This window comes from Haematobia irritans, chromosome 2 (genome assembly GCF_050003625.1).
Source record: "Haematobia irritans isolate KBUSLIRL chromosome 2, ASM5000362v1, whole genome shotgun sequence".
NCBI lineage: Eukaryota > Metazoa > Arthropoda > Insecta > Diptera > Muscidae > Haematobia > Haematobia irritans.
The window spans coordinates 70,609,867-70,898,224 of record NC_134398.1 but is presented as its reverse complement, the minus strand read 5'-3'; the positions used below and the strand labels follow the sequence as shown (position 1 = coordinate 70,898,224).

Below are 288,358 nucleotides of genomic sequence, written 5' to 3'. Positions count from 1 at the left end.
ACAAAATTCTCTTTTAAATTTAGGTTTTGTGTACTTGCTTATAGGAAGCAAATTTTAATTATTCGCTTTCTCAGCTTTTTTTCTTCATATGCTATCAAAGTCCTTTAAAAACGAGTTAACAACAACTTTATTTTCGATTTTTTGCTTTGTAGTCAAGATGCAAAAAGACAACAAATTTAAAGACAATTTCATTAAATTTAAAGAATTTTTCTGAATTATTAAAGTCAAGTTGACCTTAGCCTATAAATTTTTTCTTTCATGTTAAGTTACCCATTTTTAAGTCAAATCACTTAATTATAAGGACAATACGACTTCATTGAAAAGTTTATCGACTTTTGGACAAGGAAAATAACTTTATTTTAGAGAACTGCGTCTTCTATGCTAAGCAAAATTTGTATTCGTATTTTAAAGACGTGAAATCTTTGACCTCACGACAATATTTTTTTCAGTGTATAATGCATTTGGACGTCAATTGCCTGTTTCGGTATCAGGCTAACATGAAATATAATAAGTTTTCTTTTCTATTTAGACTGTTTTTTATCATATATATACACTGAAAAAAAGAACTATTGTCGTGAGTCCAAAGACTTGCCTTAAAACACAATCTGATATAGAGTCGATAAACATTTCAACAAAGTCGTTATGTCCTTACAGCTAAGTGAATCGACTTAAAAATAGGTATCTTTACATGGACGAATTGTTCTTTTTGGATTAAGGTCAACTTTGTTTAATATATCTGAAAAATTCTTCAAAATTAACGAAATTGTCTTTGAATTTATTATTTTTTTTTTTTGCATCTTGAGTACAAAGCACAAAAGCGTTGAAAAATAGGAGATGTCTTCTTACACTATATTTTAAAGACGTTTTTTGTTGGAAACATAGCATAATTTCTAATTGAAGATGAGATTGAATATGGAAATTTAAGTATTCGTTAATAAGGTTTAAAGGACTTTGTAGGAGAAAAGCTGAAAAAATAACGAATAAATGCCAATTTGTTTCCTAGTATCAAGTATGCGAGACCGAAATATAAACACCCGAAGAAAAGTAGACTTTTAAAATCAAGTTTCAAATTCTTATTTTTAGCCTGAATTCACACTTAAAATTTTAAGTTATACTCATATTAAGTACAAAGTATTCTTATTTGATAAAATAAAATAAAAAAATAAAATTGTTAGTTAATGTGCCAGTGAGAGTTAGCTAATGAGAGCACAAATGCTCTCATTGATTTTCAACCCCCGACAACTGTTTTTATACCCACCACCATAGAATGGTGACGGGGGTATAATAAGTTTGTCATTCCGTTTGTAACTTATCGAAATATCGATTTCCGACTATATAAAGATCTTGATCAGGAAGAAATTCTAAGACGATATAACCATGTCCGTCTGTCTGGCTGTCTGTCTGTTTTAATCACTCTACAGTCTTCAATAATGAAGCAATCGTTTTACACAAACTCGTCTTTTGTCTGCAGGCAGGTCAAGTTCGAAGATGGGCTATATCGGTCCAGGTTTTGATATAGTCCCCATATAAACCGACCTCCAGATATGGGGTCTTGGGCTTATAGAAATCGTAGTTTTTATCCAATTTGCCTGAAATTGGAAATCTTGAGGTATTTTCGAACCATAAATAGGTATGCCAAAAATAGTGAGTATCGGTTCATGTTTTGGTATGGTCCCCATATAAACCGACCTCCCGATTTGAGTCTTGCGCTTTTAGAAATCGTAGTTTTTATCCAATTTGCCTGAAATTTTAAATCTAGAGGTATTTTATGACCATAAAGAGGTGTGCCAAAAATGGTGAATATCGGTCCATGTTTTGGTATAGCTCCCATATAGACCGATCTCCCGATTTTACTTCTTGGGCTTCTACAATCCGCAGTTTTTACACAATTTACCTGAAATTCGAAATCTAGAGGTATTTTAGAACCATAAAGAGATGTGCCAAAAATGGTGAGCATCGGTCCATGTTTTGGTATGGTCCCCATATAAACCGACCTCCCGATTTGGGGTCTTGGTCTTATAGAAACCGTAGTTTTTATCCAATTTGCCTGAAATTGGAAATCTAGAGATATTTTCGGGCCATAAAGAGGTGTGCTGAAAACAGTGAGTATCAGTCCATATTTTAGTGTAGCCCCCATAAGAACGATCTCCCGATTTAACTCCTTGGGTTTCTAGAAGCTGTAGATTTTATCCGATTTGCCTGAAATTGTAAATATTCTGGTATTTTAGGTTGACAAAAACGTGTATCGGATTAAGTTTTTATCGGTCCATTTCATAATGCCTCCATATAGACCGATTTCACTTCTTGAGGGTATAGAAGGCGCACTGATCATGAAAATTGCTTGAAACTCAATGTAAAATGTCCACATTTTACTTTTCGGGTGAAAATCTACAGATTCAAGATTTCAAATCAAGACGTTATTTTATAATTTTCTTGCACACTTACAAGAGATGTTAATGATTCCTCTAAAACTCAAAAAAAAAAAATGGTTCTTATAAATCGAGAATCTGATATAGTCTTCATACACTGAAAAAAAGCATACTCGGTTCCAAAGATTTTGTCTTTACTTTAAAAAATTTGGTATTGATTCCGAGCCAAAGAAGCGGAGAATACAAGTAAGGATACTTTTAAGACACAATTCTCTTTTAAATTTAGGTTTTGTGTACTAGCTTCTAGGAAGCAAATTTTAATTTTTCGCTTTCTCAGCTTTTTTTCTTCATATGCTATCAAAGTCCTTTAAAAACGGGTTAACGGCAACTTTATTTTCCAAATTAGGACTCAACTTCCAGTAGAAATTATGCTATGTTTGAAGTAAAAAACTTCTTTAAAATAAAGTTTTGAAAAACATGTCCCATATTTGAACGATTTTTTGCTTTGTAGTCAAGATGCAAAAAGACAACAAATTTAAAGACAATTTCATTAAATTTAAAGAATTTTTCTGAATTATTAAAGTCAAGTTGACCTTAGCCTATAAATTTTTTCTTTCATGTTAAGATACCCATTTTGAAGTCAAATCACTTAATTATAAGGACAATATGACTTCATTGAAAAGTTTATCGACTTTTGGACAAGGAAAATAACTTTATTTTAGAGAAATGCGTCTTCTATGCTAAGCAAAATTTGTATTCGTATTTTAAATACATGAAATCTTTGACCTCACGACAATATTTTTTTCAGTGTAGGTAAAATTTTTAAATTTATCTTCAGGAAGTGTACTGGTTGAACTGCTCTGCTTGATCTGACCTCAAACCCCTCTGAAATTTCAAAGGAAACCCTGATATTTGATTCATGGTGGTGGGTATTTAAGATTCGGCCCGGCCGAACTTACTGCTGTATATACTTGTTTTTGCTTGTAATGGCAGTTGCTTGCATTCGTTTGCTATCTTAAGGCGACTATGGCTTAAAATAAGAATAGGTTAACTTGATATTCCTTTATGAGTCATAGCAAATGAGAATAAAAATAAAGGTTGTTGTTGGTTGGCTTCCATTACACTTTCCGTACTTAAAGGAAGCATAAACACGATTGAAAATTTCTAAAATTAAGAAATCTCTACTTAATATTTTTGGGATTAAATTAAGAATTAAGTACATAGATTTAGAAAAACCGTACTTACCGTACTTTTGACACCGCTACGGCTTGAATCAAGTAAACTCTTCTTTATTATTTTTGTGGTGAAGGAGAATTGTGTCTTAAGTTTATCCTTACTTGAATTCTCCTCTGCTTTGGCTCGGAAATAATACCAAAATAATTGGTGTAAGACAAGACCTTTGACATGGTTACAACAAATATTTAGAAAAATCATTATGCTCTTGAAACATGTCAAGAATCTAAGGCCTACACTGAAAAAAAATATTTACTTGTTATTAATGATTATGCGATCTATGTTTTACGCAGTTTACGCAATATTAAGGACAAATTTTTTAAAATAATGGAATTTTAATTAAGAGAAAGTTTTGGTCATTATTTAAAAAAAAGTAATTAAATTTAAGGCACAAATTTTATACATTTGCGTCACAATTTTACTTAAAGTAAACAAACACTTTTTTGAGTTAAAAAATAATCCTTAAATTAATTGAAATATTAAATCTTTAGATTTAAGATAAAAACGGACTAAGAATTATTTTAAGGTTTTTCATCTTTGGTTTAAAGTTTTTTTTCGGAATCAAGAAAATATTTTTTATTTTAAAGTATCCGTTATAATTTGGATTTTTAATTTTTTTGTGTCTGAAGAGCTTTATTAATATAACGGGAAAATAGAGTGAAAATTCCATAAATGAGATCCGTATCCTTATTGTAATTTTACTGATACTAGGTTTAAAGCCAAATAGTTCGCTAAAAATGTCTTTATTGTAAAGAAGACGCAGCTTTTGATCGAATTCAATAGCAATCCTTAAAGGAAGGTCAACATCTTTGGATCGAAGTAAACTTTTTATTGAGTGTAGATATATTTTGCACAAGTGAGAATTCGCATAAAGTGAGAATTAAACTTTTCGAAACTCGAAAATATCGATTATGGGAATTTTTCGAATATTTCAATTTCTCAAAAACTATAAAAGATAGAGTTTTTATTTAATTATGTACTCGGCTAGCACAACTTTCATAGTTTCGAGATTTCCAAAATTGCGATTCTGGCAAAAATTTTATTCGAAATATCTCGGTAATTTAATAAAATAAAAAAATGCATAACAAATCGACATAAAACTAGCACAATTAAATTTTCGAGATTCGAAAATTACAATTCTAACTAGAAAAACTTCGTTAATATTGGGTCAATGAAACAAATGCATTAATATAACAACTTTTTATACCCTACACCACATAGTGGTCAGGGTATAATAACTTTGATCTGCCAGAAAATGTGCCTACCAGAAATATTGATTTTAGACCCCATAAAATATATACCGATAAACTCAGAATCCCCTCCTCAGTCGATCTAGCGCTTGGTGTCCGTCCGTCCGTCAGTCTGTCCATGTATTTGTTGTTCACAGGATTTCGGTCGCAATTATTAACCGATTTTGATGAAATTTGGTACAGGGTGTTTTTTGGACACAAGGACGAACGCCATTGAATTTAGAAGAAACCGGAGCAAATTTAGATATAGCTGCCATATATATGTATCGTCCGATTTTGACAAATGGGTTAGCGTTGCGAAGTTTTAAAAACGGATCGTCATCAAATTTGGCAAAAAGTAATCGTCTTCATCATCCTTCAAGTCTGCAAAGTTTCATCAAAATCTGTTTAGATTTAGCTATAGCTCCCATAGATATGTATCGCCCTATTTTTCCAAATTTGGCCATAAAACCCTTATTTCTCAACCGATCTTACTCAAACTTGGCTAGATACAGTCCTCTATAGTACTAACTATATGTGCGAAATTTCGTCGAAATCGGTTCAGATTTTGAGATAGCTCCCATATATATTTAAAACAAGTAAGTAAAGTAGAAAGTCGGGCGGGGCCGACTATATCATACTCTAAACCAACCTTACTGAATTGGTTATCATAAGCATTTGTGGGGTAGCATTGATATACGTCTAAGAGAAAAGCCGCTGTTGCATATTTAAGAAAATTAAGGGGTACATGTTTATGGGTGCTTTGTCTCAATCTGACTATAGCTCATAGTCAGTGTTGCCAGGGAAAATGTTCGGTTTACCCTACAAGGACAAAAAAAGTTCCCTACTTTCTCATACATTCCCAAACAATTTTCCCTACAATATTTTCGTTAAATTTAAACAAATTTTACAAAACAAAAATGGGTCTAAGTACTTTATTATCTTAAAACATGAAAATGTAACGCATATAAACTGGAAAATAAATTTGTATTACCACCACGGTTACCACTGTTTGTAGAATTCTACCAAAAATAGTAATTTTTTTGTTAAGTCTCTATAGAAATAAAATTTTGGAAAAATTTTCTATAAACAAACTTTTTTGAGAAATTTTTCTATAGGAATATAATTTTGATAATAAATTCTATTGAAATAAAATTTTGAGTAAAAATTCCATAGAAATAAAATTTTGAAAAAAATTCTATTCAAATAAAGTTTGAGGCCTGTATGGTCAAACATAAGGTAATTATGGGCGAATTTTTCAAAATCGGGCGATACATATATGGGAGCTATATCTACATCTGAACCGATTTCGATTAAATTTTGCACATATATTTAGTACTATAGAGGACTAGATCTAGCCAACTTTGAGTAAGATCGGTTGATATATAAGGGCTTTATGGCCAAATTTAGAAAAATCGGGAGGTACATATATATGGGAGCTATAGCTAAATCTGAACCGATTTCGATGATTTTTTTGCACATATAAAGGGTGATTCTTTTGAGGTTAGGATTTTCATGCATTAGTATTTGACAGATCACGTGGGATTTCAGACATGGTGTCAAAGAGAAAGATGCTCAGTATGCTTTGACATTTCATAATGAATAGACTTACTAACGAGCAACGCTTGCAAATCATTGAATTTTATTACCAAAATCAGTGGCAGAAAATCCGCTTTTTTATCGACAAATTTTGTTCAGCGATGAGGCTCATTTCTGGTTGAATGGCTACGTAAATAAGCAAAATTGCCGCATTTGGAGTGAAGAGCAACCAGAAGCCGTTCAAGAACTGCCCATGCATCCCGAAAAATGCACTGTTTGGTGTGGTTTGTACGCTGGTGGAATCATTGGACCGTATTTTTTCAAAGATGCTGTTGGACGCAACGTTACGGTGAATGGCGATCGCTATCGTTCGATGCTAACAAACTTTTTGTTGCCAAAAATGGAAGAACTGAACTTGGTTGACATGTGGTTTCAACAAGATGGCGCTACATGCCACACAGCTCGCGATTCTATGGCAATTTTGAGGGAAAACTTCGGAGAACAATTCATCTCAAGAAATGGACCGGTAAGTTGGCCACCAAGATCATGCGATTTGACGCCTTTAGACTATTTTTTGTGGGGCTACGTCAAGTCTAAAGTCTACAGAAATAAGCCAGCAACTATTCCAGCTTTGGAAGACAACATTTCCGAAGAAATTCGGGCTATTCCGGCCGAAATGCTCGAAAAAGTTGCCCAAAATTGGACTTTCCGAATGGACCACCTAAGACGCAGCCGCGGTCAACATTTAAATGAAATTATCTTCAAAAAGTAAATGTCATGGACCAATCTAACGTTTCAAATAAAGAACCGATGAGATTTTGCAAATTTTATGCGTTTTTTTTTTAAAAAAAGTTATCAAGCTCTTAACAAATCACCCTTTAGTAAGTGCTATAGAAGATTACATTTAGCCAACCTTGAGCAAGATCGGTGGATAAATAAGGGTTTTGGGGCCAAATTTGGGAAAATCGGGCGATACATATATATGAGAGCTATATCTAAATCTGAACCGATTTGGATGTAATTTTGCGGGCGAAGAAAAAAGTTTGCCTTTTGCCAAATTTGGTGATGATCCGCTTGAAAAAAAAAAGCGCAACGTGACCCCATTTGTCGAAATCGAGCGATACATATATATGGGAGCTATATCTAAATTTGATCCGATTTTTTTTCCAAATTCAATAGCGTTCGTCCTTGTGCCCAAAAAACTCCCTGTAGCAAATTTCATCAAAATTTTTTAATAATTGCGACCGGAATCCTGTGAACAACGAATACATGGACAGACGGACGGAAGGACGGACACCAAGCGCTAGATCGACTGAGGAGGTGATTCTGAGTCGATTGGTATATATTTTATTGGGTCTAAAATCAATATTTCTGGTAGGCACATTTTTTGGCAGATCAAACTTATTATACCCTGACAACTATGTGGTTTAGGGTATAAAAATAACCTTATGTTATTTTTGACCATAGAGGCCTCATTTCTTTACTGATCTTACTCAAATTTTGCAAAAGGTAACCTTCTGTGTTATCAATGAAACCTGCAAAATATTATGCAAATTGGTTCAGATTTAGATACAGCTCCCGTATATATGCATTGCTCGATTTTCCCAAACTTGGCCATAATACTCTTACTTATTAAGCAATATTACTCATATTTCAACTGTTGATGAATTAGTCGATCATATTTATACTTACTTGTAGCTCTTCCATAATAAACGTTTTCATTGACTCAATTTTAATGAGATTTTCGATTTGTGCATGATGTTAAGAATTTTACAACGCTCTCGAGTTTAATCAATCAGGTCGCCCAGGTAAATTACTCATACAAATCTAGGATTGTCGCTCTATCAAATAACGAGTGCCACATTTTTCTTGTCGACGAAGGTATTTGAACTCTCGCATTTATGCACTCCAAAAAGTAAACTTCAACCGTAATATACCATTCAATGGCGAGATACTAAAATTGCGTGAGTCCTACTAAAAATATCGTGCGTGTAAAATTTGTGAATGTGCGTGAGTAAAATACACTATGGATCTATTTTAAACAATGATGTGCAAAAACATTCAACACTATAAATGAGCGCCATCTGGTTGTTGGTAGATTGTTAGCATCAATATTTAAATAATTGGCTAAACCAAGGTATACTTTTAGGCTGACGATAAATTCCATTTAGTGAAGATCCATTCCACAACAGCACTTCTATTTAGTGTTTGGCGAAGATAATGATGGAAAGAAGTTGGGAAATTAGCAGCTAAAACTTTATTTCTTTGTTAATAGACTGAACTTTTAGTTTGTCGTTTTTTTCATACACGCAAAAAATGAATTTATTTTTTGCGAAATGAAATTTAGGCTAAGATTTCTTTTGTTGCTAAAGTGGTTTCTTTAGTCTAAACAAATTTCAGTCAGGACAAACGTTTTTCTTAGGTAAACATATCTCAAAAAATTTGCACCTGAAACAACTAGAGAAATGATGAAGTATGCTATATTAACACATAAAACTGAGTTGTTATCGATGTGAAGGACATAATAAAATAAATATTCTAGTTAAAAGAAAGCCAAAAATTTAATATATAAAATTGTACGCTGAGGGGAAATATAAAAAGTTGTTCAAATTTATTTGGGGTTACTCTGAAATTTATTTGTTTTTTACATTAACCCCCATTTTCATGAAGCTCCGTTAGTGCTCCGTTAGCTAACGAACTTTTAAACCGTACCATGGACATATCTGTCATCTTGCCTATATATTCCACATGCCAGTTAGAAATTTAACTGCTGAAAATTTTTCAGTTAAAGTTAACCGGAGACAAGATATTTGCAATTTACTTTCTGTTAACTGGCAGTTAAAGCCTAACGGAGCTACAAGAAAGTGGCCGTAAATTGGTTTCCAAAAATTCTAATTAATGAAATAATAATATGCATAAAAAACTAAATATTCTGGTTAAAAGAAAGGTAGAGAAACCTTACCAATTCACTATTAAAATATAAGCAGAAGAGTAATAGAAATTTTTCCAAATTGTTAAGGGGTTATTCTGAAATTAAATATTTTTTTTTGCATTAAAAATATTAAATTGGTTTCCACAACATTTGATTGAAGAAATACTAAAATAAGGTATTAAAACCCTGTAGTTTTGACGATAAAACGTAAATATTCTAGTTAAAAGAAATACAATTTATACACCGAAAAAAAGTGTCTTCGAAACTAAAGGAAAAAATGTTCATCAATTTAATTTAGCCATTTTGTTTCCATTAAGTTAAATTTTTGTGTGAAATAATAAAATTTACTTGTTTCAGTAAAAAAAATAAACAAAACCCGTACTAAACCCAAGTTTCCTCAAGTTTACTAAAATTTCTTATAAAATGATAATTCTGACTTCATTTATTATAGAAAGCTTATCATACATACGAATAACACTTGGCATAGAAAAATATTTTGATTCATTCGTACTAAGAAGTATTCAATCCTTTCAAATCTTAAGGAAACCATACTTTTTAGAAAATAGGAAATTTTCCTATATCTCTTTTGTCTACCTGTAATCGATACCTGTCATCGGTGTAATCGATATGTTTGCGCATGCACCCAGAAAAAAGTGACCCCTTCTTTAAGTTAAAATGAACTCATTGTGAAGAAAGTTGAACTTCGTATAGCGCCAAAGACATTTTTATTTGTTTGAACGATGTGATTTTCGTAGAAATTAGGAATAATGCATTCCATATATTAGTTAACTTTTTCCTATATTTATATACCACTATACTACAGAATGAAAAAATTTAACTAATTTGAATTCATATATGGAATGATTTTATTGACATTTTTTCATTCATTTCGACAAATCTTACACATTTGTGGTAAAACTTTTACTTCATAATTAGAACTGCTTACCTTCGTTTTTAAATACAATTTTATTTATTTCTATAAGCAATTTTATCTTCAATAAAAGACATGTTTTATTAATATATTGAATATATTTATTAAGAATCAACAGCATCGAATCTCTTTGAAATATTAGTTTATTATTCCACTATTTCCAATTTCCGTGTGATATTATCAACTGTAAAACGCACTTTTTCTTCTTCTTGTACTTTTCACTTTTAATAAGTTGCTGCCTAACGATTTTGTCCTCCTTTTACAATTTCAATACCTACAAATATAAAAAATCATAAAACATTTTTGTTGCAAAAGGTTAGCGTCACTGAATATTACCTGATAATTGAAGATTCCAAAATGAAGACAAATGAAAGGGTTGTTATTCTGCTGGTGTTTTCTTTCTTTATACACTATCACGAACATTGATAGATTTATTTAAAAAAACGAAAATTTTTCTCACTAATTTAAAATAACAAATATTTTATATATTTTATTTGTTATTTATTATATTATTTTACCATATTATTTTTTAACAATCTCTCCGTATACCAAAACAACGCGATTCCAACTAAAAAAACAACCGACGCGCAAATATATCGATTACACCCACGCGCAAACACATCGATTACGATGACAGGTATCGATTACAGGTAGACAATAGAAATTTAGGAAAATTTCCTATATTCTAACAAGTGTGTTTCCTTAAGTTTTGAAAGGATTGCATACTTCTTAGTACGAATGAACTAAAATATTTTTCTATGCCAAGTGTTGTTCGTATGTATGAAAAACTTTCTATTATAAAGGAAGTCGCAATTATCATTTTATAAGAAATTTTACTAATTTTGAGGAAACTTGGTTTTAGTTCGGTTTTTGTTTATTTTTACGAATGCTTTGTTATCGCTGAATAAAATTTTCTTTTTCAGTAGTAAATTCTTATACCCAGCGAAGAAAATAGTATGAGTAAAATTCCATGCCTTATTCTAGTTAATGAACTATTCCTAACTGCTTACAGTTTAGGATTTTTTTACTGAAACGAGTAAATTTTATTATTTTTCACAAAAATTTACCTTAATGGAAATAAAATGGATAAACTATATTGATGAAAATTTTTTCCTTTAGTTTCGAAGGCACTTTTTTCTGGGTGTGGGTTGTTTTTTAGTTGGAATCGCGTTGTTATGGTATATGGAGAGATTGTTAAAAAATAATATAGTAAAATAATATAATAAATAACAAATAAAATATATAAAATATTTGTTATTTTCAATTAGTGAGAACAATTTTCGTTTTTTGAAAAATTATTAAACATAAATAACAAACAATAAGTCTATCAATGTTCGTGATGGTGTACAAAGAAAGAAATCACCAAGAGGATAACAACCTTCAAACTTCAATGTTCATCAGGTAACATTCAGGACGCTTACCTTTGTGAAAAACTTGGTTTATGATTTTTTATATTTGTAGGCATTGAAATTGTAAAATGAGGACAAAATCGTTAGGCAGCAACTTATTAAAAGTGAAAGGTACACGAAGAAGAAGAAGAAAAAATTACGTTTTACAGTTGATAACAATTGATGCTGTTGAACCTTAATAAATATATTTAATATATTAATAAAACATGTTTTTATTGAAGAAAAAATTGCCTATATAAACAAATAAAATTGTATTTAAAAACGAAGATAAACAGTTCTAATTTTGAAGTAAAAGTTTTACAACAAATATGTAAGATTTGTCCAAATTAATGAAAAAAGTTCAATAAAATCATTCCATATATGAATTCAATTCAGTTAAAATTTTCATTCTGTAGTATAGTGGTACATAAATATAGGAAGATGTTAACTAATATATGGAATGCATTCTACCTAATTTCTATGAAAATCACATCGTTCAAACAAATAAAAATGTCTTTGGCGCTATACGAAGTTCAACTTTCTTCACAATGAGTTCATTTTAACTCTTTCTTTCGCTTTTTTCTGGGTGTAAAAGAAAACTTACCAATTCTCTATTAGAAATTTGTCCGAATCCATCTGGGGTTGCTCTGAAATTAAATATTTTTGTACAATAAAGAAAAACATTAAACTGGTTTCACAAAAAAAAAATTATTAACAAATAATAATATACATAAAAAATATTCTTTTTTTTTAAAGAAAACCACATTTTAAAAAGAATACGTACAAGCTTATGATTAAACTATGCGCTGAGGTGTAACAAAAAATTTTCCAAATTCATCTGGGGTTACTTTGAAATTGAATATTTATTTTTTACATTGAATAAAAAAAAAATAATTTAGATATATATATAACACAATTTAAAGATACTTTCCATTTCAGCATATTTCCCTAAATATTGAACATTCTTAATAATTTTTTTCTAAGCTACCGATCATCACTTCGCCATCGCTAAAATATTAATAACTTTCATTTAAACGGTTTAATAAACAAATACCAATAAATGTCTCAAAAAACTAAAATATTCCATACCTTTATATTCCTTTGTTACATACCTGCTAAAATGATGCAATAGCCCACGCCAACGCCAACTATACAACTGAAGCATGGCGAACAAAACCAAGCAAAACCAAAACATTCCTACAACAACAAAAACACATGTGCCTTCATTGAAAACAACACCTCATCCAGCCAAATAAACCATCCGCGAATAACAAATACATACACACACAAACCACTGAAAGAACAAAAATAAAAACAACCCCACGCTCAGATATACACAACATACCCAGCACTCGCTACCATATTTTATTAATTATTAACTAGTGAAATGGCTGCCGAAGTGATAACAACTAAAATAAAACAGCGGAAAAACCCTGACTAAATTGAAAAGTACCAAGTCATAGTGATTATTAAGCATTTTGGTGGTTGTTACTAAAAGGAAGTTATACGAAATTACATCATGGGAGATTGCAGCGGTGGAGCCGTTGGTATATCTAAAAATGAGAATTGCATAGAAAGCACTAGAATCAACTATTACACTGATAGAGATCCAGAGGGTGCAAATAAAGCAAATGAAATCATTGCATCATCAAATGAAGGCGATATAAATATCAGAAATGAAACTTATGCAAATAACATAATGAACAACATCCAATTAGAAACCCGTTCTGAGACCTTGGTCTATGAACAAGAAAATGCCACGGAAAAATCAAAAAATAAAACCAACAACAAAAGTGGAAAAAAAATAAAAGTGGATATCTGAAGATTAGTATCAATAGATGAAGGCACAAGCGGCCATTGAAAATTTATTACGCCAACTAGAAACAATGAAGCAAGAAAACATTAGAGCTATGCAACAAATTGAAATTTTAACCATAACAAATCAAGACCTTACGAATAAGTTGGCTACAGGCCATATTAGTGCCAACATATCTAATCCAACAAAATATAATAATAATATTTAACAACGACACAAATAGTGAAATAAGAAATGAGATTATAATATTAACAATGAAATGGAAATAGAGGAGATCGCAGGATCGGTGATTAGCAAAGGAGCTATACCGAAGGATAAGCGCCAGAAAAATTAAGACAAACCGAAGAAGATGAAGCAAAGGCCAAATCAAAAAGAAAGAAAGCAACTAATGGAAGAAAATACACAAAAAATCATAGAACTGGAAAATGAAGCCGAAGTAGATGAGGCAGAAGAAAAAGAAATGAATGAAACACCAATTGGGAAAAAGGTAAAGCCAGCCCACCTAGTATTAGAATATATGGAGTAAATGTGAAAGAATTTGTACAAAATTTAAAAAGGGAATTAGAACATGAATTATTTTCATGATCAATCATAAATAAAAACTTAATAAAACTAAAAGTACATCAACTTGAGGATCACAGTAAAATTAAAAAAAAAAAAAAAAATTTAGAAGAAAGATTAATATCATTTTATAAATAACCTTAAACCATATACCCTTCTCGTCGAGGGGTTGTCCAGAACTTATGATGTCCAAGACTTACAGGATTTCATAAATAAGAAAAAATTAAAAGTCAATGTACAATATATAAAGAAAATTACGGGTGACCAATGGATCGTCCTTCTAAGTGGCGATTCAGATGTAAAATCATTTAAGAAACTACAATATATTATAAATAGCAAAGTATATATTAGCGACCATAAAAGATACAGCCTGAAACAGTGCAGAAATTGCCAGCGATATGGGCATATATCGTCAAACTGCCGAATGCCATATAGATGCGATAAGTGTGGCCAGTCACATGGACCGGGCAATTGCAAATTACCTGGTAGAGGAAATGAGAACGAGGAGACCGTGGTTACAGATCCAGAAACTGGACAGATCATCAGGAAACCGAACAACCCAGTATTTTGCATCAACTGTGCAAGGGCTGGATATGTGGCCAATGACAGGCAACGTCCAATAAGATTGGAAATTCTCGAAAGAAGAGAGATAGAAAGAGCAAGAAGAGTGCCTAAAGTAAATGTACCAATGATAAATGAAGTAAGACCACCACCAGAACCTTTTGTTCAGGGAAGGTCATATGCTGACACCGCTAGAGTGAGTAGAACGGAAGAAGCTCCCAATATTCAGAGGAGAATATATAACAATGAGGACGATAATAGAGGATTGAATATACAAAGAGGTTTGATAAGGGAGCCGATTGCCTCCTTGCATAGTTGAAGGAGGCAATCGGTATTTTTGACGGCGAATGCAAGAGACTGTTAGGAAAGGCCTTTTATACTTGCATGCAAAGAATAGGATACTTCGCAGAGACATTCACAGACGGACGAAGAAAGGACGCAGGCGACATTTGGTATAATACTTAGTTTAAGATTGCATTAATAATGGGTAGATTGAGATGCATATTTATTATTATATGTTTAGTGTTACCACCCTGCCAGTGACAAGGGGTGGAATTATTTGGTCCGTCAATTGATGAAAACGCCATCGCCAGAGATGCATATTTATTAACGTAAATTCAATAGTATAAAGACATAAGAGACACTACTTACGACTATTTGTAGATAGGAATAAACTAGACATACCTTTGATAGCAGAACATAAAATGAATATTAAACATAATTTTGGTATAAATGGATACAGGATTTTTAGACAAAATAGGATAGGACGGACTGGAGGGGGTACGGCTTTTATGATTAAGGATTATTTTAAGTGCGACAAGATAGAAATAGGACTCATGGGTATTGAAGGGACTGCTATAGGGATACAAGGACTGGGTGGCAGGAGGATGGTCGTTATGTCATTATATTTATGACCGAGGGACGCAATTGCCGAAATGGATTTAGAAATCATTACGAATATGAATGATGAGGCTACCATAGGGACGGACCTAAATGCGTACTATGCGGGGTGGTGATGTAGTGAATAGCAGTGGTGGAATACTACAGGAATGGCTTGAGGGGCATCCGTCCATTGTGGTTAGACCGACGAATGGACCGACTCGGATATCTGCGAACACGGAGTCATATATACATATATTTATGACAACAACTGGACTAGAATTATCTGACATAGGACAGGCGGACAGGAGTGTAACCACAATGGACTATGACTTAGATCATAGGGCAATTATGATGGAAGTGACTATCGGGAATATTGAGAGGCAATAGGCGAAAGAGATATATGACTATAAGAATATGAGGACAGCAGAGTTCAATAGAGTTCTAAATGAGAATATTTCAAGAATTGAACAGCCCTTGGATAGAGGAATGCAGCCAGAGGAGATCGATACAGCAATCAGCCACAGCATACCAAAAATCTCACCCATAGATGGATTTTTAATTGAACTGCGTCAACATTTAATTGATCTTATAAATCAAAAGAAAACATTGCGAAGAAGAAGATATAGAACAATGGACCCCCAGCTGGAAATAACCCTTGGAACTATGGTAAGAAATTCAGATAACATCATTAAACAGAAAATATAGAAATTTGAAGAGAGTGAATTCATTAAAAGATTAGAAAATATAAGGTCAGACCAAGTTCGAGCCAGACAGAAAACAGGTATTTTTATTGACCAGCAAGGACGCAGGATGGAATCTGATAAGGGTAAAGCGGATATTCTTGCAGAGGAATTTGCTGAGATTCCGACCAGAGTGGCCGATGTTTCCAATAATGAAATACCAATGATGGAGGAGAGACCAAGACTGGGAAATATGACCGTATTTGGAGAAAACTTTATGACCGATGGTACTATGATTGGGAATTCCATTCAAACACCGATCAGACTTATAAAGCCAAACGAAATTTTCGAAATTTTCATACTCGAAAGAATAAATGATAAAATAGAGGAGGCGAATGTCCTAAGTAGTTTCCAAAACGGTTTTAGAAGAGGCACGTCTACCACACACGCATTAATGTCAGAGCAGGGGTGCCACAAGGCTCTGTGCTAGGTCCTGTACTATACAATATCTTTCTCGCCGATATACCAGAACCGCATAGAGACCAGCGAATAATAATATACGCAGATGATATACTTGTTACAGCTACGCATTTCTCTATTCAACCGTCGAACGGAACGGACGTGTTTTTCAATAGCGGATAAACTCATCGTAATAGGTACCTACTAAGAATTTCAAGTGTGGTGGGATATTAAGCCACCATGCAGCGAAATTCCAAGTCATCCACTGGGTTGCTAACTTCAGGGCCCAGTGGACGGGTATCGACTGGAGTTATAAATCTGGGCAATGACCAAGAGTTAGGCCCAATTAGTCGACCTGTAGACGGATCGATAGGTGGGGATACTCTGACAAGTCTAACTTTTTCTAAGGTAACGACATCAAAAGGAGGTAATCCCTCACGAAGAGATTCAAGGAACGCAGAAATGCTTTGTTTATCCTAAAGAAGTTAGGATCAGTCGACCCAAGCACGCTGTCGGCTAAACAAAGCGATTCCTTAAAATGGGTTCAAGGAATTCTTGAGACTGGAAAAAGGGAACTATCGCCGGATGAGCTGCCATCCAAAAGAAATCAACGATCGTTTGCCTCAGTTGCTAAAGACAGCCTTGTGATGACTATCATTAATAAAGGAGCATTGGACGGTATGGTTCCAAAGCAAAAATGAGGGGAAATTGAGAATGCTCTGTCTGTCGTCTACTCACAGATGCTGGAAAAGTTTCGCGGCCCAGATCCTCGACACCAAGAGGCTGGTTGGTATCAAGGACGATTTAAGCTAGTCGCATTTGAGGACCAGAGGTCTATAGAATGTTTAAAAGCTGCTCTGATACTAATTGGTGAAGTTTGGGAAGGAGCTGCTCTAGAGTTAGTCGAGAAGAAAGACATACCGGCTAGACCTAGAGCACATGCGTGGATACCTGCAAATCCTTCTGACCCTGAATCTATTTTAAATAGACTGAAACGATGCAATCCAGATCTTCCAACAGCTGATTGGAAGGTTGGCCGTTTGGATGAAGTGGATGGACCACATTATCCACTCAGTATTTGCCACATCTAGCAAAGTCTCAGGGCCGTGTATGTTATGGGTTTCATTATATCCAAATGAAGGTGTATAAAAACGATCAGCTAAAGGATTCAAATGGACAAGCCTCTGTCTGAATCAGAAGTAAGCGGATCCTCTTGCGAAGTCGAGGGAGATACCAAAGTTGAAGACATGGATAGATGCCGTATGCGTGAGGAAGTTTCTACTGCCTCAGAACTCACCAAAGTTGAACCTATGGTTATTGCGAGAGTCACCGAGATCTCTGAAGAGGACATTCTTGATGACTCGATTGAAATGGCTGATGTGACGGTTGTTGAAAATCTCGATGGTCCTACGGATCCTCCAGATAAATCTTCATCATTGTAAGGCTGCATGTGCTGCCTGAAAAGTTCTCCTGATGAAAGGGGACATAGACATAGTTCTTATTCAATAACCATACGTTTATAGAAACAAAATATGTGAATTAAGTACTCCGGGGTTCAAACTATTGCAGTATACTGGTAATGATGTAAATCGAGCCTGTATAATTGCTAAAAACGAGCTTAACTTGTTTCTGCTTCCTTCAATGTGCAATGCAGACACTGTCGTTGCCAATTTAGAAATAGGCAAATGCAAATATTGGGTATCTTCGGTCTACATGGGACATGACAGGGAGATGCCTCCATGTGCCGTTAAGACCTTAGTTGAGGAGTCACTGAAAACAAAGACGAAACTCATTATGGGATGCGATGCGAATGCGCATCATAGTATATGGAGAAGTAGTGATACTAATGCAAGAGGAGAGTCGCTAATAGAGTTTATTTTGCGTACTAATCTGGTAGTCTGCAGCAAGGGAGATGCCCCAACCTTTGTCACTAAAAACAGGCAAGAGGTTTTGGACATCACCTTGGCCTCGCAAGAACTGAATGAAATGATATCTGAGTGGCAGGTTTTAAGTGAACACAGCTTCTCAGATCATCGCTACATCAGTTTCAAATTTGATGTTCATACCACCAAGACCATATTTCCGCCAAATGTTAGGAAAGCTGATTGGAATAGGTATAGGGAATCGTTCAATATGATGATACCGGAAATAACAGACACAAATATGAGAAATGTGCAAGATATCGAACACGCAGTGGAGCGGATTACTAAGGCCTTCAACATCTCACTGAAAGCTTCATGCCCTAGAGGGAAGCCAAGGGGGAAAACCGACCACCATGGTGGTCTACGGAATTAAGTAATATGAGGAAATCCTGCAGGAGGCTCTTTAACAAGGCAAAGTCCACTAGAGCCCCTGAGGATTGGGACGCTTACAAGAAGAATCTGAGAGGATACAAGCGAGAACTGAGGCTGGGGTAGACCTATAATGCTATATGGTGTTGTAGTCTGGTGGTCGGCACTTCACCAGCCAACAAGTTTAGACAAAGTTCAGCGTATGGCGTGTTTGTGTATCTCAGGCGCATTCAGCAAGACAGGAACAAATTCCCTTAATGTCATGTTGCATCTCTTGCCTTTAGACATTTTGGCCAAACAGTCAGCTGCAATAACGGCTGTGCGGTTGCGCGAGCTATCGCTGTGGTCGGAAAAAAGTTATGGTCACAGTTCGGTCCTCAAAATAATGCCAGATGTGCCTAACGTAGTGGATTACACTTTGGCGAGTCCACTTTTCGACAAAAAGTTTGAGACTCTCATCCCCAACAGTGAGACGTGGTGCACACAGACCCCGGGGAATAAAGAATAGATTTCTACACTGATGGCTCCAAATTGGATGGACAATTGGGTTTCGGAGTATATTGTAATGATCTGGAACTTCGAATAGCGAAAAGATTACCTAATCACTGTAGTGTTTTTCAGGCTGAAATATTAGCAATAAGAGAGGTGGCGAATTGGCTGAGAAGTAATGTTCCAAAAAATGTGGACATTAATATATACTCAGACTGCAATAAAATCCTTGGACTCTGTGTTCCTCAACTCGAAAACGGCCATCGACTGCCGCAAATCTCTCAATGAGATGGCTGAGCAGTACAATATTCACCTAATATGGGTGCCTGGCCATAGGAACATACCGGGAAAGTGCGAAGCGGATGAGTTGGCAAGGCTAGGGACTACTTTACATATTCCAGGGGAACTAGAATCTGTTGGTATGCCCCTGGCTACCTGCAAGCTCATGCTGCGTGAGAAGGCTGTTATGATGGCAAATGTTCGATGGGAGAATTGCAAGGGCTGTAACGACACCAAGCAAATATGGCCCCATTTAAGCTTAAACCGCACACTAGATATGCTAGTGTTCTCGAGACGTCAGATATCACTCCTGATATCTGCTATAACGGGTCGCTGCCTGATAGGCGATTTTGCAAAAACTATTGGCGCGAAGTAAAGCGCAAACAACTTTTAGGAGCATATAGCTTCAGATTACTGGCGGATCTGGAAAACGTTATCTTAAGCAGTCTGCTAATGTTTTTGGAACAATCTGGTCGGTTCAACAAAGAAAAAAAATCAAGCAGGTTCAGCGGTTAAAACTAGAATGGACTGAATAGTCTAAGTGAGCCTGAATCTTAATCGGGCTGCCACTTTAACCTAACCTAACCTAACCTACAGCTACGCATCCAAGGGCTCGAATAAAATCATATTTACAGGAATTGGTAAGATACTTCGAGAAATGGAAATTACGACTAAACAAAGAAAAATGTTCTACGATCATGTTAAAAGGATTGAAGAAAAAATATATAAAAACGCCAGAAAATATATCCCAAATATTTTGATAAATGGAACACCTGTAGAGACTAATGAAGAAATGAGATACATACGAGTAGAATTCCAACAAAACCTGACATTCACAGGACATGGGAAGAAAATACTGGCAAAGGTTTTTACGATATATCAACATATCCTACGAAGAAGAGAAGGCTTGTCCAAGGAAGTTCGCTTGGCAATATACAGACAAATAGTGAGACCGGTGATTGTCTATGCTTTACCAATGTGGTATACGATCTCATCACACCAAATGGAACTGATAAGGAGATTTAAAAGAAAAATGCTGGCATATTGCCTTGGCCTCAAGAGGAGAAGAACGAGTGATGGGATATATAAAAACCCGAGTTGCAAATTAATATATGATGAAGCAAATATGAAACGCATAATTTCTGTAAATACCTTATTTTTAGTTTGTAGAGTAAGTATAAAACAAAACGAGAGATTCTTCGAGTTTTTACGGAGATAAAATATAGAGAGATTGACATTGGATCAAAATGTACCTATATAAGGACATGGAAAATAAAAATTAATGTGGAAATCTCGCTACCATTTCTTATTATTGCATTGCTCTCAATGCATACTCTCACTCTCAAACAAAATTCGAGTAACATCATCTTTACACTAATCACATTCCACTTCGCCGAGAAAGATCTCTGTAATCTGCATTAGTTCATCGCATATGTCTACAATTTACTCTAAAAACAATACTCGTATATCAGTCTAAGAACGATGAAACGTTAAACTTAAAATTAGCAAAAATTTCATGAAATTGTATCTAACCATTTTTGACGAAATTGTTCATAAATTTAATTACATGTGAACTATAAATATTACATTGAGAAATGTTCTACGAACTACTATTAACTATAGGAATTGTCAGTAAGAAATTGCTATCCGTTTTCAAGTTCATTTTTCGTGAAAAAATATCTTCTCATGCAAAAATATCTTATAGTAAATTGCACTTATTATTTACAAACTACTTTACATTTCACAAGTAGTTTTATAGTATGACAAATGAATTTTTAACTACCAGTTAACAACATTTTTAAGGAAATTTCCATCGTATTTTGTAGGCCATGAACTAAACTATTGCTACGTAAAATTTGTGAAATTTCCTTTTCGTTGAAGATACGAAAAGTGAACTAAAATTCTGAAAAATTCTTGTAATAAATTGTTGTAAAAATCTGCTTCAATTCACGAGACACTTTTTTTGTGTGTACACAGGAAGTTTTTTTAATACATTTTTTTCATATTTTAATGGGTAATTTTAATTATTTTTTCCAATAGTTTAAATAAAACAAGAGTACGAATTAATAAAATGACACAAATTAGTCAAATTTTGCCGCAAAAATGCTAAGTCCATTCTAGAAAAATCGTTGCAGACAAGCCTTAGAATGCATTAAAAATCATAAACAATTATAAAAATTATTTATTTGGGAAAATATCGCACAATTTTTTAATTCACATTCATAACACTGAATTCGGATCACACCTTAAGAAGTGATGCAAATTCAGTGCAACGTCTGTTGAAATGGTGGACATCCGTCCAATGACAAGTTCATATTACATTCATCGCTTCTCCGCCAATTTGGCACAACTTAACCACAGTTTTATTTTATGTATATCAGATTTCGAACATTCACTTATAATAAAGAAACTAACTTACAATTTAGAAGACAATTTTAAGAAATAAAACTATATATTGACATTGACAACTGCTACCACAACCCAAGACTTTTGGACAAGGAAAAAAAAACTTTATATTAGAGAAATGCGTCTTCTATGCTAAGTTTATTTGGATGAAAAGTATATACTTTTTGTGATAAACGCTTATTTTTTCCAGCATGAAAAAACAATTTCATAAAGACTAACTCAACAAAAAAAAAAAAACAATCTTTTCTGTCTAATTGCATTTTCCCTCACACCTTTCCAAGGCCGTATTCAGGGGGGGGATGAGGGGGATCAAACCCCCCCCCCCCCCCCGAAATGAATGAATATTTTTATATAAATAAATATATATTTTTAGCTGCATAGAAAAATCTTACCGAAGATGTTGAAGAAAAGCTGGAGGTTTTATTTTGAAAAACGCTTACCTATAAAACTTGGCCATAGCAACAACAACGAAACAGCCAAACACACAAGTGTAAATGAAATGGCGCAAAACCTGCGAAAAAACCTGCCTAATTCAGGGATGGAAGCAATAAAGAGATATTTCCAAACGTGCATATTCTTTTAAAAATTTTGGTCACTTTGCCAGTTACTCAGGGATGGAAAATACAATTTTTAAGAAAGTACAAACAAGGTATTTTTTGAGCGGAAAGATTATTGTCGAGAGACTGAATTTTAAAGAAAATAAAATTTTGACAAAATTTTCTATAGAAATAAAATTTTGCAAAAATTTCCTATAGAAATAAAATTTTTACAAAATTTTCAATTGAAATAAAATTTTGACAAAATTTTCAATTGAAATAAAATTTTGACAAAATTTTCTATAAAAATAAACTTTTGCAAAAATTCTATATAGAAATAAAATTTTGACAACATTTTCTACCGAAATAAAAAATCGATAATATAGAATCGCATTCTTTTTTCGACTAAAACTTTCTTGAAGTTCAATAAAATCCTGTTTTTACCTATGTCTTACAAAATCGAGATTTTCTTCCCACATGAACATGTCTGTTTTGCCATATTTGTAAAAGACTATTAGCAAATAAGGTTGATAAATACTTTCTCAAAATATTAAAATATTTTGTCAAAGCTATTGTACCATAAATCTGATATCGACTCAAAAATGTCTACACAAAAGGTACTAAATCATTCACGGGGGTACTACAGTACTGACCGGGGTGAAAAAGGTTTGAAAAAAGTACTATAGTACTGCATTTTCCATCCCTGCAGTTACTACGTGCTCATCCGAACGTTCATTTTCAACAATGAAGAGATTAAAGACGTATCTAAGAAATTCGAGTAGCGAGAGTAGACTCAAAGGATTGGCATTAATGTCGGTTCATCGCCGAATAAATGTGCCGACTGAAGAAGTCATTGATTTATTTGCTGCCCAAAAAGCCCGTCGGCTCAATTTAATATTATAACCAGTGAGTAAAGTAGAAAGTCGGACGGGGCCGACTATATCATACCCTAAACCACCCCTACTGAATTAGTAAAGATAAGCATTTGTGGGGTATCATTGGTATAGGTTTTGGAGAACATAAAGGGGGGTACATGTTTATGGGTGTCGTGTCACAATCTGAGCAGAAATGTCTAATATTAGGAGCTATAGTTTATTTTGCACCAAAAGAGTTAGTATGCCACTAATATTGAGCCCATTATTAAAAAAGAGAAAATAGTTCAATTAGTGTGGGTAATAACTCCAAATTTGTAAAAATCGAGCAACATTCTTATGTAAGAGCTACAAGTACGTATAAATACGATCGGGTAGTACATCGAAATTTAAAATTTGAGTAACATTGGTTAATAAATAAGAGTACTATGGCCAAATTAGGGAAAATAGAGCGATGCATATATATGGAAGCTATATTTAAATCTGAACCAATTTGCATAATATTTTGCGGGTTTGATTAATATCACAAAAGGTTACCTTGTGCAAAATTTGAGAAAGATCAGTTAAGAAATGAGGGCTCTACGGTCAAAAATAAGGTTATTAGGGGCGAATTTTTCAAAATCGGGCGATACATATATGGGAGCTATATCTACATCTGAACCGACTTTGATGAAATTTTGCACATACGGTTAGTACTATAGTGGACTGGATCTAGCCAACTTTGAGTAAGATCGGTTAGTAAATAAGGGTTCTATGGCCAAATTTGGGAAAATCGCTATACATATATATGCGAGCTTTATCTAAATCTGAATCGATTTCGATGATATTTCGCACATATAGTTAGTACTACAGAAGATTACATTTAGCCAACTTTGAGTAAGATCGCTTGATAAATAAGGGTTTTATGGCCGAATTTAGAAAAATCGGGCGGTACATATATATGGGAGCTATAGCTAAATCTGAACCGATTTCGATGATTTTTTACACATACAGTTAATGCTATGGAAGATTCCATTTAGCTAACTTTGAGTAAGATCGGTTGATAAATTAGGGTTTTGTGGCCAAATTTGGGAAAATCGGGCGATACATATATATGAGAGCTATATCTAAATCTGAACCGATTTGGATGAAATTTTGAAGACTTGAAGGGCGGTATAAAATATTACCTTTTGACAAATTTGGTGACGAGCCGCTTGAAAAAAGCACAACGTGACCCCATTTGTCGAAATCGGGCGATACATATATGGGAGCTATATCTAAATTTGATCCGATTTCTTCCAAATTCAATAGCGTTCGTCCTTGTGCCAAAAAACTCCCTGTACCAAATTTCATCAAAATCGGTTAATAATTGCGACCGGAATCCTGTGAACAACAAATACATGGACGGACGGACGGACACCAAGCGCTAGATCGACTCAGGAGGTGATTCTGACCCCATATAGACCCCATATTTTATGGGGTCTAAAATCAATATTTCTGGTAGGCACATTTTTTGGCAGATCAAACTTATTATACCCTAACCACTATGTGGTTTAGGGTATAATAACCCCTATGTAGTTTAGGGTATAAAAATATTGTATACATACCTATGCATAAATAAAATTTTCTACACATGAGATTATATGAATATTTTTTTTTAAGTTGAACAACCCCCCCCCCCCCCCCGAATTAAAATCCTGGCTACGGCCTTGCATCTTTCTCACTTCCACGAGGTTCTTCAGTTTTTAGCACTTTTTCTGTAATACAAACAATGTAGAAGAAATTATTCGATTTTTTAAATTTTTTAAATTTTACCTTTCGCCTGGACGGAGAATCGAACCACGGATCTTGCAATTTGTAAGCCAACACACTATCCACTGAGATATGTAGCCGTTATTGTCATCAATAGCAAATTACCCATATAAGTTATAATTATATAGCATAGCTTGGGGCGAACTCGAGTGGATAAAAAAACTTTATTTAACAGAAACATAAATTTACGTCCGTCTTGCATGCCAAAGATCGTGGGTTCGATCCCTGCTTCGAACGAACTCCAAAAAGTTTTTTTATTTAGTTTTTTGTTTTGCCTATATTTCAAATATGTTCGGAATTAAATTTTTACTATGAACTGTAAAATGTTTTTATTAAAGTCAGAAAAGATCAGTGCTTGATATAAACGAAATGTGTGTTGTTGTTTTAAAAATATTTTTTTTTTTTTTTTTATTGAAAAAATAAAAATTTTGTAACAAACGATTTTTTTTGGTGATAAAAGTTTATAATTTTCGAAGCAATTCAAAAAATTCTAACAAAAGAAAAACGTTTTCGGTACACGTTTTCCAAACGTTTTTTTTTCTTTGCTTGTATGAACTTAATATATTTTTTTTTAATTTATGCTTTTTTCATGTTGAAGTCATTTGAGAAGCGTCTAGACAAAATTTCGGGTCGCCACGCCCATTCGTTTGGACAGTAGAGAATGTTGCATGTGGGCAACTTTGGGCAATTGTGACTATAAAATGGTTTGTTGTGTAATGATAGACGTATAACGTTTTAGTGGATTTTTTAAAGTTTATTGTCATTTTTACAATAAATATATAATTGGATGCGCACGTGAATGAAATTTCACTCACTTTCAGGCACATTCACGTAGAACACGAACTTTATCGTGAACACGAATTTTATCGTGAACGCGAATTTTATCGTGAGCGTGCGTTGGATCGTGAACGTGAATTTTTAACATGAGCGTGATTCCGGAGAAATTTTATTCATTCACAATAACGAACACAGTTTGATTTTTACTCACGCACGACACATTTTTGTTTAGTCCTGTTCACGCACATTCAAGAGTTTTAGTTTAAATTTCATTCACGGCTTCGAGTGAATCACGTGTGATTCATGATAAAGATTTTTTTTGCTTTGTTTTGCACCCATGCCATTTTAACTGGCGGCCTACAAAACCAAAGTATAATAAAGCGCTAATCCACCAGTATGTTACCATAAAGACCGATATCTATGGCTTCCTCCCTCCCAATTCCTTCCAAATTCCTCCCATCACTGCAAATGTGTATTCCACATCATCGCCGCATTCCTCGTCACTGGGACATCCCAATCGAAGTTCAAAATTTGTTCAATATCATTGTTTTTCAAACCTTTTTTCTCTAGGTCTCATGTCCAACAATATGTAATTTTATTGCAATTTTTTAAGTTACAATTTTTGCAATTCTAACATTTGACACTATTAGAATAGTGCACGTCTTATTATTGTGTGTAAACACATAAAAACACACCTTTTTTCTGTAGAGAAGAGAAATTGAAGTATATAATTGTTGTAAAAGAATATTTTGTAAATTCAAAACATCCAGAATTTTGCCAACTTTCCAAACATTAAAAAGTCGATCGACTGTAATAACCGTGTCACGTACCTCTGGGGAGGGCCCCCAAAATGTCAAATACTTGAATACACTGAAAAAACAGTGAACCCTTTTCCATTGCAAAATGAACTAAACTGTAGTAATATTGACCATGATTTAGCCCTTAAGATTTTTTTTCAACTTATCTAGTTTATAATTCTCTTAAATTTTAGTTCATCTATAACATTGTAGTTTAGTTCATTTTTACAACACCATAAGATTTATATACCCCTACCAAGTAAAAAAGTCAGTATTATTTTGGTTTACTTGCTTATTTTTTGGGAAACCCGATAATAAAAATTGGTTAACAGTCTCTTTAAAATGTCGACAACTAAACTATTTTTAAATCAATCATTCCACAGTACAGAGAAATTAAATAATTAATGGAACAACAAACCGTTTTAAAATTATGAAAATTTTCATACATTAAAATTAAACTTTCTTTAAGCAAAAGTACTTTATTATAAAAACTTATGATTAAAGTTCTTAATACAATGTTTTTTGTGAATAAAAATTATGACCACGTAGAACAGAGAGTAGTTAATTTGAACCCGCTGTTTGGACATTTTGACTTTTTGAATAAAAATTCATCGTAGGTAATTTTTTCACATATCTTGCTGGAAAAAATGGAAACAAAAATGGAAATTGTTAAAAATTAACACCATGTAATGAAATATAATTTTTAATTCTTCATTTTAGCTTGTAACTTACCATACCATATGTGGGGGCATTTTATCAAATGGTGTAGGGAATTCTACTTTTCTTTGGAAAACGTATCTCATTAAATGTGTACCTGAAACAATTAGAGAAATAATGAAGTATTCTAAATAAACTCATAAAACTGTGTTGTTATCGATGTGAAGTATATAATAAAATAAATGTTCTAGTTGAAAGAAAGCCAAAGTTTTAATATAAAACTTACCAATTCTCTATTAAATTGTATGCTGAGGGGAAATATAAAAAGTTGTCCAAATTTATTTGGGTTACTCTGAAATTAAATATTTATTTTTTACATTAAATAAAATTATTAAATAGGTTTTCAAAAAATCTAATGAAAAAAATAATAATATGCTTAAAAAACCAAATATTCTTGATAACCCTACACCCTCAAAAAAAATCGCTTCTTTAACATATGTTCCAAACATATTTTGCAGGAAGCACATATATTATTGCATACTGCCGAAACATTAATATGTTTGTTTTATGTGAACATATTATATGTTTGGAAGCATTTTGAGCCAAAAATATTATATGCTTGGAAGAATTTTTCCCAAACACGATTGTGCTCATTCCCTAACATACTCGTAACTTTCACTTCCACGAAATTTTTTAGTTATTGGCACCTTTCTCTGTAATACAAATAATGTTTAAGAAATTATTCACTTTTATAAATTTTTTAAATTTTACCTTTCGCCTGCACGGAGAATCGAACCGAGGACCATACAGTTTGTAAGCCAACACACTATCCACTGGGCTACGTAGCTGTTATAGTCACCAGTAGATAATTATCGTTTTAAGTTACATTTATATAGCATAGTTTGCAGCGCCCACGAGCCCATGCAAACATAACATTATTTAACAGAAACATACATTTGTTTGCCACGTGGAGCAGTGGTTAGCATGTCTGCCTTGCATGCAAAGGGTCGTGAGTTCAATCCCTGCTCCGACCGAACATTTTTTTTTTGTTTTTTTTTTTTTTTAATTTACACATTTATATTTATACTATATTAATTTTTTTTTTAAATGAAACATCGAAATGTGCGTTATTAAAGATTTATAGTCAGTAACAGTGCTTGATATAAACGAAATTGAATGATTTTTGGATAAAATATTATTTTTTATTGCAAAAATAACAATCTTGTAATAAAAAACTGTTTTTGTACAAAACTTTAAAATTTGGAAGGAATTCAAAAACTAACAAAAGAAGAACGTGGAGTCGAGTATAAACATACATACATAATTTTATAATATAAACATAAATTTATTTAGGCGTGAACAGTTTTTTACTAGCATTTAACACCATCGCTCTAAAATTCCTTTTATTTTTCTTTAATAATTCATTTTAAAGAAAATAAACTTTTTAAATTGTTTTAGCTGTAAAAGTCGAACTTAATGCCCGCTTTTATATTTGATGGTGTCCGTCAACTCCTCGTGGACTACTTTTTAATAAAGAGAAACTAAACTTTGTTTTTCTACATTTTACTGTGTAATTTTTCACTATTTCCTCCTTATTTCATTTTACCGTCCCAACTCTAAAAAGAGTATAGTGCCCTTTCGTTATTTTTATGAAGACCCCTGATTTCTTTTAACGAACCAAGAAAAAATAATGCCAAAATGATAAACAAAACACATGTCCACACATACATAAAATGCTGCTCTCAAGGCGAAAACATAAGCTGTTTGTTTTTCAAATGTCTATTCTCTTGGTTCAGAATGTATATTCTCTTTATTCAAATTAAATAATATTTAGACTTAAACATATCAAATTTTTGGCCTTATCATAAAACAGTTTTCCGAAACAACATACAAGCAGTTTCACAGAAATTGTTCTCTTTTGACTCTTTTGCTGTGTTATATTGATATCTTTCGTCAACTCTCCCGGTTTCCATCTCTATTTCTCTCTATACTCTCTCTGTCGCTTTGAATAAAATATCACAACATATGTATGTTTAGTTGAAATTTGTAAATTTATATATGTTTGTATTCACACATATGATTTTTATGAAACATTCATGCCCCAAACATAATATATTCTAACATATTAACATAGATGTCCCAAACATTTAGTGTTAGTTTAGGAAAATTACATGTTCGCACTTAAATATATTGTGGTTTAAAATCGTGCCCGAAACACATTTTGTTTATATCGGAACATATGAAAAACATATTTTTCTAACAGTGTAGACAGTCATTATTCGTCAAAATGACGACACATAATTTCATTTTCGATTTAAAATGCATTTTAGTCTCTTGGGAAATGGTAAATTTAAATTATACTAATTCGACCGTTTTATGAATTTTTGTTTTATACTACATAAAAAAAAAAAAAATTGAATAAGAAAATAAATTGAAGTTTGTTCACTTTTTCGCTCACGATGAAAATTATAGCGTCTTGAAATGAGCCGTAGTCAAAATGACGAAGGATGACGTTAATGTACAAAAAATAAGGATGACTGTCCAGGGCTAAAATAAAGTTAAAGAATCCTTACCAATTCACTATTAAATTACAGGCAAAGGAGTACTAAAAATTTGTCCAAATTTTTAAGGGGTTATTCTGAAATTAAATATTTGTTTTTACATTAAAAATATTACATTGGTTTCCAAAAATTTTGATTAAAAAATACTAAAATAAGGCATTAAAAACCTGTAATTTTGATGATAAAAAGGTCACAAAAACGTAAATATTCTAGTTGAAATAAAGACAATTTTAAAAGAAAACTTACCAATTCTCTATTTTTTAAATTTGTTCGAATCCATCTGGAGTTGCTCTGAAATTAAATATTGTCTTTACAACAAAGAAAAAATTAAACTGGTTTCCAAAAAAATTAATTAACAAATAATAATATACATAAAAAATATTATTTTTAAAAGAAAGCCATATTAAAAAAATACTTACCAATTTATGAATAACTATACGATCAAATATAACAAAAATTTTCCAAATTCATCTGGAATTGAATATTAATTTTTTACATAGAATAATAAAAATGTCAATACACTTTCAATTTCAACATATTTTCCTAAATATTCTTAATAACTTTTTTTTAAACTACCGACAAAATATTATAAAAGGTTTAATAAACAAACACCAATATATGTCTCAAAAATCCAAAATATTCCATGCCTTTATATTCTATTGTTGCATACATGCTTAAAAGATGCAACAGCCCACGCCAACGCCAACTATACAACTGAAGCATGCCAAACAAAACCAAGCAAAGCCAAAACATTCCTACAACAACAAAAACACATGTGCCTTTATTGAAAACAACACCTCATCCAGCCAAATAAACCATCCACGAATAACAAACACACACACACAAACCACTAAATGAACAAAAATAAAAACAACCCCACGCTCATGTATACACAACAAAACTCAAGTAACATCATCTTTACATTAATCACATTCCACTATGTCGATAAAGATCTCCGTACTATGCATTAGTTCATCGCATCTGCTGACAATTTACTCTAAGAATAATATTCGTAAAGGCACACCAGTTTATGAGCGATGAAACGTTTAACTTAAAATTTGCAAAATTTTCATTGAAATGTTATCTACCATTTTTGACGAAAATGTCTATAAATTTAATTACATGTGAACTAAAAATATTTCATTGGGTAATTTTTTACCAACAATTATTAACTATAGGAATTGTCAGTAAGAAACGATTGTTACTTAGAATTTGTAAAATTTCCTTTCGAGTAGTTAATTTTCGTTGAAGATACGAAAAATGAACTAAAATTCTGGAAAATTCTTTTAATAAATTATTGTAAAAATCTTCTTAAATTTACGAGACACTTTTTTTCTGTGTACTTACATATTCATTGCAATGTGATTTTACATTTTGAAAATGTTACTTTTACCCGATCAGAGATATGGGAGATGCGAAATTAATTTTCTATTCAAATTTATTGCTGTAGTTTGTAAAAAATCGATGGTGGTTAAGTTGATTTTGTTACAATTCATTTGGATTTAATTACGTACGAATTTCATCAATATTTCTATGAAAGCGCAGCGGGATATAGAAATGAATTGTGGGTGTTTCTCTCTGTCAGTTATGTTATATACGTTATTGCGACAAGACGAATTCTATTTTTGAAGGGGACTGAAGTGCAACGTTATAAGTCTGATCACAAACAACGACGATGTGTGTATGTATAATGAAGCTGAGGAATATTTGGATACATTTTTAATTTGAAATGACTGATGATTTTTTGGAAATAAATGTGAAAAATAAGTTTTTCCCCCCAAAATTACGATCTTTAAGATATAAGGGTATGCTCCTATCAAGATGTTATACATCCAATATGAACCAAAACGATTTTTTTTTTCATTTATGTCAAATATTTACCCAATTTTTGCATTAGCAGTTCAAACTTATACTGTGAATGAGAGAAACGATTTCTTAAACGATTAAAGCACAGACACAGGTAACAATTAACAGTATTATCAAATATTCTGGAAGTGGTGCAGCATTTGTATCGAAGTCTGATATTTTACCCTTCATTTCATTTTTAATTGAAATGTCTTCTATCACAGAAATTATAGTATAAATCACCAAAATCAATTAAAAAATTTGTTGAACCTATTAAGTTTTTAATCAGATATATTTTTAAATTTAATTAAAATTTTAATTGTAAAAGTTTGTGCAATACTTTTTTCTGTGTATAATGTTTACCCAATCGATATTCTATTGAATGATAACACCATTGTTGATTCGAGGATTGATTAAACATTACGATTTCCATTAGAATTTGTGACGATCTTGGTGTCTGATTTTCGATGGTTTATTAAAACTGTATGGTAACACTATATCTATATCGTGTGGGAATATTGTTGGACATTTTAGGTTATTTTAACATGACTTTGAAATTTTCGCCTTTCTTTCACTTAGTCCAACGCCGCGAAAAAGAGTGTTTTTCAAAGTATTCAGTGCAAATAATATATGGTTGGAGTCTACATCAAATGTGTTAGGACTTATAATGTTTGAGACATCATTCTTTTAATAAAATGTGTGTGGATGCAAACATATATTAATTTAGAAATTTCGTATAAACATATTTATGCACGCAAAGAAAAAAAACGTTTGGAAAACGTGTACCGAAAACATTTTTCTTTTGTTAGAGTTTTTTGAATTGCTTCGAAAATTTTAAACTTTTATCACCAAAAAAATTTGTTTGTTACAAAATTTTTATTTTTTCAATAAAAAAGTTATTTTTGAAACAACAACACAGTCCATTTCGTTTATATCAAACACTGATCTTTTCTGACTTTAGGTCTTTAATAAGACACATTTTACAGTTCAAAATTTAGTCTATTACAATGTAATGTTGAACATTTTTTTTTGGAATCTTCCGAACATATCTGCAATATATGTAAAAAAAAACAAAAAAATCTTTGGTCGAAGCAGGGATCGAACCCACGACCCTTGGCATGCAAGTCGAACGTAGCAACCACTGCTCCTCGGTGCCAAACTAAATGTTTGTTTCTGTTAAATAAACTTTGTTTATTATGTTCGTGGGCGCCGCAAGCTATGCTATATAAATATAACTTATATATATATTTATCTATTGATGACCATAACAGGTACATAGCTCAGTGGTTAGTGTGTTGGCTTACAAAGTGCATGGTCCGCGGTTCGATTCTCCGTCCAGGCGAAAGGTAAAAAAATTTTAAAAATTTATAAAATCGTATAATTTCTTCTACATTCTTGGTATTACAGGAAAAGGTGTTAAGAACTAAAAAACCTCGTGGATGTGAGAAAGATGTGAGGGAAAATGCAAATAGCAAGAAAACAATGTTTTTTTTTTTTTTTTTTGAGTTAGTCTTTATGAAATTGTTTTTACATCCTGGAAAAGAATAAACGTTTATCACAAAAAGTATATACTTTTCTTCCAAATACACTTCCTTACAGCGAAAAGCAAATGAGAAACGAACTTTGTTTGTCTAAAATTTCGTTTGGGAGGAAAGAATTATTTATTTGCGTGTGGTTAGAAATGTCATAGAGGGCGAGATAGTATAGAGCAAAACATAAAGATGCTGGTGGAGGAAAATAGCGAAAGAAATTAACATAACACACTGGGAGAATTAAATGAGGATAAGTGGATGGTGCTCTACATGGAAAATAGTCTAGGGTTATGTTAAATCGTGCAAAGACAGAACTAATCCCTGCCAACATTTTCGCAAATGAGTCATTTATGAATATCTTTAATGTTCAAAACGATTGCGGAAGAGCGCTTTTGGGAATCATTTATGAGCCTCCAGTATAAAGTAGTTGTGTCGAAATCTTTCATTCTTTTCATTGACTCATTAAAGAGTTGCATATTTTATTCATAAATTAATCAGTGGAATGAGTAATTTATGACTAACATAATTACTCATTTATGAGTAAAAAGAACGATTCATAAATGAGTTAATAAAAAAGGGGTAACAAATGAATCCCCCAACTGATGAAACATTTATTGATATGAAGAGTTAGAAATAACTCATTTTTATACCCTCCACCATAGGATGGGGGTATATTAACTTTGTCATTCCGTTTGTAACACATCGAAATATTGCTCTAAGACCCCATAAAGTATATATATTCTGGATCGTGGTAAAATTCTGAGTCGATCTGAGCATGTCCATCCGTCCGTCTGTTGAAATCACGCTAACTTCCGAACGAAACAAGCTATCGATTTGAATCTTAGCACAAGTAGTTGTTATTGATGTAGGTCGGATGGTATTGCACATGGGCCATATCGGTCAACTTTTACGTATAGCCCACATATAAACGGAACCCCAAATTTGGCTTGCGATTGCTCTAAGAGAAGCAAATTTCATCCGATCCGGGTGAAATTTGGTACATGGTGTAGTATATGGTCTCTAACAACCATGCAAAAATTGGTCCACATCGGTCCATAATTATATATAGCCCCCATATAAACCGATCACCAGATTTGACCTCCGGAGCCTCTTGGAAGACCAAAATTCATCTGATTCAGTTGAAATTTAGTACGTGGTGTTAATATATGGCCCCAAACACCCATACAAAAATTGGTCGAAATCGTTCAATAATTATATATAGTCTGTATATATATAATTATATATACAGACTATCAGTTATTCCGGACGGAATGTCGGTGTTTGTAAAGAATGTTAGTGTGTCGGATCGATACGACTTGTCGGCGATGACTAAGTAATCGGTAAATGTGTTATCGATCCCATAAACATGCAGTAGTATCGATAATACTTTTGGACTTAACTTATAATGTGCACAATATGTGGGATATGTTCGACACGAGACTGTTGTCCGGAATAACTAATAGTCTGTAAAGCGCATTAATGCAACCATGAACTTAATCTTGGTATATCTTCCATAATAATAATTTCATTGTTTCGCTTCCACTTAAAATTCTTATTGGGTATATGAATGGGCTGTTATAAAAATTGATATTTCCCGAAAATGAATAGTATGATTTGACCTGTTCAAAACAATATTTTCTTCTTTAAGGGCATTATTTTTTGTATGTTTTACCTGAAATAGTTACAAAAGGGTACAGTAGGAATATCGTTAAGTTTAATGCCTAATTTGGTCATAATTTGGTCGCCATTGGCCTCTATTCACGCAAAAAAAATAATTCTTTCCTCCCAAACGAAATTTTAGACAAAGTTCGTTTCTCATTTGCTTTTCGCTGTAAGGAAGTGTATTTGGAAGAAAAGTATATACTTTTTGTGATAAACGTTTATTTTTTTCCAGGATGTAAAAACAATTTCATAAAGGATAACTCAAAAAAAAAAAAACATTGTTTTCTTGCTAATTGCATTTTCCCTCACATCTTTCTCACATCCACGAGGTTTTTTAGTTCTTAACAGCTTTTCCAGTAATACCAACAATGTAGAACAAATTATACGATTTTATAAATTTTTAATTTTTTTTTTTACCTTTCGCCTGGACGGAGAATCGAACCGCGGACCATGCACTTTGTAAGCCAACACATTAACCACTGAGCTATGTACCTGTTATAGTCATCAATAGATAATTATCCATATAAGTTATATTTATATAGCATAGCTTGTGACGCATAGCTTGTGACGAATAAACAAAGTTTATTTAACAGAAACAAACACTTAGTTTGGCACCGTGGAGCAGTGGTTGCTACGTCCGACTTGCATGCCAAGGGTCGTGGGTTCGATCCCTGCTTCGACCAAAGTTTTTTGTTTTTTTTTTGTTTACATATATTCCAGATATGTTCGGAAGATTCCGAAAAAATGTTCAACTTTACATTGTACTATATTAAATTTTTAACTGTAAAATGTGGCTTATTAAAGACCTAAAGTCAGAAAAGAACAGTGTTTGATATAAACGAAATGGGCTGTGGTGTTGTTTCAAAAATTACTTTTTTTATTCAAAAAATAAAAATTTTGTAACAAACGAATTTTTTTGGTGATAAAAGTTTAAAATTTTCGAAGCAATTCAAAAAACTCTAACAAAAGAAAAACGTTTTCGGTACACGTTTTCCAAACGTTTTTTTTTTCTTTGCGTGTGCTCTATTTTTAGAATAATCCAATAAAATGACTGGCAATAAATATAATCAACATATCAAAAAGCAAAATATCGATGATTTTAAATTTGGGCTATCACAAAAATGAATTTCGGAAGAGAAAAATGTCAAAAAATCAACCAAAGTTATAAACAGAGGATGTACCAAAACTGTGCACTGAAGATCATATAATCAAATGAACTATGCAACATTTCACTCAAATATCATCTAAAGGAGTCAAAAATTAAAATAAACTCAATATATCAATCATAGCTATTAGATGTAGAGCTTTAGAAGTCAGAGTGCGATTACACAAAAATTTCAAAAACCGCTTAATTCGAATAAAAATAGGTTTGCGTGCATTCAATTTTCACAAAAATACCTTAAATGACCTCAGGAGCAGTGGAAATGTGTTACATTTTCCCACGAATCAAAGTTTAACTTGAATGGCTCGGATGGTTGAAATTTATTACGAAGGCTGAAAGGAAAGTCTTAATCGAAGAAAAATAAAAAGTTCAGTGAATCATGGTGGGGGCAATATTATGGCCTGTGGGTGTTTTTCTGGACAAGTTATTGGACCGATTTATTATAAAGTCAGAAGTCCCGAGGGTATTATGTAGTCAGAAGTCAACAAAAACAATTGGTCCCATTTGATATTGCCATAAGCATTCCGGGAAGTGCCGTCTGCAAGGATTATTCAGCGCGATCATGACCTCCAGCGCAAGTGTAAAATAATAGAATAATGGATTTCTTATGAAAAATTGCGGATGCTTGACTGGCCTGTTCAGTCGCCTAATAAGCAACAACATTGCATTAAAAGCTTGGTTTTAATATTTTTATTTTCATTATACACAGAAAGAAAAAATACTTTCCTCAGGAACGAAATTTTAGACAAACGAAATTCCCCTTTCTAATAGAGTATTTTCTCTTAGACCAAACAAATCCAAATTTGTGATATGCGATTCAACGATTGTCTTTAATTCTTTTTATTTGCCTTTAATGAAAATTCATTAGCGTCAAAAGAAAACTTTGCTTGTCTAAAACTTCGTTCCTCAGAAAAGACACGTCTTCTTTCGGTGTAATTACGGTTTATTTTCAAAAGGGAATATGATTGCAAATAGTTTGAACAGCACTGTATAATGCGAAATTTCCACATTAATATATGTTTGCATCTAGAGATATTTTATTTAAGTAAATAATATGTACTAACATATTAACATATATGCGGCAAACATATTATACTAGTATATGGACATTATATGCTTGCACTTAAAAATAATATGATAAAAATTTAATGTCCAAGCACATATTTTGTATACCGCAACATATGAAAAACATTCTTTTTCGTCCGCGTAGAGGCAGACAACATGATTTTTACTTTGTTTTGTAGAATGGATTTTTCTTACAGTGTATTACATGTCCATATCAATTACTCTAAAATATATTTGCCCCCTCTAATTCGTTTAGAATGCTTTGTTATTACTGGGCAATAGCCATGCCCTTCAATTCAAATATTCTTCACATGTTCGCCCTTTTTGTGTTCTCCTTTTTTGTGTGAAAATAAAGAAAAGGCCATGCAATTAGCGAAGTAACGAGCTACTTCCATTACTGCATGCAGTCGGCGAAGATGTAAAAATCCACTCGTACATCTTAGTTTTATTTCATAACATTATTTTCCCCCAAACCCCGGGTGATTCACTGGAGCCCTTTCTCGCGTATGATGATATCAATTATTGCCGGGGTACGCCTTTAGTTGTTACCTCTTTGGAAATGGCCAGCCTTTGATGTAAAGTCGACCAAAGGCAAAACAAAGTACGCAAATAGCGAGAAGGGTCGCCTGGCCTACCGAGAGTGGTCATTTTATTTTACCCAAACACAATTCATTATGTTTACACACAAAAGGACTGTGAATGCGCCCATTCTTCTAAGCCCCATTGTCACTGGATATCCTGCTCCCGTCCATTTGGTTCTAGTCCTTGTGTCTTTCTGTTCAATGATTCAGTCTTTCGTCCTAGTAGCAATGTAGAAACAAACGAACTCTCATTTGGGGTATGGGATGGAAGTTGAATTCTGTGAAAAACTCCATCACCACCACCACCCAAAGGAACAAAAGTTTCCAAATGCTGAGGGATGAAGCATTTTGCCGCTTTGACTTGACTATGAATTCATTTATTTTCTCTGTTAACTTTATTGTATGGGCGGATATGACAAAAGATTGGAATATAATGACTTATAAAAACAATTGCTACCATGATGAAGATGAATGGGAGACAAATTATTTAGGAAATGTGATAAACTTCTCATTGCCCATTCGGAAATTTAACATAGACGTCTTGTTTGCATGGGGTCTCGATGTTTTCGTAACGGAAAAAAACCGATAATCATTGACGGATTTGTTGATTTAATTTCTTTTTTTTTTGTGAAAGGAAAGAGTTTGCAATTGCATTACAAATCGGCTTAGAGCTCGCTTTCCCATATTGTGACATATGGCTGAAAAATATTTACTATTGAAAAATGCACGTAAATAACAATTTTGGGAGTGTCTAAAGAGTCTTATACAGTCGTATACAGATCCTTAATATGTACCTTTACATTTATGCATTATTCTAAGGATATAGAAACAAATATAAATGTACTTAATTTTTCAATATCAATCCAAGTTTTTCCAACAAATCATTTCAATCCCAAACATGTCTATTGAGTCCAAATCAATATCGGTACATGAATACGCATAAGGAAAAATCATTACTTCTGGATCGAAGTATTAGACAAACAAAATTCTCTATGTTATAAAGAGCTTTCTTCATGGGCCAATAAACCTGCATTTATGATAAACTATGTAAACGAAAATGTATAGCTTCAGAAGAAAATTATTCTTCTTCTGAAAAGAAAACTCTTCTTTCATATCTATAGATTTCCATAAACATTGCGAATTTCACGTGTTGCTGTATGTTTACGAGACTATCCTTTGGGTTAATTTTCGCGGGTGTCTTAGGGCAGTTTTCTCCTTCCTTCAGGGGATAAAAGTATCTAATCGTTTTTAATGCCAGTTTTACAAAATTTCTTTCTTTTCTGAGGAACGAAATTTTAGACAAGCGATGTTTTCTTTCGACGGAAAGAAATTTTCTTTAGAATCAAATAAAACATTTTAGAGATTTCTCTTCGTTAGAAGTTTGTCTAATAGCCTAAATATCCCTGGATCAACATTCAGAGTTTTCGATCCATTTAATATCGAACTCAGATGGACGTTATTGAATGCCCCTTGGATGCGTAGGAAAAACACAATTGCGTATTCAATATAGCTGACTAGGTATAGTTTTTATGATTTTGCAGCTTTAGGTATGAAAACACTTCCAATTTCACCGGAATAATTCTGTCAGTCACTGTTTGAAACTCCGCCGGAGTAATTCCATCAGGTTCGGGGGATTTGAAAGATCCAAAACAATTTAAAGCCCATTTTATTCTAGATACCTATATAATTTCCTCGATAGGAAATTACCGTTGTGACTCTATGGTACTGCCAGAAGATGGTTCAACCGTCTGATTTCCAGCAAAATGTATGTCCTATAAGACCTTCGACTTCGCAAGGAAATATGTCCACTTCTGACTCCAATGGAGGTTTATCCGTTACGGAATCGTTTGGTTGATCGCTTTTGCATACCTTCATAATTTTTGTTTCCCCCACATTCTTTGAATATATATTAAGTTGATACAGCTTTTATATAACGCTGACAACACCAGAATAATTCTGTCAGTCACTGTTTGTAACTCCGCCGGAGTAATTGCATCAGGTTCGATGGATTTGAAAGATCCAAAACAATTTAAAGCCCATCTTATTCCAGATACCGCTACAATTTGCTTGATAGGAAATGGCCGTTGAGACTCTATGGTATTGCCAGAAGATGGTTTAACCGTTTGATTTCCAGCAAAATTTATGTCCTATAGTACCTTTGATTTCGATCTGTTCACTTCTGACTCCAATGGAGGTTTATCCGTTGCGTTCGTAACAGTGGGTTGATCGCTTTTGCTTACCTTCATAAGGATATCCTGAACACAGTAATTTTCACGACCTTAGGTCTTGGCTAGGTGCCACACCTTGACTCTATGTTCAATATAAACATTGCATACACAGAAAAAAAAGTGTCTTGTAAATTTAAGGACCATCTGGACTTCCACATAGTTCAACAAATTTACTGTAATATAGTTCATTTTTCTTAACCACAACGAAAATTAACTTAGCTAAAGCAAAACTTATAAAAATTCAGTAAATGTTTTTTAGTTCACTAACTACGAAATGGGAAGGATTTTTCCTTAAATAAATTTCCAACACAGTAGTTAAAGCATCGTTGATTCTATTATAAAAATACATGGGCAATATAAAAATCTTAATACGAAATGTGGACAATTTACTAAGAAAAAATTTTGTATGGAAAAAAATTTTTGTAGTAAAAATTATCTTAACGACATTACCGATTCGTACGATGGCTACCTACAGATTATTTCCCTTTTTATTATATGTTGGAGTGTTTTTATTCACATTGAAAATTTTAGTTAAAATAGAATAAAAATTAGTTAATATGATACTTGACAGGTGTATATAATTTTTTATAGATTCCTCATAGATGTGGTATATATGTTACCTTAACTTATAGATAGAATTCCAACTAATCAATAAACGTGCTACTGGAAAATGTGAGTGCATCATGTGAGGGAGTTTCTAGAGACATTTTGTGTATATCTCGTATGATCGTTTGTGTTTGTTATTGCGTCATTTATGCTGTTGTTGGTTGTTTTGATTCTAGAGACAATGGAATGTTCCTTGTGTGTTGTTGGTATCTTTTGTGGTGAGAGTTGTTTTTTTGCAATAGCGAGATCAGAAAGGGATCGTGTGTGTGTGTGGAGTTGTTTTTCTTTACGGCAGTTATGTATCCCTTATGACTATTTGTGTCTTTGAGTTTTATTGTTGCATTCAGTTATGTTGATGCATTTATGAAGTGCACACGTGGATTTAAGTTTGCAAAACTGTACGTGCGATATTGGTGTTTATTAATGAAAATACATTCATTCGAAACATTTTAGAAACTGAGAAGTGAATGATGTGATGTTAGAGTAATCAAAAACGCTTTTTATTGATAAAAACAAATAACAGATTAAGGAACTGTATATTTCTGTTAATATGTTAGTTTAAAATTAGTGCGGATTTTTAATTGACTTACAGTATGTCAAGAAAGTCTTTTGACATTGCCAAATATTTCAAATTCTAGAAATAATTGAAATATTAAATATTTTATTAAATTTTTAATTCTGTGTACGTATGTATACTTTGCAAAATACATAATAAAATATTTTTTTAAAATTTCATTATATTTAATTTTGGAACAAAACATAATTTTTATCCCATTGTCAAAACACTTTCTTGACAAACTGTACATAAAAAATATACAACATGAGTGGTAATAGGATGATTTATATTTATTCTACATCTGGATCGTAGGTTGAGAAGCAACCATTTTTTTTTGAATCTATATTTTATATGTTACAGCAGTTCATACAGGTGAGTACTAAGTTCGAGTTTAACCGCTAAAATTAAAAATAAATCACTAAGCAAAGTATAAAATTATACGTTTTCGATACAAATTTAAATATAACTTGATGGAGAATAGCCCAAATCAAGTTTTTTTATAAAGATTATTTTTTATAATGGATTATTAAAGAAAACTTATCATGGAAATTGTAATTTTAGCCGCTAAACTCGAACTTAATATACACCTTAAATACTAAATGCTATACTGTCATTTAGTATTTAATTTTATAATATTTTTTATTTCAAATATATTCTGAGAATAATTTCAATAACGTCCCATTAGTCCATGGATATGATTCCAATAATGTACCTACTGGATGGATTTTTCAATGTGGTAAGTTTTTCTATAAACGGTATTTTGTCCGTTTTTAATAAAACCAAAATTTCAATTTATTAAAAATTATTTTTTTTTCATTTGCAGGTAGACAGGTCTTGTAATGGTAATTTTTTGAATATTCTTACTGTTTAATACTAATTAAGCTGATATCCGATAGAATTAATTAATTAATAATATTTTTCTTATATTTTGTATAACTTTGCAATTTCAGGTGCTTATAAGACAAATCCGCCCAACAAAAGTTAGCCAAAATCGATGAAATTGGACAATTCAATTGAATATAGCATCTTATGCCACATATATCTTTCATATGGATAAAAAACATGGAAATTTAAATGAATTAGTTTAGACCTAATAACATAGAATATTACTCTTTTGAAGAAGCAATTACTAACTACCGACAAGTAACTGCGTCCAACGTACTAATAAAAATATTTCCTTTATTGTATATCATAAGCCATAGTTTTGTGTAATATAATAATAATTTTTTGAAATAAAATACTGGTGGTTGTAGAAAATTTACTTGTTTTGTATGAAAAATTTCTTAGTTGTATACAGGCTTGTTGTACCTTTGATTCATCAATTTCTCTACTTTTTTGAAAATTATACCGACAAACAGTTTATTACAAACCAATTTCTTAATACAGGTTTCCCAAAAAATTGTTAATTTTTCCGGATAGCAGGAACATTTTGAATGAGTTTAACTATATTCTTCCCACAGCATAGTAATAATGAACTAAAATACGATGTAATACATGAACTAATTTATAAGAAAATCATGAACTTATCTAGATGAAAAAAATCTTTGGCGCCAAATCATGGTCATTCTTACTATGGGTTAGTTCATTTCTCATAAAAAATAGTAAACTTGTTTTTCGGTGTATCGATGTCTACATTCCAGAGTGCGTTAAGTCTAAAAAGTGAATTTTACAGGAGACGGGTTCAAAGTTTATTTGGCATTTCTCAAAAACAGATTTGGGACCACTGTGCGGCGTTTTAAAGATCTGGGTTATATTCCTGGAATACGTTGGATATTCTGGGGAAAGCGAAATAAAAATAACCACAATTACATCTACCAAAAGGCGCAAAGGTCCTGCCAAAGATCCACAACCTGAAGACTTTAGTGGTTGCTCACAAAGAGTTTGCTTCCTTAAACGAAGGGCATAAATGATGGTATACATTTCAATATTCTTATTATATCTTTAAATCAAAAAAAGTTGTTCTTTACTTTAAGGAAAATTTTCCTTACTTCAAAGACATGCGACTTGCGGAAGGGATGCAAAATTGAAAAATTCGTGTCCTAAATTAAAATAAGAAAATTTTTAAGGAATGTTTGTAATCTTTCTATTAATTAAAATGTTTTTCTTGTTTAGAAATTCATCCATAATGTTATGTAAATTGAGTGCCCTAAAATTTAGATTGCATAATCTTTCCCATGAGCTAAATATTTTTTCTGTGAAACATGGTAATGATTTGGAACCAATGATACAATCATTACTTTCTGGTGTAATAAAAATCAGAAAAATGTCATTATTTTAACAACACTGAAAAAAATATTGTCGTGAGGTCAAAGATTTCATGTCTTTCAAATACGAATGCAAATTCAGCTTAGCATAGAAGACGCATTTCTCTAATATTAAGTTTTTTCCTTGTCCAAAAGTGGATAAACTTTTCAATGAAGTCGTATTGTCCTTATAATTAAGAGATTTGACTTAAAACGGGTATCATAAAATGAAAGAAAAAAGGTTTGGGATAAGGTCAACTTGACTTTAATAATTTAGAAAAATTCTTTAAATTTAATGAAATTGTCTTTAAATTTGTTGTCTTTTTGCATCTTGAATACAAAGCAAAAAATCATTCAAATGAAGGACACGTTTTTCAACACTTTATTTTAAAGTCATTTTTTACTTAAAACATAGCATAATTTCTACTGGAAGTCGAGTCTTAATTTTGAAAATAAAGTTTTCGTTAACTCGTTTTTAAAGGACTTTGATAGCATATGAAGAAAAAAAGCTGAAAAAGCGAAAAAATAAAATTTGCTTCCTAGAAGCAAGTACACAAAACCCAAATTTAAAAGAGAATTGTCCTAAAAATATCCTTACTAGTATCCTCCGCTTCTTTGGCTGGGAATCAATACCAAAATTTTTAAAGTAAAGACAAAATCTTTGGAACCGGGCATGCTTTTTTTCAGTGAAAGCTATATGAAAATCTCAAAAATGGAAAACAATATAGACCAATTTTTGCACGATGTAATTCACTTTTCCCATAAGACAGTTTACTTTTTATTCTTATTCTTATCTATTGTCCAATATTAATGATATTTCGTGTCTTCTATGTGCCCAAAATAAATTGCGGGCATGTCAAATTTCCATGGGTTTACGAAGAGAAAACGGAAAATTGGTCCATGAGAGAGTTATGGCAAAGCATAAACTAGATTTGATGAAGCTTCTATTGAATCTACAATATCTCCGGATTTCAATTTTTAAGCAAATAGGTTAAAAATTGTACCTCCCATGCCCTCAAATAAAGAAATCGGTCTAAATGGGGGATATTTATAACCATGACCCAATATATAACAAATTTAGTTCCGAAATTTCAATCGGGAGATCGATCTGAATGGGGCTATATAAAGGCAAATTGAACACAGCTCTTAACTGACTTAAAATATCTCTAAATTTAAAATTTCAGGCAAATTGGATAAAAAATGTTGCATCCATGCCCTCAAGACGTTAAATCTATATGGGTGCTATATCAACACATAAACAGAATCCAAACGCAAACCTAAAATGGCCTAGGTGGCTACCGCCAATACAAAGTGACAGAGTCCGACGGAAGATGCAAAAAGTCAACAATATTAAAGACGATTTTATAATTTTGAAGATTTTTTCAAAGTATTAAAGCCAAGTTGACTTTAGTAAACCATATTTTCTTTCATGTTGGTATACCCAATTTGAAGCCGAATCATTTAACTATAAAGGCAAAACGGCTTCATTGAAAGGTTTATCAATTTTTGGATAAGAAAAAACTTGATATTACACGGACGAAAAAGCCTGTTTTTTATATGTTTCGGTGTAAAAATTATATGTTTGGAACTCAAATTTTTAACACATTATTCTTAAGCAAGCTAGCATGTAATGTTCATAAACTACACTGAAACAAATATTGTCGTGAGGCCAAAGATTTCATGTCCTTAAATACGAATGCAAATTTTGCTTAGCATAGAAGACGCATTTCTCTAATATAAAATTTTTCTCCTTGTCCAAAAGTCGTTAAACTTTTCAACGAAGTCGTATTGTCTTTACAATTAAGTGATTTGACTTAAAAATGGGTATCATAATATGAAAGAAAACTTTTTTGGGCTAGGGTCAACTTGACTTTAATAATACAGAAAAATTCTTTAGAATTAATGAAATTGTTTTTAAATTTGTTGTCTTTTTGCATCTTGACTACAAAGTAAAAACTCGTTCAAAAATAGGACATGTTTTTATTTTAAAGGCGTTTTTACTTGAAACATAGCATAATTTATACTGGCGAGTCTAAATTTTGAAAATAAAGTTGTCGTTAAGTTGTTTTTAAAGGACTTTGATAGCACATGAAGAAACAAAACTAAAAAAACGAAACATTAAAATTTGCTTCCTAGAATCAAGTACAAAACCTAAATTTAAAAGAGAATTGTGTCTTAAAAGTATCCTTACTTGAATTCTCCGCTTCTTTGGCTCGGAATCAATACCAAAATTGTTAAAGTAAAGATAAAATCTTTGGAACCGGGCATGTTTTTTTTTCAGTGTAGTATAACATGTTTGCGAAATATACAGTTGTGTGAAAAACAATAAGGACAGTGGCTTTCACCGTCTTTTGTGTTTACAAATTCACATAAAATTACAGAATTTTACATTAAAAAATACTATTAGAATTTGCGTTTCTCTTCCTTTCGTTTTCATAGTAAAACATTTTTTTTTTTTTTTGCAAAATGACTGATTCCTGCTGTAAAAGATAATAAGGACAGTTTTGCTTTTTTTTTAAACGATACTAAAAATTGAAAACTCTTTTCGTTTTGTAAATAAATGCATAAATGATATTCATAGCTTCACATTAATTGCGAAATAAATCGCACTTCTGTAAACCTATTTGTGAAATACGGGTAGAAATGAGCGCTACGACCGTGCGCTATCCAAAATTGTATTATCAAATTAATTAAAGGCGGACATTCGTACAGAAACATTACAAAAATGCTCTGTATATCTAAAACCGATGGCGAAAATGCTAATATATAGATTCCCATGGCTGAAACCCGTGGCAGAAAATCTAAAATAAAAACATTACAAAAATGCTCTGTGTATCTAAAACCGATGGCGAAAATGCTAATATATAGATTCCCATCGTTGAAACCCGTGGTAGAAAATCTAAAATAACACATTCTATAAAGAGAAGTATCAATTTATGCGTAAAAAACATCCATTTATCGCATCTAACTAATTAAGAAATGATTTGAATATTGACGTTGATGCATCATCGACTCGGAAAACACACATAGGAAATGGATTTAGTGCATGAAAAGTTTCATTGTTATCCAAAAATAATATTAAACAAGGATTAAAGTTAACTAAAAATCAAATCTATAGGACTAAGCAAAGATGGCGTAATATTCTGTGGCCCGATGAAACAAAAGTAAACTTGTTTTCTTCAAATAGAGATGTCCTACATGGTGGACCTATCCATCAAGAATTCTATCCCAAATATACTTTGAAGATGGTCCAAAATGGTGGTGGAAGTACCATGGTATAGGAGTCATTCTCGTATAATGGTGTGGTTCCTTTATTAGATAAGACAGATATTTTGCAAAATACAATGCTGCCGTATGCCACTTAAATGGATCTTGCAGGAGGATAGTAACCCAAAACATACAGCAAGGGACACAAAGAAGTGGTTCTAGGACAATAAAATCAATGTGTTAGAATGAGCGGTACAGTCCCCAGAATTGAACCCAATAGAAAATTTATGCAACGAAGTTAAAAGGGCAATCAGCGGAAAGTGTACATCATTTGCGATGAGCTCTGTAATCTAATACAGGATGCGTGGAACGAATTACAGCTGTATTTTTGCCAAAATTTGGTCGATTCAATGCCTATAATATGTCCTACTCTTCTGGATAACAAAGGATCCGCAAATAAGTACTAATGTAACACTACGGTTTTATGGAACAATATTCAGTATAAATATCTATTTATTTAATTTGGTAATAGGTTTAAACTTTCATGAAGTGTCCTTATTTTTTTCGCACGTAAATCATGTCATTTATAACAAATCACAAAATAATCCAATTACTCTTACAATAGTAACAAAATTTTTGTTTCTAATTTTATCTCTACCTTTTAAGAAAAAATAAATCGTTTAAACAAGAAAGAATTTGCTATTTTTTCGGTTTTTATGTTATCTAAATGTGGGAAAGTACTGTCCCTATTATTTTTCACATAATTGTACACAGAAAAAAAGTGTCTCGTAAATTTAAGATTTTTACAATAATTTATTACAAGAATTTTCCAGAATTTTAATTTTAATTTTTCGTATCTTCAACGAAAATTAACTACTCGAAAGGAAATTTTACAAATTCTAAATAGCAATCGTTTAGTTCATGGCCTACAAAATACGATGGACATTTCCTTAAAAAATTTCTTAACTGGTAGTTAAAAATTCGTTTGTCATGCTATAAAACTACTTGTGAAATGTAAAGTACTTTCTAAATAATAAGTGTAATTTACTATAAGTTTTTTTTGTATGAGAAAATATTTTTTTACGAAAAATGAACTTGAAAGTGGATAGCAATTTCTTACTGACAATTCCTATAGTTAATAATTGTTGGTAGAAAATTACCCAATGAAATATTTTTAGTTCACATGTAATTAAATTTATAGACATTTTCGTAAAGAATGGTAAATAACATTTCATGAAAATTTTGCAAATTTTAAGTTAAACGTTTCATCGTTCATAAACTGGTGTGCCTTTTCGAATATTATTCTTAGAGTAAATTGTCAGCAGATGCGACTGGATGAGGTGTTGTTTTCAATAAAGGCACATGTGTTTTTGTTGTTGTAGGAATGTTTTGGCTTTGCTTGGTTTTGTTTGGCATGCTTCAGTTGTATAGTTGGCGTTGGCGTGGGCTGTTGCATCTTTTAAACAGGTATGCAACAAGGGAATATAAAGCATGGAATATTTTGGAGTTTTGATACATATATTGGTATTTGTTTATTAAATCTTTTGAATGAAAGTTATTAATATTTTATCGGTAGTTTAGAAAAAAGTTATTAACCCCCATTTTCATGAAACTCCGTTAGTGCTATGTTAGCTAACGAACTTTTAAACCGTGATATGTACACCGAAAAAAAAGTTTACTATTTTTTATGAAAAATGAACTAACCCATAGTAAGAATGACCATGATTTGGCGCCAAAGATTTTTTTCATCTAGATAAGTTCATGATTTTCTTATAAATTAGTTCATGTATTACATCGTATTTTAGTTCATTATTACTATGCTGTGGGAAGAATATAGTTAAACTCATTCAAAATATTCCTGCTATCCGGAAAAATTAACAATTTTTTGGGAAACCTGTATTAAGAAATTGGTTTGAAATAAACTGTTTGTCGGTATAATTTTCAAAAAAGTAGAGAAATTGAGGAATAAAAGGTACAACAAGCCTGTATACAACTAAGAAATTTTTCGTACAAAACAAGTAAATTTTCTATAACCACCAGTATTTTATTTCAAAGAATTTATATTATATTACACAAAACTATGGCTTATGATATACAATAAAGGAAATATTTTTATTAGTACGTTGGACGCATTTACTTGTCGGTAGTTAGTAATTGCTTCTTCAAAAGAGTAATATTCTATGTTATTAGGACTAAACTAATTAATTTAAATTTCCATGTTTTCTATACATATGAAAGATATATGTGGCATAAGTTGCTATATTCAATTGAATTGTCCAATTTCATCGATTTTGGCTAACTTTTGTTGGGCGGATTTGGCTTATAAGCATCTGAAATTGCAAAGTTATACAAAATATAAGAAAAATATTATTAATTAATTAATTCTATCGTTCATATTGATTTTTAACTTACGGTTTTCAAGAGTATTTCCTAAAGCCAATAAGGATATCAGCTTAATTAGTATTAAACAGTAAGAATATTCTAAAAAATACCATTACGAGACCTGTCTACCTGCAAGTGAAAAAAATAATTTTTAATAAATTGAAAATTTGGTTTTATTAAAAACGGACAAAATACCGTTTATAGAAAAACTTACCACATTGAAAAATCCATCCAGTAGGTACATTATTGGAATCATATCCATGGATAAATGGGACGTTATTGAAATTATTCTCAGAATATATTTGAAATAAAAAATATTATAAAATTAGACATAATTTCCACTTGTCAGTATAGCATTTAGTATTTAAGGTGGATATTAAGTTCGAGTTTAGCGGCTAAAATTGCAATTTCCACGATAAGTTTTCTTTAATAATCCATTATAAAAAATAATCTTTATAAAAAACTTGATTTGGGCTATTCTCCATCAAGTTATATTTAAATTTGTATCGAAGACGTATAATTTTATACTTTGCTTAGTGATTTATTTTTAATTTTAGCGGCTAAACTCGAACTTAGTACTCACCTGTAGGAATTGCTGTAACATAAAAAATATAGATTCAAAAAAATGGTTGCTTCTCAACCTGTGATCCAGATGTAGAATAAATATAAATCATCCTAATACCACTCATGTAGTATATTTTTATGTAACTCAATTTAAAATCCGCACTAATTTTAAACTAACATATTAACAGAAATATACAGTTCCTTAATCTGTTATTTGTTTTTTATCAATAAAAAGCGTTTTTGATTCCTCTAACATCACATCATTCACTTCTCAGTTTCTAAAATGTTTCGAAATAAATGTATTTTCATTAATAAACACCAATACCGCACGTACAATTTTGCAAAATTAAATCCACGTGTGCACTTCATAAATGCATCAACATAACTGAATGCAACAATAAAACTCAAAGACACAAATAGTCATAAGGGATACATACCTGCCGTAAAGAAAAACAACTCCACACACACACACACGATCCCTTTCTGATCTCGCTATTGCAAAAAAACAACTCTCACCACAAAAGATACCAACAACACACAAGGAACATTCCATTGTCTCTAGAATCAAAATAACCAACAACAGCATAAATGACGCAATAACAAACACAAACAATCATACGAGATATACACAATGTCTCTAAAAACTCCCTCACATGATGCACTCACATTTTCCAGTAGCACGTTTATTGATTAGTTGGAATTCTATCTATAAGTTAAGGTAAAATATATACCAAATCTACGAGGAATCTATAAAAATTATATACACCTGTCAAGGATTATATTAACTAATTTTTATTCTATTTTAACTAAAATTTTCAATGTGAGTAAAAACACTCCAACATATAATAAAAAGGGAAATAATCTGTAGGTAGTCATCGTACGAATCGGTAATGTCGTTAAGTTAATTTTTACTACAAAAATTTTTTTCCATACAAATTTTTTTCTTAGTAAATTGTCCACATTTCGTAGTAAGATTTTTATATTGCCCATGTACTTTTATAATAGAATCAACGATGCATTAACAACTGTGTTGGAAATTTATTTAAGGAAAAATCCTTCCCATTTCGTAGTTAGTGAACTAAAAAACATTTACTGAATTTTTATAAGTTTTGCTTCAGCTAAGTTAATTTTCGTTGTGGTTACGAAAAATGAACTATATTACAGTAAATTTGTTGAACTATGTGGAAGTCAAAATGGTCCTTAAATTTACAAGACACCTTTTTTTCTGTGTACATATCTGTCATCTTGCGTATATATTCCATATGCCAGTTAGAAACTTAACTGCCCAAAATTTTTCAGTTAAAGTTAACCGGAGAAAAGATTTTTCCATTTTTCTTTCTGTTAACTGGGAGTTAAAGCCTGACGGAGCTACGTGAAAATGGCCGTAAGAATATTTAGGAAAATATGTTGAAATGGAAAGTGTATTGAAATTGTTATTATTCAATGCAAAAAATTAATATTCCATTCCACATGAATTTGGAAAATTTTTGTTATATCTCAGCGTATAGTTTAGTCATAAATTGGTAAGTATTTTTATACCCTGCGCTACACTGTGGAACAGGGTTATTATAAGTTAGTGCATATGTTTGCACCACCCAGAAGGAGACGAGACAGACACATTGTGTCAGGGTGGGCTCTTGAGTCGATATAGCCATGTCCGTCTGTCCGTGAACACATTTTTGTAATCAAAGTCTAGGGAGCAGTTTTAGTCCTATCGACTTCAAATTTGGCACAAGTATGTGTTTTGGCTCAGAATAGTCTGTCAGTCTGTCCGTCCGTCTGTCTGTATATGTAATTTTGTGCACAAAGTACAGCTCGCAATTTAAGTCCGATCGTCCTCAAATTTGGCATAGGGCCGTTTCAAGGGACAGAGACAATCGCTATTGGTTTTGGAAAAAATCGGTTCAGATTTAGATATAGCTTAAAAATTTGGAAAAAATTTTAGTACTTCTTTGCTTGTAATTTAATAGTGAATTGGTAAGGATTCTTTAACTTTCTTTTAACCCTGGACAGTCATCCTTATTTTTTGTACATTAGCGTCATCCTTCGTCATTTTGACTACGGCTGATTTCAAGACGCTATAATTTTCACCGTGAGCGAAAAAGTGAAACAAACTTGAATTTATTTTCTTATTCAATTTGGTTTTTAGTAGTATAAAACAAAAATTCATAAAACGGTCGAATCAGTATAACTTAAATTTACCATTTCCCAATGGACTAAAATGCATTTTAAATCGAAAATGAAATTACGAGTCGTCAATTTGACGAATGATGACTGTCTGGGGTTAACCAGAATTTATTTTTTTTTATGCATATTATTATTTTTTTCATTAGCTTTTTTGGAAACTTATTTAATAATTTTATTTAATGTAAAAGATAAATATTTACTTTCAGAGTAACCCAAATAATTTGGACAACTTTTTATATTTCCCCTCAGCGTACAATTTAATAGAGAATTGGTAAGTTTTATGTTAAAACTTTGGCTTTCTTTCAACTAGAATATTTATTTTGTTATATCCTTCACATCGAACCCAACACAGTTTTATGAGTTTATATAGAATACTTCATTATTTCTCTAATTGTTTCAGGTACAAATTTTATGAGATACGTTTTCCAAAGAAAAGTTGAATTCCTTACACCATTTGATGAAATGGTAAGTTACAAGCTAAAATAAAGAATTAAAAAATTATATTTCATTACATGGTGTTAATTTTTAACAATTTTCATTATTGCTTCCATTTTTTTCCAGCCAGATATGTGAAAAAATTACCTACGATGAATAAAAAAAGGATAAGTCAAAATGTCCAAACAGCGAGTTCAAATGAACTACTCTCTGTTCCACGTGGTCATAATTTTTATTCACTAAAAAACATTGTATTAAGAACTTTCATCATACGTTTTTATAATAAAAAAATTAAAAGAAAGTTTAATTTTAATGTATGAAAATTTTCATAATAGTAAAACGGTTTGTTGTTCCTCTAATTATTTCATTTCTCTGTACTGTGAAAGGATTGATTTAGAAATAGTTTAGTCGTCGACATTTTAAAGAGACTGTTAACCAATTTGTATTATCGGGTTTCCCAAAAAATAAGCAAGTAAACCAAAATAATACTGACTTTTTATCTTGGTAGGGGTATATAAATCTTATGGTGTTGTAAAAATGAATTAAACTATAATGTTATAAAGGGTGATTCTTTTGAGGTTAGGATTTTCATGCATTAGTATTTGACAGATCACGTGGGATTTCAGACATGGTGTCAAAGAGAAAGATGCTCAGTATGCTTTGACATTTCATCATGAATAGACTTACTAACGAGCCACAACGTCGAATTTTCAGTGAATGGGCCCTAGAAAAGTTGGCAGAAAATCCGCTTTTTTATCGACAAATTTTGTTCAGCGATGAGGCTCATTTCTGGTTGAATGGCTAGGTAAATAAGCAAAATTGCCGCATTTGGAGTGAAGAGCAACCAGAAGCCGTTCAAGAACTGCCCATGCATCCCGAAAAATGCACTGTTTGGTGTGGTTTGTACGCTGGTGGAATCATTGGACCGTATTTTTTCAAAGATGCTGTTGGACGCAACGTTACGGTGAATGGCGATCGCTATCGTTCGATGCTAACAAACTTTTTGTTGCCAAAAATGGAAGAACTGAACTTGGTTGACATGTGGTTTCAACAAGATGGCGCTACATGCCACACAGCTCGCGATTCTATGGCCATTTTGAGGGAAAACTTCGGAGAACAATTCATCTCAAGAAATGGACCGGTAAGTTGGCCACCAAGATCATGCGATTTGACGCCTTTAGACTATTTTTTGTGGGGCTACGTCAAGTCTAAAGTCTACAGAAATAAGCCAGCAACTATTCCAGCTTTGGAAGACAACATTTCCGAAGAAATTCGGGCTATTCCGGCCGAAATGCTCGAAAAAGTTGCCCAAAATTGGACTTTCCGAATGGACCACCTAAGACGCAGCGGCGGTCAACATTTAAATGAAATTATCTTCAAAAAGTAAATGTCATGGACCAATCTAACGTTTCAAATAAAGAACCGATGAGATTTTGCAAATTTTATGCGTTTTTTTTTAAAAAAAAGTTATCAAGCTCTTAACAAATCACCCTTTAGATGAACTAAAATTTAAGAGAATTATAAACTAGACAAGTTGATAAAAAGGGCTAAATCATGGTCAATTTTACTACATTTAATTCATTTTGCAATGGAAAAGGGTTCAATGTTTTTTCAGTGTATGAAGGACTTTAATAAACTATCATAATGTATGATTCTTTAAATTTTAGCACAGTGTACTAAAAAGTATGATCCATTCCTTTTGCAAAATTGCTTCCGATTAAAATACCTCTAGTTTTTAAATTTCAATCAAATCGGTTGAAAATTGTGGCTTCCATGCCCTGAAGAAGTCAAATCGGGAGATCGGTCTATATGGGGGCTATATGAAAACATGGCCCAAAATATCCCAAATTTAGTACAGCTCTTAAATGACTTAAAATACACTGAAAAAACAGTGAACCCACCAGGAAGAAAACTTTCGGTTAATTTTAGAAAATTTTGAATATTTGTAGAAAATTTTAACTAAACAGCATTACAAACCACGCCGATGTCATAAAAATAAGTACATATTTTTCGACAAATTCAAGAAAATTTATTAGACATAACTAAGTTTTTTCACTTGTTAAAGAAAATTTTGTAGTTTGAAGGAAAAACTTGGAGTTCAAAATTGCAAGAATGTCTTTAGTGACATACGAAGTTCATGATGGACGCATTTTTGGTAAAATTTACAGATTTAAAGAAATTCTGAACTATTTTGTGGAAGACACGAATTTAGTTCAACTTTATGCTTCATTGGAGTATATTTTTTTCCTCGGGTTTAGTTAATTTAACTAACGTACACAAAAAATTATTAGAGTAAAGAAAACTTTCTCTAACCATAATAATTCCATGAATTAAAATAAAATTATATTGGCTTTAGTGAAATAGAGAGTTCACTTTTTTTTTGAGTGTACCTGTTGTAATAACGAAGCAGATCCACTTATATTCCAACTACCGTTTGAACATTTTAATAGGTTATGGACCCAGACAGGCAAGATTAATAGGAATTGTGTAATAATAAAAAAGCGAAAAACGCGAAATTATTTTAAATCGTCTAATCGCGAAGTTTTGTTGTTTAATTTGAGAAAATGGCTGATGTAGTCCGTATAGAGCCGTTGAACGCGGATAACTATGACAGGGGGAAAATTCAAATGCGAGCAATTTTAATCAAAAATAATTGGTGGTCATACGTGGAAAGTACTACATGTCCAGCGGATGCTGTAGAGGCAGCCAAATGGAAAATGCAAGAGCGGATATAACTCTTGCGTTGAGTTTTCCGAATTGGGGCTAATTACAGAATGTCAAACGGCAAGACAAATATGGTTAAGGCTGGAAGCTACATATCAGTCGAAAGGTCCAGCGAGAAAGGCAACTTTAGTGAAGAAAGTAGCATTGTCTCGGATGCGTGAAAATGATAAAGTTCGGGAACATCTTAATGAATTTTTTGACGCTGTATCAAAACTTAAAGAGATTAGTGTTATAATTGGTGATGAACTTTTGGCAATTGTACTATTATACAGTCTTCCGTATTCCCACGAAACTTTTAGAAACGCGTGACGAATTGCCCAAACCGGAAATTCTTCGTGTGAAAATTTTGGAAGAATCGGAATCGTGAAAATCAAAAGAGGAAAACGATCAAAGTAATGCAATGTATGCCAAGAAAATAACTCAAACCCAGAGTCAATCAAAAATGAAATTTAGCAGTAACTGTTTTAAATGTGGAAAAGCCGGTAACTTCGCGAAAAATTTTAAATTGAGATTCATTTCACACGAAATGAAAGACGTTATTTTCACTCGAGATGTGAGATTTACACCCTCAAAAAAAATCGCTTCTTTAACATATGTTCCAAACATATTTTGCAGGAAGCACATATATTATTGCATACTGCCGAAACATTAATATGTTTGTTTTATGTGAACATATTATATGTTTGGAAGCATTTTGAGCCAAAAATATTATATGCTTGGAAGAATTTTTCCCAAACACGATTGTGCTCATTCCCTAACATACTCGTAATTTTCACTTCCACGATTTTTTTTAGTTATTGGCACCTTTCTCTGTAATACAAATAATGTTGAAGAAATTATTCACTTTTATAAATTTTTAAAATTTTACCTTTCGCCTGCACGGAGAATCGAACCGAGGACCATACAGTTTGTAAGCCAACACACTATCCACTGGGCTACGTAGCTGTTATAGTCACCAGTAGATAATTATCGTTTTAAGTTACATTTATAGCATAGTTTGCAGCGCCCACGAGCCCATGCAAACATAACATTATTTAACAGAAACATACATTTGTTTGCCACGTGGAGCAGTGGTTAGCATGTCTGCCTTGCATGCAAAGGGTCGTGGGTTCAATCCCTGCTCCGACCGAACATTTTTTTTTTTAATTTACACATTTATATTTATACTATATTAATTTTTTTTAAATGAAACTTCGATATGTGCGTTATTATAGATTTATAGTCAGTAACAGTGCTTGATATAAACGAAATTGACTGATTTTTGGATAAAATATTATTTTTTATTGCAAAAATAACAATCTTGTAATAAAAAACTGTTTTTGTACAAAACTTTGAAATTTGGAAGGAATTCAAAAACTAACAAAAGAAGAACGTGGATTCGAGTATAAACATACATACATAATTTTATAATATAAACATAAATTTATTTAGGAGTGAACAGTTTTTTACTAGCATTTAACACCATCGCTCTAAAATTCCTTTTATTTTTCTTTAATAATTCATTTTAAAGAAAATAAACTTTTTAAATTGTTTTAGCTGTAAAACTCGAACTTAATGCCCGCTTTTGTATTTGATGGTGTCCGTCAACTCCTCGTGGACTACTTTTTAATAAAGAGGACTAAAGTTTGTTTTTTTTACATTTCACTGTGTAATTTTTCACTATTTCCTCCTTATTTCATTTTACTGTCCCAACTCTAAAAAGAGTATAGTGCCCTTTCGTTATTTTTAACGCACCAAGAAAAAAATTGTGCCCATAATGCCAAAATGATAAACAAAACACATGTCCACACATACATAAAATGCTGCTCTCAAGGCGAAAACATAAGCTGTTTGTTTTTCAAATGTCTATTCTCTTAGTTCAGAATGTATATTCTCTTTATTCAAATTAAATAATATTTAGACTTAAACATATCAAATTTTTGGCCTTGGGGCTAATTACAGAATGTCAAACGGCAAGACAAATATGGTTAAGGCTGGAAGCTACATATCAGTCGAAAGGTCCAGCGAGAAAGGCAACTTTAGTGAAGAAAGTAGCATTGTCTCGGATGCGTGAAAATGATAAAGTTCGGGAACATCTTAATGAATTTTTTGACGCTGTATCAAAACTTAAAGAGATTAGTGTTATAATTGGTGATGAACTTTTGGCAATTGTACTATTATACAGTCTTCCGTATTCCCACGAAACTTTTAGAAACGCGTGACGAATTGCCCAAACCGGAAATTCTTCGTGTGAAAATTTTGGAAGAATCGGAATCGTGAAAATCAAAAGAGGAAAACGATCAAAGTAATGCAATGTATGCCAAGAAAATAACTCAAACCCAGAGTCAATCAAAAATGAAATTTAGCAGTAACTGTTTTAAATGTGGAAAAGCCGGTAACTTCGCGAAAAATTTTAAATTGAGATTCATTTCACACGAAATGAAAGACGTTATTTTCACTCGAGATGTGAGATTTACACCCTCAAAAAAAATCGCTTCTTTAACATATGTTCCAAACATATTTTGCAGGAAGCACATATATTATTGCATACTGCCGAAACATTAATATGTTTGTTTTATGTGAACATATTATATGTTTGGAAGCATTTTGAGCCAAAAATATTATATGCTTGGAAGAATTTTTCCCAAACACGATTGTGCTCATTCCCTAACATACTCGTAATTTTCACTTCCACGATTTTTTTTAGTTATTGGCACCTTTCTCTGTAATACAAATAATGTTGAAGAAATTATTCACTTTTATAAATTTTTAAAATTTTACCTTTCGCCTGCACGGAGAATCGAACCGAGGACCATACAGTTTGTAAGCCAACACACTATCCACTGGGCTACGTAGCTGTTATAGTCACCAGTAGATAATTATCGTTTTAAGTTACATTTATAGCATAGTTTGCAGCGCCCACGAGCCCATGCAAACATAACATTATTTAACAGAAACATACATTTGTTTGCCACGTGGAGCAGTGGTTAGCATGTCTGCCTTGCATGCAAAGGGTCGTGGGTTCAATCCCTGCTCCGACCGAACATTTTTTTTTTTAATTTACACATTTATATTTATACTATATTAATTTTTTTTAAATGAAACTTCGATATGTGCGTTATTATAGATTTATAGTCAGTAACAGTGCTTGATATAAACGAAATTGACTGATTTTTGGATAAAATATTATTTTTTATTGCAAAAATAACAATCTTGTAATAAAAAACTGTTTTTGTACAAAACTTTGAAATTTGGAAGGAATTCAAAAACTAACAAAAGAAGAACGTGGATTCGAGTATAAACATACATACATAATTTTATAATATAAACATAAATTTATTTAGGAGTGAACAGTTTTTTACTAGCATTTAACACCATCGCTCTAAAATTCCTTTTATTTTTCTTTAATAATTCATTTTAAAGAAAATAAACTTTTTAAATTGTTTTAGCTGTAAAACTCGAACTTAATGCCCGCTTTTGTATTTGATGGTGTCCGTCAACTCCTCGTGGACTACTTTTTAATAAAGAGGACTAAAGTTTGTTTTTTTTACATTTCACTGTGTAATTTTTCACTATTTCCTCCTTATTTCATTTTACTGTCCCAACTCTAAAAAGAGTATAGTGCCCTTTCGTTATTTTTAACGCACCAAGAAAAAAATTGTGCCCATAATGCCAAAATGATAAACAAAACACATGTCCACACATACATAAAATGCTGCTCTCAAGGCGAAAACATAAGCTGTTTGTTTTTCAAATGTCTATTCTCTTAGTTCAGAATGTATATTCTCTTTATTCAAATTAAATAATATTTAGACTTAAACATATCAAATTTTTGGCCTTATCATAAAACAGTTTTCCGAAACAACATACAAGCGGTTTCACAGAAATTGTTCTCTTTTGACTCTTTTGCTGTGTTATATTGATATCTTTCGTCAACTCTCCCGGTTTCCATCTCTATTTCTCTCTATACTCTCTCTGTCGCTTTGAATAAAATATCACAACATATGTATGTTTAGTCGAAATTTGTAAATTTATATATGTTTGTATTCACACATATGATTTTTATGAAACATTGATGCCCCAAACATAATATATTCTAACATATTAACATAGATGTCCCAAACATTTAGTGTTAGTTTAGGAACATTACATGTTCGCACTTAAATATATTGTGGTTTAAAATCGTGCCCGAAACACATTTTGTTTATATCGGAACATATGAAAAACATATTTTTCTAACAGTGTATAAACGAAAGAACATTTAAAGGAAATTTTGAAGAATTTTATGAAAATAACGAAAAACGAAAAGTAGAACTTGAAAATGAAAATGAAAGTGAAAATCGAAAATGAAAATGAAAGTGAAAATATCAGCACACCCTCAAAAAAATCGCTTCTCTAACATATGTTCCAAACATATTTTGCAGGAAGCACATATATTATTGGATATTGCGGAAACATTATTATGTTTGTTTTATGTGAACATATTATATGTTTGGAAGCATTTTGAGCCCAAAAATGTTATATGTTTGGAAGAATTTTCTCCTCAAGAAGATTGTGCTCATTCCCTCACATAATTTTCACTTCCACGAAATTTTTAGTTCTTTATAATTTTTTTTTTATAATTTTTAATTTTTTTTTTTTAAATTTTACCTTTCGCCTGGATGGATAATCGAACCATGAACCATGCAAATTGTAAGCCAACATACTACCACTGGGCTACGTAGCTGTTATAGTCACCAATAAACAATTATCGTTATAAGTTACATTTATATAGCATAGTTTGCAGCGCTCACGAGCCCATGCAAACATAACATTATTTAACAGAAACATACATTTGTTGGCCACGTGGAGCAGTGGTTAGCATACGTTCCGATTTCTTTTAACGAACCAAGAAAAAAATTGTGCCCATAATGCCAAATAAAGAAAACACATGTCCACACATACATAAAATGCTGCTCTCAAGGCGAAAACACATGCTGTTTTTTTCAAATGTATTTTCTCTTGGTTCCGAATGTCTATTCTCTTTACTACTAATACTCTAATTCTAATATTCAAATTAAATAATATTTAGACTTAAGCATATCAAATTTTTGGCCTTATCATAAAACAATTTTCCGAAACAACAGCGGGTACACAGAAATTGCTCTCTTTTCATTCTCTCGCTGTGTTATGTTGATATCTTTCGTCAACCCTTCCGGTTTCCATCTCTATTTCTTTCTCTATACTCTCTCTCTCTCTGTCGCTCTCTGAATAAAATATCACAACATATATATGTTTACTCGAAATTTGTAAATTTATATATGTGTACATTCACACATATTATTTTTATAAAACATTCATGCCCCAAACATAATATATACTAACATATTAACATATGTGTCCCAAACATTTAGTGTTAGGTTAGGAACATTACATGTTTGCACTTAAATATATTGTGTTTAAAAATTGTGCCCGAAACACATTTTGTTTATATCGGAACATATGAAAAACATATTTTTCTAACAGTGCAATGATGAAGATGGCAATGTCGAAGATACCGAACTGAAAAAATTGTTAAACGTGGTAGGGGACGCCCGAAACTACAAAAGTTAGGTCTTCATGGACGACCAAGAAAGATTTTTCGAACTTCAGACAAAGTAATTGAAGTAGAAGAAAAGAACATTTATTTTGAACAATCAGAAGAATGCGAATTAGATTATTTATAAAATTAGTCCGATCCTATGAGTATAAAAGAAGCTATGGAAACGCCATAATCTAAGAATTGGATGAAAGCAATCGAAAAGTGAATATTTAGCTTTAATTTTTAATAAATCTTGGTAAATTGTTGAACGTCCAAATGATAGGCAAATTATAGGGAATAGATTAGTTTTTAAAGCAAAAAATGACGAAGCTGGTGGTACTAGCAGAAAGTTCGTCTTGTTGCTAAAGGCTATGCACAACGTCCTGGAGAAGATTTTCTTGAGACGTACTCTCCGGTTGCAAGATCATACTCTATACGTTTGTTAGCACCTACCGCTAAGGTAGAATTTAATCTGGAAATACATCAAATGAATTTATTTCCAGGATGTATTAGCATCTTATTTGAACGGAAAGCTTGAAGAAAGAGAATATATGGAAGTACCAGACCAACTGTAAACGATATTAAGTAAGCTAAAGTCAGGTTAGGCTAGGTTAAAGTGGCTGCCCGATTAAGATTCAGGCTCACTTAGACTATTCAGTCCATTGTGATACAACATTGACTAAAATTACCTATTACATATGGGCACTTCTAGTTTTAACCGCTGAACCTTCTCGATTATTTTCTTCTGTTGAACCAACCAGAGTGTTCCAAAAACATTGGCAGACTGCTTAAGTTAACGTTTTCCAAGTCCGCCAGTAATCTGAAGCTATATGCCCCTAAAATTTGCTTACGCCTTACACACAATGCTGTATAATATCTCTAACTGTTGATGGGAATTTTCCCCTGACTGCTAGCGCCACATCATCTGCGTATGCCACCACTTTTATCCTTTCTTTTTCTAGGGAAACCCGAAGGTTGTTTATACCAACATTCCAAAGAAGAGGTGATAGAACTCCTCCATGAGGAGTGCCTCTGTTCACATACCTTTGTACGTTTGCTTTTCCTACCCAGCAAAAAAATTTGGAAGTTCTTCCAAAGGCACAACTTTAAAAGCACTTCCAGAAAATGCGCCCCAATGATCTTCTTTTGTTTAACTACCCAGGAAGTTCTTTTTTATAACTTGGTTTTTCATACTTTTAATGGATAATTTTAACTTTTTTTTGTTTCAAATAGGATAAAAACAGAGTAAGAATTCATAAAATGGAGAAATCATTTAAATTTTGTCGACAAAAATGATAAATCCAATCTGAAAAAATTGTGAATTTTTGAAAATATTTGAGGTCTAACGTTTCTGACAAGTGTTAGAATCCATTAAAAATTATAAAAACTTATAAAAATTATTTATTTGACAAAATATCACAGAATTTTTAAATTTACATCCAAAACATTGAATTCGGATCACACCTAAAGAAGTGATGCAAATTCAGTGCAAAGGCTGTTGAAATGGAGGACTTCCGTCCTATGACAAGCCCATGTTAAGTTCATCGCTTCTGTGTCAATTTTGCACCACTTCAGGATCCAAAAAGAACATTTTCATTACTTGTTTGGCGACGCTTTTTTTGCTGGGTAGTGTGGCTGAAATGCGCCTCTTCTTTAGAAGTTCGTCTAACAGCCTAAGTATACCTGGATCAACATTCAGAGTTGTCAGTCCATTTAATATCGAGCTCGGATGGACGTTATTGAACGCCCCTTCGATGTCTAGAAACGCCACGATTGTATATTCTTTGACAGATAGTGAGCTTTCAATAAAGCTGACTAGTTCATGTAATGCGGTCTCAGTAGACCTGCCCATCGAGTATGCATGCTGCCGTTTCGAGAGCAAACTTGAATCGACACTAGTTCTAAGATAAATACCTATCATCCTCTCCAGATAAGCTGATTGGTCGGAAATCCTTCGAGTGAGAGGCTTTTCCCGCTTTAGGTATGAAAACGACTTTTGTTTCCCTCCACTTTCCTGGAATATTTTCTAAGTTGATACATCCTATATATAGCGCTGACAACCAGGGGATAATTCTGTCAGCCACCGCTTGTAACTACGCCGGGGTAATTCCATCAGGTCCGGGGGATTTGAGTGGTCCAAACCTATTTAACGCCCATTTTATTCTAGATTCCGATACAATTTTCTCGATAGGAAACGACCGCTTAGCCACTGTGGCACCGCCAGTACATGGTTCAACCGTCTGATTTCCGGGAAAATGTGTATCCAATAGTACATCCAGCGTCTCCTCACTGGACGTTGTCCAATTGCCCTCCGATGTTTTAATGAGACCTGGAGTGGAGTTCGTGGATGCTAGCACCTTCCGTAGTCTGGAAGCCTCGGACGTATTCTCAATGCTGCTGCAGTGGACTTTGGTGGACTTTGCTTTGTTAAAGAGCTTCCTCATATTACCTAACTCTGTAGACCACAATGGTGGTCGATTTTTTCCCCTTGGCTTCCCTCTAGGGCATGCAGCTTTCAGTGAAATCTGGAAACCTCTTGCCTGTTTTTAGTGACAAAGGTTGGGGCATCACCCTTATTGCAAACTACCAAATTACTACGCAAAATAAACTCTAGGAGTGACTTTCCTCTTGTATTATTGTCACCACTTTCCCATATATTATGATGTGCATTTGCATCGCATCCCATAATGAGTTTCTCTTTATTTCAATGAGCCCTCAACTAAGGTGTTAACGGCACATGGAGGCATCACCCTATCATGGCCCATGTAGACCGAAGATACCCAATATTTGCATTTGGCTATTTCTAAAATGGCAACGACAGTGTCTGTATTGCACATTGAAGGAAGCAGAAACAAGTTGAGCTCGTTTTTAGCAATTATACAGGCTCGATTTACATCATTACCAGTATACTGCAATAGTTTGAACCCCGGTGTACTTATCTCTTATATACTTATTTATCTGGAGGATCCGTAGGACCATCGAGATTTTCAATCGAGTCATCAAGAATGTCCTCTTCAGAGATTTCGCTTACTCTCGCAATAACCTTAGGTTCAACTTTGGTAAGTTTTGGATCAGTAGAAACCTCCTCTAGGATATGGTGTCTATCCATGTCTGCATCTTTGGTATCTCCCTCAACTTCGCAAGAGGATCCGCTTACTTCTGATTCAGACAGAGGTTTGTCCAGTTGTGAATCCTTTAGCTGATCGCTTTTATGGATATAATGAAAGCCATAACATACTTGAGACTTTGCTAGATGTGGCAAAGACTGAATGTTCAATATAAACACTGCATGTCGTCTTGGTCCATCCACTACATCTAAACGGCCAACCTTCCAATCAGCTGTTGGAAGATCTGGATTGCATTGTTTCAGTCTATTTAAAATAGATTCAGGGTCAGGAGAGTTTGCAGGTTTCCACGCATGTGCTCTAGGTCTAGCCTGTATGTCTTTCTTCTCGACTAACTCTAGAGCAGCTCCTTTCAAAACTTTACCAGTTAGTATCAGAGTAGCTTTGAAACATTCTATAGACCTCTTAAATCGTCCTTGATACCAACCAGTCTTTTGGTGTCGAGGATCTGGACCGGGAAACTTTTCCAGCACCTGTGAGTAGACGCCAGACAAAGCATTCTCAATTTCCCCCCATTTTTGCTTTGGAACCATACCGTCCAATGCTCCTTTAACGGTGATCGTTCCCTTTTTCTTTGTTTAGCCGACAATTCTTTTCGACTGATCCTAATTTTTTTAGGATAAACAAAGCATTTCTGAGTTCTCTTTCGTGAGGGATTACCTCTTTTTGATGCTGTTACCTTGGAAAAGTTTCGACTTGTCAAAGTGTCGCCACCTGTCGACCCGTCTAAAGGTCTACTAATTGGGCCTAACTCTTGGTCATTGCCCAAATTTATAACTCCAGTCGATACTCGTCCACTGGGTCCTGAAGTTAGCCACCCAATGAATGTCTTTGAATTTCGCTGCATGATGGCTTAATATCCCACCACACTTGAAATTCGTAGTAGGTACTTATTACGATGAGTTTATCCGCTATTAAAAAACACGTTCGACGGTTGAATAAATTTAAAAACTCAGGTAAAATAAATGGGTCAATATTAGAGACAAGTCATAAAACAAAAGTCGAAGAGACGGGAAGCAAATGGTTAGAAGCTCTCCAGAATATGAATAATCTTGTATGTCTTTTGAAGAAATCTTTGTATGGTTTACGTCAATCGGGTCTTATGTGGTACAATGAACTTACCAAAGAATTAATTAAATGTGGTCTAAATCCAAGCAAGAAAGATCCATGTTTATTCTCGAAGAGAGAAGGTGACAAAATTCTAATTTTATCAATATATGTTGACAACTTACTATTAGCAAGTAACGAACCCGAATAGATAAGATATATTAAGATATTTTTATGCAAATCCTTTGAGATGAAAGATCTTGGTCGGCTTTCACGTTTTTTAGGAATCCAATTCAGGCAGGATATTGGATCGTTTTGGTATGAATGAGTGCAAACCTGCATCGACTCCTAGTGAAGCTAATTGCAACTGGTATCGTTGCAATTTTTATATAGTCGCAATTTATTTATTTCCGAACTCGCATTTTCACTTTTAGCGAAATAAAATTATCAGAATAACCTATTGTTCGACATATTTCAAAAATGTTTTTCTCTTTTCGAGATCGATTGGGATGCCCAAATTGAAATGGATTTCTACGAGTTTGTCCAAGACTGGTTCCTGAGGAACTGTGCATGGGGTGCTCCTACTAAATTGTCCCAGAACGTGTCCTTTGGGATGAGTCTAAGACGCGTCCTACAGTGTAAATTTACACCGTCAAGGACAAACTCATGTTAAAGTGGCCGGTCCCTTCCATTTCTTTTGACCAGAACTGGGAGTGGTCCATACACACCAGGGACTAGTCCTGTACCGGTTCTGTGGTTGATCCATTTCCCGTAGGGTATATGTACTTTATATAGTCGAAAACCGATATTTCTATGTCTTACAAATGGAATAGCAAACTTATTATACCCCCATCACCATCCTATGGTGGTGGGTATAAAAATTACTTACGGAAAATTATATTTTAGTTATTTCGTACTACAGGTACAGGAGAAAATAATTTATAATTGGTTACACATTTCATTCAAACTTTAAAAAACCTTTAGATAATGTGTATTCATGGCATCAGGCACCATTCGATTTACATCTTTTATTTTTATTATGTTAGAAATCTAATTTAATGGTATAAAACAGACCATAAATCTAAAGAGGCTAACATTCACCAAAAATTTACTGAAGTCATCATGCTTTTGTTGGCTTCATACTTGAAAACAAAAACAAACAAAAAAAACCAACAAAATTTTCTCCCGGGAAATACATTAATTAGAAGAGGAATAAGTTGTTCGTCCTTCCTGATTTTATATTTCCGAGTAAAAAATCGTCTAACATCATGTTTTTTCAAGGCAAACAACATTAAATACATATTTTTATATTTTAATTAAAGGGACGATTTTCCATAACTCTTTATTCCACAAATATTTCAAAAAATTTATCGGATGATTATTGTCAAGAATATGATACACAAACCCTTTGTTTATATAGTAATTCTAATCTTGGGAATAAAATATGAATTCAGCTTTTTGCAGTTTCAGCTGTTAAAATTTTTGAGACGTTTATTATTTCATCTATGGGAACAGAAACTCTGTATACATTTTTGTGTATATCCTTGTGATGTCCTAGGAAATTGGCTAGCTTGTCCACGGTAGCCTCTTCTACATTGAGCAAAAACGTGTATGGTGCTATATGTTTCCTTATCATTGTTCCTCGAAGGGTTTTTGGAAATGCAGCGCCGTATTCCTCAATAAAAATTTTCTCAAAAGAGGACATTCGTTTGAATACTGAGAAACTTTTTTTTTACTAAAAACGATTTGATGTACTTATTCCACCTTTGCCTCTATATTATAATACTAAATCTATTGCGCTGACTTCCAGTTCGTTGCAATTTCTATATAGTCGCAATTTATTTATTTCCGAACTCCCATTTTCACTTTTAGTGAAATAAAATGATCAGAATAACCTATTGTTCGACATATTTCAAAAATGTTTTTCTCTTTTCGAGATCGATTGGGATGCCCAAATTGAAATGGATTTCTACGAGTTTGTCCAAGACTGGTTCCTGAGGAACTGTGTATGGGGTGCTCCTACTAAATTGTCCCAGGACGTGTCCTTTGGGATGAGTCTAAGACGCGTCCTACAATGTAAATTTACCCCGTCAAGGACAAACTCATGTTAACGTGGCCGGTCCCTTCCATTTCTTTTGACCAGAACTGGGAGTGGTCCATATACACCAGGGACTAGTCCTGTACCAGTTCGGTGGTTGATCCATTTCCCGTAGGGTATATGTACTTTATATAGTTGAAAACCGATATTTCTATGTTTTACAAATGGAATAGCAAACTTATTATACCCCCATCACCATCCTATGGTGGTGGGTATAAAAATTACTTACGGAAAATTATACTTTAGTTATTTCGTACTACAAGTACAAGAGAAAATAATTTATAATTAGTTACACATTTCATTCAAACTTTAAAAAACCTTTAGATAATGTGTATTCATGGCATCAGGCACCATTCGATTTACATCTTTTATTTTTATTAAGTTAGAAATCTAATTTAATGGTATAAAACAGACCATAAATCTAAAGAGGCTAACATTCACCAAAACTTACTGAAGTCATCATGCTTTTGTTGGCTTCATACTTGAAAACAAAAACAAACAAAAAAAACCAACAAAATTTTCTCCCGGGAAATACATTAATTAGAAGATGAATAAGTTGTTCGTCCTTCCTGATTTTATATTCCCAAGTAAAAAATCGTCTAACATCATGTTTTTTCAAGGCAAACAACATTAAATACATATTTTTATATTTTAATTAAAGGGACGATTTTCCATACCTTTTTATTCCACAAATATTTCAAAAAATTTATCGGATGATTATTGTCAAGAATATGATACACAAACCCTTTGTTTATATAGTAATTCTAATCTTGGGAATAAAATATGAATTCTGCTTTTTGCAGTTTCAGCTGTTAAAATTTTTGAGACGTTTATTATTTCATCAATGGGAACAGAAACTCTGTATACATTTTTGTGTATATCCTTGTGATGTCCTAGGAAATTGGCTAGCTTGTCCACGGTAGCCTCTTCTACATTGAGCAAAAACGTGTATGGTGCTATATGTTTCCTTATCATTGTTCCTCGAAGGGTTTTTGGAAATGCAGCGCCGTATTCCTCAATAAAAATTTTCTCAAAAGAGGACATTCGTTTGAATACTGAGAAACTTTTTTTTTACTAAAAACGATTTGATGTACTTATTCCACCTTTGCCTCTATATTATAATACTAAATCTATTGCGCTGACTTCCAAAGAATTTAATAAAATACTAACTTCACTGTCTAATTTGCCTCTCAGAGTAATGCGAGCAAACTGTTTAGCGAAATCTAGCGTTTCCTGGAAAATATGCTCTATGTAGTCTTCTGCCACATTTTCTTTTATAAACTGTTTTTTCTCGTAGTTTTCAATGAGTAGCCTCTCTATTTCGCCAGCACGTCTCCGATTGTAAATTTGAATGTAAATTAATGAATATTCAATCAAATTTCCCCTCTCAGTGTACTTATAATGTTGCCGTAATTTTGAAATACATTCTAAAATACTTCTAGTTTTATAATTTTTTAATGTTAGCGTTAGACGGCAGGACAACGGGTTTCACTCTTTTAATTTTCTCTTGATCTTCAACTGCTCTCTTATTTAGTTGCCATGGAACTTCTTCCTCCCATAGTAAATGAAAAAATTCAAGTCTTATTTTAGGATCTTCCAATTTCATTTTGATATACTCCGTCCTTTGTTTACTTGCCACTTTTTTTATTTGTGTCAATAATTTGGTGGTTACGGAAAGTGTTTCAAACCCCGAAGTGGGATTCCATTTTGCTGTTTTACGTATAGCTTCCACAACGGTATCAAATAACTTTGGTTTAAATATGTCTTTTAATTCGCTCATTTTTATTGATTTTTGAAGCGACTAAGTAGTAATCTCATTTGGGCTCTAATATGCGATATTTCCCAAGCGTTTATATATTTGTCAAAAAGTTTATTTCCAAATTTTATAGATAGTTCATCGTATCTAACAGATCTGACATACATGTCGTTGTGATCAGTAGATAAAACAAGAGATCTCAAAGTACAAATTCGTACTTAGTGAAAAATTTGTTCTACTCCCTTTTTGCCACCGCATTTCACTTTATGCAAACGAAGCGTTCGCTTCGAATAATATCCTTTACAAGTTATACGGCATACAAAATCCCAAGGCACATGATTCATCCCACGCCGTTGTTGCCTTCGCAATATTAGGATACCAGTATTAACTTGCGAAGAAGTATTATGCAAATGGTCGCCTTGTTTCAGAATTTTATTCAAAATTTCTCTGCGCTCCTTACAAACTTTTCAAATCCGTTTGCGTTTATGCCCTGCGGCTCCTTTTTTGCATTAGCATATGTTTTTGTTTTACCAATTTTAAGGTTTTGCAATAGGCACAAAAATCTTCGATTTATTCGTAAAATTTGGCACATGAACCGATTCAATATTATTTTTCAATCTTGACATTTCAAATCCATCCTATGGTGGTGAGTATAAAAATTAGTTAAGAAAAAAATTAAATTTTAGTTATTTCGTACTACAGGTACAAGAGAAAATAAATTATAACTAGTTACACATTTCATTCAAACTTTAATAGACCTTTAGATCATGTGTATTCATGACATCAGCACCATTCGATTTACTACTTTTATTTTTATTAAGTTAGAATTTGAATTTAATGGTATAAAACAGACCATAAATCTAAAGAAGCTACATTCACCATCATGCTTTTGGTGGCTTCATACTTGAAAACAAAAACAAAAAACCAACAAATTTTTCTCCCGGGAAATAAATTAGTTAGAAGAGGAAAAAGTTGTTCGTCCTTCCTGATTGTATATTTCCAAGTAAAAGATCGTCTAAAATCATGTTTTTTAAGACAAACAACATTAAATACATATTTTTATATTTTAATTAAAGGAACGATTTTCCATACCTTTTTATTCCACAAATATTTCAAAAAATTTATAATATGATTATTGTCAAGAACTAGGATTACTACACAAACCCTTTGTTTATATAGTAATTCTAATCTTGGGAATAAAATATGAATTCTGCTTTTTGCAATTTCAGCTGTTAAAATTTTTGAGACGATTATTATTTCATCTATGGGAACAGAAACTCTGTATACATTTTTGTGTTTATCCTTGTGATGTCCTAGGAAATTGGCTAGCTTGTCCATGGTAGCCTCTTCTATGCATGCATTAGCATATGTTTTTGTTTTACCCATTTTAAGGTTTTGCAATAGGCACAAAAATGTTTCTTCGATTTATTCGTAGAATTTGGCAAATGAACCGATTCAATATTATTTTTCAATTTTGACATTTCAACTACTTCGAGAGATATAATTTTTAAACTTGAAAAGAAAATTTTGTCAAATTTTTCATTTCTGAAAGCTCGAGAACACCTACCGATAGCAATTTTTAAACTTTCTTTTCTTTGAAAAGTCAAAAATTGAAAAGGTTCCCATTTTTAATTAGATAGTAATTTTGAAACTCGATACTATTTTTCAATTCTTAAAAATCAAATACACCAAAAAATAGCATTTTTATACTTGGAAAAACCATACTCCAAACTTTGAAAAGAAAAAAAAAGATAACGAATTTGGACTGAAGACTGAATAAAATGCATTTCAATATAACAAGTTGGCTAGTAAGTCCCCGGTCTGACACATAGATGGCGTCGCTAGTATTAAATGCATATTATTTTTATATAGTACCAACCTTCAAATGATTCGTGTCAAAATTTGACGTCTGTAAGTCAATTAGTTTGTGAGATAGAGCGTCTTTTGTGAAGCAACTTTTGTTATTGTGAAAAAAAAAATGGAAAAAAGGAATTTCGTGTTTTGATAAAATACTGTTTTCTGAAGGGAAAAAATACGATTGAAGCAAAAACTTGGCTTGATAATGAGATTCCGGACTCTGCCCCAGGGAAATCAACAATAATTGATTGGTATGCAAAATTCAAGAGTGGTGAAATGAGCACGAAGGACGGTGAACGCAGTTGACGCCCGATAGAGGTGGTTACCGACGAAAACATCAAAAAATCCACAAAATGATTTTGAATGACCGTAAAATGAAGTTGATCGAAATAGCAGATATCAAAGGAACGTGTTGGTCATATCATTCATCAATATTTGGATATGCGGAAGCTCTGTGCAAAATGGGTGCCGCGCCAGCTCACCTAACATGTTTGGGACAATATTACAATATATTATAATTGGGGCATCATATATATGTTACATCTAAATTAAATTGAGAGAGAGTGTAAGAGTGTATTACTTAAAATATTTAAAGAATACCGCAAATTTCGGGAACCCGAAAAAAATCAGGGATTCTGTATTTGAAGTCCCGGATTAAAAAAATCGATCCCCAATTACAGCACTAAAAGAAACTTCCTTACTAGAGAGGCTGCATACGCCGATCCATTCGATTTAACAATGCAATTTTATGAAAGTTTACCAAAGAAAAGATTTTCTAGAAATACATGTCGAAAATTATTATTATTATTAATGGTAAAATTTATAAACTTAAAGAAATACTGAGCATTTTGCAAAATTTATTTTCACATCATATATATAGTAGATATTTATTTGAAATGTACATTATAAAGCATAATATAGTGTGCATTTGATTTCAAACAGATACACAACCAAAATATATCGTGTGAAAATAAATTAATGTAAATAAAATCATATTAAAATAATTACATATTGTTCGCGATGACTCCCGATTAAAATTTTTGTGTGTCTTCGTCGTTCGGTAGCTGCTTGTAAAAGGAAGGAAATAAGATCATTGTTAAGTTAGCTGCAGCTATCATAATTATTGCAACGCTGTTAAATCACTATTTCAGCATCCCATGCTGTTTTATGTTAAACACAACCATGGCGAACTGAAGGGACATGTGTCTTAATATCGGATCAATTTAATTATCGTAATAAGTACTTATTACGAATTTCAAGTGTGGTGGCACTCTTAAGGTGGAATTACATACCATGCGGTCATGCGTGCGTACGTTGTATTCGAATGCGTTGACGAATGCGATTCTTCAATTGAGTTACACATCATGCGTCGGAGCACCAAAGAATTTGCTGATTACATTCCTTGCCTCTGAGCTTTTTGTTATGTTTTTGTTTTCCACGCACTTTTTATAGCATAGGACTTTATGTATTTTAACTTCAATCAATAATTTCTTGTCCATATTTTAGATTGTTTTTCCTTTCTTGATTTGTTTACATGTTGTCAACCCACCCGACGCATTGTAAAGTTAAAAGTTCGTCAACTTTATGCGTCATATGCATACGTTACTTTTGTCGTGTAACTCAAATAAATGTAGTTCCAACATTTTAACTTTTTTTGACAATAGCATATAACGTACGCACCCACGACCGCATGGTATGTAATTCCACCTTTAGCCACGATGCAGCGAAATTCAAAGTCATCCACTGGGTTGCTATCTTCTGAGCCCAGTGGAGGGGTATAGACAGAAGTTATAAATTTGGGCAATGGCCATGAGTTTGGCCCAATTAGTAGAGCTGCTGACGGGTCGACAGGTGGCGACACTTTTGTAAGTCGAACTTTATCTAAGGTAACGACATCAAATGGAGGTAATCCCTCACGAAAGAGATTCAAGGGAAGCAGAAAATTTTTTTTTATCCTAAAGAAAGAAGTATTAGAAGAAAAAGATGTGGCGAATTGGCTAAGAAGTAATGTTCCAATAAATGTTGACTTTAATATATACTCAGACCGTCAACCGAGACCTGTGAGAAGGAAATACTTGCTGACTCAATCGAAACGGCTGATGTGACGGTGGTTGAAAATGTGAACGTTTCTACGTTTCCTCCAGATAAATCTTCACCATTGTAAGGCTGCTGGTATTGTCTTAAAAGTCCTCTTGATTAAATGGGGCATAGATTCTTACTCAAGAACCATATGTACATAAGAATAAGATCTGTGAATTAAGAACTCTGGGTTTCAAATAGCGGAGCGATTACCTAACCACTGTAGTGTTTTTCAGGCTGAAGTATTAGAAATAAAAGAGGTGGCGAATTGGCTAAGATGTAATGTTCCAATAAATGTTGGCTTTAATATATATTCAGACCGTCAACCTGTAATAAAAATCCTTGGACTCTGTATTCCTTAACTCGAAAACGGTCATCGACTGCCGCAAATCTCTCAACGAAATGGCTGAGCAGTACAATATTCACCTAATATGGGTGGGGATGAGTTTGCAAGGCTAGGAACTACCTTACATATTCCAAGGGAACTAGAATCTGTTGGTATGCCTCTGGCTACCTGTAAGGTCTTACTGCGGGAAAAGGCTGTTATGATGTTAAATGTTTGATGGGAAAATTGCAACACCCAGAAAAAAGTGACCCCTTCTTTAAGTTAAAATGAACTCATTGTGAAGAAAGTTGAACTTCGTATAGCGCCAAAGACATTTTTATTTGTTTGAACGATGTGATTTTCGTAGAAATTAGGAATAATGCATTCCATATATTAGTTAACATTTTCCTATATTTATATACCACTATACTACAAAATGAAAAAATTTAACTAATTTGAATTCATATATGGAATGATTTTATTGAAATTTTTTCATTCATTTCGACAAATCTTACACATTTGTGGTAAAACTTTTACTTCATAATTAGAACTGCTTACCTTCGTTTTTAAATACAATTTTATTTATTTCTATAAGAAATTTTATCTTCAATAAAAGACATGTTTTATTAATATATTGAATATATTTATTAAGAATCAACAGCATCGACTGTCCTTGAAATATTAGTTTATTATTCCACTATTTCCAATTTCCATGTGATATTATCAACTTAAAACGCACGTTTTCTTCTTCTTGTACTTTTCACTTTTAATAAGTTGCTGCCTCATGATTTTGTCCTCCTTTTACAATTTCAATACCTAAAAATATAAAAAATCATAAACCATTTTTGTTACAAAATGTTAGCGTCACTGAATATTACCTGATAATTGAAGATTCCAAAATGACAAATGAAAGGGTTGTTATTTTGTTGGTATTTTCTTTCTTTATACAGCATCACGAACATTCATAGATTTATTTTCAAAAAACGAACATTTTTCTCACTAATTTAAATTAACAAATATTTTATATATTTTATTTGTTATTTATTATATTATTTTACCATATTATTTTTTAACAATCTCTCCGTATACCACAACAACGCGATTTCAACTAAAAAAACATTCCACGCGCAAACATATCGATTACACCCACGCGCAAACACATCGATTACGATGACAGGTATCGATTACAGGTAGATAATAGAAATATAGGAAAATTTCCTATATTCTAACTAGTGTATTTTCTTAAGTTTTGAAAGGATTCCATACTTCTTAGTACGTATGAACTAAAATATTTTTCTATGCCAAGTGTTGTGCGTATGTATGAAAAACTTTCTATTATAAAGGAAGTCGCAATTATCATTTTATAAGAAATTTTACTAATTTTGAGGAAACTTAGTTTTAGTTTGTATTTTGTTTATTTTTACGAATGCTTTGTTATCGGTGAATAAAATTTTCTTGTTCAGTAGTAAATTCTTATACCCTGCGAAGAAAACAGTATGAGTAAAATTCCATGCCTTATTCTAGTTAATGAACTATTCCTAACTGCTTACAGTTTAGGATTTTTTTACTGAAACGAGTAAATTTTATTATTTTTCACAAAAATTTACCTTAATGGAAATAAAATGGATAAACTATATTGATGAAAAATTCTTCCTTTAGTTTCGAAGGCACTTTTTTCTGGGTGTAGAAAATTTTATCAACATTTTATTTCTATAAAAATTTTGTGAAAATTTTGTTTCAATAGAAAATTTTGTCGACATTTTATTTCTATGGAAAATTTTGTCAAAATGTTATTTCTATAGAAAAAGGAAAAATGTTTTATTTCCTTTAAATACGAATGCCCTTATTTTTTATACGAAAAAGTGAATTGCATTTTTAACGATTACTTACTATAATGCCCAAAAATATCATCCCAAATGTTTCTCCTAAAAACTAGAGCAATATTTTGTTTTGCTGTTAATACCTTTTTACATAGAAATGCAGAAGGTTTTGTCCACTTTATGTTATTTTTATACCCTCCACCATAGGATGGGGGTATATTAACTTTGTCATTCCGTTTGTAACACATCGAAATATTGCTCTAAGACCCCATAAAGTATATATATTCTGGGTCGTGGTGAAATTCTGAGTCGATCTAAGCATGTCCTCCGTCCGTCCGTCTGTCCGTCTGTCCGGCTGTCCGTCCGTCTGTGGAAATCACGCTAACTTCCGAACGAAACAAGCTATCGACTTGAAACTTGGCAAAAGTAGTTGTTATTGATGTAGGTCGGATGGTATTGAAAATCGGCCATATCGGACCACGTTTACGTATAGCCCCCATATAAACCGATCCCCACATTTGGCTTGGGGAGCCTCCCGGAGCAGCAAAATTCATCCGATCCGGTTGAAATTTGGTACCTGATGTTAGTATACGGCCTCTAACAACCATGCAAAAATTGGTCCATATCGGTCCATAATTATATATAGCTCCCATATAAACCGATCCCCAGATTTGACCTCCGGAGCCTCTTGGAGGAGCAAAATTCATCCGATCCGGTTGAAATTTAGTACGTGGTCTTAGTATACGGTCTCTAACATCCATGCAAAAATTGGTCCATGTCGGTCCATAATTATATATAGCCCCCATATAAACCGATCCCCAGATTTGACCTCCGGAGCCTCTTGGAGGGGAAAAATTCATCCGATCCGGTTGAAATGCGGTACCTGATGTTAGTATACGGTCTCTAACAACCATGCAAAAATTGGTCCATATCGGTCCATAATTATATATAGCCCCCATATAAACCGATCCCCAGATTTGACCTCCGGAGCCTCTTGGAGGGGCAAAATTCATCCGATCCTGTTGAAATTTGGTACCTGATGTTAGTATACGGCATCTAACAACCATGCAAAAATTGGTCCATATCGGTTCATAATTATATATAGCTCCCATATAAACCGATCCCCAGATTTGAAGTCCGGAGCCTCTTGGAGGAGCAAAATTCATCCGATCCAATTGAAATTTAGTACGTGGTGTTAGTATATAGTCTCTAATAACCATGCAAAAATTGGTCCATATCGGTTCATAATTATATATAGCTCCCATATAAACCGATCCCCAGATTTGACCTCAGGAGCCTTTTGGAGGAGCGAAATTCATCCGATCCAGTTGAAATTTGGTACATGGTGTTAGTATATGGTATCTAACAACCATGCAAAAATTGGTCCATATCGGTCCATAATTATATATAGCAAAAGTCATCCGATGCGGTTGAAATTTGGTACATTTTGTCAATATATGGCCTCTAACAGCCATGTAAAAATTGGCCAATATCGGTCTTTAGTTATATATAGCCGATGACTTATTACACAAAAATTGGTCCATATCGCCAAAAATAATCTACCAAAACTTTATTTCCATAGAAAATTTTGTCAAATTTTATTACTATAGAAAGTTGTGTCAAAATTTCATTTCTATAGAAAGTTTTGTCAAACGTTTATTTCTATAGAAATGTTTGTCAAAATTTTATTTCCATAGAAAGTTTTGTCAAAATTTTATTTTTATAGAAAATTTTGTAAAAAATTTATTTCTGTAGAAAATTTTGTCAACATTTTATTTCTATACAAAATTTTGTCAACATTTTACTTCCATAGAAAATTTTGTCAACATTTTATTTCTATAGAAAATTTTGTCAAGTTTTTATTTCTATAGAAAATTTTGTCAAAATTTTATTTCTATAGAAAATGTTGTCAAGTTTTCATTTCTATAGAAAATTTTGTCAAACTATATTATATACATATTTAATCGGCCTTTTTTTTTTTAATATATACCCCGTATGGGCTAACTTACAATTTAGAAGACAGTGTTAAAAAGTTTTACGATACCTTGCCATCGGCAAGTGTTATCGCAACCCAAGTAATTCGATTGTGGATGACAGCCTTTAGTAGAAGTTCCTACGCAATCCATGGTGGAGGGTACATAAGATTCGGCCTGGCCGAACTTACGGCCGTATATACTTGTTTTTTTTTACTTCATACACAAGCGCCTTTCCATCAACTTACAACTAAACAAACGTACAATACATATAAAAGTTGTTGTTATTGTTACTACGTGAGGGCAAAAAAAGATTCGAAATCCTCGATTCCTTCACTTTCTTTTCGAAAACATTTTGACTCGTTGTGTTTGATCCAGAAGACTGAAGTTGTTTGATTGACCGTTTCATACAACACAAACGAGAACAAGTTATGGTTGTATTCGAACTTACAAACATCGGTCCAAACGGGAACAACTACAAATCTCTACCTTACTTGTTGGGCTTCGAGATGTTCTCGAACACAAAAATATATGACCGATGCAATGCTCTACTAGATATCAAGACAAAACACATCACTCCTGATATCTGCAATAACGAGTCGTTGCCTGATAGGCGATTTTGTAAAAACTATTGGCGCGAAGTATAATGACTACTGTATGAGCTGTCATGATGCGGAGGAAAAGAAACCAATTAAACGCCTCTTGTGTCAGTGTCCTGCATTTTGTGTAAGGCGTAAGCGAATTTTAGGGGCATAGAGCTTTAGATTACTGGCGCACCTGGAAGACGTTAACTTACGCAATCTGCTAATGTTTTTGGAACAATCTGGTTGGTTCAAGAGAAGAAAATAATCGAGAAGGCTCAGCGGTTAAAACTAGAAGTGTCCATATGTTATTGGTATTGTTAGTTAATGTGGTATAACAATGGACTTAATAGTCAAAGGCTATGGTCACACTAGGCAAATATTTGACCAAACTGAGTGTCACACATTTTTCCAAAACCATTTTCCAAATATCTGGATACGGGTTTTGAAAAACAATATTTCCATGATTATATATCCAATTTGAGCTAAAAATGCCCGCTGGTTTGGCTATGGCGACGGATTCTTTTTTGATTTCTGTCACATATTTGTCCAGTGTGACCATAGCATAAGTGAGCCTGAAACTAAATCGGACTGCCACTTTAAACTAACCTAAACTTGATGCCCTATATTTTTTGTGGAAAGAACCACTTTATTGCACTGGATGGAATTTTTGACATTGAGCTATATTTCAACAAATTTGGAATAAAAGGATTGAGCACTTTTTCTAAATTTTCTACAGCATTACGATAACTATTAGCATTGACTTTGCGATTCCTGCCAAATATTTGTTCCGATTTACATGAAATTTTGCACAGAATGTAGAAATAACATTCTAGATACGCATGCCGAAGGCTACTATGTATATCTTTCGCCCGACTGAGATTCATATGAAAGGTTTACCCCGATTTACGTGAAACAACAACACGTGGAAGTGACATTCTAGATGGTTGGAATAACTTCTGATTCACATACAGCTCCACTATATATCCTTCGCCCGATTTAGATTTATATGACCATAGGGGCCAAAGTTACACTCTGATTTACCTGATTTTTTGCACAGAGATTAAGCACTTTTAGAAATGCCGAAATTGGTGGAAATCCATTTAGAGATAGATATAAAAGGATAAAGGACATGATTTATACACATGTTGATTAACCTATGTTTAGAAGGAAAAGTTTATTAAAACGAATGTAATAATGTTATTCAATTTAACATACTTTTAATACAAAATTCTGAAGTATATAAATTCATTCTAGAAGAACAAAATTAGTCACTAGACGGGTTGCTTCGAATGTCAGCCACGCATTCCAAGGCACATTGTACTAATAATGGGTGTATTTCAAAGTAGCCAGGTCCAAATATATTTGGATTTCCAAAAATATATGGATTTAAACTGCTTGAGCCAGCATATGTTTGAAGTAATAATAACTTTATGGCGCTAACTGCTCGCAGAGGTAGCATTATGCGCACGTTGTTGTAGAGTTATCCTCATACATTCACAATGGCCATCTGTGTGTAAAGCTCTTGGTGATGACTTGACAAACTGTCCTTGTTTATGTCCAGATGTTCTGATTGAAGTCCTTAATAAGGAGACTCTCGGTATATCTGATTATAAGGAGATATACTAAAGTATATCGCGCTAATTTGAACCAATCAGATCTGTCATAAGACATTTCAAGGATTGACTCCAAACTTTTGACATTTGATACAAAATTGGGGTTGACAATCATTTTTAAATTTTCAAACACAACCACACTGTTAGAAAAATATGTTTTTCATATGTTCCGATATAAACAAAATGTGTTTCGGGCACGATTTTAAACCACAATATATTTAAGTGCGAACATGTAATGTTCCTAAACTAACACTAAATGTTTGGGACATCTATGTTAATATGTTAGAATATATTATGTTTGGGGCATCAATGTTTCATAAAAATCATATGTGTGAATACAAACATATATAAATTTACAAATTTCGACTAAACATACATATGTTGTGATATTTTATTCAAAGCGACAGAGAGAGTATAGAGAGAAATAGAGATGGAAACCTGGAGAGTTGACGAAAGATATCAATATAACACAACAAAAGAGTCAAAAGAGAACAATTTCTGTGAAACCGGTTGTATGTTGTTTCGGAAAACTGTTTTATGATAAGGCCAAAAGTTTGATATGTTTAAGTCTAAATATTATTTAATTTGAATAAAGAGAATATACATTCTGAACCAAGAGAATAGACATTTGAAAAACAAACAGCTTATGTTTTCGCCTTGAGAGCAGCATTTTATGTATGTGTGGACATGTGTTTTGTTTATCATTTTGGCATTATGGGCACAATTTTTTTCTTGGTTCGTTAAAAGAAATCAGGGGTCTTCATAAAAATAACGAAAGGGCACTATACTCTTTTTAGAGTTGGGACAGTAAAATGAAATAAGGAGGAAATAGTGAAAAATTACACAGTAAAATGTAAAAAAACAAACTTTAGTTCCTCTTTATTAAAAAGTAGTCCACGAGGAGTTGACGGACACCATCAAATATAAAAGCGGGCATTAAGTTCGAGTTTTACAGCTAAAACAATTTAAAAAGATTATTTTCTTTAAAATGAATTATTAAAGAAAAATAAAAGGAATTTTAGAGCGATGGTGTTAAATGCTAGTAAAAAACTGTTCACTCCTAAATAAATTTATGTTTATATTATAAAATTGTGTATGTATGTTTATACTCGACTCCACGTTCTTCTTTTGTTAGTTTTTGAATTCCTTCCAAATTTTAAAGTTTTGTACAAAAACAGTTTTTTATTACAAGATTGTTATTTTGCAATAAAAAATAATATTTTATCCAAAAATCAGTCAATTTCGTTTATATCAAGCACTGTTACTGACTATAAATCTTTAATAACACACATTTCGAAGTTTCATTAAAAAAAATAATATAGTATAAATATAAATGTGTAAATTAAAACAAAAAAAAAAAGCAAAAAAATGTTCGGTCGGAGCAGGGATTGAACCCACGACCCTTTGCATGCAAGGCAGACATGCTAACCACTGCTCCACGTGGCAAACAAATGTATGTTTCTGTTAAATAATGTTATGTTTGCATGGGCTCGTGGGCGCTGCAAACTATGCTATATAAATGTAACTTAAAACGATAATTATCTACTGGTGACTATAACAGCTACGTAGCCCAGTGGATAGTGTGTTGGCTTACAAACTGTATGGTCCTCGGTTCGATTCTCCGTGCAGGCGAAAGGTAAAATTTAAAAAATTTATAAAAGTGAATAATTTCTTCAACATTATTTGTATTACAGAGAAAGGTTCCAATAACTAAAAAATTTCGTGGAAGTGAAAATTACGAGTATGTTAGGGAATGAGCACAATCGTGTTTGGGAAAAATTCTTCCAAGCATATAATATTTTTGGCTCAAAATGCTTCCAAACATATAATATGTTCACATAAAACAAACATATTAATGTTTCGGTAGTATGCAATAATATATGTGCTTCCTGCAAAATATGTTTGGAACATATGTTAAAGAAGCGATTTTTTTTGAGGGTGCAATGAATTAAGTTTTAGCTTATAGGACATTGCAAGGTTTGATACTAAACTTGAAATGTTTGTCCTCAAAATACAATAGAGATTACCCATATCTGCGACAGTTAATTAACTTCAGAAACAATCTATGTCTTATGGCGTCTTATTTTACTTATTTTATCCTGTATCCAGAATTAAATAAAAACTTTACTAAAATATTTTGCTTATTGCAACATGATAGAAATAAAAATAATATATTTTTTTTCAAATTGGGGAAAATTTATTAAAAATAGCACAATTTGTGCCTTTTGTTTCGTTTTTTTTTTTATATTTGAAATGAAACCAAATCGAGTTAACAAATTTTAAAATGTCATTCTCTAGACGAAATTCACGACACAGAAAATTTTTAACACATTTCGTAAAATTTTTAACACTATGCACACCCAGAGAAATGATTGGTTGGAATTCGAGTACGACAACAAATAGATAGTGGAGACCTACAATTTTTAGTTGTTTGGAATAAAAGTTAGTTACTTCCATTGTTTAATGGTTTCTATAACCAATATAATAGCTGTGTGACTAAAAATTCGTACACCCGACCAAATATTGGTCGTTATTTATATATTGAAGTAAGCAACCATTTCAATATATTCCATATTGTTGTGATAACTAATTTGTTTTGCCAATGTGTCACCAAACCCAACAGAACGTCTGTCTGGCCAATAAGTTGGTTGTGTTAACAGATTTGATAGTTATAAAGGGAACTTGTTGCTATGGACTACATATATGAAACAAATAATCTTTTGTTTCATTAATTAGCAAGTTAGGTTAGGTTAGGTTAGGTTAAAGTGGCAGCCCGATTAAGATTCAGGCTCACTTAGACTATTCAGTCCATTGTGATACCACATTAACTAAAAGTACCTATTACATATGGGCACTTCTAGTTTTAACCGCTGAACCTTCTTGATTATTTTTCTTTGTTGAACCAACCAGATTGTTCCAAAAATATTAGCAGACTGCTTAAGTTAACGTTTTCCAGATCCGCCAGTAATCTGAAGCTATATGCTCCTAAAAGTTGCTTGCGCTTTACACAAAATGCAGGACACTCACACAAGAGGTGTTTAATTGATTCTTTTTCCTCCGCATCATGACAGCTCATACAATAGTCATTATACTTCGCGCCAATAGTTTTTGCAAAATCTCCTATCAGGCAGCGACCCGTTATAGCAGATATCAGGAGTGATACCTGACGTCTCGAGAACATTAGCATATCTAGTGTGCGGTTTAAGTTGAAATGGGGCCATATTTGCTTGGTGTCGTTACAACCCTTGCAATTCTCCCATCGAACATTTGCCATCATAACAGCCTTCTCACGCAGCATGAGCTTGCAGGTAGCTAGGGCATACCAACAAATTCTAGTTCCCCTGGAATATGTAAGGTAGTCCCTAGCCTTGCCAACTCATCCGCTTCGCAGTTCCCCGGAATGTTCCTATGGCCAGGCACCCATATTAGGTGAATATTGTACTGCTCAGCCATCTCATTGAGAGATTTGCGGCAATCAATGGCCGTTGATTAGCAAGTTAGATTTTTTTCAAGGTAAGTAAGATAAACATCAAATTGCAACTCACTCTTCACCATTTATCTTAATTTCCATAAAATATGTAGAGATATCTTAGCAAATGTGACCACTACCGAAGTTGGGAAAGGTAAATATATGGTTTGTCTGCCTCATCATCGGTCTCAAAATCTCAACATTCCCCTGCTGCCGATATATAAGAAAAATTTATGAGCCTGATTGAATCCCAAGTCACACTGAAAATTAATCACGTAATTGTGAGTGGTCGAACTAACAAAGTTAATGCATGGTCGTGAGTACTGGCGGAAGTTGGGAAAAATCCATGTATTTCATTTGCTATGGGACGCTTCCAATGATGATAATATGGTACTACAACAACAACTGGAAATATCTGATTCTGCTTTTGAAGATTTTGCAAATCTCCACCTTAGCTATTTCATGGGGTTATCTTTTACCCTTCATAAAAGGCTTTTTACAAGATCCTTTTTGGTCAATAACTACAATATACATTAATATATAATAAAATAAAAACTAAAATGAATTCAACGGATTTTTTCTTTAAATTCTCAAGCATTGGTTATTGGGCAAATAGTTAGTTGTTTTGACAAACGAACGCAATTGTATTGGTTGTGATTGCCAATTAGACTGTTAATGTGCCCAAAATGTAGTTCTTCAAACTATTGTATATACTGTTGTGTCAGACAACAATTGGTTGCTTCAACAAATTTTGTCGGTTATATTCTGATAGTAGATGGGACCAAATAATTTGGTTGGCAAAAAAATTGGTTGGCACAACAAATTTGTTTTCTGTGTGCACACTTTAAGTTACTTCCAAAGCAATCTCATTGGAAGAATTCACCCTTATTCCTGAAGTCGCCCTCGTCCACGCTTTTCGTTTGTCGCCACTAATTTGTATTCCGTTCGTCGATATATTCTGCTATCGACGAAAATCGGTATTCCTGGTGTCAATTTTTGTCGCCGTTAAATTTACCAGCGACGAGTTTAGTGATAGATTTTTGAAGAAGTGTTTTAGATTTTAATAATCGATCAATTTAAAAATAAATTTAAAAAATTGGAAATTGATAAGATTGATAATCTTCAAAAACTACAAAAAATGAAAAAAAGGATCTGCCATTAGATGAGCTAGACCGACTTCAACGATTTATAAGCGGTTGGAACAAATGGTTTGTAGTTCCATGCCTTAGGCCTTTAGAGACAAATTTTAACAAATGGTAGAAAAGCTGTAACTACTATTTAAAAAATCTATATTGTTCAAGTATTTACTCCAGCTTCCACTCTTTGAGAAACTCATGTTGTATATCAAGGAGTCCTGAGCTGATTACGATCACAAATCTATTGACATTAGGGTTTCCATATGGATAATTTTCAAAAGAGAACTTTCGCTTTAAAAAAAGAGAACATTTTAACTAAAAAAGAGTTTACAATAAAAAAAATTCTTTATTAAATAATTAATAATTTTATTGATGTTAAAATTAAAATAATACTAGTTACTAATGATAGAAACAACGAAATAAATATATAATAAAACAATAAAAAACAAAAAGAATCACATTTTCTTAAAAAATAAACAAAATAAATTGACGGCGACAACGTGTTGGCGTATTTACGTCGTACGTTCAATTACATCTATTTCTAATTTTTACGCCGTACGTCGAAACGTCGCAATTGTGCTCCGCCCTTTAATTTGTCAACAGATTTAACCCAGTAAACAATTAGTGGCGAACAATTATGTCGAATTCCTACTAAATAAATAAAATTCCATCAATCTAGGATTTTTTGAAATAGAGAACATCAAGAGCACTGTTGGACATAAAAATACGGCACCAAAAAAAGAGAGTGAACAAAAAGATACGAACACAAAAAGAGAACATGTTCTCTTTAAAAGAGATGTAATGGACAGCCTAATTGATATAAAAATGCGCTATTTATACTAAATTGACAAAGATCTGTATATAAGTATGCTATGGTCATCAGATTCACATCATAGAAAAGAAAACTGCACAATCAATTCCATTTACTTTTAATAGAAACCCTTCAAGGCCAATGTATTTTATTTAGCACCAAACATAGATAATGTAGATCATTTCCCGAATAAAATTCATCATTTGTTTTGATTTTCCAAGTCAAAATTGGATTAAAAACAAACAGCATTTGAAACGCAAATAATTAAAATTCAGTTCTGCACAGCAGCTGATTTTTTTCTTTCACGATGATCCTTGTGCCATTGATCCGTCATCGCCATTTTCATAGTTTTGGAAGCTTTTACTGTCCTTGAATATATACAGTATGTCAAGAAAGTCTTTTGACATTGCCAAATATTTCAAATTCCAGAAATTATTGAAATATTAAATATTTTATTTTTTTGCAGCAATGCTGTGTACGTATGTATACTTTGCAAAATACATAATAAAATATTTTTTTAAATTTCATTATATTTAATTTTGAAACAAAACATAATTTTTAACCTATTGTCAAAACACTTTCTTGACATACTGTATTCACATTTTTTCCCGCGTCAAATTAAATAGATGAAATTAAAATTCATTTTTTGCATATCAGCTGATTGTTTTGTAGTGATATCGGCCTTTTATTAGCGAGTATTGTAATTGGTACAAAAAGTAATCGTCGTCGTCGCCACTCTACAGAAATACCAAATGAATGACTGGACGACTTAAAAGCGACGGCGAGGGCGACGTTAGGGTAATTATTTGGCCCGAAATCACAAAGCCAATACCAATAGTCATCATAATGCTGTAGAAAATTTAGATGCAGAGCGGTCAGCAAAGGTGTTCAATCCGTTTATTCCAAATTTGTTTAAATACTGCTCAATGTCAAATATTCCATCCAGTTCAGTAAAGTGCGTTCTTTCCATAAACAATTTAGGGCATTCGAGGAAAGGTTCGTTTGGCAGCCCAATTTAGTTTCAGGCTCACTTAGACTATTCAATCAATTGTGATACCACATTAACTAAAAGTACCTATTACATATGGGCATTTCTAGTTTAGGGCATTCAAAGATTACATGGGATGGTGTCTGCACACCACCACATGAATCACACTCAGGAGAATCAATTACGCGGACCTTATGTGGTGTAAAATTGCAGACTGCAGTGAGTTTACTGCCGCATTACTAAACCAAGGCCTTTTCGACACAGTCGGAAATTAAAGTCACTTTCGATATAGTAAATAGTATTGTCTTTTATTATTTTAATGTATATTATTCAGTAAAAAAGTGTCACGTTGCCATAACGAAGCGGCGATTTATGATTTTGTGGCGATTAGGCGATTTCAGCGGCTAAACTCGAACTTAATACCCACCTTTATTTGAAAAATTTGTACATTATTCTCCGTCCAGACTATAAGTTTTCGAAACGGAATATCTGTTAAGAATCTCAGAGTAAGGCCGAACGATAAGAATTGTTGGACGTAAGTAAAATTTCGATAAATGTTTTATCGATCCCATAACAAAGCAGCAATATCGATTATGCCAAACATACACATTTCATCCAGATAAAATGTATGACGCATAGAAAAGAGTTCGCCTACTACCATAGGTTAGGTTAGGTTAAAGTGGCAGCCCGATTTAGTTTACCATATTAACTACAAGTACCTATTACATATGGGCACATATAGTTTTAACCGCTGAACCTTCTCGCTTATTTTCTTCTGTTGAACCAACCAGATTGTTCCAAAAACATTGGCAGACTACTGAAGTTAACTTTTTCCAGGTCCGCCAGTAATCTAATGCTATATGCCTAATATGGGTGGGGATGATTTTGCAAGGCTAGGAACTACCTTACATATTCCAAGGGAGCTAGAATCTGTTGGTATGTCTCTGGCTACCTGCAAGCTCTTACTGCGTGAGAAGGCTGTTATGATGTTAAATGTTCGATGGGAGAATTGAAAGGGTTGTAACGACACCAAGCAAATATGGCCCCATTTAAACTTAAATCGCACACTAGATATCTAGTGTGCACCACGGGAGCCACCGTGGTGCAATGGTAAGCATGCCCGCCTTGCGTTCGATTCCTGCTTCGACCGAACACCAAAAAAGCTTTTCAGCGGTATATTATCCCACCTCAGTAATGCTGGTGACATTTCAGAGGGTTTCAAAGCTTCTCTAAGTGGTTTCACTGCAATGAGGAACGCCATTCGGACTCGGCTATAAAAAGGAGGTCCCTTGTCATTGAGCTTAACATGGAATCGGGCAGCACTCAGTGATAAGAGAGAAGTTCACCAATGTGGTATCACAATGGACTGAATAGTCTAAGTGAGCCTGATACATCGGGCTGCCACCTAACCTAACCTATGCTAGATATCAAGACGTCAGATATCACTCATGATATCTGCAATAACGAGACGTTGCCTGATAGGCGATTTTGTAAAAACTATTGCCGCGAAGTATACTCACTACTGTATGACCTGCCATGATGCGGAGGAAAAGAAATCAATTAAACGCCTCTTGTGTGTGTCCTGCATTTTGTGTAAGGCATAAGCGAATTTTAGGGGTATAGAGCTTTAGATTACTGGCGGACCTAGAAGACGTTAACTTAAGCAATCTGCTAATGTTTTTGGATCACTCTGGTTGGTTCAAGAGAAGAAAATAATCGAGAGGCTCAGCGGTTAAAAATGGAAGTGTCCATATATGATTTCTGTCACATATTTGTCAAGTGTGACCATAGCATAAGTGAGCCTGAAACAAAATCAGACTGCCACTTTAAACTAACCTAACCTTGAATGTTCTAGATTTTTTATGGAAAGAACACACTTTACTGCAATGGATGGAATATTTGACATTGAGCTATATTTCAACAAATTTGGAATAAAAAGATTGAGCATCTGTGCTGACTTCTGGGAGAAGACCGGTCTCTGCATCCAAATTTTCTACAGCATTACGATAACTATTGGTGTTGGCTTTGCGATTCCTGCCAAATATTTGTTCCGATTTACGTGAAATTTTGTACAGAATGTAGAAATGACATTCTAGATACGCATGCCGAAGGCTACTATGTATATCTTTCGCCCGACTTAGATTATATGAAGGGTTTACCCCGATTTACGTAAAACAACAGGAAGTGGAAGTGACATTCTAGGTGGTTGGAATCACTTCTGATTCACATACAGTTCCACAATATATCTTTCGCCCGATTTAGATTTATATGACCACAGGGGCCAAAGTTTCATTCTGATTTACCTGAGAGAGTAAGCACTTTTAGAAATGCCGAATTTTGTGGAAATCCATTTAGAGTTAGATATTCAAAAGGATAAAGAACATGATTTATACACATGTTGATTAACCTATGTTTAGAAGGACAAGTTTTTTAAAACGAACGTAATAATGTTATTCAATTTAACATACTATTAATTCAAAATTCTAAAGTATATAAAATACACAGAAAATTTTTATTTAAAATTCATTCTAGAAGAACAAAATTAGTCACTAGACGAGTTGCATCGAATGTAATAATGAGTGTATTTCAAAGTAGCCAAGTCTAAATGTATTTGGATTTCCAAAAACATATGGACTTAAACTGCTTGAGCCAGCATATCTTTGAAGTAATAATAACTTTATGGCGCTAACTGCTCGCAGAGGTAGCATTATGCGCACGTTGTTGTAGAGTTATCCTCATACATTCACAATGGTCATCTGTATGTAAAGCTCTCCGTGATGACTTGACAAACTGTCCTTATTTAGTATGTATATCGCGCCAATTTGAACAAATCAGATCTGTCATAAGACATTTCAAGGTTTGACTCCAAACTTGAAATGTTTGTCCTCAAAAAACGATAGAGGTTAGTTACCCATACCAGCGACGAGTTTAGTGATTACTTTTTGAAGAAGTGTTTTAGATTTTATTAATCGAACAATTGAAAAATTAACTAAATTGATGCGCAGTTTCTTGTGCCTCTAGATTTCGGCAAGATTTTACAGGAATAAGTTTGTTTTCATTTATAATTTTGATTGTTTAAGGAAAAACATGTAGGACACTAACACAAGACGTGTTTAATTGATACCTTTTTCTCCGCATCATGACAGCTCATAGAGTTGTCAGTTGTATAACTTCTCGCCAATAGTTTTTACAAAATCGCCTATTAGGAAGTGACCCGTTATAGGAGATATCAGGAGTGATTTTTTGATTTTGACTTATTGATTGATTTCATAAGCTGGTACAACAAGATATCAGGAGTGATGCATCTCACATATTGCAAACTACCAGGTTAGTACGCAAAATAAATTATATTAGCGACTCTCCCCTTGCAATTCAATTCAATTCATTTTATTCATCCAAAATTTCATAGGTTTACATATAGTGTTGACGACAATTTTGAGATTTTATCTATAAGATATTGCAACAAATAAATACTATATTTAAATTTATGCTAACTTATTTAATATATTATATATTTATTGTGTTAAGTTAGATTTTGTAGGCAAAAGTGGGGAAAAAACCTTAATTTAATTTACAGAGAAGGGTTCAAGAATTAGCGTGAGAGTAAAGGTGAATATAGATAAATTATTTTGAAAATATAATTTATTATATATCATTTACTCAAAGCTTGGTGATGTCATAGTTTGGAGTAGGAATTACTATAATTCTAAACAATCTCTCATTATTTCGTAAGGAAAGTCTATTATTTTGTTGAAGAAATTGGTACTTTGTCTATCTATGTATTCTTTAAAATGTTCATATCCTGTTTCATTATGTAGATGAAAAGTTGAATATCTCCATGGTTTGTTGTTTATCACTTTCATGCATTTGTTTGAATGATTTGCAACTTTTTCGTGTGGCTTTTGGCGGCGTTATGCCATACAGGAGCAGCGTAGGACATAATCGGCCTTATTACACATTTGTATAATAAATTTTTATTTCTGTTAATTAATTTTGAACGTTTGTTGAGTAAAGGCCACAGAGAACGGAAGGTCTTAATGGCTTTTGCACAGGTAGATTCAATATGTCTCCGAAATAGGAGTTTCTCGTCCAATATGACCCCAAGGTACTTGATTTCTTTGCCAATTCTGATTTCGTTTTGATTAAAGGTAAGAGGCCGCTTCGGGAGTCGTTTGGGTGACTTGTTGAATGGAAAAATAATGGACTGGGTTTTCCCATGATTAATTTTGATTTTCCATTTTTGAAAATAATTGTTACATATTGTCAAACTTTTTTCCATTTTTTTCAAAAGTGCACTGGTAAGTTTGCTTTTACTTATTAGTCTCTCCCCTTGCATTAGTATCACTACTTCCCCAAATTCTATGATGTGCATTTGCTTTTTTTTGTCTTTGTTTTCGATAACTCCTCAACTAAGGTCTTATGCGCTTTACAGACTATCAGTTATTCCGGACGACAGTGCTCGTGTCGAACATATCCCATATATTGTGCACATTATGTTATAAGTTAAGTCCGAAGGCATAATCGATACTGCTGCATGTTTATGGGATCGATAACACATTTACCGATTATTTAGTCATCGCCGACAAGTCGTATCGATCCGACACACTGTAAGATTCTTTACAAACACCGACATTCCGTCCGGAATAACTGATAGTCTTTAAAGCGCATTAACGGCATCCCAGCAAAAAAAGAGCTTCCAAAAAAGTAGTTTGGATCCCCAATCTGTGATCCGGAAGTAGTGCAAACTTGGATCATCTCTAATGAATTTTGCATGGGCTTGTCATAGGACGGAAGTACTCCTTTTTTGGATCCTTTGCATTGCTTTAGATGTTGTGCCCTGGAAGTTAATTTGAATGAAGAAATTTAAAAAGCGAAAGAATTTTTTTTTTCAACCAATTTCACTTTTTTTTCATCAATATGTTTTATTACACAATTATTTTCCTATTATCTAATTTTTACAATCTGAAAAACTTTTTCGCTCCGACCAGCGGTTGAACCTGGGTTTGCTGGCACCATAACAGAACGCCTTAGCACACTCAGCCACAAACGCCATTGAACATAAAGCGTCGAAAGGTCAATTCAAATGTTTGTGATATGATAGTAATACGACACCCAGGAATAACATTCTAATTGCTTCTCGAGATGTTCTTTATTAGTATCAACGAAAAAATAAGAAACGCAGGTTCAAATTTCACCAGCGGCAATTCTTTTTATCAAATATTTTTCTAAAAAATTATTTTTTTTATGTCATGCATCGTTTTTATTTTTTATCATATAAATATATTTTTTCCATTAAAAATCAACAAAAAAATAAAAATTCTCGTAATTTGCAAAACTTTCTCAAAAGAACGTCATGGAGGCGAAAAAGACAAACGGCACAGGTTCAAATCCCAGCGGGGATGAAATTTATTTTTTGTATTATTTTTTACTTTTTTTTTTTGTTAATTTCTATTTTTTTTAGTTTTTTAATAGTTTTCTTTTTTTTTTGTAAAATTTAATGATACAAAATTTGCACTTAAAATAGCTTGATTGCGTTCTTTCTAATACTTGTCCACAAGGACTGCATCGGAAGTAGAAAAAATGATTGGGGGATCCCAAAATGCGCTTTAGAAGAAATGTTTAAGGACTGGTCCAAAAGGACAGCATCGGAAGTTGAAAAAACTCGATGGGGGATTCTGGGATGGGCTTTAAAAGAAATGTTTGTGCAACAACTTCCAATTTTTTTTGCTTGGATATGAAGGTATCTCCCTGTCATGTCCCATGTAGACTGCAGATACTCAATATTTGTATTTGGCTATCTCTACATTGGATACGACTACATCTGCATTGCTCAGTGAAGGAAGCAGAAATAAGTTTATGCCGTTTTTGGCAATTCTACATACTCGATTTATATCTTTACCGGTATTATGCGATTGATTGAAACCTTGAATTTTTAATTCACAGATCTTGTTCTTATATACATACATCAAAAACCTTTGTTGTTAGCACCTAATTTTTTTTATATTTATTTTCATAATTTATTATGATTGTAAATCTTGTAATAAATAAATAATTATACAAAAAAAGAAAATAAAACTATAAAATAAATACTTCTATGAGGTAAAGTTAAAATATATTTTACGAATTCATACAAATTGAAAAAGCAAAGCTCTTTAAAATTATTTTTAAGCGTTTATAAAAAATCGGTCTTTTTAATTATATCTTTAAAAAAATTTACGAAATAAAAAAATTTATATCATTATTGGTTTTTAAGTAATGCGGGACTAAGTATTTTGCATTATTCCATTTTTTGGTTATTATGTCAATTCTTGATAAAATTTGATTTTGGGGTAAAATTTTAGAATAAAAGTTTTAACTGTAATAATCCCAGTTTCATGGATGTTTTCTGAAATAATTTGTTATTTGGCTTCGTGGCCTATGTATGTATATTTTCGTAGTTTCTTTAATATACAAAGAAAATTTTAAAGTAGATATCTGTTAAATGATTAATTGCAATATAACTCTTTTTTTTTAATTGTGTATATTTGTAATAGAATATTTTTTTTAAATATGTTATATCAAAATTGTAGTATAAGAGACTAAAATATATGTTTAGAAAGAGACCAACCCTGTTTGTCATACGAATTTCGGGAATGATATATTCAGTAATATTTCTTAAAAAACTCAATAAAAATCATAATGATCTTATAATTAGTTCGAAAGTTACAAAGGTTTAAATCCATATATTATGTAAAAAGATTATTGCCACAAACAGTATCAATTTTAGTCCGTCTTGTGTTTTCGATTAAATAAAAGAGTTCTCTACTGCAACCTTTACGACTTTTCATAAAAAGTTCTTATGTAACTTTGTAGTCATAAAGTCAATAAATTATGGTATCCCACACCCTCAAAAAATCGCTTCTGTAACATATACTCCCAATCACATTTTGCTTCAAGCATATACATTTTTGGGTATAGCCCAAACATTTATATATTTGATTTCTTCCAATATATAATATGTTTGAAAGCATATTGGTCTAAACAATATAATATGTTTGGGTAGTCTAAGTTCCAAATATTATGTATTTATCCATCCAAATTCAATAATGTTGTCTTCCAAAAAACTATATGTTATTATGTGAACATATAATATGTTTAGAAACATTTTTAACCCAAAAGTATTATATGCTTAGAAGAATTTTCTCCCAAAGAAGATTGCACTCAAAATTTTTTTTCTGCTTAATTGTATATTCCCTCACATTTTACTCACTTCCACGAGTTTTTTTAGTTCTTAGCACCTTTTTCTGTAGTACAAACATTGTAGAAGAAATTATTCAATTTTATAATTTTTTTTATACCCTCCACCATAGGATGGGGGGTATATTAACTTTGTCATTCCGTTTGTAACACATCGAAATATTGCTCTAAGACCCCATAAAGTATATATATTCTGGGTCGTGGTGAAATTCTGAGTCGATCTGAGCATGTCCGTCCGTCCGTCTGTTGAAATCACGCTAACTTCCGAACGAAACAAGCTATCGACTTGAAACTTGCCACAAGTAGTTGTTATTGAAGTAGGTCGGATGGTATTGCAAATGGGCCATATCGGTCCACTTTTACGTATAGCCCCCATATAAACGGACCCCCAAATTTGGCTTGCGAGGCCTCTAAGAGAAGCAAATTTCATCCGATCCGGCTCAAATTTGGTACATGATGTGAGTATATGGTCTCTAACAACCATGCAAAAATTGGTCCACATCGGTCCATAATTATATATAGCCCCCATATAAACCGATCCCCCGATTTGGCTTGTGGAGCCTCTAAGAGAAGCAAATTTCATCCGATCCGGCTGAAATTGGGTACATGGTGTTAGTATATGGTCCCTAACAACCATGCAAAAATTGGTCCACATCGGTCCATAATTATATATAGCCCCCATATAAACCGATCACCAGATTTGACCTCCGGAGACTCTTGGAAGACCAAAATTCATCTGATTCAGTTGAAATTTGGTACGTGGTGTTAATATATGGCCTCAAACTCCCATGCAAAAGTTGGTCGATATCGGTCCATAATTATATATAGGCCCCATATAAACCGATCCCCATATGTGACCTCCGGAGCCCCTTGGAAGAGCAAAATTCTTCCCATTCGGTTGAAATTTGGTACGTGATGTTAGTATATGGTATCCAACAACCATGCAGGAATTGGTTCCTATCAGTCCATAATCATTTATAGCCCCCATATAAACCGATCCCGAGATTTGGTTTTGGAGCCTCTTGAAGAACCAAATTTCATCAGAGTGAGTTGAAATTTGTGGATGACAGTCTTTCGTAGAAGCTTCTACGCAATCCATGGTGGAGGGTACATAAGATTCGGCCTGGCCGAACTTACGGCCGTATATACTTGTTAAATTTTACCTTTTGCCGGACGGGGATTCGAACAGCGAACCACACAGTTTGTAAGCCAGCACACTATCCACTGGGCTACGTAGCTGTTTTTCACTATTTTCCCGATGATGATTTACGGGCAAAACATTTTATTCCCGCTTTATTAATAGCATCTTGAAAACGTCACATTGGTAATATTGTTTAACAACATAACATTGTTAAACATACATTTGTTGGCGACGTGGAGCAGTGGTTGGTACGTCCGCCTTGCATGCCAAGGGTCCTGGGTTCGATCCCTGCTTCGACCGACACCAATTTTTTTTTTAATTTTTTTATATATATTATTTTACATATATTCCAGATACGTTCGGAATATCCCGAAATGTATTCAACATTACATACTACTATATTAAATTTTTACTACGAAACTGTAAAGTGTGTCTTATAAAAGACTTAAATTCAGAAAAGAACAGCGCTTGATATATACGAAATGGACTGAGTTCAAATCATATATTATTTTTTTTATTGCAACAATAAAAATTTTGTAACAAAAAAAGGTTTTTGTATACAAGTTTGAAATTTTCGAAGAAATTCAAAAACTCTTACAAAAGAAGAACGTAAAGTCGAGTATATATATAAATATTTTTCCATCGAATCCTAAAGTTAACGATAACCATTCAAAATCACATTATATTTAAATTATAAACAATAATTTTACAACAAACACATAAATTTATTTAGGTGTGAACAATTGTTTGCTTTCTTTAATACTTTATTTTAAAGAAAATAAACTTATTCAATTGTTGCTTTGGATCATTCCCCACCAAGTTATAATACCGATTCGGGTTTTGCCGCTAAAATGAGAAACAATTTTAGTGGCAAAACTCGAACTCATTGTCCGCTTTTATTTTCGAAAGTATCCGTCAACTCCTCTTGGACTACTTATTAATAAAGAGGAACTAACCTTTGTGTTTATAGATCTTACTGTTTAATTTTTCACTGTTTCCCAATGTTGTCATTTTACCGCACAGCTCTAAAAAGAGTACACTGAAAAAAATATTGTCGTGAGGCCAAAGGATTCATGTCCTTAAAAAAAGAATACAAATTTTGCTTAGCTTAGAAGACGCATTTCTCTAATATAAAGTTTTTTTCCATGTTCAAAAGTCGATAAACTTTTCAATGAAGTCGTGTTGTCCTTATAATTAAGTGATTTGACTTGATAATGGGTATCATAACATGAAAGAAAAAATTTTTGGACTAAGGTCAACTTGACTTTAATAATTCAGAAAAATTCTTTAAATTAATGAAATTGTCTTGTGCTATGTAGTCGAGATGCAAAATTGCATTTTTGCATCTCGACTACAAAGCAAAAATCGGTAAAAAAAAGAACATCTTTTTTAACACTTTATTTTAAAGACGTTTTTTACTTGAAACACAGCATAATTTCTACTGGAAGTCCTGCTTTTAACGGACTTTTTATAGCATACTAGCGTAACCCGGCCCGCTTCGCTGCGCCTTCCGAAGCGTATTTGTAGGAACATTTTGCGTGAATTTAGTCAACCAATTCGAAAAGATTTGAATTCTTTCAAACAAATCGGACTACTTACTTTTTCGTCAAATCGGACTTCTTGCATATGTAAAACGGTTCGTCTTAAAAAATGTCGGGGAGAGGGTGTACCCTTTCCTCCAAATTTTTTTAATAATGTTCTGTATTCAAGTAGTTGGACAATCTTCTATATTTCTTGTGAATTTTAAGTGGTTTGTCAAGGAAAGGTATCCTTCAACATATCTGAATATTAAGCACTATATTATAATAACATACAAAGAATTACTGTTTCCCATCCAATAAATCGGAAAAAGCAAAAGTAGTAAAAAATGTTACCACATTAACATTTGCTAAAATGTTGGAAAATGATGCATCCTCTATGTTGGCTCCCAATTTCATGTAAATTTAAGTTCTTTACTAAAAAGAAGTCTGGCAGAAGCTTGTGCAAAAATAATAAAATTATGTACCGAGTTCACATTTACGGACAATCCTCTACTTTCAATTTAAGAAAAAAAAAAACGGACAAAAGGGAAACCACCTTCGCTACACTCCCATCTGATATCGGACTATCACGTACCCTATATTAATTTCACAACTACTCAATGGTCCCTATAAATTCTATCGAAGTAAATCGACAAAGTTTATTTCAATTTTTCCCTTCCCCAACCAGATATCGAAAAATCATATACTAATTTAAAAATCATGTATCGAAAAGTGATGTAGCGTATCTTTTGTAAAAGTCCCAGAAAATGTCAAGCAAATTATAAGCCTAAAGGCAAATTATAAGCCGTCCAAATATCACAAAATCAGGTATCAACTATTAATTAATGGTTTCTCTGTATGTAACATACTTAAGAGAAGCGGATGTCTCCCTATGCCCTTTTATTTTTCCCCGACCAAATATTAAAAAATTAAGAACCTGATATAAATTTCATAACCTCACCCATTTTTCCCGTAAAATTTCAGTCGGGGGAGTTTAGTTTTGTTTTCACTGTACTTTAACAAAAAAGTCGGGCAAATGGGTGGTCCTCCTCCCCGACCAAATATCGAAAAATAATGTAGCGGATTTTTGTCTAAATGCCAACCCCAATATTCAATGAAAATTTCAAGCAAATCGCATAATTTTATTCCAAGTTTCAGAAAGTAGGGCAAGGGGGAGGTCCCCCTCCCCGTCCACATATGAAATCATCAGGTACACCATATTAATTCCATAACCTTACCGCATGTTCTCTGTAAATATCAGATAATTTAGAGAATTTTAGTTTTTTCACTGTACTTTAAAAAAAGTCGAACAAAGGGGAGGTCCCCCTCCGCCACCAAATATCGAACTATAAAGTATCGGATCTTTGTCTAGATGCCAACCCCAACCTTCAATGAAAATTTCAAGCAAATCGGTCAATTTTGGTCTAATTTTCAAAAAGTCGCACAAAGGGGAGGTTCCTCTCCGCGACCATATGTCAAAAAATGAGGTACCCTATTTTCAGCACATGAGTGCCCCCCACGATCTCTGAAAGTTTCAAGTAAATCGGTTCAGCCGTTTTCGCGCCAACCCGGAACATACAAATAAACAAACAAATAAATAAACATAATTTGAATTTTATATAAAGGGTGATTCTTTTGAGGTTAGGATTTTCATGCATTAGTATTTGACAGATCACGTGGGATTTCAGACATGGTGTCAAAGAGAAAGATGCTCAGTATGCTTTGACATTTCATCATGAATAGACTTACTAACGAGCAACGCTTGCAAATCATTGAATTTTATTACCAAAATCAGTGGCAGAAAATCCGCTTTTTTATCGACAAATTTTGTTCAGCGATGAGGCTCATTTCTGGTTGAATGGCTACGTAAATAAGCAAAATTGCCGCATTTGGAGTGAAGAGCAACCAGAAGCCGTTCAAGAACTGCCCATGCATCCCGAAAAATGCACTGTTTGGTGTGGTTTGTACGCTGGTGGAATCATTGGACCGTATTTTTTCAAAGATGCTGTTGGACGCAACGTTACGGTGAATGGCGATCGCTATCGTTCGATGCTAACAAACTTTTTGTTGCCAAAAATGGAAGAACTGAACTTGGTTGACATGTGGTTTCAACAAGATGGCGCTACATGCCACACAGCTCGCGATTCTATGGCCATTTTGAGGGAAAACTTCGGAGAACAATTCATCTCAAGAAATGGACCGGTAAGTTGGCCACCAAGATCATGCGATTTGACGCCTTTAGACTATTTTTTGTGGGGCTACGTCAAGTCTAAAGTCTACAGAAATAAGCCAGCAACTATTCCAGCTTTGGAAGACAACATTTCCGAAGAAATTCGGGCTATTCCGGCCGAAATGCTCGAAAAAGTTGCCCAAAATTGGACTTTCCGAATGGACCACCTAAGACGCAGCCGCGGTCAACATTTAAATGAAATTATCTTCAAAAAGTAAATGTCATGGACCAATCTAACGTTTCAAATAAAGAACCGATGAGATTTTGCAAATTTTATGCGTTTTTTTTAAAAAAAAGTTATCAAGCTCTTAACAAATCACCCTTTATATAAATGAAAAAAGCTGAAAAAGCGAAAAATTAAAATTTGATTTATAGAGTCAAATACACAGAACCCATATTTAAAAGAGAATTGTGTCTCAAAAGTATCCTTACTTGAATACCAAAATTGTTAAAGTAGAGACACAATCTTTGGAACCGGACATGCTTTTTTTTCAGTGTATAATGAGTGCTCTTTCGTTAGTTTTTATGATGATCCCTTTAATTACCTTTGTTTGAATATTTTGACTTACTCGTCCTACGTTCCGATTTGTTTTGACAAAACAAAAAAAAATTATATCACAACATATATATGTTTACTCGAAATTTGTAAATTTATACTTGTTTGTATTCACACATAATATTTGTCCAATCTTTAATGAAATTTTCTTTCTGTATATATTTTTAAGGCGCCAATTGGTTATTTTCATTATTTTACTTCCAGCATACACTTTATGTCTCTCTTTCTAAACACATATATGTTTATAGTCTATTTCTAAATTAATATATGTTTGCATCCAAGCATATTATATTTACAAACATTTTATGTCCCAAACATAATATGTTCTAACATATTAACATATATGTCCCTAACATGTTGTGCTAGTTTATGAACATTATATGCTTGCAATTAAAAATATTGTGTTTAAAAATTTGAGTTCCAAACATATAATTTTTACACCCAAACATATGAAAAACAGTCTTTTTTGTCCGTGCAGAGGACGAGTCTATGGGGGAATGGTGTAGCAACAGATTGTCATCTAGTTTAATTGAACCCTATCCTAGTTTAAAATAAAAGTAAATGTATTTTTTGTACTTACACATAACCAAAGAAATGAAACAAAATATTTTGTATTTTCATGGATAATTTTATTTATGTTATTAACGACAGATTTCCACACCACCCTGGAGGTACTGTCAAAGTGCGTTACCCATTTATTTTAAATGGCTGGTTCCCCAGTAGGCCTATCCACCATTTAATTGGATTTTATTTCATTTTGTGGGGTTTTGGTGTCAAAAAATTATTGAAGATATTCAAAAACATAATAAAATCCTTTGGAAAAAGGAATATGAATGGAGGTGCTGAACATACCGTCCGAATTGTTAAGCGAATGAGAAAAAGGTTTGGAAATTGTTTATGTCACAAACGGACGGATAGGCTGAGATTTTATTAGGCGGATGCTACAACTCCAAATGAACTCATAAGGTGATTGTGTGAATAGCCAGAGTAAGATCTTGGAAGTTATTGGTTTACAACGATAAAAAAGAGTGAAAAGAGGGAATGATGATCATTAAAACAAGAGGAGAACAACAGCTCGCAGTGAAATAAATATAAGTTCCGACATCTGGCTAAAATTTTATATTTCTTTCATTATTGTTTTTGACAATATTTAGCCCCACAAAACGAAATTATTTGCTGAAAGTTAAAAAGTTTAAGATTAGCATATATAGTGTATATAATTAATGAATGGGGTATATAAAAAACCTGTAAATAAAATATAAAGATAATATATATATGGTCATGTATTAAGATTATGGCTAAAGAAAGAAAGAAAGAAAGAAAACAACAATAAATGAAATAAAATTGTATTATTTTAAACACTTAAGGGGTATATACTTACTCACTGCTTCTGCATACTTACTTCTGCATTAAAACTTACACTGAACATACCCAAGCAAGTGTTCAGTTATTGATATTTGATTGTTGAGGGAAAGAAGTGTTGAACAACTAATGGAATTTATATGCGAACTAAATCACTATATTTGTAAGGATCACCCAACATAAACATTCAATGAATATATGTAAATAAACGCAATAATTTTAACCCGATTACTCATTGAACGTTTAAAATATCATCCAAAAATTAAAGTGATTTTGTCACATACTATTATAACAGTTTGACTATTACTAAAAATGAAATACTTAGGAACTAAATATTTATAAATATAAATTGTATTTTTAAGTTTAATAAATGTTTTTTTTTTTTTTTTATTAAAATATATGTATAAGTATGAATCTTAAATTAAATGATATTATATAAATTAATTTGAAATATTTATAGTCGATTATATCGACCGACTATTATTAAGGAAGGAAGTAACGATTTGTCGACGTGGTTTAACCTGTAAGAGAATTGTTAAATCTGGAAAGTATTATAAAGTCGATTTGACCGACTTTTTTAATGCTTGAAATATTAAAAATGTGAACTATTTATATATATGAAAAATGAAAGTTAATTCAATTATATGCATACAGTCGGCAAAGGCCGACCAATTATTGTAATATATTTTTGTAATAAAAAGTATTATATATTTGATAATAAATTGTTTAAATAGTTAAATAAAATATGGTTAAAAAAGTGTAGAAAATAAAATAAATTGTATGTTTTAAAATGTATAACATTTCTTGGTCGCAAAATTGAAGGCAATAGTTTTCTTTATTTATATAAGTTTTAAAATTTTTAATAAATGAAGTTTTCTTTAGTTTTTCAAATTGTATCCTTAAGGCCATGTGCATTTTTTTCTTTGTCCCTAAAGAAACAACTGTAAAAACAAAAGAGGTCTTCATTGGCTTGAGATAATTATTTTTTTGTTTACTTTTTATGTTAGGCTGATACGAAATAGGCAATTAACGTCCAAAGGCACCATTTTAATTTACAATTACTTTTTTACTATATTTGCAATAATTGGATTTTAAAAATCCATCCATCTAATATTAAATTGTGTTTCCGTTTCGTATTCCATCAAGTGGTAAGAATATTTTTCATAAATTTGAATTATTAACAATCAGATTTATCGTCCAACCATTTGAATACAATTTATGAATCCTATAGGATAGTTTAGGTAAGGTATACTGGCTGTCCGTTATTTCAGGCTCACTTAGACTATTCTATCCTATGTGAAACCACAGTGGGGAATTTATCCAATTTGCATTCAGCTAGTCTGACGATAAATCGAAATACTTTGGTAAGTATCAATGAATATTTTTTGGTACTTTGAAGAAAAATCATTTCATAAGTTTCATTGTTCAAAATTGTAACATATTCATAATTTAATTCAAATTTTAAACATTTACTAAGAGAAAACATCCCTATGCCAATTATTCCCAGATTAAAGTCAGATTTCTATTTCCTAAAATTGTCGAAGCTTTTCACTCTCCAGCGTTTTTTAAACCAATGTTCGATGGTATGAGATGGTATCATAAAGACAACTCATACTTAAATACCTTATAAATGTTTAATGGTAATTAAATCAATTTTGGTAAATATTTCCTTTGTGTTTTAATGTAACATATAGCTATTGTGAATATGTCAACTGTATTGAATTCTTCAGACATTTAATATGATATTTTTCCAATCATGTAATTTGTGTTAATGATCACTTTAAAATTGACTTTTTTTGCAACCTTTTCTATGAAAAATATAAAAATTATTCACTCGAAAAAAATATAATATTTAATTCATATTGTGAATAATATGAATTTCAGTGAGATGAATTATATTTGTATTGAATAAATAATCACCATGATAACTTACATTGAATAAAGTTTTTTCGGAAATCATATCTGAGATAGAAATAGGTTATCTCCTTTAATATTTCTTGTAACAATTAGAGGTCCATCAACGGTTCTCACTTACACTTGCAATATAGGAAAATTTGTTTTCTCTTTGCCCTTTCCATATTGGGATCAGGACCGTAATGTGTTTTGTTTGTGTACTTACTTCTTCTTCATCCATTATTATTAAGGTTTTGGTATTATTACGATTACGTTAAAATGGCACTATACGATCCCTTCCAGAATCGTCTTCAATATCTTCGTCGTCTTCAAATGTAAAAATTTGGTCTTCTAAAGCGAACTTGTAGTCTATATGGCTTGATGAATTTCATCCAGATTTTTCTTAAAAATTGGACAATTATGGTGATGATTGTAGGCGCTGATGATGCATTTGTTTCACAGCTCCAGACATAGTCTGATGTGTGTGAATTTTATTTAGTACTAATATGGCTTTTTATGACTTTTGCTAATGCTTTTGTAGACTATTGTATTGCTGTGACTTATTTTGAATTTCCTCTAAGAAAACATGACTTCCTATAGGGATTCCAGAGTTGCTATGGCTTAACAACAACTTCCTTGTTGCTGTTGTTGTTATATGACAAGACTTATGCGTTGCTAGAAACCTCCAATCGTGGGCAATACGAAATAAGAACATAATCCAAATTCCTATTAGGATATGTTCTTATAGGTCAAGTTTAGCCTGTAAATGAAAAAAAAAATACACGAGATAAATAAATGGAACGTTGCAGAAATATTTCCAATAAAGCGGTTTGGAAACACTATTTAAATAGACGTCTCATAGTGTCTTTTATACAATCATAATTCAATTGTAGCCACTATTTTGGTTGGTTTACACAACCAATTGATAAATGCATTTTATATTGAATTTATCGGTTGTAACAATTAACCTTATGGTGATTTCGTTTGGGAAAAAAAGTGTTGCATACAAATGGTACAACATTTTATGGTGTTATCACAGTGTTGCCGAAAGCCCTTGCAATGACAACACCGTTTGCGTGTGAAAACGAACAAAAAAGGTGCAACACTAATATAAAATCAAAACAAAAGAAATTTGGCGGAAATATTTCGATTATTATTAACAACTATTATTGGAATCTCGACTAACACGCAAACTTTTCTTGAACTAAGGGAAATTGTTAAAACTTTTGATTTCATATATTTTTAATGATCTTACTTCTACTTCAGAGTACAAATTAATTACAACCTCAACAAAGTTTTTAACTCGCCGTTGGTCATTTCGTCCAGAAGAACTACTCTCCAATAGCGCATCTGCAATGGTGTTGGCCACAAAAAAACGCATTTACATTTTGCTATTATATTAAAAATATTTAATATTGAATTTTGTTGTCGCGGCATTAAACAATTGATATGCTTTTTCTTGGTAAATTAATCAGCTGTGTTGAAGAAATTGTAAAGCAACCACAATACACGCGTCACGCACTTTCTTTTGTATTTACAACAACGCTATTATTTAGGTCGACGAATAAAAGCGTCTTCAGCATCTGATTGAAAGTGTAACCATCTGCACTGTAAACCAGTTACGGCGTAAAATGGGTTGCACTTTTGCTCTTGCGATGGGTAACACCTCGTCAATCGAACGTGCACATTTTGGGTAGGCTGCACTGAATTTTCTAATCGAACAAACATTTTTGATTTATGGGGGTAAGGTGTAAAATATGCAACATATTTTTTACCAATCGAAATCACCATTAGACTCAATGGGGCTACACCTAGTAGGGCTATGGAGTCAAGTCAATTTTGCTCGACTCCGGCTCCGACTCCGACACCAGCATTTCTTATTAGCATTGACTCCGGAGTCGACTCCAGGTGGTGTACCTAAATCTCATTTTAACAGTATCCCAACTGTATTTTTAAGGTTCCAAAAATAGACCGATATAAGTATTCCATTTTGCCATATGTGTTTATATGTCCAATAGACCTCTAATTTTAAATGTTGATATCCCTTGACGACAAACCTCAGCATTTGTGGGATGTGAAGATCTATATATTTTAATTAAAATACGACACAAGCCTATATAGAGACCACATCAAAATATGGGTAGATAAGAACAACCTCCAGAATATGTATTTATAAAAACACAAAATTTCAAAAAAAAAATAGGCTTCCAGAATTTTTAGAAGTAAAATCCTGGCATTGGTCTATATAGGCATTTTATAAAAAATAAATTTACATAAAAACGAAAAACAATAATAAAATCAAAATGTCGGACTAATCAGATAGAATGTTTAGATGTTAAAAAATGGAATGTGTCGGATATATAAAACAAATATAAACTGCTAAAAATTAGGACGGCGGAATTTTAAATAACAACTACCATACAACATATGACAGGAATACCTGGACAGTTACGAATATTGTTTCTATAGAAATAAAATGGTGAAACATCGATTCATAAATGGTCTATCAGTTATGGACATTACAGACCATTAATTTAATGTAAAGGATTTCGAGTGGCTTTGACGAAACAAACTTTCTCCCAAAAGAGCGGCAGTGGTTTACTTTAAAATTACAGCTTCCAAAGTAATTCTCAAGCAATTATGTAGGGCTATCTCAAAATCTGGGCCGACGGAAAAATTCCTCATTTGTTTATGAATCTTAAATAACTCTAAATTCAAAGTTTCTGATAAATCTTATGAAAATTTTAGACTGTGAAAAAAATTCTTTAAAAAATCGGAAGTGGGGTTTAAATGTATTGTATGGACAATTTTGTGGTATTGTCCGGTATGACCTATCTTCGAACTCGACAAAAAAATTTCTTTATAAAAAAAACGGAGATGGGTTTATATGTAGATGGGTTTATATGTATGACCTATCTTTGAACTCGACATGCCTGCCTAAAATTCAGAACGTTAGGTTCTACTGTTATATTGCCTTAAAATTGTACCTTTATCAAGAGTATATATATGATCAAAACTCGATATTTTAATATGTTAAAAATGGACAATGCGATTGACCAATTCAGCCCATATTTTAGTCAAACCTAATTTTTACATCACCGTGAAATTTAACTGGATTTCAGGCCATTCAAAGTGTATTTATACTTTGAATGGCCTGAAATCCAGTACTTCGTTTTTCGTTATTCGATTGAAACCCCTAATGGAATATAATTTGTCGAAATATTTCTTTAGTTAGAAAGATATGAAGTGTCTTTCTAACTAGACAAGACTCCAGCTACGACTCCACAGCCCTGATACCTACTATGATTCGGAAAACACAACTGCAATCAAATAGTAGTGGTTGCAACTGCGAAACAGATTTGAGAAAATATTCGGTTTCCAAAACCAATGTGTTTTCGCTGTGTTATAATGCAATTTTAACTGCAGTTTAGTCATCTCCTTCATAAACGCTTTGTTGATGTTTGTCATTGTTTTACAACCAAAGAAATTTTTCATTAAAAGTACAAAATATTTCGTACTTTTTACGAAGAAACGTTCTTCCAAATTCTTCATAGAAAACAATTCGTACTTTTTATGAAACAATTTCTTTCTTTTTATGAAAATGTTTCGTACTTTTTTTATCCAATTTATTTCCGTTTTTACCAACCCAGAATAGCTACCTGTCAAATTCAGATAGTTCACCGTCGTTTTCCATATGATATTCCCTCAATTCATTCTCATGTAAATCGGAGTAAAACTTAGGCCTCTGTAGCCATATCTGTATAAATCGGGCGAAAGATATATATGGGAGCGATATCTAAATCTGAACCGATTTCAACCAACTTTGGCATGCATAGTAAGAATGTCAAGTCTATACCCTGTGCAAAATTTCACGTAGATCCGAGTAAAACTTTGGCGTCTGTGGTAATATGGGTGTATATCGGGCGAAAGATATATGGGAGCTATATCTAAATCTGAACCGATTTCAATAATGTCGACCAGATAATATTCAAAAAACAACAATATTTTTTCTGTAGCGAATATCACAATGCAAAACAAACATAAAAGAGGGGTTACCAATTAAAAATAACAAAGGAAACAAAATATTTACATATGTAAATGGTGGCAGATAATGTAGAAAAAAACATAAACATCACTTTTAATACCCTCCACCCATTAGCGGAGCTAGAAATTTTCTCTGGGGGGGCTATGCCCCCCCCAGACATCCACCAAACTTTTGTCGAAATTTCCGAAGCGATAAATTACCCCTATTGATAAAACTATACATCCTCAATTTTATTGCGGTGTTAAAGGCAATATGCAGCAAAATCAATCAAAAACAAAAAACTCAATCGCAAAAATTAGTTGTATTAATTAATTTTTTAATTGGCTTTGATGATTGATACTATCATTTTTTTTTTGATTGAATACATTTCAATTAAAAACAAGTAAGTAAAGTCTAAAGTCGGGCGGAGCCGACTATATTATACCCTTCACCACTATGTAGACAAACATTTGTGTTACCATCTCAACTACTTAAAATTTGCTGGGAGCTATATAAAGGTTTGCATTTCCAGATACAAATACTTTTAATGGAAACAATTTTTTGTACTTCTACAAAAACTCTAGAATTAAAATTTAAATCGGCTAACGCCCTGGGATGCTACACAATGTTAGTAAAAAATATGGGAAATATGAAGCGAGAGAAATTTTAATGCAATTGTACAAAAGAGATTTATGATTTTCAGGCGATACATATGTATTCGAGATATAGGACAATTAGAGTAATATTTACAATTTTTGCTACTCAGCAGTGGCGATTTTACAAGGATATTGGTTAGATCTCGCCAAGATATGTGTAGGGCGACTTGGAGCCTTATTTAAAACTCATCCGTTCTGTGGAAATTTTGGCATTGCAGTGTGTAGGATATGGCTAAGATATGGGGAAATCATCACAGAATTTTGTGTAAACTGTGAGAATTTTGGCCATATTTGTATTCTCTGTGGAAACTATCCAGTCATTTGGAGGAAAATCCCATTGAAAATGGGTCTAAAATATGAAACAGTCGACCATATTTCCCCAACTCTGGTGTACGTATATATGGGAGCTATATACAATCTGAACCGATTTTGACTAAATTTGACATGTATAGTTAGAGTAATAATTCTGCTATCTATGCGAAATTTCACGTAAATGGGAGTATAACTTTGGCCCCCCTGGTCACATGAGTGCAAATCGGACGGGAGATATATATGGGAGCCATATCTAAATCTGAATCGATTTCAACCAAATTTGGCACAATTACCTATACTACTAAACGTACTCCTTGTGCGAAAATTGAAGCAAATCACGGCAAAACCCTGGATTTTGAGGCCATATAAGTTCAAATCGGACGAAGGATATATATGGGAGCTTTATCTAAATCTGAACCGATTTTAACAAAATTTGACACACTTAACGATACTATTAAACGTACCCCTTGTGCAAAATTTGAAGCAAATCTCGGCAAATCTCTGGCTTTTGTGGCCATATAAGTTCAAATCGGACGAAAGATATATATGGGATCTATATCTAAATTTGAATCGATTTCAATCAAGTGTACCAAGCATTGGTAGAATGCCAATTCTACCCTCTGTGCAAAATTTCATGAAGATCGGTAGTAAACTTTGGGCTCTGTGGTCATATGAGTCTAAATCGGACGAAAGATATATATGGTAGCTATATCTAAATCTGAACCGATTTGGCTGATATTTTGCAAGATTTGCGAGATTCATTAAATATTTGGATGTACGGTATTTCAAGAAAATCGGTTGATAAACACGCTAACTTTGACCACATCGTAGATAATTATATATGGCAATCTGAACCGATTTTTTTCCAAAAACAATAGCAATTGTCTCTGTCTCAAGAAACGGCCCTATGCCAAATTTGAGGACGATTGGACTTAAATTGCGAGCTGTACTTTGTGCACAAAATTACATATACAGACAGACAGACAGACAGACAGACGGACATCGCTAAATCGACTCAGATTTTAATTCTTACCCGATCGGTATACTAAAAGATGGGTCTATGACCACTATTTCTTGGCGTTATATACAAATGCACAAACTTATTATACCCTGTACCACAGTAGTGGTGAAGGGCATAATTAATTAGATCAATTAATTTCATGGTTGAAGACAAAAAATATTTTATTGTGTGTGGGAGCCGGTTCCACGACACCGCTATAAATAATCAAATAGCAACTTACCATTATTTAATATAACAAAAAATAAAAGCATTGCTTTAAGTATGTGTTTGAAAAATATTGTTTGTAATTTATTTTTAATTCAAGACAACAAACATATGATTTTTAAATTTTATTTAAAATGTGTGTTTTAAAACAGGACTAGAAATCATACAGCAAAACATAAACTTAACATATTCATCAAGTATAAAAAATACTAAGAATAAAAAATTAAATAAAAGCCAAAAAATAAATTGAATATTATAAAACGTCTATCTTTGATTAGTTTTTAAAAATTCTCTGAGAACAGAATACAACGAAGCAACTGTCGAGAGCAGCGGTGCCAACTCTGTGGATTTTTCGTGATTTTGACGATTTTAGATGGTAAATTGGGCATGTGACGATTTACGATTTTAATCAACGTAGTTATAAATTGACTATTTTTGAAAATGTGCGTCTCAAGTTACCTTTTAGTGTTTTTATTTCGTGTTTTTAGTTGTAATGTAAATATCAATACTAAAAAATATGCTTAACATACTCTCTCTGCCACAATCTTAATTGGATTAAACACATCGCAAAGCTTGAATTAAAATATAAAACAACTGTAGCTTTGATTATTCTGGGGGGCAAGAACTATTCTGGGGGGGCTATGTCCCCCCCCAGCACCCCTCTAGCTACGCCAATGCCTCCACCATAGGATGGGGGGTATATTAACTTTGTCATTCCGTTTGTAACATATCGAAATATTGCTCTAAGACCCCATAAAGTATATATATTCTGGGTCGTGGTGAAATTCTGAGTCGATCTGAGCATGTCCGTCCGTCCGTCAGTTGAAATCATGCTAACTTCCGAACAAAACAAGCTATCGACTTGAAACTTGCCACAAGTAGTTGTTATTGATGTAGGTCGGATGGTATTGCAAATGGGCCATATCGGTCCACTTTTACGTATAGCCCCCATATAAACGGATCCCCAAATTTGGCTTGCGAGGCCTCTAAGAGAAGCAAATTTCAGCCCATCCGGCTGAAATTTGGTACATGGTGTTAGTATATGGTCTCTTACAACCATGCCAAAATTGGTTCACATCGGTCCATAATTATATATAGCCCCCATATAAACCGATCGCCCGATTTGGCTTGCAGAGCCTCTAAGAGAAACAAATTTCATCCGATCCGGCTGAAATTCGGTACAGGATGTTAGTATATGGTCTCTAACAACCATGCAAAAATTGGTCCACATCGGTTCATAATTATATATAGCCCCCATATAAACCGATCCCCCGATTTGGCTTGCATAGTCCCTAAGAGAAACAAATTTCATCCGATCCGGCTGAAATTTGGTACATGATGTTAGTATATGGTCTCTAATGACCATGCAAAAATTGGTCCATATCGGTCAATAATTATATATAGCCCCCATATAAAACGATCCCCCGATTTGGCTTGCAGAGCCTCTAACAGAAACAAATTTCATCCGATCCGGCTGAAATTTGGTACATGAAGTTAGTATATGGTCTCTAATGGCCATGCAAAAATTGGTCGATATCGGTACATAATTATATATAGCCCCCATATAAACCGATCACCAGATTTGACCTCCGGAGCCTCTTGGATGACCAAAATTCATCTGATTCAGTTGAAATTTGATACGTGATGTTAATATATGGCCTCAAACACCCATGCAAAAATTGGTCGATATCGGTCCATAATTATATATAGGCCCCATATAAACCGATCCTTAGATTTGACCTCCGGAGCCCCTTGGAAGAGCAAAATTCTTCCCATTCGGTTGAAATTTGGTACGTGATGTTAGTATATGGTATCCAACAACCATGCAGGAATTGGTTCCTATCAGTCCATAATCATTTATAGCCCCCATATAAACCGATCCCGAGATTTGGTTTTGGAGCCTCTTGGAGAAGCAAATTTCATCAGAGTGAGTTGAAATTTGTGGATGACAGTCTTTCGTAGAAGTTTCTACGCAATCCATGGTGGAGGGTGCATAAGATTCGGCCTGGCCGAACTTACGGCCGTATATACTTGTTTTTAAATGACTTAGTATACCGAGTTTGATTAAAAAATTAATTAAATCAATTAATTTTTTAATTAAAAATTTTCAATCATCGACTTAATTAACTTAAGGTTTCTATCGTGATTAAAAGTACGAACTTTTTACGAAGAAAAGTTAATGTGTAATGAGTATTTCGTAGACGTTTCGAATATTCGTAAAATGTTCTTCGTTAAATTTACGAAAAACAATGAAAATTTCGTTGTTTGAATGAAGAATTCACGAAGAAAAGTTAATGAAGAATTCTTCGTAAAATTAACGAAGAGAATTCTTTCGGTGTAGTGGCAGCCAGATATTTCAGGCTCACATAGACTATTCAGTCCATTGTGATACCACAGTGGTGAACTTCTCTCTTAACACTGAAACGTTCAGAAATGTCACCAGCATTATTGAGAGGGGATAAAACTTTTGGTGTTTGGTTGAAACTGGGTTTAAACCCACGACCTTTGTATGCAAGGAGGCCAATGTAGAGCATCATATTTTCATTCTCACTAAAAATATCGTATTTCGTTAAGTTAATTTTTCGCCCAATGATATTTTTACGAAAAATAATGAGTAGTTTTATAAAATTGAGTTTAATTTAAATCCATAATTTTTTCTTTTGGTGCAGTTTCAATAAAGCAAAGAAACTTCTTTATGCTGCCCAATAAATTTATACATATTTGCAAATCGGTGTAGAATGATATTGTAAATACGAATGAAGAAGATAATATTTCCAAGCAGACGATACGAAACAGTATGCATTTTTCTAGTTGCGGCAAAAAAATCTCTCGATTTAGTCTTTAATTATATATATTTTGGAATAATGTTTTACGGATGTGAATCGATAGAATTTCATAGGAGACGATACGATTTGCCATAATTGCCACAACTACCCAGCAAAAAAAAAATTAGAAGTTCTTCTAAAATCACAACTTTAAAAGCACTTCCAAAAATGTTCTCCCAAAGATGTTCTTTATTTTAACTGCACAGGAAGTTCATTTGAGTTAATTTTTTTATAACTCGCTTTTTCATATTTTTAATGGAAATATAAAAATTTCTTTGTTTCAAATAGGCTAAAAAAAAGGTTAAGAATTAATAAAATGGTACAAATTATGCTAAATACTTTCTAGAAAAATTGCGAATTTTTGAAAATTTCTTAATTCACATACAAAACACCGAATTCGCATCCCACTTTAAGAAGTGATGCAAATTCAGTGCAACGGCTGTTGAAATGGTGGACATCCATCCTATGACAAGCCCATGTTAAATTCTGAGCAGCAAAAAAAAGCGTCGCCAAAAAAGTAGTGAAAATGTTCTTTTTGGATCCGGAAGTGGTGTCAAATTGACGCAGAAGCGATGAATTTAACATGGGCTTGTCATAGGACGGAAGTTCTCCATTTCAACTGCCGTTACACTGAATTTGCATCACTTCTTAAGGTATGATGCGAATTTGCATTCTTTAGTTGTGATCCGAATTGAATGTTTTGGACGTAAATTAAAAAATTCTATGATATGTTGTCAAATAAAGATTTTTTGGAATTTTTTTATAATTTTTAATGGATTCTAACGATTGTCTGAAACGTTTGACCTCAAATATTCGTATTTTCTAATACTCACAATTTTTTCAGGTTGGATATAGCATTTTTTTTTTGACAAAATTTAAATAATTTGTACCCTATTATGAATTTTAACTCTGTTTTTAACCTATTCGAAACAAAAAAGTTACAATTATCCATTAACAATATGAAAAAATCATGTTATCAAAGTTTAATGAAAAGAACTTCCTGTGTATTTAAAATAAAGAACATCATTGGGAGTACATCTTCTAGAAGTGCTTTTAAAGTTGTGCCTTTGGAAGAAAAGAAAAAAAAAAGTTTGGAAAACGTGTACCGAAAACGTTTTTCTTTTGTTAGAGTTTTTTGAAGCTTCGAAAATGTTAAACTTTTATCATCAAAAAAATTCGTTTGTTACAATTTTTTTTTTTGGGAGCCACCGTGGTGCAATGATTTGCATGCCCTCCTTGCATACACAAGGTCGTGGGTTCGATTCCTGCCTCGACCGAACACCAAAAATTTTTTCACCAGCAGTAATGCTGGTGACATTTCTGAGGGTTTCAAAGCTTCTCTTAGTGGTTTCACTGCAATGTGGAACGCCGTTCGGACTCGGCTATAAAAAGGAGGTCCCTTATCATTGAGCTTAACATGGAATTGGGCAGCACTCAGTGATAAGAGAGAAGTTCACCAAAGTGGTATCACAATGGACTGAATAGTCTAGTGAGCCTGATACATCGGGCTGCCACCTAACCTAACCTAACCTACAAAATTTTTATTTTTTCAATAAAAAAAATATTTTTGAACCAACAAACACAGTCCATTTCGTTTATATCAAGCACTGTTCTTTTCTGACTTTAAGTCTTTACTAAGACACATTTTACAGTTCATAGTAAAAATTTTATATAGTACGAGAATATGTTAATAGGTTAGAACATATTATGTTTGGGACATAAAATGTTTGTAAATATAGTGTTGAAATTCGTTTCAACAAAATCCATATTAGACTTACTTGTGCTTGAACATCTGAAGTGGTAAGAAGCCAAACACTGTAAATAAACCTACCTCAAACTGAAACCTCCATTACTTTTCTTATTTATTTGCATATTTTCTAACTGATAAACTTTTGCGGAGATACACTATTAAAACGATACAGTCCACTTGTAGAATACCGCATTTGTTCATGGTCCTATCGATCCGTCAAGGAACGTTGAGAAATTGGTTTGCATTTAAACATTGGATCACGTCCACCGCCTAATACGCTACATTTTTTTTCTACTGAATATTATGGAGAAAAGGTACGTACAATTTGTTGAATTGTGAACGGTCAGGGAAATCAGTGTTTGGTATAAAAGTTATCCTGAGTTGTGAGAAAATGTTGGTGATTGCATCTCGTGCCACCGCTGTTAACAATCTGAATGTTTAAATTGAAAAGCACACAGTCATCGCCCTGTTAAAATTATTGTACACCATCTAAATTATAAAGTAACTTCTGAAAGTTACTCTACTTTATCGGTTCTTAACGAACACTGATTAATCATCTGCGTGTGTTACACACCGTACCATACTTATATTGAAGTATCATTTTGGAATTTTCTTGTGAAAAGGAAGATAAAATGTTGCAGAGAATGTCTCTTTAGGTTTGTTCCTCATTGTATGTTAATGTACCTGTAAATGAAAGTGCAAAAACAGCACAACATATATTGCTGTCAACAATTTGCTTTTTACATCAAAACAGAATTGCTGTTTACATACTGAGAAAGTGACTCATTTTTATCAATAATTATACTGTAAAACATATGCCTGTTACACTGAAAGGGAACCTAAAAATAACTTTAACATTTACCCACAAACGAACCACAGCTCAAAATAATCTAACATAATTATATTCGTTACAACAAAACCACCCAGCATTTTATTTCTAACCTTCAGACATTTGCAATAGCCATTCTTCTGTTGTGTACCGCGACTTTCATACTCACTTGCATTCTGCATAGGAACATATCCATCAACCTCGTATGCAGAAATCAACTGTAACTTGTGTTGATAACATTTGCCTGCTATGCAAAGAATAGTGTCAGAATCAACCAAATGTTTTCTATAACATTGCATAATTAGACTAACATCCCATGATATATGCCCGCGACAGCACTCACCCGACTGGCACACCAACAAAGACCGTTTAGAATTATTTATTCGATTAGAAAAACGAAATCGTCTATCTATATTGAACGTTAATGCCGTTGGTTGAAAAAGTAAAATATCCCTTTATATATTTGGGAATTAAGAGCACAACGCTCTCTTCTTGATTGCCATACTTCCCTCCTTCGAATAAAGACTCCAACATCATTATATTAATCGTTATGTACATTAGACACATGAATATGCCACCGACCACACAGCAAAATTTGACAAAGAAGTAGGAGAAAAATCTCAGGAATGAAATATCCCTTAAGTCGACAGCGCAGCCCAAACTCTCTTAAGTAGAACAAAGAGGTGTTGTATACATGTGAGAGTTAACTTTCTCTTTGTCTATCGACTTTGTGGTTTCTCAACTCTTGCATCTCGTGGTTGCCATATACTTTATTAATACAAGACAAACATTTAAGGAGAAAAGGAACTTCGTAGAAGTGCTTTCAAAGTATAATGAATTCATTAAATCATATTGGCTTCGAACAATACAATTCGAAATAATATATTTCAGCAATTTATGTCCCATAACCACTAATAATTATTTCATGGCTGTGGGGCCTTTCGAATACAAAGTTATTCTCATATATATGCGATTTGCCATACATGTTCATCGACCACACGAAATTAGGGAGAGTCAACTTTGAGAGAGCGAAGAATGAATGAACGTGATTTTTGTCTGGTCCTCATTACAATTGAAAGCTGCTAAAATGAAGATGTGCTAGACATAAGAGGGAACTAGAAAATAAATTGTTGGAAATTAAAAGAAGTTGTCAAAGAAATTTTGTGAAAATTAACTTTCAAACAATAAAGGAATTGACGGAGAAGTGTTGAGAACATTAACCCGTGGAAAAATAATAATTTATGAACTGAAAGCGTGAGAGACTTACGAAGGAAAGAAAAAAGACGTTTGGAATTAAGCAAACAAGTGAAAAAAGGCACTGAAGTATACGGAACACAGGTTTGCAAAGGAATGTCTGGGACGGAAAGGCAGAGAGGAAATTTGGTGGTGAAGATTTTTGGATGTGCATGGACTAATTTACGTGAGGCTTCCATAGCTTGACATGTACTTGCTTTGTTAGTTGATGGTTTTTGTCTAACGGTGTACCAACAAGGTGAGACGGTGGTGAAGAGGGGCACGGCCACGGGTGGAATTCTTGAGTGGGTGAGTGCTAGAAGAGTAGAGATGCCGTATGCACATAGTAAAAAATCCAAATAGAGAAGAGTGTTAACATTTTGTATATGCATCGTGGTAAATGTATTCATGATCTGTCTATTGGAATTATATTATATGCACTGAGAAAATATTGTTGTGGGACCATAGATTTCATGTCCTTAAAATACAAATGCAAATTTTGTTTAGCATAACAGACGCATTTTTCTAATATAAAGCTTTTTCTTTGTCCAAAAGTCGATGAACTTTTCAATGATGTCGTACTGTCCTTATAATTAAGTGACTTGATTTGAAAAGTGGTATCAGAAACAGGAAGAGAAACATTTTTGGGTGAGGTCAACTTGACTTTAATAATTCAGAAAAAATCTTTAAAATTAATGAATTTGTCTTTAAATTTGTTGTCATTTTGCATCTTCAGTACAAAGCAAAAAATCGTTCAATAATAGGACATGTTTTTCAACACTTTATTTTAAAGACTTATTTTACTTGAAACATATCATACACAGAAAAAAAAAGTAAACTACATTTTGGGAAAAATGAACTATCTCGTGCGAAAAATTAACTAAATTGTATTCCAAATTTTGAAATTCATTAAACTAACGAAAATTTTCCGACCTTTTTGGATTTTTAATTACCATTTACGAAATTTATTTTCCTCGAAAAGGAAAAATGAACTGAAAATAAAGGAAAAATCTTAAGCGCCAGATCATTCGCAATTTAACCACGCTATAGTTCTTTCTTACTTTGCGAAGTGTATGAAAAACTTCTTCTGTTTTATTTCGAATTGAACTAATTTGTATGCCATTGAAATTTTACTGCCATTTAGTTTTGAGTCATACTTGGAATGAGGAAAATATCGTTGGTCTGGGGAAAATTTCTTACAAAATTTGAAGAATGAACTAAAGCAACGTAAAATTTGTGCACTAAATATTAGTTCATTTTAGCATCAGTTTTGCAACAGACTTTTTTTCGGTTTAATTTCTACTGGAAATCGAGTCTGATTTTGAAAAATAAAGTTGTCGTGGACTCGTTTTTAAAAGACCTAATGACATATGGAAAAAAAAAGCTGGAAAAAACAAAAAGATTAAAATTTGCTTTCTAGAAGCAAGTACACGAAACCCAAATTTAAAAGAGAATTGTGTCTCTAAAGTATCCTTACTTGTATTCTCCGCCTTTTTGGCTCGGAATCATTACCAAAATTGTGAAAGTAAAGACAAAATCTTTAGACCCGGGTATGTTTTTTTTTTGAGTGTTAATATACGGGGTCAATTAAAACTGGAAATACTTAATCAAATTAAAATCATCTTTCAGGTCGAAAACCTATGTTGTCGGCACCTATATTAACTGTTTATTTTCATAATTCATTATGATTGTAAATATATAAATAAAATCATCTTTATACATTTCATTGGTGATTGTAATCCCAAATGTGGGGATTTGCAATTTTGTATTTATGTGGCAAAAGTGGTTAAGTCTGGGGCAGAAAATGAATAAAACCCAAATTGAATTGAATGTATGAGAATTGAATGTATGAACTATTAAGCGGTTTAAGGTGAAAGAATATTCGAAAAAAAAATTTTACTCATACTACTGAGGAATTCTGAACTACTATTTTGCAACTGTTAATTATTTATTTTAAACCTTGGCAAACTGTCGAATAAAGAGAACGAAATTAGGTCTTTAAGCGTTTTGGACCGAAAGTTTATACAAGATTTTGTTCTTCGAATCGCCTTAATATAGTACTTTTTTGATTCTAAATCTTGACTAATTGCCGGAAAAAGAGAGTTTACGGGATTAAGTTTGTAATATTTAATATTACATTTGTTACTGGAAATAATATTGCAATTTATGTCATTTATGAGAATTTTTCTTATCAAAGAGCAGAGGCGCCAAATTGTTATCATTTTGTCCTCTCGCGAAAAATTTTTTTTTTTGAGCAATCAATTTTTATGTGGGTGCCTTTTACTGAACCTAATTGTGCGTTTATTGGAATTTAACTTGCGTTTAGTAAATGGAATTAAAGATTTAACGTCGGTTTTCCAGCGCACATTTTGAAATCGAACATTATTATTTTGGAACTTACTGGGACTTTTTATTATCTACTTTATACCATATTTGAAGAAAAAAAAGAAATTGAGAATTTCAATAACAAAATTATTGATTTATGCAAACTAATTTTTGGAACACATCATCTTACCCAGCTCTAAACAAATATTTGTTTGTGATAAAAAGATTTAACTAACTAAATTTGTTAAAGTCATCATAGCGAAATCTCTTTTTTGAATTAACTGAAATATTGAAGATTGGGGAAGACGAAAAGTCTCCGAATATAGGATAATAATTGCAGATATTGCATCTGGGGCTTAAAGTTTTCGAAAATACGATATGTTTGGCTTCTTTGTACAATTTTAAAATTAAAACTCATATTTCTCGGCCAGTTAATAGTTTTGTTTGTATACTACCCAACGTGAATGGAAATTGGTGTGATGTCAAAAAACTATGCATTCTGAACTCGGTGTTCTGAGATAAATTTTATCAAAATCAAGGATTAATTAACTTGGTCTGCATTGGAAAAAACCATATTTCGCGACATTACCTCATTTTTTGCGACTTACTGTGATTTTTATTATTTGCTTTTATACCATATTTGGGAAAAAATCACGAAGTTCAGTGTATGTGATTAATTGGAGATACTGTTATCAACTCGGATATCGCACATTACGTTTCATTAATACCAACATTTTGGATTTTTTGGTTTGTTTGGTTTGTTTGGCCAAGTATAAACCAGCTATATAATTGTTCTTAAGTTCTTGCTCTTAAGTTGAGTTCCAAAATTCTCTTACTTTCGGACAGTTATTTCGGATTTCAAAATACTACAGAGATAACAAACCGTTACTGTACTGAAGTATACCAGACTATATTATTTCTCTGCAATACTAGTGTTGGGCTCTTCCGTACGAGATACAAACTTCTCTTATTGCTCAATATATCGATTTTCTTCGTGGTGACTGAGTAACACATACAAATTCAACATAGTTGTTGAAAAGCATTTACGCTGTTGAAGTTTACGATATTATTCTCAGGGGTATTGAGTATCTCGTGGTTCAATTACTTAAACTCTGTTGATTTACTTGTGACACTTTTGCAATATTCTGTGAGACTTATACTCTATTTAAGAGAAAATGTCTTCGCAAAAGTTCATATTCTTTTCTGATCAGTTGGTCACATATTGCGCTAATTTTTCGGCAATCGATGTGTCAGAACATTCGCTATCCAGTTTGAAAGTTGATTTGGATGATCTGGAACGTCGAAATGACCACTGTGGAGACACATTCTAAAGCTGAGAAAGAATCTATTCATTCCAAGTTTAACGAATCATGTAGATCGTACAAATCGTGTAAAACGTCAATCTTGGATTTGATAGAAATCGAGAAAAGGAAGATGGATAACTCGTCACGGTCGGCTGAGAGAACTGAGATCAGGACTTCGGATGAAAATGGATTCTCACTGAAAGTACCTCCCTGCGATACTGAGATATTCAGTGGAGGATACGACAAATGGCCAAGTTTCAGAGATATGTTCTCTGCCATTTATATTAAGCATCCAAAGTTGTCACCTGCGCAGAAACTTTTTCACTTGAGGGCAAAAACTCGTGGGGAAGCACACCAAATTGTAAAACAATTTGCTTTAACAGATGACAATTTCAGTCTGGCATGGGATGCACTGAAGCAACGTTACGAGAACAAACGTATTTTGATTAATCATCAGCTGAGGAAAATTTTTGAAACTGAACGCGTTACTTCGGAGAAGGGAAAATCTTTGCGAAATCTTCAGTATACGATAAATAATTGTCTCTCGGTCTTGAAAACTTATAACATATCTGTTGTGTCATGGGATCCTATTTTAGTGTTCTGGGTTTCATCCAGACTACCCGATGAAACACTAACTGCTTGGGAAAACTCGTTAACTGATCATAAACAGATACCGTCATGGGAACAATTGGATGTATTTATATCCAAACGTCTTCATATGTTGGAATCAATCTCCGATATGAGAAAACCCTCAAATTCAACAACTGCACAAAACAAAACCCAAACCTACCACACTAAGACGGATACTAACTTCAGACCCTGTAAAGCTTGCAACCAAAATCATGCTCTGCGAGCATGTTTTAAATTTAAATCGTGGCCATTTGCTCAAAAGAAGAAATTCGTTGTTGATAATAAGATATGTGAAAACTGTCTATCCCATGGCCATACTACTCAAAACTGCCAAAGTGATAATGTGTGCCAAAAATGTCAGCAAAAACATCACTCTCTTTTGCACCCTGAAAATAATCATGCTGGAAGACGAGATGGAACACAGCGCAGTCTGGCGCAAAATGTTAATACTTTCCATACTGATGCGGTAGTTAACGATCAACCGACTACTTCAGCCGCTGCTTACACCGTGCCCATTACTGATGTGCAATTAAACTTTGCCAACTCTGGGGAAGGAACTGTTTTGCCCACTGCTTTGGTTGATCTGGAACATTTGGGAACAAATTTTACTATTCGAGTTTTTATAGACCAGGGCTCGCAGGAATCATTTATTTCCAGCAGAATGATTAACCGTTTCTCAATTCCGACTAAGAGATCTTTCACGAGGATATCTGGTCTAGGAGGAACGATTTTAGAAAATTCCTCTAAAGTGTGCAATATAACTTTAAAGTCTCGCAAATCAGATTTTAGGCTACACACTTCGGCTTTAGTCGTTTCGAACTTGAAGAATTTGATGCCATATGCACAAACTCATATCTCTGATTGGTCCGAATTAAAACAACTTGACTTAGCAGATCCAAATTTTTTCAAACCTGGGCCCATTGATATGTTGTTGGGTAGCGATGTTCTGCCATCTATCATTAAAGCTGGTTTGGAAAAGAATGTAGCAGGAAGTCTTCTCGCTCAAAATTCTGAATTTGGTTGGCTTATAAGTGGGCCCCCGAAACGTCGAACTGTTACAACTTTTGCATCATGGGTTACATCAAATGATACCCTTAATGAAGATGTAAAGAAATTTTGGGAATTGGAAGAAATACCTAAGTCGAAAACTCTTTCTGATTCTGATATTTGGTGTGAAAACTTTTACCGTGAGACAACTTGCCGCTTACCAAATGGGAGATACCAAGTAAGATTGCCATTTCGTCAAGATCTACCTCCCGAAGTATTTCTCGGATCTTCGAGACGAGCTGCTATGGCTCAGTACTTAAACTTAGAGAAACAATTACAGAAAACACCTGAGCTTATGACTGAGTACTCGAACGCTTTACAGGAATATTTGGAACTGAATCATATGGAGCCTACTAAGTCATATGAAATCTGTGTAAATTCTCGTTACTGTTCTTTTTACTTACCACATCATGCAGTTGTCAAACCTGAGCGGACTACAACAAAAGTCAGAGTGGTATTTAACGCTTCAAAGAAAACTACTACTGGATTTTCTTTAAATGATATTCTGCACACTGGACCGATACTACAAAATGATTTAACAAATGTTATTTTGCGTTGGCGGTTCTTTAAGTATGTGTTTAATGGCGACATACAGAAAATGTATCGTCAAATTCATGTACATGAAAATGATCAACAATTTCAGCGAATTCTGTTTCGAAATTCTCAATCTGAAAGTATCCTTGATTATGCATTGAAAACTGTGACTTTTGGAGTAAACTGTGCTCCATATTTAGCCATTCGCACCCTTATACAACTGAGTGACGATGCAAAACACACTCATCCCACTGCATCGTCAATTCTTCGAGATCAAATATATGTTGATGATGTTCTCTCTGGAGGACATTCTCTTGCTGAAACCAAATATTATTTAATTCAACTTGTTGATTTACTAGACTCTGCGGGTTTTCCTCTTAAAAAACTTACCGCAAATCATCCTGAGATTTTAAAAAATATGCCCCCCGAGGATCTTCTAAACGAAGACTTCTTGAAATTGGAGGATACGAGTGAAACAAAAACGTTAGGCATTCGATGGAATGCAATGAATGATTGTTTCCATTATAAAGTTTCAGTTATTACTATGCCGTCTCCTCCTTTGACTAAAAGGAAAATACTTTCGATAGTAGCCAAGATATTTGATCCCGCTGGTTGGTTGGCTCCAATTATAATTGTAGCAAAAATTCTTTTGCAACAACTGTGGATTGACGGGACTGATTGGGACGAAGAAGTCAAGCCACATTCACTTGAGAAGTGGGAATACTTTGTTACAAATTTGCCTGATATTGAACTCATTAAAATTCCTCGTTGGCTTCACTACTCTCCACAAACTCGGATGCAAATTCACGGCTTCTGTGATGCATCAGAGAAAGCATACTGTGCCTGTATTTATGTCTGTACATACCCCTCGGAAGAACCTGGAATTTCACACTTGCTTGCATCCAAAAGTAAAGTAGCACCTTTGAAAACTTTAAGTTTGCCGAGACTGGAATTATGTAGCGCTGCACTCTTGTCCAAACTGTTGAGATCTGTTTCTCAGAACTTACCGTTCTCAGTAGCTGATGTATATTTATGGTCTGATTCAACGATTACGTTGGCTTGGCTAGATAAGCCACCATACCACTGGAAAACTTTTGTGGCAAATAAGGTTTCTGAAATATTGGAAAACGTCGGCAATGCCACTTGGAGACATGTTCCAACGTCAGATAATCCCGCCGATATTGGCACTCGTGGGTGTACTGCATCGGAACTTAGTAGTAACTGGCTATGGTGGCACGGGCCGAAATGGCTTTCAAAACCTATTGAATTTTGGCCAAAATCTGTAACATTTAAAGAACCTGATCTGGAGCGAAGAGTATCCACTTTCCAAACTGATAGTCAACCTGAGGATATATTAGATCGGTTTTCTTCCTTTAGTCGAGCCCTACGAGTACTATGCTACATATATCGATTCGTAAGAAAATGTAGGAATCAAACTTTGGTGAATATGCAGAATGACTTTATTACTAAGGATGAAATAATGACTGTCAAATTTAACTTAATACGTATAGCCCAAAAGAATTATTACGCACCAGAATATCAAGCGCTTGAGAACAACTTGCCCATTAGCTCAAAAAGCAAACTACTAACGTTAAACCCGAAACTTGATGAATACAAACTGCTACGAATAAATGGTCGTTTGGCGAACGCCGATCTTAGCTACAACGAGCGACATCCAATAATACTGCCTGAGAAATCACGTTTCTGCAAGCTGTTTATTGATTTTACTCATAAAATGTTGCTCCACTCTGAATACCAAGTAATGTTGCGTGCAATCCGCCAAGAATTCTATGTAGTTCGCTTAAAAAGTTCAATACGACACTGTATAAGGAACTGTCGCACATGTGCAATTTATAAACATCGTATTCGAACTCAGATAATGTCGTCTTTGCCAACTGAAAGATGTACTTTTTCCTTGCCATTTACGTATACTGGAGTGGACTTTGCGGGTCCGTTTGATTTGAAAACATCTAGACTGCGGAACGCAAAACTGCACAAGGGTTACGCTGCAATTTTTGTATGCATGTCAACTCGTGCTGTTCACTTGGAGGTTTGTTCGGAATTAACCAGTGAAGCTTTTTTGTCGACTTTTATTAGGTTTGTTGGAAGGCGAGGATTCCCTAACAAAATTTATTCTGATAACGGCACGAATTTTGTTGGTGCAAGTAGGACATTATTGGCTGAATATAGAACTTTTTTGAAGAATGTTCAGAAATCTGTTGCTGAAAAATATAGTACTCATGGATTTTCATGGCATTTCATTCCGCCCCACGCCCCACATATGGGAGGATTGTGGGAGGCGGCTGTGAAAAGCATGAAAACTCATTTACGTAAAGTTGCTTCCAATATTAAATTCACTTTTGAGGAATTTTCCACTTTACTGATTCGAATAGAAAGTATTTTGAATTCACGGCCCCTTTCACCCATTAGCGAGGATCCCACGGAATTGATTCCACTTACTCCTGGTCATTTATTGAGAGGAGCTGCTCTTATTGCAGTTCCGGAAGAATATTCCGACAACCTAACACTTATAAATCGCTGGAAACGATTAAAAACATTACAAATACAATTTGCGAAAAGGTGGAAAACAGAGTACATTTGTGAATTACAGAAACGACACAAATGGAAATCTACTCAACAGAATTTAAAGGTCGATGATTTTGTAATAGTAAAGGAAGATAACCTTCCGCCTAACGAATGGTGCCTTGGCAGGGTTACCAACGTTTTTAGAGGCAGTGATTGTAATGTTCGTGTTGCTGAAATTCGAACACAAAACGGAACACTGATTCGCCCATTAGTAAAACTTTGTATACTTCCAAACGCTTAGGAGTTACATTTGCCCACCGTTCACAATTTAATAAATTTACGTTTACAGCTCAATATCTGCCCTTCCAAAATGCCGCATCTGCCACAAAAGGCATACATTAAAAAACTGTCAAGCTTTTTTCAATATGGATGTCACAAAACGAAGGCAAGAAGTGAAGGAGAAGCGGTTTTGTTTTAAATGCCTGTGCTCTTCCCATACCCGTGATTGGTGTACATCACGCAAAACATGCATGGTGTGTAACAACAATCACCACACACTGTTACATGTCGACCACAACAAGCCTCGCCGTACTCATCAAAGACACGCTTCCAAGTCTTCTCATAGCACTCAGCGCCAACGCCAGGATGTCAATCGCCATAATTCAACCAGGTTGTCGTCAAATGGCAACCAATCAAAGCGTGCCCCACCATTGGTTCACGAACGACTAAGCCGTAAAAGAAAAATTCACGTTTTTCTTCCCACTGCACTGGCACGTCTCCTTACCCCTGGTGGTCCTGCCAAGGTAAGATTGATGCTGAATTCAGCAAGCCTCCGAACTTATATCCTGAGGTCTATGGTACAACGTCATCATCTGTCAACAACTCGAAAAAATGGCGAAGAATTCTGCACACTCAGCATGCAGTCCTACTATGATCCAGCGATGAAGATTCAGATCACAGGAGCGGTTCAACGCCGATTTGAGGTAGCAACACCAGAGACCACGGAAGATAAGCAACTGCAATCAGTTTATAATCATATTGCGGACTTAGCCGACCCCCATTTTTATAACCCGATTGATATTGAAGTGGTAATTGGAAATGATCAAATTTCTAAGATCCTACTGGCGGGCCTAATACAATCATCCTCCTCTATGCCTATAGCTCAAAGCTCAATTTTTGGATGGGTTATATCCGGTGCTTACAGTTATTAAGTTGCAACGCTGCAAGGGGGGCTGAATGTTGAAATTCGTTTCAACAAAATCATTAATTTTTTCAACTTGTTATTGAATTGAATTGCATTTACCTGAAGTAACAATATAATATAATGAATTGTAGTATTAATAATCGTATTGAATTATTCGAATATCTTCAAAATTAAGATACATATATATGGCAACTATTTATACATGAATTTATCGATAACTGCCTCTTCTCAAATAGATAGAATTTCTCCATTTTTAAAATTGTTGCTCTAAAAGATAAATGAATTTTCACTCAATTAATCATAACGCCTGCGCGCGAACCATATTAGACTTACTTGTGCTTGAACATCTGAAGTGGTAAGAAGCCAAACACTGTAAATAAACCTACCTCAAACTGAAACCTCCATTACTTTTCTTATTTATTTGCATATTTTCTAACTGATAAACTTTTGCGGAGATACACTATTAAAACGATACAGTCCACTTGTAGAATACCGCATTTGTTCATATAGTATGCTTGGATACTAATCAGCCTCTTCAAATAAAGAGAGGGAGAGATTAATGGGTGGATATCTTTTGTACCCAAATAAGAGGATATTTCTTAGTGATGACAAAAACCTTTGTTGCACCCCACACGGATGAAAAAGACTGTTTTTCATATGTTTGGCTATAAACATTATATGTTTGGAACACAAATTTTTAAACACAATATTTTTGAGTACAAGCATATAATGTTCATAAACTAGCATAACATGTTTGGGACATATCTGTTAATATGTTAGAACATATTATGTTTGGGACATAAAATGTTTGTAAATATAATATGCTTGGATGCAAACATATATTAATTTAGAAATAGCCTATAAACATATATGTGTTTAGTAGCTTGGAGCGCTATTTAACAGGGAGCGATATTGAATTAAGTTGGTGGTTGTTGCTTGTTATTACAAAATTAACATTTTATTTTTCCTTGGGCAATTGATCAGCTACTTCTTTGATCCTTACAAACTGTGTAGTCCGCTGTTCGAATCCCCGTCCGGCAAAAGGTAAAATTAAAATAAAAAAAATCATAAAATTGAATAATTTCTTCTACAATGTTTGTATTACAGAAAAAGGTGCTAAGAACTAAAAAATCTCGTGGAAGTGAGAAAGATGTCGGGGAATATACAATTGGGCAGAAACAAAATTTTGAGCATTCAGGTCGAAAACCTATGTTGTTAGCACCTATATTACCTGTTTATTTTCATAATTCATTATGATTGTAAATATATAAATAAATAAATAAAATTTTGAGCACAATATTGTTTGGGAGAATTTTTTTAAGCATATAATATTTTTGGGTGCAAAATGCTTCCAAACATATTATATGTTCACATAATAACATATTGTTTTTTGGAAGACAACATTATTGAATTTGGATGCAAAAATACAAAATGTTTGGAACTTAGACTACCCAAACATATATTGTTTAGACCAATATGCTTTCAAACATATTATATATTGGAAGAGATCAAACATATAAATGTTTGGGCAATACCCAAAAATGTATATGCTTGAAGCAAAATATGTTTGGGAGTATATGTCACAGAAGCGATTTTTTGTGAGCGTGCATTTACCAGGATTATAGGACAAGTTGGTAAAGGATTTTCATCTAGCCCTTGAAATACTTGAAGAGATTTAAAAAAAAATATGTGTTATTTGAAACCAAAATGGAAAATCAAATTTATCCTGAAAACTCAAATACCTACAAATTGAAAGATAAATAATTTTTTCCAGAGATAGAAGTAATGTTGCTAAAAAATCTATGTAGTTTAAAAATATCTATTTTCTCTATTCCCCACTAAAATCAATTTTTTTATTGATAAACAACAACTTAGTTTAATGCGCACTTATTTTTTAAAATAAAACCACTATGTGTTTTTTACCATTTTGCATACTACAGTGCACGTGAACACTGCCTAACGTGAACTCCGAATAACGTGAACACGCTTTTTCTTACACTAACTACTACGTAACGCTGAAAAACATGAAATTTGACGTAAAAGCCAGATTCACAATGCCAAATACAATTTACGGAACTATTTAGTGGTCTACTCGTAGTTTGGCTTTTTTTGGGAATTTTAATTTTAACTGCCGAATATGGCTATGTTTTGTTCTGAAATTCGTTGAAGTTCGCTAACGTGAACTCTCCTGGTTTTAATTAGTTCACGCTACCGCGAGAGCACTGTATATATTTTTCGGAAGTCCAATAAATTCAACATTCAGACAATTTCCTTCGTCATGTCTTACCGTTGTTGACTCTATCTATTGGCAGTAGATAATGCGTCGGTAAAATTTCTGGAAATAACACCCTCAGGATCTTCTCTGTTAAATCTTTTTAATAGATTACTTGTTGCCTTATGCTAACAAATCAAAATTTGCGGTTACTACTTCATATATAGGCATTTACTTTCTTAAAAATCTTAATGATAATAATGAATTTTTTTCATTCATTCTTTTATTTACAAAAAAATCTCCCTTTACTACGCTTAAAACGAACCAAGGGATTATGCTGCTTTATTAGCCAGATTTCATTCATAACACCTTTAAATATGTTTTCACTATGACTAATGAATTTCTTGAAATTATGATATGATCCCTTAAATGCCAGCCTGCTGCTCTTGAATGCAAATGAAGAGTCAATTTAAACCCAACTCGACAAATATTCAAACAAAAAATCAAAAATCACATTCAGGTCGGTGAGATTTGCGTTCACGCTATGCAACCTTACCCAAGGGAGTTATGTCAACATACTGAAAAATATGAATTATTCCTTTCTTAACTGAAAATTCACGGTGAAGAACATGATGGTGGTTGTTGATGTGATTGTTCCCGTATGAGGGATGTCCGGAAACCCACAATTGTGAATTGCAAATAAAACAGAACTAATCGGCCCTTTATGAAAATATGAAATGCTATTTTTTCACACCACTCCTTTTGTCATCGGCCATCCTTTTGAATTAGGATATTTTCAATAACTACGGCCAGACTAAAACTCTTAGCTTGTCGGTCTGTCTGTCACTCGTTTGCATCCCCCCGCAACAAAAAATTGGAAATCAAAGCAACCAAACAGGCAGTCAGTCAGTGAGGCGAGCAATTTGTAAGCTTTTAAAAAAACACATAACACAATCCATTTTATATGGTGGTTGTGGTGGTGTTGGTGATGACGATGATGATGATTTGAGGGCAAGGACTACTCAGGATTAGTGGCTGCGAAAGGGCAACAAATCCTCTGTTGCTTCTGGAATTATGAATCTTGCAATATGCTCTTGGGGTCAAATGACATATTGTCAGACTAATTGAACTGGTTTTTGAAATGCCGTGTAATGTATACCCACGGGTATGGACGGAGTATGAGGCTGGTATATGTTTGCAAATGTGATTGTTCCAGCGAAGTTGGCATCCTTATTGTGTAACCCTATTAATTCATCTTGATAATATTATTTCGAATGATAATATTATTGAACTATGTAAGAGATATTGTAGGTTATATTCCCATGAACATTTGTGTCCAAAAAATATTGAGAGGATTTCAATCCCATCGAGTATATGGTATAGCAAGTTATCTGCAGTTTCGGTGCAAAATTGTTCATCTATCTGGGCAAATCATTGTACATTCCGAGCTGTTTTTCATATTTTTGGGTGTACAAATTATATGTTTGGAACTCAAATTTTTAACACATTATTTTTAAGTGCAAGCATATAATGTTCATAAACTAGCATAACATGTTTGGGACATATATGTTAATGTGTTTGAACATATTATGTTAGGGACATACGATTTTTGTAAATATAATATGTGTGGATGCCAACATATATTAATTTAGAAATAGCCTATAAACACATACATATTTGTTTAGAAAGAGAGACCTAGAGAGTATGCTGCAAGTAAAAGAATGGAAGTAAGCAATATATGCACACAAAGACAATTGCATTAATTTTTTTTCTACCAGTGAAACATATTATGTTTAAACAATACAAACAATATTTTGTTTGGACCAATCCTGAAAATATATATGCTTGAAGCTGATTGTGTTTGGGAGTGCAGCAATCCCGCTGTTTCGATTTACGACGTCAAATTTTTTGTTCCATCCAACTTTGATTTACGTCGTCGATTTTTTGCCAACTTTATCGGAAACGCCTTCCATAAGTGAAATAAGTACCAACGATGATGACATCGAAACATTTATTTCTGAAGTTCTTACCGAAAATTCGTCAAATTCGGATTGATATTGCATATATAACGCAATTGTCGGAATTGCGATGTTTTTTAATATAAAGGTAAAGGTTTTTCTTTATTCTTGATCAGGGAGTAATTCTAAGACGATGGTTTAGGTTAGGATAAAGTGGCAGCCCGATTAAGATTCAGGCTCACTTAGACTATTCAGTCCATTGTGATACCACATTAACTAAAAGTACCTATTACATATGGGCACTTCTAGTTTTAACCGCTGAACCTTCTTGCCTATTTTTAACGTTTTCCAGATCCGCCAGTAATCTGAAGCTATATGCTCCTAAAAGTTGCTTGCGCTTTACACAAAATGCAGGACACTCACACAAGAGGTGTTTAGTTGATTCCTTTTCCTCCGCATCATGACAGCTCATACAATAGTCATTATACTTCGCGCCTATAGTTGTTGCAAAATCGCCTATCAGGCAGCGACCCGTTATAGCAGATATCAGGAGTGATATCTGACGTATCGAGAACACTAGCATATCTAGTGCGCGGTTTAAGTTTAAATGGGTCCATATTTGCTTGGTGTCGTTACAGCCCTTGCAATTCTCCCATCGAACATTTGCCATCATAACAGCCTTCTCACGCAGCATGAGCTTGCAGGTAGGGGCATACCAACAAATTCTAGTTCCCCTGGAATATGTAAGGTAGTCCCTAGCTTTGCCAACTCATCCGCTTCGCAGTTCCCCGGTATGCTCCTATGGCCAGGCACCCATATTAGGTGAATATTGTACTGCTCAGCCATCTCATTGAGAGATTTGCGGCAGTCGATGGCCGTTTCCGAGTTGAGGAACACAGAGTCCAAGGATTTTATTGCAGGTTGACTGTTTGAGTATATATTAATGCCCACATTTTTTGGAACATTCCTTCTCAGCCAATTCGCCACCTCTCTTATTGCTAATATTTCAGCCTGAAAAACACTACAGTGATTAGGTAATCTTTTCGCTATTCGAAGTTCCAGATCATTAGAATATACTCCGAAACCCAACTGTCCATCCAATTTAGAGCCATCAGTGTAGAAATCTATATATTCTTTATTCCCCGGGGTCTTTGTGCACCACGCCTCACTGTTGGGGATTAGAGTCTCAAACTTTTTGTCGAAAAGTGGACTCGCCAAAGTGTAATCCACTACGTTAGGCACATCTGGCTTTATTTTGAGGACCGAACTTTGACCGTAACTTTTTTCCGACCACAGCGATAGCTCGCGCATATAGATGCAGCATGACATTAAGGGAATTTGTTCCTGTCTTGCTGAATGCGCCTGAGATACACAAACACGCCATACGCTGAACTTTGTCTAAACTTGTTGGCTGGTGAAATGCCGGCCACCAGACTACAACACCATATAGCATTATAGGTCTAACTACTGCCGTGTATAGCCAATGCACAATTTTTGGTTTTAGTCCCCACTTTTTTCTTATTGCCTTTTTGCACGAGTATAAAGCTACCGTTGCTTTTCTCGCCCTTTCTTCAATATTAAGCTTAAAGTTCAGCTTCCTGTCCAAAATAACGCCAAGGTATTTTGCACACTCACCAAAGGGAATTTCAATACCCCCTAAGGAAATGGGTCTAATCGTGGGAGTTTTGCGATCTGTGCAGTACATGACTAGTTCTGTCTTTGCAGGATTTTCCCCAAGACCATTGTCTTTCGCCCATTTCTCAGTCATCCGGAGGGCCCTCTGAATAATATCTCTGATTGTGGATGGGAATTTTCCCCTGACTGCTACAGCCACATCTTCTGCGTATGCCACCACTTTTATCCTTTCTTTTTCTAGGGTAACCAGAAGGTTATTTATAGCAACATTCCAAAGAAGAGGTGATAGAACTCCTCCTTGGGGAGTGCCTCTGTTCACATACCTTTGTATGTATGCTTGTCCTAGTGTGGCTGAAATAGGTCTCTTCATTAGAAGTTCGTCTAATAGCCTAAGTATACATGGATCAACATTCAGAGTTGTCAGTCCATTTACTATCGAGCTCGGATGGACATTATTGAACGCCCCTTCGATGTCTAGAAACGCCACGATTGTGTATTCTTTGACAGATAGTGAGCTTTCAATAAAGCTGACTAGTTCATGTAATGCGGTTTCAGTAGACCTGCCCTTCGAGTATGCATGCTGTCGTTTCGAGAACAAATTTGAATCGATGATAGTTCTAAGATAAATATCTATCATCCTTTCCAGAGTCTTAAGTAGGAATGAGGATAAGCTGATTGGTCGGAAATCCTTCGCCCTCGAGTGAGAGGCTTTTCCCGCTTTAGGTATGAAAACGACTTTTGTTTCCCTCCACTTTCCTGGGATATATGAAAAGCTGATACATCCTTTATATATCGCCGACAACTAGGGGATAATTTTGTCAGTCACTGCTTGTAACTCCGCTGGAGTAATTCCATCAGGTCCGGGGGATTTGAATGGTCCAAAGCTATTTAACGCCCATCATATTCTAGATTCCCATACAATTTTCTCGATAGGAAACGACCGCTGAACCACTGTGGCACCGCCAGAACCTGGTTCAACCGTCTGATTTCCAGGAAAATGTGTGTCCAATAGTACCTCCAGCGTCTCCTCACTGGACGTTGTCCAATTGCCCTCCGATGTTTTAATGAAACCTGGAGCGGAGTTGGTGGATGCTAGAACCTTCCGTAGTCTGGAAGCCTCGGACGTATTCTCAATACTGCTGCAGTAATCATTCCATGAACTCTAAGACGATATAAGCATGTCCGTCTGTCTGTCTGTTATAATCACGCTACAGTCTTCAATAGTGGAACTATCGTCCTGAAATTTGCCACACAATCGTCTTTTGTCTGACGTTTTGACGCAGGCCAAGTTCGAAGGTGGGCCACATCGGTCCAGGGTTTGATATACCTCCCATATAAACCGACCACCCGATTTGGAGTCTTGGTCTTATAGAAAACGTAGTTTTTATCCAATTTGCCTGCAATTGGATATCTAGAGGTATTTTAGGAAAGTGTGCCGAAAATGGTGAATATCGGACCATGTTTTGGTATAGCCCCCATATAGACCGATCTCCCGATTTTACTTCTTGAGCTTCTAGAATCCGTAGTTTTTTTCCAATTTACCGGAAATTGGATATCTGCAGGTATTCTAGGAGCATAAAGAGGTGTTCCAAAAATGGTGATTATCGGACCATGTTTTGATATAGCCCCCTTTAGACCGACCTCCCGATTTAACTCCTAAGGAAATTGTAGTTTTTATCCGATTTGCCAAAAATTGAAAATATGCTTGCAGTTTAGACTCACAAGTGTATATGATTTAGTTTTTATCGGTCCATTTGGTAAGGCCTCCATATAGATAGATTTCAGATCTTGAGGGTACAGAAGGTGCACTGATCATGAAAATTGCTTGAAACTGAATGTGAAATTTCCAGATTTTACTTCTCGTAATCAGATTTTAGATTTAAAATCAAGGCGTTATTTCATCATTTTCTTGCACACGTACAACAAACAAAAACAAACAAAAAATGGTTCTTATAAATCCAGAATCTGATATAGTCTTCATAGGTAAAATCTTTACATTTATCTTCGGGAAGCGTACTGGTTGAACAGATCTGCTGGAGAAAATGTGGGCCGAACTTGTTTAAAATCAATGAGATACATTTTCAAGAAAGCTAAATTAATTCAATTATAATATTTATCTGATTAAAAACCAGTTCTGAAGTTTTTTTATGATGTTGCCAACATTTTATTTTATTGTGGACTATATATTAAATAGTCTATATCGATTTTTTTTTATCAGCGCACAAAAAACTGTATGTGAAATGTTTGTCATAATGATACCAGAAGAATGATTTTTGGACTAAATGTGAATATCTCTCGTATAAGTGCGATGGACTATAAATCCAGAAAACTACCGTATTATGTTTGAAAAGTGTACGAACATTTCCTTCTACTTTAATAAGCATTGATCTTATTTGTATTGTCCTTAAATTTTATATTCACGTTCATAACATTTTTGAGTCATATTTGGAACAAACAAAATCATGTAATATCAAAGTCTCATTTTCATGTACTATCAAAGTCCTTTAAAAAAGTTTTAACGACAACTTAAATTTCCAAATTCATGGACGACATCAAGTAGAAATTATGCTATTTATACCCTTCACCACTACTGTGGTACAGGGTATAATAAGTTTGTGCATTTGTATGTAACGCCAAGAAGGAAAAGTCTGAGACCCATCGTTTAGTATACCGATCGTCTTAGAATTAAATCTGAGTCTGAGTCGATTTAGCGATGTCCGTCTGTCTGTCTGTCTGTCTGTCTGTCTGTCTGTTGATGTATTTTTGTGTGCAAAGTACAGCTCGCAGTTTTGGTCCGATTGTCCTAAAATTTGGTATAGGGTCCTGTTTCGGCTCAAAGACGATCCCTATTGATTTTGGAAAAAATCGGTTCAGATTTAGATATAGCTGCCATATATATTTTTCACCGATCTGGTCATAATTGGCGTGTATATCAACCGATCTTCCTCAAATTCCGTACACATGAATATTTTATGGGTCTCGAAAAACTTGCAAAATATCAGCCAAATCGGTTCAGATTTAGATATAGTTCCCATATATAGCTTTCGCCCGATTTACACTCATTTGCCCACAGAGGCCAAGTTTTTGCTCCGATTTAGTTGAAATTTTGCACAGGGAGTATAATTAGCATTGTAGCTATGCGTGCCAAATTTGGTTGAAATCGGTTCAGATTTAGATATAGCTCCCATATATAGCTTTCGCCCGATTTACATTCATATGACCACAGAGGCCAATTTTTTATATCCGATTTAGTTGAAATTTTGCACAGGGAGTAGAATTAGCATTGCAGCTATGCGTGCCAAGTTTGGTTGACATCGGTTCAGATTTAGATGTAGCTCCCATATATATGTTTTTCTGATTTCGACCAACATTTTCCTTGTAAAATCGCCACTGCTTAGTCTAAAAGTTGTAAAAATGACTCTAATTTTCCTAAACTTCTAATACACATATATCGAGCGATAAATCATAAATAAACTTTTGCGAAGTTTCCTTAAAATTGCTTCAGATTTAAATGTTTCCCGTATATTTTTCCATATTGTGTTCTACCCTAGTGCATTAAATTTTGAGTCTATAGGTTTTGTAGAAGTCTATCAAATTCTGTCCAAATCGAGTGATATTTAATTGTATGTATTTGGGACAAACCTTTATATATAGCCCCCAACACATTTGACGGATGTGATATGGTATCGAAAATTTAGATCTACAAAGTGGTGCAGGGTATAATATAGTCGGCCCCGCCCGACTTTAGACTTTCCTTACTGGTTTTCGTTTAAAAACTCACATTAAAAAAGTATGGAAAACATCTTCTATTTTTGAACGGGTTGTTGCTTTGATTAAAGCCAAAATTTTCTATTCTGTTATGAACCTCATTTGTAAGTCGAATCACTTAAGTATAAGGACAAAAAGACTTCATTGAAAAGTTTATCGACTTTTGGACAAAGAAAAAAACTTTGTAGCAAAGAAATGCGTCTTCGCATTCGTATTTTTGTCGGTCTATAAATAAATAATTTCATAATATTTTAATAAATATTACATTTCCATTTCGATTAGATTGAATTAAAAGTGTTCTAATTTTTGTCTTATCTTCATGTATCTCCCTATGGAAGCTTCCAATATCTACAATTTATCGCGTATCCAAAGACGTTTTTCGAGAAATTTGAAAAAAAAAATCCCGCATCCCGGGAATAAAAAAGAAAAACCCGTTGTTAGCTTCCCTCAACACTACTGTTCCGACATCCATGGTTTCGATAAGAGCGGATTAATATTGGTGAAACATCCTCTTATGTTCAATTAAGTGGAAAATTCATTATATTTGGCTGCCCGAGAGTGAGAAGTTGACACGGTTGTTACAATAGCAAGGATTAGTGGTGATGAAGCAATAATGAAGTGCGAATGAACTGATAAATGGGAAGGTAACAAATTGCCCTTTGTGGAGTGTGTGTGTGTGGGGGGGGGGATTATTTAGTACCACATAACCATCCTTGTTGTCCTTAGCAAGAAAGTACACATTCAAGTCAATGGTTAATGGGAAATATGCCAACAACAAGTCTCTAATAAGGGAGGATATAATGTGGTCTCAAGAGTACCTCTTGAACTGTGTCAAACAAAATGTTTTTAATTTGCTGCATTTTTGGAATTGTGGAGTTATGGAGCCCCATTGATGGAATGGATACTTGTATTTGCACTCAGTCTAATGCAGCTGTCATTAAAATTTGTCATCTATAATGAGACAACACATCAGAACCGGTTCGCTTCTATTTATGACCTGTGTGTCGATTACAAAGACAACAGAAACAGAATTATGAAGTATATCTCGCGCTGCATATGAGAGATGCGGACATCAAATCGAAAAGGCATTTCGAGTCCATTAATATTAGAGTGGTGCGCTTTTGTGTGCGTTTTATTTATGTTTCGCATGGCTCCTTTGCCCCCATCATCCGACCGCACCAAGACCATGTTCCCGTCATAAGTACATGTGTCTATATTTATTTCCAGTATACAACCAGGAACAAGGAGCCGGGAACATGTGTCATATTTTTCTGAAGCACTCTTCTCCTTGCTTGCGCGCTCTGGCTGCAGGTTAATACCGACAACGTCGACGACCGCTTTCAAAAGAAGATCTTATGTTTTCAATTTTAGATTACAACAATAATAGAGAATGAATACATGAGTAATTAGAATATAATAATAGTCGGCCCTGGCCAACCTTTGGTACTCCTGGCGGACCAGTTGACAATTGTGTGTCCCGTATGCACACAAAGGCGAAAATATGAGATACGACTTTCCTGGGCTACATTGGTTTGCACTTGTTACCAAATAAATACCTCATTGCTGATGACGATGATGATGTCTTGTGGTGAATTTGAAATTCAAGGGCGTATTGTCCTTCTCTGCATGTTGCGCACTCGGTTTTCATACCTTCAACGCCACCCTTCCTCCAAACATCCAGCGAGCATCCATTGTGTCAGCCATTCATTCATTCATTCCATATCCATTCATTGTGATGTGGAGAGACACACACAAAAGAATCAAGTCCGTCCATACGGAACTTCGTAAACACACATCGAAAGCTAACGATGCGTTTATGATGGCAACGAAGCGAATTTAGGCGTGTTTTAGACTCAATTTGGCGCTTATTCGCCATGCATGGCGGTTGTCAACACTGAATATGCTACTGTTGCCACTGATTTTCCTATTGCCGCTGCCGCTACTGCTACTGTTTGGCGACTTTATGTGTTGCTTGTTATTTACTATTTATTGTTGTTGCTTTTGTTTCTGTTTCAGTTTTGGTGTCTTTTTTGTGTACTTTTACATCGTCGGCCTATAGGGATTAAGCGAATACAATACGACAATGACATCGATGATGAGGATTACACGATGGCAGGAGTGTGAGGGCATAAGGCCGAACTGCTTAGAAAAGTTCTTTTCTTTTGACGATTTTTTTTTTTTGCCTCATTTTGGGTTATCATAATTCATGTATTACAAGGGGATGGAGTGAAAACGTTGGATGCCAGTATAGAGCCTATATATGGTGAAGAGAATGAAATTGCAGCAGTGAAGAGTATTAGAGAGGAAATCAAAACAAATGTTGAATTTTTTATTCAAGAAAAGTCCCAGTTTTGTTATATGCAACGCCTCATTTAGTTTTTCCGGCGTTAGGAACACAATACAGAGCCTCGCATTTGATGCGTTTTGTGTCAACAACGACAACGAATTCCACTTTGGTAGAATTTGCGATTTAAAGAGTGGGCGTACGAAAACAATTGGAATTTTTATTGTATCGATGAATGCAGTTCCGTCAGAAAGGTTATAGAAGTTGGAAAAAGGTTATCAGCAAAAACATTTCTATTTCCCAATGTCTGTAGTTAGTTGTTGTAAATTATGCTAGGTTGGGTTGTATAGTAGAGTCGGATTTTTCCGACTGATGTTGGTAGATAGACAGTTCTTACTAAGTAGGGCTGTCATTCGGGATCGATTTTTATAAACCCCGGGATTCGGGATTTCAAAATATAGAATCCCGGTGTTCCGGGGATTTTTTCGGAATCCCGAAATTTTCGGGATTCTTTAAATATTTTATGCAATAACAATCTACAGCGCCAAAAATTGTTGTAATTCAATTTTATTAACAAAAGAGCATAAGAGTTAATTAAAAACCAACTACAAATTGCTACCGTACTTAACGAACGCTAAGTAAAGGGTGGTTAAATTGTAAGGGCCGATGTTGAATGTGAACCACACCTAAACGCCAAGTTTTTTCCGAATTTTTTTTAACATTTCTCTATTTCAGATTTACTCAATTTGAACCATGGAGAGATACACAATCCAACAACGTTCCAATGGTTCCAAGAAATGGCAACAATGGATGATCAATTTTCGAAGAAAATCATCTTCAGTGATGAGGCACATTTTCACCTCAGTGGATTCGTCAATAAACAGAATTGCCGCATTTGGGTGATTGTAGAAAAACCAATGCACCCACATCTTTGTGCGGTTTATGGGCTGGCGGCATCATCGGGCCGTATTTTTTCCAAAATGAGGCCGGTCAGGCAGTTACTGTGAATGGTGTTCGCTATCGTGAGATGATAACGAACTTTTTATGGAAGATATGGATGTGGACGATATGTGGTTTCAGCAGGACGGTGCCCATAAGCGTAGGAAGGCCTCTGGGGAGGGGGCTTAGCCCCCCAGAAAAAATGTAGCCCCCCCCAGAATTTGAAAACCTATTTACGATTTTACATTTTTATAAAAATTAAACAAGTATATACAACCGCACAAAGTTCCGCTAAAGACTTTCATGCACAATCGAATTACTTGGGTTGTGGTAGCAGTTGCCGATGGCAATGTTTGAAGTCTGATATTTATGAAATAGAGCTGTGATTGAACTTATGGTTTAGTTGAATAACTAACAGCCTGTTTCTGTATGTCGAACGAGTTCAATCGATCGACTGAAATGCATAGAAACAGCTGTTTTTTGGTTATAAATTCAGCTGTTTGTTTCCATTTTAGTCGATCCACAGAGCTCATTCGACATACATAAACATGCTGTAAAGCTCCAATATAATAATGTTTAGTCTGGTTTAGTCATCTTAATTAAAAAATAGGAATTTCTATTAAAACTATTCTTTCATACATTAATATCTTAATAATGCTGCAAAAAAGTGTCGCCAAAAAAGAAGTGAAAATGTTCTTTTTGGGTCCGGAAGTGGTGCAAAATTGGCGGAGAAGCGATGAATGTAATAGAACTCGTCATAGAACGAATGTCCACCATTTCAACAGCCGTTGCAATAAATTTGCATCACTTCTTACGGTGTGATCCGAATTCAGAGTTTTGAATGTGAATTAAAAAATTGTGTGATATTTTCCCAAATACATAATTTTTATTTATTCGTTTTTTATTTGATTTTTGGTCGACCTTTTGTTAGAATTATATAAATATTTATAAAGCTTCAAGAAACATTAATTTATAATAATTTTTATATTTTTTATGATTTTTAATGCATTCTAACGCTTGTTTGAATATTTTCAAAAATTATCGATTTTTCTATAATGGATTTAGCATTTTTGTGGCAAAATTTGAATAATTTTTACCATTTTATTTATTCTTACTCTTTTTTTAAACTATGTGAATAAAGAAAACAAAAATTACGCATTAAAATATGAAAAAACTGAAGTAAAAAACTTCCTGTGTAGTTAATATAATTAACTTCTTTGTGAGGACATTTTTGGAAGTGCTTTTAAACTTGTGCCTTTAAAACAAATCCCAACTTTTTTTCTGGGAAAAGTGTGGAACTACTTTTAGTTGCTTTATTATATATTATTTTGATGTCTATTTTTGTATTCTTTTTTATGAAATAAAACAATAATTTAGCTAGGGGGGCTATAGCCCCCCCTAGGAAAATTGTCTAGCTACGCTAATGACGGTGCCACTTGCCTAACGAAACAATGGCTCTTTTCCGCAACAAATTCAATGGCCGTGTTATCTCACGTAATAGCGATGTCAATTGGCCGCCAATATCATGTGATTTGACACCGTTGGACTTTTTTCTTTGGGGTTATTTGAAAGAAAAGGTGTACGTCGATAAGCCAGCAACAATTCAAGAGCTAAAGGATGAGATAATTCGGCACATTAACGGCATAGAACCTCCATTATGCCTCAGCGTCATCGAAAATTTGGACCATCGGATGAAGGTGTGCCACCGAGGTCGCGGCGCCCATTTGGCCGATATTTTGTTCCACACATAATTGAGTAATACCAATATATCATAATAAAATAAAATTACAATAATTTCCTAAATAGTTTGTGTTTTATTCAAAATCAACATCGGCCCTTGAAAATTTAACCACCCTGTACAACTGAACAATATGAAGAAAAGAAAAACAAAATAATGACAAAAATAAATTAAAACCCAATTTCATATCGCTATCTTACTCAGCAAAAGGACTTTGATTAGGTTAGTTATATTTTTGCACACTTGTGTTAATCTCTTTGTACTTCATCATTTTAAGCAACTTCTTAAAAATATCAAGGCATCCAAATTTTTATCAGATAAACGCGATCTTGTCATATTGTCGACGGACCTTTTATCATTGGTTTTTATTTTATGTTGCACGAATTCCATTTCACTTGAACTCATTGTTCAAAGGAAGGCCTTATGGTTTACATGGATTTTTGATGAAATTGTGCTTTACCTCATGTATAATAAATTCTAACTCCAGTTGTACCATAAATGTTTATTTTCTCAATTTGTCGGATATGAAATCTAAGAGCCGTTTGCACAGAATGAAGACTCCAATTTATTAATAAATAATGCTAAAAAGCCACCAATTAAACTAATTCGAATTAGTTTTTGGGGATCCCGAAAAATCCCGGGATTCGGAATTAATCCCGGGTCACAGCCCTATTACTAAGTCATACTTTGCAATGAACATCTAAAAATGCTCTTCTACACCCAAGGAAACAAACGAAACGCCCTTTCCTTTCGTTCCTTAGAAAAGAAAACTTTTCAGTGTAGGGTAATCTTATTTCTCATTTCCCAAGAAATTCTTTCGAGTTAAACTATTATTGATTTTTATTTGATTTTCGCAATGAACTAAATTTTTTGGATTCTGTTGGTTTAAAACGAGCGTTGCCAATTTGACTTTTTCCGCTTGATCTGGCTTTCAGAAGTCATTTAGCTGGAAAACAATGCATTTAGCTTTTATGATGACAATTCTAGCGGTTTTTTTGTTGAAATATTGGTAGAAAAAATTAGTTTTTATCTAATCCCCCAGAAAGGGATTTTCAGCCTATTTCAAGGATCAATTCAAACATTCAGGTGGGTGCTATGTTCGGGTTTCGAGTTGAAAAGCACTTTTCCTGTAATAATCAAAATTATAAATGAAAACAAACGTATTCCTGTAAAGTCTTGCCGAAATTTAGAGAAACAAGAAACTACGCATCAATTGAGATAATTGATCTGCTTTAAATTGAACTATTTTAATAAAGTAACCGCGAATATGTCAACGCGAAAAGCGATCATAGTACTGACCTTTAACAATAATTCCCCCCGCTATGTAACACAATAAACTCGTTTACGTTACTCTTAGGTTAGGTTAGGTTAGGTAGAGGCAGCCCGATATTTAGGGCTGACTTAGACTAATCAGTCCATTGTGATACCACAGTGCACTATGGGCGGAAATTGAAAATTTGCTGTAAAAATTATTTACAATCAATCTAATATCTCCAAACATGGTATATCTGTATTTCTTATCAAAATCAAATGTTACCAACAAAAGGGAGTCAAAACCCTTATTCCAGGTGCGTTACTATAGAGGGGTCGAAATTATAATTCCACTTGCAATACTATAGAATATCCTCATATATGGAGTCTAATTTATACTTGTTTATTTTCCTATATAAAAACCAGTTGTCATTTTATTAAATTAATTTTATTAATTAAGATTAAACAAAGAAATCACTTTCACATAATTGCGGTCGCAATTATCAACCGATGTTGATAAAATTTGGTACAACGTGTTTTCTTGGTAAAAGGACAAATACGGTTGAATTTGAAAAAAATTGGATCAAAGTTAGATATAGCCCCCATTTACAGTGCTGTTCAAAACATTTGCAACTAGCCCTACCATGCACTTAATCTAGGTGAATCCCATAATAAATAATAACTTTATTGTTTAGGTTCCACTAAAAAAATAATCGTTTTGGAGTGGTATTTCTAAATTCTTTTTGGGAAAATGAATGGGCTGTTATAAAATATTGATTTTTCCCGAAAGGTAAGAAATCGTGTGATTCGACCTGTTCAAAACATTTGCAACTACCTAGCACTTTGCAACATTTTCTTCTTTAAGGGCATTATTATACCCTCCATCATAGGATGGGGGTATATTAACTTTGTCATTCCGTTTGTAACACATCGAAATATTGCTCTAAGACCCCATGAAGTATATATATTCTGGGTCGTGGTGAAATTCTGAGTCGATCTAAGCATGTCCGTCCGTCCGTCCGTCCGTCTGTTGAAATCACGCTAACTTCCGAACGAAACAAGCTATCGAGTTGAAACTTGGCACAAGTAGTTGTTATCGATGTAGGTCGGATGGTATTGAAAATGGGCCATATCGGTCCACTTTTACGTATAGCCCCCATATAAAGGGACCCTCAGATTTGGCTTGTGGAGCCTCTAACAGAAGTATATTTCATCCGATCCGGCTGAAATTTAGTATATGGTGTTGCTATATAGTCTCTAACAACCATGCAAAAATTGGTCCACATCGGTCCATAATTATATATAGCCCCCATATAAACCGATCCCCAGATTTGGCTTGCGGAGCCTAAAAGAGAAGCAAATTTCATCCGATCCGGCTGAAATTTGGTACATGGTGTTGGTATATGGTCTCTAACAACCATGCAAAAATTGGTTCTAACAACCATGCAAAAATTGGTTCACATATAGCCCCCATATAAACCGATCCCCAGATTTGGCTTGCGGAGCCTCAAAGAGAAGAAAATTTCATCCGATCCGGCTGAAATTTGGTACATGATGTTGGTATATGGTCTCTAACAACCATGGACAAATTGGTCCATATCGGTCCTTAATTATATATAGCCCCCATATAAACCGATCTCCAGATTTGGCTTGCGGAGCCTCAAAGAGAAGTAAATTTCATCCGATCCGGCTGAAGTTTGGTACATGATGTTGGTATATGGTCTCTAACATCCATGCAAAAATTGGTCTACATCGGTTCATAATTATATATGGCGCCCATATAAACCGATCCCCAGATTTGGGTTGCGGAGTCTCAAAGAGAAGCAAATTTCATCCGATCCGCCCGAAATTTGGTACATGGTGTTGGTATATGGTCTCTAACAACCATGCAAAAATTGGTTCACATCGGTCCATAATTATATATAGCCCCCATATAAACCGATCCCCAGATTTGGCTTGCGGAGCCTCAAAGAGAAGTAAATTTCATCCGATCCGGCTGAAATTTGGTACATGGTGTTGGTATATGGTCTCTAACAATCATACAAAAATTGGTCCACATCGGTCCATAATTATATATAGCCCCCATATAAACCGATCCCCAGATTTGGCTTGCGGAGCCTCAAAGAGAAGTAAATTTCATCCGATCCGGCTGAAGTTTGGTACATGATGTTGGTATATGGTCTCTAACATCCATGCAAAAATTGGTCTACATCGGTTCATAATTATATATGGCGCCCATATAAACCGATCCCCAGATTTGGGTTGCGGAGTCTCAAAGAGAAGCAAATTTCATCCGATCCGCCCGAAATTTGGTACATGGTATTGGTATATGGTCTCTAACAACCATGCAAAAATTGGTCCACATCCGTTCATAATTATATATAGCCCCCATATAAACCGATCCCCAGATTTGGCTTGCGAAGTCTCCAAGAGAAGCAAATTTCATCCAATCCGGTTGTAATTTGGAACATGGTGTTAGTATATGATCTTTAACAACCGTGCCTGAATTGGTCCATATCGCTCCATAATTATATATAGCCCCCATATAAAACATTCTCCAGATTTGACCTCCGGAGCCTCTTGGAGGAACAAAATTCATCCGATCCGGTTCAAATTAGGCACGTGGTGTTAGTATATGGTCGCTAACAACCATACCAAAATTGGTCCAATCACACAAAAATTGGTCCATATCGGTTCATAATCATGGTTGCCACTAGAGCCAAAAATAATCTACCAAAATTTTATTTCTATAGAAAATTTTGTCAACATTTTATTTCTATAGAAAATTTTGTCAAAATTTTATTTCTAGAGAAAATTTTGTTAAAATTTTATTCGGTTCATAATAAAAATTTCATCATTGTCAAAATTTTATTTCTATAGAAAATTTTATCAAAATTGTGTAAAACAGAGTGTGAAGCTGTGTACACCAGGATAAATCCTTGAAAACGGTTTTGACGAAGTCAACCGAAATATTGGAAATAAAGCTTAAATAAAAACATCATTCCTATGTTTTTTAATCGACCTATAGCCGAAACTATGATAAGCATTGCATAAAAATTTTATTTCTATAGAAAATTTTGTTCAAATTCTATTCGGTTCATAATCATGGTTGCCACTCGAGCCAAAAATAACCTACCAAGATTTTATTTCTATAGAAAATTTTGTCAAAAGTTTATTTCTATAGAAAATTTTGTGAAAATTTTATTTCTATAGAAAATTTTGTTAAAATTTTATTTCTGTAGAAAATTTTGTCAAAATTTTATGTCTACTTTGTCAAACTGAATTATATACGTATTGGATCGATCTTTTTTGATTTAATATATACCACGTATGGACTTACATACAATTTAGAAGATGGTGTTAGGAGGTTCTAAGATACCTTGCCATCGGCAAGCGTTACCGCAACTTAAGTAATTCGATTGTGCATGGCAGTGTTTAGATGAAGTTTCTACGCAATCCATGATGGAGGGTACATAAGCTTCGGCCTGGCCGAACTTACGGCCGTATATACTTGTTTTTTTACCTAAAATAGTTATAAGTACCTATAAGACGATGGTTTAAACGTACAAAAATGGCAATCGTTAAGTTCATTGCCTAATTTGGTCATAAACTGATCGCCTTAGGCCTCTATGCCCTATTTTTTGAATAATTCGAAGATAAAAATAATCAACGCAATAAGAAGCAAAATATCGATGATTTTAAAGTTGGGGTATCACAAAAATGAATTTCGGAAGAGTACAATATCTAAACACCAACTGCGTCTTGGAACTGGAACATCCAATCATTTTTCATTTTGAAAATTTGACTTTTTGCCGCTGTTTTGCGATTTCCGCCCATAGTGCATTGGTGATCTTCTCTCTTATCACTGAGTGCTGCCCGATTCTATGTCACCAACGTTACTGATGTGGGATAATCCACCGCTGAAAATGTTTTTAGTGTTTTAGTCGAATCTGGGTTTGAACCCACGACCCTGTGTATGCAAGGCGGTCATGCTAACGATTGTACCACGGTGGCTCCCTATGTCGCTATGCTACACTTATTATGCTATTTTATATTATGATATTCTCAAGTTAAAAATGGAGATGTAAATTGTCTTTTTATGTGCAAGAAAAATTAAGAAAATAAATTTTTAAATAGTAAAATAGTAAAAACTACAACCAAAAATCTCATTTAAAATTCTCAAATTGATTCTTATGAGCGCCATAAAAAACAAGTCTGCATATTATGAATGCAATTTAAATTATTATATCCAAGACAATTAAAACAAAATGTGTTTGTTTTCGATTTTCCATTAAAAATTATTCAATTAGCTAATTTTTGCGCTTACCAAATCACCATTAACTCATTTACAGCTTTTTATAATTAATAATATTAGTATTATATAATATTATTAATATACAATTAAAATAAACAAGTATATACGGCCGTAAGTTCGGCCAGGCCGAAACTTATGTACCCTCCACCATGGATTCTTCTTCTAAACACTGCCATCCACAATCGAATTACTTAAGTTGCGGTAACGCTTGCCGATGGCAAGGTATCTTAAAACCTCCTAACACCATCTTCTAAATTGTATGTAAGTCCATACGTGGTATATATTAAATCAAAAAAGATCGATCAAATACGTATGTAATTCAGTTTGACAAAATAGACATAAAATTTTGACAAAAATTTCTACAGAAATAAAATTTTCACAAAATTTTCTACAGAAATAAAATTTTCACAAAATTTTCTATAGAAATAAAAATTTTGACAAAATTTTCTATAGAAATAAAATTTTGGTAGATTATTTTTGGCTCGAGTGGCAACCATGATTATGAACCAAATAAAATTTGAACAAAATTTTCTATAGAAATAAAATTTTGACAAATTTTCTATAGAAATAAAATTTTGACAATGATGAAAATTTGATTATAAACCGAATAAAATTTTAACAAAATTTTCTATAGAAATAAAATTTTGGTAGATTATTTTGGCTCGAGTGGCAACCATGATTATGAACCGATATGGGCCAATTTTTGTGTGATTGGAGATCGGCTATATATAACTATAGACCGATATGGACCAATTTTGGTATGGTTGTTAGCGGCCATATACTAACACCACGTTTCAAATTTGAACCGGATCGGATGAATTTTGCTCCTCCAACAGGCTCCGGATGTCAAATCTGGAGAACGTTTTATATGGGGGCTATATAATTATTGGTCCGTATCGGTCGGACCAATTCTGACACGGTTGTTGGAGACCATATACCAACACCATGTACCAAATTTCAGCAGGATCGGATGAAATTTGCTTCTCTTTGACGCTTCGCAAACCAAATCTGGGGATCGGTTTATATGGGGGCTATATATAATTAAGGACCGATGTGGACCAGTTTTTGCATGGTTGTTAGAGACCATATACCAACATCATGTACCAAATTTCAGCCGGATCGGATAAAATTTGCTTCTCTTTGAGGCTCCGCAAGCCAAATCAGGGGATCGGTTTATATGGGGGCTATATATAATTATTAACCGATTTTCTACTACACTTCTAATTGGTATTGTGCAATGTGATTAGTTTTTTTTTATTAAAAACATCTGTGAAAATTTTTCCAGCAAAAGCTTGATTATTTCTCATATTTTTGCTGGGATTTTAAGTAAACGGGCGACTTTCAGTAAAAATTTATGATAATTATCAAAAATTATCGGATACGCGCACGGAGCTAATATGACATAAATATTGTCACAGTCTCACAAAAGTTCAATTAAAATTAATATAATTTAGGTAATATACATTTTATTTTTTTTATATTCCAATAAAAAAATGTGACTATTGATATAAAAAATATTTAACTTTTTTCTGGCATTTTTTAGATATTATTTTGGCGAAATCAAGCGGTTTTTGGTGAAACAATTCTACACTCAAAAAAATTTATTTGGATCCGAAGATTTTGACCTTCCCTTACACTGGTAGAAAAAATGCGGTACGTGTCCATTACCGTTTGGTATTAATAGGATGACTTACGTTACCATTTAATTTCGATACCGCTTTATATCAAATCATTATCCGGTATTGTTATGGTATTAACTACACCCAGAGAAATGGTTGGCTGCTATTCGATCATTACAATAAGGAGATAATGACAGTAACTTATTTTTTGTTACAAGAACAATGGTTTGATTATTTCCCCCATTATATATACAACCCAACTGTAAAAAAGTTCACAAAATCAAATAGGAATTCCCATAATCATTCAATTGGTTACAATAACCAATGCCGATCAATTTAGTTTTATGTTTCATAAAATTGTGGAGCTAACCACCAGCATAGTGAAACATGGGAATCAAGAACCAAAAGTTGAGTATACTAAAAGAATTTTAGTACAATCATGGAACGTACGTAAGGTAGTTGTTGCAACAAATAAATGGTAATATCAACATTGACAATTTAGATGGTATGACTCTACAAAATTTGCAAAACGGGGAACAGCGTCACTAAATTTACTTAGTCCGTAATAACAAGTGTATACTAGAATTTGGCTTAAGGTAAGCATCGTACCGATTTAGTAAAAACAGAGTATTATAAAAGTTTCCATAAAATTTGCGGGCTTCATACACCAACAAACACAAATAGTTTTTACGGCAAGTGAGCTTTTCTATTGTATTAAAGGCCGGTATACACCTCTAGCGAAAAATTTCGTTCCCATAAAAAATGCATTGGTATTTACACGCACAGAAAAGACATGTTTGGACATGATTGCCGCATCCATTTAATGCTTATCTAGAGTAGGTAATTGTCGCGAAAACCATGTATTTTGTCTTTGTAAAAATAATTTTCGAGCGGAGAAAAATATATGTTGGTAATAAGCATTTAAATGGTTCTCAAATGTCGCAAACATGTTCTATTATTTAAATGATAGAATTTGAGACCATTACATGGTCGGGAAAATCATGTACCTGACCATTCAATTTTTTTACTTTTTTGCAGAGAAAAAAGTATTTTATAGGTTACGTATAGACATTACATGGCCATAAAGACCATGTACATTGTTTTCATCACCATTTAATTTTTTTAATTTTTTTTTTTCAGCGAAAAGAATTTTATAAAAACATTGAGCAGGTACACACGAATTTCATTTTGCGCGTCAGTCGTGTGTTGATTGTTTCTTGAAATGGACGGAGAATACGGATTTACTGTTTTATGTTAATTTATTTATTCAGAAGTGGCACGTGGTTTTATGTGAACACATAAAAGGAAAGTGTAATTGAAAAAATGTACCTGTTTTTGTTCTGCATTTTGATATATGGTATAATTTATTTTTATTTGCAGTTACATGATGTCTGCGTTGGTACATTTGATGGGCACGAAGTAAACATGGAATGATTACTTATTGTTGAAATTGAACCAAAATAGAGTGTGTACAAATATGTGATGTTTGCTTGCACGACATTATACATACAAATAAACAATGACTTGGTTTATAAATAAATAAAAACAAATAAATAAAGTTAATTTTGTGTTTTCTTTTCTCAAGTGGCGTCCTCTTTTCGACGACGAAAAAAGTTTTTTCATAAAGATCAAAACGTTTTAGGTTGTGACCATGTTCTTTTAACTGGAAGAAAAACATAACATTCTGGATCGTGACCATTGTCTTTTAATGGAAACAAAATTCCTTTGTTCAATATAATAACATTTTAGATGAGGACAATTTTATTTTTCTTAGAACCATGGTCACTGAGCCAACATGGTTGCAGGTGAAAATGTTACATGGTCGCCGCAAAAATAGCTACTATCATATTATTTTGCTCTTCGAATATGATTGTGACAATCATGTTTCTTCTCTGCGTGTATGCTAACGAAATTTTCGGTAGCGTTCAATTTCGCAAGCTGGTACACACCTCTAATGGAATTTTTTGTTCATAACAGGGTTGTCAAAAGCATATTTTGGAGAGATGCTATTTCTGCTATCCGAATTCTAATCTTCGTTCGCATACAAAACGAAAAACAGCTGATTTTGGTTTCCCTAAGGGGCATCTAAACGAAAATCGAAACGAAAGTCAATGCGAACGAAGACGTAACGTAATCTCAAAAACTCGGTTTCTGTAACTCGATTCGTTCGCATTTTGTCGAACTGAAATGTCAAAACCACCCACTTGGTAAAGACCTTTCTATTTGTGAAAAAGGCTTAATGCCTTTTTAAATAAGGAAAAACTTAATAATTTATAAATTTATTAAAGGTTTTAGTGTAAATATGTGATAAAAGTGATTTTATCGATCTATTTTTCTTTATAACCGCCATAGCGACCGTTTAATGAAAAGTCTAACACGAACAAACACACACATTTCGAATGAAACACTCATTAAAAGGAGAACTGAACAGTAATTATTGTAGAAATATGGAAATACAAATCCTTATCTCTCTACGCGGGCTAATTTGTTAAAAAATTATTGAGCTAAACCAAATATCAGAAGCAGGAAAATTTTGCAAAATAAACGGGGATGCCAGATTGAATTTTATGGAAAATAATTTTTAAAATGTATGGGCCTTTTTCAAGAAATTCAAATAATTGAGACCTGGTAATGCTAGCATTTGACAGTAACGTAAGCCATGCGAACGAACGAAAGGAAGTTAGAGAAACCCAAATCCAGACGAAAGTGAGTGACTACCGTTCGTTCGCAATTGCTTTCGTTCGGATATCAGGAATAGGCTGTTAATTTATTACAGTCATTGTGTGTGTTAAAGTAGGTAAATAATCAACAATTTATTTGAGAAATATTTGGAACAAATATTAACAATTTTTTAAAAGCGATTAGCTGGTTTAAAATTTGTGTGCATTATGCTTCTCTACACTCTTTACACAAACCGTTTTTTGTTGTAGACTTAAAAAAAATTTTAATATGAGATTGCGACAACCGATGCAAAATTGGTCCAACATATTACCATGCACTTACAATTGCCAAATGTTAGTTGTGCTGACAAATATCACTGATAGTTGATGGAACCACCCGCTTTCGGTTGCCAAATAATTCGGTTGAGGCAACGAATTTGTTTTCTGGGTGTATCAAATGACAACGATATGTAGCCGTTGCTGAAAACTAGTTGGTTTTCACATAATACAAACGACAATGTTTGTAGGAAAAATAATTACGACCAAGAAAATAATTGTGTAACATACACAGAAAAAAATTCCGTAGTTATACTAACGCTAAATTTAACTTATTTTTATTCGAAAAAATTTATTTGCTTGTAGTCAAATTTTATTATTTTTATCGAAATTTTCCACAGCTTAATAAAATCTTACTTTTTTTAAGTATGTCTCAAAAATTGTATGAACTAAACGTGAGTATAAAGTTCAATGACCGTTCACATAAATTCAATATGAACTAAAACAAATGAAAGTTTTCGTACGATTCCCAAAAATAGTAAGAATGAACTACTGTATGGTTAAAATGGTCATGATTTGGCGCCAATGATTTCCTTCTTTACTTTTAGTTAATTTTTTCTTCTATGAGATGATGTAATTTCGTGAACTGCAGTTAAAAAGTACAACATGGCATTAAAATTTCCTGGTTTTAACAACGCTTTGTGGAAATCTCAAAATGTGAAGTAAAATTTAGTTCAATTTTCGTGCGAGGTAGTTCATTATTCTTATAAAACAGTTCACTTTTTCTCGGTGTAACGTCAAATTCGCCTATGGGGAAATGTTATAGGGAAAGAGGGCAAGACAGAGGTATTCGTCTAATCTGCTCTACTTTCCGAGTAATAATTTATATATTTATATTTTATAAATTAACGTAACACTGCCGTCATTCTCCAGTGATGACACAGAAAGATTTTTCTTAAATGATGTTTATTGTCCAAACGCCAAGAACAGAATGACGATATTTCTCAAACGTTTTCTTATTTAAAAGAGCCTAACGGTAGTGATACAAATAAGAGTGATGTTGTTGCAAAATAAATGTGATCTTCAAATTGAGTATTTCGAAAAATTGAGTTATAATTAAAAGAGAGCGAGAGAGACTGTTAGTGATGAACCAATAAGACGACAATTATCTAGGTGCCTATTGATCAATTAAGCTAACCTAAGTAGGTGATCTTGTTAAAACTCACATTTTAACTACCTACAACTTTGGAGTCGCTACTGACTGAAAAATTGGAAGTAGTCCTGAAGGCACAACTTTAAATGTATTTCCAAAAATGTCATCCCAAATATGTTCTTTAGTTTAACTATAAAGGAAGTTATTTTTTATAACTTGATATTTAAAATTGATAATGTTAACTTTTTTGTTTCAAATAGTTTAAAAACAGAGTAAGAATTATTAAAATGGTACAAGTTATTTAAATTTTTATCGAAAAAAGTGATAAATGCATTTTAGAAAAATTGCGAATATTTGAGTTCTAAAAGAATTATTTATTTAGCAAAATATCACAAAATTTTTAAATTCACATACAAAACACTGAATTCGGATAACACCTTAAGTAGTGATGCAAAGTCAGTGCAGCGGCAGTTGAAATGGTGGACAACCGTCTTACGATAAGCCTATGTTAAATTCATCGCTTCTGCCCCAATTTGGCACCACTTCCGGATCCAAAAGGAACATTTTCACTACTTTTATGGCAACGCTTTTGTTGTTGGTTGTGTAAACCCAAACTTTTCAGTGTAACGATTCCCCTCACCACCAATTGATATAAGCGACAACCATAACGATGACGCTGAAGTTTTTCATTACATTTGTGTGCTAAGTAAACAACCTTTGATCATCAACCGCTTGCCCAAAAAAGGATGCCGTTGTTTCTGTTAGCCAGTCAGTCATACGTTCCGATACATTTGTTATTATCTCATTAATGATTTGTTTATTTAAATTATATAAATACATGTACAAACACATATACATCAATCCACTCATCCATAGAACATTTCATCCCCGAAAAAATATACCCCGTATTTGGCTTGATAAGATTTTCCTTCTTTTTTTTGACACTGTGTGGTGTGTGTTCCAAATAGATGGATAACTGAATATCCACTCGAATTTTATTTCATTCACGCAGTCAAAAAGAAATGAAATGTCGCGAAATTGTCATAAAAAGTTCTCTCACTATGTTATTCTTATAGCAGAGCTCACTACTCAGGTTTTATGCTGCAGCAGCTATGAGCACCAGATAGAGTTCCACAGGATCTTTGAAATTTATTTTCAAGTATTTTGTAATGGCTCATAAGGAAAGGGATGCGTGTACCATGACACTCTCAACGGTATTGTAAAGCCTGTAATGTCACTTTAAACTGTTCGTAGTGTAGACAAATTTATCGCTGCTTTCCTTCCGTCCTTCCTGTTCAAATGCGGAACGAATAATCTATCCCCATGGTAAGATGTTGAGGACAATTCTTGTGGGAATTTTCTTTGACAACGATGGTTATCCACAATGACAAAGATATCAATGTAAGAAAAAAGGCTTTTCGGAAAATCGTACTTTAATTTCCATACAAATTCGATTAGAACGCAGCAAAAAATTCTGAAATACAAACTAGCATATGTGTGTCCGATTTATTTGGAATTTACATGAAATTTTGGGGTAATGTTATGCTGTTAAAATAAGCTGCAGCAAAAATTATCGATAGAATTAGGAACTGGTTTTTTATTTGTTTTATTTGTTTATTTTCTATAAATAATTTAAGTTAACTTTAATTTTTATTACAAAATATTTATTGACTTGTACATTACGATTTTAAACGTCCCATCCTGAATATGAGATTTTCACGTTCTTGTGCATGGGAAATATTGAATATTTAGATGAAAGACAATATAGGCTCTGACATATTTTGAGGATTTTGTATTATTGGTTTAGAGTTCCTTTTTTTGTTAAATTAAGAAATCATTTTTTACTTCGAAGTAATTGTTATAATTTCCATTTTTAAACGGACATTTATTCGTATGTGAATAGCTTTTTTTAATGTAATTAAATGTAAAAATTGAATACAGATTTAAAAAGATCTTCATTTTAAAGAAGCGACATCTTTAACTCAGAATGCTAAAGGCTTTGGATCCAAGTAAACGGATTTTTAAAAGAAAACAAGGGGCGTTTGTGCATAGGCGTAGGAAGGCCTTTGGCGAGGGGGCTTAAACTCCCCCAGAAATTGAAAACCTATTTACGATTTCCCATTGTTTTTATATAATATTAAACAAGTAAATACAACCTCACAAACTTCCGCTAAAGACGTTCATACACAATCGAATTACTTGTGGTTGCCCGACGGCAATATAACATATAGCTTTAGTTTTTAACATTGTGCTCTAAATTGTAAGCTAGTTTCTTCACTATAAGTGAATGTTTGAAGTCTGATATTTATGAAATAAAACTGTGGTGAACTTTTGATTTAAGTTCCTAAATTTATGTAACTAGAGCTCCTTTATCATTGTTTGTTTAGTCTGACTTTTTAGTCGATTTAATTAAAAAATAGTAATTGACATTAAAACTATTCTGTCATAAATGAACGCTGCAAAAAAAGCGTCGCCAACAAAGTTGTGAAAATATTCTTTTTGGGCCCGGAAGAGGTGCAAAATTGGAGAAGAAGAAGAACATGGGCATATCAAAGAACGGATGCCCACCATTTCAACAGTCGTTGCAACGAATTTGTATCACTGCTTAAGGTGTGATTCGAAATCAGTGTTTTCAATGTGAATTGCAAAAGTTTGTGATATGTTCCCAAATATATAATTTTTATATCTGTTTTTTATGATTTTTGACCGTTTGACCGCGAATATTTTCAAAAATAATACCTTTTTCTACACTCAAAAAAAAGTTTACTTGGATCCAAAGATTATGAACTTTCTCTAAGGATTTTGGTATTGATTCCGAGCCAAAGATGTGGTCTCTTTAAAATAAGGAAACATTTTTGCGACCTATATGGCTTTAAATGTAGGATCTATAAAAGTAAAATTAGGATACAAATCTCATTTATCAAACTTTCATTCTGATTTTCCGGTATATTAATAAAGCTATTTACGTACAAACAAATGCCTGTTTAAAAATCCAAATTATGTCGGATATTTCGAAGTAAAACAAGTAAGGAAAGTCGGGCGGGGCCGACTATATTATACCCTGCACCACTCTGTAGATCTAAATTTTCGATACCATATCACATCCGTCAAATGTGTTGGGTGGCTATATATAAAGGTTTGTCCCAAATACATACATTTAAATATCACGCGATCTGGACAGAATTTGATAGACTTCTACAAAATCTATAGACAAAAAAAAAAAAAACAAAATCTAAACTTTAAGTCGGCTAATGCACTAGGGTGGAACACAATATTAGTAAAAAACAAGTAAGGAAAGTCTAAAGTCGGGCGGGGCCGACTATATTATACCCTGCACCACTCTGTAGATCTTTGTCCCAAATACATACATTTAAATATCACGCGATCTGGACAGAATTTGATAGACTTCTACAAAATCTATATACTCAAAATTTAAGTCGGCTAATGCACTAGGGTGGAACACAATGTTAGTTAAAAAATATGGGAAACATTTAAATCTGAAGCAGTTTTAAGGAAACTTCGCAAACATTTATTTATGATTTATCGCTCAATATATATGTAATAGAAGTTTATGAAAATTAGAGTCATTTTTACAGCTTTTCGACTAAGCAGTGGCGATTTTACAAGGGAAATGTTGGTATTTTGACCATTTTTGTCGAAATCAGAAAAACATATATATGGGAGCTATATCTAAATCTGAACCGATTTCAACCAAATTTGGCACGCATAGCTACAATGCTAATTCTACTTCCTGTGCAAAATTTCAATTAAATCGGAGTAAAACGTTGGCCACTGTCATATGAGTGTAAATCGGGCGAACGATATATATGGGAGCTATATCTAAATCTGAACCGATTTCAATAAAATTTGACACACTTGACTACACTACTAATTGTACTCCTAGTGCAAAATTTCAACCAAATTGGGCTTCTGGGACCGTATTAGTTCATATCGGGCGAAAGATATATATGGGAGCTATATCTAAATCTGAACCGATTTCAATAAAAATTTACAAAATTTTAAGCAAATTAGGGTAAAACTCTGGCTTCTGGGGCCATATAAGTCCATATCGGGCGAAATATATATATGGGAGCTATATCTAAATCTGAACCGATTTCTTCCAAAATCAATAGGGACCTATTCTGAGCCAAAACACATACTTTTGCCAAATTTGAAGTCGATTGGACTAAAATTGCGACCTGGACTTTGATTACAAAAATGTGTTCACGGACAGACGGACATCGCTATATCGACTCAAGAGCCCACCCTGAGCATTTTTGCCAAAGACACCATGTGTCTATCTCGTCTCCTTCTGGGCGTTGCAAACATATGCACTAACTTATAATACCCTGTTCCACAGTGTGGCGCAGGGTATAAAAATGGAGTTCAAAATTTCAAGAATGTCTTTTACATACGAAGTTCATGATGAACGCATTTGTAGTAAAATTTGCAAATTTAAAGAAATATGGTACTGAACTATTTTGTGGAAGACACGAATTTAGTTAATCTTTATGCTTCATTTGTGTACATATTTTTCCTCGGTTTTAGTTAATTTAACTAACGTACGCAAACAATTATTAGAGTAAAGGAAATTTTCTCCAAACATAATAATTTCATGAACTAAAATAAAGTTAAATTGACTTTAGTGAAATAGAGAGTTCACTTTTACTGTGGGTGCATAAATATATTCCAAATTTGTTCGGAAGATTCCGAAAAGATTTTCGACAGTACATACTACTATAATAAATTTTTATTATGAAGCCTCAAAATGTGTCTTATTAAAGACATAAAATCAGAAAAGAGTGCTTGATATAAAAAAATGAACTGCCTTTAAAAAAAATAAAAATTTTGTAACAAAAAATATTTTTGTGTGCTAAAGTTTGAAATTTTCATAGAAATTCTAAGAACTCTAAGAAAAGAGTAACATTTTTAGTACACGTTTTCCAAATGTTTTTTTTGTTTTTTTTTTTCTTTGTATGCATTTCTGATTTTCTCACCAAAAAATAGGATGAGGAAGCCACTTATTATTGCTTTATTCTTCACAAAATAAAACTTATTTTGTTGTGCTTGTTTTTATACAACGATCGACAAATTTGGGTAATGCTTTAAAATTTATTCGTTGCCCGTTTATATAGAAATTTTGAATACAAATTGACGTTCCTTTCAATATTGCCTACTGTCTTTGCTCATTATAGTCTATATCTTCAAATAAATGGGAAAATTGTCAATGAATGTTTTACAGATTAGACCAACTGCTCTACACTACCGACAAACGATGAGTCTTTAATGTGAAATGTTTGTGGTCGATGTCCCAAAATCATCATCAGCAACACCACAACCACCGGATTGACTATCCATGGCGGATGTGGCATCCGTATTTCACACTTCATTCGGTTTGTTGCTAATTTGTTGAAATTTGTCTAAACAAATCGATGTCCATATCCACAATTGTTGTGATGTTCTACCATTGGAAAGAATGAATGAAAGATTTAATGAAATCAACTGCATCATCGGTTGCAACGGCGCTAAACACATGTACATATGCTCGTGCATGAAAATGTGATTATAGTTCCCGCAAAGATTACTTATTGTCCGGTCAAGAAGTGTTTGGTAATTGCATGCATATGTACATGGAACTATCGTCAAAATCGATTTGTCAAAAATGCGAAACGTTGTGCATTATTTCAAATGAAGGCTGATCCAAATATGTTATCAATTTTACATCATTTTTCACAATTTTTAATTTATTTGGTATTCGAAACCCACACGAATTCTTTTTATGAACACATTGAGAAGACATTCAAGGATTAAATTAAGTTTACTTCTTTGTGGATTATTAGATGAAACAAAGTTCGCCTATTGCCTTCAAATAATTTTTGTTTTCAATGGAAAACAAAATTAATTTGAGTTCTTCGTTGCTGCGGTTACTGTAAATTCGTGTTTGTTTGCCACAATTTTTCCAAGATATTACCTCTGAAGAAGTTATATTTTTACCCACGGTATAATAATTATGCTATTACCCAACAAAAACTCTCATTACCCGGTAATCTTGTAGGTAATCCTAATCAAAAAGAAATAAACACTTATAAATTGGAACCGCTTCGGATTACATTTACATACGCATATCCTAGAAGGTAAGTACTTCACCCCGGGCATACCTTCGGCTGTGAAATAAGTAGTGCATTTAGAGCATATGATCACCTAATAAGTAATTACTTATTTTTAGATATATCAAAGTTTTACTTTAAGGAAAATTAGCCTTAGTTCAAAGACATGCGACTTTAACGGAGGGACGAAAATTTATAAAATTTGTGTCCTAAATTTAATGAAAAAATGTTTTGAAACAAAAATTATAAACTTTATTTTAATTAAAATTTCATTATTTTAAAGAAAATATTTTAATCATCATCAGTTTTCTAACCAAACACACTATCCACTGGGCCACTTAGTTCTTATACTCATCAACAATCAAATGTGTCTTTGTGGCATTCATCGTTAGTTTATTTATACTAAAAATAGAAATTTCGTGTCCAACTAGACTTCGTAATATTGCACAGTAAGAGTTCAATAACGCTGAGAAACTTCTTCGTATGTTCGAGAAAATACGTACTCCCTATTATTATATTTGCTTCAGTCCATTTACGAACTCGTTAGGAGTTCTTAACCATTTTGCTGGTAATGACCGTAAATTCAATTTACTTCCACTGAGTTAATTTTGTTCCTCAATAATTAAATGTGAGTAATATTTTGAACTATTCAATATTATGGAATTTACTTGTAGTTACGACGTTCAATTTTCTGAGTGTATGCAAATAATTCCCATTCACATCATGATTGTACTTGAGTATAAGTATAACCTTTTTCAACAATAACCAGGTTTCCAACATCCGCTGTAGATTGTATTTGTATTCATCCCGAGTCGACTACATCATCCGAAACATCGAGGCCGTGACAACAAACCCGAATCTACGGAAGCAAACGAACTGACATAAGCATAGCCGCGAAAACAGACCCGAGACAGGCAAGCTTAAACAAACAAAGCGAACCAACGAAAGGGAAAATAACCGCCATTCAAAGCATAGAAATAATATCAGCGTACACTGAAAGAGGGTTTTTTGTTCTGAGGAACGAAGTTTTAGACAAAGTTTTCTCCTGACGCTAAAGAATTTTCTTTAAAGGCAAATAAAAACAATCAGAGAAAATCGCACATCATAAATTTGAGTTTATTTGGTCTAAAAAAAAATACTTTATAAGGAAGGTGAATTTCGTTTGTCTAAAATTTTGTTCCTGAGGAAAGTAGTTTTTCTTTGGGTATACGTATATACAATATAAGTAGAAACGACCATCAATAAACCTGTAAGTTCTTATTTTAAGGATTGTGGGTCCCTTAGTGAAAATCTTGATCTATCTCAGCCTACGAAAAGACATTATAACAATCGATTTCGTTTATACCAAGCGTTGTTCTTATCTTAACGAATGGTAGTAAACATGGAATATAACACTATTCAATGCCACACGTCTTAAATTTACCGTTTGGAATTGCGCAAAAGGTAAAATTTAAAAATTTATAAAATCGAATAATATCTTCTACATTGTTTGTATTACAGAAAAAAAACTGTGTAACAGTGGCCTAAATAGTCTAAGTGAGCCTGAACGGACTGCCATTTTGCCTAACCTAACCTATTCTTCAAGGTTCGACCGAGCACCAAAATGTTTCTTATCATTTTAAATAGCATGATTTTATTTAAGGCTTATGTGGTCCCATTGGCTTATCAAATACAGTAATCCCTCGATTTACGTCGTGATTGGTTCCGGAATTTGACGATGTTAATCGAAACGACGTAAACCGAATTAAAAATTGCTCATACTTATTCCTAAGTCCATTTATGTATGTATGTGTGTACATAATAAAAAATCTTCAAAAATAAAGGCAATTCAGTAAGAATTTCAGAAAAAAAATGTTTCGATGTCATCATCGTTGATACTTATTGTACTTATGGAAGGCGTTTTTTATAATGTGGGCAAAAAAGTCGACGACGTAAATCGAATGGCGTCGTAAATCAAAGTTTGAAGGAACAAAAAATTTGACGACGTAAATCGAAACAACGTAAACCGAGACGATGTAAATCGAGGGATTACTGTAGAGCATGTCCGCCAGCAATACAAAATAAAGGTTTTTCAAACGGCATCTAAATCATTCTAAAGTTCTGGATTGTTTATGTGTAAAGTATCCAAGTAGTGTCTAAAAGACCTAATATCAGATCAAGTTGAATATTTAATTTCTTCAACTCCTCTTTCAACAAAAATTCGTACTAATAGAAAATATGGAAATCGATACAAAATTATATTTTTGACAGCTAATGGATTTCTGACAACCACTCGAACTTACTTCGAAGGCTAGGAGCCACCGTGCTGCAATGGTTAGCATGCCCGCCTTGCATACACAGGGTCGTGGGTTCGATTCCTGCTTCGACCGAACACCAAAAAGTTTTTCAGCGGTGGATTATCCCAGCTCAGTAATGCTGGTGACTACAATGTGGAACGCCGTTCGGACTCGGCTATAAAAAGAAGGTCCCTTGTCATTGAGCTTAACAGAAGTTCACAAATGTGGTATCACAATGGACTGAATAGTCTAAGTGAGCCTGATACATCGGGCTGCCACCTAACCTAACCTAACTTACTTCGAAGGCTCATGGTTAAAGGATCAGATAGAAACCATCAGAATAGTGAAACCCCATATACACTAAGTCTGAGCAATGAAATCGGCACTTTTGTCGCCACGCAGGCTATGATCGGACAGCCCCTTATGGTCAGTCAAGGTGATAAAGGTTGGCAAAAGTTACTGGCCATGATAGTTTTGCTAGGAGAAACATTTTGTATATTGGAATGAATGACGCTATATTTATAGCTCACTCCTTCAATGTACATATGCCCCAGCTGACCGGCTTTGTAGATCGTTCATCCCCTTAATCATTACACGTTTGTGCTCCCCTGTTTTGTACTCCTAGTATTAAAACAAATTGATGAATTTCCAATCTACTCAAAACACTACTCTCTGGTGATGTTAAATCCAAATGAATCCAAAATTTCCTCGATGAAAGATCAGTGTCCGACTCTAATCCTCCAACATAGAGGTCTGTACGTGACTTAACTTTCGTTCAAGAACACTAACTCATGAAAACTTTGGTGCCGCAAATACAATCTCGTTACTCTAAAAAATTCTCTTGGCTCAGGAACGATTTCACGTTAATTTCGTGTCATATGCCCACCTCTACACCAATACACAGTATTTTCTTTTTCGTAGAATTCGTAGAATTTTGTATGGAATGTAGTTAAGAATAAAAATTACGGATTCACTCAATTGCCGATTTTGGGAGGAGAAGAACTCACACGCAAAGAAAAACAAAAACTGTGGAAAACGTGTACCGAAAACGTTTTTCTTTTGTTAGATTTTTTTGAATTTCTTCGAAAATGTTAAACTTTTATCACAAAAAATCGTTTGTTACAAAATTTTTATTTTTTCAATAAAAAAATTATTTTTGAACCACAACACAATCCATTGCGTTTATATCAAGCAATGTTCTTTTCTGACTTTAAGTCTTAATAAGACACATTTTACAGTTTCATAACAAACATTTAATATAGTAGTATGTAATGTTCAACGCCTTTTCGGAATTTTCCGAACATATCTGGAATATATGTAAACAAAAAACTTTTTGGTGTTCGGTCGAAGCAGGGATCGAACCCTGGACCCTTGGTATGTAAGGCGGACGTAGCAACCACTGCTCCACGGTGCCCAACTAAATGTATGTTTCTGTTAAATAAAGTTTGTTTACTCGGCGCGTGGGCGCCGCAAGCTATGCTATATAAATATAACTTATATGGATAACTGTCTATTGATGACAATAACAGCTACGTAGCTCAGTGGATGGTGTGTTGGCTTACAAATTACAAGCAAATCGATATAAAACTTTGGCTGCTGGGTCCATATTTGTGCATATCGGGCGAAAGATATATATGGGAGCTATATCTAAATCTGAACCGATTTCTTCCAAAATTTGAAGGCGATTGGGCTTAAATTGCGACCTAGACTTTGATCACAAAAATGTGTTCACAGACAGACGGATGGACGGACGGACATGGTTATATCGACTCAAGGACCCACCCTGAGCATTATTGCCAAAGACACCATGTGTCTATCTCATCTCCTTCTGGGTGTTACAAACATATGCACTAACTTATAATACCCTGTTCCACAGTGTGGCGCAGGGTATAATGACATAAGTTTTATGGACCTAAGATACCTCTAGATTTACAATTTTACGCAAATCGGTGGTACAGGGTATAATAAGTTTGTGCATTTGTTTGTAACGCCAAGAAGGAAAAGACTGAGACCCATCGTTTATTTTATTTATTTATTCATTCAGAACATGTAATTCTAAGCCTATTTGGCCAAAATAAAATAATTACAATGGACTACTCTCTAGTATACTGATAGTCTTAGTATACCGATAGTCTTAGAATTAAATTCTGAGTCGATTTAGCGATGTCCGTCTGCCTGTCTGTCTGTCCGTCTGTTTGTTCATGTAATTTTGTGAGCAAAGTACAGGTCGCAGTTTAAGTCCGATCGTTTTTTGGAACAAAGACAATCGCTATTGATTTTGGAAAAAATCGGATCAGATTTATATATAGCTGTCATATATATTTATCCCCCATCTGGTCATAATTGGCGTGTTTATCAACCGATGTTCTTCGAATACCGTACATTCGAATATTTTATGAGTCTCGAAAAACTTGCAAAATATCAGCCAAATCGGTTCAGATTTAGATATAGCTCCCATATATATCTTTCGTCCGATTTGCACTTATATGGCCTCAAAAGCCAGAGTTTTGCCCTGACTTGCTTCAAATTTTGCACGAGAGGCACGTTTAACGTTGTCGTTATGTGTGCCAAACTTGGTTAAAATCAGTTCAGATTTAGATATAGCTCCCATATATATCTTTCGTCCGATTTACACTCATATGACCACGGGGGCCAAAGTTATACTCCCATGAAATTTTGCAGAGATTGCAGAATTATTATTCTAACTATGCATGTCAAATTTAGTCAAAATCGGTTCAGATTTTATATAGCTCTTATATATACGTACACCAGAGTTGGGGAAATATGGTGGGCTGTTTCATATTTTAGACCCATTTTCAATGGAATTTTCCTCCAATTGACTGGATAGTTTCCACAGAGAATATATTTAATATGATATTTAAGTGTGTCAAGTTTGATCTAATTTGAATCAGATTTAGATAAAGCCTCCATATATTCGTTTTTCCGGTTTATACAAATATGGCCAATATTCCCACACTTTACACAAAATTGTGTGATGATTTCCCCCATATATCATATCCTACACCCAGAAAAAAGGGGCTCTAATGCCAACTGAACTTTATTTTAGTTCATGAAGATTAGTTGATTTAGTTACATTTTGCACAATATGAGTAAATGTTCCCTATGTGAACAATTTTTTGCTAACTTTAATGACGTGAACTAAAAATAAGAAAAAAGTTGTGTACAAATATAGTGCACAATTTTACTCAAAAATAAAGTAGTTCATATTTTCCTAAAATGGCAGAAGTTTGCTTAAATTGAGTTCATAAATCTCTCAAATGAGTAAATTTTACTAAAATTGTACCTGTCTCAAACTTCGTACAGCGCTAAAGGCATTTTAACAATTTTTAAATCCAATTTTTTCTTCCAACATATGAAATTTTCTTAAACAACAGAAAAAAATTAATTATTTTTAAAAAATTTACTATAATTTGACAAAAAGTATTAACTTATTTCTAACATATTGCAATTAGAAAACTATTTTAGTTAATATTTTCTAAAATAAACCTACATTTTCTTCTACGGTGGGGTCACTTTTTTTTTGGGTGTACACACTATAATGCCAGAATTTCCACAGAACGGTTGAGTTTTAAATAAGGCTCCAAGTCGCCCGACTTGACCAAATAATATATCACAACCCGCAAAAATTACAAATATAACTAAAATTGTCCTTTATCTCGAATACATATTTATGTATCGCCTGATAAATCATAAATGATCTCTTGTACAATTACATTAAAATTTCTCTCGCTTCATATTTCCCATATTTTTTTTTTTACTGTGTTTCATCCCAGGGCGTTAGCCGATTTAAATTTTAATTTTAGAGTTTTTGTAGAAGTACAAAAACTGGTCTCCATTAAAAATATTTGGTATATAGCTCCCAGCAAATTTGAAGTAGTTGAGACGGTAACACAAATGTTTGTCTACATAGTGGTGAAGGGTATAATATAGTCGCCTCCGCCCGACTTTAGATATTACTTACTTGTTTCTTTTATGAGAGGGTGCAATGTCGTGATTTGTAGTTAAAATATACAACAGGGCATTAAATTTTCCTGGTTTTGACAACAATTTGTGGAAAGTATATTTCAGTATATGTGGAATATATTTCAGTTCAATTTCAAACGACGTAGTTCATTCTAGTCATACAACAGTTTACTTTTTTCTGTGTATGTGTTACTCGACTTTGCCAAATATATCAATAATACTCCAATTGACCTACCAATCATATTAAAATTACATTGAACAAATATTTTTCTTTTCTCAGCATCGAATTTAAGACAAACAAAATAATTTATGGGTTTACTTGTTTTTTGGTTGATGATAAAAAAAAAAAACAAGTATATACAGCAGTAAGTTCGGCCGGGCCGAATCTTAAATACCCACCACCATGAACCAAATATTAGGATTTCCTTTGAAATTTCAGGAGGGCTTGAGGACTTGAGGACACTTCCCGAAGATACATTTAAAGATTTCACCTATGAGGACTATATCAGATTCTGGATTTATAAGAACCATTTTTGTTTGAGTTTTAGAGGAATCATTAACATCTCTTGTAAGTGTGCAAGAAAATTATAAAATAACTTCTTGATTTGAAATTTTAAATCTGTAGATTTTCACCCGAAAAATAAAATCTGGAAATTTTACATTGAGTTTCAAGCAATTTTCATGATCAGTGCGCCTTCTATACTCACAAGAAGTGAAATTGGTCTATATGGAGGCATTACCAAATGGACCGATAAAAACTTAATCCGATACACGTTTTTGTGAGCCTTAAATACGAGAATATTTACAATTTTAGGCAAATCGGATAAAAACTACGGTTTCTAGAAACCTAAGGAGTTAAATCGGGAAATCGTTCTTATGGGGGCTATACTAAAATACCGACCGATACTAACCGTTTTCGGCACACCTCTTTATGGCCCAAAAATACCTCTAGATTTCCAATTTCAGGCAAATTGGATAAAAACTACGGTTTCTATAAGCCCAAGAAGTAAAATCGGGAGGTCGGTTTATATGAGGGCTATACCAAAACATGGACCGACACTCACCATTTTTGGCACACCTCTTCAAAGTCCCAAAATATCTCTAGATTTTCAATTTCGCGCAAATTGGATGAAAACTACGGTTTCTATAAGCGAAAGACCCCAAATCGGGAGGTCGGTTTATATGGGGGCTATACCAAAACATGGCCCGATATAGCCCATCTTCGAACTTGACCTGCGCGCCGACAAAAGACGATTCTGTGCCAAATTTCAGGACGATAGCTCCATTATTGAATGCTGTAGCGTGATTACAACAGACAGCCAGACAGACAGACGGACAGACGGACATGCTTATATCGTCTTAGAATTTCTCCCTGATCAAGAATATATATACTTTATATAGTCGGAAATCGATATTTCGATGCGTTACAAACGGAATGACAAACTTATTATACCCCGTCACCATTCTATGGTGGTGGGTATAAAAACAGAAGAACAACGAAGACGTCGAACGCAGTGGACACCCAAAAGAAATCATATTATCCATATAATAGACGTACTGACAAGACTCGACACCATCATATAAATCTTCAAAAAATCATAATCGGTATTTCATTTTATCCACACAATCGCTATCTAATTCGCCAAATGTCAATAAGATGGACTTTTCTGTTTGGAACAATATAGAATAAAATTGCATTGCATTCCAAGTATGTCTCAAAAAATGTATGAACTAAATGGTAGTAAAATTTCAACGACATACAAATTAGTTCAATTCTAACTAAATAAGAAGAAGTTTTTGGTACACTTCTCAAAAATATTAAGAATGAACTACAGTGTGGTTAAAATGGGAATGATCTGGCGCCTAAGATTTTTTCTTTATTTTTAGTTTATTTTTTCTTTTCGAGAAAGATGCATTTCGTAAATGGCAATTAAAAATCCAAAAATGTCGAGAATTTCTTTAATTTAATGAATCTCAAAATTTTGGAATACAATTTAGTTCAATTTTCGCACGAGATAGTTCATTTTTTCCTGGTAACATTTTTATACCCTCCATCATAGGATGGGGGTATATTAACTTTGTCATTCCGTTTGTAACACATCGAAATATTGCTCTAAGACCCCATAAAGTATATATATTCTGGGTCGTGGTGAAATTCTGAGTCGATCTGAGCATGTCCGTCCGTCCGTCCGTCCGTCCGTCCGTCCGTCCGTCCGTCTGTTGAAATCACGCTAACTTCCGAACGAAACAAGCTATCGACTTGAAACTTGGCACAAGTAGTTGTCATCGATGTAGGTCGGATGGTATTGAAAATGGGCCATATCGGTCCACTTTTACGTATAGCCCCCATATAAAGGGACCCTCAGATTTGGCTTGTGGAGCCTCTAACAGAAGCATATTTCATCCGATCCGGCTGAAATTTGGTATATGGTGTTGGTATATGGTCTCTAACAACCATTCAAAAATTGGTCCACATCGGTCCATAATTATATATAGCCCCCATATAAACCGATCCCCAGATTTGGCTTGCGGAGCCTAAAAGAGTAGCAAATTTCATCCGATCCGGCTGAAATTTGGTACATGGTGTTGGTATGTGGTCTCTAACAACCGTGCAAAAATTGGTTCACATCGGTCCATAATTATATATAGCCCCCATATAAACCGATCCCCAGATTTGGCTTGCCGAGCCTCAAAGAGAAGAAAATTTCATCCGATCCGGCTGAAATTTGGTACATGACGTTAGTATATGGTCTCTAACAACCATGCAAAAATTGGTCCATATCGGTCTTTAATTATATATAGCCCCCATATAAACCGATCCCCAGATTTGGCTTGTGGAGCCTCTAAGGGAAGCATATTTCATCCGATCCGGCTGAAATTTGGTACATGGTGTTGGTATATGGTCTCTAACAATCGTGCAAAAATTGGTCTACATCGGTCCATAATCATATATAGCCCCCATATAAACCGATCCCCAGATTTGGCTTGCGGAGCCTCAAAGAGAAGCAAATTTCATCCGATCCGGTTGAAATTTGGTATATGGTGTTGGTATATGGTCTCTAACAACCATGCAAAAATTGGCCCACATCGGTCCGTAATTATATATAGCCCCCATATAAACCGATCCCCAGATTTGGCTTGCGAAGCCTCAAAGAGAAGCAAATTGCATCCGATCCGGCTGAAATTTGGTACATGGTATTGGTATATGGTCTCTAACAACCGTGCAAAAATTGGTCCACATCGGTCCATAATTATATATAGCGCCCATATAAACCGATCCCCAGATTTGGGTTGCGGAGCCTCAAAGAGAAGCAAATTTCATCCGATCCGTCTGAAATTTGGTACATGATATTGGTATATGGTCTCTAACAACCATGCAAAAATTGGTCCACATCGGTTCATAATTTATATAGCCCCCATATAAACCGATCCCCAGATTTGCTTGCGAAGTCTCCAAGAGAAGCAAATTTCATCCAATCCGGTTGTAATTTGGAACATGGTGTTAGTATATGATCTTTAACAACCGTGGCAGAATTGGTCCATATCGGTCCATAATTATATATAGCCCCCATATAAAACGTTCTCCAGATTTGACCTCCGGAGCCTCTTGGAGGAGCAAAATTCATCCGATCCGGCTCAAATTAGGAACGTGGTGTTAGTATATGGTCGCTAACAACCATACCAAAATTTGTCCAATCACACAAAAGTTGGTCCATATCGGTTCATAATCATGGTTGCCACTAGAGCCAAAAATAATCTACCAAAATTTTGTTTCTATAGAAAATGTTGTCAAAATTTTATTTCTATAGAAAATTTTGTTCAAATTTTATTCGGTTCATAATCATGGTTGCCACTCGAGCCAAAAAAAATCTACCAAGATTTTATTTCTATAGAAAATTTTGTCAAAGGTTTATTTCTATAGAAAATTTTGTTAAAATTTTATTTCTGTAGAAATATTTGTCAACATTTTCTTTCTATAGAAAATTTTGTCAAAATTTTTATTTCTATAGAAAATTTTGTGAAAATTTTATTTCTATAGAAAATTTTGTTAAAATTTTATTTCTGTAGAAAATTTTGTAAAAATTTTATGTCTACTTTGTCAAACTGAATTATATACGTATTGGATCGATCTTTTTATACCCTCCATCATAGGATGGGGGTATATTAACTTTGTCATTCCGTTTGTAACACATCGAAATATTGCTCTAAGACCCCATAAAGTATATATATTCTGGGTCGTGGTGAAATTCTGAGTCGATCTGAGCATGTCCGTCCGTCCGTCCGTCCGTCCGTCCGTCCGTCCGTCCGTCCGTCCGTCCGTCCGTCCGTCCGTCCGTCTGTTGAAATCACGCTAACTTCCGAACGAAACAAGCTATCGACTTGAAACTTGGCACAAGTAGTTGTCATCGATGTAGGTCGGATGGTATTGAAAATGGGCCATATCGGTCCACTTTTACGTATAGCCCCCATATAAAGGGACCCTCAGATTTGGCTTGTGGAGCCTCTAACAGAAGCATATTTCATCCGATCCGGCTGAAATTTGGTATATGGTGTTGGTATATGGTCTCTAACAACCATTCAAAAATTGGTCCACATCGGTCCATAATTATATATAGCCCCCATATAAACCGATCCCCAGATTTGGCTTGCGGAGCCTAAAAGAGTAGCAAATTTCATCCGATCCGGCTGAAATTTGGTACATGGTGTTGGTATGTGGTCTCTAACAACCGTGCAAAAATTGGTTCACATCGGTCCATAATTATATATAGCCCCCATATAAACCGATCCCCAGATTTGGCTTGCCGAGCCTCAAAGAGAAGAAAATTTCATCCGATCCGGCTGAAATTTGGTACATGACGTTAGTATATGGTCGGGAGCCACCGTGGTGCAATGGTTAGCATGCCCGCCTTGCATACACAAGGTCGTGGGTTCGATTCCTGCTACGACCGAACACCAAAAAGTTTTTCGGCGGTGGATTATCCCACCTCAGTAATGCTGGTGACATTTCTGAGGGTTTCAAAGCTTCTCTAAGTGGTTTCACTGGAATGTGGAACGCCGTTCGGACTCGGCTATAAAAAGGAGGTCCCTTGTCATTGAGCTTAACATGGAATCGGGCAGCACTCAGTGATAAGAGAGAAGTTCACCACTGTGGTATCACAATGGACTGAATAGTCTAAGTGAGCCTGATACATCGGGCTGCCACATAACCTAACCTAACCTAGTATATGGTCTCTAACAACCATGCAAAAATTGGTCCATATCGGTCTTTAATTATATATAGCCCCCATATAAACCGATCCCCAGATTTGGCTTGTGGAGCCTCTAAGGGAAGCATATTTCATCCGATCCGGCTGAAATTTGGTACATGGTGTTGGTATATGGTCTCTAACAATCGTGCAAAAATTGGTCTACATCGGTCCATAATCATATATAGCCCCCATATAAACCGATCCCCAGATTTGGCTTGCGGAGCCTCAAAGAGAAGCAAATTTCATCCGATCCGGTTGAAATTTGGTATATGGTGTTGGTATATGGTCTCTAACAACCATGCAAAAATTGGCCCACATCGGTCCGTAATTATATATAGCCCCCATATAAACCGATCCCCAGATTTGGCTTGCGAAGCCTCAAAGAGAAGCAAATTGCATCCGATCCGGCTGAAATTTGGTACATGGTATTGGTATATGGTCTCTAACAACCGTGCAAAAATTGGTCCACATCGGTCCATAATTATATATAGCGCCCATATAAACCGATCCCCAGATTTGGGTTGCGGAGCCTCAAAGAGAAGCAAATTTCATCCGATCCGTCTGAAATTTGGTACATGATATTGGTATATGGTCTCTAACAACCATGCAAAAATTGGTCCACATCGGTTCATAATTTATATAGCCCCCATATAAACCGATCCCCAGATTTGCTTGCGAAGTCTCCAAGAGAAGCAAATTTCATCCAATCCGGTTGTAATTTGGAACATGGTGTTAGTATATGATCTTTAACAACCGTGGCAGAATTGGTCCATATCGGTCCATAATTATATATAGCCCCCATATAAAACGTTCTCCAGATTTGACCTCCGGAGCCTCTTGGAGGAGCAAAATTCATCCGATCCGGCTCAAATTAGGAACGTGGTGTTAGTATATGGTCGCTAACAACCATACCAAAATTTGTCCAATCACACAAAAGTTGGTCCATATCGGTTCATAATCATGGTTGCCACTAGAGCCAAAAATAATCTACCAAAATTTTGTTTCTATAGAAAATGTTGTCAAAATTTTATTTCTATAGAAAATTTTGTTCAAATTTTATTCGGTTCATAATCATGGTTGCCACTCGAGCCAAAAAAAATCTACCAAGATTTTATTTCTATAGAAAATTTTGTCAAAGGTTTATTTCTATAGAAAATTTTGTTAAAATTTTATTTCTGTAGAAATATTTGTCAACATTTTCTTTCTATAGAAAATTTTGTCAAAATTTTTATTTCTATAGAAAATTTTGTGAAAATTTTATTTCTATAGAAAATTTTGTTAAAATTTTATTTCTGTAGAAAATTTTGTAAAAATTTTATGTCTACTTTGTCAAACTGAATTATATACGTATTGGATCGATCTTTTTTGATTTAATATATACCACGTATAGACTTACATACAATTTAGAAGAAGTTGTGTTAGGAGGTTTTAAGATTACTTAAGTTGCGTTACCGCAACTTAAGTAATTCGATTCTGGATGGCAGTGTTTAGAAGAAGTTTCTACGCAATCCATGATGGAGGGTACATAAGCTTCGGCCTGGCCGAACTTACGGCCGTATATACTTGTTTGATTTAATATATACCACGTATAGACTTACATACAATTTAGAAGAAGTTGTGTTAGGAGGTTTTAAGATTACTTAAGTTGCGTTACCGCAACTTAAGTAATTCGATTCTGGATGGCAGTGTTTAGAAGAAGTTTCTACGCAATCCATGATGGAGGGTACATAAGCTTCGGCCTGGCCGAACTTACGGCCGTATATACTTGTTTTAATTTGCAATAAGATTATTGAGTTTCCTTTCAGGCAAAGGTCATTACGATGAAAAAATTCTGTAAACAAGTTCGTTTCTCTTAACATCTGCTGTTTATAATTTAAATTCAAAAGTATTAAATTTATTTTTAATGAAAAGTATAGAATTTAAAAAATAATGTTCTATATTAAAATTCTTCATAAAATTAACTGAATGCATTTTATGGAAGTCTATAAGACATTATTTTGTTGTACTACCAGGTAATATTTTCTGAGTTCTAGAGGCATAAATTTAAATTTCGAACCAAAATTTTTGTAACTATGGCCTCGGCAAAGGGTTACTGTAACCAAAATAAGTATTGCTCCAACATGGACAATTCTCCATAAGTATATTAATTTTCACACGATTTCTATAAAATCTTAACATTTTTTAAGAACTTCTAAAAACTTTTATTGGAAATAACACAATTTAAAATATACCTTTTTTAATGTGCGATTGGTTTTATAGAAAATAATTAAATTCCAATTTCTTTTTAACCACAAAATCGATGATATTTAGACGAGTTAGACGTGGTATTTTATTATTGTTATAATTTCGTTATTATTTATTACCATTAAAAAAAATATTAAAACACTAGCTTCAAAGGCTATAGGCTTAATTTTTTTTAATTTAAAAATTAACCACTTAAAATAAAATATTTTTCAATTTTTGTGATGAAGATTTTTATATATAAACCAATAATTTTTTGTTAAAATTAGATTCTAAATTTATGTTTATTTTTGATTAAATTTATATAAAATTCCAATTGGTATTGCACTCACAACATTTTTGATATTTTGTGTTTTTTAATTGTTATTTTTATTTATTGATTATTTATTACAGTGAAACCTCTTAAAGGTCGCCTAAATTTTGTCCACCTTTGAGAGGTATCCAGGTTTGAGAGGTTAATTTTAATGTGTTAATATAGCAAACGTCCCGGACAACGGCCCATGTTTGGAAGGTGTCCGGGTTTCAGAGTGCCCAAGTTTGAGGGGTTTCACTGTACTATTTTAAAAACTTTAATAAACATTAAAACACTAGCTACAAAAGTTATAAGCGAATCGAAACATTTCCAAATTGGGCAGTTATTATAAAAAAAAAAAAAACAAATATATCCACTCAAAAAAGTGAACTCTCTATTTCACTTAAGGCAATTTAACTTTATTTTAGTTCACGGTATTATTATGTTTGGAGAAAGTTTCCTTTACTCTAATAATTTTTTGCGTACGTCAGTTAAATGAACTAAAAACGGGAAAATTGTACACAAACTAAGGATAAAGATTTACAAAATTCGTTCGTCTCACAAAATAATTCATTATTTCTTTAAATTTGTAAATTTTACTACAAATGTGCCCATCATGAACTTCGTATGGCACTAAAGACATTCTCGCAATTTTGAACTCTAAACTTTCCCTTCAAAATACAAAATGTTATTTAAGAAGTGAAAAAAAATGAATTATGTCTGATACATCTTCTTGAATTTGTCGAAAAATATTTACTTATTTTTGTGATATCGGCGGGATGTCAGCGTTTATAATACTGTTTAGTTAAAAATTTCTAAAAATAATCGAAATGTTCTAAAATTGACCAAAATTTTTCTTCGCTTTGGGTTCAATGTTTATTCAGTGTCGCATGTTAATTTTTTTAAAATAAAATTCCGCTTGGTACTACACTCACAATATTTTTAATATTTTTTGTTTCAAACAGTATAATCTAATAATTGAATTATTTCTGGATCTTTATTAATTTTATAAATTGTAATTTTGTCAGCACGATTTTCGGAGAAATAATTGACTAACATCGTATGGGGAAACACTAAAACTTTTGTAACTTCAACTTTTACACAATGAACCATAATTAGGGCAAAGCATATACACATAATTGCAATTGCAATTATTCAAAAGTTTATTGAAACTTTTTTTGCCTTTAACAATGAAGATTCGTTATAATATATATTGGGAAAAAAATTAATAAATAATTTTTACAAACCATAAAACTTTTCTATATCGGATGAAAATAATTCCTTTTTAAAGAGTTTGAGTTGTTTTAAATTGATGATCCAGTGTTATATTCACGGTTCTTCGATTTTCAGTATTTTTGTTGAAATATATTTCATATATATTTTCCAAACACAATGTACACCATTGAGATATCACATAAATCACTTGTTTTATTTTTATATCTATTTTTTCCTCTTGGATGATATACCTTTTCTTGGAGAAAAAACAACAATTTTTTAATCTTCAAATGGACTTTCAATTGGAATTTCACAAATGGAAATAACTTTTCGATATTTATGCTCTGCTATAGTTCAAACTGATCAAATATGCACACAACAATAAAAACAAAACACCGAGAATTACACAGGCACTCACACACACACGTACACTTATTTAGAGAGAGCATCAGCAAACGAAAGGATGCTGCCTTGTAAGGCGGTTTGATTTGAATGACTCTACACTTGCACACGAACAGTTGATGCTCGGGCGGATGGTTGATGCATAAACGGAAGGGCGGACGGACGGACGGACAGGACATTAAGACACACCCTCCAATGTATGTAGGAAAACAAAAGGTAATGTAACAACGAATCATGTGATAGACAGTGAAACAATAGTCGCAACAAAAAAACAAAAACCCCAAGCACTCGCAACCCACACACACACATAGTGGATATCATTATTGAAAATAAGCTCTTTGGTTTTGAATTTTAGAATTTTCATTCATCCGAATAGTGGTTGGTACCGATTCCCTTGTAAGAAAACTGCATAATCACTTTGGCATATATTCGCAGAAAACAATCGAAATTCATTAATTTAAAAATGATATCCTTATCAGTTGAGGTCAATTATGCAAAGTAAGCAGACCGCTACTAAATATTCATGGCTCCCTCTGCCGCCAAATTAAGCTGATATGGCATTACTGCTGTTATCTCATCAAACCGGAAATAGTCGGAAATCCACTTGTAACGGATAAATATCGTTTAATCATTTGACGTCCATGTCTCTCTATCTCACTTTCTCTCGCCAACACACACAGGCAAGATAGTATCACTAAGTCACTCTCTCACACTAGACACGGGGGGCAAAATGAATTATCGTTAAAATGATGGGACATTTTTGACTAGCACAACTCGCCATCATTGTCAAATCCATCAGCATTTGTATTCACAATCACGAAAAACATAATTCCGTCACCATAACGAACTTCATTATCATCAATTTAGGGATTTTTAGCACGACCTACCTCAAAGACACATAAGAAGTAAGCTCTGCTGGCATGACAAATGACACTGAACACTTTTGATGAATTTTTTTCCCGGTTTTGTAATGTCGGGATTTCTCGATTTGAATTTTTGTAAGTCGTTGATGTTCGACCACAAAATTTGTTAATTATGAATTTCACTGTAATCTTATGCGAATTAGATTTGATGGAATATCCGGTAGGTTTTGTTTATCGGTTTTCAGGTGAACCACGATTGTAAAATTCAATGTCCTTGCTGGGCTGTTTCAATTTCGATGTTGTTCGATTTGCCTCTGATGACTGAGTGTCGAGTGGCTGAAATGATTACAAAGTAATTCACAATTGACATGGACGTGAACATGAACATGGACAGATGCTGGGTTGGCTAGCTACCGGGCTGCCTTCTTGCCTGCCTTTTGGCTGTCAACATGAGGGGAATTTGGGAGAAATGGAACAATTTCCGATGCTGAAATATGGTGAGTTTGGCAAAGAAGCTCAACATAAACGCAAAGGCATTGCTTTCGACATCGACCTAGCCGCCACCACCACCACCACCAACACTAGTTGGCCTCACAATTGTCGTCACCATTCCAATTCAATGCCCCGAGGAGCATGAGTCTTTTTGGGAGGCATTCGCCTTAGGATGCGTTGACAACAATCCCAAATGTGAGCGTGCGAAGGAAGGTTGTTGTTCGTGTGGTGCTGTTTGTTGCAGAGCGGTGCGTTACTTGCCGTTTTGTTTTATTTCGTTCATTTTTGTTCATTCTCATCGTTCAAATAAAGGGATATTCCGACCATATAAATGGCAATCTATCGTTAATATGTTGATGAATAACTTATTAATTTTTTCCCCAGTGCTTGGTGTTTAAGTGTGTGAGTGTGGCTACGTAAAAAAGCAAGCAGAATGACAAAATGATGTTTCGTTTTTTGTTTTTGTTTAACAAAATTGAATTAATAAAATAATGTTTGGAGAATTATATTTGTGCATGTGAGTGTGTCTGGCCAGGAAATTGTCCCAACAGATTTTCAAATTTGAATAATTTGAAATATCGTTACGTGGTACTTGTAACTTTATAAATATGCCAATGAAATTACTCCATGAAAACAAAAAAAAAAAAACACGAGATGACTGCAAATATATTTAAATAAATATGATTTGAGATTAAATTAAAAAAATAAAAAACCTTAAATAAAACTAGTTAAGGAAATATGTGATATTACAAATTAAATATTTATAAATTATATTTTATGGATTTGACAAACGAATTCGCTGTGGCATGAATTTAAATATTTAGTGATAAATTCCATTAGTGAGAAATAATTTAAAATAACATTATGGAAAAAATATTTTTGAAATCCTGATCATAAAAATGGAAATTTCTTTTTTGTTTTTGGCAGAATACCAAGTTTGATTTATTTGTGGTAAAATAAATTTCAATAACAATAGAATGTCATTTAAAAATAAGAAAACTTTATTTGACCCTAAAAAGATTTTATTACCCAGCAAAAAAATTGGAAGTTGTTCCACAAACATTTCTTTTAAAGCCCATCCCAGGATCCCCCATCGAATTTCCTCAACTTCAGATGTAGTCCTTTTGGACAAGTCCACAAACATTTCTTCTAAAGCGCATCGTGGGATCCCCCAATGATTTTTTCCACTTCCGATGCAGTCTTTTTGCACAAACATTTCTTCTAAAGCGCATCTTGGGATCCCCCAATGATTTGTTTCTACTTCCGATGCAGTCCTTTTGGACAAGTATTAGAAAGAACGCAATCAGGGTATTCTAAGTGCAAATTTTGGACAATTAAATTAAAAAAAATAGAAAACTAATAAAAAATTAGAAAATTAATAAAAAAGTAAAAAAAACAATAATAATACAAAATAAATTTCATCCCCGCTGGGATTTGAACCTGTGCCGTTTGACTTTTTCGCTTCCATGGAAGTTCTTTTGAGAAGATTTTGCAAATTACGAGAATTTTTATTTTTTTGTTGATTTGTAATGAATAAAATATATTTATACGAAAATATATGCCGAAAATAAAAAATAACGATGCATAACATAAAAAAATATTTTTTTGGAAAAAATATTTGATAAAAAATTGCCGCTGGTGAGATTTGAACCTGCGTTTCCTATTTTTTCGTTCATACTAATAAAGAACTTCTCGAGAAGCAATTAGAATGTTATTCCTTGGTGTCGTATTACGATCATATCACACACATTTGAATTGACCTTTCGACGCTTTATATTCAATGGCGTTTGTGGCTGAGTGTGCTAAGGCGTTCTGTTATGGTGCCAGCAAACCCAGGTTCAAGCCCTGGTCGGAGCGAAAAAGTTTTCAAATTGTAAAAATTAGATAATAGGAAAATAATATTGTAATAAAAAAACATATGGTTAAAAAAAAGTGAAATTAGTTGAAAAAAAATTTTTTTTCGCTTTTTAAATTTCTTCATTCAAATTAATTTCCAGGGCACAACTTCTAAAGTAATGCAAAGGATCCAAAAAGGGAGTACTTCCGTCCTATGACAAGCCCGTGTAAAATTCATTGGAGATGATCCAAGTTTGCACTACTTCCGGATCACAGATTGGGGATCCAAACTACTTTTTTGGAAGCTCTGTTTTTGCTGGATAATAAATTTATAGATTAAAGATAGCTGTGACAAAGTGAACCCACCATGAAAAAATTTAGTTTTATTTTAGAAATTTGTAAATAAAATATTTTACTGATTGGAAAATGATACAAATAAGTTAATACCTCATTCACATTACACTTCCAAAATCCTCTTTAACTAGATTTCAACTGCCATTTGCCTTATAAATAAGGGATTTCAAATCCACTTTTAACAGATTTCGAGCCTAATGTGTATGAGGTATAATACTTTTTGTTAAATTGAAAAAAAAAATATTATAAATAATATGTTTTTTTTTCTGTTGTTTAACAAAATGTCATAGTTTGAAGTATAAAATTTGAGTTAAAAATTTTTAAAATGTCTTTGTGTCGTGAAAAATACGACCTAATTTTGGATAAAATAGAAAAGTAAAATTGCCTACTTCATTTTTATAAAATTTTGTTATATTTAGTTAATGTCATTAAAGTAATCAAAAACTTATTGAAGTGAGGAAATTTTTTCACATTTGCCAAAATTTAGTGAAAGTCTATTAATTTCCCGAATTAAAATAAAGTTGAATCAGCTATAGAAATTTTCGTTTGCTTTTTTCTAATGACCGATGATCAGCTTTCTATGGAGTTTTTAACTTTTATTCAATACACATTTTTGGCAATCAAATGGTATATTAACTTTTTAATTTTTGAATTGTATTGCAAAACTTTCCACATACTGAAAACACAGTGAACCCACCAGGAAGAAATCTTTCGGTTTATTTTAGGAAATTTTAACTAAACAGTATTACAAAAAATAAGGAAATATTTTTCGACAAATTCAAGAATATTTATTAGACATACTTAAGTTTTTTTTTCACTTGTTAAAGAAAATTTTGTAATTTGAAAGAAAAAAAATTGGAGTTCAAAATTGCAAGAATGTCTTTAGTGACATACGAAGTTCATAATGAACGCATTTCTAGTAAAATTTACAAGTTTAAAGAAATAATGAACTATGTTTTGAGAAATACGAATTTAGTAAATCTTTATACTTAACTTATGTATAATTTTTCCCGTGTTTTAGTTAGTTTAACTAACGTACGCAAAAAAATATTAGAGTAAAGGAAACTTTCTCCAAACATAATAATTCCGTGAACTACAATAAAGTTAAATTGGCTTTAGAGAAATAGAGAGTTCATATTTTTTTGAGTGCAAAAGCAATAATTAATCAAAACTCATACAAAAATCCAAAAAAAGGGCGTAGTTAAAGTATTGCTAAATGTAACCTATTTTTACATATCATTACAATTCTGATTCGAGCTCATTGGACACGAAGTAACTTATTTTTATTGCAAAAAATTATTTATTTGTAGTTGAATTTAAATTTTTGTTGATATATTTATGATACTCTCTATATCTTAAATTTGTCATAAAAATGTATGTACTAAACGTTGGTATAAAGCTCATCGACCGTACATATAGATTCAATGTGAACTAAAGCAAAGAAAATTTTCGTACGATTCCCAAAAATAAGAAGAATGAACTTCTGTTTGGTTAAACTGGTCATGATTTGACGTTAATGATTTTTATACCCTGCTCCACACTGTGGAACAGGGTATTATAAGTTAGTGCATATGTTTGCAACACCCAGAAGGAGACGAGATAGACACATGGTGTCTTTGGCAAAAATGCTAAGGGTGGGCTCCTGAGTCGATATAGCGATGTCCGTCTGTCCGTCTGTCCGTGAACACATTTTTGTAATAAAAGTCTAGGTCGCAGTTTTAGTCAATCGACTTCAAATTTGGCACAAGTATGTGTTTTGGCTCAGAATAGATCCTTATTGATTTTGGAAGAAATCGGTTCAGATTTAGATATAGCTCCCATATATATCATTCGCCCGATATGGACTAATACGGTCCCAGAAGCCAGAGTTTTACCCCAATTTGGTTGAAATTTTGCACAGGGAGTAGAATTAGCATTGTTGCTATGCATGCCAAATTTGGTTGAAATCGGTTCAGATTTAGATATAGCTCCCATATATAGCTTTCGCCCGATTTACACTCATATGACCACAGAGCCCAATTTTTTGCTCCGATTTAGTTGAAATTTTGCACAGGGAGTAGAAATAGCATTGTAGCTATGCGTGCCAAATTTGGTTTAAATCGGTTCAGATTTAGATATAGCTCCCATATATATGTTTTTCTGATTTCGACAAAAATGGTCAAAATACCAACATTTTCCTTGTAAAATCGCCACTGCTTAGTCGAAAAGTTGTAAAAATGACTCTAATTTTCCTATACTTCTAATACATATATATCGAGCGATAAATCATAAATAAACTTTTGCGAAGTTTCCTTAAAATTGGTTCAGATTTAAATGCTTCCCATATTTTTTTACTAACATTGTGTTCCACCCTAGTGCATTGCCGCCTTAAATTTTGAGTCTATAGATTTTGTAGAAATCTATCAAATTCTCTCCAGATCGAGTGATATATGTATGTGGGACAAACCTTTATATATAGCCCCCAACACATTTGACGGATGTGATATGGTATCGAAAATTTAGATCTACAAGCAAAAAAATAATTCTTTCCTCCCAAACGAAATTTTAGACAAACAAGGTTCGTTTCTCATTTGCTTTTCGTTGAAAGGAAGTGTATTTGGAAGAAAAGCATATTTTTTTTGTGATAAACGTTTATTCTTTTCCAGGATGTAAAAACAATTTCATAAAGACTAACTCAAAATTTTTTTTTTCTGGCTAATTGCATTTTCCCTCACATCTTTCCCACTTCCACGAAGTTTTTTAGTTCTTAGCACCTTTTTCTGTAACACAAACAATGTAGAAGAAATTATACGATTTTATAAATTTTACATTTTTTTTTTACCTTTCGCCTGGACGGAGAATCGAACCGCGGACCATGCAATTTGTAAGCCAACACACTATCCACTGAGCCATGTAGCCATTATTGTCATCAATAGACAATTACCCATATAACTAAGTTATATTTATATAGCATAGCTTGCGGCGCCCACGAGCCGATTAAACAAAGTTTATTTAACAGAAAAATACATTTAGTTGGGCACCGTGGAGCAGTGGTTGCTACGTCTGACTTGCATGCCAAGGGTCGTGGGTTCGATCCCTGCTTCGACCAAAGTTTTTTTTTTTTACATATATTCCAGATATGATCGGAAGATTCCGAAAAATTTTCAACATTACATTCTACTATATTAAATTTTTACTATGAACTGTAAAATGTGTCTTATTAAAGACCTAAATTTAGAAAAGAACAGTGTTTGATATAAACGAAATGGACTGTGTTGTTGGTTCAAAAATATCTTTTTTTACTGAAAAAATAAAAATTTTGTAACAAACGAATTTTTTGGTGATAAAAGTGTATATTTTTCGAAGCAATTCAAAAAACTCTAACAAAAGAAAAACGTTTTCGGTACACGTTTTCCAAACGTTTTTTTTCTTTGCGTGTACAAAGTGGTGCAGGGAATAATTTAGTCGGCCCCGCCCGACTTTAGACTTTCCTTACTTGTTTTCTTTACTTTACTACATTCTTCAGTTAAAAATCATACGAAGAAATTATTTTTCCATATTTTAAGAACGCATTGTGGAAATTGCAAAAAGTGGAGTAATATTTAGTTAAATTTTCGTACGAAGTAGTTAATTATTCCCATATTTATAGTTTTTTTTTTTTTGTATATAACTGAATTAGGGTTTTAACGATTTTAAATTATATTTTATTATTGTCATTCAATAATGCCCTTCATTTGGAAATGGGAAAACAAAGCAAATATTGATTCAATGAAATTCTTTTTTAATAACCACGCTACACTGAAAAAAACTTATCCGTTTCAAAAGATTTTGTCTTTAGACTAATGATTTTGTTATTGATTCCGGACCACAGGATATACACTGTTAGAAAAATATGTTTTTTATATGTTCCGATATAAACAAAATGTGTTTCGGGCAAAAATTTTAAACACAATATATTTAAGTGCAAACATGTAATGTTCCTAAACTACCACTAAATGTTTGGGACACATATGTTAATATGTTAGGATATATTATGTTTGGGGCATGAATGTTTTATAAAAATAATATGTGTGAATGTAAACATATATAAATTTACAAATTTCGAGTAAACATATATATGTAGTGATATTTTATTCACTGAGTGGCAGAGAGAGAGAGAGAGAGTATAGAGAAAGAAATAGAGATGGAAACCGGGAGGGTTGACGAAAGATATCAACATAACACAGCGAGAGAATGAAAAGAGAGCAATTTCTGTGAAACCGCTTGTATGTTGTTTCGGAAAACTGTTTTATGATAAGGCCAAAAATATGTTATGCATAAGTCTAAATATTATTTAATTTGAAGATCAGAATGAGTATTCGGAGTAAAGAGAATAGACATTCGGAACAAAGAGAATAGATATTTGAAAAAAAAAAAAACAGCATGTGTTTTCGCCTTAAGAGCAGCATTTTATGTATGTGTGGACATGTGTTTTGTTTATCATTTTGGCATTATGGACACAATTTTTATACCCTCCATCATAGGATGGGGGTATATTAACTTTGTCATTCCGTTTGTAACACATCGAAATATTGCTCTAAGACCCCATAAAGTATATATATTCTGGGTCGTGGTGAAATTCTGAGTCGATCTAAGCATGTCCGTCCGTCCGTCCGTCCGTCTGTTGAAATCACGCTAACTTCCGAACGAAACAAGATTTGGCTTGTGGAGCCTCTAACAGAAGCATATTTCATCCGATCCGGCTGAAATTTGGTATATGGTGTTGGTATATGGTCTCTAACAACCATGAAAAAATTGGTCCACATCGGTCCATAATTATATATAGCCCCCATATAAACCGATCTCCAGATTTGGCTTGCGGAGCCTAAAAGAGAAGCAAATTTCATCCGATCCGGCTGAAATTTGGTATTTGGTGTTGGTATATGGTCTCTAACAACCATGCAAAAATTGGTTCACATCGGTCTATAATTATATATAGCCCCCATATAAACCGATCCCCAGATCCCCATATAAACCGATCAAAGAGAAGAAAATTTCATCCGATCCGGCTGAAATTTGGTATATGATGTTGGTATATGGTCTCTAACAACCATGCAAAAATTGGTCCATATCGGTCCTTAATTATATATAGCCCCCATATAAACCGATCCCCAGATTTGGCTTGTGGATCCTCTAAGAGAAGCAAATTGCATCCGATCCGGCTGAAATTTGGTACATGGTGTTGGTATATGGTCTTTAACAATCATGCAAAAATTGGTCCACTCACACAAAAATTGGTCCATATCGATTCATAATCATGGTTGCCACTAGAGCCAAAAATAATCTACCAAAATTTTATTTCTAGAGAAAATTTTGTTAAAATTTTATTCGGTTCATAATAAAATTTTCATCATTGTCAAAATTTTATTTCTATAGAAAATTTTTCAAAATTTTATTTCTATAGAAAATTTTGTTCAAATTTTATTCGGTTCATAATCATGGTTGCCACTCGAGCCAAAACTAATCTACCAAGATTTTATTTCTACACGCAGAGAAGGAATATGATCACCTCAAACATGTTTTAAGAGCAAAATATTATTTTTGTATGGTGACCATGTAACATGTTTGTCACAAAAATGTTATTTTCTCATCAAATATAACCTGCTTGCCGAAATCAGATATATGATTTCCGATAAAATAACATAGTTGCGAAAACCATGTTACATGGTCACCACCCAAAAATAACATTTTGCTCTTAAAACATGCTTGAGGTGATCATATTCCTTCTCTGGGTGTATAGAAAATTTTGTCAAAAGTTTATTTCTATAGAAAATTTTGTTAAAATTTTATTTCTGTAGAAATTTTTGACAAAATTTTCTTACTATAGAAAATTTTGTCAAAATTTTTATTTCTATAGAAAATTTTGTTAACATTTTATTTCTGTAGAAAATTTTGTCAAAATTTTATGTCTACTTTGCCAAACTGAATTATATACGTATTGGATCGATCTTTTTTGATTTAATATATACCACGTATGGACTTACATACAATTTAAAAGATGGTGTTAGGAGGTTTTAAGATACCTTCCCATCGGCTAGCGTTACCGCAACTTAAGTAATTCGATTGTGGATGGCAGTGTTTAGATGAAGTTTCTACGCAATCCATGATGGAGGGTACATAAGCTTCGCCCTGGCCGAACTTACGGCCGTATATACTTGTTTTTTCTTGGTTCGTTAAAAGAAATAGGAACGTATGCTAACCATTGCTCCACATGGCCAACAAATGTATGTTTCTGTTAAATAATGTTATGTTTGCATGGGCTCGTGGGAGCTGCAGGCTATGCTATATAAATGTAACTTATAACGATAAGTGTCTATTGGTGACTATATAAGCTACGTAGCCCAGTGGTAGTGTGGTGGCTTACAAATTGCATGGTTCCCGGTTCGATTCCTTGTCCAGGCGAAAGGTAAGATTCAAAAAAATTATAAAATTGTATAATTTCTTCATCATTATTTGTATTACAGAAAAAGGTGCCAAGAACTAAAAATTTCGTGGAAGTGAAAATTATGTGAGGGAATGAGCACAATCTTCTTGGGGAGAAAATTCTTCCAAGCATATAATATTTTTGGGCTCAAAATGCTTCCAAACATATAATATGTTCACATAAAACAAACATAATAATGTTTCGGCAATATCCAATAATATATGTGCTTCCTGCAAAATATGTTTGGAACATATGTTAGAGAAGCGATTTTTTTTTTTGAGGGTGTATGCATTTAACACATGTGGAGCTTTGCGTATTTTTTTGTAGAATAAATGAATATCTTCGAGAGAAAATTTAACTAAATTGCATTCCAGTTTAGAGAAATTTTACTGAAATTTTTTTGTAAATTTTTAACTACCATTCTTCTTTCTCATAAAAGAAAAAATATACGAAAACTTAGGAAAAACTCATTGGCACCAAATCATTACCAAACTGAAATCGCCGTAGTTCACTTTTCTCCAAGTGTTGAGAAATATGCGAACATGTTCTTTTGCTTTAGTTAGCAGTGAACTTATTTCTACGGTTAATGAAATTTATACCCACGAATTTTTTGAGACATACATGTAATGAAGAAAATTTCATTGGCCTGGGGAAGATTTCTTAAAAAATAAAAAAAGTAACTGAAACTGAGTGAATTTTTTGCAACTAATATATGTTAATTTTTGGAATCGGTTTACCAACGGATTTTTTTAAGTTCTTGATACTACACACAAAAATAATTTTATAATTCAATCACGAAATTTATTGATCCAATATAATTGAAATATCTTCAATCACGAAAATGATAGTATCAATCACAGTTTTAATTGGGAATAAAAAAATATTTGATTAAAAAAATTAATGGATTTTATTTGAAAATTTCAATTAATTTTTACATTTAAATTCAATTAATTATTTAGTTAAACTTTAATCCAAATTGTCATTCATTTTCTTAACTAGCTTTGTGTTCTCATTTGGATTAAAAGAATGATTGTACTAATTAATTTTTTAATTAAAGACATAAATCACTTTGTTTCGCTGGTGAACAATATTTTAATTTAGCTACTTTTCTTATGATTCTGTCGTGAGTTATGAAAATGTTCCTTAATCGTGAACATTTGAAGCGAGTTATAAGATTTGACGTGAATCACGAAAATTTTCATGAGACTTGTTGCGTCAAGAAAATATACGTGAATCACGAATATTGCCGTAAATCACAAAAAGTTCCGTGCCACCAGAAATTTCGTGAATTACAAAAGGTCTTTGAATAAAATTTAGCCAATGAAAATTTTTAATTGATATAATGAAAGATTTTCAATAAGACAATAAAAATATTCGCTAATAATATGAAAAATTGTATTGATTGACAGAAAATACATTATATGTTAATAACGAAAAACTTTGGTCAAATGATTAAAACAACAATGATGAGAATAAAAAAATAGAAAATTCTATACAATTCAGCTTAAGGCCTCGGGCTTAAGTAAAAAAAACATAATGTAACAAAAACAAAATATATAAAACAAAATTTTTACTACATATTGAATGGATCGATCGATTTATATAAAATATTGGCTAGGCTCTACATATCCGATAGCCAGATTAAATGACCTCACCTAAAATTATGGAGAATGTCGAATATTTTATCCACAAAACATATATTATTAGCAATCTATTTGTGTTACATTACAATTAAAAAACATTTATCACCCAGCATTCCATGTCAAGTTACTTGTTGTTCAAGTATTGAGACAATCCCAATTTAGAGTGCACATATTAACATCCATGAACAAGTTATTATTCGAAGATTTCGTTTTCGATTTGGCAAAAGCAGTTCAAAGACTTTTATGCCAAATTATTATTGGACTTTGATTTACATAAAATATTCGTTGTTATTCGAACATTTGTTAACTAAATACTACCATGCATTAGCGATAGATTTTTATTGGTCTCCTTTATCTTGACCACGGATCATTTCGGTAACCAGTTCTAGCATTTGATACGAGTATGAATGCACGTTCGATTTGTAATAACAAGCAATGTTGCGCAAAATCGATGACAAAATCGAAGTGGAAAATTTTTAAATGATATTGAATGAAACCATTAAATTAATTGAGATTTGCATCCCTCGAAAACTAATTGTACAAAAACGCAGGCAAAAGAGATAAAACCAATTTGAAGATTGTCATTGACATAAAGTTCATTGATTTAAAAGGTGTCGTTCCTTATGAGCTCCGAGGAACTTTATTGTAATTTTCTTTCAGTTATAAAAATGTTATGATTACATTTCGAAATGCCCATAAGGAATATATTAAATGAAGCATTTATATCCGTCTTCCACATGGGATGATATAAGACAGGACGGACTACTCGAATCGACAGCTTCTCCGTCACCTCCTTTTACTATCGTAAAACCCTATTTTTAAAATTTATTAATTTACCTTCTCAATTTTTTTATCCATTCAAATAAATAAATGTTTAATTAATCTTTTAATTATATCAGCTAAATTATTAATTGCAAAATTGTCAAATGATAATTAATTTTGTTTAATGCATTTATTGAAAAATTAATTGAATATGGTGCAAGCATTTTCTCAATTGAAAATTAAAAATGGTTTTTAAGGAATTGTTGATTGGGACCATCAATTTCGTGGTTGAATCAATTTCAATTAAATAATAATTTGCATTAAAAGGATTATGCAAAAACTATGAAGCCTGAAGTTTGCCTCGCTAACTGCTTCAAAAAAGTCAGCATTTCGAAATATAAAATTAGAAGACCGTTGAGCAAAATATCATTCTATACACTGAAAAAATATTGTCGTGAGATCAAAGATTTCATGTCTTTCAAATACGAATGCAAATTTTGCTCAGCTTAGAAGACGCATTTCTCTAATACGATATAAAGTTTTTTTCTTTGTCCAAAAGTCGATAAACTTTTCAATAAAGTCGTATTGTCCTTATAATTAAGTGATTTGACTTAAAAATGCGTATCATAATATGAAAGAAAAAATGTTTGGGATAAGGTTAAAAATTTAATGAAATTGTCTTTAAATTTGTTGTCTTTTTGAAACTTGACATATACAAACCAAAAAATTGTTCAAAAGGACATGTTTTTCAACACTTTATTTTAAAGACGTTTTTTACATGAAACACAACATTATTTATACTGGAAGTCTGAATTTGGAAAATAAAATTGTCGTTAACTAGTTTTTAAAGGACTTTGATAGCATATGAAGAAAAAAAGCTGAACAAGTATATACGGCCGTAAGTTCGGCCAGGCCGAAGCTTATGTACCCTCCACCATGGATTGCGTAGAAACGTCTATTGAAGCCGATGGCAAGGTATCATAAAACTTCCTAAGAACGTAATATATACCACATAGTCCATACGTGGTATATATTAAACTACAAACGGGCCGATTAAATACGAATAATTAATTAAGGTTTCTATAGAAATAAAATTTTGACAACATTTTCTATAGAAGTAAAATATTGACAAAATTTTCTACAGAAATAAAATTTGGAAAAAATTTTCTATAGAAATAATATTTTGACAAAATTTTCTATAGAAATAAAATTTTGTCAAAATTTTCTATAGAAATAAAATTTTTACAAAATTTTCTATAGAAATAACCTTTTGACAATGTTTTCTATAAAAATAAAATTTTGGTAGATTATTTTTGGTTCGAGTGGCAACCATGATTATGAACCGATATGGACCAATTTTTGTGTGGTTGAGGATCGGCAATATATAACTATAGACCGATATGGACCAATTTTGGCATGGTTATTAGCGGCCTTATATTTACTAACACCACGTTGCAAATTTCAACCGGATCGGATGAATTTTGCTCCTCCAAGAGGCTCCGGAGATCAAATCTGGGGAACGGTTTATATGGGGGCTATATATAATTATGGACCGATATGGACCAATTCTTGCATGGTTGTTAGAGACCATATACTAACACCACGTACCAAATTTCAACCGGATCGAATGAATTTTGCCCCTCTAAGAGGCTCCGTAGGTCAAGTCTGGGGATCGGTTTATATGGGGGCTATATATAATTATGAACCGATGTGGTCCAATTTTGGCATGGTTGTTAGAGACCATATACTAACATCATGTACCAAATTTCAGCTGGATCGGATGAAATTTGCCTCTCTTCGAGCAATCGCAAGCCAAATTTGGGGGTCCGTTTATATGGGGGCTATACGTAAAAGTGGACCGATATGGACCAATTTTTGCATGGTTGTTGGAGACCATATACTAACATCATGTACCAAATTTCAGCCGGATCGGATGAAATTTGCCTCTCTTAGAGCAATCGCAAGCCAAATTTGGGGGTCCGTTTTTATGGGGGCTATACGTAAAAGTGGACCGATATGGACCAATTTTTGCATGGTTGTTAGAGACCATATAGTAACACCATGTACCAAATTTCAGCCTGATCGGATGAAATTTGCTTTTTTTAGAGCAATCGCAAGCCAAATTTGGGGGTCCGTTTATATGGGGCCTATAGGTAATTATGGACCGATATGGACCAATTTTTGCATGGTTGTTGGAGACCATATACTAACATCATGTACCAAATTTCAGCCGGATCGGATGAAATTTTCCTCTCTTAGAGCAATCGCAAGCCAAATTTGGGGGTCCGTTTATATGGGGGCTATACGTAAAAGTGGACCGATATGGACCAATTTTTGCATGGTTGTTAGAGACCATATTCTAACACCATGTACCAAATTTCAGCCGGATCGGATGAAATTTGCTTCTCTTAGAGCAATTGCAAGCCAAATTTGGGGGTCCGTTTATATGGGGGCTATACGTAAAAGTGGACCGATATGGCCCATTTGCAATACCATCCGACCTACAGCAATAACAACTACTTGTGCCAAGTTTCAAGTCGATAGCTTGTTTCGTTCGGAAGTTAGCGTGATTTCAACAGACGGACGGACGGACGGACGGACGGACGGACGGACATGCTCAGATCGACTCAGAATTTCACCGCGACCCAGAATATATATACTTTATGGGGTCTTAGAGCAATATTTCGATGTGTTACAAACGGAATGACAAAGTTAATATACCCCCATCCTATGGTGGAGGGTATAAAAAGTGAAAAATTAAAATTTGCTTCCTAGAGTCATGTACACAAAACCCAAATTTAAAAGAGTTTTTCGTCTTAAAATTATCCTTACTTGTATTCTCCGCTTCTTTGGCTCGGAATCAATACCAAAATTGTTAAAGTAAAGACAAAATGTTTGGAACCGGGCAGGTGTACCCACTACACCTTTTTTCAAAGAGTTTCCTCCATATATAAAAATGTTAAAGCTCTTCAGGCCTACTTCTGCCATATAAAAATATTTCTATAAACTTTCAATAAATTGTTTTGCATATGGGCACTTTTATTTACACTAATAATTTTGGTATTAATTTCGAACCAACGTAGCGGACAATTGAAGTAAGGATACATTTAAGAGACTTGCGCGTAATTGATATTAGGATACCAAATTCAATTTATTCGTTTTTCTGCTTTTTTCGTGTTAATGAGAACTTAAATTTCCAAATTCGGACCACACTGCAAGCAAAAATTATGGCGTGTTTCGAATAAAAATTGTGTTTAATATAATGTGCTGGAAGACATCTCCTATTTGTCATATAATCAAGATGCAAAAGGACAGCAAATTTAAAGACAATTTCATATATTTTGAAGCATTTTTCAGAATTATTAAAGCCAAGTTGACCTCAGTCAAACTAAATTTTCTTTCAAGTTTGGTCAAGAAAATAACTTTATATCAGCGAAATGCCTCTTCTATGTTAAGCAAAATTAGCACTCGTATTTCTACAGTTTATTTTTTTTTAGTGTACACATTATATGGTTGTAAACGATATTTCGATGTGTAGAAAGCTCAAACTCCTCCCTCTCTCCCCTGATATACTGGAAAAACTAAAAATAATTTTCCCCGTAGAAAATTCTAATCCCCAACAATAATATTATTTGCCTTCAACATTTAAAATATATGCATATATGCATTAAGCACATAATCGACATAATTCTAAATCTGATTGATATTTTCCTTGTGTATATGAATTTAAAAATAATTCATTAGCCTTTTTAGTAGCATCCCTCTCCATTTTTTACTGAAATAATAATTCCAATAATAGATTTGCACAGGAAGTTCGCCAATTTGAATGAATAATCTTAATACAATGACAAATTCTAAGTTCATCGAGATCATAATTTCTGCATTCTTAACTTCAGTCAATCATTGTCACTGCAATGCAAACAACGAATGCTGAAAGCACTTTTCTTGGTTGTTCACTGCGATGTGAGTGCGCGTGTGTGTGTATGTGGAAAATACATTTTTAATTTAGCGCGTACTGCATTTTTGTTGTTAATTTTTCCACAATAATATCCTCCGCCCCATTCCCTGAACCGGGATCCCACCATATTTGAAAACTACCGCTGTATTTTCACCCCAATCAGCATCGAAATGACATTCGATTGGTTTGCAAGAGCTTCGTTGACGAGCCGGCACAGTTCGGTTTTTTTCTCCTACACACAACGAGGTGCTCTTTCGAGAAAAAAGCAACAAGAACAACAAAAGACACACATTCGAAGTCATCTACAAACACACGCAAGACAAATGGATGTATACGCTAGAAATGCATTTCGTTTGTTTACACCTGCAATTATTCGCATTTCGGGACCACAATTATTGTTTTAGCATCTATCCGCCTCAATATGGTGCCTACCGCACAGTGGGATATTATTCCATTTTTTTGCAATTTTAATGGGAAATATTGTATGCCCTTCAAAAGTTCTCTTATATAAAAAGTTAATTGTTTTAATCACGGACATTATAGTATCAATCACAGAATGAATGAATTTATAATTATTTCACCTTTATATTAAATAACTTTCATGTAATTTTAAAAGAGTTCGTACGATGTTATGAATTTTTATGTGGATTTGATTCAAAATTCAAGTATGTTAATTCAATAATTCAAAGATTTTGTTTTTACTCTAATGATTTTGGTATTGATTCCGAGCCAAAGAAGGAGAGAATTGAAGTGAGTATGACTCTAAGACTCAATTCTCTTTTAAATTTGAGTTTTGCTTACTTGATTCTAGGAAACAAAATTCTCAGCTTATATCTTCATTTGTTAAGGAAAACTTGTATTTCCAAATTCAGACTCTGCTTCAATTTTTTTTTCGAATTCAGCAGATTAAAATACATAAGAAAAATCACATCTCATCAAATGTACATGAAAAAAATATGTTTTGTAAACTAGTGTAATTTAAAGATTATTTTTTTAAATCAAAAAGTTTGCCTTACTTCAACGTCATACGATTTGCGTCCCACCGCAAATATGAAAGATTTGTGAAATACATTTAAGGAAAACAATTTTTAAATAAAAATATAGTGCACTTTGGTTTAATTAATAAAATTACGCTATTTTAAAGAAATTTGGCATTAATATTGATATTCTAACTCGATATATAATTCTTTAGTGAAAAAAGAGCGAAAACCTAAAAATATAGAATACAATTTTGAGAAAGTTTTCTATATAAATAAAATTTTGACAAAATTTTCAAAAGAAATAAAATATTGACAAAAATTTCTATAGAAATAAAATTTGGCAAAATTTTTTATAGAAATAACATTTTGACGAAATTTTCTATAGAAATAAAATTTTGAAAATTTTCCAAAGAAAATTTTTTACAAAATTTTCTATAGAAATAAAATTTTAACAAATTTTCCTATACTCGTAGAAATAAAATTTTGACAAAAATTTCCAAAGAAATAATATTTTGACAACATTTTCTATAGAAATAAAATTTTGACAAAATTTTCTATAGAAATAAAATTTTGACAAAATTTTCTAAAGAAATAAAATATTGACAAAACTTTCTGAAGAAATAAATTTCAGCAAAATAATAGTTTTTGGTAAAATTTGCTGCAAATGTTAGTAGATTATTTTTGTCTCAATTTTCAACCGTGACTACAATGGTTCGCATTATTTTAGTATGCGATCGATAGCTTCTTATGTTATCTACAATGTTTCCGTGTGGAAGCGTAGTATAGAATCACATGCTTTTTCCGACCAAAATTTTCTTTAATGTCAAGAAAATAGTGTTTTTGATTCTGACTTTTACAAAATCGAGATTTTCATGCCGCATAAAAGACCATTAGCAAATAAGTTTGTTAAAGACTCAAAATATTAAAATCAAACTATTGTACCATCAATCTGATATCGACTCAAAACTTTATACACAAAAGGTACTAAATCATTCGCGGGGGACCAGGATTAAAAAGTATTTCCATCACTGGTCCCAACACAAAATAACTTTGCTCTCATAAGTATACTTATGTTGTTATTGTTATGTTATTTTGTGTTGGGTATTTCATGCTCTCTCCACATTTAACTTAGTTCAAACGAGAATTTGAGCAAACATTTGGTCACGTGGTTGTTTATAAATTGGCTTCCAAGCAGGGCTGCCAATGAAATTTTAAGAAAAATCGTCACTTTTTCCCGAAAAAATCGGCATAATCGGCACTTGCTTTATAAAAATCATCCAAAAATCGGGAATTTAAATAATATTAAAATAAAACACATGTTTTGGTTAAAAACAAAACAAATGTATTCATTTCATATAAAAACACACAATTCTACTATAATTAGTACATGCATTCTGAGCATGTCATAGCCGAAAAATACGCGAACGCCATCCTGTAACTCTTTACATATTCTAAATTTCAGCTTCTAAACATTAAAAACAATAAATACATCCAGATTTTATATCTTAACCCACATACCCGTAGTGTTTAGGGAATAATAACTTTTATTGACTTTAGACTACATAAAACATACTGCTCGACTCAGAATCACCTCCTGAGTCGCTTTATTCGTATTCGTCCGTTCATCGGTCGGTCTGTCTATGTATTATTCGCAGGATTCCCATCGCAATTATTATATATATGCCTCCACGATTTCAACAAATGGGGTCATATTGAGCCTATATACTAGCCAGTCGTCTTCAAATATAATACCCTTAAAGTAAGCAAAATTTAATCGAAATCGGTTAAGATTTCGAATTCGCTCGATTTTCCCAAATTTTTGAACGGAGTAAATATCGTCATTTTCGAAGCAAAAATCTGAAACTGCTATTTTTTGAGTCAAAAATCGTCAAAATGCCGATAAATCGGCAAAATTGGCAGCCCTGCTTCCAAGATGTATGAGAACAATTAAATGGTCAACATGAGGAAAAAGTAATCAAGAAGACAAAAATGTCATCTACTCCGTTGATGTGTATTCAAATACTAATTCAAATAACACATCCATATATACCCAGCAAAAAAATTTGGAAGTTCTTCCAAAGGCACAACTTTAAAAGCACTTCCAGAAGATGAACTCCCAATGATGTTCTTTATTTTAACTACACATTCAATTTTTTATAACATGATTTTTTAATATTTTTAATGGGTAATTTTAACTTTTTTGTTTCAAATTGGTTAAAAATAGTTTAAGAATTCATAAAATGGTATAAATTATTTAAATTTTTTCGAAAAAATGATAAATCCAATCTGTAAAAATTGTGAATTTTTGAAAATATTTGAGGTCAAACGTTTCAGACAAGCATTAGAATCCATTAAAAATTATTTATTTTACAAAATATCACAGAATTTTTTAATTTACATCCAAAACATTGAATTCGGATCACATCTAAAGAAGTGATGCAAATTCAGTGCACCGGCTGTTGAAATGGAAGACTTCCGTCCTATGACAAGCCCATTTTAAATCGCTTCATGTTAAAGCCCATGTTAAATCGCTTCTGCGTCAGTTTTGCACCACTTCCGGATCCATCATTACTTTTTTCGCGACGCTTTTTTGCTGGGTAGTTGTGTGGTGTTGTAAGAATATCTCAAATGGTTCTTCTCAGTTGATGAGTTTAGTTCAGTTCAGATGGCATGCGTAGGGAAAAATCCTTTTTTGTAGGGATTTCTTCCTAAAATTACAACTGTAGGGAAAAAAGGACAAATTCTTCATTTTTCCAATTTTCAGATTTTACTATATTTTGCAACATATTTCAAATATTATAAGATCCAAAATATATGGTAGTCAATGCATCAACTAATTGAATGTTACTGTAATGATATTATTTAGAAAAGTTCAGCAGTATCCTTAAAAGATTTTTGAATTGGTATTTAATAACATGAAATAGATTTACTTTTGCAGGAAGGTACATAAACAGGCGACGGCTTCCCCAACTTGGTGCTTCCCAATATTTTCTAATACAAAGATCACTTCAGCAGTGCATTTGCGGTTCGCTTGTATAAATGTAGGTTAGGTTAGGTTACGTGGCAGCCCAATGTATCAGGCTCACATAGACTATTCAGTCCATTGTGATACCACATTGGTGAACTTCTCTCTAAATTTAATGTAGAAATTAAATGTAGAATATTTATTTACCTATGGGCAAATTACATTCATAAGTTTTTAATTTTTTAAAAAAATGTCATCTACAAAAACCATTCCAGCAAAATTTAGAAAATAACCTTTTTATGCAAATTATCTCACTGTTGAATTAAGGGATTGTCTAGAAAATGACAATTTTAAATGTCAGTGCATTGCTTGTGGAAAATTCGTAAATTGTGGAAAATCTGACCTGAAGAAACACGCGGCCTTTAAAGTTCACAATAAAAATTTTGGTAATGTTAAAAATGAGCAATGATGTTGCAAAGTTTGAAATCCGATTAAGAATGTCATTAGTAATAGTACTGCACATTTGGTCCCTTTATTGAAGGATATAGTCCCAGACTATTAATTTTAAAGAAATATTTGTTATTTTCTTGCCATATTTGTTTGAATTGAGTAAATTTTTTACCGTAGCGGAAAATGTAGGAAAAAAATTTTTGAGAGTAGGAAAAAAGGGAATTTTTAGGCGCCGCGTAGGGAATCTTCAAAAAACTTCCTGGCATCACTGGTTTAGTTTAAAATGTAAAGTTGATCGCACATGCCGAAAATAAAGAGTTAATTGATTAAAGTTGTGAAAGTGAAAAGAAAAACAAACAAAATTAGTAAAACCAAAAGGATATGAAGTGTTACATATGCAATAAACTTTTTAACCAAAATGAAGAATATTTTAAGCATCTAAAATGCTATCATTTGCTTAAACACACATACTGTCGACGCTGTTGTGGGACATTATACAAGGATGCTTCTTCTTTTAAGAGGAATGTTTTAACAAAACATTCATTTAATTACAAAAAAAAAATAGAAAATGAATTCGTTACTATTTTTAAGACGACAATGGGGTGTTCTAGCGAAGATTAAGAAGTGTAATTTTAAATTTATTTCGGACAAATTATTGTTTTACAAAACATGTATATATGTCATATGTTTATGGAAGTATTTCTAAATTTACAGATAATTGCCGCAACATTTTTCGTTCTGTGAAAACCGAATATAGGAAATTAAAGGAGAATGGAAATTAAAGATGGGAAATTAAAGAGTTGAATGAACAACAAATTCAAAAGGAAAAGGAACATTTTGGCACAAAAAGGGTGGGTTAAATTTTGTTCAAAATTCTTCTAGGATCGAATATTGTAAAATATATTAAAATAACAAATTTTAAAATTTTCTTTTTAAATTTTTTACTCCAGAGGCTGAAACCATTAAACTGCTATTGGTGATCTAAACACTATTACGGTACCAGAATGTTTGTGTGTCTAGATGGTCAATTTATCAAAATCAACAGCTTTCGAAGAAAAGTTAATATTTGCATGTGCACTGACAAAATATTTACGTCATATTAAAGATTACACCCATAGAAAAAATCTGAACGGCGTGGTCATTTTGAAACGATCCGTTCATGAAACTGAATCAACACACATGTGTTGTCAAACTGAGGACAGATGGGGACAATCTGACAACGTAAAAATGACACCATACGTTTTCAAAACAACAACCAGCGTTCATGACCTGAAAACATAATGGTTACGAATTTATAACAAAATTAAAAAAAGATTTCCCATACCGTGACTCGAACCTGTGTTGCCTGCACGATACACGCTAACAGTCGCCTTAGCACATTGGACCAACGGCGGAGTTACCATAACAACGTCTAACGATTATTTTAAGACTTTTCATGACCAAAGAAAAACGAATGCCGTTCATGAAATCGTGAACGCCCGTGGACGAAATCGTGAACATTCCGTTTTGATTTTGTGTGAACGTTTCCGTTTCATTTTGACAACGTCCGTTCACGATTGTGAAACGCAATTTTTTCTATTAGTGTACGCAACATAAATTTGAGGATGCGCCATTTACAAAATATTAAGGACAAATTTCTGTAGAATAAAGAAATTTTAATTAAAATAAAATAAAGTTTGCTTCAAAAATATTTTTTATTAAATTTAGAACACAAATTTTGGAAATTTGCATCCTTCCGTTAAAGTCGTATGTCATTGAACTAAAGTAAAGAGACACATTATTCATTTAAAGAAATCGTAAATATTGAATTTTTAGATTTAAGATAAACAAGCTTCAAATATAGGCTAAGACTTATTTAGAGGATTTAGCACATTTGATTTAAAGTTTTTTTTTTTTTTCTTTTTGAATTAAGAAAACATTTTGTACCGCTATAATTTGGATTTTAAAACTGGCAATTGTTTGTACGTGAATATCTTTATAAATATACCGAATGAATGAAAATTCGATGAATGATATTTCTATCCTAAATTAAATTTTATTGGTCCTAGATTTAAAGCCACATATGTCGCTAAAAAATGTCTTTATTTTAAAGAAGACGCATCTTTGGCTCGGAATCAACACCAAAATCCTTAAGATAAGGCCAACATTTTTGGATCCAAGTAAACTTTTTTTGAGTGTGTATATATTTCATCATTTGTACTTTATTTCAAACAATAAAATTGAAATTTAATTAAAACAAACAAGTATATACAGCAGTAAGTTCGGCAGGGCCGAATCTTAAATACCCACCACCATGAACCAAATATTAGGGTTTCCTTTGAAATTTCAGGAAGCCTTGAGGACTTGAGGACACTTCCCGAAGATAAATTTAAAGATTTCACCTATGAGGACTATATCAGATTCTGGATTTATAAGAACCATTTTTGTTTGAGTTTTAGAGGAATCATTAACATCTCTTGTAAGTGTGCAAGAAAATTATAAAATAACGTATTGATTTGAAATCTTGAATCTGTAGATTTTCATCCGAGAAGTAAAATCTGGAAATTTTACATTGAGTTTCAAGTAATTTTCATGATCAGTGCGCCTTCTATACCCTCAAGTCGGTCTATATGGTCTATATGGAGGCCCTACCAAAAGAACCGATAAAAACTTAATCCGACACACGTTTTTGTGAGCCTAAAATACGAGAATATTTACAATTTCAGGCAAATCAGATAAAAACTACGGTTTCTAGAAAACCAAGGAGTTAAATCGGGAGATCGTTCTTATGGGGGCTATACTAAAATATGGACCGATACTCACCGTTTTCGGCACACCACTTTATGGCCCGAAAATACCTCTAGATTTCCAATTTCAGGCAAATTGGATAAAAACTTCGGATTCTAGAAGCCCAAGAAGTAAAATCGGGATATCGGTCTATATGGGGGCTATACCAAAACATGGAGCGATACTCACCATTTGTGGCACACCTCTTTATGGTCCTAAAATACCTATAAATTTCCAATTTCAGACAAATTGTATATAAACTACGGATTCTATAAACTCAAGATGTAAAATCGGGAGATCGGTCTATATGGGGGCTATACCAAAACATGGACCGATGCGGACCATTTCCGACACACCCTTTGATGGTCCTCAAGTACCTCTAGATTTTCAATTTCTGGCAAATTGGATAAAAAATACGGTTTCTATAAGCCCAAGACCCCAAATCGGGAGATCGGTTTATATGGGGACCATACCAAAACATGGACCGATGCTCACCATTTTTGGCACACCTCTTTACGGTTCTAAAGTACCTCTCGATTTCCAATTTCAGGTAAATTGGATAAAAACTGCGGTTTCTATAAGCCCAAGAAGTAAAATCGGGAGATCGGTCTATATGGGGGCTATACCAAAACATGGACCGATACTCACCATTTTTGGCACACCTCTTTGTGGTCATAAAATACCTATAGATTTAAAATTTTAGGCAAATTGGATAAAAACTAATAATAAGCCCAAGACTCCAAATCGGGAGGTCGATTTATATGGGGATTATATCAAATCCTGGACCGATATAGCCCATCTTCGAACTTGACCTGCCTGCAGACAAAAAACGATTCCTTCATTATTGAAGACTGTAGCGTGATTACAACTGACAGACAGACAGACGGACATCGTTATATCGTCTTAGAATTTCTCCCTGGTCAAGAATATATATACTTTATATAGTCGGAAATCGATATTTCGATGTGTTACAAACGGAATGACAAACTTATTATACCCCCGTCACCATTCTATGGTGGTGGGTATAAAAACAATAGAGTTGTTTATTAAAAGTATCGTAGAAAATATTTCTGATAATTCATTTATCAATTTGATGCAATCTATTCACCAATATTGTGATAAGGACGGAAAAGCTCGCAATGTAAACGAATTGATATTATCGAGTGGACGAATATAAAAATATCCGTCCATCCATTAATATAAATCTGTCTATGTAGCGACCATTTACTTATAATCATGAATATATCACATCAAATTTATTAACGCTGTACATCATATCGATTACATCAAATTGATGATTGGATTACGTCAAATTTAGGAAAAGCATCCATCGCTGTGACGATAGCGTTTATAGCGACGACGAAGGAGAATCGTAATTTTGAAGTATTTCAAAAAAAATCATCACCGGGATGAAATGCTACGTTAATTCATTTTTGACGAAAAATTCGTCACTGGGTTTAATTTTTTTATGAAAACCCAACTAGATTATGAAAATTTTCAGATTGCAAACAACTTTTGCACACAACCCTCGTAAAATAGTTTCACCAATTGTTCCTAATTTCATATTCCATAAATACTTATCACTGTTTTCCCCCATTATAACCCATTTTCATACATCTATTGATACCCCTATGAATATGAAATGAATGAATCGAAACTATTCACCACAGATGTCAGAGGTGAGTTTTATTTGCCGCCGTTGTATACGTAAGGTACAACTGAGCAGAAATCATGCGTACTGGGGGGCATCCATGGCTATCGCCTTTATGCCGTTGGAGGCGGAGGTAAAAACACTTCCATATGTTCTACAACAGACATATGTCACTGTGAATAGCTGAACTCATGCTTTAGCAAGATTTTGTTCTTCCGTAAAAGAAGCAGCATTGTCATAATTACTTCATAATCTGTGTAGTGTTCATTGCGGGATAATAGAGAAGATGAGCGAGCTATGCTGTTGGTAATGGCGCTGGCTTGGTGGTGGTAAATGGTTTGAAATTCTCATTCCAAAAAGTTTGTGACATCAAAGTTCAGTGAGAATATTCATATCTAATATCCGTTTTGAACAATACAGGGAGGGATTGCATTTCACGGATTCATTGAGACGGATAATACACATACATAGAGGACGTATTGACTATTTAAAAATTTGAAATTCGAATACGGAGAATTTTGTGGCCATTGAAAAGTCCATGACTTTGTCAATTACAATACCCAAGGAAAAACTCACATTACTTGGAGGTAACTATCAAGCAAATTGGGATGGATAATACACATATGTACACAGAGGACAGACATATTGACTATTTAAAAATTTGAAATTTGAAAAACAATGCAATTTGAAATTTGAAAAATACCAAGTGGCAGTACTCGTGCAAATCTATCGTATGGTAACCAAAAAGGATCAGTGATAGTAAATCATTATTTTCAAGCATTACGGTGTCCCCGTGGGTATGGCACAAATTATATTGGTAAGTAGTTTTTTAACTCCAACTACTTACCCAGTTTTTGCTGGTTAGTTCTAAGTTGGTAAGCAATTACATTAAGCATATCCTATAAGGAGTGTACTTCTACGCAACATTGTAATCCTGGATAAGTTTGGGACAAACGATATTGTTTGCGAGAAATGAATAACCAATGTATTTGCCACGTAATAGTACTTATAAAAAATGATGAACGTTAATCGAAACCATTCAGTGAAGGTAAGTCATTCTTCCCAAGCTTACCAAAAACCTTGGTAAGCTGCATTTACTGTTGGAAAAAGTATGTACAGTTCGATAATCGGCCTGGAGATTTGTGTCCTTCATTAAAATCTACATTGTTTGGAGCATAGAATTGTTGTTGACATTGACAATGGAAAATTTTGACAATAAAAAAATGTTTTTCGGGAGATTAGATGCACATTGGGTTTAGTGATCAATTATCCGAATTTATTTTGATAATTGGTTAATAGGTTCGCTGTAAGTAGACGATGCTGATGAGGAACGTCCAGGTTGCGAAACTATCGTCCATCTAACCATCTTCACACTAAAAGTCGTTGGCCAAATCTGCGTGTATGTTTGTAACATGCACAGAAGGAATATGATCACCCCAAACATGTTCCAAGAAAAAAATGGTATTTTTGGACGGTGAACATGGAACATTTTTGTAACAAAAATGTTATTGCAAAATCAGATACATAATTTTGAAGAAAAAAACATTTTTGCGACAAACATGTTGCATGTTCGCCGTCTAAAAATAACATTCTGTTCTTTGAACATGTTTGGTGTGCTCATATTCCTTCTGTGCATGTTAAAAACATACACGCAGATTTGGGCAAAGACTTTTAGTGTGAAGATGGTAAGATGGACGATCGTTTCGCAACCTGGACATTCCTCGTCTACTTACAGCGAAACTATTAATCAACATGTTTCAAAACTTTTCGCCTACTGGTTCAGCTTTTCTTGTGATTTTGTCCAAAGACAATAAACTTGAGAAAGATAGGAAATTGCCTTGCGTCATACCAAATGTTCAATTTACCATGTTAGTTCAATACATGTTTGTAATTTTTTAGTTGTTTTTAGTTGTTTTTCGTTTTTATATTTTAAATGAAAAATTTAATTTTCTTAATCAAACAATGTTAAATTTTAGGCAATTTCCCCTTTATGGAAATTTATTTTGCATTTTAATGCTATGTCAATACTTGTCGTATACGCGTTTGGTTCGAGTATTAAACTAACCCGGTAAATGGTTCGATCTCCTCAGTAGCTAATTTCCTATCTTCCTGAAGCTGAAACAAAACAATAACAAAATTTTTTATCTTAATAAATTGAGGAATTTTTATCTTTGAAATTAGTTTCTTTTCCTTGAAGGAATTGACATTTTTCTTAGCGTAAAGAAAATCATTTTTTAGTTAAACTAACTTCAATTTTAAATATTTTAATATTTGAATTCAAGATAAATAGTTCCACATGAAGGCTAGAATTTATTTCCAAGGCATTGGGTCCTTGATTTAAATCTTGTCTGAAGTGATTGAGTTTGGAATCAAACCTGGTTTTATTCTTTCTGCATATATCTATATGGGACAAAGTTTCACAACCATTTTTTTCTTTTATTCTTTGCAGTAAACATTGATTGAATTGATCCATATTAATGAGTAAGACAAGGTTAATAACACAGTGCACACTGAAAAAAAATATTGTGGTGAGGTCAAAGATTTCATGTCTTTAAAGTTCGAATGCAAATTTTGCTTAGCATAGAAGACGCATTTCTCTAATATAAAGTTTTTTTTCCTTGTCCAAAACTCGATAAACTTTTCAATGAAGTCGTATTGTCCTTATAATTAAGTGATTCGATTTAAAAATGGGTACCATAACATGAAAGAAAAAATGTTTGGGCTAAGGTAAACTTGACTTTAATAATTCAGAAAAATTCTTTAAATTTAATGAAATTGTCTTTAAATTTGTTGTCTTTTTGCATCTTGACTACAAAGCAAAAAACGTTCAAATATAGGACATGTTTTTCAAAAGTTTATTTTAAAGACGTTTTTTACTTGACACAGCATAATTTCTACTTGAAGTCGAATTTTAATTTAGAATATAAAGTTGTCGTTAACTCCTTTTTAAAGGACTTTGATAGCATATGAAGAAAAAAAGCCGAAAAAGCGAAAAATTAAAATTTGCAAATTTAAAAGGGAATTGTGTATTAAAAGTATCCTTACTTATATTCTCCGCTTCTTTGGCTCGGAAGCAATACCAACATTTTTAAAGTAATGACAAAATCTTTGGAACCGGGCATGTTTTTTTTTTTTTCAGTGAAACACAAAAAATCCAAACAAAAATCACTTATCCCAGCAGAAAGTACTCGATGAGAGAATAAAAGTAATGTATGGATTTTGATAGATTGGTTGCCGTTCATCTTATATGAGCCTCTAAAGTTTTGTCGCCAAATTCGATCTTGAGCACTTTTTGCAATTTTCGTATGAACATAGCTCGAAAAGTGATGTGAACTCATTTTTGAGGTATTCACCAAAGTTGTAGCTCTTGACTCGGCCAACAAAAATGGTGAATATATTATGTCGGAAAATTTTCATATTCATGCTCAAAAATGTCCATAAAAATTACCACTTTTAGCACCGATTTTTTCGGTTTTTTCGACTACAGCTCCTGAACTATTGAAAATATTAGCAAAAAGTTGAGGCAAGAAATGTAGCCTATAAAATTTTGAACAACTTTGTAGTACATGTCAAATTCATATGACCACTCCTTGATACGGATTTTGCAATAAAAATGCGATTAATTTTCATTTGTAACAACACAATAACAACAACGATTTTACAAATACGCATTTGTTTTGTTGTTTCGTATACAAAAAACGAAAAATAAAAACTAAAATTGCAAGAAGAGTATCAAGGAGTGGTTTGGCATGTACTACAAAGTTGTTCACAATTTTATAGGCTACATTTCTTCCCTCGACTGTTTGGTAAAATTTTCAACAGTTCAGGAGCTGTAGTCGAAAAAACCGAAAAAATCGGTGATAAAAGTTGTAATTTTATTGAAATTGTTGCGATTTTGAACATTACGATGAATATTTTCCGACTTAATATAGCATTTTTGTTGGCCGAGTCAAGAGCTGCAACTTTGCTTAATACCTCAAATAAGAATTCACAGCATTTTTTGAACTATGGCCATACGAAGATTTCAAAAAATTGTTCAAAATCGAATTTGGCGACAAAACTTTAGAGGCTCATAAAAGACAAACGGCAACCAATCTGGCAAAATCCAGAAATTACTTTTCACCTCTCATCGAGTACTTTCGACTGGTATAAGTGATTTTTTTGTTTGGAGACAAAATGTTGAATTTTGCATCACAGTGTAATAGAACAAGTTTTATAATATATTATAATATATAATTATACAATTATTTTTCGAGCTTTATGGACAGATATAGATTAAGGAACATGGTTAATAGAGCCATTGAAAAGAAAACGCCAGATACCAATCTATACACGCCTGGACTGTACATGTTTCGGTTCGGGCGAATGAACCTTTCCACAGCCTTTAGTATAGATCTGGCTGGGAGAGATAACTCAATTTTGGGCCCTTTATGCTAACTCCTTATGGAGAAAACATTTGGGAAATTTCCTCTTACAAATTGAATCATCTTTTCTCCCACTGTACATCATCTTTTCATATAACTTACAAGTCCCTTAATCTTATTTTTATTTCGTTTTGTTACATAGTAATGCAACAACACGAAATTTATTTTTAGAAAGCTAATTTGTTAGAATTCACCTAAGTGGTGAACAGTCGAACAATGCTTATTGTTTCTACAGTCAACTACAACATATGACAATTAACAGAAACTGGTTTCCAGGATACAACAACAATTCTAACGCGTACATTAGCCGTGTTTTTCCTAGTTTTTACGACGGGCTCATCGTTGCTTATTATATTACATGTTAGCCTGATACCGAAACAGGCAATGGCTCTATTAACCATGTTCCTTAATCTATATCTGTCCATAAAGCTCGAAAAATAATTGTATAATTAGATATAATGCATTTGGACGTCAATTGCCTGTTTCGGTATCAGGCTAACATGTAATATAATATTATAATATATATAATAATACAATCACTTCAATCAAACAACTTTTTAATTATTCATTGAAAATGTTTGCGCATTGTCTAAATAACAGAAATGTAAACCAACTATCACCTTATGTTACTCTTAATTATTTTTATATGAAGTTGTTGAATTTCAGTTCAATAACTGCTACAATCAAACAATTCAATCATTAGTACACTGAGAAAAGCATTCCCGGTTCCAAAGATTTTGTATTTACTCTATCGATGTTGGTATTGTGTCTCAGCCAAAGAAGTAGAGAATTGAATTAAGACACTATTTGAGTTTTGCGTGCTTGATTCTAGGAAACAAATTTTAATTTATTTGTTTTTTTTTCCAGCCTTTTCTTCATGTTCTGTCAAAGTCCTTTAAGAGCGTGTTAACGACAACTTAAGTTTCCGAATTCAAACTCATCTTCATATAGAAATTATGCTATGTTTCAAGTAAACAACATCTTTAAAATAAAGTGTTTAAAAACATGTACCAATTTTAAAGCTTTTTTAATTGATTCAATTAATTATTTAATCAAATCCGAAAAAACGCTAATTAAAAAATGATTGATATTTGTTACTTTTCCAATTAAAATATTAATCAATTAATTTGTCAATCAATGCGGAAATAATTTTCAATTACAAACGTGAATGAAAATTTTTCCATTTTCAATTAAACATCCGATTAATTCAATAATGATTGAAATTTAACAATTTTGAGCGAGCGAAAGAACAAGAAAATGCCTATTTATTCAACAACGTATAATGGAGAGATTAGTCTGTGTAAGTACACTCAAAAAAAATGTTTACTTGGATCCAAAGATTTTGACCTTCCCTTAAGGATTTTGGTATTGATTCCGAGCCAAAGATGCGGCTTCTTTGAAATAAACAAATTTTTTAGCGACCTATCTGGCTTTACCATCCGACCTACATTAATAACAACTACTTGTGCCAAGTTTCAAGTCGATAGCTTGTTTCGTTCGCAAGTTAGCGTGATACCCACAGACGGACGGACAGCCGAACAGACGGACGGACGGACATGGCTAGATCGACTCAGAATTTTTTCACCACGACCCAGACCAATATTAGACCAATATTTCGATGTCTTACAAACGGAATGACAAAGTTAATATACCCTCCATAGTTAATATACCCTCCATAGGGAGCCACCGTGGTGCAATGGTTAGCATGCCCGCCTTGCATACACAAGGTCGTGGGTTCGATTCCTGCTACGACCGAACACCAAAAAGTTTTTCAGCGGTGGATTATCCCACCTCAGTAATGCTGGTGACATTTCTGAGGGTTTCAAAGCTTCTCTAAGTGGTTTCACTGGAATGTGGAACGCCGTTCGGACTCGGCTATAAAAAGGAGGTCCCTTGTCATTGAGCTTAACATGGAATCGGGCAGCACTCAGTGATAAGAGAGAAGTTCAACACTGTGGTATCACAATGGACTGAATAGTCTAAGTGAGCCTGATACATCGGGCTGCCACATAACCTAACCTAACCTAATATACCCTCCATCCTAATTCTAATTATTCTGTTTACTTTCAGAAAAACTAATTTAGCTTACAGACTACTGATTTATTGGAAATCTAGGCGCATCTATATATTGGAAGAACATGCTGACATGGTTATTATGATAAGGAAAATAATGATTTATATAGTTTATTTATAAGATAATAAGATAATGATTTATATAGTTTATTGTTTCACCCTTTAGAGTTTATTGATCGTAATTGTATGTGTAAGTTATGCTAGAACAAAACACACAAATAACAAGAACCAAATTATTTTGTTTATAGTATAATTCACAAAAATATAATATTGAATATTTTTTATAAGAAACACATATTTTCTTTTATTTCAAATAAAATTAAATACGATTTTTGGTGCGCAATATATTAATTTGTTTTATTGAAATTTATTGCCAATATTATTTAATTGAATCAATCAAATAGTTGATTGATTTTTGTCGCGAAATTAATTAAAATTTTAATTGATTCAATTAAAACATTGATTGAATTTTATGTCAAAAAACAATCATTGTTTTAATTGATTCAATCGCACAATTAATTGATTCCGTGACAAAAGTCAATAAAATTTTTAATTGAAAATCGTGTTGGTTTTCAACCAAATTGGGTGATTGATACTATTATTTCAATTAAAAAAAATGATTGAATCCGCGATTTTCGTGATTGAAATAAACAAATATGTGTATATGCTAGAAAAAATTTCACATTCCTATTTTATGGACATGAAATCTTTGGTCTTACGACAATATTTTTTCAGTGTAATTATAAATAAAATGCAAAATTAATAGGAATTCTAACAAAAATGCTAATTTCAAAGGTATCTACAGTTGTTCAAAACACTCAATTACAATGGTATATTGTTTGTATGAACATGTCAAATGAACTAATTTCAATATTCTCATGTTGCTCTCCTACTCCATTAATGTCTTTAAGACTATCAATGTCAATGCTCACGCTATTTAGTTTGCAGATTTGGCAAGCGATGATACTTTTGTATCACTTCTCTATTCATATTTATTTATACTAACTTTACGCCATGTTCTTCCACTTTTCCTTTTATTTATTTTATACTGCTGCAATATTTCTTGTAGAAATATTCCATATTTTGTAGAATTATACCAAGTTTGGCAACAAATATAAAATAATTTTAATATTACTTTAGACGTCAAATAGTTCTAAAGAAAGAAATTATGTTTAGTTCGGATTTGACATAATTTGAGAAAAACCGATTTCAAAATGCTATAAAAAATTGGTATTTAATTCGCACTTTTCCACTTTATAACAAATAAGGAAAGTCTAAAGTCGGACGGGGCCGACTATATTATACCCTGCACCACTTTGTAGATCTAATATTTCGATACCATATCACATCCGTCAAATGTGTTGGGGCTATATATAAAGGTTTGTCTCAAATACATCCATTTAAATATCACTCGATCTGGACAGAATTTGATAGACTTCTACAAAATCTATAGATTCAAAATTTAAGTCGGCTAATGCACTAGGGTGGAACACAATGTAAGTAAAAAAATATGGGAACCATTTAAATCTGAAGCAATGTTAGAGTCATTTTCACAACTTTTCGACTAAGCAGTGGCGAAAAGTTGGGGAAGTTATATCTAAATCTGAACCGATTTCAACCAAAATTTGGCACGCATAGCTACAATGCTAATTCTACTTCCTATGCAAAATGTCAATTAAATCGGAGTAAAAGATTGGCCACTGTGGTCATATGAGTGTAAATCGGGCGAACGATATATATGGGTGCTATATCTAAATCTGAACCGATTTTAATAAAATTTGGCACACTTGACTACACCACTAATTGTACTCCTAGTGCAAAATTTCAACCAAATTGGTGTAAAACCCTGGCTTCTGGGACCGTATTAGTCCACATCGGGCGAAAGATATATATGGGAGCTATATCTAGATCTGAACCGATTTCAATAAACTTTGGCACACTTGACTATAGTACTAATTGTTCTTCTTGTGCAAAATTTAAGCAACTTAGGGTAAAACTCTGGCTTCTGGGGACATATAAGTCCATATCGGACAAAATATATATATGGGAGCTATATCTAAATCTGAACCGATTTCTTTCAAAATCAATAGGGTTCTATTCTGAGCCAAAACACATACTTGTGCCAAATTTGAAGTCGATTGGACAAACACTGCGACCTAGACTTTGATTACAAAAATGTGTTCACGGACAGACGGACATGGCTATATCGACTCAAGAGCCCACCCTGAGCATTTTTGCCAAAGACACCGTGTGTCGATCTCGTCTCCTTCTGGGTGTTGCAAACATATGCACTAATTTATGTGTTCAATTTTTTTTTTGTTTTAATTAAAATGTCATCGCTGACACCTATAACAATGGTTCCTTGTTTTGAGAAAATTAAAAAAAAAAAAACGATTAATACAGAACAAAATTCTTATTTTTTATTTTTAGTGTAATGTTGACGACTTAGAGAACCTTTTCGAATGACATAATATACGAATCTGCACCTGGAAAATCCGTACTTATTACAAAGCAAATGCTGCATACTATTGCCTGGTGTACAGGAAAAGTACAATTTTAAGAGTTTTTAATACAAAAATTGAATGACAGATTACCTGTGGCCAAAACAGTTTGGATATACAGCCTCCAATCGAAGGCACCCGATAATGAACTGATGCTAAAATACTTTGAATCGGTAAGAAAGATATCATTTATTGTGACCCTATTTCATCATCTCGACCAAATTGATTGTAGTTTGACAGCAGAAAATAATCATATTGTGTGTTAGAGGTATGTTCGGTGAGTAGATAAACTACAGCGCTGTGAATGAACTTGAGACGTCTATATCTTTCTTGGTCTATTGTATCTTATACAATAATTACAATTCAAAAAAAGTTCATATATTAATTAAATTATCACTTTAATTTCATCTAATTGAATACATTAATCATAATAAAAAGTTCTCGGGAATCGATTAAACGCAAATTTATGACAATTCAAAATTGACCAAATTTTACTTTAATGATCTCTAGAGATACAACGATGTTCTGGTGAGCGCATATAAATGTTCCCATATATAAGGAAATCATCTGTTAGTAGCATCACACTAAACGAGGGAGAAAAGAAGAATTGGGAAATTGCTATTTCAAAGGAGAATACGAAAATAGAATGCTATGAGTTTGACCTGAATTAGATATGCCACCCTGGAAGTCGCTAAATTTTACAAGCAAGTCAAACTTTATACGAACTTTTTTGGTGCATGTACATCCTCCTGTAATAACGAAGAGTGAATTCTTCTGAGAAGACCATTGTTACAAATTTCAGGTGACGGTATTAAGATAATATCCCAGCCGAAGTTAGTTAAGGATATGAAAAACTGTAAGACTAAAGGACCAGATGAGTGATCTCCTATGATGTTAAAAATCGGAAGCCACATTCTCGTAAGCTGTATGATTCAATTGGTATGCATAATACGTTATGTTTATATTAGAATGTACTAACAAAATTTCAAATTACAGGTGAAGTTCTATTTAAGCGAGAATTTAATTTAACGAACGCCCTAATTCATTATATGGACTATTCATAATAATGAGGATTCAAAAATGTACGTTCGATATTGCGTAGTGTTCTTAAATCGTAAGAAAATAAACATATGACGACGGGAAACACCTAACTGAAAAAAATAATTATCCTCAGACCAAAGGTTTCGTGTCATTAAAATACGAATGCGTTTTTCTTTGATATTAAGTTTTTCCCCTTGACAAAAGAATTTTACAATAGTCGTTTGGTACTTATAATTGAGTGATGGGTATCTTAAAATGAAAGACAATTTTGTTTGACTAAGGTCAACTTATCGTTACTAATTGTGAAAAATTTTTCAAAATTAATAAAATTGTCTTTAAATTTGTTTGTACTTGAAGTCGAATCTGACTTTGGAAAATGAAGTTTTCGTTACCCCGTTTTTAAAGGTATTTGGTAGCACATGAGAAAAAAAGCGGAAAATAATATATTATAATTTATTTCCTAGAATCAAGTACGCAAAACTCAAATTTAAAAGAGAATTATGTGTTAAATGTAGTCTTACTTCAATTTTCTGCTCGGAATCACTTCAATTCTCTTCAATTCATTAGTCTTTGCAACCGGACTAGCTTTTTTTCAGTGTATAGAGCAGTAAACCCAGTTTCGAGTCATGGTAGCGAAAGTAATGCTACAAGTATAAATAGATTACTTTGTAATATGTAATGTAAGGAATCGCTGTAAGGAATCACAATAATAGAAAAATATGTTTGATGCAGGAATTGAATGTGGGTCTTCGCAACTCTTGCCTGTTTATAAATTGGCATCCATCGATTTCAGATCATGAACTTTGGTTGTTGTTTTAACCACACACGGTGTATTTTTATCGTTTTCAAATTGCTGCCGAATTTTCTCGGTTTTATATAGTATATAAGTTTTCGGTTAATTGATAATTTCCTTCTCTCTATGGAAGTGAAAACGCTAGAGGTCACACGTTGAATTTTTTTATGTTATTCTTAAGACAAGAAATATTTTCACCATGAAAAATCCTCAATATATAACTACCCAGCAAAAACGCGTCGCAAAAAAAGTAGTGAAAATGTTCTTTTTGGATCCGGAAGTGGTGCAAAATTGACGCAGAAGCGATGAATTTAACATGGACTTGTCACAGGATGGATGTCCACCTTTTCAACAGCCGTTGCACGGAATATGCATCACTTCTTAAGGTGTGATCCGAATTCGGTGTTTTAGATGTGAATTAAAAAATTGTGTTATATTTTGCCAAATAAATAATTTTTATATTTTTTATGATTTTCAATGCATTTTAACACTTGTCTGAAACGTTTGACCTCAAACTTAAAATTCGCAATTTTTCTAGAATGGATTTACCATTTTTTTCGACAAAATTTGAATAATCTTTTCGATTTTATTTATTTTTATTCTGTTTTTAACTTATTGGAAACAAAAAAGTTAAAATTACCCATTAAAAATATGAAAAAAGCGAGTTATAAAAAATTGAATTAAAAGAACTTCCTGCACTGTTAGAAAAATATGTCTTTCGTATGTTCCGATATAAACAAAATGTGTTTCGGGCACAATTTTTAAACACAATATATTTAAGTGCAAACATGTAATGTTCCTAAACTAACACAAAATGTTTGGGACACATATGTTAATATGTTAGAATATATTATGTTTGGGGCATGAATGTTTCATAAAAATAATATGTGTGAATGTAAACATATATAAATTTACAAATGTTGAGTAAACATATATATGTTGTGATACGTTATTCAGAGAGCGACAGAGAGAGTCAGTATAGAGAAATAAATAGAGATGGAAACCGGGAGGGTTGAATAACACAGCGAGAGAATGAAATGAGAGCAATTTCTGTGAAACCGCTTGTATGTTGTTTCGGAAAACTGTTTCATGATAAGGCCAAAAATTTTATATGCTTTTAAGTCTAATCACTATTTAATTTGAATATTAGAATGAGTATTCAGAATAAAGAGAATAGACATTCGGAACCAAGAGAATAGACATTTGAAAAAAACAGCATATTTGTATTACAGAAAAAGATGCGAAGAATTCAAAAATTTCGTGGAAGTGAAAATTATGTGAGGGAATGAGCACAATCTTCTTTGGGGAATTCTTCCAAGCATATACTATTTTTGGACTCAAAATGCTTCCAAACATATAATATGCTCACATAAAACAAACATATTAATGTTTCTGCAGTAGCCAATATTATATGTGCCTCCTGCAAAATATGGTTTGGAACACATGTTAGAGAAGCGATTTTTTTTAGGGTGTGTGTAGTTAAAATAAAGAACATATTTGGGAGGACATTTTTGGAAATACTTTTAAAGTTGTGCCTTTGGAAACACTTCCAATTTTTTTTGTTGCTGGTTATATAAATTTCATTCTATAAGGACACAAAAGCAATAGGACACAAAGGAAATAAAGTATTTTTATTTACATATACAGTGACCTTAAAAACCCGATTTAGAATTAATCTAAAAAATTCAAAATAAACTATCAAGGTCGCACAAAATCTAGGAATTTGCAATCTAATATTATCGAATTCTGGACAAAGACTTCAACAAATCTGCCAGATGGATGTTTTTTTCTTCTGAAACAACACTTGTAATGAAATACATTTTCATTACAAGTGTTGTTTCAGAAAAAATGTATACTATTTTTTACTGAATTTCTAAATTTTTTTATTGTTCCTAGTTATTATTACACAATTCATTCGAGCTTATTCAACAAGAAGATTAAGAGAATTAATACTATTTAGTTATCGAATAAAAAATGCTAGATAACCATCTACACAATCCTGACTACACATGTTTCATCGCTAATTCGAATTTCCATAGCCTTTAGCGTAGATCTGGTAGTTGGATATGCTTCATTTTGGGACTTACATTGAAATTACATACGATAATTATTCTTCCCAAATTGAACAATTTTTATTTCTTTCAAATTTAATTTAAATTCATTTTTTAATTTCTGATTTCAAAAATGGGAAAAGGTTAGTACTATGTTCAGTTTTCAAGCTGAAAACTAGAATGTTTTCACGGTTACTTTTTTGAATCAACTAATTTAGAAATATAAAATGTTGCGCAATCAATGCCTTGAATCTTTTCCATCCATAATTTTACAAGACTTGATAAAAATGTAATCGTCTTAATATATTTTGTTGCATATTTAATTTAGTGCTTTGGTGGAAAAATTGAACTGGTACTCAAAAGAATTTCGTCAACCACGGAACAAATTTTCAGTTTGGGGAAATCCCTTAATGTGACAACACTGGTCGTGCTACCCATACCAAAATCATTGAATTACTTTTTTAAGAAATCGTCTGAGTTTTATTTACCTTCAATAAAAGTTAAAGTTTTTAAAACTCTCCAATTTTTTTTTTTTTTTTTTTTATTGAATTTTCTAAATAATGAAAGGATCTGACATGTATAGCCTTCGTAAAACGAAAGGTTGGCCACGATTCAGATACCAACCAACACACCCTCAACGATAGGCGAAATTAAAAATGAAGTTTCTATTATGTTAAAGATACTAAACTCTTGTCAACTTAATGTATTGTTACAATTCTGATTGGGTTCATATGTAAATGAGATCGTCCTAATTTGAAATTTGTCCAATACAAACAAAGCCGCAACCTTTCCTTATTTTTAATTACCCTTCCGAATTCTGATGAGCTAACAACTTGTTTTATTATCCAACAAAATGAGGATATTTGAATATGTGTCATTACATCCCCATATCCTTAGAGACATGATAAAAATGTCCACATTTTTGTTTAGTTCAAATTGTTTTCGCGGCAATTCGTAAAAGAAACATAACATTGTGTCCTTATCTAAACACAGATGTCATCAATGCACTCACTCTGCATGCTTGAGGGCAACTACTTAAGATTAATCCTGGTCGATAAAATAAATATCCGTGAGTGAATGGATGGCAGGATGGACATATGGATGACATGCATTTGCCAACAAGTAAGTATCAGTACTAAAAATCTCTGTAACAATTCCAATTGTGATCCCATTTCTGTCACCCAATGCTTACACGCGTGTGTGTGTGTGTGCTCTTGTCACAGTTACCCCTTACATTGTTTACGTGCATCAGAGATAAGCAAACAACAATGGAATAATGCAGGTGAGTATGAGGATGATTGTAAGTGTGTGTGTGTGTCTGATGAATCTGCCTACGGTCTTTTCTCCTTGCTTTATCTATAACAAGGGGTGTTTGTCAGAATATTAACCTCCCTCTTCGAATGCAAATGAGCTGCAGCAAGGCATTACACTATCTCTGCCAATGGTGTGGCACTTGCAAACTCTACACCAATAAGCATCTTGCACATAGTGATTCTGTACTCACACGAGGGTCTTGCCGAAGGACTCATCGTTTTGTTTCCTGAATCCTTTGGCCCTTGTATCACTTGCTCTCAATTCATATTGTTTGGTGTATTGTTTGTTTGTTTACCCCCACCCAATGGGTTTGGTGTTGTTTCACCGCAGACACATTTTTCATTATTTTCATATTTGCCATATTCGTTTCATTACAAAGCAATTTTTGTTTTTGTTTAAAAACGGAGCTATTGACGTAGAGATGCCATACCATGAAAACAAAAACATGTGTTATATTAAAACATTAGTTAACCCTTTCGATCCTAAAGTTGACTGTTTTTGTTCATAAAACTGTAACGGTATCGAAAGCTACAAGTGTTTTCTTCAAGATGAATGAAAAATCAGCTAATTTGGTTGTCAATTAGCAAAAATTTTTTCATTAATACGCACGTGCCTCAAGAAAAAAATATTTTCGAATTTAAAAAGAGCTTTTTATTCATGTGACTTTTTTCAAAAATTACAACTAAAATGTTGAAAGTTTTTATTAAATCTGTTGTAGTACATGCCAAATAATATATTTCTGGAAGTCAAATCTTATGGTGTTTTCTTTTCTGAAAAAAGGGCTTTGCCTTCATTTTGTCTGTACAGAATGCGCATTTTTAAAATGTTACCAGCAACCTAAAAAATGGTATCATTTCAGCGGGCAGAAAAGAATTCAAAGAAGGAAACAGGGCAATCGCAGCACTCTCGTTTGTAGGCAGTGCTGAAAATGCCCGTAATTTGCCTCTATGCGTGGCGCTATTTTCACAACAGAATGCGAAGTCTTTTCGCACTTTTGCCTGCTTTTTTTAGAAAAGAACCTAAAAAGTAAATTTTCCGGGCAAAATGCAAGAAAAGAAAACGCCATTAGAATTACAAAAAAAAAAATAGATGAGAAATTTTTAAAATTGGAAAGTTGCCTGTGGACAACTTTGGGCAATTGTGGTAGTAAAATTACTTTTTTTTTTTTGACATAAGATCTGGAGAAAAAAGGTTTGAAAAACAATGATTTTGAAAAAATTTTGAACTTCGAGAGGGATGTCCCAGTGACGAGAAATGCAGCGATGATGTGGAAAACATATCTGCAGTGCTGTGGGGAATTTGGAAGGAATCGTAAAAAGGGAGGAAGCCACTTCTTGGCAACATACTAGTGGATTAGCACGAATATTGGCGCTTTATAATACTACCGCCAGTTAAATTGACATGGGTTAAAAATAAAAACAAAACATTTTCGTGAGTCACGCGTGATTCACTCGAAGCCGTGAATGAAATTTAAACGAAATCTCGTGAATGTGCGTGAACGGGACTAAAGAAAAATTTGTGGCGCGTGAGTAAAAATCAAATTGTGTTCGTGATTGTGAGTGAGTAAAATTTCTCCGAAATCATGCTCCCGATAAAAATTTACTTTCACGATCCAACTCATGCTCAAGATAAAACTCATGTTCACGATAAAATTCACACTCACGGTAAAACAGAGACACAAAAAGTCACACTCACGAACAAATTTGCGTTCACGATTAAATTCATGATCACCGATTTTAATCACCTTTACTTATTTAATCACGCTTAAAATTTCAATAGCGTGAGTCACGAGAAATTTCGTTAATTACCAGAATTTTATTAAGCCACGAAAATTGTCGCGTTCCGAAAATATTCGTGACTCACGAGATTTATCGTAAATTACGAAAATTGTCGTGAATCGTGCGAAAGCGTGAGACATAAACGTTGTTCATGTGTGAGCGTGCGACTTTTCATTTCGTGAATTCATTTCGTGGCCGTGAATTCCTACCCACATGGCGTGCGTGAGTACAAATATTTCTTCGTGATTGTGTTTGAGCGTGATTGAAATTCCACTCACGCGCGCATCTAAGTATATATATATTCTGTAAAATAACAAAAAAACTTTAAAAAAATCAATAAAACGTAATACGTCTATCATTACAAAACAAACTATTTTGTAGTCACAATTGCCCAAAGTTGCCCACAGGCAACATTCTCTACCGCCTAAACGAATGGCCGTGGCGACCCGAAATTTTGGCTAAACGCTTCTTAAATGACTTCAACATGATTAAAAGTAAAAACAAGTAAGTAAAGTCTAAAGTCGGGCGGGGCCGACTACATTATACCCTTCACCACTTTGTACAACACAATTTGTGCTACCATCTTAACTTTTTCATGAAGGTTTATATTCCCATATACAAATATTTATATCTTAACCGATTTGGAGACAATTTCTTGTACTTTTACAAAATCTCTAGAATTAAAATTTAAATCGGCTAATGCCCTGGGATGAAGCACAATGTTACTAAAAAAATATGGGAAATATTTAAATCTGAACCAATTTTGAGGCAACTTCGCAAAACTGCATTTATGATTTATTGATCGATAGATGTGTATTAGAGTAGTAGGAAAATTTGAGTCATTTTGATAAGTTTTCGACGATTTGATAAGGAAAATATGGATATTTCGGCCAGTTTTACCTAAATCGGAAAAACATATATATGGAAGCTATATCGAAATGTGAACCGATTTCAATCAAATTTCACATGCATAGTTACTATGTTAATTATACTTCCTGTACAAAATTTCACGTAAATCGGATTACAATTTTGACCTCTGTGGTCATATGACGGAAAATCGGGCGAAAGATATATATGGGAGCTATATCAAAATCTGAACCGATTTCAACCAAAATTAGCACGCATATCCAGAACCTTAATTCTACTCCCTGTGCCAAGTTTTAAGTTCAGTTCTACTCACTCTGCAAAATTTCACGTAAATCAGAATAAAACTTTTGCTTCCTTGGTCACATTAGTCCAAATCGGGCGAATGATATATATGGGAGCCATATCTAAATCTGAACCGATTTCAATACAATATACCACACTTGACCACAGTGCAACATTTCAAGCAAATTAGGGTAAAACTCTGAAGCCATATAAGTCCATATCGGGCGAATGACATATATTGGAGTTATATCAAAATTTGGCACAATTAACGATACTATAAAACGTACTCCTTGTGCAAAATTTCAAGCAAATCAGGGCAGAACTCTGGCTTTTGAGGCCTTATAAATCCAAATCGGACGAAAAATATATATGGGAGCTATATTTGAATCGTAACCGATTTTAACTAAATTTAGCACACTTAACAATACTATTAAACGTACTCCTTGTGCAAAATTTCAAGCAAATTAAGGCAAAACTCTGGTATTTGAGGCCATAAAAGTCCATGTCGGGCGAAAGATATATATGGGAGCTATATCTAAATCTGAACCGATTTCAACTAAATTTGGCACAATTAACGATACTATTAAACGTACTCCTTGTACAAAATTTTAATCAAATCAGGGAAAAACTCTGGCTTTTGAAGCCATATAAGTCAAAATCGGACGAAAGATATATAGGGGAGCTATATCTAAATCTGAACCGATTTCAACTGAATTTGGCACAATTAACGATACTATCCAACGTACTCGGTGTGCAAAATTTTAAGTAAATCAGGGCAAAACTCTCGCTTTTGGGGCCATATAAGTCCAAATCAGACGATGATTTTGACGACGATTGGACTTAAACTGCGACTTGTACTTTGTGCACAAAATTACATATACAGAGAGACGGACGGACAGACAGACAGACGGACATCGCTAAATCGACTCAGAATTTAATTCTAAGCCGATTGGTATACTAAAAGATGGGTCTATGACAATTATTACTTATTATACCCTGTACCACAGTAGTGGTGAAGGGTATAAAAATTTAGCGATACTTATAAAAATTCGGGGTCGAAAGTGTTAATGAAAAATTATTGAAATACAATGTGGGAATAACAATGCTACACTAAAAATGAATATTGTTATTTGAAGACTTAGACAATTCAGTCCATTATGATACCGCTTCTTTTTTATCAGCTCGTCTTATAGGCGAGTCGCACGTTGCGAGAGACCGCTTACACACTGAGAAGGAATGTGATCACCTCAAACTTATTTTGCAGGCATCAGATACATAATTGCCAAGATAACATAGCCTGAATAGTCTAAAAGAGCCTGAAATAGCGAGCTGCCACTATACCTAATCTAGCCTAACCTAACTCAAAAACATGTGCGATTCATTTCTTCAACAATCATGAGTGCACGGACGAGTGTTTGGGTGTAAAAATTATATGTTTGGAACTAAAATTTTTAGCACATTATTTTTAAGTGCTAGCATATAATGTTCATAAGCTAGTATAAGATGTTTGCGACATGTTTGAACAATACAAACAATATTTTGTTTGGACCAATCCTGAAAATATATATGCTTGAAGCAAAATGTGTTTGGCGTAATTTTGAAATATTTCAAATACCCAATATAATAATTTCGATAGTTAACAAATCTTCCTAAATATTCTCAATTATATCGTGTCAAAAAGTAAGTACACGCAAAGAAAAAGAACCGTTTGGAAAACGTGAACCGAAAACGTTTTTCTTTTGTTAGAGTTTTTTGAATTGCTTCGAAAATTTTAAACTTTTATGACAAAAAAAAATCGTTTATTGCAAAATTTTTATTTTTTCAATAAAAAAACAAGTAAGGAAAGTCTAAAGTCGGGCGGGGCCGACTATATTATACCCTTCACCACTTTGTAGATCTAAATTTTCGATACCATACCACATCCGTCAGTTGTGTTGGGTGCTATATATAAAAGGTTTGTCCCAAATACATACATTTAAATATCACTCGATCTGGACAGAATTTGATAGACTTCATCAAATTCTATAGACTCAAAATTTAAGTTGGCTAATGCACTAGGGTGAAACGCAATGTTAGTAAAAAAAAAATATGGGAAACATTTAAATCTGAAGCAATTTTAAGGAAACTTCACATAAGTTTATTTATGATTTATCGCTGGATATATATATGTATTTGAAGTTAACACATGACTATACTACCAATTGTACTCCTAGTGCAAAATTTCAACCAAATTGGGCCAAAACTCTGGCTTCTGGGGCCATATAAGTGCATATCGGGCGAAAGATATATATGGGAGCTATATCTAAATCTGAACTGATTTCTTCCAAAATCAATAGGGTTCTATTATGACCCAAAAAAGGAACACGTGCCAAATTTGAAGGCGATTTGACTTATATTGCGATCTAAAGGGTGATACGGTCAAAATTTGGTCAAGGGAAAACGCGTGTAAATCGGTGAAATCGTTTATTTAAAAAATCAAATTAAACTTCTTTTACAAGTTCAATTAGTATAAAATTCAGGAAAAATATTCGGTTAGGCTTTCGCTTTTCCAAATCCGAATTGCCGGGCCTCACGCTTGACACCTGCCATCAGATTTTGTACAGCCACCTTGTCCACCTTCTTCGCCGCAGAAAGCCAGTTTGCCTTGAACTGCTGCTCGTCCTTAGCAGCTTTTTTGATCTTCTTTAGGTTCCGCTTGACAATAGCCCAGTATTTCTCAATTGGGCGGAGCTCTGGCGTGTTGGGAGGGTTCTTGTCCTTGGGAACTACCTGCACGTTGTTGGCGGCGTACCACTCCATGGCCTTTTTACCGTAATGGCAAGATGCCAAATCCGGCCAAAACAGTACGAAACAATCGTGTTTCTTCAGGAAAGGCAGCAGACGTTTATTCAAACACTCTTTCACGTAAATTTCTTGGTTGACAGTCCCGGAAGCTATGAAAATGCTGCTTTTCAAGCCACAGGTACAGATGGCTTGCCAAACCAGATATTTCTTTGCGAACTTTGACAGTTTTATGTGCTTGAAAATATCTGCTACCTTTCCCCTTCCTTTTGCCGTATAAAACTCCTGTCCTGGAAGCTGCTTGCAGTCGGCTTTGACGTAGGTTTCGTCGTCCAGCATCGTCGTGTACAGCCTCCGGGATCGCGCTTTGGCCGTCGTATTTTGTTTATCATTGCGATTTGGAGTCACTACCTTCTTGTAAGTCGATAGTCCGGCTCGTTTTTTGGATCGATGCACGGTTGTAGACGATACACCCAGCTTATTTGCGGCATCTCGGAGAGAGAGGTTAGGGTTTCGCTTGAAACTACCGGCAACTCTCTTTGTCGTCTCAGCGGCTTCCGGTTTTCGATTTCCCCCCGATCCAGACTTCCTGGCTGTCAACAAACGTCCCCCAAACACTTTAATTGCATTTGTAACGGTTGATTTGGCAACTTTTAGCGATTTTGCCAGCTTTGCGTGCGAGTAGCTCGGATTTTCGCGATGCGCGAGCAAAATTTTGATACGCTGCTCTTCTTGCTTGGACGGCATTTTGACAACTGAAGAGTGAATTCCAAAATTAAAATAGAAGCAACATTCTACACACACACACCTTCAAAATGAGGGGTGTTCAGGTTTTTTAAATGCAATATTGAAAGAAATACGTCAAGTTTATATTGACCAAATTTTGACCGTATCACCCTTTAGACTTTGATCACAAAAATGTGTTCACAGACAGACGGACGGACGGACGGACGGACAGACGGACATGGTTATATCGACTCAGGGACCCCCCCTGAGCATTATTGCCAAAGACACCATATCCACTTTGGAGAAATCGAAACAATTAACCATGTCATAGCCAGATATCCAGTGTTAAATGAGCTACGCTTGAGATACTTTAATCGATATATATATTAACTCACAATGACATATTTCATTGTCTAAATGGAGGTGAAGATTTTTGCTTGTTAGATTTGTTAAAGTATTTAAAAGTACCTTTAAATTAAATTCAATTACTAATAGTATCGGTAAAATTTGAAAAATTTTGATCGAATTCGATAGGCACAACCAACCTTATAAAACCTTCATAACTGTCATTTAGTAGTCAGCATTTACGTCTGGTACTCACAGCCGAATTTCTTTGGATATATTTTTGAAATGTCAATAAAATTATTAGCAAATTATTATTGTTGAAGGATAGAGTGTTTTTTTTAATTTCAAATAACAACAACTGAAAACGAAATATTTCTCAACAGTTTCGAAGTTTATTTGCCTTCTCCATGGACTGCCTATAAAATATTTTCACGAACAACTCGCGCCGTGCGAAACTGGCCTAAGTACACTATATTGGTTGTGAAATTAAAATAATACAATGATACGGTGCGCATCCTCAATATGGAATAATTTCATTGTGTTAAAGCGCATAAGTTTAAAATATTTAACGAATTAAAAGCAGCTCTGAAAAAATTCATGTCTACATCTGCCTTACGAGTATATACATGAAACTCCGAGAAAGGGATAGTTTCGTATTTCGTTTTTTAAAACTCCAAACTAATTTCCTGACTTAATTATACCCTTCGCCACACTGTGGAACAGGGTATTATAAGTTAGTTCATATGTTTGCAACACCCAGAAGGAGACGAGATAGACACATGGTATCTTTGGGAAAAATGCTCAGGGTGGGCTCCGGAGTCGATATAGCCATGTCCGTCTGTCCGTCTGTCCGTGAACACATTTTTGTAATCAAAGTCTAGGTCGCAGCTTTAGTCAATCGACTTCAAATTTGGCACAAGTATGTGTTTTGGCTCAGAATAGAACCCTATTGATTTTGGAAGAAATCGGTTCGGATTTAGATATAACTCCCAAATATATATATTTCGCCCGATATGGACTTATATGGCCCCAGAAGCCAGAGTTTTACCCTAATTTGCTTAAAATTTTGCACAAGAAGAACAATTAGTACTATAGTCAAGTGTGCCAAATTTTATTGAAATCGGTTCAAATTTAGATATAGCTCCCATATATATCTTTCGCGCGATATGGACTAATACGGTCCCAGAAGCCAGAGTTTTACCCCAAATTGGTTGAAATTTTGCACTAGGAGTACAATTAGTGGTGTAGTCAAGTGGTGTAGTCAATTGAAATCGGTTCAGATTTACATTTAGCTCCCATATATATCGTTCGCCCGATTTACACCCATATGACCACAGTGGCCAATCTTTTATTCTGATTTAATTGAAATTTTGCACAGGGAGTAGAATTAGCATTGTAGCTATGCGTGCCAAATTTGGTTGAAATCGGTTCAGATTTGGATATAGCTCCCATATATAGCTTTCGCCCGATTTACACTCATATGACCACAGATGCCAATTTTTTGCTCCGATTTAGTTGAAATTTTGCACAGGGAGTAGAATTAGCATATGCGTGCCAAATTTGGTTGAAATCGGTTCAGATTTCGAAATATCTCCCATATATAGTAGAGGTGTGCTCGTGAGTAATATTTTGCTCACGCTCACGCACACTCACGACGGAGAAATCTTATTCACGCACGACATTTTTTGGTAGGACTCACGCACACTCACGCACGAAAATCTTTTAAATGTCGTGACTCAAGAAAAATGTCGTGACTAACGAAAAACCTCGTGACTCACGAATATTTTTATGAGTGACTTACTTTAGAACCTGACTGAAAACATGAGTATAGGGATGCCAGGCGTGCTCTTTTAAAGAGCACATGTGCTCTTTTTTACAAAATGTGCTCTTAAAACAAGATAGGCCAAAAGAGCACGCAAAAGTACTCTATTTTTAGTTAAGTACTCTTTTTGTGCTTTTGTACTCTGTTCTAAATGTAAACAAACTTCTTTCAATAACAAATGACTTACAAAGTACTGTAAGAAAATTAGCTTGAGTTGAAAGTGGTTTATTTTATGTATATGTTACGAACTTTTTTTATGTTTAAATGAATTATTATGGAATTAAATGTTTTTATTTTATTTTTTTCGTATGTGCTCTTTTTGCCTCTTCAAAATCTGGCATCCCTACATGAGTATGGTTAAAATCGAGTGCGTTATAAAACTCTTACCACCTAGGATGTGACTAAAATTATAAATGAATTCAACTCGTAAGCAATTTATGTTCGTCAGCGGGATCATTTTCGTGAGCGTGTTTTTCCGAAATTCGTTACTCACGCACACTCACGAAGATATTATTTTCGTGACTCACGCTCACGCACGACATTTGGTTGGTTAATCACGCTCACGCACACTCACGCCGTTGCCGTCAGCGTGACTCACGACTCACGTGTGAGTCACGAACATTTTCGTGAGTCACGACAATTTCGTGTCACGTGTTCACCTCTAATATATACACTCATTTGCCCACAGAGGCCAATTTTTTGCTCCGATTTAGTTGAAATTTTGCATAAGGAGTAGAATTAGCGTTGTAACTATGTGTGCCAAATTTGGTTGAAATCGGTTCAGATTTGGATATATCTCCCATATATAGCTTTCGCACGATTTACACTCATATGACCACAGAGGCAAATTTTTAACTCCGATTTAGTTGAAATTTTGCACAGGGAATAGAATTAGCATTGTAGGTATGCGTGCCAAATTTGGTCGACATCGGTTCAGATTTAGATATAGCTCCCATATATATGTTTTTCTGATTTCGACAAAAATGGTCAAAATACCAACATTTTCCTTGTTAAATCGCCACTGCTTAGTCGAAAAGTTGTAAAAATGACTCTAATTTTCCTAAACTTCTAATAAATATATATCGAGCGATAAATCAAAAATAAACTTTTGCGAAGTTTCCTTAAAATTGCTTCAGATTTAAATGTTTCTCATATTTTTTTACTAAACTTGTGTTCCACCCTAGTACATTAGCCAACTTAAATTTTGAGTCTATAGATTTTGTAAAAGAGTATCAAATTCTGTCCAGATCGAGTGATATTTATATGTATGTATTTGAGACAAACCTTGATATATAGCCCCAAACACATTTGACGGATGTGATATGGTACCGAAAATTTAGATCTACAAAGTGGTGCAGGGTATAATAAGTCGGCCCCGCTGGACTTTGGACTTTCCTTACATGTTTTTTACTAAAATTGTGTTCCACCCTAGTGCATTAGCCGACTTAAATTTTGAGTCTATAGATTTTGTAGAAGTCTGTCAAATTCTGTCTAGATCGAGTGATATTTAAATGTATGTATTTGGGACAAACCTTTATATATAGCCCCCAACTGATTTGACGGATGTAATATGGTATCGAAAATTTAGGTATACAAAGTGGTGCAGGGTATAATATAGTCGGCCCCGCCCAACTTTAGACTTTCCTTACTTGTTAATTGTCGAGTTATTAAACATGTTTCAATATAAAAACGTAACAATATATTGTTCTTAGGTATATGTACCATTCTATCATCTAAAAAATATTAATAAAATACAATATTTTGCGGGATTTTGTTTTTCAATTCAGTGCTTTAAAGTTGGGTGATACAACCCAATGACGAAGGTAGCAACGACCAATTTTATCGTCCGATACAACCAACACCATATATAGTATTAGTTGGATTTCCCATATCAGTCGTCCGAATTTGGCGGGTGATACAACTGCCGGCAGATAGTTTATTTATTTATTTATTCGTATATTTAGTGATCCTTAGTACAACAAGATTTAAATCTTATATATGACAGTACTAAGGATTAAGTCGATTAACAATATATTTTGAGTTATTAGATATAAAAATACTATATGCATATAACATTAAATATGACAAGTAAGGAAAGTCTAAAGTCGGGCGGGGCCGACTATATTACACCCTGCACCACTTTGTAGAACTAAATTTTCGATACCATATCATATCCGTGAAATGTGTTGGGGGCTATATATAAAGGTTTGTCCCAAATACATACACTTAAATATCACTCGATCTGGACAGAATTTGATAGACTTCTGCAAAATCTATAGACTCAAAATTTAAGTCGGCTAATGCACTAGGGTGGAACACAATGTTAGTAAAAAATATGGGAAACATTTAAATCTGAAGCAATTTTAAGGAAACTTCGCAAAAGTTTATTTATGATTTATCGCTCGATATATATATGTATTAGAAGTTTAGGAAAATTAGAGTCATTTTTACAACTTTTCGACTAAGCAGTGGCGATTTTACAAGGAAAATGTTGGTATTTTGACCATTTTTGTCGAAATCAGAAAAACATATATATGGGAGCTATATCTAAATCTGAACTGATTTCAATCAAATTTGGCACACATGACTATATTACTAATTGTACTCCTAGTGCAAAATTTCAACCAAATTGAGCCAAAACTCTGGCTTCTGGGGCCATATATGTACATATCGGGCGAAAAATATATATGGAAACTATATCTAAATCTGAAGCGATTTCAATCAAATTTGGGACACATGACTATACCACCAAGTGTACTCCTTGTGCAAAATTTCAAACCAATCGGGATAAAACTCTGGCTTCTGGGTCCATATAAGGGCGAAAGATACATATTGGAGCTATATCTAAATCTGAATCGATTTCAACCAAATTTGGCACGCATAGCTGCAATGCTAAATCTACTCCCTGTGCAAAATTTCAACCAAATTGGACCAAAACTCTGGCTTTTAGGACATATTAGTCCATATCGGGCGAAAGATATATATGGGAGCTTTATCTAAATCTGAACCGATTTCAATCAAATTTTGTAGACTTGACTATACTTCTAATTGTACTCCTAGTACAAAATTTCAACCAAATTCGGCCAAAAATCTGGCTTCTGGGGCCATATAAGTCCATATCGGGCGAAAGATATATATGGGAGCTATATCTAAATCTGAAGCGATTGCAATCAAATTTGGCACACATGACTATACGACTAAGTGTTATGTTTGTACAAAATTTCAAGCACATCGGTATAAAACTCTGGCTGCTGGGTCCATATTAGTGCATATCGGGCGAAAGATATATATGGGAGCTATATCTAAATCTGAACCGATTTCTTCCAAAATCAATAGGGTTCTATTCTGACCCAAATTAGGAACATGTGCCAAATTTGAAGGCGATTGGACTTAAATTGCGACCTAGACTTTGATCACAAAAATGTGTTCACAGACAGACGGACGGACGGAAATTTGGCACGTATAGCTACAATGCTAAATCTACACTCTGTGCAAAATTTCAACCAAATTGGGTCAAAACTCTGGCTTTTAGGACCATATTAGTCCATATCGGGCGAAAGATATATATGGGAGCTATATCTAAATCTGAACCGATTTCTTACAAAATCAATAGGGTTCTATTCTGACCCAAATTAGGAACATGTGCCAAATTTGAAGGCGATTGGACTTAAATTGCGACCTAGACTTTGATCACAAAAATGTGTTCACAGACAGACGGACGGACGGACAGACGGACATGGTTATATCGACTCAGGGACCCACCCTGAGCATTATTGGCAAAGACACCATGTGTCTATCTCGTCTCCTTCTGGAGACGAAATAGACACAAACATATGCACTAACTTATAATACAAACATATGCACTAACTTATAATACCCTGTTCCACAGTGTGGCGCTGGGTATAAAAATTAATTATATCTAGTTTATAAATGACAACAAAATTGGTTGCGATTTGAGATGCGACAAGTATACACATTATATCAAGAATTGTATAATATTAAGATTATTGTAAATGTAATCTTAATTCTTTTTTAGAAAGCACTGTGTTGCTTATTAATTGAATTGGGGTAGGGAGATTGTTCCAGAGACGAATCGCATATATCAGAAATAGTTGCTAAGATCTGGAATATCTGAACAAAAATTTCTCGATTTGATCGACCGAACTTTAACCTCTAGAATATATATGGGGCTCGCCATTATAAATCATTTTTTGCAGAAGAAGTAAACATCTGAATTTAATCAAGTTTTCGAAGCTCATGTTGAACAGCTGGTAGGAAAACGACGATACGTGATCATAACGTCTCTTATTGAAGACATAACGCGCAATGTTGTTGTAAGCTACAAGTAGCTTTTGTTTGTCATCACAACTGCAGTTTCCAAATATTTCTATTCCATATAAAAGAGCTAGAACAAGATACGTTTTCTTATGTTTAATTGTTTGATTGGTCAATATTTTCTGTTCCTTTTATGTTTTATTTAGCTAGTTGGGCCTAAATTCATTGATGTAAAGAAGAAAACCTTTTCACATTTTTATCCCAACGTTTCGTCAATACTTGTTGACTTCTTTCAGGGGATTTCGTCTATTTGAAAAATAATAAATTTAAAAATTACACTTTTTTTAATTGAGATTGTTAAACATTTCAACTTACAAATTATTTTCTCAAAATTTACATTTAAAGACTTATACCACAGTTTTTAAACATAAATTTTAAACAAACGATATGAATATAAAAGATACGTTGTCGCCAAAAGCATTCTGATTTTAGCGATATTTTCTTGGAAGTGGTTGGTCCAAGTGAGCGAATTTTTGAAGATAACCCCAAGGTTTATAGCAGTTTGTACAATATCGACATTGGTGTTATTTATGGTTATTTGATGTTGTGAATGGTTGATGAGTTTGTTTTTGTAAATTATCAGACGTTTAAATTTTTTTGGATTGAGTTTCAGGCCATTGTTATAAGCCCAGCTATTGATTCTATCCAGATTACTCTCTGGCTTCTGGGTCCTGGCTTCTGGGACGGACGGATAGACGGACATGGCTAGATCGACTCAGGGATCACAAAAATCCCTGAGCATTATTGCCAAAGACGCCATATGTCTATCGCGTCTCCTTCTGGGTGTTGCAAACATATTCACTAACTTATAATACCCTGTTCCACAGTGTGGCACAGGGTATAAATATTTACATGATATTAAAGATTACGCAACCAAAATGTTAGGATTCGAAATTTACAAAATATTAAGAACAAATTTATTTAAAATAATGAAATTTTAATTAAAATAAAGTTTATAATTTTTGCTTCAAATTTTTTTTTTATTAAATTTGGGACACAAATTTAAAGTCGCATGTTTTCGAACTAAGGCTAATTTTCCTTAAAGTAAAGAAACACATTTTTGATTTAAAGAAATTGTGCTTAAATTAACTGAAATATTGAAACTTTCGATTTAAGATAAAAACGCTTCAAATATAGGCTAAGACTTATTTTGAGGATTTAGCGTCGTTGGTTTAAAGTTTTTTGGAATTAAGAAAACATTTGTTACTTTGAAGTATCCGTTATAATTTGGATTTTTAAACAGACATTTGTTTGTCCGAGTTTCTTTATTAATAAACCGCGAAAAGAGAATGAAAATTTGATAAATGAGATCGGTATCCTAATTTTAATTTTACTAGTCCTATGTTTACAGCCAGATAGGTCGCTAAAAAATTTATTTATTTCAAAGAAGTCGTATCTTTGGCTGGGAATCAATACCAAAATCCTTGAGGGAAGGTCAACATCTTTGGATCCAAGTAAACTTTTTTTTACTGTACAAAGTTTGATGTCGATAGTGTGTTTCGTTCGTGATTAGCGCAAATTCTATTTACGGGTGGAAGGACATCGCTACAGTGAACCTACTAGAAACGATTTTTTATTTTTTAATTTTAGAACTTTTTATCTAAACTGCACTCAAAAAAGTTTACTTTGATCCAAAGATTTTGACCTTCCCTTAAGGAATTTGGTATTGATTCCGAGACAAAGATGCGGCTTCTTTAAAATAAAGAAATTTTCCAGCGAATTGTCGAATTTTATTAATAAAGCTATTCACGTACAAATAAATGCCAGTTTAAAAATCCAAATTATGACGGATACTTCAAAGTAAAAATATGTTTTCTTAATTCCAAAAAAAACATCAAACCAAAGATGCTAAATGCTCAAAATAAATCTTAGTCTATATTTGATGCGTTTTTGTCTTAAATCTAAAGTTTCAATATTTCAGTTAAATTAAGGACAATTTCTTTAAATCGAAAATGTGTTTCTTTACTTTAAGGAAAATTAGTCCTAGTTCAAACCCAGCAGTGAGAGTTTAGTTGCGCTTTTTGGTATACAATAAAGTAGGCAGTGCATCCACACTGCATGAATCGATGGCAATAACGTAAACAAGTAGACAAACTAGTTTAGGATCATTCGTTTACGTTATTGCAACCAATTCATGCAGTATAGATGCATGAAAGGTAGTGCTGTTTTCCTTCACGCCAACAATGCTATACTCAAGATTATATATCACTTCTGAGCAATATTTCTATTAAAATGAGCAATTATATCAGCACTATGCAGAAGCTGCTCTAAATCGGGACATCGCCCACAGAAATCAGCGCTGTATCTAATTTCTATAAGAAATTAGCCTATAACACCCAAATTGAATCCTATCTTTGCATCTGGAAGTAGGGCAAAATTGGCATGGACTTGTCATAGGACGGATGTCGACCATTTCAACAGCTTTGTCCTGAATTTGCATCACTACTTTAGGTGCGATTCGAATTCAGTTTTTTTGATGTCAAGTAACACATTTTTAAATATTTTGCCAAATAAATAATTTTTATAATTTTTTTTGAGTTATAATGCATTCTAACACTTATCTGAAACGTCTGACTACAAATTCATTAAAAATTCTTTCATTTTTCTAGAATGAATTTAGCATTTTTTTATAGAACTAAGAACAAAAACTTGTTTCACCAATTTCGCTTTTTATTTTTTTCAATATTTTTTTATTAAACTTTTAAAATCTTATTATCAGACAAAAATTAAAAATGTTCGTAATTTGCAAAATCTTTTCAAAAGAACTTCCATGGAGGTGAAAAAGTCAACGATAGGGTAAAATTTAAAATTTTATATTCATTGTTTTTATTTTAATGTTTTAGAGATTTTTTTCTTTTTTGCGACATTTCATTTTCTTTGACTTTAAACAGCCAAAGCATATTTTCTAAGACTGGTCCAAACTTAATCGGAAGTGGAAAAAACTTGATGGAGGATCCTTGGATGCTCTTAAAAAGAAAGGGTTTTGGAGCAACTTTCAAGTTTTTTTTGCTGGAAAGTAAATTTGATTGCAAGATTTATTGTGCTAATAGTCTCAAAACGGTTCGGATATTTTTCATTTGATTTTTAGCGAATAATTGATTGGCGGCCAATAAACAAATTTGCATCGGCTCAGCCGTCAAGCCTGGGCCACCTATGGAAAACTTTTGTGCCATCCGCTACTGATAAAAATGGGCCGGCTTCATTCATTGATACAATATTAATAAAAAATTTCATTGTTGAATAACAAAATTGATTTCATTAAGTCTTGTGATTGATTTTTGTTTTAATTTTAAAAAATAATAAATATATTTTTCCAAAACAATTAACGTGTTCATCGAAAGAACCGCGCGGATACGACATTTCTATTTATTTGTTTTTTTATAAATCTAGCTTAAAATAAGGCAAATGCAAACCAATTGGCAATATAGCTTTAAGTATTTCATTTAAATTTTATACATTTTTTGATTTAATAACTGAAATGACATTGTTACAATTTTTAACATTGTTAGATGCCATTTAGTGATCAGATTTCATTCTTATGTTGCCATGGACAAAGACAGGATATTGGAATGTATTGAAGCAATAAATATGAAATGTTAAATGACGGCGCATACATCCATCTGCATAAATCAAACGCTAAACGAGCTTAAATCTAATCCACTCATCCCATAGGCAGACCGGATTGTTCCAAACTCGTTTAGGCTAAGAGAAATGGATTAGAAAACTGCGTTTCTATCTTTTGCGTGTTCTAATTACTAAACCATCACTGTAAGGATACATTATAGATTTCTATGGGCAGATGAACCATAGGAACAATGTAGACTAGAACACACACACACGCACATACAGTCCACCTTATATTTGCCATGCCTTTTTCTACCACGCGGGCCAATTCATTAACACACCACAGAATTTGGTGAAATTCATAGAAGACGTTATCTATTCTCCATACTCTTGTTAACGGCATCACATAACGACTGTGTGGTGTGTGTAACGAACTTTGGACATTTGAAAATTCAACGCATCTACGTAACTAACTAACCTGCATAACTTGTATTGTATAGCATTTCCACTACTCGTCGATAGATGGCGCAAATGTGATACTCAATGAATAGGCCACGAATTCTCTATTTAGTCCATGCACTTGTCACCCAAACCCCAAGCTATAACAGGTACTAGTGGACGGACTAACGGCAGCAGTAAAGCAAATGAGGAGCCATTGTTTACGCCCTCCACTCCAAACGAAATTAATTTTCGCCTGTGATTCATTTCGCATAATGCTGTTACCAGCACCAAACCGACTCCTGAACCTCAGAAATACAAATCTCACCAGCGAAAGATGTGTAGATGATGTACACGATGCTGACTGGTGTGGTAAGAGAGAGGTATTGTTGCATACGCCCGTTGCGTCTGCCCATTGCATAGCACCCATCTGTCGGCCGATCTGCCTGTCTGTCTGCTGTGTCTGTCTTTCAAACACGTTTGTTGTACGGTGTGCGTGTATGTTTTTGTTTTGGGGATTTTTTGTTTTGCTTCGGGCTGACTGTCTGTCCAGTGTTTAGGATTATTTTTAGTTTTCTCATGCGTATGAAAATGATTTTTGTACCTGTTCGATCAACTTGACACATTGGGGTAAAAGCTGGTCAATAGGAGGTTTATTGTTTGGTTGTCAACTTCAATTTTTAATTGTTTAGAGCTCAACTAGTTCCATGATTCAGATATAAATATGTAGCCCCAAATTTAACGAACTTACTTTTCGGTGAGTTAACAGAGCAAACACATCCACGAACATGCGACGTACTTCTTCTTGTTTGTATTTTGATGTCGATATAGCGATAACTATCGGAATCTTCACCAAAAAATAAAATAATATTGTCATGAGCCAAAAAGTTATTGTCCCTAAAATACAATGCAAGTTTAACTTAACATACTCTCAAAAAATAGTGAAAATTTAGATTAATTTTTGTAAATTTTAATTAACATGTATTACAAACGCACACTCAAAAAAAGTGAACTCTCTCTATTTTAGTTCATGGAATTATTATGTTTGGAGAAAGTTTAAATTTACTAAAACCGAAGAAAAATAACAGCTGATAAGTCCAAAGTCTAACAAAGAAAAACACATTTTTTTTGTCAAAATTCGTTTTTAACAGGTTGGCTGAGAAGTCCCCGGTCTAACAAAGAAAAACACATTTTTTGTCAAAATGCGTTTTTATTTTTCAACATAGTTCAAGAGCGATACAACGATTATAACAACCTTCAAATTTTTTGATACCATTTTGGTAGTACTCCTTCGGTTTTGCCTCAAAATAAGCCTCAGTTTCGGCGATCACCGCTTCATTGCAGCCAAATTTTTTCCCTGCGAGCATTATTTTGAGGTCTGAGAATAAGAAAAAGTCGCTGGGACCAGATCTGGAAAATACGGTGGGTGGGGAAGAAATTCGAAGCCCAATTCATGAATTTTTTGCATCGTTCTCAATGACTTGTGGCACGGTGCGTTGTCTTGGTGGAACAACACTTTTTTCTTCTTCTTATGGGGCCGTTTTGCCGCGATTTCGACCTTCAAACGCTCCAATGACGCTATATAATAGTCTCTGATGGTTTTTCCCTTCTCAAGATAATCGATAAAAATTATTCCATGCGCATCCCAAAAAACAGAGGCCATTACTTTGCCAGCGGACTTTTGAGTCTTTCCGCGCTTCGGAGACAGTTCACCGGTCGCTGTCGATTGGACTCATGAGTGTAGTGATGGAGCTATGTTTCATCCATTGTCACATATCGACGGAAAAACTCGGGTATATTACGAGTTAACAGCTGCAAACACCGCTCAGAATCATCAACACGTTGTTGTGTTTGGTCAAATGTGAGCTCGCGCGGCACCCATTTTGCACAGAGCTTCCGCATATCCAAATATTGATGAATGATATGACCAACACGTTCCTTTGATATCTTTAAGGCCTCTGCTATATTGATCAACTTCATTTCACGGTCATTTAAAATCATTTTGTGGATTTTTTGATGTTTTCGTCGGTAACCACCTCTTTCAGGCGTTCACCATCCTCTGTGCTCATTTCACCACGCTTGAATTTTGCATACCAATCAATTATTGTTGATTTCCCTGGGGCAGAGTCCGGAAACTCATTATCAAGCCAAGTCTTTGCTTCCACCATATTTTTTCCCTTCAGAAAACAGTATTTTATCTAAACACGAAACTCCGTTTTTCCATTTTTTTCACAATAACAAAAGTTGCTTCACAAAAGACACTCTATCCCACAAACTAATTGACTTACAGACGCCAATTTTGACACGAATCATTTGAAGATTGGTACTACACTCAAAAAAAAGTGAACTCTCTATTTCACTAAAGCCAATTTAACTTTATATTAGTTCATAGAATCATTATGTTTGGAAAAAGTTTACTTTACTCAAATAATTTTTTGCGTACGTTAGTTAAATGAACTAAAACACAGGAAAAAATTATACAAAAATAAAGCATACAGGTTTCCTAATTTCGTATTTCTCACAAAATAGTTCATTATTTCCTTAAATTTGTAAATTTTACCAAAAATGTGTCCATCATGAACTTCGTATGGCACTAAAGACATTCTTGCAATTTTGAACTCCAAGATTTCTCTTAAAACTACAAAATTTTCTTTAACAAGTGCAAAAACTTAGTTATGTCTAATAAATTTTCTTGAATTTGTCGAAAAATATTTACTTATTTTTACCATATCGGAGTGATGCCAGCGCTTGTAATACTGTTTAGTTAAAATTTTCTAAAAAAATTCAAAATTTTCTAAAATTAATCGAAAGTTATCTTTCCTGGTGGGTTCACTGTTTTTTCAGTGTATATAAAAATAATATGCATTTAAACTAGCGACGCCATCTATGTGTCAGACCGGGGACTTATCAGCCAACCTGTTATATACGCAAATGAAGCATAAAGATTAACTAAATTCGTGTCTTCCAAAAATAGTTCAGTATTTCTTTAAATTTGCAAATTTTACTACAAATGCGTTCATAATGAACTTCGTATGTCACTAAAGACATCCCTGCAATTTTGAACTCCAATTTTTTCCTTGAAACTAGAAATTTTTCTTTAACACGTGAAAAAACTTAATTATGTCTAATAAATTTTCTTGAATTTGTCGAAAAATATTTACTTATTTTAATGACATCGGCTTGATGCCAATGTTTGTAATACTGTTTAGTTAAAATTTTCTAAAAATGTTCAAAATTTTCTAAAATTAACCGTAAGTTTTCTTCCTGGTGGGTTCGCATAAATAAGTAAACATTTTTCGACGAATTCAAGAAAATTTATTAGACGTAATTATTTTTTTCCATTGTTAAAGAAAATGTATAAGTTTGAAGGAAAACAAGTATATACGGCCGTAAGTCTGCCAGGCCGAATCTTATGTACCCTCCACCCTGGATTGCGTAGAAACTTCTACTAAAGACTGTCATCTACAATCGAATTGCTTGGGTTGCGGTAAAACTTGTCGTTGGCAAGGTATCTTAAAACTTCTTAACACCGTCTTCTAAATTGTAAGTTAGTCCATACGGTGTATAATTAAAAAAAAGCCGATTAAATTCGTATATAATTCAATTTGACAAAATTTTCTGTAGAAATAAAATTTTGACAAAATTTTCTATAGAAATAAAAATTTGGCAAAATTTTCTATAGAAATAAAAATTTGGTAGATGGTTTTTGGCGATAGGTTAGGTTAGGTGGCAGCTCGATGTATCAGGCTCACTTAGACTATTCAGTCCATTGTGATACCACATCGGTGAACTTCTCTCTTATCACTGAGTGCTGCCCGATTCCATGTTAAGCTCAATGACAAGGGACCTGCTTTTTATAGCCGAGACCGAACGGCGTTCCACACTGCAGTGAAACCACTTAGAAAAGCTTTGAAACCCTCAGAAATGTCACCAGCATTACTGAGGTGGAATAATCCACCGCTGAAAAACTTTTTGGTGTTCGGTCGAAGCAGGAATCAAAACCACGAACTTGCGTATGCAAGGCGGGCATGCTAACCATTGCATGGCTCTTAGCGGCCACATACTAGCGATATGTACCAAACTTCAACCGAATGGGATGAATTTTGATCCTCCAAGAGGTTCCGGAGGTCAAATCTGGGGATCGGTTTATATGGGGGCTATATATAATTATGGACCGAAATGAACAAATTTTTGCATGGTTGTTAGAGACCATATACTAACACCACGTACCAAAGTTCAACCGGATCGAATAAATTTTGCTCCTCCAAGAGTCTCCGCAAACCAAATCTAGGGGTCCGTTTATATGGGGGCTATATGTAAAAATGGTCAGATATGGCCCATTTGCAATATCATCCGACCTACATCAATGACAACTAATTATGCCAAGTTTCAAGTCGATAGCTTGTTTGTTTCGGAAGTTAGCGTATATTCAACAGACGGACGGACGGACGGACATGCTTAGATCGACTCAGAATTTCACCACGACCCAGAATATATAAACTTTATGGGATCTTAGAGCAATATTTCGATGTGGTGGAGGGTATAAAAATAGAGTTCAAAATTCCAAAAATGTCCTTAGTACCATATGAATTTAATGATGGGAGCATTATTGGTAAAAATTTATAAATTATAAGAAATTCTGAACTATTTTGTGGAACACACGAATTTAGTAAGTCTTCAGTTGTGTATAATTTTCCCCCTAACTAAAGTACACAAAAAATATTATTTTCAAGAAAACTTTCTCTATTTTTTTAAATTTTTGTTGCCGTTACAACGTTTTTACCTCAATTCTGCTCTTCTTTGGCTCGGAATCAATAGCAAAATCATTAGTGTAGAGACAAAATCTTTGGAACCGGGCAAGCTATTTTCAGTATCGGTATTTATTTTGGTTTGGTTTGAAATTAATGAAATTTGGTTTGGTCTTGAAATTAGGTTTTATATATTTGTCACCACAATATCTCCACTCTTGAAAGCATATATAAAAAAAAAAAACAAAGTAGGTTCTAGATACTATTTTCCCTTAGTTTCGAAAAGTCGGCAGATAACAGAACTGGATGATGCTGACGCAAACTGTATGATATTTGAGAGAAACACCGACAAAAACTGCATGATTAGAAAAATTTATTTTATCTTTTCCTATTCTAAATTGGAGTTGATTGTAATTGCCACAAATTTTGTGCAATTATTTTGTTGAGAGTCATTGCAGTGAAACGGTTAGCATTACCGCCTTGCATACAAAGGGTCATGGGTTCAATTCCAGTTTCGGCCAAAAGTCAAAAAGTTTTTCAGCGGGGTATTATCCCTTCTAACTGACATTTGTGAGTGTTTCAAAGTTTATTTTAGCGGTTTCACCACAATGTGGAACACCATTCGGACTAACCTAACACCTTTTTGTTAAATGCAACCTAACTTAAAGGGGTAATTAAACGCAATGAAATCTGAGGACTTTTCATCTTAGAGATAAAATTCTCTAATATTTGCATTTAAAAAATTAAGGACATACAATTGTCGCTACTGAGAGCAATATAATCGTAACACACCGAAATAGTCCTTCTTTATTTTCTTCTGTGCCCAAAACTAGATGTGGTGCATACGTTTGATATAAGGGCCCACACGGAGGAAAGAGTGTGTTTTTTATATGTTTGGATACAAAAAAATATGTGTGGAACAAAAATTTTAAACACAATATGTGTAGGTACAAGAATATTGTGTTTGAAAACTAGTACATTATGTTGCAATAGATATGTTAATATCCCAGCAAAAAAAGCGTCGCCAAAAAAGTAATGAAAATGTTCATTTTGGATCCGGAAGTGGTGCAAAATTGACGCAGAAGCGATGAATTTAACACGGGCTTGTCATAGGATGGAAGTCCTCCATTTCAACAGCCGTTTCACTGAATTTGCATCACTTCTTTAGATGTGATCCGAATTCGTTTTGGATGTAAATTAAAAAATTCTGTGTTATTTTGTCAAATAAATAATTTTTATAATTTTTTATAATTTTTAATGGATTCTAATGCTTGTCGGAAACTTTTGACTTCAAATATTTTCAAAAATTCAAAATTTTTTCGGATGGAATTTAGCATTTTTTTCGACAAAATTTAAATGTTTTGTACCATTTTATGAATTCTTATTATGTTTTTAACCTATTTGAAACAAAAAAAGTTAAAATTATCCATTAAACGTATGAAAAAACCAAGTTATAAAAAATTTAATTAAAAGAACTTCCTGGGTAGTTAAAATAAAGAACATCATTGGGAGTGCATCTTCTGGAAGTGCTTTTAAAGTTGTGCCTTTGGAAGAACTTCCAAATTTTTTTTGCTGGGATGTTACAACATAATATGTTTACATCAATAAATATTAAAAAAAAATGTTTGCATAGAAGCATATAATTCCTACAACGAACGTTCCAATACTATATTTTTGGGAATGTTACGCTAAAAGTAAAAATAATATTTTTCGCGGAAAAATATATTTTTACGACATTTAAAACATACATTTTATGTTTTCATTAAAATTAAACGTAATACCCAGTTTTTTAACTAACTCGAATAGAAATTCTCTACAAAAGTCTATAAGGCGCAGAGACAGAAAAATTTTGTATATATTATTTATGGAATGAAAGTTTCAATAAAAAAAATATTATTTCCAATTTAGTGGCTGTGGTTATCACCAATACTTTTTGTTTAATGGGCACAGGAAAGTATTATTTTTCATTTCGAAGATATTACGAGTACACTACAATATGCATTAGTTTTATTTTATTTTTTTATTTATTTTATTATTAACGTCGTCTTTGCATATAACCTGGAAATTACGTACAAAATCTAGAAGTGATTGGAAAAATAATGTGTGTGAATATAAACAAATATAAATTTACAAATTTGGAGTAAACTTATATATGTTGTGATCAGGGCTGCCAATAAAATTTTAAGAAAAATCGTCAATTGGCACTTGCGTTTTAAAAATCGTCAAAAAATCGGGAATTTAAATAATATTAAAATAAAAACTATGTTTTGGTTAAAAACAAAACAATCGTATTAATTCCATATAAAAACACATTATATTATAATTTTACATGTTTACATTTATTATAATTAATACATATTTGTATTACGCATTCTGAGCAAGTACACGGACGCCGTCCAGTAACTAGTATTTGCATATTCTAAATTTCAGCTCCAAAACATTAAAAACAATAAATGCATCCCACATAGTGGAGTATAATAAGTTTGTAAAACAATGTGCCTATCAGAAATATTGATTTAAGACTCCATAAAACATACTGACCGACTCAGAATCACCTGCTGAGTCGATCTATTCTATTGAATTTGGAAATAATCGAATAAAATTTAGATATAGCCCCCATATATATGTATCGCCCGATTTCAACAAATGGGGTCATATTTAGTATATTTACTAACCGATCGTCTTCAAATTTAATACAAGGTAATGAAGCACCCTTAAAGTAAGCAAAATTTAATTGAAATCGGTTCAGATTTGGAATTCGCTCGATTTTCGCAAATTTTCGAACAGAGTAAATATCGTCAAAAATCAGAAACTTCTATTTGTTTAATCAAAAATCGTCAAAATGCCGATAAATCGGAAAAATTGACAGCCCTGGTTGTGATATTTTATGCAGAGACTGACAGAGAGAGAGAGAGAGAGTATAGAGAAAGAAATAGAGATGGAAACTGGGAGGGTTGGCGAAAAATATCAACATAACACAGCGAGAGAATCAAAAGAGAGCAATTTCTGTGAAACTGTTTGTATCTTGTTTCGGAAAACCGTTTTATAAGTTCATTTGGTTTGGTTATGGGCTTGGCATGTTTATAACACTTCACCAAAAATTCGATATGCTCATGATACAATGATTATAAGGTAGCCTTATTCCGTCAGGTGACTTTGAACGGCTCATCATAATGTCAAAAATATTGTTGACATTTTTAAATTATGTTGTTGGAATTAACGTCTTAAATTTAAATTGTATTTGAAATTCGGAAATGAAACGGAAAATGCGAAAGTGTTGTCTGTGTAACAAGCGGGTAAATGGTGAAAATGGTCAATTTTTTTCTATTCCAAAAAAACATTTCTCATGAGCAACACAAAATCAAAACAAACATTTTTGTATTTGTTTATTTACTTTTTACCGACATTTAGTTTGACGTTATGATGAGCTGCTTTTATGTTTTTGCTGTTATTTTTGTTCTACAGAGGCTACATTACAATCATTGTATCATGGATATGCTTATGTCAAAATATTATTTAATTTGAATATTAAACTGAGTATTCGGACAGAACATTCATTCGAAACCAAGAGAAAATACATTAAAAAAAGAGCATGTGTTTTGTGTTTTCTTTATCATTTTCTCATTATGGGCACATTTTTTTTTCTTGGTTCGTCAAAACAAATCGGAACGTAGGACGAGTAAGTCAAACTATTCCAACAAAGGAAATTACAAAAAACAGTGGAGAATATAACAAGTATACGGCCGTAAGTTCGGCCAGGCCGAAGCTTATGTACCCTCCATCATGGATTGCTTAGAAACTTCTTCTAAACACTGCCGTCCACAATCGAATTACCTAAGTTGCGGTAACGCTTGCCGATGGCAAGGTATATTAAAACCTCCTAACACCATCTTCTAAATTGTATGTAAGTCCATACGTGGTATATATTAAATCAAACAAGTATATACAGCAGTAAGTTCGGCCGGGCCGAACCTTAAATACCCACCACCATGAACCAAATATTAGGGTTTCCTTTGAAATTTCAGTAGGGCTTGAGGACTTGGGGACACTTCCCGAAGATAAATTTAAAGATTTCACCTATGAGGACTATATCAGATTCTGGATTTATAAGAACCATTTTTGTTTGAGTTTTAGAGGAATCATTAACATCTCTTGTAAGTGTGCAAGAAAATTATAAAATAACGTCTTGATTTGAAATCTTAAATCTGTAGAAGTAAAATCTGGAAATTTTACATTGAGTTTCAAGCAATTTTCATGATCAGTGCGCCTTCTACATCCTCAAGAAGTGAAGTCGGTCTATATGGAGGCATTACGAAATGGACCGATAGAATCTTAATCCGATACACGTTTTTGTGAGTCTAAAATACCAGAATATTTACAATTTCAGGCAAGTCGGATAATTTTTTCTACAAACCCAAGGAGTTAGATCGGGAGATCTTTCTTATGGGGGCTATACTAAAATATGGACCTATACTCACCGTTTTCGGCACACTTCTTTATGGCCCGAAAATACCTCTAGATTTCCAATTTCAGGCAAATTGGATAAAAACTTCAGATTCTAGAAGCCCAAGAAGTAAAATCGGGATATCGGTCTATATGGGGGTTATACCAAAACATGGACGGATACTCACCACTTGTGGCACACCTCTTTATAGTCCTAAAATACCTATAAATTTCCAATTTCAGGCAAATTGTATATAAACTACGTATTCTAGAAGCCCAAGAAGTAAAATCGGGAAATCGGTCTATATGGGGGCTATACCAAAATATGGACCGATACTCACCATTTTCGGCACACCTCTTTATGGTCCTAAAATACCTCTAGATTTTTAATTTTGGACAAATTGGATAAAAACTACGATTTCTATAAGCCCAAGACCCCACATCGGGAGGTCGTTTTATATGGGGACCATACCAAAACATGGGCCGATACTCACAATTTTTGGCACACGTATTTGTGGTCCTACAATACCTCTAGATTTCCAATTTCAGGTAAATTGAATAAAGACTGCGGTTTCTATAAGCCCAAGAAGTAAAATCGGGAGATCGGTCTATATGGGGGCTATACCAAAACATGGACCGATACTCACCATTTTTGGCACACCTCTTTATGGTCATAAAATACCTCTAGATTTCCAATTTCAGACAAATTGGATAAAAACTACGGTTTCTATAAGCCCAAGAAGTAAAATCGGGGGATCGGTCTATATGGGGGCTATACCAAAACATGGACCGATACTCACCATTTTTGGCACACCTCTTTATGGTCATAAAATACCTCTAGATTTCAAATTTCAGGCAAATTGGATAAAAACTACGATTTCTATAAGCCCAAGACCCCAAATCGGGAGGTCGGTTTATATGGGGACTATATCAAAACCTGGACCGATGTAGCCCATCTTCGAACTTGACCTGCCTGCAGACAAAAGACGAGTTTGTGCAAAATTTCAGCACGATTGCTTCATTATTGAAGACTGTAGCGTGATTACAACAGACAGACAGACAGACAGACAGACAGACAGACAGACAGACGGACAGACGGACATCGTTATATCGTCTTAGAATTTCTCCCTGATCAAGAATATATATACTTTATATAGTCGGAAATCGATATTTCGATGCGTTACAAACGGAATGACAAACTTATTATACCCCCGTCACCATTCTATGGTGGTGGGTATAAAAAGATCGATCCAATACGTATATAATTCAGTTTGACAAAGTAGACATAACATTTTGACAAAATTTTCTACAGAAATAAAATTTTAACAAAATTTTCTACAGAAATAAAATTCTAATAAAATTTTCTATAGAAATAAAATTTTCACAAAATTTTCTATAGAAATAAAAATTTTGACAAAATTTTCTATAGAAAGAAAATTTTGACAAAAATTTCTACAGAAATAAAATTTTAACAAAATTTTCTATAGAAATAAACTTTTGACAAAATATTCTATAGAAATAAAATCTTGGTAGATTATTTTTGGCTCGAGTGGCAACCATGATTATGAACCGAATAAAATTTGAACAAATTTTCTATAGAAATAAAATTTTGACAAAATTTTCTATAGAAATAAAATTTTGACAATGATGAAAATTTTATTATGAACCGAATAAAATTTTAACAAAATTTTCTCTAGAAATAAAATTTTGACAAAATTTTCTATAGAAATAACATTTTGATAAAATTTTCTATATAAATAAAATTTTGGTAGATTATTTGTGGCTCTAGTGGCAACCTTGATTATGAACCAATATGGACCAATTTTTGTGTGATTGGACCAATTCTGGCACGGTTGTTAAAGATCATATACTAACACCATGTTCCAAATTACAACCGGATTGGATGAAATTTGCTTCTCTTGGAGACTTCGCAAGCCAAATCTGGAATCGGTTTATATAGGGGCTATATATAATTATGAACCGATGTGGACCAATTTTTGCATGGTTGTTAGAGACCATATACCAATATCATGTACCAAATTTCAGGCGGATCGGATGAAATTTGCTTCTTTTTGAGGCTCCGCAACCCAAATCTGGGGATCGGTTTATATGGGCGCTATATATAATTATAGACCGATGTGGACCAATTTTTGCACGGTTGTTAAAGACCATATACCAATACCATGTACCAAATTTCAGCCGGATCGGATGCAATTTGCATCTCTTTGAGGCTTCGCAAGCCAAATCTGGAGATCGGTTTATATGGGGTCTATATATAATTATGGACCGATGTGAACCAATTTTTGCATGGTTGTTAGAGATCATATACCAACATCATGTACCAAATTTCAGCCGGATCGGATGAAATATGCTTCTCTTAGAGGCTCCACAAGCCAAATCTGGGGATCGGTTTATATGGGGGCTATATATAATTATGAACCGATGTGGACCAGTTTTTGCATGGTTGTTAGAGACCATATACCAACATCATGTACCAAATTTCAGCCGGATCGGATGAAATTTGCTTCTCTTTGAGGCTCCGCAAGCCAAATCTGGGGATCGGTTTATATGGGGGCTATATATAATTATGGACCGATGTAGACCAATTTTTGCATGATTGTTAGAGACCATATACCAACACCATGTACCAAATTTCAGGCAGATCGGATGAAATTTGCTTCTTTTTGAGGCTCCGCAAGCCAAATCTGGGGATCGGTTTATATGGGAGCTACGGACGGACGGACGGACGGACATGCTTAGATCGACTCAGAATTTCACCACGACCCAGAATATATATACTTTATGGGGTCTTAGAGCAATATTTCGATGTGTTACAAACGGAATGACAAAGTTAATATACCCCCATCCTATGATGGAGGGTATAAAAATTACAAACGGATCTTCACAAAAAATAACGAAAGGGCACTAACTCTTTTTAGAGTTGGGACAGTAAAATTAAAAAAGGGGGGAAACAGTGAAAAATTAAACAGTAAGATCTGTAAAAACAAAGTTTAGTTCCTCTTTATTAATAAATAGTCCGAGAGGAGTTGACGGATACTTTCAAAAATAAAAGCATTAAGTTCGAGTTTTGCCGCTAAAATTACTTTTCTTTTAGCGGCGAAACTCGTATCGGTAAAACCAGAATAAACATTGTAACTTTTTTGGGCAAATTGTATTATAACTTGGTGGGGAAAGATCCAAAGCAACAATTGATTAGTTTATTTTCTTTAAAATAAATTATTAAAGAGAAGCAACTGTGAAAACATGGCCATTTTAACGCCAACTTTATACCGGCCTTTTAGGTACAAATGAAATTAAGTACAAAATTATTCGTTAATAAAAATTCATATTTATTTGTATTTCTACGATACGATAAATTTTGAATGCAATTAAAATGGTGTTATATGCTAAATAAATTTATGTGTTTGTTGCAAAATTATTGTTTAGAATTTAAATATAATGTACTTTTGAATGGTTATCGTTAACTTTAGGATTCAATGGAAAATTATTTATATATATGTTACGAGTATACTCGACTTCACGTTCTTCTTTTGTAAAGTTACCGTACGGGAAATGGATCAACCACAGGACCGGTACAGGACTAGTCCCTGGTGTGTGTGAACCAGTCCTAGTTCTGGTCAAGACGTATGGAAGGGGCCGGTCACTTTAACATGGGTTTGTCATTGACGGGGTAAATTTACACTTTAGGTCACGTCTTGGACTCGTTCCTAAGAGCACGCCCTGGGACATTTTAGTACTACCACTCCATAGAGAAGTCCTCACGAACCAGTCTCGGACAAACTCTAAGGAATCTTTCATTTAGGTTATCCGAATCGCACCAAAAATGAAAAACTTTTGAAATATGTTGAAAAATTGGTTGTTCTGGTAATTCTACTTCACTAAATGTGTAGTTCCAATAAGATTTTTATACCAAGCGAGTTTGGAAATCATTAAATTATGACTATTTAAAAACTGCGACAAACTGGATCACCAGTACCTATGATCCGCCAGTGGCAATTTGAACCAATTTCCCGTAGGGTATGTTTGCATCGGCTCGTGGGCGCCGCTAACTATGCTATATAAATATAACTTATAACGATAATTGTCTATTGACGACAGTAACAGCTACGTAGCCCCGTGGATATTGCGTTGGCGTACAAACTGTGTGGTCCGCGGTTCGAATTTAAAAAATTTATAAAATTGAATAATTTCTTCTACAATGTTTGTATCACAGAAAAAGGCGTAAAGAATTAAAAAACCTCGTGGAAGTGAGAAAGATCTGAGGGAATATACAATTAGGCAGAAAAAAAAAAGAATTTTGAGCACAATCTTTTTTTGGTAGAAAATTCTTCTAAGCATATAATATTTTTGGCGTATATGTTACAGAAGCGATTTTATTTTGGGTGCACCGATATTTTGGTAGAAAATTCTTCTAAGCATATAATATTTTTGGCGTATATGTTACAGAAGCTATTTTTTTTTTTGTTGCACCGACTGATGAACGACCAATTCAATTTTTGCATTTGCATTTGAGGTCATATACTAACACCACGTGCCAAATTTTAAAGGGATCCGATGTAATTTGCCTCTTTAAGAGACTCCGCAAGCCAAATCTGGAGGTCGGTTTATATGGGGGCTATACGTAAACGTGGTGCGATTTGGCCCATTTGCAATACCATCCGACCTACATCAATAACAACTACTTGTGCCAAGTAGAACAATATTTCTATATATTAAAAACGGAATGATAAAGTTATATACCCCATCCTGGTAGAGGGTATAAAATAGTGATGGTATTTTTTAAATTTTGAATTAAAAATTTATTTTAAACAATCAATTTTTTAAGCAATTTAAAAACACTAAGTCAGCTAAGACAGTAATTGAAAATAGTTACGTTTTTAATTAAAAAATTTTGCAATCAACGTTGAAATTTGCTAATGATTAATTAATTAATTTTTTTAATCAAATATTGTGATTGATACTATCATTCAAGACATTTCAATTAAACATTAATTGGATCAATTAATTTCGTTATTAAATCAGAAAACAAAATTTTGTGTGTACTCATGATGTGGTTACAATTTTTATAAAACAAACGAATTGCACAATTCACGGTTCTATTCAATCAACAATCACGAGGAAACTGAAACTTAAACTTAAAGCACATGGTTCTAACTGTTGTTATAAAAACATGCAGTTAAATTGCGTTATTTGTTTTGACAAGGTTCTATAAAACAAATTTGTGTTATTTTAATGTGACAAGGTTCCAAATGTAAAACATAGAACCTTGTTCGGTCTACACTGGTAGAAAAAGTTTCGTTAATACGATGAATTTCTACGTTGTATTAACGAAATTCTTCATTAAAAGTCAGCCAACGTAGCATTTCGTTATAATAACGTAATTTTACGTTATATTTACGAAACCCTTTATGGAGTACATTTCGTAGTATTAACGAATAATTACGTTGCTATTACGTAGCCTTTTCGTTGTATTAACGAATATTATTCGTTATATGAATGAAATTTATTCATTGTATGGATGCAGCTTATACGTTGTATGAACGAAAATCATTCATTGTATGAACCCAGTTTTTTCATTGTATGAATGAAAGGCGAACGTTGTATAAATGAACACAAACGTTATATTAATGAAACCCAACCAATTATTGCATTTTAATGTAGTCATTGGTAGTGTATTATTTTTTGTTAAGATCTTTGAAATAGGATTTATATACTCGTACAGTAGGAAATAATATTTATTGATAAATTAAGTAATTTAATAATCATATACTGTGACTTTCACTTAAGAAAAAAAGCCTCTAATTTCTAAGACCAAAAAATGATAATCGTATCGCCATGTCCATTTATCCAAAGGTTCATTACGGATTTGTTCCGCCTTCTTCATCTGAAAGTTCACTTCCCCGTGGCATTTTCACTAAAGATTAAAAATTTACACTAAATTTCTTGCGAATATACAAAAAACACCAATTTAACTCACCCACCATCTATGTTTATTATTCACAACGAAACTGTAATGAGCCTGTGCACTCTTCAGCGAAAAGAACGTAAATGTTGTTAAGGTTTGCCCATCAAACAAGTTTTCTGTTGAACTTTTTACCGTTTGTTTTTCAAGACGCACACGCAAACATGTGCTTATTGCCATGCTTAGATGTGTATGTACAAATTACATTGACGCTACAGACGTATTAGAGAGAGTATGGAGAGACGTTTTAGAGAGAGAGAGAGAGAACGCAGAGGCAGAAATAGTCAAACTCCCATTCGTATTATTAATGAACATATTTCATTAATATGACGAAATATAACAATTTAAAATTTATTTTTTAACGATCCATATCATTATATTAACGATCGCTTTCGTTTTATAAATGAAATTTTCAATTCCAGTTTCGAAGTATATAAAACGACTGTTTTAAGGGCTAAAAGTTTCCAAAAATTACTCTCTATGTGCAAATGATTGTAATAATTTCATCTTCGAAAATTTGTTTATTCTAATTCTTGAAAAAATTACAAAGTCAATATTCGTAATATTAACGAAACGTGTTTCATTAATATAACGAAAAACCAAAACACAAAATTGTCTTTTAACGATTGATTTCGTTGTATTAACGATCACTTTCGTTCTTATAACGAAAAATTTCGTAATATTAACGAAAAATAATCAACGAAGCCCGTTCGTTAATAGTACGAACCATTTTTCTACCAGTGTATGATAACAGAAATTTTGTGCGATAGAACATTGTTATTTTTAAAAAAAATGCCTAAAACACTCTAGACGATATTGAGTCAAACCCTACATATAACTCAATTTCGAAAAAGTGCGAGTTAGAACTTTGACATAAAATTAAAAAAAAAATAATTAAATTAAAATCGATGTTTCTATAATTTTCAAATAAAATTTATTCATTTTAATACCCACCACCAAGAAGGGTATTAAAATGGGTCGATTCAGCACATCTTCTAGTATAACTTTTTAGAAAACAAAGAATAATATGGATCATCGAAAGTTGCAGCGCAATTACAGTCACACTGTTTATTGGCCGATTGAAGAAATCAATGTTTTTTATATTTTGGTTTAGCCGGAGTCGGAGTCAAGCAACATTTTTACGATTTCGACTCTAAATCCAGCAAAATATTCAGACACCACCTTCACAGCCCTGATTAGAAATTTGATGCACAATTTGCGAGTTTACTAAAACGTAAATCAAAAACTCCGACAAAAGTGTATTCTGTACTAAGCTTTGGATTATTCAAGATTCTGTCATACAGTGAAAGGTACGCCAAACAAAAGTCAACGAAAATTTCCAAATCTAATTTAACTTTTAGTTCATAAAATTTATTTGATTGCAGTTAAATTTCCCCCCTAATGTGAGAAAATTTAACGTGAACTCAAAATGAGAAAGGCGTTGTACACAAACGAAGTACGAGCACACAACTTTACTAAATTCGAAATTCTCAAAAAATAATTCATATTTTTTTGTTTTTTGAAATAGTAATGTGGGTATTGATGAAACAAAGAATAGCAAAACAAAAAAATTATAAAAAGAATAAATTTTATCTAGATTGGATCGGTTTTGAACTTTGTATGCCGCTAATAACATGCTTACAAATGTTAATTCCAATATTTTCTTTGAAATAAGAAATTTTCTTAAACAACAAAACCCAAAAAGAAAATTGTTTGCTCTTTTTGGTGACACCTTTTTTACTGCAAAGTTCATTGAACTCATATCCATTAACTAAATCAAATTGAGCAACATTTATAACATAAATCGCCCACTGTTCACATACCTATGTACGAATATTCATTTGCAAGCTTGTTTTCTTTCTTCATCCATGGAAATTGAGAAAGAGAGGGAGAATCGCGACGGGATGACAATTGTTGTATTTATGGTCGAATGGACTCTTGTATTGTCTGATGTAGTTCGGACAACACAAACCGATTGTCAAATCATGCAGCGGAAAACCGGCTGGATTTATTAACAGCAAAACATCCAGCCAACGGACGGCACCAGAAACAAAAACCAAATATCATCTCAAATATTGCCAAACGACTATAGAAAATCATATGCAAATTTAGAGTTTGTTGTCATGCCTTTAGGCCAATTTGAAAGCGATTAGTAATATTTTCGTCGTCTGGTTTAATTAATGGAATAGTTTCAGTTAACAGGTAATTCGGGAGTCTTTTATTGTTCGCAATGCAATGGACGGGGGGCCCAGACCAAACCACTTCATTTACTGCTTTACTCCCGATGAATTTGCAAATAATTAATGAGATGCATATCAGCTAGACACTGGGGGTTGGAATCACGCATATCTTGCGTGATGCCCGATAGCCGACTTTGCAGATAAAGTCGAAATAGAATCTTGATACAATTTACAAATGCGCAACACTTTTTTGCGTATTTATTTATTGTAAAGTGATCAAAATAAAAAAAAAAACATTTTACAACAATAAACAAAAAGGGTGATACCCCCAATGTACATGCAAAAAATAAATACATCGACCAAAATAGAAATAAACAGTATATTATGTTCAATCATACAATAATATTATCGATGGTCTGAATGACAAATCTTTAGGTTATCGACAGTCAAAAAGTTGTAAATGGCGAAAAAGTCATATAATTGTATAAAATGTGGCTCCATGAAATAAGCCCCCAAGAAATAAGGCCCCAAAACGGAAAGAAACAAAGCCCCAAACCTTTATATTGAAAACAAAAACAACGTAATTTGGGGTATTGTTTCGTTTTTTTGGGGTGTTGTTTCATTATTATGTTTGGGGTGTTGTTTCATTATGAAAAAACACCGTAATTCATTGATGAAGGAAACCCCCAACGATTTCTTTGTGGGGCATTATTTCATTTTGTTAAAACTAACAACTTTACTAAATGCGTAGACTGGTACCGTTACAACTACCGTGTATTTAAATGAATGCTTGCAATTCATTGTAAACATTGATTGACTATTCAGTTTCATTCTAAACGTCGCGTAGTAAACAAATACTCAATATGAATTACGAAATATTCCCGGGAAAAAGAAGTGGAAGTGAACTCCTTTACGTATTTAAGGAAAAAATGATTTATCGCAAGAAATCATTTTACAAAGGTGTAACTAAATATGAGTGTAGACAAAAAGAGTGTAAATCTAGAATTAATGTAACGTCCGATGGAAACTGTGTCCGTGCACAAAAATTTGTGGAACATAACCACGATGACGAAGAAAAGTATTATAAAGAATTGAAGGCACTAAATAAAATAAAAGCAGATTGCCTAGATAGTGCTCAAACACTGGGAAAAGAAATGACAGCAATGAGTAGCATAAGATCTTGTTTTCAAAAAACTTGCGATAGGTAAGAAATGTAGAATAATTATATTAAAGCAATATGTTTTTTTTTTTATTAATATATTAAATAGTTTTCAAGATGATACCAAAAATATTGCATTCTCCAAAATCAAAAGAGGGTTGCAATATATAGTCAGTAAGCACTTTGTAACCTCTCCGAAGACAGCTCTACAAGTTATTGAGGCTTTTAATTTAGAAAATGTGTGGACATCATTTGGAATAACAAAAGATGAGGCAATGCCCAGGCCTTTTTACACAGCATGTATTATGGAAGAAAAATATTCGTTTTGTTTGTTTTCATCGCTGAAAACCATAGAATTAATTAAGGAGAATATTCCACCGAAGCAAAGGACCTTTCTAATTGATGCAACATTTAAAATTGTTCCAAAAGGATGTTTCAAACAATTGCTTGTTATATATATATTGAATATTTCGAAGAAGTAAGTTAATATACACTTAAATATTCAATCAAATTATTAACCAATTATTTTAGATTTTTCCAATGTTTTTTGTTCTTATGGATAGAAAAACAAAACAAATATACGAAGATCCCTTTCGCTACATCAAGGACAATATTTTCGACATGGATCCTTCTATTATTGTGACTGATTACGAAGAATCTATGAGGCAAGCAATACAAATAGTTTTTCCAAAAACACAAAATGTTGGTTGCTGGTACGTATGAAATATTTTGTTTTTATATTCTAAATGTGAGAAGAATTAAAAAAAGATTTAGATTGTTCTCAAATGTAAAAACGAAACTCGTGTGGATTTTTTGAAGTCTTTACATTCGAGCACAATCTAAATTTTTGTTTAATTTGAATTTAATATAATCGAAACTAAAGCGTTTTCTGCAATCAGGTCCAAAATAATGTTAATGGACAGCCAATGTGCCTTTGCGCCATTTTTAAACTACTTCCAAAGACAATGAGCCACCGTGGTGCAATGGTTAGCATGCCCGCCTTGCATACACAAGGTCGTGGGTTCGATTCCTGTTACGACCGAACACCAAGAAATTTTTCAGCGGTGGATTATCCCACCTCAGTAATGCTGGTGACATTTCTGAGGGTTTCAAAGCTTCTCTAAGTGGTTTCACTGGAATGTGGAACGCCGTTCGGGCTCGGCTATAAAAAGGAGGTCCCTTGTCATTGAGCTTAACATGGAATCGGGCAGCACTCAGTGATAAGAGAGAAGTTCACCACTGTGGTATCACAATGGACTGAATAGTCTAAGTGAGCCTGATACATCGGGCTGCCACATAACCTAACCTAACCTAAAGACAATGGATACAAAAAGTAAGTTGCGATGTGAAATTTAGCTGCCATATGTGACATGAATCTAATGAATGTAAAATATTTTCTAGATTGGTTGTAATTCTTTCTCAGTTTATAAACAAAAAACACGAACAACATCAGCTGTAGAAGCATATAATGGAGTACTAGGACGTTTAGCAGATAAGAATGGAAATTTTTTTAAGTTTGTTGCCATAATTCGTAATGAGGAACAAAAGCCGCCATTTTTCAATGCTCTCTGAAAGCGGTGGCTCGTTGTGCAAACGAAAGAAGAGACAGGATGCTGATAAGTCTTCCAAAATTGAGAAAGCAATCCGGCTTTTGGAAAATGGGGATATATCTGTTAACGATTTTCTTTCCCGAATGGTGTATGAACCTAACAAAATATGCGTAAAATTGATACCAGAGGAAAACATATTCGAGGAAGAAGAGTATTCCGATTGTGAAAACTCGGAAGACGACAACCAAGAAGTGACTTCTAGCACTTTAAACGACAGTGATTGCGTGATCTGCGTCAATAAACCTTCAAACATTGTTATGCTACCTTGTAGACATATGAAAATTTGTTCGGAGTGCAATTTAAAGTTAATGGTGGATGCATTATCAAAAGCTTTAAACAATTACAAGTGTCCTTGCTGCCGCCAACCCGTTGAAGATACCATGGAAATTTTTACTTGAAACTTATTACTCTCATACAATTATTAAATTGGATTTTTCATAGAGATTTTTTTTATTTATACACAATATAATATTATATTGAAATATTTATTAAATTCATGAATAAATTTATTTTTTTTTCTCTATAACAGCAATAAATATTACTTTATAAAATGAAATAAGTCCCTATGGGGCCCAATTTCATAAAATTTTGGGCTTTATTTCATTGTTGTGGGGTTTTATTGCATATTCAAAATGAGGCTTTATTTCCTTATGAACTAAATCCCCAAAATTTGGGGCATTATTTCATTTCCAGTTTGGGGCCTTTTTTCTTGGGGGCTTATTTCATGGAGCCTGCCAAAATTGTGTACCAGAAAGTGACGATTTGCGTAAAGCATTAATTTTTTGTTTTCATTTGAAGAAAAGTGCTGCAGAGTCGCATCGAATGCTTGTCGAGCCAAAAAATGATTTCAACGGTTTAGAAATAATGTTTTTGATGTGAGAAATAAAGAACGTGGAAGACCACCAAAAAAGTTTGAAGACGCCGAATTGTAAACGATATTGGATGTAGAGTCAAAAGCAAATGGCAACAATGTTAAATGTTGCACAACAAACAATTTCTGACCGTGTGGAAAATGCTGGTATGCTCTTTTAATTTGGACAAATAGGATCAGAATAATGATCCAAAAGTGTGGTATGATCCAAAAGTGATGGTATGCTGGTGTGCTCTTTTTATTTGAAATAAACCTAATGTTAAAAACTTTTTAACATTAGTTTTATTTAATCTTTCTTCTGTTTGTTCTTGTATTAACATCTTAAAGAACAAAAATTGCAATTTTGAGGACCTACCTCAATTACTTCCAGAGCTATATGAGTTTGTTCTGAAAACTTGATTCTTGATTTGTCACCAAATTACCTTACGAAAATAAGCGATATTTGGCCTATAATATGTTTCGAAGCGCGAGAAAAAAATACTAAAAAAGAACTCGAAAAAATATAAGCTATAGTTTTTGTATGAATGTGTCTTTCGCTTTTTTTCACCAATTTGGAAAATATTTATAGCTTATTAAGATTAAAGCCTCCACTTTAAAATAACATCGATAAATTAATCGAAACTAAGTGGGGAAATAGAGTTTTGTGTTGTTTTCAAATGTCCTTCTAAGTGGACATTGGTACACGGACGAAAAAGAGTGTTTTTCATATGATTGGGTGTAAAAATATATGTTTGGAACTCAATTTTTTTAACACAATATTTTTAAGTGCAAGCATATAATGTTCATAAACTACCATAACATGTTTGGGATATATATGCTAATATATTAGAACATATTATGTTTGGGACATAAAATGTTTGTAAATATAATATGCTTGTATGCAAACATATATTAATTTAGAAATAGCCTATAAACATATATGTGTTTAGAAAGAGAGACCTAGAGAGTATGCTGCAAGTAAAATAATGGAAGTAACCAATTGGACCCTTAAAAATATATATACACAAAGGAAATTTCATTAAATTTTGTTTCTACCAGTGCATGCCTAAGGTGAAACATAATATATTTTAAAAATACAAACAATATTTTGTTTGTGCCAATCCTGAAAATATATATGCTTGAAGCAAAATGTTTTTGGGGCATACTATGTTACAGAACAGATTTTTTTTGAGGTTGTAGTGAAAGATAATGTATATGTTTACTAAATTTTATTTTTATACCCTCCATCATAGGATGGGGGTATATTAACTTTGTCATTCCGTTTGTAACACATCGAAATATTGCTCTAAGACCCCATAAAGTACATATATTCTGGGTCGTGGTGAAATTCTGAGTCGATCTAAGCATGTCCGTCCGTCCGTCCGTCCGTCCGTCTGTTGAAATCACGCCAACTTCCGAACAAAACAAGCTATCGACTTGAAACTTGCCAAAAGTAGTTGTTATCGATGTAGGTCGGATGGTATTGCAAATGGGCCATATCGGTCCACTTTTACGTATAGCCCCCATATAAATGGACCCTCAGATTTGGCTTGTGGAGCCTCTAACAGAAGCATATTTCATCCGATCCGGCTGAAATTTGGTATATGGTGTTGGTATATGGTCTCTAACAATCATGCAAAAATTGGTCCACATCGGACCCCATATAAACCGATCCCCAGATTTGGCTTGCGGAGCCTCAAAGAGAAGCAAATTTCATCTGATCCGGCTGAAATTTGGTACATGATGTTGATATATGGTCTCTAACAACCATGCAAAAATTGGTTCACATCGGTCCATAATTATATATAGACCCCATATAAACCGATCTCCAGATTTGGCTTGCGAAGCCTCAGAGAGAAGCAAATTGCATCCGATCCGGCTGAAATTTGGTACATGATGTTGGTATATGGTCTCTAATAACCATGCAAAAATTGGTCCACATCGGTCCATAATTATATATAGACCCCATATAAACCGATCTCCAGATTTGGCTTGCGAAGCCTCAAAGAGAAGCAAATTGCATCTGATCCGGCTGAAATTTGGTACATGGTATTGCTATATGGTCTCTAACAACCGTGCAAAAATTGGTCCACATCGGTCCATAATTATATATAGCGCCCATATAAACCGATTCCCAGATTTGGCTTGCGAAGTCTCCAAGAGAAGCAAATTTCATCCAATCCGGTTGTAATTTTGAACATGGTGTTAGTATATGATCTTTAACAACCGTGCCAGAATTGGTCCATATCGGTCCATAATTATATATAGCCCCCGTATAAAACGTTCTCCAGATTTGACCTCCGGAGCATCTTGGAGGAGCAAAATTCATCCGATCCGGTTCAAATTAGGAACGTGGTGTTAGTATATGGTCGCTAACAACCATACCAAAATTGGTCCAATCACACAAAAATTCGGTTCATAATCATTGTTGCTACTAGAGCCAAAAATAATCTACCAAAATTTTATTTATATAGAAAATTTTGTCAAAATTTTATTTCTATAGAAAATTTTGTCAAAGTTTTATTTCTAGAGAAAATTTTGTTAAAATTTTATTCGGTTCTTAATAAAATTTTCATCATTGTCAAAATTTTATTTCTATAGAAAATTTTGTCAAAATTTTATTTCTATGGAAAATTTTGTTCAAATTTTATACGATTCATAATCATGGTTGCCACTCGAGCCAAAAATAATCTACCAAGATTTTATTTCTATAGAATATTTTGTCAAAAGTTTATTTCTATAGAAAATTTTGTTAAAATTTTATTTCTGTAGAAATTTTTGTCAAAATTTTCTTTCTATAGAAAATTTTGTCAAAATTTTTATTTCTATAGAAAATTTTGTGAAAATTTTATTTCTATAGAAAATTTTGTTAAAATTTTATTTCTGTAGAAAATTTTGTCAAAATTTTATATCTACTTTGTCAAACTGAATTATATACGTATTGGATCGATGTTGTTTGATTTAGTATATACCACGTATGGACTTACATACAATTTAGAAGATGGTGTTAGGATGTTTTAAGATACCTTGCCATCGGCTAGCGTTACCGCAACTTAAGTAATTCGATTGTGGATGGCAGTGTTTAGAAGAAGTTTCTACGCAATCCATGATGGAGGGTACATAAGCTTCGGCCTGTCCGAACTTACGGCCGTATATACTTGTTCTTTCTATTTTATAAACCGATTATTTTTTTAATTATTATAGTTTACCTACTCATTAAAATGATAAAAATATTTTATTATTCTATTTATTGTTAAATTGAGTTTTTGAAGTGCATCACTACAGGATTTTTTTCACAAAATGTGGAAACTCATTTTTTCCAAAAATTTGTTGAAAAAATTGGAACAATTTGGATTTTTGGTTTCTTAATATTTGAAAGGAAGGTTAAAAAATTAATTGGCAACACTGGTTTTACGGCATTTGCTTTTGTATTTTTCGTAAAGAATAAATCTGCCCAAAATTAAACATCGTATTTTTGCGGTTTTTGGTCACAATTTTTTGTACAAATATGAAGTTTTAATATTTCAATTTAAATCGTTTGGGGCATCATAATTCCACTAATTTAATGTAAAATTGGAAAATTTTCATCCTTCATTCTTAATCTTCGGAGCTGTAGTACAACGTTCGACACCGATGAAGCAATTATATAGAAATCTATATTCTATGCTCTCCGCCTCCATCTTTATTTTGTATCTATAATATCTCCCTCTCTCTCACTCTGTTTGAGTAACATATCTTAACCCTAGACAGTCATCCTTCGTCACTTCGTGACTAGGCGATCTAAAATGCATTTTAGGCGATTTGGAAATAATAAATTTAATTTATACTAATGCAACAATTTTATGAATTTTTGTCTAATACCAATTAAAAACAAATTGGGTAAGAAAAAACTCACTTTTGGTTCTCATTTTTGCTCACGATGCAGATTAGAGCGTCTTAAAATAAGCCGTAGGCGAAATGACGAAGGATGACGTTTGTGTATACAAAAATAAGGATGACTTTCCAGGATTAAATTATTATATGATTACTTGAAATTTGTAAGGTATTATATCTTTACATCCACACATTCTGTATTTATAAAAAATATAATATATTCTAATATATTAACATAGGAGTCCTAATCATATTGTAATATATTAGGAAATTAGGAACATTAAATTAAATTACCATTAAAAAAAAAACACAAATTTGATGATTTCTCTCATAGACTATTTTGGCTTATTTTCATGGGGTCCATATTTATAGCGCCCTTTTTTACATCTCACAAATATTGCACAGTCTTACTACATTTACATCAGTTCAGTTCCACTCACAATAGATAGAGGATGTTTGAAAGACGTGCCATTCCAGAATAACTAAACTGACTAAAACGCGACCATTGTTATCATAGACAATTGCTAATTGCCATAACGCTACAATAAAAAATCTTCCAAATGCAGCGGGAAAGAAGCTAAATTGGCAAAACGCTTGCCTTGCCGCCAAACCATTCGTTAATGTCATGTCAAACTGGTCTAAAGCTGAACGAGCGCTTTGCCCCCATGCACTCGGGCAATATTTGTTTTGTTTTGGTGGCTGGGCATCATCCTTTTGTTGTTGTTTGGAATGGCCCCTAAACTCGTCAAACATGTTGGGACTGCCCCACCATGCCTTCGTAAATGAATCAACTTGTTGCGCAGTCGTACAATCAATTGACAACCGCCGAATCTTGTAACGACGGCAGCAACGCAAAATCGTCCGCATACGCAGCCGCATGATGACTACAAACTTTCGCTGCGAGGTTATGGCAAACAAGGATTATCGTTGTTATTCCTTTTGTTGGCAATTGCTAATGGCTTGTCTATGTGATGCTGATGCGTTTGTTGCTGATGAAGTTGTTTGCTCTGCAGCTAGCAACATTGTTAGACCTACAATCGATGATGACCCCACCAATATCCATGGATAACTCTTAGCCATTAAATGCATTTCTATTAAACTGGCAGTGTTTTTTTATTTCTAGCAATGGCAGAGCATACCGCCGTGTCGAGGTGAGGAGGAAAAGGGCGAAGCTGTCATATCTAGCGTAAATAATTATGGATGTTACTCGAAGTTATAAACGCGTGCTATTACCATTGGGGTCACATCATTACCCTCGTATTATTATTCACAATTACTCAAAATCTCCAGGCGGTATATGAACAGTTCAGGGATGAGTTTGTCGATTGTTTCATACAAAAATTGCGTTGTGCTCACTACTAGATCTATAAACTACACGAAGCAACAAAAAATTTCATGTAGACATATACATTTTAAGGATTGAGAATTAAAAAAATACCTTTGCTAAATCACACAGATTTTAAAATAATTTGTACATAAAATTTTCTTTGGATATATTTTCAGATGGATTTGATGAATCACACTCCCTTAAGAAGATCGCTGAAATGATACCGTTCCCGCAGATAAATTTTAAATTTAAATCTTTGGATCTATAAAAAATAAGTTTGTTTAACTAATAAATTAAATAAAAATTTCCTCGTCTTTAAGTGCTCCAGAGAATCGGATGTTCAGATGATTCGAGAACTATATCAAAGAAACACCAATCAAATATGATATTTATCATGGGTTGAAAAAAAAATATCAGGCAAATTGGATGAAAATTGCGTGCTACATCCTCAAGAAATAAAATCAAGAGATTGGGTTATATTAAAATATGGATCCATACAAACATATTCAGGATATCTATCACAAATATATCGTTTGTATTTCAATCAAATCGGATGAAAATTGTGTATTTTATGGTCTCAAGAAGTCAATCCAAAAGAAAGTATAATCCTTAAATTACAAGAAAATTATTTCATCGAAAGAAAAAATATTTATAAATAAATCAGGGACCGTAAATAACTGTTATCCAGAAAATTTAAACTTAAAAACTGTTCATGTTAGAGTCAACGGAGACATATTAGATGTATGCACGTGACACGAAATCGTCGTGACTCACGAAAATGTTCGTGACTCACGAAAATGTTCGTGACTCACGAAAATGTTCGTGACTCACGAAAATGTTCGTGACTCACGCGTGAGTCGTGACTCACGCGTGAGTCGTGAGTCACGCTCATGTCAACGGCGTGAGTGTGCGTGAGCGTGAGTCACGAAAACAATATCTTCGTGAGTGTGCGTGAGTAACGAATTACGCTCACGAAAATAATCCCGCTCTCCAACATAAAACGCTTAAAAGTTAAATTAATTTGCAATGACATTAGTGACACCTAGGATGTTAAGAGTTTAATAACACTCTCGATTTTAATCGTGCTCATGATTTCAGACACGTCCCTCAAGTAAATTACTCATAAAATTATTCGTGAGTCACGATATTTTTTGTGAGTCACGACATTTTCGTGCGTGAGTACATGTTTTCTTTTCGTGAGTGTGCGTGAGCGTGAGACCTACCAAACAATATCGTGCGTGAGTAAGATTTTTCCATCGTGAGTGTGCGTGAGCGTGAGTAAAAGATTACTAACGTGCACACCTCTAAGACCTATATTGTCATATACCAGTAGATTCATCTCGCAAAGCTCTTTCAGAATCTATGGTGATATTACACCCAGAAAAAAGTGAGCCCTTCTTTAAGTTAAAATGAATTCATTGTGAAGAAAGTTGAACTTCGTATAGTTCTAAAGACATTTTTATTTTTTTGAACGATGTGATTTTCGTAGAAATTAGGTAAAATGCATTCCATATATTAGTAAACATTTTCCAAAATTTATGTACCACTATACTACAGAATGAAAAAAAATTAACTGAATTGAATTCATATGTGGAATGATTTTATTCAACTTTTTTCGTTCATTTGGATAAATCTTACATAAAGGGTGATTCTTTTGAGGTTAGGATTTTCATGCATTAGTATTTGACAGATCACGTGGGATTTCAGACATGGTGTCAAAGAGAAAGATGCTCAGTATGCTTTGACATTTCATCATGAATAGACTTACTAACGAGCAACGCTTGCAAATCATTGAATTTTATTACCAAAATCAGTGTTCGGTTCGAAATGTGTTTCGCGCTTTACGTCCGATTTATGGTCTACATAATCGACCAAGTGAGCAAACAATTAATGCGATTGTGACCAAGTTTCGCACTCAGTTTACTTTATTGGACATTAAACCAACCACACGAATGCGTACAGTGCGTACAGAAGAGAATATTGCGTCTGTTTCTGAGAGTGTTGCTGAAGACCGTGAAATGTCGATTCGTCGCCGTTCGCAGCAATTGGGTTTGTGTTATTCGACCACATGGAAGATTTTACGCAAAGATCTTGGTGTAAAACCGTATAAAATACAGCTCGTGCAAGAACTGAAGCCGAACGATCTGCCACAACGTCGAATTTTCAGTGAATGGGCCCTAGAAAAGTTGGCAGAAAATCCGCTTTTTTATCGACAAATTTTGTTCAGCGATGAGGCTCATTTCTGGTTGAATGGCTACGTAAATAAGCAAAATTGCCGCATTTGGAGTGAAGAGCAACCAGAAGCCGTTCAAGAACTGCCCATGCATCCCGAAAAATGCACTGTTTGGTGTGGTTTGTACGCTGGTGGAATCATTGGACCGTATTTTTTCAAAGATGCTGTTGGACGCAACGTTACGGTGAATGGCGATCGCTATCGTTCGATGCTAACAAACTTTTTGTTGCCAAAAATGGAAGAACTGAACTTGGTTGACATGTGGTTTCAACAAGATGGCGCTACATGCCACACAGCTCGCGATTCTATGGCCATTTTGAGGGAAAACTTCGGAGAACAATTCATCTCAAGAAATGGACCGGTAAGTTGGCCACCAAGATCATGCGATTTGACGCCTTTAGACTATTTTTTGTGGGGCTACGTCAAGTCTAAAGTCTACAGAAATAAGCCAGCAACTATTCCAGCTTTGGAAGACAACATTTCCGAAGAACTTCGGGCTATTCCGGCCGAAATGCTCGAAAAAGTTGCCCAAAATTGGACTTTCCGAATGGACCACCTAAGACGCAGCCGCGGTCAACATTTAAATGAAATTATCTTCAAAAAGTAAATGTCATGGACCAATCTAACGTTTCAAATAAAGAACCGATGAGATTTTGCAAATTTTATGCGTTTTTTTTTTTTTTAAGTTATCAAGCTCTTAACAAATCACCCTTTATTTGTGGTAAACCTTTTACTTCAAAATTAGAACTGCTTATCTCCGTTTTTAAATAGAATTTTATTTATTTATATAGGCAATTTTTTTTCAATAAAAGACATGTTTTATTAATATATTAAATATATTTATTTAGAATCAACAGCGTCGACTGGCCTTGAAATATTAAAACACATTTTTTTTCTTCTTCTAGTACCTTTCACTTTGAATAAGTTGCTGATAGCAATTTTGTCCACCTTTTACAATTTCAATACCTACAAATATAAACAAAAAATCTTAAACCAATTTTTTTCACAAAAGGTTAGCGTCACTGAATATTACCTGATAATCGAAGATTCCAAAATGAAGTCGAATGAAGGGGTTGTTATTCTGCTGGTGTTTTCTTTTTTATAAACCAATTTTCAAAAAACGAAAATTTTTCTCACTAATTTAAAACAACAAATATTTCATATATTTTATTTGTTTTTTATTATATTATATTTATTTGTTAACAATCTCTCCGTATACCATAACAACGCGATTCCAACTAAAAAACAACCCACGCGCAAACATATCGATGACAGGTATCGATTACAGGTAGATAAAAGAAATGTAGGAAATTTTCCTATATTCTAATAAGTGTGTTTCCTTAAGTTTTGAAAGGATTGAATACTTCATAGTAGGAATATAAATAAATAAAATAAATAAATAAATTTATCATTTTACAAGAAACTTTACTAAATTTGAAGAAACTTGGTTTTAGTTCGCTTTTTGTTTATTTTTACGAGTGCTTTGTTATCAGTGAATAAAATTTTCTTGTTCAGTAGTAAATTCTTATACCCAGCGAAGAAAACAGTATTAGTATAATTACATGCCTTATTCTAATTAATGAACTATTCCTAACTGCTTTCAGTTTAGGATTTTTTTACTGAAACAAGTAAATTTTATTATTTGACACAAAAATTTAACTGAATGGGAATAAAATGGCTAAACTAAATTGATGAACATTTTTTCCTTTAATTTCGAAGACACTTTTTTCTGGGTGTAGAAAACACTCCCAACTCCAAAGTTAACTGTTATTTTTTTAACGTAAAAATAAAAATTTTTTTATGAGTTTTATTTTTTCCTTAGAAAATAATACTCTTTTTTGGAGTTTTATTTATTTTTTTTTTTCGAAAAATAAAACTCTTTTCAGGAGTTTTATTTTTTCCGTCTTAAATAAAACTCATATTAATTCTTTTCTTGTTTTATTGAGTTTATCTCACATAAAGTTTGTATTAATTTATTTGTTTAATTTAACGAACATATTTTGTTTCTAAATTTTCAACGGAATGATTTGAACGCAGGTCGCTCAGTAGCAATTTAAGAGCAGATAATGCTATTTCCACGCTTACTCGGGTTGCAGGAACACACTGTAAAGTTTTTGCAAATTTATATTAATACGAATAATTTACTTTTTTTGCTTCCCAGCACTCGAAAGGAGGTTTATCAATCGACAAGGGCCTTGGCGAAAAGTTATCGACTTCATAGAAAGCTTTGTTTTTCTTCTTGTTCCCTGTCAACATTTAGGGCGTTCAAAAATTAACCCAAAAGCGATGTATTCGATTGCGATGTATCGCAAACAACCGGGTGATCATCGAATTGGGTATTATTTATCTGCAAAGAGAAAAAAATAGCATTTTTAGAAAAAATAATTATTAAATATGTTTACAACTTACTTGATTCTCAAACTGCAAAATCCGTATCATCACTTCTTTAAGATGTGTTCGAGCACACACTAATTGTAATGGCTCCTTCGCTATGATGCACTGAAGACGCGGATCCAAATATAAGGCTGCAAAGGGTGTTGGATTTTTCAGCAGCACTTTTTCACGCCGTTCTAATATTGTCAGAAATTCTGAGCTGGCGGCCTTCGACTAAATGTCAAGCTTCATTTGAAGCCATATTTAAAGAAATCGCTATAAAATAATTGCTCCAATGGGTCCAAGAGGCCTAATAAGTCTTTCACACTTTCCCATTCTGACTTATCGAGATTTTTCAAGCAGAAGGATTTGTAACGCATTAAGCTTTTTAGCATGAAGTAGGTGGCATTCCATCGTGTCTGGACATCAATGGTAACTTGGGGTAAATTAAGATGACTAGTCATGTTCCTAAAATAATTTTTAACTTATCGTCTAAAAATGGCAATTATATGCATCTTGTACATAACAACCCTGTAAGTAGGAGTCCGTAAGCCTTTCGCTAAGTCTCGAACGCGCTTCAATATATCTTTATCAATTGTATCAAAAATTTATTTTCCGAAAAAAAAAAAAATAAAACTCCAAAACAGAGCTTTATTTTCTAAGGAAAAAAATAAAACTCCAAAAAGAGTATCATTTTCTGAAGGAAAAAATAAAACTCATAAAAAGAGTTTTATTTATGACGGAAACTCTCTTTTCAACAGTTTCATTCGAGTTTTTATTTTTTTAGTCACAAAACAGGACTTATGATAGCACTTATAACCGTTACTGTTACTGAAATAAATAAACAATAATACAATAAATAATTTATTGCCTCAATAAAAAAATTTATTGATTTTCTTCGACCAAAATCAATTGACAGTGTCGAGAAATCAATTAATCAAATATATATGTCTAAATCTGGAAATGGGGTATATATAGAATGTAATGCTAACTCACATCTCGTAGTCTGGGACAGCACTAACATTAACATGAGAGGTCTAACACTCATAGAATTTCTAAATACAACTTCGTGAATAGGGTTAGAGAGGAGGTATTGGACATTACCATAAGTTCAGAGAACTTAATCGACGAGTTGCTACAATGGAGGGTATCGGAAGAGCACTCATACTCTGACCATTTTACATCAGAAGGGGACACAATAAGATTCCGAAATAAGGCGAAAACCGACTAGACAAAATTCGGAACAAAGATAAAGACTCAAAACTACCCAATGACAGAAAACACAGATAAAAATGTTGAGATACTAATGGCGGTACCAGAAAGGGCCTTCGAGCAGAGTTGTACACTCTACGATAGGAAATATGCCACGTCAAACCCTGGGTGATAGGGGAGATTCATTCGAAACATAATTCCTGGAATTTATTCTGAAGCCAAGTAGATAGAGTTACCGAAACTTCGAGAATGAAGAAATTATTCTCAGACCAGACCGCAACATTATGGGGAATTTAATGGAATCAATATAGAATAGGATATGACTCTTGATGGACACTCATTTTGTCCTATGTGTATAAAAACAGGAGAAGAAACTGTTACAAGGAGAGTCAGGACATCATAACAAATAAAATGGCCAAAGAGGCTATAAAAAGCTTCTTACCAGCCGCCAGAGCCTGATGGGATATTAAAAAAGTTCCCACTTAGCCGAAATTTAAAAGCCAGGAGACAGGATAAGAGTTTTGTAGTTTACGTCCCACTTAAAAAAAAAGCCTTTATGGAGTGGTATTTCCAAATTTTTATTGGGTAAATAGCTGTTATAAAATATTGATATTTTCCGAAAGGTAAAGAATCGTATGATTCAACCAGTTCAAAACATTTGCAACTACCTAGCACCCTGTAATATGTCTTCTTACGGACCTGTAAGTCTAACATCAGTCCAGGCAACGGAACGCGAAGTTAACACCATCGGTGGACTCTCAATAGGACATGAGGTGATGCATAATGAAACCAATCCTGACATATGGGTCGATAGTCTGGTGAACATCAATGGAGAGAAAGAGCAACATACAGACGGGTGTAGCCGCCATGGCTGCAATTAGATTGAGTGTGACATTCTGACGCCAGTAAGATGATCCTGAGAGAATGGAACCCCAGAACATATACCAGAAAGGAAGAACTTCTACACCGTTGGATCGAATATGGGTAAGAGGACGCTAAAGGGTGATACGGTCAAAATTTGGTCAAGGGAAAACGCGTGTAAATCGGTGAAATCGTTTATTTAAAAAATCAAATTAAATTTCTTTTCAATTAGTATAAAATTCAGGAAAAATATTCAGTTAGGCTTTCGCTTTTCCAAATCCGAATTGTACAGCCACCTTGTCCACCTTCTTCGCCGCAGAAAGCCAGTTTGCCTTGAACTGCAGCTCGTCCTTAGCAGTTTTTTGGTCTTCTTTAGGTTCCGCTTGACAATAGCCCAGTATTTCTAAATTGGGCGGAGCTCTGGCGTGTTGGGAGGGTTCTTGTCCTTGGGAACCACCTGCACGTTGTTGGCGGCGTACCACTCCATGGCCTTTTTACCGTAATGGCAAGATGCCAAATCCGGCCAAAACAGTACGGAACAACCGTGTTTCTTCAGGCAAGGCAGCAGACGTTTATTCAAACACTCTTTCACGTAAATTTCTTGGTTGACAGTCCCGGAAGCTATGAAAATGCTGCCTTTCAAGCCACAGGTACAGATGGCTTGCCAAACCAGATATTTCTTTGCGAACTTTGACAGTTTCATGATAGTCCGGCTCGTTTTTTGGCTCGATGCACGGTTGTAGACGATACACCCAGCTTATTTGCGGCATCTCGGAGAGAGAGGTTAGGGTTTCTTGAAACTACCGGCAACTCTCTTTGTCGTCTCAGCGGCTTCCGGTTTTCGATTTCCCCCGATCCAGACTTCCTGGCTGTCGACAAACGTTCCCTAAACACTTTAATTACATTTTGAAGACTGAAGAGTGAATTCCAAAATCAAAATAGGAGCAACATTCTACACACACACCTTCAAAATGAGGGGTGTCCAGGTTTTTAAATGCAAAATTGAAAGAAATACCGGGATACCGGGATCCTATTTCGAGTCATAGTGGAATGTGTTAAATGGGTCGGAAATAGCATGAGCCACATGAGAAATAGGGACTGGAAACAAATTAGGGAATTCGTTAGAGACATCGTTTTCCTGGAAAGAAGGAAGGTTACGTTGGAAAGAAGAAGTTAGACCGCACAACAAGCCGAATACTGCCTTAGGTGTATGTCAGCCGCCATGAGTCATGACAACCTGAACCTAAGTGATAAAATTCTTACGATATTTTTATTGAAGAGTTAATATTTTTATCAGTTCAATTTGAAAATATAATTGATAAAACGCCAATGACGCGAGGAGTAGGATCTTTAGAAAATTGATAAATAGTTCATTTGGATCTTCAAGGGGGCTACACTCAAAAAACAATTTATTTATACCCAAAGATTTTGACCTTCCCTTAAAACTTTTGATACTGATTCCGAGTTATAGATGCGAGTTCTTTAGAATAAAAAAATTTTTAGGGATCTTTATAGCTTTAAATCTAGGATCTATAAAATTAATATTAGGATACAGATCTCATTTAGCGAATTTTCATGAGCTTTCTGTGATATCGTAAGAAATTTCTTAATTACAAAAAAAAAAAAAAAAACAAAGACATAAACTCCTAAAAATATGTCTTAGCCTATATTTGAAGCGTTTTTATCTTAAATCTAAACATTCAATATTTCAGTTCCTTTTCATCAAAAATGTTTTCTTTACTTTAAGGAAAATTTTGCTTTAGTTCAAAGATATACGACTTAAACGGGGAGACGCAAATTTTCAAAATTTTTGTCCTAAAACATTTTGAGGTAAAGATTAGAAACTTTCATTGTTTTTAAAGATATTTGTGTAAATTGCATGTCCTAACATGTTGGTTTAGGTCTTCAATACCACGTAAATATTCTTTTAATGTACTTCGGCGGGGGCAAAAAAGTTTTGTCAGGATTATAAACACGTTGATAAATTATGACGTGCTATTTTTGCAGATAATAGTATAAGATTTTTATTTCACAAATTTTGTTTCACTAATAATATGTGTGAGAAAGTGACATCATTCTGTTCTAAAAATTAAATTAAGGAGAAATTAGATACATAAAATACCTACGAAAACCTAGAACTATTATCTTGTTCTTGATAAAAAAAAAGAAGAAGCATCTTATTTTTCTATTATTTTTGCTTCTATGGTTATTGTGCTTTTATTTTATTTTATTTATTTTTTTTTCTTGTATTTTCTTTTTGACGAACATAATAAAATGTGCGATCTCATCTATGAAATGTCTTTGTAGATCAATGTTATTTAAGGTCGAAAATAGTATTTGTTCTTACTGCCGATGCCGACATAAATCCAGAGAATTTTCCCAACACATATGCACATCAAAAGCTTTCGGGGACTCCATAATCATGTTTGTTGGTTTTATAGACACTACTGTTCAATCTGTTGCGAGGATTAACAAGCGGTGGATCAAAAGATTTTATGGGAGTTCACATACAAACGTCCACAAATATCTACGAAATACATGTGTCAATAACGATGCATATGTGTTATGTTATTGTTTTGTTTTTTGTTTTTTGTTTTTTTTTTTAATGGAATAAACTAGAATGTTATTGCATTAATATAATAGGGTGGATCACAAATTTTTACGAAATTAATTTACATGTTTCCAGAAATAAAAGAAGAAAAAGTACGAGAATCTATACCAATTTTTACTTTTATAACACAAATCTTTTTATTTATTTAGACAACAATGAGTCGGCAGGCCCGACTATATTAGACAGTTTTTCAAATGAAAAAACAAATAATTCCCTATTTTAAAGCTCACCAACGCGTATGTTCTTTATGTTTAAAGTCTGATAGTTACGAAATAAAACTGTGGTTGAACTTATGAGTTAAGTTCCTAAATTTATGTTTAGTTTAATAACTAAAGCTCCTCTATTATCTTGTTTAGTCTGATTTTTAATCAATTTAATTTAAAACATTTTAATTGATATTGAAACTATTCTTTCATAAATGGATGTCTTAATAACGCTGGAAAAAAGTAGTGCAAATGTTCTTTTTGGGTCCGGAAATGTTGCAAAATTGGCGCAGAAGCGATGAATTTAACATGGGCATGTCATAGGATGGATGTCCACCATTTCAACAGCCGCCGCATTGAATTTTCATCACTTCTTAAAGTGTGATCAGTGGTTTGAATGTAAATTTAAAAAAATTTGTGATATTGTCCGATACATTTTTGCTTGTCTGAAATGTTTGACCTCGAATGATCGATTTTTCTAGAATGGATTTAACATTTTCGCGCCAAAATTTGAATAATTTGTACAATTGTATTAATTCGTACTCTTTTTTAAACAACAAAACATTACCCATTAAAAATATGAAAAAAAGTTATAAAAAAATTGAATTAAAAAATTGGCTGTGTATTTAAAATAATTAACTTCTTTGTGAGGACATTTTTGGAAGAGCTTTTAAAGTTGTGTCTTTAGAACAACTTCCAAATTTTTTTGTTGGGAAAAAGTGTGTACTTTTAGTTACTTTATTGTCCAGTTATGTTGAAGTCTGATTTTTTATTCATTTTTATAAAATAAAATATTAATTGAACCTATAAATTCAGTCTTATAATTTCTAGCTAGGGTGGCTATAGAACCTCCCCCCTCCTATGGAAATTTTCTAGCTACGCTTCGCTTATAAATTGGTTATAGAAGCATCGGAAGTTATCATTTCAAGTTGTCTGTTAAAAATTTAATAGAATGCGAACATTTTTAAAAAACGAAATCCCTAAGAGCAAACAAATCCGAAAATTTGCTGTTAAAGAAATTTCTTTAGCGTCCAAAAAATATATATGTCGAAAATTTCATTCCTCAGAAATAAAGACGTAAAAATCATTGGCGCCAAATCATGGTCATATTATCCATGCACTAATTCATTCTAATAAATACATTAGTTTATATTGAATTTTTTTGCGGTTATAGAATTGTATACCCACGTTTAGTTCATAAAATCTTTGAGAGATACACCCAAAGAAAAAATACTTTCCTCAAGAACGCAAATGTAGGCAAACGGAATGCCCCTTTCTTATAAAGTATTTTCTTATAGAGATAAACTAGAATTTATGATAAATGATTCAACGATTGTCTGAAATATTTTTAGCGTCAAAAGAAAACTTTGTCAGAAATTTCGTTCCTCAGAAAAGAAAACACTTTTCAGTGTACTTGGTATAAGGATGTGGAAAATTTTGATAAATAATTAGATATTAATGCATTTGGACGTCAATTGCCTGTTTCGGTATCAGGCTAACATGTAATATAATAAGCAACGATGAGCCCGTCGTAAAACTAAGAAAAACACGACTAATGTACGCGTTAGAATTGTTGTTGTATCCTGGAAACCAGTTTCTGTTAATTGTCATATGTTGTAGTTGACTGTAGAAACAATAAGCATTGTTCGACTATTCACCACTTAGGTGAATTCTAACAAATTAGCTTTCTAAAAATAAATTTCGTGTTGTTGCATTACTATGTAACAAAACGAAATAAAAATAAGATTAAGGGACTTGTAAGTTATATGGAAAGATGATGTACAGTGGGAGAAAAGATGATTGAATTTGTAAGAGGAAATTTCCCAAATGTTTTCTCCATAAGGAGTTAGCATAAAGGGCCCAAAATTGAGTTATCTCTCCCAGCCAGATCTATACTAAAGGCTGTGGAAAGGTTCATTCGCCCGAACCGAAACATGTACAGTCCAGGCGTGTATAGATTGGTATCTGGCGTTTTCTTTTCAATGGCTCTATTAACCATGTTCCTTAATCTATATCTGTCCATAAAGCTCGAAAAATAATTGTATAATTAGATATAATGCATTTGGACGTCAATTGCCTGTTTCGGTATCAGGCTAACATGTAATATAATTTTGATAAAAAAATTTTAAAATTAATCTAGAATCAAATAATTTCTTTTTACGAAAAATAGCCCATCACAAAAAAAAACTAAAAAAAAATAAATTTAGCATCAATTTAACGAAGGATCTTTTTCTGCTCATTATACTTAATCATTAAGCAGTCATTAATTATTACGAACCAGGTAGTTTTTGCCAAAGATAATAAACTTTAGGAAGATAGGAAATTGGCTTGCGTCATACTAAATGATGCATTTACCATGTTAGTTCCATACATGTTTGTATTTTTTTTTTCGTTATTTGTGTTTCGTTATTTGTTTTCTTACGGCCATTTTATTATTTGTGTTTCTTACGGCCATTTTCATGTAGTTCCATTAGGCTTTAACTGCCAGTTAACAGAAAGTAAATTGCAAATATCTTCTCTCCGGTTAACTTTAACTGAAAAATTTTCGTCAGTTAAGTTCCTAACTGACCTATGGAATATAAAGGCAGAATGACAGCTTCGTCCATAATACGGTTTAAAAGTTGGTTAGTTAACGAAACACTAACGGAGTTTTATGAAAATGGGGGTTAATAAAACAATGTTAAATTTTGGACAACAAAAAAATACATTTCCCCTTTATGGAAATTTAATGCTATGTCAATACTTGTCGTATACGCGTTTGGTTCGATAAACGAAAAGTATGAAACTAACACCGTAATTGGTTTGATCTCCTCAGTAACCAATTTCCTATCTTCCTTTGTATATTGTCTTTGGTTTTTGCCAGCCCACCTAATACCAATAAAAACAAACGTTTGTAAAATACTAAAATTCAATCATTTTTCAAACATTTTTTCAAAGGATTAGGGTAATTAATATTCAAGTTGAGAAAATCGTTTTCTCAACAAAAAAACAGACATTACCCTCATCAGTAAAATTCAACACATCAGCTATAATTTCTCAACCGAATCTTCAAATTGAAATGCATCGCAAATTAATAATTTCTCAAATAGTTTTCGATGTGAGACAAATTAAAAATTAACATTGTTGCAAATATTTTCTAACCACCATTTGTATAAGAATATACCAAATTTCTGGGGATTTTGTATAATTTATTAATATAATAATATTGAAAATATAATAATATTGAAAATAAGTGAAAGCTGTCATACAACATAATACCAATCAAAACATAATTATCTTATTAAACGTATTAATAAATAAAACTAAACTCAATATCATAAACATTATTTTTTTATCATTTTTACATGCATAATCTTGGTGTTAATTAATTAATTATACGCTCCACCACACTGTGGTTCAAAATCGCTTTTTATACCCTACGCCACACTGTGGAACAGGATATTATACGTTAGTGCATATGTTTGCAACACCCAGAAGGAGACGAGATAGACACATGGTGTTTTTGGCAATAATGGTCAGTGTGGGTCCCTGAGTTGATCTAGCCATGTCCGTCCGTCCGTCTGTCTGTGAACACATTTTTGTGATTTTTTGAGGTCTCTGTTTAAGTCCAATCGCCTTCAAATTTGGCACAAGTTCCTGTTCTGGGTTAGAATAGAACCTTATTGATTTTGGAAGAAATCGGTTCAGATTTAGATATAGCTCCCATATATATATTTCGCCCGATATGCACTTATATGGACCCAGAAGTCAGAGTTTTATCTTGATTTGCTTGAAATTTTCCACAAATATGACACTTGGTCGTATAGTAAAGTGTGCAAAATTTGATTAAAGTCGTTTCAGATTGAGATATAGCTCTCATATACATCTTTCGCCGGATATAGACTTATATGGCCCCAGAAGCCAGAGTTTTAGCCCAATTTGGTTGAAATTTTGCACTAGGAGTACAATTAGTAGTGTAGTCAAGTGTGCTACATTTTATTGAAATCGGTTCAGATCTAAATATAGCTCCCATATATATCTTTCAACAGATTTTTCATCATATGACCACAGAGTTCAAAGTTGTAGTCCGATTTACGTGAAATTTTGCACAGGGAGTAGAATTAAAATACTAAGAATGCATGTCAAATTTGGTTGAAATCGGTTCAGATTTCTATATTGCTTCCATAACAGGTTGGCTGATAAGTCCCCGGTCTGACACATAGATAGCGTCGCTAGTATTAAATGCATATTATTTTTATATAGTAGCAACCTTCAAATGATTCGTGTCAAAATTTGACGTCTGTAAGTCAATTAGTTTGTGAGATAGAGCGTCTTTTGTGAAGCAACTTTTGTTATTGTGAAAAGATGGAAAAAAAAGGAATTTCGTGTTTTGATAAAATACTGTTTTCTGAAAAAAAAAAAAATACGGTGGAAGCAAAAACTTGGCTTGATAATCAGTTTCCAAACTCTGCCCCAGGGAAATCAACAGTAATTGATTGGTATAAAATTCAAGCGTGGTGAAATAAGCACGGAGGACGGTGAACGCAGTGGACGCCCGAAAGAGATGGTCAAATGTAGATCATCAAAAAAATCCACTAAATGGTTTTGAATGACCGTAAAATGAAGTTGATCGAGATAGCACAGGCCTTAAAGATATCAAAGGAACGTGTTGGTCATATCATTCATCAATATTTGGATATGCGCAAGCTCTGTGCAAAATGGGTGCAGCGCGAGCTGACATTTGACCAAAAACAACAACGTGTTGATGATTCTGAGCGGTGTTTGCAGCTGTTAACTCGTAATACACCCGAGTTTTTCCGTCGATATGTGACAATGGATGAAACATGGCTCCATCACTACACTCCTGAGTCCAATCGACAGTCGGCTGAGTGGACAGCGACCGGTGAACTGTCTCCGAAGCGTGGAAAGACTCAAAAGTCCGCTGGCAAAGTAATGGCCTCTGTTTTTTGGGATGCGCATGGAATAATTTTTATCGATTATCTTGAGAAGGGAAAAACCATCAACAGTGACTATTATATGGCGTTATTGGAGCGTTTGAAGTTCGAAATCGCGGCAAAACGGCCCCATAAGAAGAAGAAAAAAGTGGTGTTCCACCAAGACAACGCACCGTGCCACAAGTCATTGAGAATGATGGCAAAAATTCATGAATTGGGCTTCGAATTGCTTCCACACCTACCGTATTCTCCAGATCTGGCCCAGCGACTTTTTCTTGTTCTCAGACCTCAAAAGGATGCTCGCAGGGAAAAAATTTGGCTGCAATGAAGAGGTGATCGCCGAAACTGAGGCCTATTTTGAGGCAAAACCGAAGGAGTACTACCAAAATGGTATCAAAAAATTGGAAGGTCGTTATAATCGTTGTATCGCTCTTGAAGGGAACTATGTTGGATAATAAAAACGAATTTTGACAAAAAATGTGTTTTTCTTTGTTAGACCGGGGACTTATCAGCCAGCCTGTTATATATGCTTTTCCGATTTGTGCAAAAATTACAAATTACAAAGTGTAAGGGTATAATATAGTCGGCCCCGGCCGACTTTAGACTTTCCTTACTTGTTTTTTTGGAAATAATTCTGCAAATTTGAATTTTGCACAAGGAGTATATTTGATAGTATCATCAAGTGTGCCGAATTTGATTTAAATCGATTAAGATTTAGGTACAGCCCCCATATAAACGTACGTTTGCACAAATGCAATATTTTACCCGAGTTAGTGAAGTTTAGTGCAAGTTTTTGGCGCATTTGGCTAAGCACATCTTTGGAAAGGTATTTGAGAAAGCTTTATTTCTATGCGATTGAAAAGAACAATAAGTACGAGTTTTTGGAGCACGGAACAATTTGTTTTCAAAAATTCCGATTTTTTGGTAATTAAAAATATGAATTGAAACCTTAATAACTTTTGAACTAATTGTGAAATCATTTTAATAATTGTTATTGATTTTATAAGGAAAATTGTTTCTAGAAATGTTATACCTGAATATACTATTCCCAAATTGGTATCAAAAATCCCCAAAGTGGGGACATATGTTGAAAAACCCTTATTTTTTTGTAATTTACGTATTTATCTGCTGTTTACTAAGAGGATGTTGAAACCTATTGCAGTTGGTTAGTGGACACATAGGGCTTTTCGGGAAACAGATCGGCTTAGCAATCGGAAAGAGAATTTTTGAAAACAAATTTTTTCATATACTACTTGACCAAAGTGGCCGATAAAAGCTTGAAACGTATTCCTTTTTGGTGTTCTCTAACAAACAAGTAAAAACAGATTGGGAGGAATCTTAACAAAATGTTACGACAGAAAGAATGTATGTGCCTTTTTCCAAAAAAAGGGCCAAAATTCATTTTTTTTTTTTTGAAATTCTAATTTGTGGACTTTAAAACTTTTAATCTAAAGCACATGGGTACACATTTTTTTCTTCTAAAATTCGTAGAATTTTTTAAGGAATGCAGGTAGGAAATTACGTATCTACTCAAAAACGGAACTTCTAGGTTCAAAATACTGACCTTATTTTGTCAAAATTTTACAAAAAAAAAATTAATTGTGGGGCCCATATCGTGCGAACGGTAAAAAATAATTGCACAGGCACGCGAACTTTTTGTAGAACTTTACAAGTTCTACCCAGAAAAAATTATCGAAATCGGTTCAAAATTGCGCACAGCTAGAACAAAGTTTGATACCCCCGAGGTGACCAACTTTCAACGCCCATGGACCCACTAAAGACCCACAAATTCGCAAACTTAGAGAAAAACACCTCAGCTTTCACAAACAGAAAATTATGTTGATATCTTTATCCGTTCAAAAGTTGCAGAATTATTTCCAAAAAAGTAATTTAGAAACACTGTGCACCATAGGATGGGAGGTATATTAACTTTGTCATTCCGTTTGTAAACCACAGCTCTAAGACCCCATAAAGTATATATATATATATATATATATATATATATATATATATATATATATATATATATATATATATATATATATATATATATATATATATATATATATATATATATATATATATTCTAGGTAATGGTGAAATTCTGATCCGATCTAAGCATGTCCGTCCGTCCGTCTGTAAACATCACGCAAACTTTCAAACGAAACAAGCTATCGACTTGAAACTTGGCACAAGTCCTTGTTTTTGATGTACGTCGGATGGTATTGCAAATGGGCCATATTGAACCACTCGTACGTATAGCCCCCATATAAACCGACCCCTAGATTTGGCTTGCGGAGCCTCTTAAATATTTTGAGTAATTTCAGTTAATTATCAAAAAATTTCCACATTTTGTTATTTCTTCCACGAACTTCATTGCACAAAGTATGGAAAACCTTGTGTCTTTTTCGTTGCATTTCAGGATAGTGTTTTGTCAACGTTTTCTTCAATTATTTTCAACACATTTTCAAAGATTTCGCTCCATCTCGACTACACTGAAAAAATACGAATGCAAATTTTGTTTGGCATAGAAGACGCATTTCTCTAATATAAAGTTTTTTTCCTTATCCAAAAGTCGATAGACTATTCAATGAAGTCGTATTGTCCTTATAATTAAGTTATTTTACTTAAAAATGGGTATCATAACATGAAATAAAAAATGTTTGGTCTAAGGTCAACTTGACTTTAATAATTCAGAACAATTCTTTAAATTTAATGAAATTGTCTTTAAATTTGTTGTCTTTTTGCATCTTGACTACAAAGCAAAAAATCTTTCAAAATATGACATGTTTTTCAATACTTTATTTTAAAGACGTTTTTAACTTGAAACATAGCATAATTTCTACTGGAAGTCGAGTCTTAATTTGGAAAATAAAGTTGTCGTTAACTCGTTTTTAAAGGACTTTGATAGCATATGAAGAAAAAATCTGAGAAATCGAAAAAATAAAATTTGCTTCCTAGAAGCAAATACACAAAACCCAAATTTAAAAGAGAATTGTGTCATAAAAGTATCAATGCCAAAATTTTTAAAGTAAAGACAAAATCTTTGAAACCGGGCATGCTTTTTTTCAGTGTATAAAGTACTTTCTTGTAGAGCAGATAAACTAGAATTTATGATAAATGATTCACCGATTGTCTGAAATATTTTTAGCGTCAAAAGAAAACTTTGTCTGAAATTTCGTTCCTCAGAAAAGAAAACTCTTTTCAGTGTACTTGGTATAAGGTTGTGGAAAATTTCGATAAAGAAATGTTAAAATTAATCTAGAACCAAATAATTTCTTTTTACGAAAAATAGCCTATCACAAAGAACTACAAACATTAAATTTAGCATCAATTTAATGAAGGATCTTTTTCTGCTCATTATACTTAATCATTAGGCAGTCATTAATTATAACGAACCAGGTAGTTTTTGCCAGCCCACCTAATCCCAATAAACACAAACGTTTGTAAAATACTAAAATTCAATAGTTTTTCAGACATTTTTTCAAAAAATTAGGGCAATATTCAAGTTGAGAAAATCGCGTTCTCAACAAAAAACAGACATTACCCTCAACAGTAAAATTCAACACATCTGCAATAATTTCTCAACCGAATCTTCAAATTGAAATGCATCGAAAATTAATAATTTCTCAAACAGTTTTCGATGTGAGACAAATTAAAAATTAACATTGTTGCAAATATTTGTATAAGAGTATACCAAATTTCTGGAGATTTTGGATAATTTATTAATTTCTTTTCGTCCAAAAATATAATAATATTGAAAATAAGTGAAAGCTGTCATACAACGTAATACCAATCAAAACATAATTATCTTATTAAACGTATTAATAAATAAAACTTAAACTAAATATCATAAACATCATTTTTAAACATTTATATGTAATTCACATTTATGTATAATTCAACTTCCTACATAATGTTGGTGTTACATAACTGTTAATTAATTAATTATACCTTTCACCACACAGTGGTCCAAATCGTTTTTTTTTTTTTTTGAAGTTATAGAATCGTCAAGTGTTTCGAGTTTGATTTAAATCGATTCAGATTTAGGTATAGTCCCCATATAAACGTACACTGTTAGAAAAATATGTTTTTCATATGTTCCGATATAAACAAAATGTGTTTCGGGCACGATTTTAAACCACAATATATTTAAGTGCGAACATGTAATGTTCCTAAACTAACACTAAATGTTTGGGACATCTATGTTAATATGTTAGAATAATATGTGTGAATGTAAACATATATAAATTAACAAATTTCGAGTAAACATATATATGTTGTGATATTTTATTCAGAGAGCGACAAAAAGAGAGTATAGAGAAAGAAATAGAGATGGAAACCGGGAGGGTTGACGAAAGATATCAACACAACAAAGCGAGAGAATGAAAAAAGAACAATTTCTGTGAAACCGCTTGTATGTTGTTTCGGAAAACTGTTTTATGATAAGGCTAAAAATTTGATATGCTTAAGTCTAAATATTATTTAATTTGAATAAAGAGAATAGACATTCGGAACCAAGAGAATAGACATTTGAAAAACAAACAGCATATGTTTTCGCCTTGAGAGCAGCATTTTATGTATGTGTGGACATGTGTTGTGTTTACCATTTTGGCATTATGGGCACAATTTTTCGTTAAAATAAATCAGGGATCTTCATAAAAATGACGAAAGGGCACTATACTCTTTTTAGAGTTGGGACAGTAAAATGAAATAAGGAGGAAATAGTGAAAAATTACACAGTAAAATGTAAAAAACAAACTTTAGTTCCTCTTTATTAAAAAGTAGTCCACGAGGAGTTGACGGACACCATCAAATATAAAAGCGGGCATTAAGTTCGAGTTTTACAGCTAAAACAATTTAAAAAATTTATTTTCTTTAAAATGAATTATTAAAGAAATATAAAAGGAATTTTAGAGCGATGGTGTTAAATGCTAGTAAAAAAATGTTCACTCCTAAATAAATTTATGTTTATATTATAAAATTATGTATGTATGTTTATACTCGACTCCACGTTCTTCTTTTGTTAGTTTTTGAATTCCTTCCAAATTTTAAAGTTTTTTTTTTTTAAGTTGTTATTTTTGCAATAAAAAATAATATTTTATCCAAAAATCAGTCAACTTCGTTTATATCAAGCACTGTTACTGACTATAAATCTTTAAAAACACACATTTCGAAGTTTCATTTAAAAAAAATTTAATATAGTATAAATATAAATGTTTTAATTAAAAAAAAAAAAAATGTTCGGTCGGAGCAGGGATTGAACCCACGACCCTTTGTATGCAAGGCAGACATGCTAACCACTGCTCCACGTGGCAAACAAATGTATGTTTCTGTTAAATAATGTTATGTTTGCATGGGCTCGTGGGCGCTGCAAACTATGCTATATACATGTAACTTAAAACGATAATTATCTACTGGTGACTATAACAGCTACGTAGCCCAGTGGATAGTGTGTTGGCTTACAAACTGTATGGTCCTCGGTTCGATTCTCCGTGCAGGCGAAAGGTAAAATTTAAAAAATTTATAAAAGTGAATAATTTCTTCAACATTATTTGTATTACAGAAAAAAGTGCAAATAACTAAAAAATTTCGTGGAAGTGAAAATTACGAGTATGTTAGGGAATGAGCACAATCGTGTTTGGGAAAAATTCTTCCAAGCATATAGTATTTTTGGCTCAAAATGCTTCCAAACATATAATATGTTCACATAAAACAAACATATTAATGTTTCGGCAGTATGCAATAATATATGTGCTTCCTGCAAAATATGTTTGGAACATATGTTAAAGAAGCGATTTTTTTGAGGGCGTACGTTTGCAGAAATGCATTATTTTACCCGAGTTAGTGACGCAGTTTTTTGCGCATTTGGCTAAGTACGTCTTTGGAAAGGTATTTGAGAGAGCTTTATTTCTAGGCAATTGAAAATAACAATAAGTACGAAACTTTGAAGTTTTTGGGGGACGGAACAATTTTTTTTCAAAAATTCTTATTTTTTTTTTTGGTAATTAAAAATATGAATTGAAACCTTAACCCTTTCGACCCCGAATTTTTATAGATATCGCTAAAAAATTTTTTATGCTCTTAATCATGTTTAAGTCATTTAAGAAGCGTCTAGCCAAAATTTCGGGTCGCCACGCCCATTCATTTGGGCTGTAGAGAATGTTGCCTGTGGGCAACTTTGGGCAATTGTGGCAATAAAATGGTTTGTTTTGTAATTATAGATGTATTACGTTTTATTGGATTTTTTTTTTACATTTTTTGTTATTATTACAGTAAATGTATACTTATATGTGCGCGTGAGTGAAATTTCACTTACGCTTACGCGCATTCTCGAAGAAATATTTTTACTCACGCACGACATGTGGTTAGGCATTCACGTTCACGCAAATTCACAAACAAAGTTTATGCCTCACGTTCCTGCATGATTCACCACAATTTTCGTAATTCACAACAAATCTCGTGACTCAGGAACATTTTCGGAACAGGACAATCGCCGTGATTCACGACAAATCTCTTGACTCGTTACAGTTACAGCAGTTACTGATCAGTAAGTTATATTCATAACTCACGACGGAACCATTAGCAAAATTCAAATATGATTCACAATCAAACAACGGACGCTATTTAAATCTTAAGAGTGATAAAATCCGTGAAGGTGATTAAAATCGGTGAGCTTGAATCGTGAACGTGAATTTGTTCGTGAGTGTAATTTTTTTTCTGTCTCTGTCTTAACGTGAATGTGAATTTTATCGTGAACGTCAATATTATCGTGAGCGTGAATTGGAGTGAACGTGAGTTTTAATCGTGATCGTGATGTCGGAGAAATTTTACTCACGTCAATCACGAACACAATTTGATTTTTGGTCATGCACGACACATTTTTGTTTAGTCCCGTTCACGCACATTCACGAGATTTAGTTTAAATTTCATTCACGTCTTCGCGTGAATCATGCGTGATTCACGAAAATGTTTTGTTTTCTTTTTGTTCTGAACCTATGCCAGTTTAACTAGCGGTCTAAAAAATCCACCAGTATGTTGCCAAGAAGACAGATATATGTATGGCTTCTTCCCCTTTTACGATTCCTTTCAAATTCCTCCTCAGCACTGCAGATATGTCTTCCACATCGTTGCCACATTCCTCGTCACTGGGACATGCTAATCGATGTTAAAAATTTGTTTAATATCATTGTTTTTCAAACCGTTTTTCTCTAGGTCCCATGTCCAAAAATATGTAATTTTACTACCACAATTGCCCAAAGTTGCCTGTGGGCACCTTTTCAATTTTAAAAATTTCTCACTTGTTGTTTTTTTGCAATTTTAAGATTTGACTTACTCAAATATTTTATTTGATATGTACTACAACAAATTTAATAAAAATTTTCAATACTTTTGTTGTAATTTTTGAAAAAATGTCATTTATAAAAACCGTTTTCCAAATTCGCAAATATTTTTTTCTTGAGGCACGTGCGTATTAAGAAAACATTTTTACTAATTCACAACCAAACTAACTGATTTTTCATTCAACTTGAAGAAAACACTTGAAGCTTTCGATACCGTTACAGTTTTATGAACAAAAACAACGCTGACAGTGAGTCTCAAAACACAAAAAGTTGCCCACAGGCAACTTTAGGGTCGAAAGGGTTAATAACTTTTAAACTAATTGTGATCTCATTATGGTTTTTATTGATTTTATAAGGAAAATTGTTTCTAGAAATGTTGCTGAATATACCATTCCCAAAATTGGTATCAAAAATCCTCAAAGTGGGACACATGCTGAAAAAACCTTATTTTTTGTAATTTCATATATCTCTGCTGTTGAAACCTTTTCCAGTTAGTTAGTAGACACATAGGGCTTTTTGGAAAACAGATCGGCTTAGCAATCGGAGCTTTGCCAAATGAGAATTTTTAAAAACAAATTTTTTTCTTTTTGAAAATTTGGGAGGAGAAGAACTCATAAAACCGACAAAAGCTTAAAACGTATTCCTCTTTGATGTTCTATAAGAAACAAATAAAAACAGATTGGGAGAAATTTAAAAAAAATGTTACGACATAAAGAATGTATGTGCCTTTTTCCAAATAATTGGTCAAAATTCAATTTTTTTTAGAAATTCTAATTTACAACTTTTAATTTAAAGCACATGGGTACACATTTTTTTCTTCTAAAATACGTAGAATTTTGTAGGGAATGCAGGTAAGAACTTACGAATCCACTCAAAAACGGAACTTCTAGGTTCAAAATACTGACCCCACTTTGTCAAAGTTTTGCAAAAATAAATTGTGGGGCCAATATCTTGCGAATGGTTAAAAAATAATTGCACACGCACGCGAACTTTTTTGTAGAACTTTACAAGTTCTACCCAGAAAAAAATCATCGAAACCGGTTCAAAATTGCGGAGTTGACATCTAAAACAAAATTCCATAACCTCGAGGTGAGCAACTTTCAACGCCTACAGGTCAGCCCGTGGATCCACAAATTCGCAAACTTAGAGAAAAACACCTCAGCTTTCACAAACAGAAAAAAATATGTTGACATCTTTATCCGTTCAAAAAGCAGAATTATTTCCAAAAAACGATTTGGTACAACTTTGTAACACATCGAAATATAGCTCTAAGACCCCAAAAAGTATATATATCGTGGTGAAATTCTGAGCCGATCTAAGCATGTCCGTCCGTCTGTTGAAATCACGCAAACTCCCGAACGAAACAAGCTATCGACTTGAAACTTGGCACAAGTAGTTGTTACTGATGTAGGTCGGCTGGTATTGCATATGGGTCATATTGGATCACTCTTACGTATAGCCCCCATATAAACCGACCCCTAGTTTTATATGGGGGTCTCTTAAATATCTTGAGTAATTTCAGTTAATTATCAAAAAATTTCCACATTTTGTTATTTCCTCCACGAACTTCGTTGCACAAAACCTTGTGTCTTTTTCGTTGCATTTCAGGGTAGTGTTTTGTCAACTTTTTCTTCAATTATTTTCAACACATTTTCAAAAATTTCGCTTACATCTTGGCGATTTGGAAGTATTCGCAAACAATTTGAAAATGTATTGAAGATGATCTGTTTCAAGTCAAGTTGAATTTATGTTGAAAATGATATTTGCCCCCAAACTGAAAAGGTGTTGCATTTGAAAAACACTCATCCTGTGTTTATTGGGAATGGATTAATTACAATTTCCTTCCAATTGCGCAGGTATAGCGCAATATATTTTGGTATCAAACGAAAGATATTGAAGAATTTTATAAACGCATCATATTTCTCCAAAGCGTACCAGAAATGTTAGTGTTGCTGCTATGTTTTAAAAGTTTTGGTAAAAAGTTTAACATCGCCTATTGTGCAATATCTGCTCTGCATTTTTTGGTATCGATTGCAATCTCTTGAAGAGTACTAAAAGTGGTTGTCATATTCGAAAGCATCCCAGAAATATGGATTTTTTATCTAAAAGAAAATTACTTTTCAGTGCACGTTGGCCCACTGTGCAACACCACTTTTTTGGCACCAAATGAAAGAAAAATATTTATATAATTAGTTTGTGAAATTTTAGAAAATGTCGCATCGCGCCCACTATGCAATTACCTACCTTACATTTTTTTTTTATTTTAGAAGAAAAGTCAATAATGTACATTGTTTGACTTTGTATTTTCTAAATTTGTTTTTTTTTTTAATTTGGTATTACAAGTATATTTAAATAAAAGTGTTTAATATAAGTCATTGCACAGTGGACATTTGTGGTGCGACATTTTCTAAAATCTCGCAAATTAATTTTATTTTTGCTAAAATAAATATTATTGGACACTGGGCCTGCGTGCACTATATTTTAAATTATGTCATATTAATTATATTTTTGATAAAAATGAAGAGTTACCAAAAAGGAGAGCAGGTATTGCACAGTGGGCGCATTTGAATTTTATTTCAAATTATTTCTACTAGCTTTTAAAACATAGCAGCAAAATTAACATTTCTGGGACGATTTTGAGAATGAAAACTGCTTGCGTTTATAAAACTCTTCAATGTCTTTCGTTTAATACCAAAATATATTGTGCTGGTATAGTGCATGGTGCTGATTTTGAGTAATTGTAATTAACCCATTGTAATTAACCCATTAAGTGGGTTAGCAAAAACTACCTGGTTTGTGTCTTGTATTGTTACATTTAAAATTTATCTTCACGCACATAAATGGGAATGTTATGTAGTGTATGATAAATAGAAAAGACTCGTAAAGTAAAAAGTCATCATGAATTCAACATGTTAACGTTTCTTCAATGAAATGATGTTGCTTCTATAAATTAAGAATTATTGGATTAAAATTACACTGAATGGAGAGGAAGGAGATTTAAAACAAGCAAAGTTTCCTTTTTTCGCTAAAATTTTTTCTTTAAATTAAAAAAAAAATATATTAAAGGCAATCGCTGAATCATTCGTTGTCAATTCGGATGTATTTGCTCTTAAAGAAACTATTTTACATTTGTCTATAATGTCGTTCCGGAAGAAAGTATTTTTTCTTTGGGTGTAGTTGCAGAAAAACTTGTGAAAATTGCTGGTCCTAGATTTTCGCCGAGAAAACACAAGCGTGTTAATCTGGTGGAATACTCGTAATGTATCTACTGAACGACCAAATTGTACATGCATTGCAAAAATATTGTCCTGAGGCCAAAAATTTCATGTCCTTAAATATGAACCCAAAATTTGTTTACCATAGAAGACGCATTTCTCTGATATAATTTCTTCTCTTCTCAAAAAGTCAATATACTTTTCAATGAAGTCGTTTTGCCCTTATGGTTAAAAATTGCGTGTCGTAAAATGAAAGAAAATTTTGTTTGACTAAGATCAACTTGGCTTTAATAATTCTGAAAAATTCTTCAAACTTTATGAAATCGTTTTTAAATTTGTTGACTTTTTTCATCTTGACTACAAAGCAAAAAAGCGTATAAAAACACTTGAAACATAGCATAATTTCTACTTGTAGTGGAGTCTGAATTTGGAAATGTTGTCGTTAACATAATTTTAAAAGACTCTGATATAAAGATTTTTTCCTTGTCCAAAAGTCGATAAACTTTTCAATGAAGTCGTATTGTCCTTATAATTAAGTGATTTCACTTAAAAATGGGTATCATAACATGAAAGAAAAAATGTTTGGGATAAGGTCAACTTGACTTTAGTAATTCAGAAAAATTCTTTAAATTTAATGAAATTGTATTTAAATTTGTTGTCTCTTTGCATCTTGACTACAAAGCAAACAATAGTTCAAATATAGGACATGTTTTTCAAAACTTTATTTTAAAGAAGTTTTTTACTTGAAACATAGCATAATTTTTACTGGAAGTCGAGTCTTAATTTAGAAAATAAATCGAGTCTTAATTTAGAAAATAAAGTTGCCGTTAACTCGTTTTTAAAGGACTTTGATATCATATGAAGGAAAAAACTTAAAAATCGAAAATTTGCTTCCTAGAAACAAGTACACAAAACCCAAAATTAAAAGAGAATTGTGTTTTAAAAGTATATTTACTTGTATTCTCCGGCTCGGAATCAATACCAAAATTTTTAAAGTAAAGACAAAATCTTTGGAACCTGGCATGTTTTTTTTTCAGTGCACGAGCAAATTAAATTCAATTTCTCCGCTTCTTTGGCGCGGAAGGATAAAGGTTTATAGGGTGTAGGGCATAATTACAAATGGGATATAAACCACAAGTACATACAGTGGAGAGCAAAACTGAGTGCATGCTTTCAAATTTTGCAATCTCGGTTTTGCTCTCCACTGCTCGTGCACTGAAAAAAACATGCCAGGTTCCAAAGATTTTGTCTTTACTTTAAAAATTTTATCTTTACTTTAAAAATTTTATATACATACATGTTCTTAATATATGTGAGCGGCTACACTAATAGAAAAAGTTTCGTTATATTAACGAAATGTGTAGTTAAAAGTCAGCCAATGAAACAAATTCGTTAATACAACGATTTTTTCCGTTCATATAACGAATTTTCTGTCAATCAACGTAACGTTTCGTACTATTAACGAATACTTTCATTGTATCAATGAAAATGTTTCGTTATATCAATGAACATTTTTCGTTGGCTGACTTTAATGAAATTTTCTTTGTTTGTATGATTCAATTTAGGTTATGTCAAATTTTGAAAATGTTGAAGGTTCGTAGTACGACCGCAAATAATATTTGTTCATGGATCACATGAGACCTTAGTTAAAAAAGTTTGTAATCACTCTTGGACACTGATTGTTCTAGTTCGCCTGACTATAATTCTGATAAAATATATTTAACAAAAATTATTCTATTAGAATTATACATAATTTTCTAAAGCAGTTATATTGCAGTTAGCGATTTGGCAGATATCGACTATAAAATTTATTTTTATATTAAAGAAATTACAAAAATATACATAGGCCATGAAGGCAAATCAGAAATTATTTCAGAAAGCATCCCTGAAACTGGGACTACTACAGTAAAAACTTATATTTTAAAATTTTACCTTCAAATTGTCAAATTTTATTATGAATTGACATACCACATTTTGTACCACTTTTTAAAAATAATTGTCACTTTTTTGACGTTTGCCACTTTTTGAAAATTCCCAACGGTAACGCTGCCATGAATCCATAGAGCCCATTTTTTAAGACGTAAGAATTGTTTTTTCTGGTTGTATCTTAAACGATACAGTATGCTTTAAGAGTCAAGTAAAGTTCAAAATTTTTGGATCCAAGTAGATTTTTTTTAAAGAATCCTCAGAGTGTCGTAGTTAAACTAACGCTAACTTTAACTTATTTTTATGGGGAAAAATGTTTGTAGTTAAATTTTATAATATTTTTCTAAAATTTCTACACTGTTAGAAAAATATGTTTTTCATATGTTCCGATGTAAACAAAATGTGTTTCGGGCACAATTTTAAAACACAATATATTTAAATGTTTGGGACATCTATGTTAATATGTTAGAATATATTATGTTTGGGGCATGAATGTTTCATAAAAATCATATGTGTGAATGCAAACATATATAAATTCACAAATTTCGACTAAACATACATATGTTGTGATATTTTATTCAAAGCGACAGAGATAGTATAGAGAAAGAAATAGAGATGGAAACCGATTGAAACAAAATTAATATTTTTGCAATAAAAAAATAATATTTTAAGGTGGGTATTAAGTTCGAGTTTAGCCGCTAAAATCGCCATTTTTTCACGATTACTTTTCTTAATTAATCCACCTTAAGGAATACAAACTTTGTGAAAATTTGCTTTGGGGTATTCCCCATCAAGTTATAATAAAATTTGCATCAAATATGTATAATTTTATGCGGTTTTTTACTGATTTAGTTTTCACTTTAGCGATTTTAGCGGCTAAACTCGAACTTAATACCCACCTTTATCCAAAAATCAGTCAATTTCGTTTATATCAAGCACTGTTACTGACTATAAATCTTTAATAACCAACATTTCGAAGTTGCATTATAAAAATTTAATAAATATAAATGTGTAAATTAAAAAGGTGTTCGGTCGGAGCAGGGATTGAACCCACGTCCCTTTGCATGCAAGGCAGACATGCTAACCACTGATCCACGTGGCAAATAAATGTATGTTTCTGTTAAATAATGTTATGTTTGCATGGGCTCGTGGGCGCTGCAAACTATGCTATATAAATGTAACTTATAACGATAATTATCTACTGATGACTACAACAGCTACGTAGTCCAGTGGATAGTGTGTTGGCTTACAAACTGTATGGTCCTCGGTTCGATTCTCCGTGCAGGCGAAAGGTAAAATTTAAAAAAATTATAAAAGTGAATAATTTCTTCAACATTATTTGTATTACAGAAAAAGGTGCCAAGAACTAAAATATTTCGTGGAAGTGAAAATTACGAGTATGTTAGGGAATGAGCACAATCGTCTTTGGGAAAAATTCTTCCACGCATATAATATTTTTGGGCTCAAAATGCTTCCAAACATATAATATTTTCACATAAAACAAACATATTAACGTTTCAGCAGTATCCAATAATATATGTGCTTCCTGCAAAATATGTTTGGAACATATGTTAAAGAAGCGATTTTTTTTTGAGGGTGTACACATTAATTAAATCTTACTTTTTTTAACTATGTCTCAAGCATTTTATGAACTAAACGAGGGTATATAGCTCAATGACCGTACACATAAGTTCAATATGAACTAAAGCAAAAGAAAATTTTCGTACGATTCCCAAAAAAGAACTACTCTATGGTTAAAATGGACATTATTGGGCGCCAATGATTTTCTACTTTAATTTTAGTTAGTTTATACCCCCTCACGATAGAATGGTGATGGGGGTATAATAAGTTTGTCATTCCGTTTGCAACACATCGAAATATCGATTTCCGACTATATAAAGTATATATATAAAGTATATATATATATATATATATATATATATATATATATATATATATATATATATATATATATATATATATATATATATATATATATATATATATATATATATATATATATATATATATATATATATATATATATATATACATATTTATATATATACTAAGACGATATAATAATGTCCATCTATCTGGAAGTCTGTTGTAATCATGCTACAGCCTTCAATAATAAAGCTATTTTGTTTAATTTTTGCGCAAACTCGTTTTTTTTTTCTCCGAGCAGGTCAAGTTCGAAGATGGGCTATATCGGTCCATGTTTTGGTATAGCCCACACCCCCCGAATTGGGGTCTTGGGCTTCTAGAAACCGTATTTTCTATCAGATTTGCCTGAAATTGGAAATCTTGAAGTATTTTAGGACCAAAAATAGGTGTGACCGATCTCCTGATTTTGCTTCTTGGGCTTCTAGAAACCGTATTTTTAATCCGATTTTCCTGAAATTAGAAATCTAAAGGTGTGTTAGTACCACAAAAAGGTGTGCCGAATATGGTGTGTATCGGTCTATGGTTTGCTATAGCCCCCATATATCCCGATCTCCCGATTTTACTTCTTGAGGTTCTACAAACAGTAGTTTTTATTCAGTTTGCTTGAAATTTGAAATCTAGACGTTTTTGAGGACAATAAATAGGTGTTCCGAATAAACTGTGTCGGTATAGAGTTTGATATATCCCTCTTATAAACCCGCCCTCCGATTTGGGGTCTAAATTCTGTAAGTTTTTCAGAACCACAACTAGGTGTGCTGAATTTTGTGGATCGGTGCATATTTTTGGCATAGCACCCATATTAACTTATTTCCTTATTTAACTCCATAGGTTTATAAAGGGTGGTTAAATTGTAAGGGCCGATGTTGAATGTGAACCACACCTAAACGCCAAGTTTTTTCCGAATTTTATTTGACATTTCTCTATTTCAGACTTACTCAATTTGAACCATGGAGAGATACACAATCCAACAACGTGTTAAATGGTTCCAAGAAATGGCAACAGTGGATGATCAATTTTCGAAGAAAATCATTTTCAGTGATGAGGCTCATTTTCACCTCAGTGGATTCGTCAATAAACAGAATTTCCGCATTTGGGCGAATGGGAATCCAAGAGTGATTGTCGAAAAACCAATGCACCCACAAAGAGTGACTGTTTGGTGCGGTTTATGGGCTGGCGGCATCATCGGGCCGTATTTGTTCCAAAATGAGGCCGGTCAGGCAGTTACTGTGAATGGTGTTCGCTATCGTGAGATGATAACGAACTTTTTATGGCCCGAATTGGAAGATATGGATGTGGACGATATGTGCTAACGAAACAATGGCTCTTTTACGCAACAAATTGAATGGCCTTGTTATCTCACGTAATGGCGATGTCAATTGGCCGCCAAGATCATGTGATTTGACATCGTTGGACTTTTTTCTTTGGGGTTATTTGAAAGAAAAGGTGTATGTCGATAAGCCAGCAACAATTCAAGAGCTAAAGGATGAGATATTTCGGCACATTAACGGCATAGAACCTCCATTATACCTCAGCGTCATCGAAAATTTGGACCATCGGATGAAGGTGTGCCACCGAGGTCGCGTATAGAAGGCGCACTAATCATGAAAGTTGCTTGAAACTGAAAGTAAAACTTGCAAATCTATAGATTTTAAATTTTAAATCAAGACGTTTAAATTATTTTTATATATATTATCATTCTATACATTATCAAGTAACCCGCTATAAATTATTAAGTAACACGCTAAGACGAAGAGTTTTCAAAGGTAACTGTTATTTTTGATTCATGGTGTTGGGTATTTAAGATTCGGCCTGGCCGAACTTACTGCTGTATATATTTGTTTCTTCTATGAAAGGGTGAACTACAGTTAAAAACAAACAACATAGCATTACTATTTCCTGGTTTTATCAACGCTTTGTGAAGTCTCAAAATGTGAAGTACAATTTAGTTCAATTTTCGTACGAGTTAGTTCATTATTCCTATAAAAGAGTTTACTTTTTTGTGTAGAATTTTTCAGTATCTTGTAATTTATGTCATCCGTTTGGGAGTGTATTTAATATTTGGTCAGGCTATATATAGAACTAAGAAAGAATTATTTAAATAAAATGAGAGATCACCACATTCAATAAAAAATACAAAATTAACTATATCAAAACATAAACCAAAACTCCCTGCATATCGATTGCCCAACTTACGGCACATTCCAAGATATATGTATGACAATTTACTCCATTCATATTAAAAAAAAATTAACTACTTACTCATATTGTAAACAAATCATTTCCATGCTAAAGGCATACTGATGAACAAATAGCCGACGGCAAATGCTACTGCTGGCCAAAACAACATTTGACCATCTAGTAGGCGAAAGCTTCAAAATAAAGGATGGTTTTTACCTAGCTGAGATGTGCTATTAACAAGACTTGATATTTCATATTCAGGATATGCTCTTCGTTTTTATTTTAACTAACACCACACAAAGAGATATCCCAAAATAGGATAGGCTTGTATTTTCTTTTTTACAATTTCCATAGAAATTTGTCACATCATCCAATTGATAAATAATTTGCTTACTTATCCATTTCATTTATAGACAACACTAACCCAGCATATTGAACTCCACTTGTATCACAATAATGCCCGAAAATTCAAATCCCTTTTATGTTGGCGGCAATGGCGTTTAAGGTGAGTAGAACCATAAAAAGACGCGTCAAGAAGGAGAAAAGTTTTGCAAAAACAAAACGAAAGAATGAATAGAATGAGTCAAACAAACAAAAACAAAAAGTGTGGGCAATAAATTCGGGCCAACGATGGATGAATGAAATCGCGCTAAGAGTCGCTCTCTTCACGCGATCGCGGTTAAAATCACACTGTGGTGAAATTGGCGCTGGTGGTGGTGTGGCCCCCTTTTATTCATATTTGTCGCACATGTTGCATCAGATCAGAGTGGGCTCTTCCAGTTACACGCGGCGACCAGCCGGTTGATAGTTTTATGTTGTGTGCATTTCGCAGTGCGATTGTCTCTCTCCACTTGTTTTTGATTTTACAGCATCCGATTGTAAAATTATTTAAAAGCTTTCTAATGCCATTGCTAAGAACGTTTGCTTTAGAGCATTACTAACGCACAAGGTTACCAGATTTGGTTTTTGTTTTAATTTGTCAAAGCTTATCTAAAAAAAAATCCCCCATCAAAATATTTTTGACGCTAAAAAATCTTCAAAGGAAATTCTCGAAACTACTATTATTACTACAATGAAAATTATATTAAAAACTACACACTCAAAAAAAAAAGTCGCTTCTGTAACATATACCCCAACCCCATTTTGCTTCAAGCATATATATTTTCAGGATTGGTCCAAACGAAATATTGTTTGTATTGTTCAAACATATTATGTTTCACCTTAGGCATACAATGAGAGAAAAAAATTTTAATGATATTTTTATACCCTGCGCCACACTGTGGAACAGGTTATTATAAGTTAGTGCATATGTTTGCAACACCCAGAAGGAGACGAGATAGACACATGGTGTCTTGGGCAAAAATGCTCAGGGTGGGCTCCTGAGTCGATATAGCCATGTCCGTCTGTCCGTCTGTCCGTGAACACATTTTTGTAATCAAAGTCTAGGTCGCAGTTTTAGTCAATCGACTTCAAATTTGGCACAAGTATGTGTTTTGGCTCAGAATAGAAACCTATTGATTTTGGAAGAAATCGGTTCAGATTTAGATATAGCTCCCATATATATATTTCGCCCGATGTGGACTTATATGGCCCCAGCAGTCAGAGTTTTACCCTGATTTGCTTAAAATTTTGCACAGGAAGAACAATTAGTACTATAGTCAAGTGTGCCAAATTTTATTGAAATCGGTTCAGATTTAGATATAGCTCCCATATATAGCTTTCGCCCGATATGGATTAATACGGTCCCAGAAGCCAGAGTTTTACCCCAATGTGGTTGAAATTTTGCACTAGAAGTACAATTAATAGTGTAGTCAAGAGTGCCAAATTTTATTGAAATCGGTTCAGATTTAGATATAGCTCCCATATATATCGTTCACCCGATTTACACTCATATGACCACAGTGGCCAATTTTTTACTCCGATTTAATAGAAATTTGGACAGGGAGTAGAATTAGCATTGTAGCTATGCGTGCCAAATTTGGTTGAAATCGGTTCAGATTTAGATATAGCTCCCATATATAGCTTTCGCCCGATTTACACTCATATGACCACAGAGGCCAATTATTTCATCCGATTTAGTTGAAATTTTGCACAGAGAGTAGAATTAGCATTGTAGCTATGCGTGCCAAATTTTGTTGAAATCGGTTCAGATTTCGATATAGCTCCGATATATAGTTTCGGCCGATTTACACTCATATGACCACTGAGGCCAATTTTTTGCTCCGATTTAGTTGAAATTTTGCACAGGGAGTAGAATTAGGGATGTAGCTATGCCAGCCAAATTTGGTTGAAATCGGTTCAGATTTAGATATATCTCCCATATATAGCTTTCGCCCGATTTACACTCATATGACCACAGAGGCCAATTTTTAACTCCGATTTAGTTGAAATTTAGCACAGGGAGTAGAATTAGCATTGTAGTTATGCGTGCCAAATTTGGTTGAAATCGGATCAGAGTTAGATATAGCTCCCATATACATGTTTTTCTGATTTCGACAAAAATGGTCAAAATACCAACATTTTCCTTGTAAAATCGCCACTTCTTAGTCGAAAAGTTGTAAAAATGACTCTAATTTTCCTAAACATCTAATACATATATGTCGAGCGATAAATCATAAATAAACTTTTGTGAAGTTTCCTTAAAATTGCTTCAGATTTAAATGTTTCCCATATTTTTTTACTAAATATATCTATAGATTTTGTAGAAGTCTATCAAATTCTGTCCAGATCGAATAATATTTAAATGTATGTATTCGGGATAAACCTTTATAAATAGCTCCCAACACATTTGACGGATGTGATATGGAATCGAAAATGTATATCTACAAAGTGGTGCAGGGTATAATATAGCCGGCTCCGCCCGACTTTAGACTTTCCTTACTTCTTTTGTGTATATATTTTTAAGGAGCCAATTGGTTACTTCCATTCTTTTACTTGCAGCATTCTCTCTAGGTCTCTTTTTCTAAACACATATATGTCCCAAACATGTTATGCTAGTTTATGAACATTGTATGCTTGCACTTAAAAATATTGTGTTAAAAAATTTGAGTTCCAAACATATAATTTTTATACACAAACATATGAAAAACAGTATTTTTCGTCCGTGTATGAAGCCTGTTCTGGCAAACGCATTCGCAAAAAGTTTGAGAATTGCATTTTTCGGTGTGTTCCGGCCATTCGAATACACAAAATTTTGCCGAATTAAAATCGCTCGTGTTTAAGCTTACGAATTCAATATTTTTCATGTCATTACGACTAAATGTGTCCAAAATAAAAAGTGATATAAAAAATAGCTATAGAAAATACACTTAAGAGTTGATTTGTACCAATTAAGCTCACATCCGAAGTATATTTCTTGGTAAAATTAATCATTTCTAATAATCTGTATACCAAGATTGATTCTACCCACAGAAGTAATGAAGCATTTGGCAACCCCGAAAACTACTCTGTGTGCAAAATAAACCTATCACTTGATTTGCGTTGCCATACTGTGAACATAAGTTTAATTTGAAATCTTGCGAATATGCGAACATACAAATCTAATACGCACGATTTCAAATCGTTTCAATTACGCGGCAATATGTGAACAGGCCTGTAAACTTTTTTGTACTGAAGTGTCCATATTATAAACGACACTGGCAATAATGAATGCAGCTGAACTTATTGTCTAACCATCGTTCA

The 288,358-nt window shown here is 33.4% G+C and overlaps 3 long non-coding RNA genes across 5 annotated transcripts; 1 reads left to right on the top strand and 2 right to left on the bottom strand.

The window, feature by feature from the left end:
* Positions 1-101,619: 101,619 nt before the first annotated feature.
* LOC142227676 (uncharacterized) lies at positions 101,620-285,356 on the bottom strand. Its single transcript, XR_012719969.1, has 2 exons — positions 285,102-285,356; positions 101,620-101,933 (listed from the first exon to the last, which is right to left on the bottom strand). It is a non-coding gene; the product is annotated as an uncharacterized LOC142227676 (long non-coding RNA).
* On the top strand, positions 172,670-206,535 carry LOC142227675 (uncharacterized). 3 transcript variants are annotated; one of them, XR_012719968.1, is made up of 5 exons: positions 172,670-172,774; positions 205,261-205,504; positions 205,842-206,070; positions 206,134-206,270; positions 206,328-206,535. It is a non-coding gene; the product is annotated as an uncharacterized LOC142227675 (long non-coding RNA). The 3 variants fall into 3 exon arrangements; XR_012719966.1 differs by having other exon boundaries at positions 205,842-206,270; XR_012719967.1 differs by lacking the exon at positions 172,670-172,774 and adding an exon at positions 196,609-197,150 and having other exon boundaries at positions 205,842-206,270.
* On the bottom strand, positions 242,323-242,716 carry LOC142223935 (uncharacterized). Its single transcript, XR_012718975.1, has 2 exons — positions 242,658-242,716; positions 242,323-242,594 (listed from the first exon to the last, which is right to left on the bottom strand). It is a non-coding gene; the product is annotated as an uncharacterized LOC142223935 (long non-coding RNA).
* Positions 285,357-288,358: the final 3,002 nt, after the last annotated feature.